General features: G+C 36.6%; 1 protein-coding gene across 3 annotated transcripts; it reads left to right on the top strand.

Moving 5' to 3' along the window:
• Nucleotides 1-120226: 120226 nt before the first annotated feature.
• BRWD3 (bromodomain and WD repeat domain containing 3) lies at nucleotides 120227-280966 on the top strand. Of its 3 annotated transcripts, XM_036929979.2 has the most exons (41): nucleotides 120227-120482; nucleotides 120603-120661; nucleotides 120866-120895; nucleotides 121301-121360; nucleotides 131987-132137; nucleotides 133424-133522; nucleotides 172350-172510; nucleotides 173831-174052; nucleotides 184674-184774; nucleotides 191090-191160; nucleotides 192132-192232; nucleotides 208820-208860; nucleotides 211530-211634; nucleotides 212654-212807; nucleotides 214236-214370; nucleotides 215416-215544; nucleotides 216447-216672; nucleotides 220024-220191; nucleotides 221883-222066; nucleotides 223762-223855; nucleotides 234136-234285; nucleotides 235570-235646; nucleotides 236236-236404; nucleotides 237253-237366; nucleotides 239633-239740; nucleotides 241334-241458; nucleotides 248321-248403; nucleotides 249546-249657; nucleotides 250638-250699; nucleotides 250802-250957; nucleotides 252187-252307; nucleotides 253091-253216; nucleotides 253305-253383; nucleotides 262782-262838; nucleotides 263949-264089; nucleotides 264993-265067; nucleotides 266422-266574; nucleotides 267875-268038; nucleotides 268385-268482; nucleotides 269039-269197; nucleotides 273966-280966. In XM_036929979.2, exons 1-41 carry the CDS (start codon nucleotides 120452-120454, stop codon nucleotides 274718-274720), a joined length of 5406 nt encoding a protein of 1801 aa, XP_036785874.2. In that variant the 5' UTR covers nucleotides 120227-120451; the 3' UTR covers nucleotides 274721-280966. The 3 variants fall into 3 exon arrangements, 2 of the variants coding, with proteins under 2 accessions (XP_036785874.2, XP_036785875.1); XR_005033478.2 differs by lacking the exons at nucleotides 234136-234285; nucleotides 235570-235646; nucleotides 236236-236404; ... (16 more) ...; nucleotides 269039-269197; nucleotides 273966-280966 and having other exon boundaries at nucleotides 220024-220216; XM_036929980.2 differs by lacking the exons at nucleotides 208820-208860; nucleotides 211530-211634; nucleotides 212654-212807; ... (25 more) ...; nucleotides 269039-269197; nucleotides 273966-280966 and adding an exon at nucleotides 192540-207792.
• The last annotated feature ends 7392 nt before the right edge of the window (nucleotides 280967-288358 follow it).

Genomic DNA, 288358 nt, shown 5'->3' with positions numbered 1-288358 from the left:
AAAGCCACAACTTCTGTGGGACGCAGTGAAGGCAGTCATAACAGTAAAGTGTATAGCTACACAGGCCTATTTAAAGAAGGAAGAACAATTCAAAATGAATAGTCTAAAGTCACAAACACTGAAATTGAAAAAAGAAGAACAAATGAGGCCTAAAGTCAGCAGAAGGAGGGAAATAATAAAGATCAGAGAAGAAATAAATAAAATTGAGAAGAATAAAACAATAGAAAATATCAATGAAACCAAGAGCTGGTTCTTTGAGAAAATAAACAAAATAGATAAGCCTCTAGCCAGTCTTATTAAGAGAAAAAGAGAATCTACACATATCAACAGAATCAAAAAGAGAAAGGAAAATAAAGACAGACCGCACAGAAATACAAAGAATTGTTAGAGAATACTATGAGAATCTATATGCTAACAAGCTGTAAAACTTAAAATAAATGGACAACATCCTAGAAAAATACAACCTTCCAAGACTGACCAAGGAAGAAACAGAAAATACAAAAAGACGAGCTACCAGCAATGAAATTGAAGTGGCAATCAAAAAACTACACAAGAGCAAATCCCCCAGGCCAGGTGGATGTACCATGGCATTTTATCAGACATACAGAGAAGACATAATACCCATTCTCCTTAAAGTTTTCCAAAATATAGAAGAGGAGGGAATATCATTCAAAACTCATTGTATGAAGCCAGCATCACTCTAATACCAGAAACAGGCTAGGACCCCACCACAAAAGAAAATTACAGACCAATATCCCCGATGAACTTAGATGCAGAAATACTCAACAAAATATTAGCAAACCGAATTCAAAAATACATCAAGAGGATTATACTCCATGACCAAGTGGGATTCATCTCAAGAATGCAAGGATGGTAGAATATTCAATAATCCATCAACATCATCCACCACATAAACAAAAAGAAGGAAGAAATCTACATGATCCTCTCCATAGACACTGAAAAAGCATTGAACAAAATTCAACATGCATTCATAATAAAAACTCTCAACAAAATGGGTATAGAGGGCAATTATCTCAACATAATAAAGGCCATATATGATAAATTCACTGCCATCATCATACTTAACAGCGAGAAGCTGAAAGCTTTTCCTCTAAGATCTGGAACAAGACAGGAATGCCCACTCTCCCCACTGTTATTCAACATAGTGCTGGAGATCCTAGCCATGGCAATCAGACAAAAAAAAGAAACACAAGGAGTCCAGATGGGTAAAGAAGAAGTCAGACAATCACTATTTGCAGATGACATCATATTGTACATAAAAACCCTAAAGACTCCACTCCAAGACTACTAGAACTAATAACTGAATTCAGCAAAGTAACAGTTTACAAAATTAATACACAGAAATATGTTGCTTTCCTGTACAGTAACAATGAACTAGCAGAAAGAGAAATCAGTAAAACAATTACTTTCACAATGGCATCAAAAAGAATAAAATGCCTATGAGTAAACCTAACCAAGGAAGTGAAAGAACTGTACCCTGAAAATTACAAGATACTCTTAACAAACATTAAAGAGGACACTAACAAATGGAAACTCATCCTATGCTCTTGACTAGGAAGAATTAATATTGCCCAAATGGCCATTCTGCCTATAGCAATCTACAGATTCAATGCAATGCCTATCAAAATACTAACAGCACTCTTCAACAAACTGGAACAAATAGTTCTAAAATTCATATGGAACCACCAAAGACCCTGAGTAGCCAAAGCAATCCTGAGGAGGAAAAATAAAGTGGTGGGGATCTTGCTTCCCAACTTCAAGCTCTACTACAATGATACAGTAATCAAGAAAATTTGGTACTGCCACAAGAACAGAGCTACACACCAGTGGAAAAGAATAGAGACTCCAGATATTAACCCAAACATATACAGTCAGTTAATGTATGAAAAGGGGGCCATGGACATACAATGGGGAAATGACAGTATCTTCAACAGCTGGTGCGGGCAAAACTGGACAGCCACATGTAAGAGAATGAAACTGGATCACTGTCTAACCCCATACACAAAAGTAAATTTGAAATGGATCAAAGACTTGAATGTAAGTCATGAAACCATAAAACTCTTAGAAAAAAACAGGCAAAAATCTCTTGGACATAAACATGAGTGACTTCTTTATGAACATATCTCCCCGGGCAAGGGAAACAAAAGCAAACATGAACAAGTGGGACTATATCAAGCTGAAAAGCTTCTGTACAGAAAAGGACACCATCAATAGAACAAAAGGTACCCTACAGTATGGGAGAATATATTCATAAATGACATATCTGATAAAGGGTTGACATTCAAAATATATACAGAGCTCACGCACCTCAACAAACAAAAAGCAAATAATCTAATTAAAAAATGGGCAGAGAAGTCGAACAGACAGTTCTCCAAAGAAGAAATTCAGATGGCCAACAGACACATGAAAAGATGCTCCACACCTCTAGTCATCAGAGAAATGCAAATTAAAACCACAATGAGATATACCTCACACCAGTAAGGATCGCCACCATTCAAAAGACAAACAACAACAAATGTTGGCGAGGTTGCAGAGAGAGGGGAACCCTCCTTCACTGCTGGTGGGAATGTAAATTAGTTCAACCACTGTGGAAAGCAGTATGGAGGTTCCTCAAAAATCTCAAAATAGAAATACCATTTGACCCAAGAATTCCACTTCTAGGAATTTACCCTAAGAATGCAGCAGCCCAGTTTGGAAAAGACATATGCACCCCTATGTTTATCGCAGCACTATTTACAATAGCCAATAAATGGAAGCAACCTAAGTGTCCATCTGTAGATGAATGGATAAAGAAGATGTGGTACATATACACAATGGAATATTATTCAGCCATAAGAAGAAAACAAATCCTACCATTTGCAACAACATGGATGGAGCTAGAGGGTATTATGCTCATTGAAATAAGCCAGGCAGAGAAAGACATGTATCAAATGATTTCACTGATCTGTAGACTTTAAGAACAAAGAAAAAACTGAAGGAACAGAACAGCAGCAGAGTCACAGAACTCAAGGATGGACTAACAGTTACCAAAGGGAAATTGAGTGGGGAGGATGGGTGGGAAGGGAGGGATTAATGGGGTAGGAAAGAAAGGGGGCATTATGATTAGGAAGTATAATGGGGGGAAGGCACGGGGAGGGCTGTGCAACACAAGGAAGACAAGCAGTGATTCTACAGCATCTTACTATGCTGATAGACAGTGACTGTAATGGGGTCTGTGGGGGGGACTTGGTGAACGGGGGAGTCTAGTAAACATAATGTTCCTCATGTAATTGTAGATTAATAATACCAAAAAAAGGACCCAAGTGTAAAAACAAATAGAAGCACTAGAAGAAAAAAATAATTCAAAAACAATAGAGAAATAAGAACTTTTTAGGAACACAGAAGCTAAAAGGATTCATCATGTGCATTTCTAGACTATAAGATATGTTAAAGGAAGTCTTATTATACAGAATGAAAATGATATTCACGGAATTCCAGATCTGCATGAAGGAGTAAGAGCAGTAAAAATGTTAACTGTATTTTTTATTATTTAAGTTTCTTTAAAAACAATTATTTATATAAAAATAATATATAATGGCATTTCATATATATTTAAAAGTAAAATGCATGAAACAATACTTTAAATGCAGGGAGGAGGCAAATAGAAATATACTATTGTAAAGTTCTTATACTATACTTAATGTCATATGATAACAATTGAAAGGACACTCAGAGGTAAAGATATACACTATAAACTTTAAAGCAACCTCTAAAATAACAAAACAGAGATTTACACCTAGTAATTCAAAAGAGGAGATGAAATGAAATCATAAAAATTATCTAATAGAAAGTAGAAAAGAGGAAAAAAGGAGAAGAGAGAACATATGGGACAAATAGAAAACAAACAGCAAGAAAGTAGATTTAAACCTAAAATATAAATGATCACATTAAAGGTAAGTGATTTAAAGACCCCAATTAAAAAGCAGATATAAACACATAGGATAAAAAAAAGGAAGACCCAACAATGTTTTCAAATAGAAAAATAATTTATGTATAAAGATACAAATACATTAAGTTAAATAATAGAACACAATATATCATGAAAACCCTAGCTTAAAAGAAAAAACGTACTGAGATAGATACATTAATATCAAACCGTGTGTGCATCTCATCAAAAATGTTACCAGGTATAAAGCAGGTAATTTTGTAACTATAAAGTCATCAATTAATCAAGAGGATATAATAATCCTAGATATGTATACACCTAATAGCAGAGCTTCAAAATACATAAATCAAAAATTGATAGAAGCAGAAGATTTAGGACAAAACCACAATTATAGTTAGACTAATCAGGAAAAAAGAAAAGATACAAATAGTCAACATTAGAAAAAGAGAAATGACATCATTAAAGATATTACAGATAGTAAAAGGATAATAAGGGTGTATTATGAATAACCTTATGGCAATAAATTTAACAATTTAGATAAAATGGAAAAAATTTCTTAAAAACAAATAATCATAGCTGACTCAAAAAGAAGTAAAATAGCATGAATAGCTCTAAATCTATTAAGGAAATTGATTAATAGATAAAAATTTCTGACAAAGAAAACTCGCTGTTCATAGGTGAATTACACCAAACTTTTATGAAAGAAACAATATCAGTTTTGAACAACTCTTCCAGTAAACTGAAGAGGAAGGAATATTTCTCAACTCAATATATGAAGTCAGAAAATTGAATCTAATCATATGTAGAGGATCATACATCATGGCCAAGTTGATTTGATTCTATAAATGCAGAATTTAATGCTTCAAAAATCAATTAATATAATTCACCACATTAGCAGTTAAAAAGGAAAATGTACATGATGATTTCAATAAAGGCAGCTAAATGGTTTAACAAAATCCAACATCCAGTCCTGACAAAAACTCTCAGCATACTAGAAGTAGTAGCATGCCTCCTTAACGTGATAATGGGTTTAACCTACACCTATTACCATATTTAGATGTGAAAAACTAAAAGCTTTCCAACTAAGATCAGGAAGAAAGCAAATATACTCTCTCAATAATCTATTCAACATTGTATTGTATTGGAGGCTCTGGTCAATGTAAATAAGTGAAGAGAGAAGAAAAGACTAAAGGAAGGAGGAGAGGAAAGGAAGAGAAATAAAAGGCACCCAGATTGGAGAGAAAGTAAAATTTTCCTGCAAATTACATAATTGTCTGTGTAGATAATCTGATGGAATTTACCAAAAGAAGATGCTAGAACTAATAAGTAATATCAAGAATGCAGGATACCTGATCGATGTACAAAGTCAACTGTATTTTATATACTGTGTCAATTATCTTTCTATATGTAGTCAATGAAAACTGAAACTGAAGCATTTTAAATGAAGTATACTTGATGTATAATATACTTATTTCAAGTGTACAATATAGTGATTCAACAATTATACATATTACTAAATACCATGATAAATGTTGGTATCACCTGTCATTATACAAAGATATTACAACATTGTTGACTATATTCCCTGTACTGTATTTTATCCCCATGTCTAATTCATTTTATAATTGGAAGCATGCATCTCTGTCTCCTTCATCCACTTTGTCCCCCTCTCTCCACCATGGAAACCACCAGTCTCTTTTCTGTGTCTATGCCATTTTATTCATTTGTTCATTCATTCATCTGTTTTGTTTCTTAGGTTCCACATCTAAGTGAAATCATATGGTATTTGTCTTTCTCTGACTGGTTTATGTCAGTTAACATAATTCCCTGTAGGTCCACCCATGTTGCAAAGAGCAAGGTTTCATTCCTTTTAGGATTGAATAGTGTGCCATTATATATATGGGTGCCATATTTTCTTTATCCATTCATTTATCGATGGACACTTAGGTTGCTTTCTTATCTTGGCTATTATAAATAATGCTGAAATAAATCACTAATCAGAGAATTGCAAATCAAAACATACTGAGAAATCACCCCCAAACCCATTAGGATGGCTACTGTCAGCAACATAACAAGTGTTGCTAAAGACAGACAAACTGGAACCCTTATGCATTGTTGGTAGGGTTGTAAAATGGTGCAACCATTATGGAAAACAGTATGTAGATTCCTCAAAAAAATTTTAACTAGAAGTACCATATAATGCAGCAATCCTACTCTTGAGTATATATCCACAAAAATTGGAAGCAGAGTCTCAAAGAGAAGTTTTCATACATATTTCATAGATGCACTATTCACAATAGCCAAGAGGTGTAAAAAACATAAATGAATGAATTTATGCATGAATGAATAAACTGAATATTGATGCATGAAAGAATAAACTAATGTGATATGTATATATATGGAATATTATTCAGCCTGAAAAAAGAAGGAAATCTTGTCTTATGCTACACCATGGATGAACCTTGAGGACATTATTCTAAGTGAAATAATGAGTCACAGGAAGACAAATGCTGTATGGGTCCACTTATATGAAGTAGGTGAAGTAGTCAAATTCATAGAAACATAGAATAGTGATTACCAGGGACTAGGAGGAGGGTAAAAGGGGGGGAGTTGTTTAATTTTTATAGAGTTTCAGATTTGCAAGATGAAAAAGTTCTGGAAATTTGTTTCACAACAATGTGAATAAACTTAAAACTACTAAAATGTATACTTAAAAAATTAAGATGGTAAATTTTATGCCATGTGATTTTTACCACCATAAAAAATGGAAAAAATATGAGATTTCAATAAGATGACAAAAATTGCATTTAGAAAAATTATGCTTCATGTGATTTAGTTTAGACAATGGGGGTAGGGGTGAGATCACCACAGAAATGCTTGAGAAACAGTTGATAATTACAAAACTGCCTTCAAGGATGATAAGTCTAGATAACTGCAGGAGGTCTTTTGTTTTGTCGAATAGAGTGTACAAACTTTAACAGAGTTGTTTGTGACTGAGCTGAATTTCTTGGAACAACAACTGAGAAGATAAGCTTTGCCTCAATGGTCCTGCCATACTCATCCTCCTTTTCTGCATGTAACCTATGCAATTTTCAGCTTCCCCTAAAAATGCTTAAAACACTTAAAGCAACATTTTCTGAAATAATAGTCACCCAAGCAATTTACATCAGAATTTCCAGGGATGCTATAAAAGTACAGCCTTTCCTGGAGTGCCCAGTGCCACTACCTGGTTCATCTCTCATCTGGGTATTTCAAAGTCATCTCCTCCATGTTTCCTCCCTCCAGTTTATCATCTTTACTGGTTCCAATAATCTATCTAAAATGGCGATGTGATCATTTCTGTCCCCATATTAAAATTTGTTAATGGCTTCCCATTACCTTCAAGATAAAATCTAAATTACTTAAAGTAATTTAAGACACCATGATATGCTCCTGCTCATTTGTCCAGAGCCATCTACTACTATTTGGCTTTGCACCCAATATTAAACCATTTTTTAGCTATTTTCAGTACTCTAAGTGCTCCAGATTCTTTCCATCCTCTGTGGGTTTGAATATGTTGCTGCCTTATAATGGAATTATATTCCTGTCCACATCTGCTTAGCGTCCAATCTCATCCTTTTGTGAACCTTTTCCCCTCCACAGTCCCTCCATTCTCTAATACCCAAGTGGAAAGAAACCTCAAAATTCCTCTCCTCTCAATAACTTTGACCAAATTTATCTGCACTAAGAAGTAAATGACTAATAATGGTTTAAAATTTCATTCACACTAAAGATTAAATGTATTGCCTGAAAGCCTCTGTAGGTACTTAATAATTTTGAAATGGTTCAGAATTTAATCAAAAGAACCAAATTTAACGACAAAGCTGCACTCACAGGATGATTATTCTTAAGTGAATGAGTATTCTTTTGGTCATATTTCTTTCCCTCCACCCTCATATTACAGCCTGAGCATGTGGACACTCCCACTCGAAATTCCCAAACATACAATTTCCCACTGATCATATCAATCAAATCTTGAGATAATTCCTGCCTTAACAGACAAACAATAATAAAGAATGTGTCCTGGGACTCCTTCACCAGAAAAGCCTGAGTTTTAGTTTATATTTTCCTCTATGTTAGATTAGAACTAGAATATTTTATATATCTGGGAAATATTTTTTTGTATCATTAATCTACAATTACAATTACTAGGTTCCCCCCTTAACAAAGTCCCCCCCACCATCCCCATTACAGTCATGGTCCACCAGACTATTAAGGTGCTGTAGAATCACTACTTGTCTTCTCTGTGTTGCACAGGCCTTCGATGCCTCCCCAGATATAATCATTGTACATGCTAATCATAATGCCCCCTTTCTTTCCCCCCCATCCCTCCCTTCCCACCTATCCTCCCCAGTCCCTTTCCCTTTGGGAACTGTTAGCCCATTCTTGAGTTCTGTGTCTCTGCTGCTGTTTTGTTCCTTACAGTTTTTTTTCTCTGTTCTTATACTCCACATATGCGTGAAATCGTTTGCTACTTGTTTTTCTCTGACTGGATTAATTCACTGAGCATAATATCCTCTAGCTCCATCCATTTTGTTGCAAATGGTAGGATTTGTTTTCTTCTTATGGCTGAATAATATTCCATTGTGTATATGTACTGCATCTTTATCCATTCATCTACAGATGGACACTTAGGTTGCTTCCATTTCTTGGCTATTGTAAATAGTGTTGTGATAAACATAGGGGTGCATATGTCTTTTTCAAACTGGGCTCTTGCATTATTAGGGAACATTCCTAGGAGTGGAATCCTGGGTCAAATGTTATTTCTATTTTGAGTTTTTGGAGGAACCTCCATACTGCTTTCCACAAAGTTGAACTAGTTTAAATTCCCACCAGCAGTGTAGGAGGGTTCCCCTTTTTCCACAACCTCACCAACATATGTTGTTGTTTGTGTTTTGGATGGTGGCAATCCTTACTGGTGTGAGGTGATATCTCATTGTGCTTTTAATTTGTATTTATCTGATGACTACCGATGTGGAGCATCTTTTCATGTGTCTGTTGGCCATCTGAATTTCTTCTTTGGAGAACTGTCTGTTCAGCTCCTCTGCCCATTTTTTAATTGGATTATTTGCTCTTTGTTGAGGTGCATGGGCTCTTTATATATTTTGGATGTCAACCCATTCTCGGATCTTTCATTTATGAATATATTCTCCCATACTGTAGGATAACTTTTTGTTCTATTGATGGTGTCCTTTGCTGTACAGAAGCTTTTCAGCTTGATATAGTCCCACTTGTTCATGTTTGCTTTTGTTTCCCTTGCCTGGGGAAATATGTTCATGAAGAAGTCGCTCATGTTTATGTCTAAAAGATTTTTGCCTATGCTTTTTCTAAGAATTTTATGGATTCATGACTTACATTCAGGTCTTTGATCCATTTCGAATTTACTTTTGTGTATGGGGTTAGACAATGAGCCAGTTTCATTCTCTTACATGTAGCTGTCCAGTTTTGCCAACATCAACTGTTGAAGAGGCTGTCATTTCCCCATTATATGTCCATGGCTCCTTTATCAAATATTAATTGACAGTATATGTTTGGGTTAATATCTGGAGTCTCTATTCTGTTCCACTGGACTGTGGCTCTGTTCTTGTGTCAGTACCAAATTGTCTTGATTGCTGTGGCTTTGTAGTAAAGCTTGAAGTTGGGGAGCATAATTCCCCCTGCTTTATTCTTCCTTCTCATGATTGTTTTGGCTATTCGAGGTCTTTAGTTGTTCCATATGAATTTTAGGACGATTTTCTCTAGCTCATTGAAGAATGCTGTTGGTTTTTTGATATGAATTGCATTGAATCTATAGATTGCTTTAGGCAGGATAGCCATTTTGACAATATTAATTTTTCTTATCCATGAGCATGGGATGTGTTTCCATTTATTGGTATCTTCTTTAATTTTTCCCATGAGTGTCTTGTAGTTTTCAGAGTGTAGGTTTTTCACTTTCTTGCTTAGATTTATTCCTATGTATTTTATTCTTTTTGATGCAATTGTGAATGGAATTGTTTTCCTGATTTCTCTATCTATTCGTTCATTGTTAGTGCATAGGAAAGCCACAGATTTCTGTGTGTTAATTTTGTATCCTGCAACTTTGCTATATTCCGATACCAGTTCTAGTAGTTTTGGAGTGGAGTCTTTAGGGTTTTTTATATACAATATCATGTCACCTGCAAACAGGGACAGTTTAACTTCTTCCTTGCCAACCTGGATGCCTTTTATTTCTCTGTGTTGTCTTATTGTCATGGCTAGGACCTCCAGTACTATGTTGAATAGAAGTGGGGAGAGTGGGCATCCTTGTCTTGTTCCCGATCTTAAAGGAAAAGTTTTCAGCTTCTCTCTGTTAAGTATAATGCTGGCTGTGGGTTTGTCATATATGGCCTTTTTTATGATGAGGTACTTGCCCTCTATACCCATTTTGTTGAGAGTTTTTATCATGAATGGATGTTGAATTTTGTCGAATGCTTTTTCAGCATCTATGGAGATGATTATGTGGTTTTTGTCCTTTTTTTTAATGTGGTGGATGATGTTGATATATTTTTGAATGCTGTACTGTCCTTGCATTCCTAAGATGAATCCTACTTGGTCATGGTGTATGATCATCTTGATGTATTTTTGAATTCAGGTTGCTAATATTTTGTTGAGTATTTTTGCATCTATGTTCATTGAGGATATTGGTCTATAATTTTCTTTTATTATGGTGTCTTTGTTTTTGTATTTATTTTTAATTGACATATAGTTGACATACAATATCATATTGGTTTCAAGTATACAACATAGTGATTCAACAGTTATGTGCATTATTAAATTATTAAACCAACTAGTGTGGTTACTACCTGCCAATATAGAAAGATGTTACAGAACTAATGACTACTTTCTTTATTTCTTGTTTTCTAGTCAGTTGTCTCAGTTTAGGTAGAGTGGTCCTTTAGGTTTAATTCTGCTTAATCTTCTAAGATTTTATTTATTTATTTATTGTTTTGCTATCATTAATATACAAGCACATGAGCAACACTGTAGTTACTGGATTCCCCCCATTATCAAGTCCCCCCACATGCCCCATCACAGTCACTGCCCATCAGCATAGTAAGATGTTATAGAATCACTACTTGTCTTCTCTGTGATATTCTGCCCTCCCCCTTATCCTCCCCCAGTCTTCAAAGCTTTTACCTACTTATATGCTTAGAGAGGTCTCAGTATTCATTTCTCACTTCAAACTTTTCAAATTTGAAATTTCCTTTGGACACCAGTTCTTTTTCTTAACTATGCCACTCGTGGTTTTCTCTTATTTTCTGACTCTCTACATTTCCACTCTCTACAAATATTGGTATGACTATATATTTTACAACCCATTCTGACAGTCCCCTTCCTATAAAAAATTTACATTTATTTACAGGCTTTATTTTTAATGATAATTCCTATATATAGCTTCAGAGGATTTTGCTGAAGTGCACATACAGCATAGAGAGGACTTGTTTTCACACCAACATCTATCATTGCTTTGCTGAGCTCTGAATATTCCCCCAGGATTTCCAGTAATTCTGTATTCTAATTTACATCCCTCAATAACCAGTTCATTCTACCTCCTCCAGGAAACCTTTCTCAATGAAATTAAATGCAGGATTAGATCCCAGAATAACCCCCAAAGTAGTCATCAACCTTTGCCCCACCATTTAAAAATAAACACCAAAAACTCTGTATTTGTCAATGTGGAAATTTATCTCTGACAAGCTCTAGAAGGTAATTTGTCTGTGTTCTTCAAGCATTACCAGTGTTATCATGACTTCACAAAAGATTCCAATACTATTTCAGATACCTTATGACAAAATAGTCACAAAGCAAAGCATCTTGGATGTTCTTCAGACTTCAAAATTTCACAATAATCTTGGAGTCTTATAACTTCAGTAGATCTTTGAAATGCCAGTCAAGACATTGAATAATATATAGTGATCTCTCTCTCTCTCTCTCTCTCTCTCTCTCTCTCTCTCTCTCATCCCCACCTAATTCTAGAATGAATTTGAACCAGATAACTTGTTGATGCAGTTCAGTTGGTTAAGAACAAGAATTAATGAAGCAAAATCTCAAGATTTGCTCCCTGAATAGATTTCACTTTTTTGGATGGCTACAGATTGCATAAAAAATGAGAAAACCTCTATTATAAACTTACTCCACAAGTCAAAAGAGGGATAGGGGAGAGAATGTAATGGATTAGTGAAAATTTATTGACCAGTCAAGACTTTCATACTTTGATATGAATATATTGTATATTACTATTAAAGACATCAATACTTTCAGAAAATTAGATCTGAAGATGGACTATTTAACTAGTATGAATTAGAGGTTTCAGAGGACACAAGAATAAATAACATGTGAAAATGATTATAGTAGCATTTGGTTCATAACAAGCAGTTGGGAAATAATAAAACATGCTCCCTTCCACTAAGAAACTGATAATTAGATGGGAATACAAGAAATACAGTTATTATACAGGATGATAAGTGCTACAGTAGAAACATACACAACATGGTATAAGAGCACTGAAGACTGTATTTATATATGAATAAAGAATGGTAACTACAAGGAAGAATTAACATTTTGGAGGACCTATAATTTACTAAGCAGTGTTCTCAATTGTCATTTCATTCCAACTTTACAACTCTAAATTAGTTTTGATTATCCTCCTTTCACAGAATGAAGACACAAAAACCAAAGAAGTTAAGTAGCTTGTCCAAGATCACACAACTGGCAAGTGCATCTCAGTGCTAGAGTTAGTTTTAACAGAAGAGGTGAAATTTAAGCTGCCTTTTTCAGACTAAGGAGAATGATATGAGCAAAGACACCTTTAAATGTTCTCCGAATCCTCAAGAAATGGCACACAGTCTGATGTTGTCATAGGGAAGAAGAAGAGATAGAGAGAAAGAGGAACTGAGGAAATTAATGTATTGGTTGAAGAAAAAGGTGGCAGGTGATGAAGCCAGAAAGGTGAGTTGGAGCCAGATTGTGAACAGCCTTGCAAACAATATGACTGTATTCAGAATATTAAACTTTATTTTGTGAACAAATAAGAGTGATAGCATCAGACTGTGTTTTGGAAATTCTTTGCAGCATTATGTAGAACGGACTAAAGAAGGAAGATATTATAGATAGAATATTTGTTATGGAGATATTACATGATACCAGATATGAGATGACAAGGGTTTAGATTAGGGAAATATCAATGGAAAGGGAGAGTTGAGGAAACATCAAGAAGATGAGTCAGAGGCAAAATCCACAGGTTTGTAGTTATAAACCTCATAAATACTTAGAGCTTAAACTATATTTCTACAATATGCTCACTTAGATATTATGTGCAAATATACCTCAAAATTACTAGTAGATTTAAAAAGAGAATGGAGAGAATAAAAAGGTTGATAAAAGAACAGGATTTAAGGATTTAAAGGTTTCAATGAGCACTTCAATCCTTAGATAGTAATACATTCCAAACATCTGAGCCTTTTAAGATTATGTTAACTGTCCAGTGAATTTCCAAGAAACTTTCCATTTCATTACAATACAAATTTTTCAAGTTGCCTTGATTTACAAATGCAATTATGAAATTGAAATCCCTACATTACATCATATGTTTAGGAGAATAACAAAACTTTCCCTTGAATTCAATTTCATACCCTTCCTGGGAGAAGATTTTTTAGACTGATTCGGGTAAATGAGTCAAGAATACTAGATAATTTGTGTATTTCCTAACAGTAAAAGTATGCAGCAGTATTTCTGGCTTTGAGATACATAGGCCACTTTAAAAGTAAATTATTTTGTTACCATGGCAACATCCTCCCATTCTGAAATATTATATCAGTTCCTACGTAAATGGTCAGTATTCTGTCATTTTCTCTGTACTGTAAGTGCCTTCAATATGTGGAAATATCTTGAAATTAAAGACAGTTTCAAGTGTCTTTTGTTAAAAGATACTTAAAGACAGAATCAAATGTCTTTGAAAAACAGGTTGCAACATTAAAAAGTTGTTACTAACAATAAAAAGATGATACTATCAATAAAAAATGTTGTTACTAACAATAAAAAATCATATTGCTATAATTTTTTCTTGGCTGTGAAATTAATATAAATGAACATCTCCACTCAAAAAAGTCTTAATGGCATATCTTCTAAATGATATTAATAATACCATTGAAGGTTAAGACTATAATGATTATAATAACTTTTAGTCATCCCTGAATATATACATCTTAATGAATGTTGCCTTGTAGACAATACTTGTTTATTAGTTTATGGCTCTTAATATTAAAGAAACATGGGCTAAGGAAAATAAATCATTAGTTACAATAATCACCTTCATGTTAAGTCTCTGAAATCACATTAGATCATAACGGCTATTTCAAAATACTAAGGAATGCATTATATCAATGATCTCTTAATATATCAAAGTTTTATAAATAATAAAATCTGGGTAAAATGTAGATAATATCTGACAGATTCAGCAAAGAATCATAGGATACACAAAAGTAGCTAATTATTGGCAGCCTTTTGGTGATAATTTAGATTTATTCACAATAGTCAAAATGTGGAAGCAAAAAAAGTGTTTATCAACAAACAAATGGATAAACAAAATGTGATACACACATCCACACAATAGAATATTATTTTGCCTTAAAAAGCAAGAAACTTCTGGGAGGAGGAGCCACAATGGCAGCATGACTACGGCAGCAGAAATCTCCTCCCAAAACCATATATATTTTTGAAAATACAAGTACAACTATTCCTAAAAGAGATACCAGTGGATACAGTTCAACAACCAGGCTACATCTAGATCTGCAAGGACTCAGCACCTCACGAAGGGGGTAAGATACAAACCGCAGCCCAGCAGGACCTGAGCTTTCAGTGGGAGGAAAGGAGTTGGAGCGGAGAGGGAATCAAAGCCCAGGACTGCTAAATACCCAGTCCTAGTCATCCACACTGGGAGCGCAGACACACACTGAATGGTGTGCTGGATATTAGGGAAATGGAAAAGCAAAATCTGCGAGCAGGTCCCTGCAACTAGCACCCCTCGGAAAAAAGAAAAGTGAGTGATTTTTGAAAGTCTTTAAGGGACAGGGGCCTCACAGCTGGATGGAAGCATCCCAGCACACTCACCCCAGCAGCTGGGAATCCCAGGGAACTCCAGGCACTCTAACCTGCTGGGTGGCAGCACAGCTCTGAAGAACCTCAGGGTGATAAGCAGCCTGCCTGTCATTCCCCCAGTCAGTGCAGGCCCCAACACAGTGGCCCAGTAGCTGGAGAGTGGCCACATGTGCCCGCAGCAGGGAGTGGCCACGTGTGCCCAAGGCGGCAGAGGAGCAGCTTGGGAGCAACTGCGCGAGCCCGCGGTGTTGGCAAAGAATCCAGGAGCTGCCACATGAGCCGGCAGCAGTGGCAGAGAAGCACAGGAGCAGCCGTGCATGCCTGCAGCAGCAGTGGAGCAGCCAGGGAGCAGCTGTGCCCCCAGCAGCCACCCAAAATCTCCCCGTGGTGTGCAGCCACCTGGGCCAGACCCAAAGGCCACCACTGGTGTGCAGCTGCCCAGCACAGGCAGAAGAAACCTGGGCAAGGCGTGAAGGGTCACCGCTCTTGCAGGAGAGCACACCCGGTGCGCCTGCCACTCCCCACAGTGCCCTGGGCTACCCTGAAGGCGACCCTACCCACAGTAGCTTAGGGAATAATACGCAGGCTGCTTCGGGAGTGCAAGTAACTGACACAGGCAGCAAGGAAGGGCAAGTTGACCAGAAAACAGGAAATGATTTGTTATCCCAGCTGACACATGCACTATCTGCCTACAGCTACTTCTATCACCATGAAAAGGCAGAAGAATTTGGTCCAGTGCAGAATTACCCAGAAAACCCCTGAGAGAAGGGCTGGGGAGACAGATTTAAGCAATCTTCCTAACAGAGAATTCAAAATAAAAGTCATAACCATGTTGATGGACCGACAGAGAAATAGGCAAGAGCTAAAGGATCAAGTTATGAGGGAGAATACAGAAAAAAAACAATCTCTGGTAGGACTTACGAGCACACTGGATGAGGTGCAAGATGCCATTAATGGAATAGAAATCAGAGGACAGGAACACAGAGAAGCTGAGGCAGAGAGAGATTAAAGGGCCTCAAGGAATGAAAGAATATTAAGAGAACAGTGTGACCAATCCAAATGGAACAATATTTGCATTATTGGGGTACGAGAAAAAGATAGAAAAAGGGATAGAAAGTGTCTTTGAAGAAATAATTGCTGAAAACTTCTCCAAACCGGGGTAGGAAATAATCTCGCAGACGTTGGAAGACCACAGAACTCCTAATTCAAGGGACCCAAGGAAGACAACACCAAGACACACAATAATTAAAATGGCAAAGATCAAGGACAAGGACAGAGTACTAAAGGCAGCCAGAGAGAGAAAAAAGGTCACCTACAAAGGAAAACCCATCAGGATATCACCAAACTTCTCAACAGAAACCTTACTGGCCAGAAGACAATGGCATGATATATTTAATGCAATGGAACAGAAGGGCCTTGAACAAAGAATACTATATCCAGCATGATTATCATTTAAATACGAAGGAGGGATTAAACAATTCCCAGACAAGCAAAAGTTGAGGGAATTTGCCTCCCACAAACCACCTCTACAGGATATTGTAAAGGGACTGCTCTAGATGGGGGCACAACTAAGGCTAAATAGATGTCAACAGAGAAAATAAAATCACAGCAAAGAAAGCAGACCAACCAAATACTAACTAAAGGCAAAAAATAAAATCAACTACTCACAAAAGGAGTCAAAGGAAACACAAAAGAGTACAGAATAAAACACCTAACATATAAAGAATGGAGGAGGAGGAATAAGAAGGGAGAGAAATAAAGAATCATCAGACTGTGTTTATAATAGCTTAATAAGAGAGTTAAATTAGATAGCTAGATAGGAAAGAAGCTACCATTGAACATTTGGTAACCACGAAACTAAAGCCTGTGATGGCAATACGTACATGTCTTTCAATAATCACACTAAATGTAAATGGAATGAATGCACCAATCAAAAGACACAGAGTAACAGAATGGATAAAAAAGCAAGACCTACCTATATGCTTCTTAAAAGAGACTCGCCTCAAACCCAAAGACATACACAGACTAAAACTCAAAGGATGGAAAAGATATTTCTTGCAAACAATAGGGAGAAAAAAGCAGGTGTTGCAGCAGTAATATCAGACAAAATAGACTTCAAGACAAAGAAAGTAATAGTTCAAGAAGGACCTTATATAATGATAAAGGTGTCAGACCAAGAAGAGGATATAACCATTATAAATATATATGCACCCAATCTAGGAGCTCCAACATATTTGAAACAAATAATAACAGAATTAAAGGGGGGAATAGATTGCAATGCATTCATTCTAGGATACTTCAACACACCACCCACTCCAAAGGACAGATCCGCAAGACAGAAAATAAGTAAAGACACAGAGGCACTGAACAACACACTAGAACAGATGGACTTAACAGACATGTACAGAACTCTACACCCAAAAGCAGCAGGATAAATATTCTTCTCAAGTGGACATGGGACATTTTCCAGAATAGACCACATACTAGGCCACAAAAAGAGCCTCAGTACATTCGAAATCATTGAACCTCTACCAACCAATTTCTCAGACCACAAAGTAATAAAAGCAGAAATAAATCATACAAAGAAAACAAAAAGGCTCACAAATACACCGAGGTTTAACAATATGGTCCTAAATAATCAATGGAATAATGACCAAATTAAAACAAAGACCAAGCAATGTATGAGACAAATGAAAATGACAGCATAAAGCCCCAAATTCTGTGGGACGCAGCAAAGGCAGTTCTAAGAGGAAAGTATACAGCAATTCAGGCCTATTTAAAGAAGGAAGAATGGTCCCAAATGAATAGTCTAAAGTCACAGTAATTGAAACTGCACAAAGAAGAACAAATGAGGACCAAAGTCAGCAGAAGGAGGGACATAATAAAGATCAGAGAAGAAATAAATAAAGTTGAGATGAATAAAACAATAGAAAAAAAATCAGTGAAACCAAGAGGTGTTTCTTTGACAAAATAAACAAAATGGATAAGCCCCTAGCCAGACTTATTAAGAGAAAAAAGAGAACCTACACACATCAACAGAATCAGAAATGAGAAAGGAAAAATCATGATGGACACCACAGAAATAAAAAATTATTAGAGAATACTATGAGAATCTATATGCTAACAAGCTGGAAAACCTAGAAGAAATGGACAACTTCCTAGAAAAATACAACCTTTGAAGAGTGATCAAGGAAGAAACATAAAATCTAAATCAACCAATTACCAGCAAAGAAATTGAATCAGTAATCAAAAAACTATCCAAGAACAAAACCTCCAGGCCAAATGGATTTACTGTGGAATTTTATCAGACATACAGGGAAGACATAGTAGCCATTCTCCTTAAAGTTTTCCAAAAAATAGAAGAGGAGGCAATCCTTCCAAACTCATTGTATGAAGCCAGCATCACTCTAATATCAAAACCAGGCAATGACTCCACCAAAAAAGAAAATTACAGACCAATACCCCTCATGAACACATATTCAAAAATACTCAGCAAAACATTAGCAAACAGAATTCAAAAATACATCAAGAGGATCATACACCATTATCAAGTGGGATTCATCTCAGGGATGCAAGGATGGTACAACATTCAAAAATCTGTCAACATCATCCACCATAATAACAAAAAGAAGGACAAAGACCACATGATCATTTGCAGAGACTCTGAACAAGCATTCGACAAAATTCAACATTCATTCATGATAAAAACTTTCAAAAAATGGGTATAGAGGACAAGTACCTCATCATAATAAAAGACACATATGACAAACCCACAGCCCAACATTATACTTAACAGTGAGAAGCTGAAAGCTTTTCTTTAAGATCGGGAACAAGATAAGGATGCCCACTCTCCCCACTTCTATTCAACATAGTACTGGAGGTCCTAGCCACAGCAATCAGACAACACAGAGAAATAAAAGGCATCCAGATTGGCAAGGAAGAAAGTAAACTGTCCCTGTTTGCAGATGACATGATATTGTACATAAAAAACCCTAAAGACTCCACACCAAAACTACTAGAACTGATATCAGAATTCAGAAAGTTGCGGGATACAAAATTAATACACAGAAATCTGTTGCTTTCAGAAACACTAACGATGAACTAACAGAAAGAGTAATCAGGAAAGCAATTGCATTCACAATTGCATCAACAAGAATAAAATACCTAGGAATAACCTAACACGGGAGTGAAAGACCTATACCTTGAGAACTACAAGACACTCTTAAGAAAAATCAAAGAGGACACTAACAAACGGAAACTCATCCCATGCTCTTGGCTAGGAAGAATTAATATTGTCAAAATGGCCATCCTGACTAACAAAATCTACAGATTCAGTGAAATGATTATCAAAATAGGAACAACAATCTTCAACGAACTGGAACAAATAGTTTTAAAATTCATATGGAACCACAAAAGACCCCGAAGAGCCAAAGAAATATTGAGAAGGAAGAATAAGGCAGGGGACAACTTGCTTTTCAACTTCAAGCTATACTACAAAGCCACAGTAATCAAGAAAATTTGGTACTGCCACAAGAACAGACCCACAGAGAAGTGGAACAGTATAGAGAGTCAAGATATTAATCCAAATATATACAGTCAATTAATATATGATAAAGGAGCCATGGACATACAACGGGGAAATGATAGCATCTTCAACAGCTGGTGTTGGCAAAACTGGACAGCTACATGGAAGAGAATGAAACTGGATCATTGTCTAACCCCATACACAAAAGTAAATTTGAAATGGATCAAAGACCTGAATGTAAGCCATGAAACCATAAAACTCTTAGAAAAGAACATAGGCAAAAATCTCTTGAACATAAACATGAGTGACTTCTTCATGAACATATCTTCCTGGGAAAGGGAAACAAGAGCAAAAATGAACAAATGGGACTACATCAAACTGAAAAGCTTCTGTAGAGCAAAGGATAACACCAGTAGAATAAAAAGGCACACTACAGTGTGGGAGAATATATTCCTAAACAATAGATCCGATAAAGGGTTGACATCCAAAATATATAAACAGCTCATAGACCTCAACAAACAAAAAGCAAGTAATCCAAACAAATATGGCCAGAGGAACTGAACAGGCAGTTCTCCAAAGAAGAAATTCAGATGGCAACAGAAACATGAAAACATGCTCCACATTGCTAATCATCAGAGAAATGCAAATTAAAACCACAATGAGATATCACCTCATACCAGTAAGGATTGCCACCATCCAAAACACAAACAACTATTGGTGAGGATGTGGAGAAAGGAGAACCCTCCTACACTGCTGGTGGGAATCCAAATTAGTTGAACCATTCTGGAATCCAATATGGAGGTTCCTCAAATACTCAAAACAGAAATACCATTTGACCCAAGAATTCCACACCTTAAGAATGCAGCAGCCCGGTTTGAAAAAGACAGATGTACTCCTATGTTTATAGTAGCACTATTTACAACAGCCAAGAAATGGAAGCAACCTAAGTGTCCATCAGTAGATGAATGGATAAGGATTATGTCATACATACACACAATGGAATATTATTCAGCCATAAGAAGAAAACAAATCCTACCATTTGCAACACCATGGATGGAGCTAGAGGGTATTTTGCTCAGTGAAATAAGCCAGGCAGAGAAAGACATGTACCAAATGATTTCAATCATCAGTGGTGTATAACAACAAAGCAGTAAATCCATCTGGCCCAGGGGTTTTGCTCTTGGGTAGTTTTTTCATTCCCAGTTCAATTTTGTTGCTGGTAATTCATCTCTTTAGATTTTCTGTTTCTTCCTTGGTTCATCTAGTAAGGTTGTATTTTTCAAGGAAGTTGTACATTTTTTCTAGGTTTTCCAGCTTGTTATTATAGAGATTCTCAAAGTATTCTCTAATGATTTTTTGTATTTCTTCGGGGTCCATCAAGATTTTTACTTTTTTGTTTCTGATTCTGTTGATGTGTGTAGGTTTTCCTTTTCTCTTAATAAGTCTGGTTAGGGGCTTATCTATTTTGTTTATTGTCTCAAAGTACCACTCTTGGTTTCATAGATTTTTTCTGTTGTTTTATTCTTCTCAATTTTATTTATTTCTTCTCTGATCTTTATTATGTCCCTCCTTCTGCTGACTTTGGGCCTCATTTTTTCTTCTTTTTCTAATTTCAATAATTGTGACTTTAGACTATTCATTTGGGTTGTTCTTCCTTCTTCAAAAAGGTCTGGATTGCTACATACTTTTCTCTTAGAACTGCTTTCGCTGCATCCCACAGAAGTTGGGGATTTGTACTGTGTTCTTATTTGTCTCCATATATTGCTTGATCTCTGTTTTAATTTGGTCATTGATCCATTGATTATTTAGGAGCATGTTGTTAAGCCTCCATGTGTTTGTGAGCCTTTTATCTTTCTTTGTACATTTTATTTCTAGTTTTATACCTTTGTGGTCTGAGAAGTTGATTGATAGAATTTCAATATTTTCTAATTTACTGAGGCTCTTTTTGTGGCCTAGTATGTAGTCTATTCTGGAAAATGTTCCATGCGCACTTGAGAACAATGTGAATCCTACTGCATTTGGGTATAGAGTTCTGTAGATGTCTATTAGGTCCATCTGTTCTAGTGTGTTGTTCAGAGCCTCTGTGTCCTTACTTATTTTCTGTCTGGTGGATCTTGCCTTTGGAGTGAATGGTGTGTTCAAGTCTCCTAAAATGAATGCATTACATTCTATTTCCTTCTTTAATTCTGTTAGTATTTGTTTCACAAATGTTTGTGCTCCTGTATTGGGTGCATATATATTTATAATGGTTATATCCTCTTATTGGACTGTCCCCTTTATCATTATGTAAGGTCCTACTTTATCTCTTGTTACTTACTTTGTTTTGAAGACTATTTTGTCTGATACTAGTACTGCAACACCTGCTTTTTTCTCCCTATTGTTTGCACAAAACATCTTTTTCCATCCCTTGACTTTTAGTCTGTGTATGTCTTTTGGTTTGAGGTGAGTCTCTTGTAAGCAGCATATAGATGGGTCTTGCTTTTTTATCCATGCTATTACTCTGTGTTTTTTGATTGGTGCATTCAGTCCATTTACATTTAGGGTGATTTTTGAAAGATATGTACTTATTTCTATTGCAGGCTTTAGATTCGTGGTTATGAAAGGTTCAAGTATAGCTTCTTTCCTATCTAACTGTCTAACTTAACTTGCTTATTAAGCTATTATAAACACAGTCTGATGATTCTTTATTTCTCTCCCTTCTTATTCCTCCTTATCCATTCTTTATATGTTATGCATTTTATTCTGTAATCTTTTGTTTCCTTTGACTGCTTTTGTGAGTAGTTGATTTTATTTTTTGCCTTTATTTAGTATTTGGTTAATCTTCTTTCTTTGGTGTGATTTTATTTTCTCTGGTGACATCTATTTAGCCTTAGTTGTGCTTCCATCTAGAGCAGTCCCTTTAAGATATCCTGTAGAGGTGGTTCGTGTTAGGCAAATTCCCTCAACTTTTGCTTGTCTAGGAATTGTTTAATCCCTCCTTCATATTTAAATGATAATAGTGCTGGATAGAGTATTCTTGGTTCTAGGCCCTTCTGTTTCATTTCATTACATATACCATGCCATTCTCTTCTGGCCTGTAAGTTTTCTGTTGAGAAGTCTGATGATATCCTGATGGGTTTTCCTTTGTAGGTGACCTTTTTTCTCTCTCTGGCTGCCTTTAATACTCTGTCCTTGTCCTTGATATTTGCCATTTTAATTATTTTGTGTCTTGGTGTGGTCTTCCTTGGGTCCCTTGTGTTGAGTGTTTAATGGTCTTCCATCATCTGAGAGACTATTTCCTCCCCCATTTGGGGGAAGTTTTCAGCAATTATTTCTTCAAATACACTTTCTATCCCTTTTTTTCTCTCTCTTCCTCTTCTGGTACCCCTTTAATGCGAATATTGTTCCATTTGAATTGGTCTCACAGTTCTCTTAATATTCTTTCATTCCTGGAGATCCTTTTATCTCTCTCTGCTTCAGCTTCTCTGTGCTCCTGTTCTCTGATTTCTATTCCATTAATGGCCTCTTGCACCTCATCCAGTCTACTCTTTAGTTCTGCCAGAGATTGTTTTATTTCTGTATTCTCTCTCCTAACTTGATCCTTTACCTCTTGCATATTTCTCTGCAGGTCCATCAGTAAGGTGATGTCCTTTATTTTGAATTCTTCTTCAGGATGATTGATTAAATCTTTCTCCCCAGGCTCCCTCTCAGAGGTTGTCTGGGTAAGTCTGGACTGGACCATTATCTTCTGCCTTTTCATGGTGATAGAGGTATTCATAGGCAGTTGGCACATGGGTCAGCTGGAAAAACAACATCCTTTCCTGCACCTTGTCCTTCTTTGCTGTCTGTGCCGGTTACCTGCACATGGGGAGCAGCTTCTGATTTTTTCCTGACTTGCTATGGGCTGGGCAGCCATTGGGGCAGCCCAGAGCCCCACTGGGAGAGACAGGCCTGCTGGGTGTGCTCTCCTGCAAGAACAAAGACCTTTCATGCCCTGTTCCAGCTTTCTCTGTCTGTGCTAGGCTGCTGTGCACTGGCGTGGCCTCTGAGTCTGGCCAGGGTGCCTGCAGATGATGCTCTGGGCAGTTGCTGTGGTCACAGCTGCTCCCAGGCCATTCCCCTGTTATGGTTGAACCATGGCCAAGGGGGAATGAACAGGAGGCTGTTTATGACCATTGGGGGCTTCAGAGCTGCACTCTCACCCAGGGCTTTAGGGCACCTTGAGTTCCCCGGAATTCCCAGCTGCTAGGCTGAGTGTGCTAGGATGTTTCCATCCAGCTGTGAGGCCCCTGTCCCTTTAAAACTTTCAAAAAGCACTCGCTTTCTTTTGTCCCAGGGGCTCTGGCTCCAGGGACCAGCTCACAAGTTTTACTGTTCCATTTCCCTAATATCCAGCACACCATGTACTGTGTGTCTGTGCTCCCATTGCAGATGACTAGGGTTGTATATTTAGCAGTTCTGGGCTTGCGCTCCCTCCTCTCCTCCTGCTGGTAGGCTGGGGAGGGGGGAGCGCTCAGGTTCTACCAGGCCGTGGCTTTTATCTTACCCCTATCATGAGGTGCTGAGTTCTCATAGATGTAGAGGTAGCCTGGCTGTTGTACTGTATCTTCTGGCCTCTCTTTTAGGAATAGCTGTATTTGTTTTATTTTCCAAAATACATGTGGTTTTGGGAGGAGATTTCTGCTGCCCTACTCATGCCGCTGTCTCCCCCAAATCCCTTACCAAATTATTTTAATCAGAGATATTTATATGTAGTTATTACTATATATGTATTTGAGGGGGGAAGTGGAGCTAAAGTGATGTCAAATTAGGGCATCAAGCATTGACTAAAAACTTGTTATATGCAAGGTTGTTTGTGATAAAGTCAGAGACTGTGTCATATTCATAATTATATCACTAATGCCTAACACACATATGTGCCTGGTGTACATGTGGCCCTTAAAACTGAGGAAACTATGAATAAATGAGTAAATGAACAAGGACATGGCTAGTATTTCAAGGATGTCACACTTTAGCCAGGGAGAGAGATAAACTAATGAGTACAATGAAATATGAAAAGCCTTTAATAGATATTTGAACAAAACTCTGGAAAAACAGAGGACTCACCCTCAAAAAACTAAAAATAGAAATACCATTTGACCGCAGAATTCCACTCCTTGGAATTTCCCTAAGAATAAAACTTCTCAGATTCAAAAAGACATATGCACCCCTATGTTTATTGCAGCACTTTTTACAATAGCCAAGATATGGAAGCAACCTAAGTGTCCATCAGTAGATGAATGGATAAAGAAGACATGGTACATATACACAGTAGAATACTATTCAGCCATAAGAAAGAAACAAATCCTACCATTTTCAACAACATGGATGGAGGTGGAGGACATCATGCTCAGTGAAATAAGCCAGATGGAGAAAGACAAACGCCAAGTGATTTCCTTCATTTGTGAAGTATAACAGTGAAGCAAAACTGAAGGAACAAAATGGCAGCAGAATCAGAGACTCCACAAATGAACTAGTGGTTACCAAAGGGGAGGGGTGGGGAGGGAGGAAGAAGGGGATTGAGGGGTATTATGTTTAGTACACATGGTGTGGGAGATCATGGGGAGAACAGTGTAGCACAGAGAAGGCACATAGTGGATCTATGGCATCTTGCTGCACTGATAGACAGTGACTGCTTTGGGGTATGGGTGGGGACTTGATAGTATTGGTAAATGTAGTAACCACATTGTTTTTTCATGTGAAACTTCATAAGAGTGTATATCAATCATACCTTAATAAAAGATTTTTTAAAAAGCACAGAGGGTATTATGCTCATTGAAATAAGCCAGGCAGAGAAAGACAAGTACCAAATGACTTCACTCATATGTGGAGTATAATAACAAAGAAAAATATGAAGGAACAAAACAGCAGCAGAATCACAGAACCCAAGAATGGACTAACAGTTACCAAAGGGAAAGGGACTTGGGAGGATGGGTGGGTAGGGAGGGATAAAGGGGGGTAGAAAGGGGGCATTACGATTAGCATGTATAATGTGGGGGGGGGGCACGGGGAAGGTTGTGCAATGCAGAGGAAACAAGTAGTGATTCTACAGCATCTTACTACACTGATGGACAGTGACTGTAATGGGGCTTGACAGGGGGACTTGGTGAAGGGGTGAGTCTAGTAAACATAATTTTCCTCATGTAGTTGTATATCAGTGATAGCAAAAAAAAATCAGAGGAGTCACTAAATCAGTTCTGAAGACTCTAGGAAATTCTCAGAGAATAGGGAAAGTTTATGTAAATCCTGAATGATGAATGGAAGTTTGCTGGACAGAGAAGCAAGAAGATGGAAGAAAGATAGTGTGGAGAAAAGATATAGAAATGTTTGCCTGTGTTCCCCCTAAAAGAAAGTTTGAGCTATTTATCTGGCTAGTTTATTTTAGAGGTGATGCCAAGGAGTGAGAGCAAGGAATTGAGATGTAACATAGGGAAGAAGGAAAGGCTAATAAAAGGACTTTTTGGCTATCACTATCAGTAACTGAATGTTTGAACCCATGGTACATCTGAAGAGCATTATGAAATGAATCCTTTAGAACTTTCCATCCAGGAGATAAAAGGAAGAAGCATTGATCCAGTGGTCTTGCCTCCCATTGGTCAAGGGTGGTCCCAGAAATTTTAGCTCTCAAACACCTCTGGATTACCAAGTACCAAGTAGGTTCCTACAGCCATCTCACACTATGCTAAAGAATCATTGGGAGAGGAAATAAAAAGTACATTTTAGGCGTCAATGTGCACACTATCAAGATACAACTCCACAAAGCTAGTTGAAGCCTGAGTGGAACTGATTTCTGCTACAATGGCTGCAGGAAGTTATTTGAGAGGAGTTTATGTGGCTCACAAAAGTAAGTGAGATAACATATAAGTGTAGTAATACATGTTGTATTTCAATAATGGTAATAATAAATAATTCCAGTCAGGTGGAGTTAAGGGTCCTAGGAAGTGGCATGAAATGAAATAAAAAAATAGGTTAGAACCAAATTAAAAAGCATCTTGTATGACATGCTAAGGTGTTTGAAATGTATTCTGTAGTAAGGTCACCAAGAGCTAGACTTTTCATGGTCAGACATTGCAAGTTCAGATCTGTTGATAAGGGTTAGGGCATGTGATACACACTATCAAACTCACAAGAGACTACTGTATAAATAAAGATGCTAAGTTTTTCATTTATAGTAAAAATACTTCCCAAGAGGCCAAGGTAATTTAATCTCTTTTTGGAAAGACTTTACTAGAAAATACATTACTTTTAAAATTTACTAAGTGATACAGATCCTATATAGCCTGATGTTTATTCTTGACGCACTTTGTCAGCTGCTCAGGGTACCCTCTTTCTTACAAATATAAACATTTAATATCAAGGTAAAGTCTTTGTTTTCTCTAGAATTCATGCAGACCATCACCCTTTATTGATCACATCCTTTCTTTAATTTGGATATAATATAATTTTAAAATTACATCAAAGTTTTAAGAATGCTCTTTAATTGGACTAGAGTATTTCCCTAGTCTCCACAGAGACACACTTTACATACCATCTTCTTTAAGTATTGAATACCTCTTCAGACAGTGAAACATAATTTAAAATTTTTAAGGTTTTACCTCAGAGGACAGTCTTTTCTTGCTCTTAACCTGAAATTTTGCTTCCCTTTGACTGGAGTGCCTTGTATACGGACTACAGTATATATAAATTAGTTGTGTGTGTGTCATGTGTAGTAAATGACATAAATTTATTTAAAAAAGGAAGTACTGTACTGACAGTCATAGTTATAAAGAATTGGTTGAAACTGATTGATATAAATTACTTCATGACATTCACATTCTGATTAAACTGCTGTCAAATCAAGTAGTGAATAAAAATTTTTTTACCATTAAGGGTAGGAGAATATTTTATTATTCTATAAAATCAAGCATCTGGATTCATGAAGGATGTACTAACTAACATTGATTACATTATTGTACTGCATGTATTCTCCTACTGAACAAAGACTTTTGCTGATATCAATTTATATAACAAATCAGTAGCACCACACCCTTTCTTTTAAAACAAATACCCACATTTTTTGTGCTGCCAATGAGGCCAATTTCCACTCACATAAATAATATTTTGTTATGCCCTGATATGATTTAACATTATTTAAAAGTATTTTATGTTGTTGTGATATTGGTATAGTATATACAAAGTTATGGTACTTCTAATTTACTTTAGCAATTATATAATTAATGCTAATTTGCAAAGAAGAGTTTCTTGCTAATTAAACCATATCAAAGCTGCTAAAATAAATGGGTTATTGTTAGAATAGGTATTTTATGTTGACAGAGACTTTAATAGAATAAACAAAAGTGTACTTATAGTTATTGTCATTTTAATTTACAAGAAAAGGAACAAAATCCTGCAAGTGGTTCAAACAGAAAGGACAGTTTTCTGAATTATTCTGATTTTGGCTTTTCAACCAGAAATTGTAAGAGAGAAGATGGTACTAAAGACTCACTAAAAAGTTCTAAACCTGATCAGGCTATTTCTGCATATTGACAGGCATCTGGTTGAAAGCTGAAAAATTCAATCAAACCTCCAGATGTTTGACTATACAACATCCAATTTCTAGATGGTTAGGAGCATCCAGATTTTTTAAAGCCTCTTTTCCTTTCCATTTCAATTTTGTCTGTTACATGGAACTTGGTCTTGTATCAATAAAGAAGGTATACATAAACTTGGAGAGAAATTTTCATATAAACTCTAAGCAGTCAATTCTACTCTAAAATAAAATGTCCGCTAGAAAGCAAGTATGAATACTGGGAAAGTTAAACAAGATGTAACCAATCACAAACTAAGCAATTAAACAAATATGCAGGATGGGGCGGAGCCAAGATGGTGGTATGAGTAGAGCAGCGGAAATCTCCTCCCAAAACCAAATATATTTTTGAAAATACAACAAAGACAACTCTTTCTAAAAGAGAGACCAGAAGACACAGGACAACATCCAGACCACATCCACACCTGCAAGAACCCAGCGCCTCTTGAAGGGGTAAGATATAAGGCCCGGCCTGGTGGGAACGGAAAGCCACACACCCCAGCTCTGGGTGGGAGGAGAGCAGTCAGAGCAGGGAGGAATATGGGGATCCCAGGACTGCTAAATAGCCAGCCCTAGACATCCACACCAGAGCACAGACACAGTGCATGTGTGGGGTCCTGGATACTAGGGAAAAAGGACAGTAAGACCTGTGAGTGGGTCTCTGCAGCCAGCACCCCAGGAACAAAGAAAACTGAGTGATTTTTGGAAGCCTTAAAGGGACAGGGACCCAACAGCCAGATGGAAGCATCCTGGGAAAATTAGTCCAGCAGCAGGGACTATGGGCACCCTAAACCCCTGGAGAGCAGGGCAGCTCAGAGGCCCCTCATGGAGATAAACAGCCTCCCAGCCGTTCCCCCTCCAACGTGGCTCCACCATATCGGAGCAGAGGCCCTAGGGAGGCCAACCCCACAGCAACAGCGGATATAAACTCCATAGTGGCCGGGCCACAATCAGAAGCCCCGTCTGCGTCCAGCTGCCCAGCACAAGCCACTAGAGGTCGCTGTTCTCCCAGGAGAGGAAGCCCATAAACCAACAAGAAGGGAAGGTCTTAAAGCCGTCACTCATGCCAGCTCTGCAAATTATTTCTATCGCCATTAAAAGGCAAAATTTGAAGCAAAGATTACAGAGACAACACCTGAGAAGGAGACAGACCTATTCAGTCAGCCTGAAAAAGAATTCATATAAAAATCATAAACATGCTGACAGAGATGCAGAGAAATATACAAGAGCTAAGGGACAAAGTCCAGAGGGAGATTACAGACATCCAGAAAGAGATTACAGAAGTGAAACAAACTCTGGAAGGATTTATAAGCAGAATGGATAAGATGCAAGAGGTCATTGATGGAACAGAAACCAGAGAACAGGAACGCATAGAAGCTGACGCAGAGAGAGATAAAAGGATCTCCAGGAATGAAACAATATTAAGAGAACTGGGCGACCAATCCAAAAGGAACAATATCTGTATTATAGGGGTACCAGAAGAAGAAGAGGGAGAAAAAGGGTTAGAAAGTGTCTTTGAAGAAATAATTGCTGGAAACTTCCCCTAACTGGGGGAGGAAATAATCTAACAGACCATGGAAATACACAGAACTCCCAACAGAAAGGACCCAAGGAGGACAACACCAAGACACAAAATAATTAAAATGGCAAATATCAAGGACAAGGACAGAGTTTTAAAGGCAGCTAGAGAGAAAAAGGTCACCTATACAGGAAAACCCATCAGGCTATCATCAGACTTCTCAAAAGAAATCTTACAGGCCAGAAGAGAATGGCATGATATATTTAATGCGATGAAACAGAAGGGCCTTGAACCGAGGATACTGTATCCAGCACGATTACCATTTAAATGTGAAGGAGGGATTAAACAATTCCGAGACAAGTAAAAGTTGAGGGCTTATGCCTAACACTAACCACCTCTACAGGGTATTCTATAGGGACTATTATAGATGGGAGCACTTCAAAGACTAAACAGATGTCACCAGAGAAAATAAAATCACAGCAAGGAAAGCAGACCAACCAAATACTAACTAAAGGTAAAAAATAAAATCAACTACCCACTAAAAGCAGTTAAAGGAAACACGAAAGAGCACAGAATAAAACGACAAACATATAAAGAATGGAGGAGGAGGAATAAGAAGTGAGAGAAGAAAAGAATCTCCAGAAAGTCTATATAACAGCTCAATAAGCGAGCTAAGTTAGGCAGTAAGATACTAAAGAAGTTAACCTTGAACCTTTGGTAACCACGAATCTAAAGCCTGCTATGGCAATAAGTACATATCTTTCAATAGTCACCTTAAATGTAAATGGTTTGAATGCACCAATCAAAAGACACAGAGTAATAGAATGGATAAAAAAGCAAGACCCAACTATACGCTGCTTACAAGAGACTCACTGCAAACCCAAAGACATGCACAGATTAAAAGTCAAGGGATGGAGAAAGATATTCCATGGAAACAACAGATAGAAAAAAGCAGGTGTTGCAATCCTATTATCAGACAAAATAGACTTCAAAACAGAGAAAGTAAAAAAAGATAAAGAAGGACATTACATAATGAAAAACGGCACAGTCCAACAAGAGGATATAACCATTCTAAATATATATGCACCCAACGCAGGAGCACCAGCATATGTGAAACAAATACAAACAGAACTAAAGGGGGAAATAGAATGCAATGCATTCATTTTAGGAGACTTCAACATGCCACTCACCCCAGATGACAGATACAATGGACAGAAAATAAGTAAGGACACGGAAGCACTGAACAACACACTAGAACAGGTGGAACTAATAGACATCTACAGAACCCTACATCGAAAAGAAACAGGATATACATTCTTCTCAAGTACATATGGAACATACTCCAGAATAGACCACATACTAGCTCACAAAAAGAGCCTCAGTAAATTCCAAACGATTGAAAGTCTACCAACCAATTTTTCAGACCACAAAGATATAAAACTAGAAATAAATTCTACAAAGAAAACAAAAAAAGATTACACAAACACATGTAGGCTTAACAACATGCTACTAAATAATCAATGGATCAATGAACAAATTAAAATAGAGATGAAGGAATATATGGAAACAAATGAAAACAACAACACAAAGCCCCAACTTCTGTGGGACACAGCAAAAGCAGTCTTAAGAGGAAAGTATATAGCAATCCAGGCATATTTAAAGAAGGAAGAACAATCCCAAATGAATAGTCTAACATCACAACTATCAAAACTGCAAAAAGAAGAACAAATGAGGCCTAAAGTCAGCAGAAGGAGGGACATAATAAAGATCAGAGAAGAAACAAACAAAATTGAGAAGAATAAAATAATAGAAAAGATCAATGAAACCAAGAGCTGGTTCTTTGAGAAAACAAACAAAATAGATAAGCCTCTATCCAAACTTATTAAGAGAAAAAGAGAATCAACACAAATCACCAGAATCAGAAATGAGAATGGAAAAATCACAACAGACTGCACAGAAATACAAAGAATTATTAAAGACTACTATGAAAACCTATATGCCAACAAGCTGGAAAACCTAGAATAAATGGACAACTTCCAAGAAAAATACAACCATCAAACACTGACCAAGGAAGAAACACAAAAGTTAAACAAACCAATTACGAGCAAAGAAATTGAAACGGTAATCAAAAAACTACCCAAGAACAAAACCCCTGGGCCAGAAAGATTTACCTCCGAATTTTATAAGACATACAGAGAAGACATAATACCCATTCTCCTTAACGTTTTCCAAAAAATAGAAGAGGAGGGAATACTCCCAAACTGATTCTATGAATCTAACATCACCCTAACACCCAAACCAGGCAAAGACAACACCAAAAAAGAAAATTACAGACCAATATCCCTGATGAATGTAGATGCAAAAATACTCAATAAAATATTAGCAAAGCAAATTCAAAAATATATTAAAAGCATCATACGACATGTCCAAGTGGGACTCATCCCAGGGATGCAAGGATGGTACAACATTCGAAAATCCATGAACATCATCAACCACATCAACAAAAAGGACAAAAACCACATGATCATCTCCATAGCTGCTGAAAAAGCATTTGACAAAATTCAACATCCATTCATGATAAAAACTCTCAGCAAAATGGGTATAGAGGGCAAGTACCTCAACATAATAAAGGCCATATATGATAAACCCACAGCTAACATCATACTGAACAGCGAGAAGCTGAAAGCTTTTCCTCTGAGTTCTGGAACAAGACAGGGATGCCCACTCTCCCCACTGTTATTTAACATAGCACTGGAGGTCCTAGCCATGGCAATCAGACAAAACAAAGAAACACAAGGAATCCAGATTGGTAAAGAAGAAGTCATACTGTCACTATTTGCAGATGACATGATATTGCACATAAAAAACCCTAAATAATCCACTCCAAATCTACTAGAACTGATACCAGAATACAGTAAAGTTGCACGATACAAAATTAACACACAGGAATCTGTGGCTTTCCTATACACTTACAATGAGCCAGCAGAAAGAGAAATCAGGAAAACAACTCCATTCACAATTGCATCAAAAAGAATAAAGTACCTAGGAATAAACCAAACCAAAAAAGTGAAAGACCTATACCCTGAAAACTACAAGACACTCTTAAGAGAAATTAAAGGGGACACTAACAAATGGAAACTCATCCCATGCTCTTGGCTAGGAAGACTTAATATCGTCAAAATGGCCATCCTGCTTAAAGCAATATACAGACTTGATGCAAACCCTATCAAATTAGAGCAACATTCTTTTCAATGAACTGGAAGCAATAGTTCACAAATTCATATGGAAACACCAAAGACCCTGAATAGCCAAAGCAATCCTGAGAAAGAGGAATAAAGTGGGGGTGATCTCACTCCCCAAGTTCAAGCTCTACTACAAAGCCATAGTAATCAAGACAATTTGGTACTGGCACAAGAACAGAGCCACCGACCAGATTAGAGACTCCAGACATTAACCCAAACATATATGGTCAATTAATATTTGATAAAGGAGCCAAGGACATACAATGGGGAAATGACAGTCTCTTCAAAAGATGGTGCTGGCAAAACTGGACAGCTACATGTAAGAGAATGAAAGTAGACCATTGTCTAACCCCATACACAAAAGTAAATTCAAAATGGATCAAAGACCTGAATGTAAGTCATGAAACCATAAAACTCTTAGAAAAAAACATAGGCAAAAATCTCTTAGAGATAAACATGAGTGACCTCTTCTTGAACATATCTCCCCGAGCAAGGAAAACAAAAGCAAATATGAACAAGTGGGACTATATTATGCTGAAAAGTTTCTGTACAGCAAAATATGCCATCAATAGAACAAAAAGGTACCCTACAGTATGGGAGAATATATTTGTAAATGACAGATCCGATAAAGGCTTGACATCCAAAATATATAAAGAGCTCACCCACCTCAACAAACAAAAAACAAATAATCCAATTAAAAAATGGGCAGAGGAAGTGAACAGACAGTTCTCCAAAAAAGAAATTCAGATGGCCAACAGACACATGAAAAGATGCTCCACATCACTAGTTATCAGAGAAATGAAAATTAAAACCACAATGAGATATCACCTCACACCAGTAAGGATGGCTACCATCCAAAAGACAAACAACAACAAATGTTGGCGAGGTTGTGGAGAAAGTGGAACCCTCCTACACTGCTGGTGGGAATGTAAATTAGTTCAACCATTGTGGAAAGCAGTACGGAGGTTCCTCAAAATGGTCAAAATAGACTTACCATTTGACCCAGGAATTCCACTCCTAGGAATTTATCCTAAGAATGCAGCAGCCCAGTTTGAAAAAGCACAGATGCACCCCTATGTTTATCGCAGCACTGTTTACAATAGCCAAGAATTGGAAGGAGCCTAAGTGTCCATCAGTAGATGAATGGATAAAGAAGATATGGTACATAGAGTCAATGGAATATTATTCAGCCATAAGAAGAAAAGAAATCCTACTATTTGCAATAAAATGGATGGAGCTAGAGGGTATCATGCTCAGTGAAATAAGCCAAGCAGAGAAAGACAAATACCAAATGATTTCACTCATCTATGGTGTATAAGAACAAAGGAAAAACTGAAGGAACAAAACAGCAGCAGAATCACAGAACCCAAGAATGGACTAAGAGGTACCAAAGGGAAAGGGACTCGGGAGGATGGGTGGATAGGGAGGTATTGGGGGGGAGAAGAAAGGGATATTATGATTAGCATGCATAATGTGGGGGGTGGGAGAAAGGGGAGGACTGTGCAACACAGAGAAGACAAGTAGTGATTCTACAACATTTTGCTATGCTGATGGACAGTGACTGCAATGGGTTTTTTGGGGGGAACTTGGTGTAGGGGAGAGCCTAGTAAACATAATATTGTTCATGTAATTGTAGATTAATGATAAAAAAAGAGAAAGAAAAGGGGGATTACTCCCTGGTAGGATAAATCTAACTGCAAATCAATGATTAATGCATGCTTTACTTATCCTTAATTTTGATCTTTTAAAGGGTTTCGGATAATCAGCTATGGAAGTATATTTTTCTGATAATATACCTTTCTCTTAAAAAAAAGAAAGCAGTTCCTGTGTGGTGATCTCCAATAGGTTCTTCACAATGGTATAAAGGTCATATAAAAGTGTGGGCAAAGTGTTTGTTTGTGTTTATACAGAGGATCAAAGCCTAATTTGGCTATCCAGAAAACGAATTAAGATGCTATATGAAGAAGAACTTCCAACACTAACATCCTCTGAAAGAGTCATTCCAGAAGATGATCATCAAAAAACTTCAACAAAGATTCTGGCGCTGTTGCAGTTGTAGCTGCATTCATCCTGCTGGTTCCTGGACTTGCCATTGGAATGAAGAAGGAGATATCTAAGCTGGCCTGTGCATAGAGTAAAACAATAAATTTGACTGGTTCTATATTGTCGGAACTCAACCAAGAATTAGAAGTGCGAGTTGCCGTACTTCAAAGTCGTGCCACTATAGACTATCTATTGTTAAAAGAACATATGGAATGTGAACTGTTCCCAGGAATGTGTTGTTTTAATTTATCTGATTTTTCTCAAACTATTCAAATTCAGTTAGACAATACCCATCATATCACTGATAAGTTTTCATGAATGCCAGGGTACATAACTAGTTTTCTTGGTTTCACTGTATAGGGCTGGTAATTGTAGGTCTGCTTTTGTTATGTAGCTGTATTCCTATTATGTTAATGGGTGTATGCAATTTAATTAGTAGTTTGTTAAAACCTATACATGCTTATGTTACTCTACAAGAAGATATGTCAAAGAAATAATCAGTCTTCCCATGTTTTCTTCTGTCTGCTACTTCTATAGCTTTTCTTCTTCCTTTCTAATTACAACCCTTAAGTAGAATTCATGCCTCATATCGAAAATTACCGAGTATCATAATTCTTCCAAGTGGTAAAGATACCTCAAAACAAATGCTGGGCATAGAAGCCACAGGGCATAAATCTGCAAAGAAGTAAAAAGCTAACCTTTTCAAACAATATTGCTTCTCTCTCACTTACCAACTTTACATTTCCCTGTATGGCCCTGGAAGATGACTGGTTAGCCAGAGATGGGTAAGATTCCTCAAGGGAGGAACAACCTAAGACAGGCACAGTCACAGGGTGGTCATCAGGTGAGAAATTGGGGATCAACAGAGGTGCGGCTTAGAACCTCCCCCCACCCCGTTTTGAGAGAAATCTTCTGCATCCGTGTATGTTTTGTTGCCCTTTTCTAGCTTGGATTAGTACTTAGTCTATAGGCACAGACCTGATCATCTACATTTGCCCTCTTACAGCACTAAACTATGTTTTTTACCTTTATCTTGCATCTACCTTCCACTTTAGCATTTTATTAAAAATAAAAATAATAATAAAAATAATAATAATTAATGAGAAATGTGGTATTCGCATATAAATCAAGTATAAAAATCAAATGAACAATCATATCTGACTTTATTGTTTCTATTTCTTGATGCATGATCAAAACTGAAAGTTTCTGTGATATGACTGCCCTTGCACTCTTCACCATATAAGAAATTATTCACTATGTAAGAACTTGTTCACCATGTAAGAACTTGTTTGTTATGCTTCAGAAGATTGGAGACTGTTGAGAATTAGGCTTGGGGTTAATTAATGAGTGTGCATTGAGTCCCCTATACAGAATTTTATTGTTGTTAACAATTTGATCAATAAATATGAGAGATGCCCTCTCAAAAAAAGAAAACGCAAATATGGAAATAAATTCCTAGTCATTCCATAGCCAAGGCATGAACAGCGTGGCAAATACCTATTAGAGGAACAACTTTGGCTCAGTTGGACTACTCCATATTATAGAAAGTCATTTATATTAATGTGGAAATCAATATCACATGTTGGTTAAAAGCAGAGATAATGTTTTATTTTTTATTGAAATATAGTTGATAATATTGTATTAGTTTCAGATGTACAACATAATGATTGATGACTGCATATAATACTTAGGGCTAACCATGGTAAGTGTAGTTACATCTGTCACCATTCCAAGATATTACAATATTATTGGTTATATTCTCTATGTTGTACTTTGTTCCTTGTGACTAATTTATTTTATAAATGAAATTTATATCTCTTTATCACCTTACATATTCCACCCATCCCCGCTCATAACCAGCCGTCTCTTGTCAGTAATTTTTTGCCTGTTTATTTTTTGTTTGTTTTATATTTTAGATTCCACACATAGGTGAAACCATGTGGTATATGTCTTTCACTTATTTCATTAGCATGATACACTCTAGGTCCATTTACATTGTCACAAATGGCCAGATTTCCTTATTTTTTATGGCTGAGCAATACGCCATTGTGCATATGTGCCACATCTTCTTTATCCATTCATCTATCAGTGGTCACTTAGGTTGCTTCCATATCTTGGCTATTGTAAACAATGTGACAGTAAACACAGGGGTTCATATATCTTTTTGAATTGGTGATTTTATTTTCTTCAGGTAAATTCTCAGAAGTGGAATTAGTGGGTCATATAGTATTTCTATTTTTAGTTTTTTTGAGACATCTCCACACTGTTTTCCACAGTGACTACATCAATTTACATTCCCAACATCAGTGTATGTGGGTTCCCTTTTATCCACATCTTTGCCAATACTCATTTTTTTTATTAGCTATTTCGACTGGTGTGAGGTTATAGCTCATTGTGATTTTTATTTGCATTTTCCTGATGATTAGTAATGTGGGGCATGTTGTGTGCCTGTTGGTCATCTATATGTCTTTCCTGGATTATTTTATATTGTTTTTCACAATAAGTATACTGACCTATAATAGAATCTTCAACCAGAAGATAAATACATTTTTGATAAACCAGAGATTATCATTTCTGTTCCAAGGAGAACTTTTGCAAAATCTTCAATAAAATATACATATATCTACCAAGATTGTAAGCTTTTACTATACCCTAAAAATAAGATATCATTTCCCACTGTTCTTAAAAGAACATTTATCTGAAGGAAAACGTTTGTGAAGATAACATCTCACTGTGTTGGATAATGGAGATTCAAAAGAGACACTATGGAATTTCATACCTCAGTTTATGGTAGTTTGGCTTTTCAATGTCATCAATTAAATGTTTACTATATAGAAGATAGAATAAAGGGGAAATTTCAGTGACAGAACAAATTCTTATTTAGTCAAATAAAATAACTGGTAGGCTCAGTTAAACAGAAAGTACATTGTGAACTAGTTACTGAAAAAAAGAGATAACCAGTACTTGATACCATACCAGAGTTAGACTTTAAAAAATAATTCATTTTCTAAGAAATGTTACTTGGGTCCACAGAGAAAAATTCCAAATTTATGTACTATATAATGAGGCCTTGTGTTCATATATTCAAACTAAAGCAGAAAAAAACCTCAATCATGTTTATTAAAGTATTTAATATTGTATATTTTATCATACTTAACTCTTCAAAATTCAGATCAAACTCCACTCCAACATTCATGAAAACCAAAGCAAGGAAAAGGAAAAACTGGATGGTAGTTTAATATTTACTTTTAATTTTACTTAATTTTATTTTTTTCTCTGAATATAGCTGTCAGAAAGCATTTCATATGAATTACCTTATTTAATCCCCATAATATCTGTGAAATAGGTATTTTTTTTGTCATTGCAATTTTATTGATAAGAATGCTGAGATGCTGAGATGTTTAGAGTTTCAGTTGTATGCCCAATGTTACATACATCTTGTGTGGCTCTTCCATGATATATATGCTGAATGTGTATAAAGATTCAAGAAGAAAAATGAAACCAAGAATTTAAGAACCAGATTTCTAAGAATGTCATAAATTATCAATTGTTCAGGCTCACACATTTTGTTGTGATAAACAGCTTTGTGTGGGATTCATTCCCAATAAAACTTTCTATTTAATTTTGAAATTTACCTTTTTTCTTTTCTAATTAAAATTTTTTCTTAGTATGTGAGGTGGATTTTTCTTAACTTTTTAATGTTTAATTTATTATAGATTCAGAGGAAGTTGCAAAAGTAATGCAGATACATCCAATATATCTCTCAAGCAGTTTTTCCAGGGTAACTATGATACGATCAAAACCAGGAAATTGACATTGATGTAATCCACAAATCTCATTTAGATCTCACCAATTTTGCAGGTATTTATTTGTGCATGTGTGTGGGTAGCAATGTTATGTGCACATGTGTATAGCCATCACCACACTTAAGATACAGAACTATTCTATTATTGCAATGATACTTCATGCTATCCCTTTATGGTCATATCAACCCCACGTACACTTTTTTTAACACAAGGAAGGAAATGCACAGTGTAAAATTTTAAAATATTGACATGAACTTAGTAACAATTCAGGACAAGTGTCAGAAATAGCAAGTGTTAACCTTCACTTTATGACAAATTCATGTCTGATTTTACCCAATAGTGGCAAGGTTTATTTGTTATTAAAAATAGATATTATATGATTTGCTATTAAGAAATTAATTACATTATATTTAAAATACTCAGTACTAATAACTGATGTACACCAAACATAGAATATTCAATATTGGTTACATTTAAACATTTGCTGAGTTAATAATTCTTCTAAAGTAGCAGCAAAGTATAGAATATTGTCCAACAAAAACCATACACAAAAACTTTAGACAATTCATCTTATCCTCCAAGTTGGTTCTCTCAATATGTTGAGATACCAAGAAATTAGCATCATTGACCTTCATGAAGAGTTAAAGTGAGAAGCAGAGCAATAGGGTGGGGCTATAGTTCTAGAGAAAATTAGTTCCTTAAGAAGACTAGAGATCTAAATAACAATAGAATATTTAAGGATAAAGAGGTTAAGTGTAATAGTAACATTTAAAATTGAAAGACATTCATGACCTTTTTAAAAATACAAGTAAGAAAAGGATTGGTTTAGGCTTTTTCCTTATGTATGAAATGAAGTTTTAATACTTTTGTGATATAACAAATGTTATGACAGGATATATATAAGTAAAATATTGACTATTGACTTTAAAATATTCATGATACATCTGTGGAATATGTTTTTAAAACCTTCATTTTATAAATGACATACATACTATCTAGCAGATCAACACATACCTAACACAAATTAATGGCTGGCTGCCATCATACATATATGGAAAATGAGACTGGTACACAGCTAACAGGTGGTATTAGTCCATACAGTTGGTGCTTTGTGCTATATTAAATACAAGTTCATCTGTAAAGTAAAAATTGTCATATGTTATGACCTAGAGATATGTCCCATTTTCTAGAAAATGCATCCAGACCACCTGGGATATTTTTAAGAATGTTATTTGGCTTAAGCCTTTCTCATGTTCATCTTGAATTTTTTTCTCTTCTGTTATTCTTCATGGAAACAGATTTACCACAAAACTTTAGATCACAGCCCTTGGTATCAAGCAGTTTACAGTATAAGTGAAAAGGTATGATATGCATTCAGAAAATTCAACCATATTACAAACTCCATAATGGCAAGAGTCCTATGTATCTTGTTCACCCTTGGGACTCTCGTGTTTGGCACAGCATCTGGCAATGGAAAGTTTTCAATAAATATTTTTAATACGTGAATAAAACAATCAATGACCAAGGTACAACAGGATATGGTCAAGTGAAATAAATAACTAATGGTATAGAATTGAGAGAAGGGAAAAATTAATATAATTATAGTACTGAAAACAGATTAGGAACATTCCTTTTAAAAAGGTAGATGTTAAATAAAATATAAAATTGAGGTGCTAGAGAGATGAGAGTGGATGTTTCAGAGTGGAGGCAATAAAATCAAAGGCAAAATAATAGTGGTGGTCATGATAGTAGGAAAATTGACATAAAAGGATATGATTTCTGTAGAGGAAAAGAAAATTGAAATGTTAGAAGTTGAGAAGATGAAATTTTAAGGAAAAGAAAGATATCAGAATGTGTGTTTTTTCCTCACTTGTACATAGTGAGTTTGAAGTTAGCATAACATCACATGAGAAATGTATAAGAAGTAGATAATTTGAATATCTCGTTCCTGCTTAACTTCAGTCACTCTCCCATGAAACTCTGGTCTGGCTAACTGATATGAAATTCTATGGTCTGAACTAATTGAAATTACCAAAAAAATATATGCTTTCTAAACTTCCTAGGATTTTGTACATACTGTTCCCTCTTCCTGGAAATACTTTTCAAACATCTTCTTTCCCTTCAAGACCCCTTCATTTGGTTAATTCCTACTTATTCTTCAGATCTTTGATTGTATATCATCCTCAGGGAATTCCTCCATGACCTCTTATAAAATTAGGTTAGGCATCCTTCTTGTATGCTAACATAATATACTCTACTTCAAATGAAGTACATTGTATAGTGATACCCTGTTTATTGTTAGTGTCTCATATATGTCAATAAGCCTGTTGTGTGAGGAAATGTTCCTTGTTCACTTTTATATTTTCAGTATATACCACTGCATGGCACATAGCAGGCACTAAGCAAATATTTGTTGCATAAAAAAGCGAAAGTTATAGAATTAAACTTAGGAGAAGTGAGAGGATTACAAATATAGATTGGAAGTAATTAGATCAGAGATGGTAGCTGAAGCCATGAGAATAATAGTAATCAAAATAAAATAAATAGAAAGTAGCCAAAGGCCAAATAGTCAGACTTCAGTAATCACAGTTAAAAAGTATGAGGAAAGGGGGAGGTTGGCAAAAAGATAGAAGAAGATGATGAGCCAAGATGGCAGCATGAATAGGGCAGTGGAAATCTCCTCCCAAAACCACATATATTTTTGAAAATAAAACAAATACAACTAATCCTAAAAGAGAGACCAGAAGATACAGTACAACAGCCAGGCAACATCTACCTATGCAAGAAATCAGCACCTCACGAAGATCGTAAGATACAAGCCACAACCCAGTGGGACGTGAATGCTCCCCCCACCCCAGCACACCTTTGGGAGGAAAGGAGTCAGAGCAGGGAGGGAGTGGGAACCCAGGACTGCTAAATACCAACCCCTAGTCATCTGCACCAGGAGCACAGACACACATTGCGTGGTGTGCTGGATAATAGGGAAATTGAACAGTAAAACCTGAGAGCGGGTCCCCACAGCCAGAGCCCCTCGGACAAAAGAAAAGCGAGTGTTTTTTGAAAGTCTTAAAGGGACAGGAGCCTCACAGCTGGATGGAAGCGTCCTGGCACACTCAAACCAGCAGGCTGGGAATCCCTGGGAACTTTGGATGCCCTAAGTCTCTGGGCAGCAGAGCAGCTCTGAAGCCCCTCATGGCAATAAACAGCCTCCCATCCATTCCCCCTCTGGTGTGGCCCTGCCACAGCAGGGGAGCAGCCTGAGAGTGGCTGCACCCTCAGCAGATGCCCAGAGCCTCCTCCAAAGCCACGTGGGACAGACTCTGAGGCCCCACCAGTATACAGATGCCTGGCACAGAGGAAGTTGGGACCGGGTGCAAAAGGTCGCCATTCTCACAGGAGAGCATATGTGGTGTACCTGCCTCTCCCCACAGGGCTCTAGGCTGCCCCAATGACTGAGCCACCCAGGGAGGCTCAGGAAATAAAACTGGAAGCTGATCCCCATGTGCGGGTAACCAGCACAGGCAGTGGAGAAGATCAAGTGCAGGAAGGGACATTGTTCTCCCAGCTGACACACATGCCAACTGCATATGAATAACTCTATAACCATGAAAAGACAGAAAAATTTGGTCCAGTCCAGAATTACCAAAAGAAAACCTGAGAGGGAGCCTGGGGAGATAGATTTAACCAATTTTCCTGAAAAATAATTCAAAGTAAAGTTCATAACCTTACTGATGAACCTGCAGAGAAATATGCAAGAGCTAAAGGATCAAATTAGGAGGGAGAATACAGAAATAAAACAATCTCTACAAGGACGTAAGAGTAGACTGGATGAGGTGCAGAAGGCCGTTAGTGGAATAGAAATCAGAGAACAGGAAAAAAGAGAAGGTGAGGCAGAGAGTGATAAAAGGATCTCCAAGAATGAAGGAATATTAGAAGAGGTGTGTGACCAATACAAATGGAAGAATATTCACATCATAGAGGTACCAGAAGAAGAAGAGAGAGAAAAAGGGATAGAAAGTGTATTTGAAGAAATAATTGCTGAGAATTTTCCCTAACTGGGGGAGGAAATAGACTCTCAGAACATAGAAGACCACCAAACTGCCAACAGAAGGGACACAAGGAAGACAGCACCAAGACACCAAATTATTAAAATGGCAAAGATCAAGGACAAGAACAGAGTATTAAAGGCAGCCATAGAGAGAAAAAAGGTCACCTACAAAGGAAAACCCATCAGGCAATCATCAGACTTCTCAACAGAAACCTTACTGGCCAGAAAAGAATGGCATGGTAGATTTAATGCAATGAAACAGAAGGGCCTAGAATCAAGAATAAGGTATCCAGCATGATTATCATTTAAATATGAAGGAGGGATTAAACAATTCCCAGACCAGCAAAAGTTGAGGGAATTTGCCTCTCACAAACCACCTCAACAGAGTATTTTAGAGGGACTGCTCTAGATGGGAGCACTCCTAAGGGTAAATAGATGTCACCAGAGAAAATAAAATCACAGCAAAGAAAACAGACCAACCAAATACTAACTAAAGGTAAAAAGTAAAATCAACTACTCAAAAAAGCAGTCAAAGGAAATCCAAAAGGCTACAGAATAATGCACCTAACACATAAAGAATGGAGAAGGAGAAATAAGAAGGGAGACAAATAAAGAATCATCAGATTGTGTTTATAATAGCTTAATAAGTGAGTTAAGCTAAACAGTTAGATAGAAAAGAAGCTACCCATGAACCTTTGGTAACCATGAATCTAAAGCCTGCAATGGCAATAAGTAAATATCTTTCAATAATCACCCAAAACAGAAATGGACTGAATGCACCAATAAAAAGACACAGAGGAATAGAGGGGATAAAAAAGGAAGACTCATCTATACGCTGCTTAAAAGAGACTCACCTCAAACCTAAAGACATACACAGACTAAAAGTCAAGGGATGGAAAAAGATATTTCATGCAAACAATAGGGAGAAAAAAGTGGGTGCCAGAGTACTTGTATCACACAAAATAGACTTCAAAACAAAGAAAGTAACAAGAGATAAAGAAGGACCTTATATAATGATAAAGGGTTTAGTCCAAAAAGAGGATATAACAAACATAAATATATATGCACGCAATAAAGGAGCACCAACATTTGTGAAACAAATACTAACAGAATTAAAGAAGGAAATAGAATGCAGTGTATTCGTTCTAGAAGACTTAAACACACCACTCACTCCAAAGGACAGATCTGCAAGAGAGAAAATAAGTAAGGACACAGAGGCACTGAACAACACACTAGAATGGATGGACCTAATAGACATCTACAGAACTCTATACCCAAAAGCTGCAGGATACACATTCTTTTCAAGTGCACATGGAACATTTTCCAGAATATACCACATACTAGGCCACAAAAAAAGCCTCAGTAAATTCAAAAATATTTAAATACTATCAATCAATTTCTCAGACCACAAAGGTATAAAACTAGAAATAAATTGTACAAAGCAAACAAAAAGGCTCACAAACACATCAAGGCTTAAAAACATCCCCCTAAATAATTAATGGGTCAATGACCAAATTAAAACAGAGATCAAGCAATATATGGAAACAAATGAAAACAACAACACAAAGCCCCAATTTCTGTGGGATGCGGTGAAGGCAGTGTAAGAGGAAAGTATATAGCAATCCAGGCATATTTAAAGAAGGAAGAACAATCCCAAATGAAAAGACTAAAATAACAATTATTGAAACTGTAAAAAGAAGAACAAATGTGGCCCAAAATCAGCAGAAGGTGGGACATAATAAAGATCAGAGCAGAAATAAATAAAATTTAGAAGAATAAATAAAATGATAGAAAAAATCAATGAAACCAAGAGCTGGTTCTTTAAGAAAATAAAAAAATGAATAAGCCCCTAGCCAAACTTATTAAGAGAAAAAGAGAATCAACACACATCAACAGAATCAGAAATGAGAAAGGAAAAATCATGACAGAACCCAAAGAAATACAGAGAATCATTAGGGAATACTATGTAAATCTATATGCTAACAAGTTGGAAAACCTAGAAGAAATGGACAACTTCCTAGAAAAATACAACCGTCCAAGACTGACCAAGAAATATACAGAAAATCTAAACAGATGAATTATCAGCAACAAAATTGAATCGGTAATCAAGGCCAGGTCAGATGGATTCACAGCTGAATTTTATCAGAGATATAGAGAAGACAATAAAACAGAAGAGGAGGAAATACTCCCAAACTCATTCTATGAAACCAGCATGTCTCAAACAAAAAAAACAGGCAAAGAACCCACCAAAAAAGGAAATTACAGACCAATATCCCTGAAGAACATAGATGCAGAAATACTCAACAAAATACTAGCAAACTAAATTCAAAAATACATCAAGAAGATCATACACCGTGATCAAGTGAGATTCATCTCAGAGATGCCAGGATGGTGCAACATTCAAAAATCTGTCAACATCATCCACCACATCAAAAAAAGAAGGGCAAAAACCACATGATCATCTCCATAGATGCTGAAAAAGCATTCGACAAAATTCAACATACATTCATGATAAAAACTCTCATCAAAATGTGTATAGATGGCAAGTACCTCAACATAATAAGGGTGTGTATGACAAACACACAGCCAACACCATACTTAACAGTGAGAAGCTCAAATATTTTCCTATACGATTGGGAACAAGACTGGGATGACCAATCTCCCCACTGTTATTCAACATAGTACTGGAGTTTGTAGCCACGGCAATTAGACAAAACAAAGAAATAGAAGGTGTCCAGATTGGTAAAGAAGAAGTCAAACTGTCACTATTTGTAGATGACATGATATTGTACATAAAATCCCTAAAGACTCTACTCCAAAACTACTAGATCTAATGTCTGAATTCAGCAAAGTTCCAGGATACACAATTAATATGCAGAAATCTGTTGCTATCCTATACACTAACAATGAACTAGCAGAAAGAGAATTCAGGAAAACAATTCCATTCACAATTGAATCAAAAAGAATAAGATACCTAGGAATAAACCTAACCAAGGAAGAGAAAGGCCTATACCCTGAAAACTATAAGACACTCTTAAGAGAAATTAAAGAGAACACTAACAAATGGAAACTCATCCTATGCTCTTGGCTAGGAAGAATTAATATTGTCAAAATGGACATCCTGCCTAAAGCAATCTACCGATTCAATGCAATCCCTATCAAAATAACAACAGCATTCTTCAATGAACTGGAAGAAATAGTTTTAAAATTAATATGGAACAACAAAAGACCTCAAATAGCCAAAGCAATCCTGAGAAGTAAGAATAAAGAGAGGGATCTCGCTTACCAACTTTAAACTCTACTACAAAGACACAGTAATTAAAATAATTTGGTACTGATACAAGAACAGACCCATGGACCAGTGGAACAGAATAGAGATTCCAGATATTAACCCAAACATATATGGTCAATTACAATATGATAAAGGAGCCATAGACATACAATTGGGAAACGACAGCCTCTTCAACAGCTGGTGTTGGCAAAACTGGACAGCTACATGAAGAGAAAGAAACTGGAACATTGTGTAACACCACACACAAAAGTAAATTCAAAATGGATCAAAGACCTGAATATAAGGCATTAAACCATAAAACTCTTTAAAAAACATAGGCAAAAATCTCTTGGACATAAACATGAACAACTTCTTCATGGACATTTCTCCCTGGGCAAGGAAAACAAAAGCAAAAATGAATAAGTGGGACTATATCAAGCTGAAAATCTTCTGTACAGCAAAGGACACCATCAATAGAGCAAAAGGCATCCTACAGTATGGGAGAATATATTCACAAATGACAGATCTGATAAAGGGTTGACATCCAAAACACATAAATAGCTCATGCACCTCAACAAACAAAAAGCAAATAATCCAATTAAAAAATGGGCAGAGCTGAACAGACAGTACTCCAAAGAAATTCAGATAGCCAACAGACACATGAAAAGACACTCCACATCACTAGTCATTAGAGAAATGCAAATTAAAACCACAATGAGATATCACCTCACAACAGAAAGGATCACCACCATCCAAAAGAGAAACAACAATGGTTAGTAAATTTGTGGAGAAAGTGGAACCCTCCTACACTGCTGGTGGGAATATAAATTAGTTCAAATATTATGGAGAAAAGTATGAACGTTCCTCAAAAAACTACAAATAGAAATACCATTTGACCCAGGAATTCCACTCCTAGGAATTGACCCTAAGAATGCAGCAGCCCAGACTGAAAAAGACATATGCACCCCTATGTTTATCACAGCACTATTTACAATAGTTAAGCAATGGAAGCAACCTAAGTGTCCATCAGTAGATGAATGGATAAAGAAGAGGTGGTACATATACACAATGGAATATTATTCAGCCATAAGAAGAAAACAAATCCTACCATTTACAACAACATGGATGGAGCTAGAGGGTATTATGCCCAGTGAAATAAGCCAGGTGGAGAAAGTCAAGTATCAAATGACTTCACTCCTCTGTGGAGTATAAGAACAAAGACAAAACTGAAGGAACAAAACAGCAGCAGACTCACAGAACCCAAGAATAGACTACCAGTTACCAAAGGGAAAGGGACTGGAGTGGATGGGTGGGAAGGGAGGGATAAGGGGGGAAAGGGGGGGCATTACGATTAGTATGCATAATGTGGGGGGGGGTCATGCAGAATGCTGTACAACCCAGAGAAAATAAGTAGTGATTCTATAGCATCTTACTATGCTGATGGACAGTGACTGTAATGGGGAATGGTTGGGGGGGGACTTGGTGATGGGATGAGTCTAGTAAACATAATGTTCCACATGTAATTGTAGATTAAAGATTCCAAAAAAAAAAGACATAGAGTCACTGTATGGATAAAAAAAACAAGACCAATCTATATGCAGCCTACAAGAGACTCACTTTAAACCCAAAGACATACAGAGACTAAAAGTGAAGGGATGAAAAAATATATATACTAGGCCACAAAAGACCCTACATAAATTCAAAAAGATTGAAATTGTACCAACTAGTTTCTCACATGCAAACGTATGAAACTAGAAATAAAATACAAAAAGAAAATGAAAAAAATCCCACAAATACATGGAGACTTCACAGCATGCTCCTAAATATCCAATGGATCAATGACCAAATAAAAACAGAGATCAAGCAATATATGGAGACAAATGACAACAATAATTCAACACCGCAAAATCTGTGGGATGCAGCTAAGGCTGTGCCAAGAGGAAAGTATATTCCAATACACACCTACCTCAGGGAATAAGAACAATCCCATATAAGTATTCTAAACTCACAATGAATGAAACTAGAAAAAGAAGAACAAATGAGGCACAAAGTCAGTAGAAGGAGGGACATAATAAAGATTAGAGCAGAAATAAGTAACATCAAGAAGAATAAAACAATAGAAAGAATCAATGAAAGAAGAGCTGGTTCTTCAAGAAGATAAACAAAATAGATAAACCCCTACCCAGACTTATCAAGAGAAAAAGAGAGTCTACACACATAAACAGAATCAGAAATGAGAAAGGAAAAATCACTACAGACACCACAGAAATACAAATAATTATTAGATAATACTATGAAAATTTATATGCTAACAAACATGTAATCTAGAAGAAACAGACAACATTCTAGAAAAATAGAACCTTCCAAGGCTGACCAAGGAAGAAACAGAAAATCTTAACAGACTAATTACCAGCAATGAAATTGAACTAGTAATCAAAAAACTACCAAAGAATAAAATCCCTGGACCAGATGGCTTCACCACTAAATTTTAGCAAACATTTAATGAAGACCTAATACCCATCCTCCTTAAAGTTTTCCAAAGAGTAAAAGAAGAGGGAATACTTCCAAACTCATTCTATGAGGCCAGCATCACTCTAATACCAAAAACAGGCAAAGACACCACAAAGAAGAAAATTACAGACCAATATCCCTGATGAACACTGATGCAAAAATACTCAACAAAATATTAGCAAACCGAATTCAAAAATACATAAAAAGATCATCTAACATGATCAAGTAGGATTTATTCCAGGTTGCAAGGATGGTACAACATTTGAAAATTCATCAGCATCATCCACCACATCAACAAAAAAAAGGAAAAAAAACACGTGATTATCTCCATAGATGCTGAAAAAGCATTTGATACAATTCAACAACCATTCATGATAAAAACTCTCAACAAAATGGGTATAGAGTGCAAGTATCTAAACATAATAAAGTCCATATATGACACACCCACAGCCAACATCATACTTAACAGCAAGAAGCTGAAACCTTTTCCTTTTAGATCGGGAACAATGCAAGGGTTATCACTTTCCCCACTAGTACTAGAGGTCCTATCCACGGCAATCAGACAGCACAAAGAAATAAAAGGCATCCAGATTGGCAAGGAAGAAGTCAAACTGTCCCTGTTTGCAGATTACATGATATTGTACATTAAAAACCCTTAAGAATCCTCTCTAAAACTACTAGATCTAATGTCCGAATTCAGCAAAGTTCCAGGATACAAAATTAATACACAGAAATCTGTGCATTCCTATACACTAATGATGAACTAGCAGGAAGAGAAATCAGGAAAACAATTCCATTCACAATTGCATCAAAAAGAATGAAATACCTAGGAATAAACCTAACCAAGGAAGTGAAAGACCTATACTCTGAAAACTACAGGACACTCATGAGAGATATTAAAGAAGATACCAATAAATGGAAACACATCCCATGCTCATGGATAGGAAGAATTAATATTGTCAAAATGGCCATACTGCCGAAAGCAATCTATAGATTCTGTGCAATTCCTATCAAAATACCAACAGCATTCTTCAATGAACTAGAGAAAATCATCCTAAAATTCATATGGAACCACAAAAGACATCAAATAGCCAAAGCAATCCTGAGAAGGAAGAATAAAGCAGGGGGAATTACACTCCCCAACTTCAAGATCTACTACAAAGCCACAGTAATCAAGACAATTTGGTACTGGCACAAGAACAGACCCATAGACCAATGGAACAGACTAGAGAGCCCTGATATAAACCCAACCATATATGGTCAATTAATATATGATAAAGGAGCCATGGACATACAATGGGGAAATGACAGCCTCTTCAACAGCTAGTGTTGGCAAAACTGGACAGCTGCATGTAAGAGAATGAAACTGGATTATTGTTTTACCCCATAGACAAACGTAATCTAAAAATGGATTAAAGACTTCAATGTAAGTCATGAAACCATAAACCTCTTAGAAGGTGGCATAGGCAAACATCTCATGAATACAGGCATGAGCAACTTCTTCCTAAACCCATCTCCTCGAGAAAGGGAAACAAAAGCAAAAATGAACTCATGGGACTACATCAAACTAAAAATTTTCTGTAAGGAAAAGGACACCATCAACAGAACAAAAAGGCCTCCTACAGTATGGGAGAATATATTTGTAAATGACATATCCAACAAGTGGTTAACATCCAAAATATGTAAAGGACTTACATGCCTCAACACACAAAAAGCAAATAACCCAATTAAAAAACGGGCAGAGGATATGAAGAGACAGTTCTCCAAAGAAGAAATCAGATGTCCAACAAACACATGAAAAGATGCTCCACATGACTAATCATCAGGGAAATGCAAATTAAAACCACAATGAGATATCACCTCACACCAGTAAGGATGGCCAGCATCAAAAAGACTAGGAACAACAAATGCTGGCAAGGATGCAGAGAAAGGGGAACCTCCTACACTTCTGGTGGGAATGTAAGCTAGTTCAACAATTGTGGAAAGCAATATGGAGGATCCTTAGAAAACTAACAATAGAAATACAATTTGACCTGGGAATACCACTCCTTGGAATTTATCCAAAGAGTACAACTTCTCAGATTCAAAAAGACATATATACCCCTATGTTTATTGCAGCACTTTTTCAATAGCCAAGATATGGAAGCAACCTACTTGTCCATCTGTAGATGAATGGATAAAAAAGATGTGGTACATATACACAGTGGAATGTTATTTGGCCATAAGAAAGAAACAAATCCTACCATTTGCAATAACATGGATGGAGATGGAGGACATTACGCTCAGTGAAATAAGCCTGGCAGAGAAAGACAAATTCCAAATGATTTCCCTCATTTGTGGATCATAACAATGAAGGAAAACTGAAGGAACAAAATAGCAGCAGACTCAGACACTCCACAAATGAACTAGTGGTTACCAAAGGGGAGGGTTTGTGGGAAGGCGGGTGGAGAGGGAGGGAGGGAGAAGGGGATTGAGGGGTGTTATGTTTAGTTCACATGGTGTGGGGGATCATGGGGAGAACAGTGTAGCACAGAAAAGGCACATAGTGGATCTGTGGCATCTTGCTGCACTGATGGACAGTGACTGCATTGGGGTATGGGTGGGGACTTGATAATATGGGTAAATGTAGTAACCACATTGTTTTTTCATGTGAAACCTTCATAAGAGTGTATATCAATCATACCTTAATAAAAATTTTTTTAAATACGATTAAGTATAAAAAATAATAATAATATTACCTTAATAAAAAAATTAAAAATTAATTAATTAATTAAGGCCATATAAGACATCCCCACAGAACACACAATTAACATCAGAAAGCTGAAAGCTTTTCCTCAAAGATCAGAGACAAGACAAGGATGCCCACTCTCACCACTTTTATTCAACATAGTACTGGAGGTCCTATCCATGGCAGTCAGACAACACAAAGAAATCACAGACATCTAGATTGGTAAGGAAAATGTTAAACTGTCACTGTTTGCAGATGACATGAAACTATACATAGAGGACCCTAAGGACTCCACCAAAAACTATTAGAACTAATAACTGAATTCAGCAAATTTGCAGGATACAATATTAATACGCAGAAATATGTTGCATTCCTATATACTAATTAAGAAACCATTAATAAATGAAGTACATCCTGTTCTTATGGATAAGAAGCAATATTGTCAAAATGGCCATCCTGCTTAAAGCAATCTACAGATTCAATGGAGTCCCTATCAAAATACCAACAGTGTTCTTCAATAAACTAGAGCAAATTGTTCTAAAATTCATATAGAACCACAAAAGACCCCATATATCCATATCAAACATGAGGAAGAGGAACAAAATTGGGGGGATTATTCTCCCTAACTTCAAGCTCTATTACAAAGCCACAGTAATCAAAATAATTTGGTACTGGTGCAAGAATAGACCCATAGATCAGTGGAACAGAATAGAGAGCCCAGATATAAACCCACAAACAAATGGTCAATTAAGAAATGATAAAGGAATCATGAATATGCAATGGGAAAAAGAGAACCTCTTCAACAACTGGTGCTGGCAAAACTAGACAACTTCATGTAAGAGAATGAAACTGGATTATTGTTTTACTCCATACACAAAAGTAAACTGAAAAACAATCAAAGACCTGAGTGTTAGTCTTGAAACCATGAAAGTGTCAGAAGGAAGCACAGGCAAAAATCTCTTGAATATAAACATGAGTGACTTTTTCCTGCAAACATCTCCTGAGGTAAGGGAAACAAAATAAAAAATGAACGAGTAGGACTACGTCAAACCGAAAAGCTTCTGTACAGCAAAGGATTCATCAGCAAAACAAAAAGCCATCCTACAATATGGGAGAATATATTCATAAATGACTTATCTGATAAGGGGTTAACATTCAAAATATATGAAGAACTCACATACCTCCACACCCAGAAAACAAATAACCCGATTAAAAATTGGGCAGATGATCTGAACAGAAACTTCTCCAAAAAAGAAGTATGGATGGCCAACAGGCACATGAAAAGATTTTCCACATCACTAATCATCATGGAAATGCAAATGAAAACCCCAATGAGATATCACCTCACGCAGGTAAGGATGGCCAACACCCAAAAGACAAAAAACACCAAATTTTGGCTAGGATGCAGAGAAAGGGGAACTCTCCTATGCTGTTCCTTGGAATGTAAATTGTTTCAACCATTGTGGAAAGCAATACGGAGCTTCCTCAAAAAACTAAAAATAGAAATACCATTTGCCCCAGTAATTACATTCCTAGGAATTTACCTGAAGAATACAAGATCCCTGCTTCAAAAAGACATATGCACCCCTATTTTTATTGCTATACTATTTATAATAGCCATGATATTTAAGCAACCTAAGTGCCCATCAGTAAATCAATGTGTACAGAAGAAGTTGTACATATACACAATGGAATATTATTCAGCCATCATTTGCAACAACATGGATGGAGCTAGAGGGTATTATGCTCAGTGAAATAAGCCAGCTGGAGAAAGACATGCACCCACTGATTTTACTCACCTGTGGAATATAAAAACAAAGCAAAACTAAAGGAACAGAACAGCAGCAGACTCACAGACCCAAGAAGGGACTAGCAGTTACCAAAGGGAATGGTTTGGGGAGGGTGGGTGAAGAAGGAGGGATAAGGGCATTAAGGGGCACTGTAATTAGCAGTCACAATATATGTAGGTCATGGGGAAGGTAGTACAGCATGGAGGAGACATGTAATGACTCTATAGTATCTTACTGTGCTGATAGACAGTGACTGCAATGGGGGAGTGAGGACTCGATAATGTGGGTGAATGTTGAAACCACAGTGTTGTTTATGTGAAACCGTCATAAGATTTTATATCAATGATACTTTAATTTAGAAAAGTAAGGAGACTTTTAAGAATATAACAGTAGCAGAAATAAGAAATAGCTACTATGCCTAGGGCTCAGATAGAACATCCTCATTCCTTCCTCTGCTCAGGGTTGAGATCCAGATATTATTGAGTTGGCATCACCATGACAGAGAAGTCACTGTGGTATCATGCTGGTGGAATTTGATGGAAATTTGCCCTCTATGGTAAGCCTGAAAGCCACCATATAGTGTATGTAGAAAAGCTGATCATGTGGAAGCATCAGCTAGAAAAATGCCCAAGGGGGGAGGGATTAAGGGAAACTGTGCAAGCTGAGCACCAAAGAAACCATCTGTGCTGAAGGAGCTAGGTACTTGGGAGGCTGCATGTGCTTTAGGAGCCATACACTGGAGAAGCTGGGCACCAGGATATCCCCATGCAGTACAGGGGTCTGCAGGTGAAATCTCCAGTAAGGAAAACTGGAAAAAGACTGATATCCTTATATGACAATCAGATTTTGGAGGCTGATAAACAAGTTTTATAATAAAGTGGAATTTTCTTACAAGGACCTAAACACCTTAGGAAGAGAAAAAGAGATAATGTAGAAAGAGAAAAGTGGAGTAGTGTTGGATGAGTGTTTGTATCTTAAAGGAAGCAAAATGAGATACTTACATCTTCACGAATGAATATTGAACACTGAAATGGAAGAACCGATGGCATGGAGGTAAAAATTAGTCAGAATTTTAAAGCTAAAAGAAGCATACCCATCATATAGATTTTTTAAAGGCCTAAATAATTTATGTAATTTGCCTAAGTCACACAGCTAATGAAGGAGCCAGAACTGGAACAAATTGTTTCTGCTCATACCATTCATTATTATTTCTACTGCACCATGCTGGAAAGAGAGATTTTGAGAGAAGTGAAACTACTAGTGAATTCATCAGAATTTCAAAGGATATTGTTATCTCAGATGGAGTGCAAGTTTACTCAGATTAAAAATATTGTATCAGACACTCTGTAAACCTTTGTTTTGATGCACTTTGAAGAAATAGTAGATATTTGGGGAGTAGGTGATTTAACTTCAGCTATACTGTTAAAAATGTGAAAAATAAACTGAGGAAGTAATATGGACTTTGATGTATTATAAGTAAATTAGTAAAATTCATTTTTATCAGAGAGTTGGGGTAATGAGGAATTCTGCTAATAGTACCTGATTAGTCAGAATTCCCCAAAACTTAGTGTAGAAAATATGTCCTACATTATTAAAGAAGAATGCTGAAATCAACATTTCTTTGAATGCTAAGAATTCTGTTGTCTCTTGGATTATCAGTGCATTTAGAGGGATCTCATTCTAAGGATCATAGCATATAAAGAGGTTGTAATATATATGACCTGAACCTGAGATACTCCCTAAAAGGTAAAATACATTTCTTTGATCTATGGCTTCTTGAAAAATTAGATCTGGCCACAATGGACCTGCATTTCCATTTAACAACAATCAGCTGGCACTGAATTGTGGCTATGCCACTTAAATGGTTTATGAATGCTTTGGAAAGTCATAGCCCCCATCAATTTATTTGTAGTTGAAAGTTTCATGTGTTTGTTGGACATCTGCACGTCTTCTTTGGAAAAATGTCTATTCTGCTCCTCTGCCATTTTTAATAGGATTTTTTTTATTGGGTTTCATTTGAATTTGCTTTTTGAATTGTATTAGTTCTTTATATATTTTGGATATTAACCCCTTATCAGATATATCATTTGGAAATCTTTTCTACCATTCAGTAGGTTGCCTTTTCATTTTGTTTTTTCCTTCACAGTAAAAGCTATTTAGTTTGATGTATTCTCAATCTTTGCTTTTGTTGTCCCTGCTTGTGGCGATGGATCAAAAAATTATCCCTCAGTTCAGTGGTCCAGGAGTTTATTGCTTGTTTTATAAGGGATTTTGTGGTGTCTAGTCTTATATTTAGACCTTTCATCAATTTTTATTTGTCTGTATAGTTTAAGAAAGTGATCCAGTTCATTCTTTGGCATGTAGCTTTCTAATTTTCCCAAATCATTTAATAAAGACTTTCTTTCCATTATATATTCTTGTTTTTTTAAATATTTTTGTTGTATATATTCTTTGTTGAAGTTTAATTGACCATTAAAGCAGGGGTTTTCCTAGATTCTCAGTTCTGTTCTATTGATCAATGTGTCTATTTTTGTGCCAGTGCCATAGTATTTTGATTACTATAGATTTGTAGTGCTGCTTGAAATCAGGGAGAATGCCAACATCTAACTTTGTTCATCTTTCTCAAGATTGCTTTGACTACTTTGCTCTTTTAAGATTCCATAAATATTTTAGGATTATGTGTTCTAGTTCTACCAATTTTGGTAGGGTTGCATTGCAAATCTGTCGTTTATGTTTGGAATTGTGAACATCTCAGCAATACTAATTCTTCCAATCCATGAGTATGGAATTTTATTCTATTTATTTGTGTCATCTTCAATTTTTTTCATCAAAGTCTGATAGCTTTCAGAGTACTTGTCTTTTACCGACTTGGTTAAATTTATTCCTCAGTATTTTATTCTTTTTGATGCAATTATGAAATCTTTTTTATCTTAATTTCTCTTTCTGATAGCTCAGTATTAGTGTATAGAAAACCAACAAATTCATGTGCATTAATTTTGTCTCCTGGAACTTTACTGGGTTTATTTATTATTTCTAACACTTTTTGCGGTGGAGCCTATATTGTTTTCTATAGTATCTATAGTATCATGTCACCTGCAAATAGTGAATTTTACTTCTTTCCAATTTGGATGTCTTTTATTCCTTATTTATTTTTCTTGTCTGATTGCTGTGGCTAGGACTTCCAATATTATGTTGAATAAAGTGGTGAACATGGGCATCCTTGTCTTCTTTCTGATCTTAGTAGGAAAGCTTTAAGGTTTTCACTGTTCAGTATGATGTTAGCTGGAGTTGCCATATATGGTCTTTATTATAGTGAGGTATGTGCCCTCTACACCTACTTTATGTAGTTTTTATCATAAATGGATGCTGAATTTTATCACAAACTTTTTCTTTCTCTATCACAAAAATTCATACTTATTTTTGTTAATGTGATGTTACATTGATTGATTTGCAGATATTAAACCATCACTGTATCCCTGAAATATATTCCACTTGATCATTATGTATTATCACTTTAATGTGTTCTCGAACTGTTTGCTAATATTTTGTTGAAGATTTTTGTGTTCCTTCCTTTTCAAATTCTTGGAATAGTTTGAGAGGGTCTCCTCTTTAAATATTTGGTGGAATTCATCTGTAAATCTACCTGGTCCTGGATGTATTTTGCTGGGAGTTTTCTGATTACTGATTAAATTTCATTACTAGTTAGTTTGTTAAGATGTTTTCCTGGTAATGTTGTAGTTCTCAGTTTCTTCTCCTGTCCTCTTCCCTTTTTATTTGGTGACATTCTTTAGTGTGAGTTTTGTATTCCTTTATCATTATTTTTTGTGTCTCTATTATGGGTATTTGTTTTGTGGATAGCCTTGTGGAAGGAATATTTCAATTAGAGTGAGTAGAAATTAGCACAATTCTGAAAAGTAACTTGGCATTATTTTTGAAGAGCCTTTAAAATTGTTTATATTCTTTCACCCAGTAATTCCAGTTTTATGAATCTATCCTAAGGACATAATCCAAAATGTAAACAAGTATTAATGCACACAGTATATAATTTTGCTTTAGTTATGATAATGGAAAGAGAAAAAATGCAGAATATTAAAGATGGTTAAATTAATATGACACCCAATATAATTCTACATGACCATTAATATGTTTAACAAATAGTTTTTAATACATGACTAAACATTTGTTATAAAGTTAAGTGAAAAAAAGCAGGAATCAGGCACCTTTGGAAACAAATATGGAAAAATGTCAGGTTGGAAAGGAATATGGCAAAATATTGAGTGGAAAATTCTGAATGATGGTATTTTTCTAATTTCTAAATAGTTATGAAATTTTTAATATTAAAAGGGAACCATGCTCACTGTTAGAAATATTTTGGCAAGTTCAGAATATTAAAATGGAAATGAAAAGTTTCCACTTTACCTTCCATGTCACTAGTTCTCAGAGGTCCTTACTTCAAGGCCTCTTGTGTATTCTCTCAAGCATTTTAAGTACATATACATATATATAGAATTTATAATGATAAGTAAACAAAAAAGTTCTCACACAAATATTTATCCCTATAATTGAGGGTAATAAAAATCATTACCTGGCCATAAATTTATATTGAAAACTATGGTAATTTTATTTATATTTCCAAATAAACTTGCAATGATAGTAGTATCTTCATGAAAGAATTTGCTATACCCTGGAGCTAAGCTATTCCATATACTTAGAGGATTACTATATAGAATAGATTAGCATTGGTCATCACCATAAAGGAGTTCACAATCTAATCACATTCCTAATATTTCAGAGTATGTATTTAATTCTTTTCAAAATAATACTAGTTGCTACTGACAAAAGTGAAAATGCGTGTATTGAATTAATTTTGCACAGTCAGGAGACCTGTTTTGTCTAGTTTCTTTCACAATTAAAAATTATATGTATTATTTTGAGCACTTAAGAATTTAGGTTTCAGGGGAGGAGACAAGATGGTGGCATGAGTAGTTCAGTGGAAATCTCCTCCCAAAAATATATATATTTTTTAAAATACAACAAATACAACTATTCCTAAAAGAGACACCAGTAGATACAGTACAACAGCCAGGCTACATCTACATCTGTGAGAACTCAGCATAACATGAAGGGGGTAAGATATAAGCTGCAGCCCAGTGGGACCTGAACACCCCTCTACCCCAGACCCTGGTAGGAAGAAAGGAGTCAGAGCAGGCAGGGAGTGAAAGCCCAGGACTGCTAAACAACCATCTCTAGAAATCCGCACCAGGAGCACAGACACATGGTGCACAGGGTGCTGGATATTAGAGAAACGGAAAAGCAAAACCTGAGAGCAGGTCCCCACAACTGGCGCCCCTGAGACAAAAGAAAAATGAGTGCTTTTTGAAAGTCTTAAAGGGACAGGGACCTCACAGCTGGACGAGGTCGTCCCAACATATGGGCCCCAGCACCTGGAAATCCAGCGAACTCTAGGTGACCTAACATCCTGGGTGGCAGCAAAGCTATGAAGCCCCTCATGGTGAAAAGCAGCCTACCAGTCATTGCCCCAACCAGTGCGGACCCCAACACACTGGCCCAGTAGTGGGAGAGCGGCAGTGCGTGCCGGGGGAGGTGGTGCCAGAGGGGCCTGGGAGCAGCCTGCTCAAGCCCACAGTGGTGGCAGATGAGCGGCCTGGGACCAGCCTGTGTGGGCTGGCAGTGGTGGTGACAGAGCGGCCTGCATGTGCTGGTAGCAGCAGTGCTGGAGGAGCCCGGGAGAGGCCCACGCAAGCTCGCAGTGGTGCCTGACAGACCCGGGAGCAGCCCGTGGGAGTTGGCAGTGGTGGGGGAGGAGAAGCCCAGGAGCAGCCATGCCCCCAGCAGCTTCTCAGCCAGGTGCACAGCTGCCCAGGCCAGACCCAAAAGTTGCTGTTTTCACACAGGTGCCCAGCAGGGGCATTGCTTTCACGGGAGAGTGCACCTGGTGTGCATGCCACTCCCCACAGGGCTCTGCACTACTCTGATGGAGAACCTGCCCACAGCAGCTTAGGGGATTAACCCGGAAGCTGCTCCAGGAGTGCAGGTAACTGAAACAGGCAGTGGAGAAGGGCAAGGTGATCAGCAAGCAGGAAAGGACTTTGTTCTCCCAGCTGATACATGAGCTACCGGCCTACAGCTACCTCTACCACCATGAAAAGGCAGAAGAATTTAGTTCAGTCCAAAATAGTCCAGACAACCTCTAAGAGAGGTCAGGGGAACATAGAGCTAAACAATCTCCCTGAAAAATAATTCAAAATAAAGGTCATAACTATGCTGATGGATCTTCAGACAAATATGCAAGAGCGAAGGGATGAAGTCCGGAGAGCGATTACAGAAATGAAACAAACTCTGTAAGTTCTTCAGAAGAGACTGGATAAGGTGCAAGGGGCTATTAATGGAATAGAAATCAGAAAACAGAACACAGAGAAGCTGATGCAGAGCGAGATAAAAGGATCTCCAGGAATGAAAGAATATTAAGAGATCCGTGTGACCAAACCAAACAGAACAATGTCAGCATTATAGAGGTACCAGAGGAAGAAGAGAGAGAAAAAGGGAAAGAAAGTGTCTTTGAAGAAATAATTGCTGAAAACATTCCCAAACTGGGGGAAGAAATATTTGCTCAGACCACGGAAGCATGCAGAACTCTCAACAGAAGAGACCCAAAGAGGACAACACCAAGACACATAATAATTAAAATGGCAAAGATCAAGGACAAGGACAGAGTTTTAAAGGCAGCTAGAGAGAAGAAAAAGTTCACCTACAAAGGAAAACCCATCAGGCTATCATCAGACTTCTCAACAGAAACCTAACAGTACAGAAGAGAATGGCATGATATATTTAGTGCAATGAAACAGAAGGGCTTGAACCAAGAATACTGTATTCAGCACGATTATCATTTAAATATAAAGGACAGTTTAAACAATTCCAAGACAAGCAAAAGTTGAGGGAATTTCCATCCCAAAAACCTCCTCTACAGGGCATTTAAGAGGGCCTGCTCTAGATGGGAGCACTCCTAAGGCTAAATAGATGTCACCAGAAAAAATAAAATCACAGGAAAGAAGACCAAACAAATACTAACTAAAGACAAAAAATAGAATCAACAACCCACAAAAGCAGGCAGTGGAAACAAAAAGAGCACAAAACAAAACACCCAACATATGAAGAATGGAGGAGGAGGTATAAGAAGGGAGAGAAATAAAGAATCACCAGACAGTGTTTATAATAGCTCAATAAGTGAGTTAAGTTAGACAGTAAGATAGTAAAGAATCTAAACTTGAACTTTTGGTAACCATGAACCTAAAGCCTTCAATGGCAATAAGTACATATCTTTCAATAATCATCCTAAATGTAAATGGACTGAATGCACCAATCAAAAGACACAAGGTAATAGAATGGATAAAAATGCAAGACCCATCTATATGCTGCTTACAAGAGACCCACCTCAAACCCAAAGACATGCAAAGACTAAAAATCAAGGGATGGAAAAAGATATTTCATGCAAACAACAGGGAGAAAAAAGCAGGTGTTGCAGTACTAGTATTAGACAAAATAGACTTCAAAACAAAGAAAGTTACAAGAGATAAAGAAGGACATTACATAATGATAAAGGGATCAGTACAAGAGAATATAGCCATTATAAATATATACGCACCCAATACAGGAGCACAAGCATATGTGAAATAAATACTAACAGAATTAAAGGAGGAAATAGAATGCAATGCACTCATTTCAGGAGACTTCAACACACCACTCACTTAAAAGGATGGATCCACCAGACAGAAAATAAGTAAGGACACAGAGGCACTGAACAGCACACTAGAACAGATGGACCTAATAGACATCTATCGAACTCTACATCCAAAAGCAACAGGTTACACATTCTTCTCAAGTGCACATGGAACATTCTCCAGAACAGACCACATACTAGGCCACAAAAAGAACCTCAATAAATTCGAAAAGACTGAAATCCTACCAACCAACTTTGCAGACCAAAAAGGTATAAAACTAGAAATAAATTGTACAAAGAAAGCAAAAAGGCGGACAAACACATGGAGGCTTAACAACATGCTCCTAAATAATCAATGGATCAACGACCAAATTAAAATAGAGATCAAGCAATACATGGAAAGAAATGACAACAAAAACACAAAACCCAACTTTTGTGGGACTCAGCCAAAGCAGTCTTAAGAGGAAAGTATATAGCAATTCAGGCATATTTAAAGAAGGAAGAACAATCCCAATATCCCTAATATCACAAATATCAAAGTTGGAAAAAGAAGAACAAATGAGGTCTAAAGTCAGCAGAAGGAGGGACATAATGAAGATCAGAGAAGAAATAAATAAAATTCAGAAGAATAAAACAACAGAAAAAATCAATGAAACCAAGAGATGGTTCTTTGAGAAAATAAACAAAATAGATAAGCCTTTAGCCAGACTTATTAAGAGAAAAAGAGAATCAACACACATCAACAGAATCAGAAATGAGAAAGGAAAAATTATGACGGACCCCACAGAAATACAAAGAATTATTAGAGAATACTTTGAAAATCTATATGCTAAAAAGCTGGAAAACTTACAGGAAATGGACAACTTCCTAGAAAAATACAATCTTCCAAGATTGACCAACGAAGAAACAGAAAATCTAAACAAAAAAATTACCAGCAACGAAATTGAAGTGGTAATCAAAAAACTAGCCAAGAACAAAACCCCTGTACCAAATGGATTTACCTCAGAACTTTATCAGACCTACAGAGAATACATAATACCCATTCTCCCTAAAGTCTTCCAAAAAATAGAGGAGGAGGGATACTCCCAAACTCATTCTATGAATCTAACATTACCCTAATACCAAAACCAGGCAAAGACCCCACCAAAAAAGAAAATTACAGACCAATATCCCTGATGAATGTAGATGCAAAAATACTCAACAAAATATTAGCAAACCAAATTCAAAACTGCATCAAGAGGATCATACACCATGAACAAGTGGGATTCATCGTAGGGATGCAAGGATGGTACAACATTCGAAAATCCATCAACATCATCCACTACATCAACAAAAAGAAGGACAAAAACCACATGATCATCTCCATAGATGCTGAAAAAGCATTAGACAAAATTCAACATCCATTCATGATAAAAACTCTCAATGAAATGGGCATAGAGGGCAAGTACCTCAACATAATAAAGGCCTTATATGATAAACCCACAGCTAACATCATACTGAACAGCAAGAGGCTGAAAGCTTTTCCTCTGAGATTGGGAACAAGACAGGGATGCCCACTCTCCCCACTGTTATTCAACGTGGTACTGGAGGTCCTAGCCATGGCAATCAGACAAAACAAAGAAATACAGGGAATCCAGATTGGTAAAGAAGAAGTCAAACCATCACTATTTGCATATGATATGATATTGTACATAAAAAACCCTAAAAAATCCACCCCAAAACTACTAGAACTAATAACTGATCTCAGCAAACTTGCAGGATACAAAATTACTACAGAGAAATATATTGCATTTCTATATATTAATTATGAAGTAACAGAAAGAGAAATCAGGAAAACAATTATATTCACAGTTGCATCAAAAAGAATAAAATACCGAGGAATAAACCTAACCAAGGAATAAACCAACAAGGAGGTGAAAGACCTATACCCTGAAAAGTATGAGATGCTCATGAGAGAAATTAAAGAAGACATAAATGGAAATACATCCCATGCTCATGGACAGGAAGAATTAATATGTCAAAATGGCTATTCTGTCTAAAGCAATCTGCAGACTTAATGCAATCCCTATCAAATTACCAACAGCATTATTCAATGAACTAGAACAAATAGTTCTAAAATTCATATGGAACCGCAAAAGACCCCAAATAGCCAAAGCAATCCTGAGAAGGAAGAACAAAGCTGGGGGGTTATGCTCTCTAACTTCAAGCTCTACTACAAAGCCACAGTAATCAAGACAATTTGGTATTGGCACAAGAACAGACCCATAGAACAATGGAGCAGAATACAGAGCCCAGATATAAATCAAATCATATATGGTCAATTAATATATGATAAAGGAGCCATGAATATACAATGGGAAAATGACAGACTCTTCAACAACTGCTGTTGGCAAAACTGGACAGCTCCATGTAAAAGAATGAAACTGAACTACTGTCTAATTCCATACACAAAAGTAAACTAGAAATTAATCAATGACTTGAATGTAAGTTCTGAAACCATAAAAGTCATAGAAGAAAACCTAGGCAAAAATCTCTTGAATATAAACATGAGCAACTTTTCCTGAACACTTCTCCTCAGGCAATGGAAACAAAAGCAAAAATAAACAAATGGGGCTACATCAAACTAAAAAGCTTCTGTACAGCCAAGGACACCACCAGCAGAACAAAAAGGCATCTTACATTATGGGAAAATATATTCATAAATGACAAAACTGACAAGAGGTTAACATCCAAAATATATAAAGAACTCACATGCCTCAACACCCAAAAAGCAAGTAACCTGATTAAAACATGGGAAGAGGATATGAGCAGACACTTCTTCAAAGAAGAAAACAACAAATGCTGGCGAGGATGTAGAGAAAGGGGAACCCTCCTACACTGCTGGTGGGAATGTAAATTAGTTCAACCATTGTTGAAAGTAAAATGGAGGTTCCTCAAAAAAATAAAGTATAAATATCTTTTGACCCAGGAATTCCACACCTAGGAATTTACCCAAAGAAAACATATCCCAGATTTAAAAAGACATATATCCCCCTATGTTTATCATAGCACTATTTACAATAGCCAAGATACAAAAGCAACCTAAGAGTACATTAGTAGATGAATGGATAAAGAAGATGTGGTACATATACAGAGTGGAATATTATTCAGCCAAAGAAGAAAACAAATCCTACCATTTGCAACAACATGGATGGAGCTAGAGGGTATTATGCTCAGTGAAATAAGCCAGGCAGAGAAAGACAAGTACCAAATGATTTCACTCACTTGTGGAGTATAACAATGAAGCAAAACTGAAGGAACAAAACAGCAGCAGACTCACAGACTACAAGAAGGAACTAGTGGTTACCAAAGGGGAGGGGTGGGAGTGGGTATGTTGGATGGGAGGGAGAAGGGGCTTGAGGGGCATTATGACTGGCACACATGCTGTGTTTGGGGGGGTGTTGCGGGGAAGGCAGTGTAGCACAAAGAAGACAAGTAATGACTCTGTGGCATCTTAGAATGCTGATGGATAGTGACTGCAATGGGATGTGTGGGGGAACTTGATAATATGGGTGAATGTGGTAACCACAATGTTGCTCATGTGAAACCTTCATAAGTATATATCAATGATACTGTAATAAAAAATGTTTAAAAAAGAAAGGCAAGAAAAAATGGCATGTTCTCCTGGAGACAGTTCCTCCAAATCCCTACCTATTAGCACACATTCCAAAGTTAATCAGTATATTCCCTTCACATGTAACCCAAGCACTTTTCAAACTGCTTCTTCTACCTTGGGTTTCAGACCAATTGATACAGTATGCTGGCACTCAAAGAGCAGAGACTTGGACTCCCACGGCCTTATGGCTCTGCAGTCACTAAGCCCTGCTTATTTTTCAAAGCTCCCAGAGTTAAATCCCACTGATTTTCAAAACCAGACACTATGGGGGCTCATCTTCCTGGTGCAGAACCCCAGGGCCAGTCATTCTGGTTGTTGGTCTTTATCCCCTCATCCCTCTGTACATTACTTCCTCTCACTAATGGGCTGGGCTGGGGGAAGCTTTTGGATCCCTTTGCTCCTTTTATTCTTGATGTGGCTTTCTCTTTATCATTAGTTGTGGAAGATCTGTTATGCCAGCCTTCAGGTTATTTTCAAAGTAAGTTATAGTTGCTGCCTCAGTTTGTATGTGGAGAAAGATTAATACAGTGACCCTCTATTTCAACATTTCCCAGTATCTTGAGTTAACTTTTTCATATGGGTGTAAGGTAGGGTTCCAAAGTCTTTTTCATGGAGATATTCAGTTGTCCCAGCACAATTTGTTAAAGACATTATTCCTTTCCTCACTGCCTTGGCCTTTCTTGAAAATAAATTGACCGGAGATGTGAGAGTTTACTTCTAGACTCACTTCTTTTCTATAGGTTTATGTCTATTATTATGTCAATACCACACTGTCTTTATTATAGTAAATCTGTATTGTTTTCAAATCAAGAAATGTGTGCTTCCAAATGTTCTTCAGTTATGTTTTAACTATTCTGGTCCCTTTTGTTTATAAATGAATTTTAGGATCGGTTTGCCAATTTCTGCAAAAAAAGCAACCCAAGATTTTGATAGGGATTATATTGAATATGTAGATAAATTCAGAGAGTGTTGCAATCTTAAAAGTAGTGGGTTTTCTGATATACAAACAAGGAGTGTCTTTCCATTTATTTAGGTCTTAATTATGTTAGAAATCTTTTATGAATTTCAGTGTGCAAGTCTTATATGTCCTTGGTTAAATTTATTCTCAAGTATTTCATTCTTCTTGATGCTATTGTAAATAGAATTATTTTCTTAATTTCATTTTGAGATTGTTCATTGAAAGTGTGTAGCAATATAATAGGTTTTGTGCTCTTTTATCCTGCAGGTTTGCAGAGCTCATTTATTAGCTCCAATACCTTTTTAATGGCTCCTTTAGGATTTCCTATATACAAGAGAATGCCACCTATAAGTTGAGTTTTACTCATTCCTTTTAAAAAATGATGCCTTTTTCCCACTTCCTTGATTAATTGCCCTATCTAGGACCTGCAGCAAAATGATTAATAGAAGTGATGAAAAGAGACATCCCTATTTATACCTGATTCTTAAGATCAGTAAAGACTAAGATCAGTCTTTCCCTCATTAATATGATGTTAATTGTGGGGTACTTTACAGGTGCCCTTTATCAGGTTGAAGAAGTTCCCTTCTAGCCCTAATTTATTGATTGCTTTTCTTTTGCATCACAAAAGGTGTTGAATTTTGTCAGATGCTTTTTCTGTGACTAATGAGATGATCATGTGTTTTTTCTGTTATTTTGATAGTGTATAACATTAATTGTTTTTCATATGTTAAACTTACCCTTGCAGTCCTGAGATAAATCCCACTTGGTATTGGTTCATAATCTGTATCATATGTTTAGATTTATATCACTAGTATTCTGTTGAGGATTTTTGCATCTATATTTAGGGTTCTGTAGAGAAACAGAACAAATTATGGGTAGGTAAATGATAGAGAGATGATAGATAGATAGATAGATAGATAGAGAGAGAGAGAGAGAGAGAGAGAGAGAGAGAGAGATATGACATAGAGAGAGAGGGATTTATTATAAGGAACCGATTCACACAGTTATGCTATGGAGGGTGAGAAGTCCTATTATCTGCCATCTACAAGATAAAGATCCAAGAAAGCCAGTTGTAAATTCATTTTGAGTTCAAAGGTTTAAGAACCAGGGGAGACAATAATGTAAATCCCAGTCCAAGGGTAGGAGAAGTAGAGATGAGATGACAGAGGTCAACAGTGAGACAGGAAAAATGGACAACTTCCTCCTTCCTCTGACTTTTATTCTTTTTAGGCCTCCAAGGGATTAGATGATTCCCATCCATATTGGGGAGGGCAATCTACTAAATTCATTGATTCAAATTGGACACCCTTGGCTCATTCAAATTGACACATAAAATTAACCATGAGAAGTCCACCTCTTGTCAATTTGGCACCCATATGCATCTACTTAATCCATACTGAATCACCAAAATAGACAAAAACAAGGTCATAATTGTTTGAAACATGATAAAACTACCCTGCATATAACTGAAAACACACTGACCCTTTCCCCTGAAGTGAAGGTAAAGTCCTTGAATGATGTTTACTCTTTTTGATATCCTATAACTTAAACACCATGATGTAAAGTTAGTAATACTTAATTATTGATATAGAATCAATACACTTTATGTATATATACACACATGTAAATGTATCCACAGCAAATGAGGAGAAAATAATCATGACAATTACAACCTCTTTTCATTGGTCAATGGATATAGCTGGTATTTATAACTACTTTCCTCTACTAAACATTCTATATTTCCTTTGTCCTCAGCAATTACCTCAACTAATTATGGTTCTTTACCTGATGAGGTGATGCAAACTTTCATTACTGAAATGTCTGGATTATTACTATTCCTTCCTGGATTGGTTGGTTTGTTGTAGTTTTCCATAGATTTTTAATTATAGAGCATGGTAAAGTAGACACCCTATGTGATCTCCTCTATTCCAGACATACTCTTCCATACCTCCATTGTGGGTGGTAGACCAATTTCCCTCTGGCATTGAGGATCAAACACCCCAACCAACACTGTAATTTCTTTTTTTCTCTGTTAATTCTGAGGCATGAGGAGCCCAACGTGACTGCGTTGCAGTCTTAATTCCTGTTGAATGGAAACATTGTGTCTATTGGAAAGTTTCTTCCATCTGGAACTAAGACCTCTAGGTCAACAGAACATAAAGTAATGGTAACAAGAATACAAATATTTCCAGTGGATCACTAATGGTAATAATGAGTGGTACCACTAACTTTTTTACACCTTGATTCCTGGATCCATGAATCTTGGCTATAGAAGAAACAGCACCATATATTGGATGCTGATTAAGAATATATACAGTCTTTTGGAGAATATTACCCTAGATCCTCAAGGGATTGCCTCCTATATGGCACAGTAAGAATCTTCAAGAACCATTCTACTCTTTTGTCAAGGAAGATGCTTCAGGATGGCAGGAAATATGATAAGACCAGTAAACTCCTTGAGTATGGACTCACTGCGACACTTCCTTTGCTGTGAAGTGAGTTCTTTCATCAGAAGCAATGTTGTGCAGTATACCATGATGGTGGATTAAGGCATTCTGTAAGCCAAGGGATGGTAGCTTTTACAGAAACGTTGCATTCAGGGAAGGCAAATCCATATACAGAGTAAATGGCTATCCTAGTAAAAACAAAATGCTGTCCCTTCCATGATAGAATTGGTCCAATGTAATCAACCTGCCACCAGGTAGCTAGCTGGCTGATCACCCAGGAATGGTTTCAAATCAGGGGCTCAGTTTTGGCCTCTGTTGCTGTCAGATTGGGCAACTCAATGGAGGCCATAGACAGACTGGCCTTGGTGAGTGGAAACCTAAGTTACTAAGCCCATTAGTTACTAACTTCCATTCCTGTCACCATGGCCCCTTTGTTCATGAGCCCATTGGATCGTGATAGGGATGGCTGGGGAAAGAGGCTGATTGACATCCAGGTAACGCTATCTTATCCACTTGATTATTGAAATCCTGCTCTGCCAAGGTCACTTTTTGGTGAACATTCCCTTGAGACACAACTATCTTCATGTTTTCTACCCATTCAGACTTTTACCCAAATGCCTTTGTAACCAATCTTCCAATCATGTTCCTTCCAAGTCCCAGACCACCAAGCCAAATCACTGGCTATAGACCATCAATTGTATATAATTACACATCTGGCCATTATTCCATCTAAGCAAAGTTAACAACCAGGTGTACTGCTCAAAGTTCTGTATACTGGGATAATTTCTCTTTACCACTGTCCTTTAGAGGTGTCTCAGAAAGGGCTGGTAGTGCTGCATCTGTTCACTTTCTGGTAGTGACTTTATACTGTGCAGAACCATCTGTAATTCAGGCCCATGTCTTCTGTTTTCCTGTCAGCTAGTCATACAGAATGCCCCTGGAAGATATCAGGTGCAGCCTGGGAGAAGATAGTGCAAGAAGAATGGGGACCATGGGCATTTGGGCCACTTCCTCATGTCACTTAATTGGCCTTCAAGGCTTGCTGCACCCAATCATGTATATTCCATTTCCATTTGATAATGACATGTTGCTGTGGATGCCCAACTTTTTGACATGGTGGGTCAGATAACACTCAGTTCATGATGGGCAGCTCAGGCTGCATGGTAACCTGGTGGCACATGGTAAAGCATTTAGTCTCTACTAAGGTCCAGTGGCAAGCCAAGAGCTATTTTGCAAAAGGAGAGTAGCTATGTGACTATGATGGCAGGGCCTTGATCCAAAATCATAAAGGCTTTTGCTACAGTTCACCTATAGAGGCCTCTCACAGGCTCTAAACCCTACCTGTAATTGACACTTTTAAGAAGCACTGCATATAAAAGATCATATAGTCCAAGTGGTATAGAAGTTTTCACAGCAGCCTAGTCCTGATGCAGCCTGGACTGGCAGCTTTATGCATCACTTAATAAATTGGCCATAAAAACACACCCGAATGAGGAATACGTTGCCTCAACAATCCAAAGAAGCCCACTAGGTGTTGTGTCTCTTTCTTGGTTGTAGGAGGGGCCACACGTGACAACTTATCTTTCACCTTGAAAGAAACATTTCAAAATCTCCCACATCACAGGATTAGAAATTTCACTGATATAGAAGTCACCTCAGATTTATTCTTAGATTTATTATGTACCCTCTGACATGCAAATATTTTGCCAAAAAGTTAGAGCAGTTGTTACATCTTGCTCATTAGGTTCAATCAGTACAATGCCATCAATGTAATGTAACAGTGTGACATCTTGTGGAAGGGAAAGGTGACTAAGATCCCTGAGAATGAAATTATAACATGGGGCTGGAGAATTGATATACCCCTATGGTAAGACAGTGAAAGTTTATTGCTGCCTTGTTAGCTGACAGCAAAATGTTTATGGTGGGTCTTATAGATAACGATGGAGAGAAAGGCATTTGCCAGATCAATAACTGCGTAACAGGCACCAGAGAACATTTTAATTTGCTCAAACAGTGAAAGTACATCTGGGTATCAGCTGCAATTTGAGTTACTACCTTGTTAAGTTTATCATAATACATTATCATTCTCCAAGACCCATCTGTCTTCTGCACAAGCCAAATAAGAAAGTTGAATGAGGGTGCTGTGGAAATTACCACCCTACCTCTTTTAATTCCTTGATGGTGGCACTAATCACTGCATTCCCTCCAAGAATGTGGTATTACTTTTGATTTACTGTTTTTTTAGGTACAGGCAGTTCTAATGGCTTCCATTTGGCTTTTCACCCACATCATAATGGCCCTGAGTCTACAGATCAGGGAACCAATATGGGGATTCTACCAGTTGATAAATATGTCTATTCCAATCACACTTTCTGGAACTGGGAAAATAACCATAGGATGGGTTTGGGGACTCATTAGAACACTGTGAGATGGACCTGAGCTAAAATATTAAAATTGATCCATAAGCACCTACTTTGACTGGGGCCACAGTGACATTTTTGGTCTCCTGGAATCAATTTCAGTTCAGAGCCACAGTCCACTAATTCCACAAAGGTCTGATATTTCCTTTCCTCCAGTGCACAGTTACCTTGGTGGAGGTTCCTTTGGGGAAGGCTGAGAGAAAGATTAACAGTATAAAATTTCAGTAGTGTACCAGCTCCTTCCTTGAGGAGATGTGGTGCTCTCTTCAATGAAGGGTTTTTGGATCTGTAATCTGGCTCAAGTCTGGGAACTGACTGAGGGATCATGATTATCTATTTTTATGATTCAGATTAGACTTCAGTTTACTTGAACTAGAACTTTTCTGCTCATAAAGATCACATAGGAATTTAGTAGGGTCCATATCTCTTTCACTTCTAGGAACACCATGATCAATTAACCAATGTTATCAATTAGATCTGGGAAAGTTATACTTTTGTGATTGCTACTTTAACTGCTGTCCATTATGGTAACCATGTCCACATTGCCTTTGATGGTTGAGTGCCACCACTTGGTCTCTGCCACTTGGAGATCCAATTATTCCCACTGCATTTAGGTTTCCTAGTTCAGGAACTGCAGTTCCCACTTTGAGGTCTGGCCTACAGAGAAGAGTGATTACAGAGCTCATCAAGGATGCTGTGGCTCCCCTCACAAATTTATGCCTCACAGCATTGGTGAAAGGAATGTCTTCTGGACCCTCCCAATTTGGGTGAGTTGGTGCTAAATGACAAACCCACTCCAACATTCTAATCTTCCTAAGCCTTTGTACCCCTTCCTTTACATTAAACCAAGGCATATCCAGTGTTTCCAATTCACCCATGCTGGGTATGTTTTAGTCCTACCAAACAACAAACCAAACTCTTTCCAACAACTGAGCTAGAATATTACAGAATTTCTGCTTAGTTAGCCTGTATCAATAAATTTGACCTGATCCAACACTATGTTCCTTTCACCATTTTACACACTCTTCATATCCATTTCGACACATGTTCCTGGGATTAGTGTTTGTATAAATTAGGAAATTCAGGTAGTTATTTTGGAATATATACACTTCCTCATTGGACACAGATTGTGTCTCACCTCTAGGGGCCTTCTGGGACTTAGTCTAGTTATAGGTTTAGAAGCAAAGAGTGGAAGTGGGGGTGAGTCCTGAGGAGAATCACCATTATCCTGCCTCAAGAGAGGTCTTTAGTTTCTCTGGACAGTGTGTGGTTAATCCCTGCAGATGGAAGTGTAAAAGTTGGTACTGCTGTGGTTGAAAAGGCTGATATTAATCAGAGTGGAGATAGTGCTGACTCAGGAGGAAGGGAGGCAGTTTCTACATGGGTTGAGGAAACCACTTCTGCTATGGGTTTGGAGGCCAATTCTCCTGACCTTGAGGAGGCCACTTTCTACTGGTAGTGGGGAAGATTATTCACTACTAAAGATTAATAAAAATTTTGGGGCCCAATGTCCCCAGCTTCATCAGGGGCTTCGTATATGTCTCCATCCTGCCTTAATAGGATTTCACTCTTTCAAAATACATGCCTTCACTTTACCAGTAGATACCCTGTGAAGCTGGGAGTTCAACCTGCATAATTCATCCATTAACAAGGTAGAGGTCTGCATTTGATTTTCAGCAATTTCAAACATGTAGTTATGAGGTAAGGGTCTCCTTCATGGCACACATTGAAGCTCTTAGTTCATTTACATGTCTCTTGAGTTGTGAATTTTAATCCCTGTGGTCATCCTTTTCTTTCATCATTTTGTCCAGTGACACTAAGAACAATCAACCAACATCATCATATTGGTTAGTTTTCCAAAAATGGAAGAGAATATATAGAGTTACCTAGCACCTTACTCATTAGCATATTTAAATCTAATCAGATTAGACAGCCAATCCCTAATACCCAAGAACCAATTTAGAACACTCATCCATAAAATTCTGTTCTTCTAGAAAAGGGCTCACATGATTATAAAGGCTTGAGAAGGCCCATGATCTGCCATCTCCACTCTAGAGACCCAGGAAAGCCTGTAGTGTAATTCATTGTAATTCTGAAGCCCTGAGAACCAGGGGAGCCAGCAGTGTAAATCCCAGTCCAAGAGCAGTTGAAGACAATAGGAGATGCCTGAGTTTAAGTCGTGAAATAGGAAAAATAGGACAATTTCCTCCTTCCTCTGCCTTTGTTCTTTTCAGGTCCTCAATGGATTTGATAATGCTTACCCACATGGGGGAGGGAAATCTACTTTGCTGAGTCCATCAATTCAAATGTTAATCTCATCCAGAAACATACATAATCTCATAATCTCATCACAGACATAGGAAGAGCGTTTAATGTGGACAAACATGACTAGTGAAATTGGCACATAAAATTAACCATCACAAAATTCATGAGATATTGTCTACAGTTTTCTTGTGATGTGTTTGTCTGCTTCTGATATCAGGATAATATTCCATAGAATGAGTTACAAAGTGTTCTATCCATTTTTATTTTTTAGAGGAGTTTGTGAAGAATTGCCACTAGTTCTTTAAATGTTTGTTAAAATTCACTGGTGAAGCCTACTTGGCCTGGCATTTATTTCTTGGAAGTTGTTAATTAGACTTTGTTTCTGTGAGCTTGGCCATAATGTCTCATCTTTCATTTCTGATTTTAGTAATTTGAGTCTTTTCGTATTTTTCTTGGTCAGCCTACTTAGTTTTGTCAGTTTTGTTGATTGATTCACATTATTGACATTTACTTTCATTCATTTTCTCTATCACTTTCCATTATTTCATTAGTTTTAAAATTTTCATTATGTCCTTCCTTTTTTTGTGATTTGCATTTCATTTTTTCTTCTTTTACCAGTGTATTATGGCAAAAGTTTGGGCTATTGATTTTGGATCTTCCTTCTCCTTAAGTATAGGCATTTACAACTTTAATTTTCTCAGAACTGCTTTAGATCCATCTCATAACTTTTATGTTTTATCTTGATTTTCATTTACATAAAAGAATTTTAAAATTTCCCTTTTGATATTTTCCTCTTTGTTTATTTAAGAGTGTGCCATTTAATTTCTACATATTTGTAAATTTTCCAATTTTCTTTGTTACTGATGCCTAATTTTGTTTCACTATGTCCAGAGAACATAATTTGTAGCATATCTTCCTTTAAAAATTATCAAGGTCTATTTTATGGTCTAGAATATGGTCTATCATGGAGAATCCTTCATGTATATATAAGAAAGTATACTCTGCTACTGTTGGATGATGTGTCTGTAGATATCTGCCTGGTCTAGTTGTCTTATAGTAGTATTGTCTTATATTTGCTTGTTGATACTTTGCCTAGTTGTCCCATCCATTACTGAAAATAGGGCACTGAAGTCCCCAATTATCAATAAATCGTCTAGTTCTACCTTCAACTCTGTTGGGTTTTGCTGTACAGGTTTTGGTACTCTCAAGTACATACATGTTTATAATTGCCATATTTCTTCCTGACATATTAAACTTCTATTATAAAATATACCTCTTTTTCTTTAGTAATATTTTCTGTTTTTAATTTTATTTCTTCTGGTATTTGTATAGATACTCCATCATTGTGGGTACTGTTTGCACGATTTATACTTTTCCATCATTTAAATTTTAATGTATTTGTATCTTTGAATCAAAAGCATTTCACCTATAGTTGGATAATGTTTTTTTTATCCAGTATGACAATCTGCCTTTTTATTGGATTGTTTATTCATTCATATATAATGGTATTATTGATTTATTTTTATTTACATGTCATTTTAATTTTTCCCAGCTTTGAGATATAACTGACATGTAACTGTGTAAGTTTAAGGTGTATAGCATAATGATTTGATACAAATATATATTGTGAAATGATTATCATATAAATTTAATTAACACATCCTTTACCTCACATACTATCATTTTTGTTGTTACAGTAAGAACATTTAAGATTTACTCTTAGCAACTTTCAAATATACAATACAGTATTGTTAACTATAATCACCATGTTGTGTATTAGTGTTGAAAGTTTAGCTAAACTACTCCACAATATTGCTACCTTGGCATCCATTTTGTATGATAAAGTGGCCTGATGGGCTCTTGAATTGAACCTACCTCCTTCTGGAACACATGTTCTAGATAACAGCCTGCAGAGTCACACGTAAATGTAACCTCTTGATATGACTCCCCAAATGTGATGTGATTAACAGCCCTAACTGCCTCTCAGGGTTTTCACCTGTGTATCCCTTAAATAAAACTCATGTTAAGTTTAATAAAGACTTGATCTTTTTAGTTCAAATGGATCAATCTGGCTTTAGGCTGGGAAAACCAAAACACACCACACCAGAACTTGCTGCTCTCTACATGCACCCTGCCTTAACCTCCCCACATGGCTTCTTGACACATGCTGTGTGCCTCATCCAGGACCTGTGAGTAATTAATTTCTCTGTTTCAATTCCTTTGAGGTCTTCTGTTGAACTGAGGACCACCATCTAACAGCCTGGATCTTTACTTAAAAAATGATAATTTAATGGAGTCACAACAGACTCCCAGAATCTATCTGTTATAACTAGAAATTTGTACCCTTTGGTCAACATCTCTACATTCCCAACCACCACCATCAAACATCATTCTACTCTGTTTTTATAAGTTTGGCTTTTTTGGATTCCACATACAAGTAAGATCAGACACTATTTGCCTTTCTCTGTCTGACTTATTTCACTTAGCAAAATGATCTCAAGTTTCATCCACCTAATTGCAAATGACAGTTTCCTTTTTGTGAATAATATTCCATATATATGTGTGTGTGTGTGTGTGTGTGTGTGTGTATGATATATCTTATTTTCTTTACCCATTCATCTATCAATAGACACAGGTTCTTTCCATGTCTTGTCTTTTGGAATAAAGCTGCTATGAACATGGAGATGAAGATATGTATATGAGACAGTTATTTCATGTCCTTTAGATATATACCCAGAAGTGGGAATGCTGGGTCATAAGAGAGTTCTATTTTTAATTTGAGGAACATTCATATTTTTTTCCATAGTGGCTGTACCAATTTACATTTCCACCAATAATTGTGTTTTTTTACTTTTTGTTTTCTATGTATGTGTTACCCTTTTTGTTCCTCTATTTCTCCATTACTGCTTTCTTTCGCATTAAGTGAATCTTTTCTGATGCACCATGTAAATTTATTTAATGATTTTTTTCATTATATTTTGTATTTCCTTAGTGGTTGTTCAAGATCTTACTATGTATATTGTAACTCATCAGAGTCAGCTTAACATTTATATTAACAATTCTGCTGAAATATAGAAATGTTCCTCTTATATAACACTAAGCTGTTTTCCCCCCTTTTGCAGTGTTAATGTTAAACATCTACAAATGAATCAATTGGAACAGTAAATTGTTATAATCATTACTTTATATAATATAATGTCTTTTAAAGACTTTAGAAGAAGGAAGAGCTAGTATATGTAGCTGTTGTTCCATTAACCTGATTGTCATTTCTTCTTCTCTGCATTTGGTTCTTTGGATTACAGTGACCATATGGTAACACATTCTTAGCTTTGTTCCTACTCACCTTCTTTTTGCTGTTTTTGATAAATATATTATGTACCTATATGTTATGGGCCAAACAAAACATTATAAACAAATTGTTCTTAACAAAAAATAATTTGAGGAAAGAGGAAAAATGTGTATTCTTATTTTTGTAATTATATAGTTATTGTTACCATTCTTCTTTGTTTCTGTGCAGATTTGAATTACTATATGGATTCAATGGTGTTCAGCCTGAAAATTTTTTTAATTAAAATATTTTTTATTAAAGTCTCATTGAATAACTATAACATTTCTTTTAATGTGGATCTGCTAGTAACATAGTCTCTTGCTTTTTGTTTATCTGGCAATGTCTTTATGATACCTTCATTTCAAAAGATAGATTACAAAGATATAGGATTCTCATTTTCTGGTTTTTATTTCTTTGAACACATTAAATATTCTAACCCAGTGCTTTATGACTCCATTTTTTCTTTTGAGAAATCAGTATTTAATTTTCCTTTTATAAGTTCACTTTTCTTTTACTGCTTCCAAGGTTTTCTCTTTGTCCCTGTATTTCAGAATTTTTAGTATAATATGACCATTTGAGGATCTCTTTGTTCTTTTCCCATTTGCAATTAACTGAACTTCCTACATGTTTAGATTAATGTTTTTCAATAAATTTGGGATTTTCAGACATTTCTTCTAATACTTCTTTCTCTTCTCCTCACTTCTATTCCTTCTAATACTCTCATTGCACATATGTTGGTTCTCTTAATATTGTTCCACATTTGTCTAAGGATTTCTTAGTTTTTCTTCACATTTTTTTTTCAGATTTCATAATTTCTACCAATTTTTCATTGTTTGCTAATTATTTACTGAGACATAATTGATATATAACATTATTTTCATTTGAGGTATACAAAATATTGATTCAATATTTGTATATATTACAAAATTGTCACCACAATAAGTCTAGTTACCATCTGTCACCTACATAGTTACAAGATTTTCCTTGATATGAGAACTTTTAAGATCTACTCTTAGTAACTTTCAAACATGTATACAATATTAACTATAGTCACCATGCTGTAAATTACATCCAAACAACTTATTTATTTTATAACTGTAAAGTTTTACCTTTTGACCCCTGTGGATAAAATTGTAATATTTCCAGAATCTCTTGCATGACCTTAGTGCATCGCCATATCGATAGGTGTTTCCAAGGGGTGGAAAGAAGTAATCCATCTCCATATCAGTAAGTGATTACAAAAGGGAGTAAGGACATATCTGGACCAGAGAGGTTGGGTGGGGTCCCTTTTTGCAGCCAGGTTGTAAGAGACATAGGCGAGCAAAAGTGGGCAACTGCTTGTTTGCAATAAAGGGTTTCCCCTACTTTATTTCTCCCTTTGACTGATTTCAGATTCAAAGGTAATTTTCCCCAAGTTGGAAAAATACTTTTCCCCCAGAGATATATCTGGAGCACATGGCAGGATCTCTGAATCCAAAATCTGTTTTCATGGGCACGACGCATAGGTGGGCTGCCCCAAGATATAGTGGGGAATTACCTGGAAAACCTCTGTGGATGGTGGGGAGGCCCCATTGGCTGCAGTGGTGGAGGATATGGCTTTTCCCAGGAGACACCTATCCATGGGACTTCCAATTGGGGAGCCCATAGTGGGGAATTGGTCTAGGGTTAAGCACCTCCTAGATGGGTGGGGCCTTCACCACAATTGGGGAGGGATGGAGACACTGGAAACTGTGGAATTAGCCTTCTGTGAGATAGAAGATTGCTTAGAGAAACTGAGTGGCTGTGTAACAGCCAGGATTGTGGGATGTTTGTTTCTAAAGATAGGGGAAGGGGTTATCAAGGAGAGCGAGAGACTTTGACAGGAGAGGGACACACTTTGGCATTGCTTGGAGGAGCTGGGAGATGACCTATGGGGTGCCCTTAGGAAAGAGATACAGTTATTGAGAAGACAGGTCATGCTCCTTTAAGATACATTAGCAGAGAGGGAGGTGACAGCCAGAGAATCCGTGTTACAGGAGGCTGTGGGGGAAGGGGAGGAATAAGTGGTGACTTCAGCCCTGGAGATGGTAGAGGAGATGGCAGGGGAGGGTGAGAGGGTGGGGCCGAGGGCTGAACTGCTGCTGAGGCCACCACCCAAGGCACCAGCCTCTCCCATATTAAAGGCCCATCTGGTTGTAATTAAGAAAATAAAAATACAACAAGCATGGGATCCACAGGGGGAGGAGCAGCTCCCTCCCCAGGTTGTGGAGCACTCTATGCTCTGCCCTATACCCAAGATGAGCTGGTAGACATGACCACCCAGTTTTGGCATAAGCCAATGGAACTTCTGCCTACATGGCTTTTGCGTTTTTGGGATATGGGGGTGGGAAACATTGTTACGATGTACTCTGAAATGGGTAGACTGGATTCCCTGATGACTCACCCTTCCCTCTAGCAGCGGTTGCAAAGGACCTGTCACATCTCAGGGAATCAGGCACTTCTGGATTGGCTGACAGCAGCCATCAGGGCAGTGTGGCCTTATCAGGGTGATTTACCATACTTACCCACTAGCTGGAAAACATATGCAGAGCTCATGAAAAATATCATCTATAATATGGAAACCCCAGGGCCCCAATGAAGAGTTATTCACTGTAGGAATGAGAAATCTGGTGTTCCATACACCTCCCACTTCTCTCTTTGGGTCTCTAGTGACTATTTTTGTCCCCTACACAGGGTAACACATAACTGAGGGTACTTGAACTTTAGCAGATCTGGTGGAGGTTGAAACCATAATAGCATGGAAGGAGGTATGGGCTAAGACTGAAAGGAGAGATGCAAAGGGCCCAGTGAAGGTCTCAAGGACCCAGATGTGGGTTGGTTTGATTAAGGCAGGGTAGTGAAAGAAAGATGTGATGGGCAGCCCAGAAGGATCTTATTAGAACTGTGGCACCAATTAAAGACCAAGTAGCAGTTCCAGGTCCAGGACACAGAAGTTGGAGGCAAAGCCCAAGGTCTGGCCTGTGTCCCTGAAAGAATTCCTGGGAAACAGTACTCAGGCTCCACCTGGGCCCTCACTTCCACAGGAGGATGATTGGGCATTGTGTATTGACTAAGGGGGGGGGTCAAGGACCCCACCTTGAGGGAGATGGTGGGGACTGGAGGCCACATGTAGAATTAGCAATTCATTTGTCCCCTGTGAATGTACAATGTGTCCTGCCACTTTTGGACACAGGAGCTGAATGTTCTCTAGTTTATGGCAACCCTGAGCATTTTCCTTGGACCCTTGCAGTGATAGATGGCTATAGGGGTAAGGCAATTAGAGTGAAGAAAGTCCAAATCCCATTGGGGATAGGGCATTTACCCCCAAAGGAGTACACTGTGTACATTTCTCCCATCCCTGAATTATTTTGGAGGTAGATATCCTGCAGAGCCTGTGGTTACAGACCCCTGCTGGTAAGTTCAGACTGATGGGACATGTGTTAAAGGCAGTTCTAAGGGGATATGTTAAGCTCCTGCCTGTAGCTCTGCCTGTACCTCAGCAGGTGACAAATGCAAAACAATATAAATTGGCTTGGGGAACCCAAGGAAGTTGGAGGAACTCTACAGGAGTTGGAGAGGGTGGGCATCATAAACCCCACTCATAGTCCTATTAATTCCCCAGTTTCTCCAATGAAGAAGCCGGATGGCTCTTGATGTATGACCATGGATTACAGAGAATTGAACAAAGTCATGGACCCTTTGCATGCTGCTGGACGCTTTATAGCAGCCCTTTTGGACACCGTCAGTAATGAACTAGGGATGTATCTTTATGTGTGGACCTTGCTAATGCTTTCTTCTCTATTGACACAACACAGGAAAGTCAGGAACAGTTTGCCTTTATGTGGGAGGGCTGGCAGTGAACATTCACTGTCCTTCCACGGGGATACCTCCACAGTCCCACCATTTCTCATGGACTGGTATCCCAGGACTTGCCACATGAAGGAAACCACAAATGGTGTGGCTGTATCACTACATTGATGAATATCAGGCTTATGCCTGATTCTCTTGCAGATTTAGACGGGACAGTTCCTTTATTGCTGCCACATCTGCAGGAGAAAGGATGGGCTGTGAACAGCACCAAGGTTCAGGGACATGGTTTTTCAGTAAAGTTCTTGGGGGCTGTCTGGCCGGGTAAAACTAAAGTTATACCATAAGCAGTGATAGACAAGGTCCAGGCTTTCCCTACCGCTACCACTATGGCAGTATTACAAGAGTTTTTGGGTCTTTAGGGATACTGGAGAGTGTTATCCCACACTTGGCACCAATTCTGAAGCCCTTATACCAGTTGGTACAAAAGAACATCAGGTGGGACTGGGAGGCAAAATGTGCAGTGGCTTTTACTGCTGCTAAGTGAGTAGTCAAGGCTATACAGGCCTTGAGTGTAAGTGACTCATCAAGGCCATGTGAGCTAGATTCTTATGTAACCAATCATCTCAAGATGATTATAGATGGGGCCTTTGATAATGGATTGAATAGATGCTATAACCTATTGGATTCTTGTCAAAACTATGGAAAGGAGCAGAGGTCTGACACACCTTGATAAAGAAGCAACTGTCTGCTGTGTACCATGCCTTGCTGGCTATGGAGCCTATCACTGGAAGAGCTCCAACTAAGGTAATAACCCCCTATCCCACCACAGGGTGGGTGCAAGAGTGGACCCAAAGGCCATGTAGTGGCATCATACAGACACCTACACTGGCCAAATAGGGCACATTTTTTCAGCAGTTTAGGGCCCTCTACATTGGCTGCTTTAGTGGAGAACTCCAGTGCTTATTGAGGCCAGTGACATATTCCAGTGGAAAGCAGGAAGAACTTGCTTTTGAGACATTAGTTGCGAAGAATCCTTATCAGGAGGGAAAAGCCACTGTACCCGAAGATGCTTGGTATATAGATGGCCCCAATCATGGACAGCCCACAAAGTGGGCAGTTGTGGTTTTGCATCCTATGACTAAGACAATATTGATAGAGGATGGAGAGGGGAAGAGCAGTCAGTGGGTTAAGTTTCAGGGAGTATGGCTCACGATCACCCAGGAGTCATCCCCTATAGCTGTCTGCATTGATAGCTGGGCTGTTTAACAGGGCTTGACCCTGTGGCTACCAACATGGTACCATACCAACTGTGTGGTTGGTCACCAGCCCCTTTGGGGGGAAGAGTTTTGGCAAGACCTATGGGGTGTCTGTCTAGACTATGAGAGTTACCATATATCAGGTGAGTGGGCATTGCCAGTGAATAATGAAGTGGACACATTTGCCCAGGTGCATTGGCTAGAAGGAAAGCCTGCCTCTGATGTAGCCCAATGGTTATACCTGCATTTGTTGCACATGAGGCAAAAGACAATGTGGGCTGTAGACTGTCAGTGGGGCTTGCCATTTTCCTCTGAAGGATTCAGCAGGAGGATACTAAATTAATACACGGAAATCTGTTGCATTCCTATTTACTAATGATGAACTAGCAGAAAGATAAATCATGAAAACAATTCCATTTACAGTGAAACTGAAAATAATAAAATACCTAGGTATAAATCTAACTAAGGAGGTGAAAGAACTATACCCTGAAAACTATAAGGCACTCATGAGAGAAATTAAAGAAGACACCAATATATAGATATACATCCTGTGGTCATGGATAGAAAGAATTAATATTGTCAAAATGGCCATCCTGTCTAAAGCAATCTACAGACTTAAAGCAATCCCTATCAAAATACCAACAGCATTCTTCAATGAACTAGAGAAAATAGTTCTAAAGTTCATATGGAACCATAAACGATCCTGAATAGACAAAGCAATCCTGAAAAGGAAGAATAAAGTGGAGGTGAGTATGCTCCCTGACTTCAAGCTCTACTACAAAGCCACAGTAATCAAGACAATTTGGTCTGGCAAAAGAACATACCCATAGATCAATGGAACAGCATAGAGAGCCCAGATATAAAGCCACACATATATGGCCAACTAATATAGGATAAAGGAGCCATGAATATACAATGGGGAAATGACAGCCTCTTCAACAACTGGTATTGGAAAACTGGACAGCTACATGTGAAAGAATGAAACTGGATTGTTTCTGTGGGGCTGGTCAGTTTGCTTATGGACAGGGCAATGACATTTGAATGAGAATCCCTGGGAAAGGTACTTGAGCCCTGTGGACATGCGAACACACATTGCTGCCTCTCCTATACAAATGTATGTGCAAACCAAAACGGAGTTACTGAAGCCAGGATATGGCCAGCAGAGCAACATCCTGCTACCAGCCCCAAATGCGTTCAACCCTGAAGACTCTGGTGAGTGGATGTGGTCCTAGACATTTCAACACATAGACCAGCAATGGCTGGCCCTTCTGGCACTTTGGGAAAAAGGCCTGTAAGCTGGCCTCCTGTGTCTTCCTGGAGTAACAGCAGAATGGTCCCCAAAGATAATAGTAGTGTCCCTTGAATATCTGGGAGATAAAAGCTTGTTATGGGGCAGTTTTGTTTTATCTTTATGGCCAGTGCATGTACCTCCCATAGCCCTATATATTGACCCATCTGTAACTCCCACAGGGAGGGGGGTGAAGGTGTGGTATATTAGACCAGGATGAGATCCCATTCCTGCCACTTTCCTATCACCGGACCACTCTCTTGCATGCATCCTACCTGATGGACAGGATTTGCCTATGTTGGTGTCACTAAAAGATGTATCTTAGTATCCTTAAGGGTATTTTCTTCTACAGTCCCTGTGGACTGGAACTGCCCGCTGGCTGCTGCTGCCACATGATGATTGCTCTGAACTCCCTACCCATTCAGCTACTGGTGCGTATGAAATGGGCAATCTACAGACTTAGTCTGCATACGACTTTGAACCTAGCTGAACCCTCTGGCCTGAGGATTATCATGATTTTATTGCTGTTTGTACTGTCTGTTATTAGTCTTGTTACAGTGCTCCAGTTCTCTCACACAAGGGCCATTGCAGAAGATGGGAAGCCATTAGATTCTGAGGCGAGACTTCTGGAGGTATGGGCTGTGGGTAAAATTGTAATATTTCCAGAATCTATTGCCTGGCCTTAGTTCATTTCCATATCAATAGGTGTTTCCAAGGGGTGGAGAGAAGTGATCCATCTCCATATCAATAGGTGATTACTAGGGGGAGTGGGGGCATATCTGGACCAGAGAGGTGGGGTGGGGTCCCGTTTTGCAGCTGGGTCATTAGAGACAGGGGTAAGCAGAAGTGGATGATTGCTTGGGAACAATAAACATGTTTCTCTCACTTTATTTCTCCCTTTTACTCATTTCAGTTTCAAAGATTATTTGCTGCAGACTGGGAAAATATTTTCCCCCCAGAGTTACACTCCCCTTCAACTATTTTGTCCCCAACCAATATCCCATCTCTGGGAACCCACCCTTCTGTTTTCTGTTTCAGGGGGTTTGTTTGATTTTCTACTCCATATATGTGAGATCAAGTACTGGTCTTTACTTGTCTGATTTATTACACTTAGTATAATGCTGTCAAGTTCCATCATGTTGTTGAAAACAGCAAAATTTCATTTTTTATGGCAGAATATTTCATTGTATATATATATACATACAAAATTTCTTTATTCATTCACCCACTAGTGACACTTCATTGCTTCCATGTCTTGGCTATCATAAATAGTGCTACAGTATTCAATGAGGTGTATATATCTTTTTGAATTAGTGTTTTCTTTTTCACTGGATAAATACCAAGAAGTGGAATTGCTGTATCATATAGTAGTTCTATTTTTAATTTGTTGAAGAAACAATGCTATTTCCTGTAGTGTCTGCACCAACTTCCATTCCTACCAGCAGTGCTCAGGGTTCCTTTTCTCCACATCCTCACCATCACTACTTATTTCTTATTTTTGTTATGACAGCCATTCTTACAGGTATGAGGTTATCTCTTATTTTGATTTTGGTGGGTATTTTTCTTCCTTTTATAAATTTAATTTAATATTATTTTTTAATGAAGTATAGTTAATACACCATACTATATTATTTTCAGATGTATAAGAGTGATTCAACATTTATATACATTATGAAATGATCACCATAAGTTTAGTTAGCATCTGTCCCCATATAAAATTATTACAATATTATTGACTCTATTGTCTATACTGTACTTTATATACTTATGATTATATTTTGTAACTGCAAGTTTATAATCCCCTTCATCGATTTCACCCATTCTCTAACCCTCCTCCCCACTGGCACCCACCATGTGTTCTCTGTATTTACAAGTCTGTTTCTGTTTCGTTTTTTTTTAATATATATTCTATATATAAATGAAACCATGTTTCACTTTAAATATCTTTCTCTGATGTGTTTCACTTAGTATAATACCCTCTAGGGCCATCCATGTTGCAAATGGCAAGATTTCATTATTTATTTATTTATCTTTTAATTTTTTATTAAGGTATGATTGATACACATTCTATGAAGGTTTCACATGAAAAAACAATGTGGTTACTACATTTACCAATATTATCAAGTCCCCACCCATACCCCAATGCAGTCACTGTCCATCAGTGCAGCAAGCTGCCAGAGATCCACTATGTCCTTTCTCTGTGATATACTGTTCTCCCCGTGATCCCCCACACCACGTGTACTAAACAAAGTACCCCTGAGTCCCCTTTGCCCTCCCTCCCCACCCACCCTCCCACACCCCTCCCCTTTGGTTACCACTAGTTCATTCTTGGAGTCTGTGAGTCTGCTGCTATTTTGTTCCTTCTGTTTTGCTTTATTGTTATGTTCCACAAATGAGGGAAATCACTTGGCATTTGTCTTTCTCTGCCTGGCTTATTTCACTGAGCATAATGTCCTCCAGCTTCATCCATGTTGTTGCAAATGGTGGGATTTGTTTCTTTCTTATGGCTGAATAGTATTCCATTGTATATATGTACCACATCTTCTTTATCCATTCATCTAAAGATGGACACTTAGGTTGCTTCCATGTTTTGGCTATTGTAAAAAGTGCTGCAATAAACATAGGGGTGCATATGTCTTTTTGAATCTGAGAAGTTGTATTCTTTGGGTATATTCCAAGGAGTGGGATTCTGGGGTCAAATGGCATTTCTATTTTTAGTTTTTTGAGGAACCTCCATATTGCTTTACACAATGGTTGAACTAGCTTACATTTCCACTAGCAGTGTAGGAGGGTTCCCTTTTCTCCGCATCCTCGCCAGCATTTCTTGTTCTTAGTCTTTTCAATGCTGGTCACCCTTACTGGTTTGAGGTGATATCTCATTATGGTTTTAATTTGAATTTCCCTGATGATTAGTGATGTGGAGCATCTTCTCATGTGTCTGTTAGCCATCTGAATTTCTTCTTTGGAGGACTGTCTCTTCATATCCTCTGCCCATTTGTTAATCGGGTTATTTGCTTTATGGGTGCAGAGGTGTGTAAGTTCTTTATGTATTTTGGATGTTAACCCCTTGTCGGATATGTCATTTACAAATATATTCTCCCATACTGTAGGGTGCCTTTTTCTTTTGTTGATGATGCCCTTCACCATAAAAAAACTTTTTAGTTTGATGTAGTCCCATGAATTCATTTTTGCTTTTGTTTCCCTTTCTCGAGGAGATGGGTTCAGGAAGAACTTTCTCATGCTTATATTCAGGAGATGTTTGCCTATGTTGTCTTCTAAGAGTTTTATGGTTTCGTGACTTATATTCAAGTCTTTAATCCATTTCGAGTTTACTTTTGTGTATGGGGTTAAAACATAATCCAGTTTCATTCTCTTGCATGTAGCTGTCCAGTTTTGCCAACACCAGCTGTTGAAGAGGCTGTCATTTTCCCACTGTATGTCCATGGCTCCTTTATCATATATTAATTGACCATATACAGTTGAGTTTATATCAGGGCTCTCTAGACTGTTTTATTGGTCTATGGGTCTGTTCTTGTGCCAGTACCAAATTGTCTTGATTACTGTAGCTTTGTGGTAGAGCTTGAAGTTGGAGAGCATAATTTCCCCTGCTTTATTCTTCCTTCTCAGGATTGTTTTGGTTATTCGACGTCTTTTGTGGTTCCATATGAATTTTAGGACGATTTTCTCTAGTTCATTGAAGAATGCTGTTGGTATTTTGATATGAATTGCACTGAATCTATAGATTGCTTTAGGCAGTATGGCCATTTTGACAATATTAATTCTTCCTATCCATGAGCATGGGATGTGTTTCCATTTATTGGTATTTTCTTTAATATCTCTCATGAGTGTCTTGTAGTTTTCAGAGTATAGGTCTTTCACTTCCTTGGTTAGGTTTATTCCTAGGCATATTATTCTTTTTGATGTAATTGTGAATGGAATTGTTTTCCTGATTTCTCTTTCTGCTAGTTCATCATTAGTGTATAGGAATGCCACAGATTTCTGTGTATTAATTTTGTATCCTGCAACTTTGCTGAATTCAGATATTAGATCTAGTAGTTTTGGAGTGGATTCTTTAAGGTTTTTTTATGTACAATATCATGTCATCTGCAAACAGGGACAGTTTAGCTTCTTCCTTACCAATCTGGATGCCTTTTATTTCTTTGTGTTGTCTGATTGCCGTGGCAAGAGCCTCCAGAACTATGTTGAATAACAGTGGGGAGAGTGGGCATCCGTGTCTTGTTCCCGATCTTACGTGAAAAGCTTTCAGCTTCTCGCTGTTAAGTATAATGTTGGCTGTGGGTTTGTCATATTTGGCCTTCATTATGTTGAGGTACTTGCCCTATATACCCATTTTATTGAGAGTTTTTATCATGAATGGATGTTGAATTTTGTTAAATGCTTTTTCAGCATCGATGGAGATGATAATGTGGTTTTGTCCTTCTTTTTGTTGATGTAGTGGATAATGTTGATGGATTTTCGAATGTTGTACCATCCTTGCATCCCTGGAATAAATCCAACTTGATCATTATGGATGATCTTTTTGATGTATTATTGAATGTGGTTTGCTAATGTTTTGTTGAGTACTTTTACATCTATCTTCATCAGGGTTATTGGTCTGTAATTTTCTTTTTTTGTGGTGTCTTTGCCTGATTTTGGTATTAGAGTGATGTTGACCTCATAGAATGAGTTAGGAAGTATTCCCTCCTCTTCTATTTTTTGGAAAACTTTAAGGAAAATGGGTATTAGGTCTTCACTAAATGTTTGATAAAATTCAGCGGTGAAGTCATCTAGTCCAGGAGTTTCGTTCTCAGGTTGGTTTTTGATTACCACTTCAATTTCATTGCTGATAATTGGTCTGTTCAGATTTTCTGTTGGAAGGTTGTATTTTTCTAGAAAGTTGTCCATTTCTTCTAGGGTATCCAGTTTGTGAGCATATAATTTTTCATAGTATTCTCTAATAAATCTTTGTATTTCTATGGTGTTCATAGTGATTTTTCCATTCTCATTTCTGATTCTGTTTATGTGTGTAGACTCTTTTTTTATTAATAAGTCTGGCTAGGGGTTTATCTATTTTGTTTATTTTCTCAAAGAACCAGCTCTTGCTTTCATTGATTCTTTTTATTGTTTTATTCTTCTCAATTTTATTTATTTCTGCTCTAATCTTTGTTATGTCCCTCTGTCTACTGACTTTGGGCCTCATTTGTTGTTCTTTTTCTAGTTTCATTTATTGTGCATTTAGACTGCTTATATGGGATTGTTCTTCTTTCTTGAGATAGGCCTGTATTATAATATACTTTCCTCTTAGCCCAGCCATGGCTGTGTCCCACAGATTTTGCAGAGTTAAATTATTGTTGTGATTTGTCTGCATATATTACTTGATCTCTGTTTTTATTTGGTCATTGATCTATTGGTTATTTAGGAGCATGTTGTGTAGCCTCCATGTGTTTGTGGGATTTTTCATTTTCTTTGCATAATTTACTTCTAGTTTCATACCTTTGTGATCTGAGAAACTGATTGGTACAATTTCAATGTTATTGAATTTACTGAGGCTTTTTTTGTTGCCTAGTATATGATCTATTCTTGAAAGTGTTCCATGTGCACTTGAGAAGAATGTGTACTTTGTTGCTTTTGGGTGTAGAGTTCTGTAGATGTCTGTTAGGTCCATCTGTTCTATTGTGTTGTTCAGTGTCTCCGTCTCCTTACTTATCTTCTGTCTGGTTGATCTGTCCTTCATAGTGAGTGGAGTGTTGAAGTCTCCTAGAACGAATGCATTCCATTCTGTTTCCCCTTTTAATTCTGTTAGTATTTGTTTCACATATGTGGGTGCTCCTGTGTTGGGTGCATAGATATTTGTAATGGTTGTATCTTCTTATTGGTTTGTCCCCTTTATCATTATGTAATGTCCTTCTTTGTCTCTTCTTACTTTCTGTGTTTTGAAGTCTATTTTGTCTGATACAAGTACTGAAACACGTGCTTTTTTTCTCCCTGTTAGTTGCGTGAAATATCTTTTTCCATCCCTTCACTTTTAGTCTGTGAAGGTCTTTGGGTTAAAAGTGAGTCTCTTGTAGGCAGCATATAGATGGGTCTTGTTTTTTTATGCATTCTGTGACTCTATGTCTTTAGATTGGTGAATTCAGTCCATTTACATTTAGACTGATTAGCAATAGGTATATACTTATTGCCATTGCAGGCTTTAGATTCGTGGTTAACAAAGGTTCAAGGTTAATTTCCTTAATATCTAACAGTCTAACTTAACTCACTTAATATGCTGTTACAAACACAATCTAAAGGTTCTTTTCTTTTTGTCCTCCTTTTTCTTCCTCCATCGTTCTTTATATATTAGGTATCATATTCTCTACTCTTTGTCTATCCCTTGATTGACATTGGGGATAGTTAATTTAATTTTGCATTTGCTTAGTAATTCGCTATTCTACTTTCATTTTTTTTTGTAGATAATTATTTTTTATTGAAGAGTAGTTGAAACACAGTATTACATTACATTTGTTTCAGGTGTACAACACAGTGATTCAACATTTATATACAAGATAATTCTAGGTACCAGCTATCACCATACCAAGTTGTTACAATATTTTGACTATATTCCTTATGCTATACATTACATCCCGGGTACTTATTTATTTTACATTTGGAAGTCTGTCCTTTTTTTTGTGATTGTTGCTGTTGTGAGGGCATCTTTGATATTTATTGATCAAATGGTTGTTAACAACAATAAAATTCTGTATAGGGGAGTCAATGCTCAATGCACAATCATTAATCCACCCCAAGCCTAATTTTCATCAGTCTCCAAACTTCTGAAGCATAACGAACAAGTTCTTACATGGAGAACAAATTCTTACATAGTGAATAAGTTACATGGTGAACAGTACAAGGGTAGTCATCACAGAAACTTTTGGTTTTGCTCATGCATTATTAACTATAAACAGTTCAAATATGAATACTCATTTGATTTTTATACTTGATTTATATGTGGATACCACATTTCTCTCTTTATTATTATTATTTTTAATTAAATGCTGAAGTGCTAGGTAGATACAAGATAAAGGTAGAAAACATAGTTTAGTGTTGTAAGAGAGCAAATGTAGATGATCAGGTGTGTGCCTGTAGACTATGTGTTAATCCAAGCTATACTAGGACAATAAAACATCCACGTATGCAGAAGATTTCTCTCAGAACGGGGGGGGTTGGGGTTCTAAGCCTCAACTCTGTTGATCCACAATTTCTCACCTTGATGGCCCCCCTATGACTGTGCCTGTCTTAGGTTGTTCCTCCCTTGAGGAATCTTACCGGTCTCTGGCTAACCAGTCATCTTCCGGGGCCATACAGGGAAATGTAAAGTTGGTAAGTGAGAGAGAAGCCTTATTGTATGAAAAGGTTAGCTTTTCACTTCTTTGCATATTTATGCCCTGTGGCTTCTATGCCCAGCATTTGTCTTGAGGTATCTTTACCACTTGGAAGAATTATGATACTCGGTAAATTTGATATGAGGCACAAATTCTATTTAAGGGTTGTAATTAGGAAGGAAGAAGAAAAGCTATAGAAGTAGCAGGTGGAAGAAAACATGGGAAGATTGATTATTTCTTTGACATATCTTCTTGGGGACTAACTTCAGCATGTATAGGTTTTAAACTACTAATTAAATTGCACACACACATTAACATAATAGGAGTATAGTTACATAACCAAAGCATACCTGTAATTACCAGCCATCTCCACTGAAACCAAGAAAACCAGTTAGGCACCTTAGGCATTTGTGAAAAGTTATCTATGATATGGTGGATATTGTCCAAATGAGCTTGAACAGTCTGAGAGAAATCAGACAAATTAAAACAACCCATTCCAGGGGACTGTTCGCATCCCATATGTTCTTTTAACAGTAAATAGTCTGTAATTGTAAGATTTTGGAGCCCTAGAATTTGCACTTCTCCTAATTCTTGTTTGAGTTCCAACAGTATAGATCCAGTCAAATTTGTTGTTTTACTGTATGCACAGGCCAGTTTAGATATCTCCGTCTTCATTCCCATGGCAAGTCCAGGAACTGGTGGGATGGGTGCATCTACAGCTGTAGCAGCGCGTGGATCTTTGTTGGGGTATTTTGATGATCATCTTCTGGCATGAGTCTTCCAGAGAGTGCTGATGTTGGAAGTTCGTTTTCATATCGTATCTTAGTTTATTTACAGGGTAGCCCAATTAGGCTTTGATCCTCTGTATAAACACAAACAGACCCTTTGCCTACACTTTTATATGCCCTTTACACCCTTGTGTAGGTCTCATTGGAGGTCTCCACACAGGAACTGCCTTTTTTTTTTTTGGTGTCATTAATCTTCACTTACATGATGAACACTATGTTTACTAGGCTCTCCCCTATATCAGGTTCCCCCTTTTAAACCCCTTTAAAGTCACTGTCCATCAGCATAGCAAATGTTGTAGAATCACTACTTGCCTTCTCTGTGTTGTACAGCCCTCCCCTTTCTCCCACCACCCCATGCATGCTAATTTTAATACCCCCTTCTTCTCCACCCCCTTATCCCTCCCTACCCACCCATCCTCCCCAGTCCCTTTCCCTTTGGTACCTGTTAGTCCATTCTTGAGTTCTGTGATTCTGCTGATGTTTTGTTCCTTCAGTTTTTCCTTTGTTCTTATATTCCACAGATGAGTGAAATCATTTGGTATTTCTCTTTCTCTGCTTGGCTTGTTTCACTGAGCATAATACCCTCCAGCTCCACCCATGTTGCTGCAAATGATAGGATTTGCCCTTTTCTTATGGCTGAGTAGTATTCCATTGTGTATATGTACCACATCTTCTTTATCCATTCATCTATTGATGGACATTTAGGTTGCTTCCAATTTTTGGCTTTTGTTAATAGTGCTGCGATAAACATAGGGGTGCACTGATCTTTCTCAGACTTGATTGCTGCATTCTTAGGGTAAATTCCTAGGAGTTCAATTCCTGGGTCAAATGGTAAGTGTGTTTTGAGCATTTTGATGTACCTCCATACTGCTTTCCACAATGGTTGAACTAATTTACATTCCCACCAGCAGTGTAGGAGGGTTCCCCTTTCTCCACAGCCACGCCAACATTTGTTGTTGTTTGTCTTTTGGATGGCAGCCATCCTTACTGGTGTGAGGTGATACCTCATTGTAGTTTTAATTTGCATTTCTCTGATAATTAGCGATCTGGCGCATCTTTTCATGTGTCTGTTGGCCATCTGTATTTCTGTTTTGGAGAACTGTCTGTTCAGTTCCTCTGCCCATTTTTTAATTGGGTTATTTGTTTTTTGCTTGTTGAGGTGGGTGAGCTCTTTATATATTCTGGACGTCAAGCCTTTATCAGATGTGTCAATTTCAAATGTATTCTCCCATACTGTAGGGTTCCTTTTTGTTCTATTGATGGTGTCTTTTGCTGTACAGAAGCTTTTCAGCTTAATATAGTCCCACTTACTCATTTTGCTGTTGTTTTCCTTACCCGGGGAGATATGTTCAAGAAGAGGTCACTCATGTTTATGTCTAAGAGGTTTTTCCCTGTGTTTTCTTCCAAGAGTTTAATGGTTTCATGACTTACATTCAGGTCTTTGATCCATTTTGAGTTTACTTTTGTATATGGGGTTAGACAATGGTCCAGTTTCATTCTCCTACATGTAGCTGTCCAGTTTTTCCAGCACCATCTGTTGAAGAGGCTGTCATTTCGCCATTGTATATCCATGGCTCCTTTAACAAATATTGATTGACCATATATGTCTGGGTTAATATCTGGATTCTCTAGTCTGTTCCATTGGTCTATGGCTCTGTTCTTGTGCCAGAACCACATTGTCTTGATTACTATGGCTTTATAGTAGATCTTGATGTTGGGGAGTGAGATCCCCCCTACTTTATTCTTCTTTCTCAGGATTGCTTTGGCTATTCGGGGTTTTTGGAGTTTCCATATGAATTTTTGAATTATTTGTTCCAGTTCATTGAAGAATGTTGCTGGTAATTTCATAGGGATTGCATCAAATCTGTATATTGCTTTGGGCAGGATGGCCATTTTGACGATATTAATTCTTCCTAGCCATGAGCATGGGATGAGTTTCCATCTATTAGTGTCCCCTTTAATTTCTCTTAGGAGTGACTTGTAGTTTTCAGAGTATAAGTCTTTCACTTCTTTGCTAAGGTTTATTCCTAGGTATTTTATTTTTTGAAGCAAATGTAAATGGAGTTGTTTGCCTGATTTCTCTTTCTGTTGGTTCATTGATAGTGTATAGGAATGCCACAGATCTCTGTGTGTTGATTTTTTATCCTGCAACTTTGCTGTATTCCGATATCAGTTCTAGTAGTTCTGTGGTGGAGTCTTTAGGGATTTTTATGTACAGTATCATGTCATCTGCAAATAGTGACAGTTTAACTACTTCTTTACCAATCTGGATTCCCTGTATTTCTTTGTTTTGTCTGATTGCCGTGGCTACGACCTCCAGTACAATGTTAAATAACAGTGGGGAGAGTGGGCATCCCTGTCTAGTTCCCGATCTCAGAGGAAATGATTTCAGCTTCTCGCTGTTCATTATAATGTTGGCTGTGGGTTTATCATAGATGGCCTTTATTATGTTGAGGTACTTGCCCTCTATTCCCATTTTGCTGAGAGTTTTTATCATGAATGGATGTTGAACTTTGTCAAATGCTTTTCCAGCATCTATAGAGATGATCATGTGGCTTTGTCTTTCTTTTTGTTGATGTGGTAGATGATGTTGATGGACTTTCGAATGTTGTACCATCCTTGCATCCCTGGGATGAATCCCACTTGGTCATGGTGTATGATCCTTATGATGTATTTTTGAATTCGGTTTGCTAATATTTTGTTGAGTATTTTTGCATCTACATTCATCAGGGATATTGTTTTGTAGTTCTCTTTTTTGGTGGGGTCTTTGCCTGGTTTTGGTTTCAGGGTGATGTAAGCTTCATAGAATGAGTTTGGGAGTATCTCCTCCTCCTCTATTTTTTGGAAAACTTTAAGGAGTACGGGTATTATGTCTTCCCTGTATGTGTGACAAAATTCCGAGGTAAATCCATCTGGCCCGGGGGTTTTGTTCTTTGGTAGTTTTTTGATTACCGCTTCAATTTCATTGCTGGTAATTGGTCTGTTTAGATTTTCTGTTTCTTTCTGGGTCAGTCTTGGAAGGTTGTATTTTTCTAGGAAGTTGCCATTTCTCCTAGGTTTCCCAGCTTGTTAGCATATAGGTTTTCATAGTATTCTCTAATAATTCTTTGTATTTCTGTGCAGTCCATCATGATTTTTCCTTTCTCGTTTCTGATACTGTTGATTTGTGCTGACTCTCTTTTCCTCTTAATAAGTCTGGCTAGAGGCTTATCTATTTTGTTCATTTTCTTGAAGAACCAGCTCTTGGTTTCATTGATTTTTGTTAATGTATTATTCTTCTCAATTTTATTTATTTCTTCTCTGATTTTTATTATGTCCCTCCTTCTGCTGACCTTAGGCCTCATTTGTTTTCTTTTTCCAATTTTGATAATTGTGACATTACACCATTCATTTGGGATTGTTCTTCCTTTATAGAATATACTTGGATTGCTATATACTTTCCTCTTAAGACTGCTTTTGCTGTGTCCCACAGAAGTTGGGGCTTATTGTTGTTGTTGTCATTTGTTTCCATAAATTGCTGGATCTCCATTTTGATTTGGTCATTGATACATTGATTATTTAGGAGCGTGTTGTTAAGCCTCCATGTGTTTGTGAGCCTTTTTGCTTTCTTTGTACAGTTCATTTCTAGTTTTATGCCTTTGTGTTCTGAAAAGTTGGTTCGTAGAATTTCAATCTTTTTTAATTTACTGAGGCTCTTTTTGTGGCCTAGTATGTGGTCTATTCTGGAGAATGTTCCATGTGCACTTGAGAAGAATGTCTATTCTGTTGCTTTTGGATGTAGAGTTGTATAGATGTCTGTTAGGTCCATCTGCTCTACTGTGTTGTTCAGTGCTTCCGTGTCCTTACTTATTTTCTGCCCGGTGGATCTATCCTTTGGGTTGAGTGGTGTGTTGAAGTCTCCTAGAATGAATACATTGCAGTCTATTTCCCCCTTTAGTTCTGTTAGTATTTGTTTCACATATGCTGGGGCACCTCTGTTGGGTGCATATATATTTAGAATGGTTTTATCCTCTTGTTTGACTGAGCCCTTTATCATTAAGTAGTGTGCTTCTTTATCTCTTGTTGCTTTCTTTGTTTTGAAGTCTATTTTGTCTGATATTAGTACTGCAACCCCTGCTTTCTTCTCGCTGTTGTTTGCCTGAAATATGTTTTTCCATCCCTTGACTTTTAGTCTGTACATGTCTTTGGGTTTGAGGTGAGTTTCTGTAAGCAGCATATAGATGGGTCTTGCTTTTTTATCCATTCTATTTCTCTGTGTCTTTTGATTGGTGTATTCAGTCCATTAACATTTAGGGTGACTATTGAAAGATATGTATTTATTGCCATTTCAGGCTTTAAATTCGTGGTTACCAAAGGTTCAAGGTTAGCCTCTTTAGTATCTTACTGCCTACCTTAGCTCGCTTATTGAGCTTTTATATACACTGTCTGGAGATTCTTTTCTTCTTTCCCTTCTTATTCCTCCTCCTTGATTCTTCATATGTTGGGTGTTTTGTGCTGTGCTCTTTCTAGGAGTGCTGCCATCTAGAGCAGTCCCTATAAGATGTCCTGTAGAGGTGGTTTGTGGGAAGCAAATTCCCTCAGCTTTTGTTTGTCTGCGAATTGTTTAATCCCACCATCATATTTGAATGATAGTCGTGCTGGATACAGTATCCTTGGTTCAAGGCCCTTCTGTTTCATTGCATTAAATATATCATGCCATTCTCTTCTGGCCTGTAGGGTTTCTGTCGAGAAGTCTGATGTTAGCCTGATGGATTTTCCTTTATAGGTGACCTTTTTCTCTCTAGCTGCCTTTAAAACTCTTTCCTTGTCCTTGATCTTTGCCATTTTAATTATTATGTGTCTTGGTGTTGTCCTCCTTGGATCCTTTCTGTTGGGGGTTCCGTGTATTTCCGTGGTCTGTTCGATTATTTCCTCCCCGAGTTTGGGTATTTTTCAGCAATTATTTCTTCCAAGATACTTTCCATCCCTTTTCCTCTCTCTTCTTCTTCTGGTACCCCTATAATATGGATATTGTTCCTTTTGGATTGGTCACACAGTTCTCTTAACATTGTTTCATTCCTGTAGATCCTTTTATCTCTCTCTATGTCAGCTCCTATGCGTTCCTTTTCCCTGGTTTCAATTCCATCAATGGCCTCTTGCATCCTATCCATTCTGCTTATAAACCCTTCCAGAATTTGTTTCATTTCTTTAATCTCCTTTCTGGCATATGTGATCTCCCTCCGGACTTCATCCCATATCTCTTGCGTATTTCTCTGCAACTCTGTCAGCGTGTTTATGATTCTTATTTTGAATTCTTTGTCAGTAAGACTGGTTAGGTCTGTCTCCTTCTCTGGTGTTGTCTCTGTGATCTTTGTCTGCCTGTAGTTTTGCCTTTTCATGGTGATAGGAATAGGTTGCAGAGCTGGGACAAGTGACGCCTGGAAGAACTTCCCTTCTTGTTGGTTTGTGGCCCTCCTCTCCTGGGAGAACAGTGACCTCTAGTGGCTTGTGCTGCGTAGTTGCGCGCAGACAGGGCTTCTGCTTCCTGCCTGGCTGCTATGGAGTTTATCTCCACTGTTGCTGTGGGCGTGGCCTGGCTTGGGCCGCTGCTCCAAAATGGTGGAGTCCCATTGGAGAGGGAGCGGCCTGGAGGCTATTTATCTCCGTAAGGGGCCTCCGAGCTCCCTGCTGCCCAGGGGATTAGGGTGCCCAGAGATCCCCGGATTCTCTACGTCTGGATTAAGTGTCCCAACCTGCCCCTTTAAGACTTCCAAAAAGCACTCGCCAAAACAAAACAACGACCACAAAAAAAAATAAAAATAAATTTTAAATTAAAAAAAAATAATAATAAAAATAAAACTAAAAAATGGTCGCTCGTTTTTCTTTATTCTCCGGCGCCAGCCTCAGGCATCTGCTCACCGGTCTTGCTGCCCTGTTTCCCTAGTATTGGTGTCCCTATCCCTTTAAGACTTCCAGAAAGCGCTTGCCAAAACAAAACAGGAAAAAAAAAATGGCCGCTCGCTTTTCTTATGTCCTCCAGCGCCAGGCCTCTGGTACCCGCTCACTATTCTTGCTGCCCTGTTTCCCTAGTATCCAGGGCCTACTGCGCATGCACTGTGTCTGCGCTCTGGCCTGGATGGCTGGGGCTGGGTGTTCAGCAGTCCTGGGCTCCATCTCCCTCCTGCTTTGCCTACTCTTCTCCCGCTGGGAGCTGGGGGGAGGGGCGCTCGGTTCCAGCGGGGCCATGGCTTGTATCTTACCCCCTTTACGAGGCACTGGGTTCTCGCAGGTGTGGATGTGGTCTGGGTGTTGTCCTGTGTCCTCTGGTCTTTATTCTAGGAAGAGTTGTCTCTGTTATATTTTCATAGATATATGTGGTTTTGGGAGGAGATTTCCGCTGCTCTACTCACGCCACCATCTTGGCTCCCTTATCGCTATTCTACTTTCTTTACTGTGGTTTTATTTCCTCTGGTGATGGCTTTTAAACCTTAGGAACATTTCCATCTATAGGAGTCCCTCCAAAATAGACTGTGGAGATGGTTTGTGGGAGGTAAATTCTCTCAGCTTTTGCTTGTCTGGAAATTGTTTAATCCCTCCTTCAAATTTAAATGATAATCTTGCCGGATAAAGTAATCTTGGTTCCAGGCCCCTCTGTTTCATTGCATTAAATACATCATGCCACTCCCTTCTGGCCTGTAAGGTTTCTGCTGAGAAGTCTGATGTTAGCCTGATGGGCTTTCCTTTGTATGTGATCTTATTTCTCTCTCTGGCTGCTTTTAAAAGTCTGTCCTTATCCTTGATCTTTGCCTATTTTATTAGTATATGTGTTGGTGTTGTCTTCCTTGGGTCCCTTGTGTTGGGAGATCTGTTCATCTCCATGGTCTCAGAGACTATCTCCTTCCCCAGATTGGGGAAAATTTTCCGCAACTACCTCCTCAAAGACACTTTCTATCCCTTTCTCTCTCTCTCCCTCTTCTGGTACACCTATAATGCAACTATTCTGTTTGGATTGTTCACACAGTTCTCTCAATATTCTTTCATTCTTAGAGATCCTTTTTTCTCTCTGTACCTCAGCTTCTTTGTATTCCTCTTCTCTTGATTCTATTTCATTTATCTTCTCCTCCACCGTATCCAACCTGCTTTTGTATCCTCCGTCATGCTCTTCAATGATTGGATCTCCAACCTGAATTCATTCCTGAGTTCTTGTATGTCTTTCCATACCTTTGTTAGCATGTTGATGATTTTTATTTTGAACTCCCTTTCAGGAAGAGTCACGATGTTCATGTCATTTAAATCTTTCGAGAGTTGTATTAATAATTTTACTCTGGAGCATGTTTCTTTGGTGTTTCATATTCATATATGGTGCCCTCTCATGTCCAGAAGCTCTACTCTGGAGCTGCTCAGCCCCTGTAGCAATGTCGGGGGTCACAGGGGAGAAGTATTGGTGACTGGGGGGAGGAAAGTGCTGTTTCCTGCTTCCTGGCTGCTATGTTTGTCTCCACTGCCTTAACCAGTTGGCCAAGCACATAGGTATAAGCTTTTGCCCCAGAGCAGCCGGATATGGATCTCTGCTTTCCACAAGTGGCTGGAATCTCAGTCTCTCCAGGAATTGCCTGTATTAGCTTTCCAACCCCATAATCACATGAGTATCATGAAAGCACCATGAAATGTAGGTTTGTACTCCCAGAGCAGATCTCTGGAGCTAGGTATTCAGCAGTCCCAGGCCTTCCACTCCTTCCCTGTTCCATTTCTCTTACTTCCGCTGGTGAGCTGGGGTTGGGGAAGGGCTTGGGTCCCGCCGAGCCACAGCTCTGGTACATTACCCTGTTCTGTGAGGTCTGCTCTTTTCTCCAGGTGTATGCAGTCTGGCCCTGTCCTCTTTCCTGTTGCTCTCTCAGGATTAGTTGCACCAACTATATTTTCTAATTGTATCCAGTTTTAGGAGGAAGCCTCTCTCTCTCCTCTCACACTGCCATCTTTAATCCTCTGATTTCATTATTTTTTATGGCTGTGTAATGTTCCATTTTATACATGTACCACATCTTCTTTTTCCATTCATCTATGGAACACTTCAGTTGCCCCCATATCTTGGCTATTGTAAATTATGCTACAGTGACATAGGGGTGCATATGCTTTTTGAAATTAGTGTTTCCTTTTCTTCAGATAAATACCCAGAAGTGGAATCACTGGATTGTATGGTATTTCTATTTTTAATTTTTTTGAGGAACCTCCATATATAGCCTCTATAGTGGCTATACCTATTTACATTCTCACCAACAGTGCACAAGTTTTCCTTTTTCTCCACATCCTTGCCAACATTTGTTATTTTTTGTCTTTTTGATACCAGCAACTCTGACAGGTGTGAAGTGATATGTCATTGGGGTTTTGTCCCAAGGCAGGGGATGCCCAGTGTGGGTATTAAACCACCTCACCCCTCAGTGAGGATATCCATGCCTGTGATATCCCTCTTGCTTGTGCATTCCCATGCCAGTGGGTATGGGTCCTGGTCAGACTGCATCTCTGCCCTTCCCATCATATTTAATATGGCTTTTAATTTATATATTTAGGTCTGTAAGAGCTGTTCTATTAGTCTTTAAGTCATTTTCAGAGAGAGTTGCTCTATATGTAGTTGTAGCCTTCACATATCTGTTGAAGGATATGAGCTCAGGATCTTCTTACTCTGCCATTTGATCTCTCACCTACCTCACTGTGGTTTTGATTTACATTTCCCTGATGATCAGTAATGAGTATCTTTACTCATTATCCATGTACATAACTTCTTTATACAAATGTCTATTCAGGTCCTTTGTCCATTTTTAATAGGACTGTTTCTCTTTGGTGTTGAGTTATATGAATTATTTATATATTTTGGATATTAACTCTGCATCAGATATATCACTTGCAAATATCTTCTCCCATTCATTAGGTTGCCTTTTTATTTTGTTGATGGTTTCTTTTTTTATGTAGCTTTTGTTTGATGTCCCAATTGTTTATTTGTACTTTATTATTTATTTTCCCAGTTCAAATCTACTCTTATTCTCTCAATGAGTTAATTTCAGTTATTGTACTTTTGAACTCAAGATTCTCCATTTGGTTCTTTTAAAAATAATTACTATTAATATTCTCTATCTGATGTTACATTAATGGGTTATATATATTCTTTTACTTCTTTAATCATGTTTTCTTTTAGTTCTTTGAATATATTTATAATGGCTACTTTCAAGGTTTTGTCTATTAAATCTAACATCTGTTCATTTTCACAGGCAGTTTCTGTTTCCTTTTTTTTGCTGGTGTATGGCTCATACTTCACTCTTTACATATCTCTTAATTTTTTGTTCAGAACTGGACGTTTTACATAATATAGCAGCCTTGAGTATTGGTCCCCCCAAGTTATTTTTATGTGCTCATTTACTTCACTGTGTGAAGTCTGTGATGTTGCCCCTCAGAGGGTGCAACCTTGAATATGCACATATCACTCTAGGATAACACTAATTTTAGCAGGGCTCTCTTTGTCTCTTTTCCTGACCACTCCTAACTCTAAAGTTTCACTAATTGCCTGCTGTTTGCGTTAGTGTTTTCAACAATGCCCTGGGGCATATCATTTGTCCAGTCACATCTGGGCTTCTTTGAAGGGGTATTTCCCTAGGTCAAGGTTTGAGACTTGCTCTGACTGTGGGAGACTTATTTTCAGTCTCTTTCCTCTCTTTCTCCAGTAAACTAGCCTAAGGTTTAACCTGTAATTCCAATTAAGTTACCAATTTCTTTTCAATTGCTTTTACCACAACCTTCACTGATAAGATTGTTCTTAGGCTTGAATTTCTCTACACTTTTTGTAAATAAAGTCAGTTCCTCTGGGAAAAGATTTGGAGGTCTCTCTTCTAAGACCTTCTTCTCCCCTAGGGCAACATCACTGAGCTACAACTCTGGTACTAGGGACCAGGACAATGGTACACTTTTACCTGATCTCTTTTCTTGAAGATAAGTGCTCATTGTAGGAGGGTACTGCAGACATAGTTTTCTTTAACAGTAGTAAGCCCTCAGTATTCACAGTGGCACCATGTCCAAGATAAAGCCTTGTACCAGAAATGGGGTCTGGTTAAAAGAAATGAGCCTTCACTTATTGACTGCATTGGATCATAACTATTAAAAAGAAAAACACAGGCCCCAAATGGAGCCAATTATGCTAGGCCAAGTCACAAAACCAGGGTTTAATACCCAACCTAACTGTATTTTCATCCTCCCCTAGAAATGTAATCTTAACCAGTTAGCCAAGAATTTTCTGGTCAGCATCAATGTTGTGATCTGTCACATGGGCCCTCCCAATCCCTGGAAAGATGAAGTAATCTGCATGACAATACACCTCCCTCTTCCTCCTAAAGGAAGTGAGGTTGCCTGAAATAGTCCCTTTTTTTCTTCAGCTAATGACTTGCTTCACCCTCATTCCTACAAAAACCTTCCATTTTGTATACTCCTTCAAGCATCTATTTGCTAGATGGGGAGCTGCACAATTCATGACTCACTTAATAAAGCCAATTAGATATTAAAATTTACTTAATGACTTGATTTTTAATATAACAGTCTCAGGAACAAGGTAGTTAGGGGGAATATGAGAGGCAATTATGACCTATCTACCAAGAAGATAGACCTTCACCTGAGAACTAGGGGGAAAGGGAGCCCTGTATTCTAAGTTTTTCTACTCTGCAGTAGAGTTTCCATCTTGATAAGCTGAGGGGTGGGGAGGAGAGGGTGTGGTTCTTGTTCAATTACCATAGACTTTCACTGTTCCCAATGCTTTACTAGATTTTCTTGAATTCGTGTTTTTTCACTTGTTTTATGCCATTAGGACCATTTCTAGAGACACTGCAAAGTTGTTTATATTTTATAATTTTCAGTACTTTCACTGGGGAGCTTGTCCACCAAGCTTTTCATATTGCCATGCAAAAGTGGAACCTACCCATTTGTATTGATGCCGGGGTTCTTGTTTGCGGAGCAGAAGAATGAGCTTCACAAACACTCAAGGTAGGAGAGCAAGAGAGAGGCTTTTATTTAGAGATAAAGTGGGAGGAAAGAGCTCCTGGTTTATGCCAGGAGGGGACAAGAGAGCCTGGGGTGGTGTGTTGTCTAGGGGATTTATAGGCAATAGGAGACTTTTGGGAATTGAGGGCTTAGGGTGTGGACTTGTGCCATCTGCCCCACCCTCAAGGTGGGCTGGGTTGTTGTCTGTTTGCTAGGGCTGTTTACAGTGAAGTCACCGGTATGCTGAGATAACCTTGCGGAACACTCAAACATTCCAGGCCAAGTTGCTCCTGGCCTTTTGACCTTTAACTGATCTCACTGAAGATGTCTATATTCCTAGTCTAGTATCTTTATCCTAGAGAATTAGTGTGACCTTGACTTTGCATAATGCTTAATACAGAGTTTCAATAGGGACTTTACATTGTTACATTGCTTTGACTGTAAATATCTTGCCTTGCTTTTCCCGGAGGCCCTCACCCTATTCTGTCTAAGCCCATGGTCCCTGTCTCAATATGTAATACTATTATTGATATAATTGGATTTATGTCAGCCATTTAAAGTTTTTCTTGGGGGCACCCATACGACCATAGTGGTGTAGAAAGAGCCTGGACCCACCTCCACACAACATGAAAGAAAAAGAAGGGATGCAAACTCAATAGTCCATTAAGGTTTATTGCTAAACCTGAGAGGGACTCCTCTGTTCTGGCCAGCAGAACAAAGAAGGTGTCTCTTACAGGCTAAGAGACTTTTTATGGCCAGGTTTTTGGTGGGCTTCTTGAAGGTGATGCCAGGATTCTTGTTTGCAGTCGAATAATGAGTCACAAACACTCAAGGTTGGAGAGCAAGGTACAGGCTTTTATTTAGAAATAAAGTGAGAGGAAAGAGTTCCTGGCTCACACCAGGAGGGGACAAGAGAGCCTGGGGTGGTGTGTTGTCTAGGGGATTTATAGGCAGTTGAGGATTTTTGGGAACTGAGGGTTTAGGGTGTGGACTTGTACCACCTGCCCTGCCCTCAAGGTGGGCTGGGTTGTTGTCTGTTTGCTAGGGCTGTTTACAGTGAAGTCATGGGTTATGCTGAGATACCCTTGCAGAACACTCAAACATTCCAGGCCAAGTTGCTCCTGGCCTTTTGAGCTTTAACTGATCTCACTGAAGATGTCTATATTCCTAGTCTGGTATCTTTACCCTAGAGAATTAGTGTGACCTTGACTTCGCATAATGCTTAACACAGAGTTTCAATGGGGACTTCTTTGCCCATTGTTACATTGCTCTGACTGTAAATATTTTGCCCTGCTTTTCCTGGAGGCCCTAACCCTACTCTGACTACACCCAAGGTCCCTGTCTGAAAGGGAGGGGTCAGGGAAAAGGTGGGCTTATGGCTTGCTGACGTGTCCTCTGGAGAATGCTTGTAGCCTAGGTAAGACCAAACCTAGGTCTCTCCGAGATGGTGGGTGGGCTTATTCAAAAAGGCAGTACTCCTGTCTGGATTCTATCACAACATCTATACCTACACACAGCAATTCAACCTTAGGAAAAACTGAGGCTTGAATAAACACTTTCTGCTTGAATAATAAAAAGACCACATAGAAAACATCAGGACTGATAGAGACACAGTTAACAGTGGGAGCCCCATTCCCAGCATAGCAACCTGCAGTGGGGAGGGAAATCACTGTGGGACCTGGGTGCAGATTATCTTCCCAGAGGCACAGAAAAAAACCCACATTTTAAAATGCATCTAGCTATATGTGAAAAAGAAGTTTTCAGAACTAAAGCACTTGCTGTTTGGTAGGGAAACTGCTTGAACTGTCTCTGAGACTGGAGGTGCTCATGAGTGCCATTGTGTGCATTCCTTCCCCACATGGATAATGCCATGGGGAGGAGGGTCCAGGTGCACAGACCAATTTCAGATGTGGTCTATGTGGCCTACTGGCCTCAGCCTACACCCAGATATGTCAGCCAGATATCCAGTAGGCTAACTGGCCTCCTGGCCTCAGCCCACACCCAGATATCCAGTACTATAAGGCAGCACCAGCAGCAGAAAATTGCCCAAGATTATCCCACCTGAGCCCACTTATCAAATGGCAACCACCATTTACCATATTAGCATATACCACCCTGGTGCCTGCTGCCATCCACTGCATTATGGGTGAGGAGACAACTGCCACCTATGCAGGGGATTCCTGGAGAGTGAAGCTGGCTCCACAATTGCCCACCATATGGACATGACTACTGCCAATAAGGATGTTCCCCAGAGAATGCACTGTCCAGCCACCTTCCCACTGGTGTGGACATGGTATCCACTGAGGAGCCCCTCTGAATTTGCTTCTCTTACTGTATCAGCCTAACCAAGCCCTGAAAGCCCCAACACCAGAACAAACACCTCACTATCACTTGGCCTATAGCTGGGCAGAAAAATCTACCACGCATATGCAGTCCACCCAAAGGACCTTCCCTACACAAGGCCAATCCTTCTAGACTGGGAGAGGTAGCCCTTTCAACTAATTCATAGAATCAAGCACAGGAAGTCAAACAAAATGAGGAGACAGAGGAGTATGCTAAAAACAAAAGACATGACAAAACCTTAGATAAAGGACTACATGAAACAGAGTAAAGTAATTTACTGGATAAAAAATTCAAAGTAATGGTTATAAAGATGCTCACTAGACTTGAGAGAAAAGTGAATGAACTCAGTGACAACCTCAACAAAGAGATTTAAAATATAAAAAAGAACCAATCACAAATGAATACAATAAGTGAAATGAAAAATATACTAGAGGGAAAAAAACAGCAGATTAGAGTATGAAGAATGGATCAGTGACTTGGAAGACAGAGTAATGGGAATAGCAAAAAGAAATGAGAATAGGATAAGGGAACTCTGGCCCAATATAAAACATCCTAACATTTGAATTATAGGAGTCCTAGAAGGATGATACAGAAAGGAGCTGAAGACTTATTTTTAGAAATAATAGCTGAAAATTTCCCTAACCTACAGAAGAAAACAGATATCTAGGTCAAGGAATCACATAGATCCCCAAACACGATGAACATAATGCAGTCCACATGAAGACACACCATAATTAACATGCTAAAGATCAAAGACAGAGAATTTCCAAAGCAGTGAGAGAAAAGCAACAAGTTACTTACAAGGGAAACCTCATAAGGCTACCAGCTTATTTGTCAGCAGAAGGTCTATAGGCCAGAAAGGAGTGTATGATACATTCAGTGTACTGAAAAAGAAAAACCTACAATCAAGAATACTCTACTTGGCAAGGTTCTCTTCAGAATTGAAGGAGAGATAAAAAGCTTCACAGATAAACACAGGTTAAAAGAGTTCACCACCACTAAACCAGTCTTACAAGAAATGTTAAAAGGATTTCTTTAAGAGGAAAAGAAAAGGCGCTAACTAGAATTAAGAAAATTATGAAATGGAAAATTTCACTAGGAAAAGCAAATATATAGCAGAGGTAGTTGATCAATCACATAAAAGGTAGTATGAAGGTCAAAAAGATAGAAGTAGTAAAATCAATTACATCTAAAAAGAATCTAAGAGAATCATTGAATAAGAAGCTATAAAAGAAGGTACCATGTACATAAAATGTACAGGAGGAATAGTAAAAAATGTAGTGCTGTTAGAAATCATTCAAATGTAAGTGACCATGAACTTATCACAGATAGCTATATACATGAGGTGTCATACATGAACCCTATGGTAACCACAAATCAAAAACCTATAATATAAGAAAGAAGGGAATCCAACCATAACACTAAAGGAAATCATAATGCACAAGGGAAGAGAGAAAGAGAGGAAGAAAGAATTAGAGAAGAATGACAAACAAAACAGCAATAAGTACATACTTATTAATACTTACAATGTAAATGAACTAAATGCTACAATCAAAAGACATAGGGTGAATGAATGGATAAAAAAAACAAGACTCATCTACATGTTGCCTATAAGACACTCACTTCAGATATAAAGACACACACAAACTGAAACTGAATATATGGGAAAAGATATTCCATGGAAATGGAAAGGGAAAAAAGCTGGAGTAGCAATACTTATATCAGGAAAAACAGTCTTTAAAATAAAGACTGTAACAAGAGACAATGAAGAACATTCTACAATGATTAAGGGCACAATTCAACAAGAAGATACAATAATTGTAAATTTCTATGCTCCCAACAGCAAAGCTCCTAATAATATTTAAAGCAAATTTTAATAAAGACATAAAGAGAGAACTTGACAGTAATACAGTCATAGTAGGGGACTTTAACATGTTACTTATATCAATGGATAGATCACCCACACACAGAAAATCAATAAGGAAACAGTGGATTTGAAAATGACACAGTAGACCAAATGGAATTAGCATATATATATATAATATTACATCCCAAAGCAGTGGAATACACATTCTTTTTCAAGTGCACATGGAACATTCTATGTTAGGTCACAAGGCAAGTCAATAAATTTAAGAAGATTGAAATCATATCAAGCATATTTTCTGACAAAAATAGCATGAAACTGGTAATCAATTACAAGAAAAAAAAATAGAAATATAGCCAAAGAGGTAAAAGACTTATACTTTGAAAATTATAAAACTTGGATGAAAGAAATTTAAGATGGCACAAATAAATGGAAAGCTATCTGATGTTCATGGATGGGAAAAATTAATACTGTTAAAATAGCCATACTGCCCAAAGCAATCTACAAATTCAATGCAATCTCTATCAACATGGCAATGACATTTTTACAGATCTAGAACAAATAGTCCTAAAATTTGTGTGGAACCATGACAAACCCTGGATATCCAAAGCAATCTTGAGAAAGAAAAGCAAAGCTGGTGGTATCATGCCCCCTGATTTCAAGCTATAGTATAAATCTATAGTAATCAAAGCAGTATGGTATTTGGCACAAAAAGAGACACATAGATCAATGGATCAGAATAGAGGGCCCAGAAATAAATCCACACTTACATGGACAATTAATCTATGACAAAGGAGATAAGAATATACAATGGATAAAATATAGTCTCTTCAATAAATGGTGTTGGGAAAATGGAAAGCTACATGTAAAAGAATGAAACTGGATCACTGTCTTTCATCCTATGGAAAAATAAACTCAAAATGGATTAAAGACCTAAATACAGGACAGAAAACCATAAAACTCCTAGAAGAAAACATAGGCAGTCGAGGCGGAGCCAACATGGCGGCGTGAGTAGGACAGTGGGAATCTCCTCCCAAAAACATATATACTTTTGAAAATACAACAAACACAACTAGCCCTAAAAGAGAGACCAGAAGACGCAGGACAGTGGCCAGACTGCAGCTACACCAGCAAGAACCCAGCGACTGGTGAAAGGGGTAAGATACAAGCCCCTGCCCGGTGGGACCCGAGCGCCCCTCCCCCCAGCTCCCGGCGGGAGAAGAATAGGCAGAGCGGGAGGGAGACGGAGCCCAGGACTGCTGAACACCCAGTCCCAGCCATCCCGGCCAGAGCGCAGACACAGTATGTGCCCAGGGGGCCCTGGATACTGGGGGAACAGGGAGTAAGACCTCTGAGCGGGTGCCGAAGCTGATGCCCCTGTGACAAAGAAAAGCGGGGGCTTTTTGAAAGTCTTAAAGGGACAGGGACTTGGCAGCTTGACGGAGGCAACCCAGGGCACAGTAGAGCAGCTGGAAATTGAAGGGAAGACCGGGTGCACTAACCCCCTGGGCAACAGCTCTGAGACCCCTCACGGAGGTAAACAGTCAAGCAGCCCCCCCATCCATTACCCCACCGGGCGCTGCGAAAGCAGAGAAGCAGCCTGAGACAAATTCCGCCCACAGAAAGGGAAATTTCTCCCTTCCGGCCAGGCAAGACACAAAGACCCACTCTACACGCAATTACACAACACAAGCCACTAGGGGTCGCAGTTGTCCCAGTAAAGAAAGGCCAGTAGCAAGTGAAAATTTTGGCCCTCCCAGCTGACAGTCAATAGCACCTGTCAACATGAAAAGGCAAAAAAATATGATCCAGACAAGACTAACCCAGACAGCTTCGGCATCTGCTACATCTTCCCCTGAGAAGGAATCTGGGGAGATAGATTTAGCCAGTCTTCCTGAAAAAGAATTCAAAACAAAAGTCATAACCATGCTGATGGACTTGCAGAGAAATATGCAAGAACTAAGGAAGGAGAATTCAGAAATAAAACAAGCTCTGGAAGGACTTCAAAACAGAATGGACGAGATGCAAGAGACCATTAATGGACTAGAAAACAGAGAACAGGAACGCAGAGAAGCTGATGCAGAGAGAGATAAAAGGATATCCAGGAATGAAAGAATTTTAAGAGAGATGAGTGACCAAAGGAAAAGGAACAATATAAGAATTATAGGTATTCCAGAAGAAGTAGAGAGAGAAAAGGGGATAGAAAATGTCTTTGAAGAAATAATTGCTGAAAACTTCCCAAAACTAGGGGAAGAAATGGCCTCTCAGACCACAAAGGTACACAGAACTCCCATGACAAGGGATCCAAGGAGGGCAACACCAAGACACATAATAATTAAAATGGCAAAGATCAAAGACAAGGACAAAGTATTACAGGCAGCCAGAGAGAAAAAAAAGGTTACCTTCAAAGGAAAACCCATCAGGCTATCATCAGACTTCTCAACAGAAACCCTACAGGCCAGAAGAGAATGGCATGATATACTTAATGCAATGAAACAGAAGGGCGTCGAACCAAGACTACTGTATCCAGCACGAATATCATTTAAATATGAAGGAGGGATTAAACAATTCCCAGACAAGCAAAATTTGAGGGAATTTGCCTCCCACAAACCACCTCTACAGGGCATCCTACAGGAACTGCTCTAGATGGGAGCACTCCTAAAAAGAGCACACAACAAAACACCCAACATATGAAGAAGGGAGGAGGAGGAATAAGAAGGGAGAGAAATAAAGAATCATCAGACTGTGTTTATAATAGCTCAACAAGCGAGTTAAGTTAGACAGTAAGATAGTAAAGAAGATAACCCTGAACCTTTGGTAACCACAAACTTAAAGCCTGCAATGGCAATAAATTCATACCTTTCAATAATCACCCTAAATGTAAATGGACTGAATGCACCAATCAAAAGACACAGAGTAATAGAATGGATACAAAAGCAAGATCCGTCCATATGCTGCTTACAAGAGACTCACCTCAAACCCAAAGACGCGCACAGACTTAAAGTCAAGGGATGGAAAAAGATATTTCAAGCAAACAACAGAGAGAAGAAAGCAGGTGTTGCAATTCTGGTAACAGACAAAACAGACTTCAAAATAAAGAAAGTAACAAAAGACAAAGAAGGACATTACATAACGATAAAGGGCTCAGTCCATCAAGAAGATATAACCATTATAAACATATATGCACCCAATACAGGAGCACCAACATACCTGAAACAAATATTAAAAGAACTAAAGGAGGAAATAGAATGCAATGCATTCATTCTAGGAGACTTCAACACACCACTCACTCCAAAGGACAGATCCACCAGACAGAAAATAAGTAAGGACACAGAGGCACTGAACAACACACTAGAACAGATGGGCCTAACAGACATCTATAGAACTCTACATCCAAAAGCAACAGGATACACATTCTTCTCAAGTGCACATGGAACATTCTCCAGAATAGACCACATACTAGGACACAAAAAGAGCCTCAGTAAATTCCAAAAGATTGAAACCCTACCAACCAACTTTTCAGACCACAAAGGCATTAAACTAGAAATAAACTGTTCAAAGAAAGCAAAAAGGCTCACAAACACATGGAGGCTAAACAACACGCTCCTAAATAATCAATGGATCAATGACCAAATCAAAATGGAGATCCAGCAATATATGGAAACAAATGACAACAACAACACTAAGCCCCAACTTCTGTGGGACACAGCAAAAGCAGTCTTAAGAGGAAAGTATATAGCAATCCAAGCATATTTAAAAAAAGAAGAGCAATCCCAAATGAATGGTCTAATGTCACAACTATCGAAATTGGATAAAGAAGAACAAATGAGGCCTAAGGTCAGCAGAAGGAGGGACATAATAAAGATCAGAGAAGAAATAAATAAAATTGAGAAGAATAAAACAATAGCAAAAACTAATGAAACCAAGAGCTGGTTCTTCGAGAAAATAAACAAAATAGATAAGCCTCTAGCCAGACTTATTAAGAGGAAAAGAGAGTCAACACAAATCAACAGTATCAGAAACGAGAAAGGAAAAATCACGACGGACCCCGCAGAAATACAAAGAATTATTAGAGACTACTATGAAAACCTATATGCTAACAAGCTGGGAAACCTAGGAGAAATGGGCAACTTCCTAGAAAAATACAACCTTCCAAGACTGACCCAAAAATAAATAGAAAATCTAAACAGACCAATTACCAGCAACGAAATTGAAGCGGTAATCAAAAAACTACCAAAGAACAAAACCCCCGGGCCAGATGGATTTACCTCGGAATTTTATCAGACATACAGGGAAGACATAATACCCATTCTCCTTAAAGTTTTCCAAGAAATAGAAGAGGAGGGGATACTCCCAAACTCATTCTATGAAGCTAACATCACCCTAATACCAAAACCAGGCAAAGACACCACCAAAAAAAGAAAACTACAGACCAATATCCCTGATGAACGTAGATGCAAAAATACTCAACAAAATTTTAGCAAACCAAATTCAAAAATACATCAAAACCATCGTACACCATGACCAAGTGGGATTCATCCCAGGGATGCAAGGATGGCACAACATTCGAAAGTCCATCAATATCATCCACCACATCAACAAAAAGAAAGACAAAAACCAATGATCATCTCCATAGATGCTAAATAAGCATTTGACAAAGTTCAACATCCATTCATGATAAAAACTCTCAGCAAAATGGGAATAGAGGGCAAGTACCTCAACATAATAAAGGCCATCTATGAAAAACCCACAGCCAACATTATATTGAATAGCGAGAAGCTGAAAGCATTTCCGCTGAGATTGGGAACTAGACAGGGATGCCCACTTTCCCCACTGTTATTTAACATAGTACTGGAGGTCCTAGCCACGGCAATCAGACAAAACAAAAAAATACAAGGAATCCAGATTGGCAAAGAAGAAGTTAAACTGTCACTATTTGCAGATGACATGATACTGTACATAAAAAACCCTAAAGACTCCACCCCAGAACTACTAGAACTGATATCGGAATACAGCAAAGTTGCAGGATACAAAATCAACACATAGAAATCTGTGGCTTTCCTATATACCAACAATGAACCAACAGAAAGAGAAATCAGGAAAACAACTCCATTCACAATTGCATCAAAAAAATAAAATACCTAGGAATAAACCTAACCAAAGAAGTGAAAGACTTACATTCTGAAAACTACAAGTCACTCTTAAAAGAAATTAAAGGGGACACTAACAGATGGAAACGCATCCCATGCTCATGGCTAGGAAGAATTAATATCGTCAAAATGGCCATCCTGCCCAAAGCAATATACACATTTGATGCAATCCCTATGAAACTACCAGCAACATTCTTCAATGAACTGGAACAAATAATTCAAAAATTCATATGGAACCACCAAAGACCCCGAATAGCCAAAGCAATCCTGAGAAAGAAGAATAAAGTAGGGGGGATCTCACTCCCCAACTTCAAGCTCTACTATAAAGCCATAGTAATCAAGACAATTTGGTACTGGCACAAGAACAGAGCCACAGACCAATGGAACAGACTAGAGAATCCAGACATTAACCCAGACATATATGGTCAATTAATATTTGATAAAGGAGCCATGGACATACAATGGCGAAATGACAGTCTCTTCAACAGATGGTGCTGGCAAAACTGGACAGCTACATGTAGGAGAATGAAACTGGACCATTGTCTAACCCCATATACAAAAGTAAACTCAAAATGGATCAAAGACCTGAACGTAAGTCACGAAACCATTAAACTCTTGGAAAAAAACATAGGCAAAAACCTCTTAGACATAAACATGAGTGACCTCTTCTTGAACATATCTCCCCGGGCAAGGAAAACAACAGAAAAAATGAACAAGTGGGACTATATTAAGTTTAAAAGCTTCTGTACAGCAAAAGACACCATCAATAGAACAAAAAGGAACCCTACAGTATGGGAGAATATATTTGAAAATGACACATCTGATAAAGGCTTGACGTCCAGAATATATAAAGAGCTCACACGCCTCAACAAACAAAAAACAAATAACCCAATTATAAAATGGGCAAAGGAACTGAACAGACGGTTCTCCAAAAAAGAAATACAGATGGCCAACAGACACATGAAAAGATGCTCCACATCGCTAATTATCAGAGAAATGTAAATTAAAACTACAATGAGGTATCACCTCACACCAGTAAGGATGGCTGCCATCCAAAAGACAAACAACAACAAATGTTGGCGAGGCTGTGGAGAAAGGGGAACCCTCCTACACTGCTGGTGGGAATGTAAATTAGTTCAACCATTGTGGAAAGCAGTATGGAGGTACATCAAAATGCTCAAAACAGACATACCATTTGACCCAGGAATTGCACTCCTAGGAATTTACCCTAAGAATGCAGCAATCAAGTATGAGAAAGACCAATGTACCCCTATGTTTATCACAGCACTATTTACAATAGCCAAGAATTGGAAGCAACCTAAATGTCCATCGATAGATGAATGGATAAAGAAGAGGTGGTACATATACACAATGGAATACTACTCAGCCATAAGAAAAGGGAAAATCCAACCATTTGCAGCAACATGGATGGAGCTGGAGGGTATTATGCTCAGTGAAACAAGCCAAGCAGAGAAAGAGAAATACCAAATGATTTCACTCATCTGTGGAATATAAGAACAAAGGAAAAACTGAAGGAACAAAACAGCAACAGAATCACAGAACTCAAGAATGGACTAACAGGTACCAAAGGGAAAGGGACTGGGGAGGATGGGTGGGTAGGGAGGGATAAGAGGGGGCAGAAAAAGAGGGGTATTAAGATTAGCATCCATAGCGGGGTGGGAGAAAGGGGAGGGCTGTACAACACAGAGAAGACAAGTAGTGATTCTACAACAGTTTGCTACGCTGAGGGACAGTGAATGTAAAGGAGTATATAGGGGGGACCTGGTATAGGGGAGAGCCTAGTAAACAAAGTATTTGTCATGTAAGTGTAGATTAATGATTAAAAAAAAAAGCAGTTCCTATGTGGTGACCTCTAATGAGTTCTACACAATGATATAAAGGGCATATAAAAGTGTAGGCAAAGGGTCTGTTTGTGTTTATACAGAGGATCAAAGCCTAATTTGGCTACCCCGAAAATGAACTAAGATACGATATGAAAAAGAACTTCCAACATCAGCACTCTCGGGAAGACTCATGACAGAAGATGATCAGCAAAAAAAAAACTCCAACAAAGATCCATGCACTGCCACAGGTGTAGATGCACTCATCCCACCAGTTCCTGGACTTGCCATGGGAATGATGAAGGCGATATCTAAGCTGGCCTGTGCATACAGTAAAACAAAAAATTGGACTGGATCTATACTGTTGGAACTCAACCAAGAATTAGGAGAAGTGCAAATTGTAGCACTCCAAAATCTTACAACCACAGACTATTTATTGTTAAAAGAACATATGGGATATGAACAGTCCGCAGGAATGGGTTGTTCTAGTTTATCTGAATTCTCTCAGACTGTTTAAGTTCAGTCGGACAATATCCACCATATCATAGATAAGTTTTCACAAATGCCTAAGGTGCCTAACTGGTTTTCTTTGTTTCACTGGAGATGGCTGGTAATTACAGGTATGCTTTGGTTAGGTAACTATATTCCTATTATGTTAATGTGTGTGCACAATTTAATTAGTAGTTTAAAACCTATCCATGCTGAAGTTACTCTACAAGAAGATATGTCAAAGAAATAATCAATCTTCCCAGGTTTTCTTCTGCCTGCTACTTCTATAGCTTTTCTTCTTCCTACCTAATCACAACCTTTAAATAGAACTCGTGCCACATGTCGAATTTACCGAGTATCATAATTCTTCCAAGTGGTAAAGACACCTCAAGACAAATGCTGGGCATAGAAGCCACAGGGCATAAATATGCAAAGAAGTAAAAAGCTAACCTTCTCAAACAATAAGGCTTCTCTCTCACTTACCAACTTAACATTTCCCTGTATGGCCCCGGAAGATGACTGGTTAGCCAGAGACGGGTAAGATTCCTCAAGGGAGGAACAACCTAAGACAGGCACAGTCGCAGGGGGCCATCTGGTGAGAAAATGGGGAGCAGCAGAGGTGAGGCTTAGAACCTCCCCCCTCATGTTCTGAGAGAAATCTTCTGCATACATGGATGTTTATTGCCCTCGTCTAGCTCGGATTAACACATAGTCTACAGGCACACACCTGATCATCTACATTTGCTCTCTTACAACACTAAACTCTGTTTTCTACCTTTATCTCATATCTACCTACCACTTCAGCATTTTATTAAAAATAATAATAATAGAGAAATGTGGTATCCACATATAAATCAAGTTTAAAAATCAAATGACTATTCATATTTGAACTGTGTATAGTTCATAATGCATGAACAAAACCGAAAGCTTCTGTGATGACTGCCCTTGCACTGTTCACCATGTAACTTATTCACTAGGTAAGAATTTGTACTGCATGTAAGAATTTGTTCGTTATGCTTCAGAAGATTGGAGACTGACGAAAATTAGGCTTGGGGTGGATTAATGATTGTGCATTGAGTATTGACCCCCCTATACAGAAATTTATTGTGGTTAACAACTATTTGATCAATAAATATGAGAGATGCCCTCACAAAATATATATATATATATATATATAAACACACTTCCAATTGTAAAATAAATAAGTAACCGGGATGTAATGTATAGCATAAGGAATATAGTCAAAATATTGTAACAACTTGGTATGGTGATAGCTGGTACCTAGAATTATCATGTATATAAATGTTGAATCACTGTGTTGTACATCTGAAACTAATGTAATGTAATACTGTTGTCAACTACCCTTCAATAAAAAAAAAAAAAAAAAGAAAACATAGGCAGTCAACACTTGAACATCAGCATTAGTAAATTTTTTCTGGTATGTTTCCCTAGGCAAGGGAAATAAAAGTAAAAATGGACAAATGGGACTACAACAGACTAAAAATCTTCCGCGTAGCAAAGGAAACCATAAGCAAAACAAAAAGGCAATCTACTGAATGGGAGAATATATTTGCAAACGATATATCAGATAAGAGGTTAATAAACAAAATTTATAGAGAACTCATACAAGTCAATATCAAAAAAACAAACAATCCTATTAAAAAATGGGCAGAGGACCTGAGTAGACATTTTTTCTAAGAAAACATACAGAAGAGCAACAGCTCAAGAAAATATATTTAATATCAGTAACCACCAGGGAAATGTAAATAACAACTACAATGAGATATCACACCAGTAAGAATGGTTAATATAAAAAAAAAAGAAGTAAGTATCGGTGAGGAATACACCACTGATGGGAATGTAAACTGGCGTAGCCTCTATAGAAAGCAGTATAGAAGTTTATCTAAAAATTTAAAATAGAAATACCACATGATTCAGTAACTCTGGAAGTTTATTCAAAGAAAACAAAAACACTAATATGAAAAGACAAATGCACCCCTATGTTTATTCAAGCATTATTTACAATAGCCTAGATATGGAAGCAACTCAAATGTCCTTCAATACATGAATGTTCAAAGATGTAGTACATAAACACAATGGAATATTATTCAGCCATAAAAAAGAACAAAATCTTGCCATTTGAAACAACATGGATGGACCTAGAGGTTATTATGCTAAGTGAAATAAGTCAGGAAAGTCAAATACTGTATGATTTCACTTATATGTGGAATTGAAAAACAGAACAAAACAAACCAACAAATCTGAAAGACTCAAAACACAGAGAATAGACGTTTGGTTACCATGCAGGGTAAAGTAGTTGAAATACATGAAGGGGATAAAGAGGTACAATTTCAAATTATGAAATAAATTAGTCACAGAGATGGAAGTACAGCCTTCGGAACATAGGAAATAATATTGTAATATCACTGTATGGTGACAGATGGTAACTATACTTATTATGGTGAGCACTGTGTATAATTGTTAAATCATTATATTTTACATCTGAAAACTATAATACTGTGATCAATATTTCAATTAAAAAATTAAAAAAATAAATTGTTTCCTATATGTTTCATATTATTTGTTTATTCCTTGCTTGCTTTCTTTTGCATTAAGTACATATTTTTGAATGGAACTGCTTCATTGTTTTAAATAAGTTTTTCATTAATTTTTTGGTTATTTTCTCAGGGGTTCTTGTATGGCTTACCACACACCTCTTAACTTTAACAGGATACAGTTCATTCTTATTACTAACCTAATTCTTTTGAGCCATACAAGTATTATTTCCTCTTCCTTCTTTTTTTCTATTTTTGTTATACATATTACACCTATATGTGTTATAGTGTTGTGATATGTTCAAAATCTAAGAGTATATTATTTTAATTATTATGTCATATGATTTTGGTTTTTTAAAAAACTGACAGGAAAAGAGAACAACCATTTATAGTTTATTACTCTTATTTACCACCTCTGTCCCTTCATCTGAAGATTCCTTATTTTTTTCAGAGAAATGTTTCATTTTCTACCTTGGTCTTCCATTGAAATGTGATTTTATAGAGCCAGAATAAGATTAATGATTTTTTCACGTTGAAATCTATCTCTCCCAAAAGGTATGTCCACATCTGAAGCACCAGTGCCTTTGAATATGACCTTATTTGAAAATAGGGTCTTTGCAGATGTAATTAAATTAAAGTTCTCCAGATGAGATTACTGTGGATTTAGAGTGGGCCTAAAATCCAATGACTGGTATCCTTATAAGAAAAAGAAGAGAGATTTAACACAGAGACATGTAAGGTAGAAGACAATGTGAAGATGGAGGCAGAGATTGGAGTTATGCTGCCACGATTCAAGATACGCCAGGAGCCACCAGATCTGGAGGCAAAGAAGGATTCTCCGCTAGAGATTTTGGAGGGACTTGTTTCTGACAGCACTTCAGTTTCAGACTTCTCGCCTCCAAAACTGTGACAGAACAACTTCCCGTATTTTAAGTCACCCAATTTATGCTAATTTGTATGGCAGCCCAAGGAAATTAATATACCTACCTGGTAAACAATCCAGATTTTTTTCTATATAAGTCCATATTTGCTTTAGTTTATGAAATTTTCCTTCCCTTCCCAATTATTTGGCCACAGAGTTAAGACTCGTGATTTTAATTGCAACCAAATAATTCGAATCATTAGGGTTACGCTGAATAAATGGACACTTTCTTTGTTAATACACAAATTCTATTAACTCTCCTTTTATCAACCTAATCATTACAATCAAGAAAATAGTAAGGAAGTTGAGCCAGTTTATTGATTTGCTGCTTATCATCTCCAAATTGTCCCTTACTGACTGCTTTATGAAAATTGATCTGGGCCATTTAAATATTTTTCCTTTTGTCAGCTCTAACTGAAGCTTTGTCAACAGAGGAATCTGGAAAGACAGTACAGTAAGAAAAGTTTTTGTTTTCTGCTTCTGGCATGCTTACTGGGTATGCTGCTCATGCAACTTGTGCAGCTTTCTACAGTGCCTGGCTCCTGTGGTACCTGGGTTTAGTAGGACTCAGAAGCTTCTCCCAGCATCCTTTATCTGGTTGTTTTGCAGTAAAAGGCCTCTGATAAGAAACTTTCCTGTGAACATATTTCTGAGGTACCTTAGAGGGCTGATTCCAGAAGGTAGGCCTCTAGAAAGTTTCAAAGGGCAGAGTTCCAGTAATTCTAATAGTTGGATTTCTCATCAAGTTCTAACTGAAAGATACAATAGCATCTTTCCTGCCTTTGGGTGAGCCTTGGTTGTGTCTTCTCCAGCAAAGTCTGGATCTTAGCCCTGTGTGGGGAGTAAGGGTTGAAGTTACACTAGCTCAGCTCTAGAGGTAGTGGCTTTTATGTCTGCTATTCCTATATTCTTTAGATATTGCTGTACTCCTTACTATATAATCCCTCATTACTTCAATTTCTGGTTATGCTAATACTTTTGTATCTTAAACTTTCCATATTCAGATTACTGTGTGCCTTTTCTCTCCTAATTATACCCAGACTGATACTGAACTATCACTGGAATTACAATGCTCTATAGTTTGAAATATGACACAAATATATTCACATGACTTTTACAGCAATTCCTGTGATGTGGGCACAGCAAGTACTATTACTCACATTTTACAAATGAGGAATAAGGTCCATAGAATTTAAGTGAATTGTCAAAAGTCATATAGTCACTTTTATCATCTGTAAAATGGAGTGACAATAGAACCTAGCTCTTATGGTCATTATAAAGATTAAACCAAGTTAGTTATGGAAAATGCTTAGTACATGGTTAATGGCTTGATAAATATTGTTATGTCTATTATACTTGACCTGTAAAAAATATTCACAGTCTTATGTTTTGTTAAATTACTTGCAATGAATTGTCTAGGGCTTATACAGCTTTCCAATATATATAATTTTTTTTCAGTTAATGGCATTTATCAAGTACTATAGCACAATGACCAAAGATACACCTATCATAATTATCTTTTGTGTTCTAAGGGGAAAAAAATGTCCAGAGTGAGTGCTAACTAACCTAGACTAAATGTATGTCAGCATAATGCAATTCTAGACCCACTTGTCAATGGCTCAATTCTGAGTGAGGAAACTGAATTCCTAAGAATCCAGCCTTAAACTTAAAAGGTAAACCTTCAAATTTGAATATTTCAATGTAAATAGTACATTCAGATGACAAGGCAAAAATTCTGAAATATTCTAAATTAAGTGACATAAGGGCCAGAGAATGATGGAAAGAGACAAGGACAGGTCATCAGTCAATAGATGCAGGACACAGCTAACCAGAAACTCCACGTTCCTGGATGAAGTCTTCTCAACAAGCATTTAGGAGGCCCCAGGACCACCACATCCCCCTTGTGCCTGACCAGTGTCTATCATCAACCAATCTATGAGCCTTCTCTATGGACTAACCACCTATCCCTGGATTTTCCCTGCTTTACACTAGCCTACCTTCCTTATCTGCAGCCAATGTGAATTTAACAAACTTTCTTTCTTTGAGATCCCCTCATAAAAGTGCCCTGTTTCCTGAGTCTGGTGGACAAGTTAACTGGCCCCTTGCTGCTGGTGAAGCAGAAATTTCCTGCCTAGGACTCTGTCTTTATCTGGCTAGTGCCTGTAAAGGCTCAACAAACCATATTATTTCAGAGATCTCTCCATCTCTAGAGTGTTTGATTTGTCACAGCTTAAACAGCATTTCAAGTCTCATCAGGTTCAGCTTCTATTAATTACTTTTTTTGGTCAAGGTTTGAAGTGGGAACAGGATATTAAGTTAAAGTTGTGAAGGAGACAGTTTACTATTTGTGTGTCAATTATTCTACAAATCCTTTGATCCCTTAAGAGTTCAGTAACTAAATATTGAAATTTAATTCTGTACTAAGAGTTTGGGAATTATATAGTTAACCCTTTAACAATGCAGGGGTTAGAGGAACCAAGCCTGTGTTGCAGTCGAATATCCCATATAACTTTTGACTGCCCCAAAACTTAACTACTAAATAGCTTATTGATCAGAAGACTTATGGACAACATAAATAGTCCAGTGCCACATATTCTGTATGCTACTTGTATTATATATTGTGTTCTTACAATAAAGTAAGGTAGAGAAAACATTTTCTCAAATTTTCACAAATCTCCAAATACTTTTCCAGTGTATTTGTTGAAAAAAGTCTGTGTCTAAGTGGACCTGCACACTCATGTGTTCAAGGGTCAACTGTATAGTAAGCAAAGGTTGCCCCAAACATGTAGAAAATTACGTGGCATACGGGTATGTAATAATACATTAAAAACAGTTAATGTAAAATACTTTGGCAGTATTTGAAAACACAATTGAAAATTATCCTACAGGAATAGGACAGATATACCATGTGTCAAAGTTTCAGAAGGGAAAAAATAAAGTGCTTCATGTCTGACAGCAATATTAACACCGGGGTACATTTTTAGAACTGGTCTTTCTCTAAAACAATATGAGTCCTGCACTCTGAACTAGTAAAAGCACAGCATTTCATCTGGTTCAAGGATCATTTTAAAGACAAGTGATGACGAAGTAGGGGGTCCCTTTCCTCCCTCAGCCACAAGATCCTCTAGGTGCTAGCCTCGTTTAGGTGGGCGAGAGACAAAAAACCCCAAAAGCTCTTTGGTTTAGGGAGGAAAACAAAGAATGCTGCAAAATCAGCCCCTCACATGTTCCTCAGGATCACGCCGGACAGGACGGTCTTCCACTGCAAAGGCCCAATTGCCCTCACAGAATGGGCAACTGACTGGGAAGCACTCGTAAGAGAACGCCACCACCGAGTTCTACGGCGGCAGCCAGAGCGTCGGCTGTCAGTTAGCACCGCCCCCTCCTTCCGGGAGCCGTAGCTAGGCAACCGTTAGTCGTCTGGAAGAGCGGAGGATGGGCGGCTGCGTTAGTGCCTCTGGCGGCAACAGTGAGCGCTGCAGCCCCTCTCACAGCTTTTGCCCTCCCCTCTCTCCACCCACTTTGCCCCCGCCCACCCGTCCGCCACTTCGGCTCCTCCCTCCTCTTCTCTCTCACCCTCTCCTTCCTCCTCCGCCTCCTCAGGTCTTGGGCTAGAATGTCTATGGGTCGAAACGCGATGCGATGAATCCGAGAGAGACCGAAACTGGGACAAGGAGTGCGGCGGAAGCGGCGGTACTCCTGGGCATGGGGGCTTCACCACAATAGAGGCAGCGCCCCCTTCCCGCCCCGCCAGCCCCTCTGGAGGGAAGCCCCCAGACCCCTCGGGAAAAGGATGGCGGCGGCACCTACCCAGATTGAAGCCGGTGGGTAGCTGTGTCCCGGGGCTAAGGGGATGGGGGTTTCGTGCGACGGCTGACAGTTTCTTTTGGAAGAGCTTCTATTTCTCTGCCTCCCTCATAACCTCTTTTCCCCCTCTCCCTCAGAGCTGTATTACCTGATCGCTAGGTTTTTGCAGTCCGGACCCTGTAACAAATCCGCTCAGGTGAGAGAGAGAGGAGGAGCTCTGGGAGCCGTGGGGAATGGTACCAATGGGGAAATCGAGGCAGCGGGCTGCGCGGTTCCGCTGAGGGTAAGGAAAGGCCGGCCTTGGCTTGTCCTACCGTCAGTGATTGGGTTCCCAGTAGGGAGGGAGGAATGGGTTGATAGCCGAAGCTGCTCTTCATATCCGTGTTTCCCTTTTGCTCAGGTGCTAGTGCAGGAGCTCGAGGAGCATCAGGTACGAGCCCCTGCGAGAAGAGGTGGGGAAGGTTGGGGTGAGACTGGAAGAAGGGCGTCGGTCGGAGGGCAGGGGCCGGGAAGGCGGCTTGGCACCTAAGCACTCATAGCTCTTGTCACAGGGGGAACCGGCTTCCCTCAAAGGGGCGGATATCGCTGGGGTCTTAGCTCGCCCCTCTTTATGCCTGTGGGAGGCGGTTTTTCAGGATTTCCTCCCCCTCGGCCTCCTCCCCTTATATTCGTCTAGCTCTAAGGCAACAGCTATGTGGCCAAGAGAAATAAAGACGCCAGTGGGTCGAAGACCAGGATCCAGGCTGGGTCGGGTTGATGGGGAGAGGAGGCTTAAATTTTATTGTATCCCCCCCAACCCGGGGCCCCCTCCGCCTTTCTTTTCTCTGGCCCACAGCTGATTCCGCACCGCTTAGACTGGGAGGGGAAAGAGCACCGAAGGAGCTTCGAGGATCTGGTGAGTAAAGTTTTCATTTCAACTTAACCCAACTCTTTCTCCACTCCCTCCCCACCTTGTTCCCCCAACCCGCCTCGGACCTCGCAGCCAACGCGGCTCCAGTGCTGAGCTGGGCTGAAGAACGACTGCCCCTTCCCCCTTCTCCGCGAGTCAGAGAAAGGGTACCTTGCCCTTCCCTTGGCCTCAGTTGTTTCCACCCGAAAACTTTGAAGAACGTAAATTGGTGATTAGAGATGCCGTATGGTGGATTATGAATTTTAACAAACATCGGAAAAGGCCCATTGTAGGGGGAAAACGGAGTGAAACCAGGGGGTTATATTGGGGCACGTACCAAGGGCTGACGCTGGCCAATGACAGCGTTGGTAACAGCCGGGCGTTCCGGATTAGTGGAAGAAAACTGATTTCTGGTTGGTCCTGACTTGAAATACGGGAACTGAGGCCAGGCTTAGTCTTTTTTTGGTGGGGGTGGGGGAGAAGGGCACCGGGAAGGGGGTCTGAGGGGGGAGTTGACGGACTCGGGATTGAGGAAAAAACAACACAATTAAAGATAATAAAGAGCGTCAAGCAAATTCCACAATTTGCCAGTTTGAGATAAGCTACTTCAGAGTGAAAAAGCATAATCATTGTGTATCTCAGGTTTTAGAAAATAGCAAATGACTAAATCGTATTTGTGGAGGTGCATGTTCACTAAATAAAAAGTATGGATTATGACCTTTTTGAGAATTGATGAAACATGATTTTGGGATTACAAGGAGACGGCTCATATACTGAAATAGAATATACTTTAGTAAAGGACCACAGGCATTGGATTGGATTGACTGTTTCTGCTACAAATATTCATAGCGTACATGCACCTTCTGTTCATCAGTGACACAGTGAAAAAGGTAATCCTTTTTATTTTTGGGAGGATGTTCTCTTGTGTTAGCCAGTGGCACAGTGAATCGAAAGGAAGTAAAAGGAGAAAGGGGTGATGTTACTAAAATCTAAATTCAGTTGTCTTTCCTTTAAATAGGGTCCAGATAGAAGAAAATCGGTCAGAGTTAAAGAATGTTGAAGGGATATAGCAGACCCTAAATATACATGACTTAAAATTTGCTTGCTGTAAGACAGTATTTAAATTGCTTTGGTGTTTGTTTGTATTTCTCTTTGTATTAAAAGAGGCCATGTTAATTACTACCAAATCTATTGACTAAGTTTCTTTATTTTTTGCAAATCATAGAGAATGGTCTAATAATTGTGATATGGATAAATTCCATCATCTGTACTATTTATTAGTGGTGAAAAATTCTCAGGTGGATAAAAATTATTTTTGAAAAACTGCATGTGTTACCAGGTCATTTAATTTTTAGCAAGTCATTTTGTTGGACTTATTTCCTGCCAAAAAAGGAAAAAAACAGTGCTTACCAATATGTGGTTAAACACTTTATGACTAATGTAGCTTTGAAGATGGAGTTTTGAAAATATTTTCATTTACATTTCTCTTTAAGCAGGCCATTTTAAGCAAGTTGCAAAAGAAGACTTCAAATGGAAAAAGCTTTTTTGAAATTAACTTGACAGTGATAAAAAGTAAATGAACAGAAAAATAATTAGAAATAGTCTAATCACAAAAAAAAACAAAAAAACCCAGTTCACCAGACTCCACTTCCTTATATTGTAAAGGCATTTTTTTATACAATTGGAATCAATGTCCATTTTATGCTTTATGTTTTACTTAACATTTTTACATATACTTATCTGTATTTGAATAGTTATTGTTATTCTAATAGTAAGACAAGATTCAGTTGTATTTAAGTTGCTATAATTTGAACTCAACTTCCACTTGAGCATTTGGGTTATTTCCAGTTTTTCACTAGTATCTTAAGTAGTCTTTCTGCTTTTCTCCTTTTTTTTTAAGACTTTCTCCTTTTCTCCTTTTTTTTTTTAGAAGTTATTTTCTTGGGCTATATTCCTATCCCTAGCTACATATTTTTCCTAAAGTATAGTTGTCAGGTCAAAGGGTCTCATCACTTTTATAGCTCTTGTTAAATATTGTAAGGTTGCTTTCCAGAAGTTTGTGTTGGTACTTACAGTGAGCGTCTTTATATTTTTTTAATCTGTTGTCGGCTTAAATAGGTGCCCCTGGTTGATTTGATTATCTCTTTTCCCTTATTAGTGAGGCTTAAACTTTTACCATTTTTTAAAATTGTTGTTAATCATTTGCATATCCCTACATTTACTTGATTTTCAGCCTTATCTTCTTCATTTATTGTCTTTATAGCTCCTTTTATATTATTTTTATATACAGAATTTCTCTATTGTTTTAATACTACTTGTAGTTTAGAGAAGTATCATTTTTGTTTTTAATTTACTTTCTATATTGTACACTAGAGATTTTATTTTTCTGGGATCCAGTTTTTCTAGGGATATTACATTTTGATAAATGGTCTTATTTTAAGTCAAATATCTGTTCTTTACCTGTACATTTCATTGTAAGGGAAGATGGGGCAGGGCTGAGTGAGAATTTGAACAGAAGGAAAATAAGCATAGTGGCTTAGAACTGAGTGTGCAGTGTTAGATGGATCACTAGATTCATCAGTTGTATTCATTAAAATTATTTCACATCTGACCTCTGATTTTAAGTAGCTTCATTGTGTGAGAGGGATTTTTTTCTTGGGATAGGTATTTTTTTAAAGTGCTGTTAGAGCAATGGCTTTATGTAGTGTGATCTTTGATTTAGCTACAAACATATTTTGGATTGAAATTTAGAGTAAAATATTAAGTACTATAATTTTATATATATTAATGGTATTAATAACTATAAGACATGTTAAATTATATAGCAGTACTTAAAACTTAAGATATACTGGGGCATCAAAAGGAAAGAATACAGATGCATGATGAAGAGGTGAAGGACTATAAAGGAGGATATCAGAATACTGAATTGGGGTTGCTTAGCCAAATATACTACATATTTGAAACAAAAATTCTGTCTTTCTGTCCATATGTGTACTTTTGCTTGAATTGTCTGTATTGCTTAACTTGATTTATCCAGAAGGATATTAAGATAGTAAGTTGGATTTCTTCAGCACTTCATTACTACTGTTACTATTATGTGTTCTAGAAATCCCCCTTTTTTCTTATATCTGATTTAGTACTTATAAGTCGGAACACAAGGGCAGGTGTTTTTTGTTAAAGCTACTGGTAGGCAAATATTGACATATCCAAATCTGAAGTGCCTTTAAAAAAATGAGTTTGTACATGAAATGTTTGTTAGTTTATGTTGAACTGAGGTTTTTGACTATGACATTCAAAATAAAACATTCTAAATTTTCAGAATTTTAAGTAATGATATAGGGAGAAATTTGAAATCATAGTAATAGTTTTTGAAGTTTGCTTTGGGCATTTTTCTTTATTTCTGCTTGACTTATTTATAACATAATAGAATTAGATTTGTTTCTTATAATTCATTGTAAATAGATAATTTAAATAATTATAAATGTCCTTTCATTTGTGGTGACCCTGTTGAAGTGTTGACTGTTCTTTCTTTCTCCATGGAGCTTTATTAGGGACAGCAGACATAGTAATGAGGTGTGTGTGTGTGTGTGTGTGTGTGTGTGTGTGTGTGTGTGTGTGTTAAATGAAGTTTTTGTTACATATTTTATATATTGAAATGGTGATTTGGAAATTTTTTAAAAGGCATGTTTTAAGATTTTTGAATCATTTTAAGGGGACTTCTATCATAAGACTGAACTAAAGGCATAATTATCTTTAGGTGCAGTGCATAACTGCATTTTTTCATTCATAGAATTGAAAGCACCAATTAGTGCTTACATTTGGAGTGACATAAATTGTATTACCTTTATTTTATATATGTACAAAAGACTTGAAGCAATTCTATGCTATTAAATTTTTTTATCAAAATTATGTTTTCAGTACTGTCTTTAAAAGGAGTACATACACCTATGATGATATGTCATTTTCAGAATTTGTGTCTACATTCAACATATTTGAGTTTAAATGTGTTTTCACACTGTCTTATCTGATCCTCACCAACTACTTCAAAATACTGCATTTGAATTCCAGACATACCTGTATTTTTTTCTTACCGTACCCAGCTTTTGTTCTCTAATACTAGTAATAGCTCAAATTGTCTATTAGAATGTAGAATGATCTTTAAGTGGTGGTAGCATAGTTATTGCATCTGAAAGTGTGGAAGCAGTTCAAGCATGTGTGATTTATTAACCACTGTGTGGACAGACAGCCATAGTTAGGAAGAACAGAATGCATCATGGGAAACCAAAAAGCATGTGCTGCTTAACCCCAGTGTGGATATAATGCTAACTGATAGGTAATATGGCAGAGAGCAGTCACTGCCTGGAAGCTAGTATTCCTGACTACCTATTTGCTTGAGCCATGTGTATTCTTGCTTTCTGTATATGTTGGCTTTAGCTATTTGTGTGAATTGATCATTGGCTTTTTTTTCTTTTACACACAGGACTCTAGGAATCTGCTTTCTAGATTTTTAAAATCTAATTTTAATCTATTTCAATGATTAAAATCCTTTTGTAGGTTTATCATTTGTTCCAAGAAGACTGGTATCTCAGTGAAAATGAGATGGCATCAATAAGGTGAAGAGACCGGCTGTTAGGGAGTAAGAATTTAGATGAGGTGAATGTTCCTTATGAAATTTTGTCCTGAAAGCACCTTTGTCAAATTTGAGTATTAGATAAGTTTGTAGGTGTTTGTTCTTTTTTTCCCGATTTTGATTACTGATTAATAAACAATTTGTTTGGTAGGGAGCAAATTAGTAATTTAAAGGCAACTTTGTGCCATATTTTAGAGATGCCCTTGTTTAACATTTCTCACATCGATTTTGTACGTAGTAGAAAAGGTGTTAAGATTTAGTCTGGAAGGTAGTTTTTACCTGCTGAGCAACTCCAGGCAAGTTACTTAACTTCTCAGAGATTCAATTTCCTCATTTATAAAATAAAAACCTCTACCTGTTTTATAAGGTTGTTGTGTGGGATCAAATGAGTTAAATGTGAAGGAATGTATTTTGTTAATTAAAAATGAAAATGCTGTGCAAATGAATTGGTTACTACATTTTAAAAGTAGGACAGAGAGGTTGAATAGGTAGCCTGGAAATATGGAGAACTGTGACTGCAGAATTTATATTTCTTAGGTAGCTAATTATTACCACCTAATTCTCCTAATATTTTTATAAGGTAAGGGGCATATAAAACAGTGCATTTAGGAGTGTCAGAATTGAACCCAAAATGAGTCTTTTAACTCAAACAAGAAATAATTATGTCAAAAGGTATATAGTGTTATTTGCATTTTATGAATTGCAGGAAAGTAATTCAGTATGATACTGGTATAGTATTCCCCCTTTTTTAAGAGTGGGAGGTATGTCTTTTTGAAGTCTTGTTGCAGGGGTCTCAGCCATTCTGATTATTCTCTTCTTACCCAGAATTTATTTTCCATACATTATTGATAATTAATTTCTTATATTTTAAATTGTTGAAGATATTTTCTCATGCCCTTTAATATCTATCATGGTATTTTATAATTAGCTGGCCCTCAGCTAATGATATTAGTTCAATTTTCTTAATTTTTGTTAGAAGCTTTTTATGATACATATTTTTTAATCTTACTCCGTTTGCTAGCTGGTGTTGAGTTCTTTTCTTGGATGAGAAACTTCTAGAATGTGGATGGGTTCTTTGTCCTTGTCTTGATATCATCTGCCGTCAAGCTTTATAGTACTTTTAGTGCTTCTTAAGGCAGTGTAACTAGAGAATACTTGAGCCTCCTTAGTTTGCTCTGGCTTTCTCATTCCTGAGGAAATCTTTAAATTAATAAAAAGAAAAAGAAATGCTATGGACAATGATTAACATTTTCAAAGGAAAGTGAAAGAAAGTCTTAACACTTTGTAGCCTACCCTGCAAACCAGTGTTATCACTACAATAGAAAGGCCTACCTGTTTTTTCTTTCTGCTTAGTTTTTCCCCTTTCCTCTTTCAAATCCAGCAAACATTAAAATTCAGCCCTTAATTTGTAAAGATATAATATACTGGATTAGTGCAGACATTTATATTTTATTGAAAAGTATCAAGAAGAAAATAAACTGTTATTAATATTTTATGTTTTCTTCCAGTTCTTGTTTTTCCGTGCAAGTATGTGTATTTTCTTTTTTTCAATATCAGATGATACTCTGGATAGAGTTTTTCATTGCCTTTTTTAACGTTGTGGAACAGCATCTTAAACACTGAGGAAATATTATGTGCTAGTCACTGTGGGGCGTGTGTTAACTGGGTGGGGGTACCATTTCATTCTCTTTGCCAGGAATGTTCTCCCTTCCATTTTTATCTGTTTTTTGAACTTACACTTAGCTTTCTAGTGAAAAATTGGATATGAACCCCTAACCCCCAGGCTGAATTAGGTACTGTACTGCTTTGTTACCTTCCTTCTCTGTACTAACCTCTTGGCATTTGTAGCTTTGATATGTTTCTGTTTACTAGTTTGTTTCCTCCACTGGGACAATGGGTTCCCATAGGGAAGCAGTTTAATCTTCTTTCCATTGCATCCCTATACTTTAAATATCTGAATGAATGCATGAGTGAATGGTTTTGTTTTTGTTTTACAAATCACATCAGGTGGTTATTATTATTCTCTGTTTTACAGATGAAGCAGCTCAGACTCAGAGACTGAGTAACTTTGCAGGTCACATAAGTGGAAACTGCGGATGCTGGAAGAATTCAAACCTAAGTTCTTTCTACTGTATCACACTGCCAAAATGAGGAATAGCTAGTAAATTTTGGAGCCTGAATAATCAGGCTCTCAGACTTAAAAGTACCATACTTATCTCTACACTACACTCATATTGGTATATTTTAAGCCTTGCTGTGTTTTTCAAAGTCTGTTTTTTCTGTCCCTAAATATAAAAAAATCACTTGACTTTGTATGCCCTCCTTCTATTCCCCAACCCCAAATTAAAATCTCAGATAAAATGTTTAATTTACTTCTTCAGCATATGGTTCCAGTTTGAGTCTTCATTTTACCTGTATAGTCATGATCTTTGATCAAAAAACACACAACTCTCCATTTTGTTTTTTTTAAGTTACTTATTTGATCCTGTTATTTCTAAAAGCTATGGTAAAAATGATATCATTGCCATTTGACAATTAGTATTTCATATGTAGCCCTTGGTGCAGGCCTGGCCCCCTGAGATTAGGTACCTTTTGCATTTTATTCAATGCCCAGCTAGATTCCTTTTAACTAATTATGATGAGTAGGATCATCTCAGTGAGCTCTCTGGTCTTCTCAGTTGTCATAATGATTGTGAAGTGTGGTAATTTAGTTGTTAGATTTGCTCTTTAGGTCAGCCAGTCTTCCCATTAAAAAGGTTTATAATCTAGGTTTCATTTAATTTCTTTCAGTTTATTCAAATTTGTAGTAAGAGCTGGGGGCAGGAAGACACATATTTCCTCTCCATTCATTGTGACCATTGATTGACTTCACTTTTCTGGATCTTTTTCCAATTGTAAGATGTAGATTTAGGTTGATTATGTATAAGGATCCTTCCAATTCAAAGATCCTGTAATTTAGCTCTTAGGATCTATTTTACAGAATAACACAAGTTTGTTTTATACTCTTGAAAACTGTTTTTAGAGAATGCTTTTCTTCTGCAGATCTTAAGATGCTTATGTTACCTGTTGGCCATTATATTCCAGTGAGAAATGTGGTTAAATAACTGACATTAGAATATTTTAGTTTTAATTGAAAAGATTGGCTTATAATAATATATAATTTAAAAAATTATATTTATTATATATTCATACATAATTCTAACAGAATTTTTTTAAAACTTGTAATTTCTGAGGGTAGATGAGCATTCTTATGCCTAAAAGATCACCTTTAAAAAATTCCAGCTTTAATCAAAGCGAATGGAATGAAGTAAATGTTAGCTATCACTTATAAGTCCTAAAGTTTGATTTAGAAGACTATTATTGCAAGAACTGCACTGATACAGTCCCAAAGCCTGTTAATGTTGTTTAAGGAGGATGTAGCATGCTCAAACTCAAAAGTGCTCACATAGATTTTGTGGGTAGTAGAAAAGGTATTAAGATTTAGTCTGGAAGATAGTTTTTACCTGCTGAGCAACTCCAGTTACTCTTTTGAGTTTGAACATGCTGCCTCCTCCTTAAACAACATTTGTTGTGTTTGAACATGCTACCTCCTCAAACTGCATCCATTGTGTTGATAGAATCTGTGTTTCTCCAGTACTGTTTTATTACTGCTTATAGAGAAATGGTGTTTTTGAATGGGACCACTTAGAAATTGCACATTTTTCTGTTGTATAGGGTAAAAGTCAAACTTGTGAAATTTATTTAATAGCTTATAATACAACTCTTCAAGGGGGGAAAATTTGGGAGTAGATAAGCCTTGTTTTAGTTGCTTGATTAATGATTCTGTGTTTTAGAATTATTACTGAGGAATTGATTAAAAAATTATATAATTACCTGAAAATCAAACATCATTGTTTCTATAAAATGAAGTAGCCAGGGGGCTTACAATGTTAGTTTAAGATATAATTCCCACAGATTTTTCTCTAAGATGGTAATTCTAAAACTTCATGTTAGAGAACTCCCATTTTCTGGATTATATATGGCTAGACATGTTACAATTTATAGGCTAGATTTTTTTAATAAGTGAATAACTCTAGAGGTGGTAATGAGATGAAAAAAAAGAAAATTGATAATGCCAGTAAAGACATCAGCTGCCATCCTATGTAAAGCCTTTGTATAACATTTACTTGATGAAAAAGTAGTGGCTGATACCAGAATCCCAGTTTATCCAAGACAGTGTTGGGAGAAAGAAAAAGATATAAACTATTATAGATGTTCATATGCAGTATTTTAAAGCTTTCTTTATTTGAGATGTATATTTTTAGGGTTTCTAAATGTATTTGTATGTAGACATATTTAGGAAATGCCCTAATGTGGAGGGAATGAGTTTTTTACAAACTAGGATTTTAGGATATCAGTGTCTATAGATAATAAGAAATTATTTTTTGGTTTGACCATGAGTTGCTTTGGCTTTAATATTACCTGTATATTTTACTGACATATAATTATATCTAGTTATTTGCTGGGAAGACAAAACTAGAGATGTGAGAAATCACTGAAAAAATTTGCTTGAGCCTTTGTCCTAATCCAGAAGCCAAACCTTATAGAGGTATATGAAATCATGAGGTTAAGTTGCCATTCTTCCTGAGAATCATGACAGTCGCCCAGGTGCCAATTTTTTTGGTACATTAAAATTGGTTTTGTAGAGACTTATAAAAGATATTGGAAGGAAATAATATTTTTATATCATAATAGAATCATTTATTCCCAAAATTCTGAATACATGTTGGATTGTAGTTCTTTGACCTGTGTTTCTCAAGAAAACAAGAAAGACACCCTGATGTGAGAATCTAATATTTTTACCCAATGAGTTCATATGATATTGCTTATAGACTTTACTTTGGGTTTTTTCATTCATTGATTCAGTGAACAAATACTTGTCAAGAATACACATAATCTCTTCTCTCATGGTGATCATTAGAGATGATTTACAGAATTATTCTTTTGTGTTGTATTGTTCTTGACCTGGTGGTAATATATTGATGTGTGTCCTGTCTGGTTGTGGATGTAGGTGTAGATATAGATATATTTTTTTATAAATTATATTTATATTTTTCTCTTTCCCTCCCTCCCTCCCTCCTTCTCTTCTCAAGCTATATATGTATATATACACACAAACACACTCACACATATATGATCTTAACTGTAGTACTTAAAAAAATTGGCTTTGTCACCAGAAGTAAATTTCAGGACCTTATGCTAAGATAAGAATGTAGATGTTCTTTATATTTAAGGATTTTTAATATTCTGGTTTTCTGTTTATTGTTTTAGTAATTAGGTATTTATGAAACACATCAGGAATTTGAACATTAGATAATAATGAAAACGTTTTGATGTTTTATTTCCTCATCATAACTGTTGAGTTAATGTTGCAGTGAATTTCAAGTACAAAGCTTAATGTTTAGAGTATGGTGTTCATAAAATCATTAATTTGAACCTGTTTTGGAAACCACTTAACTTTTTTAGGAAAAACAGTTCCACTTTATTAAGCAAATGTGTCCTGTTAGTCCTTTAGGTGAGAATTCAGTACAAATAGTAACCTTTTGTTTGCATTCTTATCCTTTATATAGACCTAGATCCTCATTCTTGATCAGTTAATCACTACTGAATAAATCAAGGACTGGTAGAGTTTACCTATCATCTTTGTACTTTGATTTTAAGCATGCTCACTTTTGCAGCTTTTTAACACTTACTTCATAAGATTGACAGCTGAACAAATGATTTAGTCAGGGCTTATAAAAGTAAGGTGGAGTGCCATGTCATTTAAATGTTACATCATTTAAATGTGCTTAAAATTTGTAGCTGTTTCTTAAATTTTGTTGAGGTTTTAAATATTTAAAATGTTATTTTCCTAATTCTCTATTTTAAAATTAAATTTTGCTACATGATGGGACAGTTTGGTAATGGACAAGATAGTGTTTTTAAACCAAATTTGTTTTCCTATGCTTTATTTATGCTTTTAGGTGGCAGCCAATGCACACATTCCTCCAGACTACCTCCTTAAAATTTGTGAGCGGATTGGTCCCTTACTAGATAAGGAGATCCCTCAGAGTGTTCCTGGAGTACAGACATTACTAGGTGTTGGTCGGCAGTCTCTTTTACGGGATGCCAAAGGTAAGATTTTCACTGTTTATAGGAAGGAGTGGAGAGCAGCATATTTTTATGTAAGTAAATGTTACTATGCTTTCCTAAATACAAATTTTCATCTACTTTTTCTTATCTTGCCAATCTTGTTTTTATTTCCTTTGTGCACAAGTAAATTTTTAGAGTCCTAAAAGGAGAGTTTTTCTGTAAAACAGTAAATACCATAGAGGTAAAGAATATAAAATCTCTCTTTAATCCAATAGGCATCTCAAAAGATCACTGATCTGATTAGTATAGTAGAAATGCTTCAAATATTCTTTCATTACATTTCAGTGTTCTTAATGTTTATGTGCCTTGATATCATCCTAATAACATTGCATATTTTATAATAAGTAAAGTTATGATGTGTAAAAAATTTTACAATTGAAAGTTAAAAATTTTAAAAATATTAACCCATCAGTGACTGTTCAATGACAGTTTCTCAACTCCACTGTTACTCAATCTTTTACAGATTTTCCCCATAGTTTTACATTTAATCCCAATATGTAAAATATATAAATTAGTATTTTTTGAACATAAAAGTGTGAAATTAAGCATTAAGGGTGCCTCTTAGTATAATAAATAGTTTTCACTTCTAGCAAACAGTTTATTTCTATTTTGTTTTATTAGCATAGTGTTTTTCAATATTCTAATTCACAAAGATAAACAGTTTCATAAATGATACCAGTTTTTAAACACCTCATTTTATAATTTAAGGAAGCTTTGGAGAGAGTAGTAGAATTTTTTTGTTTCGAAGTTGAATTATTAGGATTATCATATTTGCTTGTATTTTTTTGTATAATATGAAAGTCAGACAAAAAACAAAACTATTTTTAGTTATTTATCATCTGATGTGCATTGTTGTTTTACCTGTTACGGCACAATGGGCAGGCACTCCATTACATGAGCCTGCATCAAGTACAATATTTCTGAATTTTTCGTGGCGTACTTGTGCCATAATTGTATCTGCGCTTATACAGTTTTGTATGAATAGATGTGTGTAAACCTGGAGATAAGAAGGATAAGTACAAACATAAAACCTTATTAATCCATGATATATTTACGTAAGATTCAAATATAGGTATAATAAAATCTTTAGTTGCTGATCAGCACAGAAATAAAATACCCTGATGGTACATTAAAGTATAGTTAAAAATATATTTCAACTAATGGAATTGAAAACAGACATTTGCCTCTGAGGTATAGTTTAAAAAAAAACAAACAAACAAACACTGCTGTGTTGTTCCTTGACTAACTCTTGAATCTTTTTTGTATAGATTGTAAGAGTACACTGTGGAGTGGGTCTGCTTTTGCAGCTCTACACAGAGGCAGACCTCCAGAACTACCTGTAAATTGTGTGAAACCTCCAAATGTGGGTGAGTAATGTCCATGTGAGTTATAAAAATATTCTTGATTTGTTCCTTCCTGAACTCATTATAAAGTAAAAAAATAGGTACCAAAATTAAATTTGAAGTATAAACAAACTACTTACATTCTTGAGGAGTTTAATGGTTGGTCCTCATTTTTTAAAGCATTTTCCTTAAAGCAAGTATAATTATGGGTTTGTAAGAGATAATCTTGTTTTCTTTATTATTTCATTTTTCTCTCCCTCCCTCTCTCCCTTCTTTCCTTCCTTCTTAGCATTTCCTATTTTATATACAGGTGTTTTTAACTAGATGGATGTTCTATTTATATATTTATATACTAAGCTTAAAGATTTTACAGGGAATTATGTAAAAAGATAGCTTTCAGAAGGAAACAAAAGTACATTCTGCTATATCTGCTTGCAAAACTTATAATGATGTAATAAATTTTGTGTTCTTATTAAAAAAATCACCTTCTCACTTCTTATTTATTGAAATTCACATGTCCCATTAAGATTATTCCTGGAATATCTCTGGCCAAACCATTATGAATAAATACGAGTAGTGGTTCCCAAGGAGGTCTAGCTATAAAACCATTTATACTAAAGGTTAACTCTTATAAAGAATGTACAAATGAAGCAGCTAGATGAGTAATTACCACTCTGCTTCCCTGTTTTTTCACTCTTCTAAAAAACAATTTTATGTAGTGCCTAGTGCCTAGATAATGCCTTAAATTCAAATTGAAACATGTGAATACATTTTTAAAAGGAATACTGTTTTATGTAAGCTAACAGAACTCATCTACCCAAGAGGTTAGATAAATTTAGGAAAGAAATAATTTTAAAAGCTATTTAGACAAAATCATTAAAGATTTGTAAGAATTATAAATTGATTGTACTTTGATGTGTATTGCTAACAATACTATTCCATAGTATGGTAAAAGTAGACTACTAGGTTTGGTCTAATTGGACATAACATCTTTAACATTTAAAAAAACTTGGATATTTTGTTTGCCCTCAATTTTCCAGTGTTCACTTTCCCCTTAAAGCCTTATTCATAATTAATTTGTTGAATTGAATTGAGATAGCTTTCATTATTCATGCATTTATGTTCAAAAGATACAGTATTTTTAGCTACACTGTCAATATTATTTGTAATGCTTTATACTTTCTTCAGTGGTCATATGTGAAGTGCTGAAGAGTAGCCTTTAGATTATTAGGTTTTTAATCTTTATTCTTCTCTTCCCTTTTAAAAAATGCTTGTAACTCTACATATACATTCAAACTTCTAGTTTTATACAATAAGCACTTTATATTCTGACTTAAATGACTTTGTTACTCTTACAGTAATTGCTTTGGGAGTTTAGTGTCTCTGACATGGATGCTTTCACAGTCTTAAATCTGCCATGTTATTTGGGGAAGAGCTATAAGGATAGAGGTAATTCAATCATGATGTATTTTCATGTAGTATATACTAGTTAATATACTTAAGTGTTGGATATTTGGAATTCAGAACCTGATACAAACTTAGAGGATTTCATTAGAAAAGTAAGTAAAATGAATATGAAATCTTTTTAAGTTTTTGATTTGAGACAATTTTCTCATTGTGGGGTATAGTTCTCCACAGCTACTTTAAAATCAATCTTTATAGTTTCACAATGTAAGTAAAATTTAATCATGAAGATAAATCTTGAAAGTTTTATCAAAGACTCTTAGAACTAGACAGAACTTTAGCAACACTATTTTATAATAAAAGTGTTTCTTGGTTAAGTAAATGTGGGAACCACTCAATTAAAAAAATAGGGAAAAGAATGAATGCATGTGGGACTGCACAGAGCCTTTTTTATGCTAAAATGTATAGTGAATCACCTTATGGGGAACATTTCCTAACTAAATTGATAATGGAAAACCCTTTTCGTAGAATACCTTTAATATTCTGAAAGTTTTCTGGGAATAGATTTGGGAAACTGGGTTGTAAATCCCTGTTTACATCAGAAAAACTCAAAGCCTGGAGAAGTATGTGACTGGATAAGTTATACTTCTTGACTTCCTGTCTATTTCTCAAACATTTCATGGTCAGATGTCACCATACTTCCTTGTATAACATATTGACACTTGTAGATCTCTGAAGATAGAGGATTAGCTGCATTACTTTTAAATTTTAAGGCAAGTATATATCATGGTATAATTCACATAAAATAAAATTACTCCTTTTTAAGTATGCAATTTAGTGAGTTTTGACAAATTTATAAAATTGTATAATCACTAGCACAATAAAAATAGAGAACATTTCTGTTATACCCTAAATTTTCTTCATGTCACGTTGCAGTCAATCCCTTACCCTCTCAACTCCTGGAAACCACTAATCACTGTACTTTTGCCTTATTTAGAACGTCATCTAAATGAACTCATACATTATGTAGCCTTTTGTTTGTCTGATTTTGCTTAGACCTAATACTGCTTTGATTCATGTATGTCATTTCATGTATCCATATTTATTCCTTTTTATACTATTATCAAGTAGTATTCCATTATATGGATATACCACAATCTGTCCATCAATTGATGGACATTTGCATTGTTCCAGATTTTGACTATTATAAATAAAGCTGCTGTAAATATTCTTGTATTGAACATATGTTTTCACTTCTCTTGGAGAAATATCTAGAGTAGTGGGATTGTTGGATCATACAGTAAGTTCAGGTTTAACTTTTTAAGAAACCAACAGATTATTTTGAAAGTGGCCATCCCATTTCTTATTTTCACCAACAATGTATAATTTTAGAATTAGCTTCTTAATTTCTAAAAAAAAAAAGCACTTGGGATTTTGCCTGGGATTACATTGAACCTGTAGATCAATTTGGGGAAAATAAAGCTTAACAGCATTAAGCCTTCCAATCCAGGAACATAGTATAATTCTCCATTTATTTAGATCTTCTTTAATTTCCCACAGCAATGTTTATAGTTTTCAGTGTACAGGTCTTGCACATCTACTGTGAAATTTTTCCCCAAGGAGTTAATGTTTTTTGGTGCTGTTTTAAATTGTGTATTTTAAAATTTCAAATTTTGTTGATAGTAAATAGACAATTTACTGTTTTCTACAGTTTGTTGTCTGCAAATGAAGACGGGTTTACTTTTTTCCTTCTAATTTGTTGGCCTCATAGTTTTTCCTCCTGCATTATTGAACTGCTAGTGCCTCAATATGATGGTGAATTGAAGTGGTGAGACTGGACATCCTTGCCTTGTTCCTGATCTTAGGGGGAAAGCAGGCAATCATCTGCTATTAAGTATGATTGTAGATGCCCTTTATCAGTTTGAGGATGTTCCCTTATGTTCCTACTTTGCATAAGATTTTTATCATAAGTAGGTATCTCCCACTTTAGTTTTATCTAGTATAGTTGGAATTATACTAGTTATTTCTTTGGGCTCATTTTAACTGATATTTTATGTAAAATAACACTACCTAATAGAACTGTCTATGATAATAGGGATGTTCTAGCCTGTGATAACCAAAACAGTAGCCACTGTGGCTACTGTGTCTGAGGAACTAAATTTTTAATTTTATGGAATTATAAGTAATTTGACAGTAAGGAATCACTTATGGCTAATGGCTATAGCACTGCACAGTGCCAATCTAGAACAATATGAGTACCAGTAAGCAGTTCTCTGGATGGGTACATAATTTGGTAATAATGTATTAACTAATGATGCATTTAAAAAATTAAACCTGGAATGTTTCCTATTTTTGTTCTTAGAAACTACCTTTAGCTTTTCCTATTTTGACTTTTGTAACCCACTTTAAAGATCACACTATGCCACTTCTTTTCAATAAAAGTTTTACGATTGTCTTTGGGCAAAAACAATACAATTCTGACTCTATCTGGACTCTCCAATGTATTAGATTATTTATTGAAATGTCCCCATCCTTTGTGCAATTTATCAACTATGTTATTTAGTAATTTAGTGAAGTGGAGGTGAGGGAGCATGGGGGTAGAATTTGGGAGTTAATTCCCAGATTCCATTCTCCAGACTAACTACTGTAATAGTTTAAATATGTGTGTACTTAAGAATACCAAGAGGGAGTTTCCAAATTTCTATAGGGCAAGAGCAAAGATGTCTATGATATTTGCATCATTACAAGTCAAAGCTCCGGTTGTGCCATTTCATTATCTGTATGCTTGACTAATAATAAAACTGGTTTTGCATTGTACAAAAATTAAATCAGAGGAAGAAAACTGATTTTAATTCAGAACAATATTATGCCACTCAAGAAATCCTGGGGCATATGTAGTTAATATTTGTAGTATTGTTTGAGATCTTGCACTATAAATCACTAAGTGTTTTTATTCCTTTATTCCTTTAAATATTAGTATTTGTTTTGGAAACTTTGTAGTAGTTACACTAAAACTTGAAAATTAGATTTCACATACACAGAGCTCTACTTTTGAGCTTGTTTGTTAGTACAGAAGTAATTTTAGAAGTCTGTTTCATGTGTGTTTGAAATGAATAGTTGGAAGAACTAGTATTATAGTTATTATCCATCATATTATTCATCATGGTAAAAGTTTTAGAAGTTTTCCTAATTAATCATATGCTAAGCAATTTTCATGAAATTATCCATAGAAATGGCAGAAGGATGGCTTGTTCATTTTAGTTTGAGACTGACATACCTAAGAAACAAATGTGCATGCTTATAATTCTAAGCTTAGTCAAGGACATGATGTGTTAAGACTTTTTTCCTCTTATCTTTAATATAGTTGACATAGCAGTGCCCTGTAATTTACCTTGTAGGCCTGTAATTTACACTATATATAGCTCAGGAGGCTTGTATTAACTAAAGGCAAATTAATATATATGTGTTGTCATAAGATTCATTTAGCATTGATTAGCTTTTGACTTACTGGCCATTGTATGATTATGTGTCACATGTAAAGCCAGAATTCACTTGGAGGTGGGAACCCTGCCTCTTGTCAATATGTAAATGTAAATTGAAAGAACGTGGTCTAATTTAAACTTTTATTTGGCTTAAGTGACTGGGTTTTTGCTAGATATATTTGTCATCCTCTCTCTCTAATTTTATGTAGTTCTTATGTCTTGCTTGTAAATCACAATTCTGTGAAGACTTGCTTTTTGTTGCTTACTTTCCTCCTCTTACCGCCTTCCTCCTTTTTTGTTCTCACATAATTGTGCATGAAACAAGTTGCTTCTATATCACTTTTATATATTTGGGGAGGAGCAAGGGATTCTTGTCACACCTGCAAGTAATTAGAACTGGAATATAAACTCAGAATCTTTTGTATATGCTACATTGTGAGTGTTCACTAAATATAAATGAGTGGAAGTGCTGTAATTGCTGCCACATGGACACTGAAGCATTCCTTTTAAAGGCATTTGTCTTGTTTTATACAGCTCATAGGAGTTTCTGTCCCCTTGTATCCATTTCTTGGATCAATATTGTATGAATATTAGGATTAATAACTTTAGTTTATTTAAAAGAAAACATTTTATTAATGTCTTAGTAACATCATATAAAGCATAAAAGGATTTCTCTCTTTAATTGTATTGTGGACTTTTTTCTTTTCTCATTTTTGTCATTTCTTTAGCTTTTTCTTTCAATGTACACCAAAGTATTCTAAAAGAATCTTTTACTATTTGTTCTATACATTTTATTAGTACCTTATAGAAATAGAACTTTGTATTTACAGTTCAAGAAGGAAATCTATAAAACAGTTCCGGATTTGTTTAGTTGGAGGAGAAGGTAGTCTAAAACATCGGTGTATAATAACCAAATCATATTAAATGGTTTACAAGAAGATAGTAAAATAAAGATTTAGGATATTTATCCCCAGATAAGTGAACTTTGCAGAAAGGCTGAATAGAATTAGAAATATTGTTTCTTTGACATATCTCACTTAATATTGTCCTAATAATAAGACCTTCAATGATCATGAATGTCAATAGCTTATAGAATTTACTAGTGTTATTAAAATTGTACTGTGGATAGGTGCTATGGGATGGGAATGCCATTAGTCTTAAAGACTGTAAAGCTGTTAACTCTGTGTGGTTAAGGTTTCAGAGACATAATTTGATCCTAGTAGCATTGAATCCATGAAAGAAACAGTTCTGTTATGTTGTGCTTTCACTACAGTTTTCAGGTTTTATTAAAATTCATTTTTGCTCTTTTCTTGGCTTCTTTCAAGACTTTATATTAATTTGCTTAGTTGTTAGAGCTTTTTTGGGAAGTCACAAACCAAGCTTGACATAGAAAACACTGTTAGCCTTTGTAAATCTAGAATTGGCACTTTTCAGTCTTCTTTACAGAATATTTTTTTTAGTCTGTTATTGTCCTCTCTGCTAATTGGAGCCGATAAGCATTTTAACCAATCAGAAGGTTGCATATATGCTATTATTCTATTTTCTGATTAAAATATTTAAAAAATAAAACTATAAATATTGACCAAGTGACATTTTTTATAAAAGAGAAAAGACTAATCCAAGATTATTTTAGCTCTCTTTAAATACAGCTTGTTTTCTGAGAAACTTTGTATTTGAAGATTACATTGATGGTGATGGTTGTTGTATAAGAAGCCTGATCTGTGGAACAGTAGTCCTTCCTGCCTTGTGTATATAAAGCCTTAAGACTCTTATTTGGTTAGCAGTAATTGGCTGAGTCTGGTACTGTTTTTATTTCAGTCTTAAGGTTTTGCTGAAAGCACCCTGCTCCCTGCTCCATCCTTCACCCCGCCCCCACATTCCTGAGGCTTGTCTTTGAAATAGTTGTGTAGCTACTATTTCTTAGAAGTTCAAAATTTTGCTTTATTGCTTTGAAGTTGTTTCAGTGGATTTTTAAGCATGTCTTTTTGATCCTATAGGCATCATATTAGAACGTGACTTGGGTAATAATGCTCTTTGTCCTACATTCCCCTCAAAAGGCTGGCCCAGCAAAGTTAGGTTAAGATGATTCTTTAAAATAGCTATCCCTGCTATTTTCCAAAGCATTATTGGTAATGAGGCACCTTTAAACTTTCTGGGTTGTTTATGGCTTCTATGGATATGAAGTTAGCTTGACCTATGGTTAAAACAATTAATTAAGTTTATCTGCCAATGCCATTTAAAGAACAATTGGAAATATTCTATTTTTTATATAGTCTGTATTAAAGTTTAAAACTTAGAAGTTAGAAAATTACACAAGGATTTCATGAACGCTATGCATGGCATATTGATAGATTGTAGGTGACAGATAAAATTGCTCAAGTTATGTGACTCATTTGTATTAAAAATCAGATAATATCACCAACTTGTACACTTCTGATTTTATCTGGAATTATACCAAGTTGACGATGCACTCTTTCTCCCAGTAGATATGGGAGTTACCTGGTTTTGGTTAAGTACTGTATCTCTTAGTGTCATTGATCAGACATCAATGTGACATAAGCAATAGAATTCAGTGAGTTATTCATTTTTCTTGGTAGTGAAACTCTCTTGCGGTTAGTGATTTTCTGGTTTAGGCATAATTTTTTTTGGGGGGGAAGGCTTTTCTTAGTACTAAATTGCTGAATTTGTTGGGTAAATGAAAAATAACTTATTAAAGCCTTATCAACTGAGACCATCAAGAACAAGCCTGTAGTCTGACATCATCAGATTTATTGACTCATAGTGAGGGAGTACATTCCTGAGTAACCATGGAAGGCCTCTGGATAAGAGGGAAGAGAGAAGTGTCTTTTGTAAGTTTTGGCTTACCATTGAAGAATTCTGGGAAGGGTCTGAAGGAAGCCAGGATTAGTTCTGGATTGGTGGCTGCTTATGAGGCAGATTGAGAGAAGTGGGGATTAACTAGAGATTGGGTGCTGTCACTAAGCAGGATAGTTACGGAATTGGGTATCTCCCTCCAGTAATAAATGGAAATAGCTGAGGGCATCATTGGTAAGAAAGCAGTAATCACTCAGAGGGGGTCATTATGATATTTTACAACTGCTGCACGACCTTGGGAAAAATAGTGTTTCCTTTAACTTTGCAGCTGGCTTTATCTGCGTCTGTCCTCCCAGTCCGATTGATTGCAGGGCTGCTTATTTTCTTTTTAAATCCTAGCTGATATTCACTCTTTCAGTTCTGTATAGGTTTTGATTATTTCAACACGTAGTCTTACAAGTTTTTTAGAATCATGTGATCAACGTACAATAATTTGTTGATAGTTGTACTTAAGGGCTTTTTTTGGATGTTCTTAATCTGTTAAATTGAAAACCCTTAGTTTTAGCCTAGAAACATTTTCTGACACAATTCAAAGTTTCATTGAGTGTAAAATAATTTTAATACAGATTTTTCTCTACTGTAAATAGATAATGAATGGAGTAGACTGGTGGTCTAACAACTGGTGTGGCCCTTTTGGAGTAAATTCTTTTTGGATCTTGGTGAACTTTCCAGGGAAACCCAATTTAGTAGACACCGGAGTCCCTGCTGATTGTGTTTAATGTCTTTTGTGGGTAGAGGGAAGATTGAGGGATATACTGTTGACCCTTGGACATTGTAGGGGTTAGGGGTGCCCTCTCTCTGCACAGTTGAAAATTGGCATATAACTTTTGCCTCCCCCGAATCTTAACTACTAATAGCCTACTGTTGACCAGCAGCCATTCCGGTAACATAAAAAGTTGATTAATACTTATTTTGTATGTTACATGTATCATATACTCTATTCTTACAATAAAGTAAGACAAAAGAAAATGTTTTTTTAGATTTTCAAAAGTCTCCAAAATATTTTCTAATATACTTTATTAAAGAAAATCTGTGCATTTCAAACCCATATTGTTCAGGGGTCAACTGTAATGTAGAATTTTTGCCATTAAAGTGCTATTTCAGGCTAATAGCAGATTGTTTTCTATGATGGTATTAAATAAACAGCATTGAAAAGTGGAAATACTGTTGAACTAGAATCCGGAGACCTGTATTGAACCTAGGCTCTGTTGTTTTTTGGCACTATGATATTAGGCAATTACTTAGTTTCTTTGGGCCTTAATTCCTTATTTTAAAGTTGAAGAAAATGCTCGGTTTCAGATCTTCTAGGATTACTGTGACCTACAAATAAGATGTCTGTGGAATTACCTTAACAGCTTTAGAATATTATGCAATATAATTTGTAATTATAACATTGGGTCACAGATACTGATAATGTTGATAATAATGACTTATAGATTAAAGATCTAGTATTTGAATTACCTTCATGAAAAGATTATCTAGCTCACATGCAGCTATAATGGAACACTACTTTAGTATCTAAACTAAAATCTCAGACCTGTCTTTTGACTCCAAATCCAGTGCTCTTCTCACAAAATTCTAAGCAAACTAAATTAATATATATTTCCTAGTTGCCATAATAGAATCTTTTGTCAACCATTGTAGGTGCTCTTAAGAGATTTAAAATACTCATATTTGCTCTCACTTCCCCAAATAGTTTCTAGTTTCTAATTTATGTTTAGAATCATCATTTTCACATTGTTGTGTATGTTTTACATAAGACATCAAAGAATATGGTGGGAATTGAAAATGCCATCATTTTATTCAGTATACTTTCAGGTCCAACTGTATTAATCATAGCCCCTTGAAAAATGAATAGTAGTAGTAGTCAGAAGAAAATTGCTTTTTTGATAGAATGAGAGTCTAGAGTTTGTGGTAAGAAGTGAGACTGGAAAGGAAGGTTAAAGCCCAATTATTCTGAACTATACATGCTAGGAGTCTGCAAAAGTTTTGGATAAAGGACCACATAGTAAAAGTTTATGGCCTTCTGGGTCATTCTCTCTGTGTTGGAACTGCTCAACACTGTCTTAGTATGAAAGCAGCCATAGGTAATATGCAAATGACTGAGCATGGTTGTTTTCTAATAAAGCTGAGTTTACAAAAACAGATGTTGGATTGAATTTTGGCCCATGGATCTTAATTTGCTAACTCCTGCTGTACACTGTACCTAATGAGTTTAGATTTTATCCATAGGTGCTGAAGAACTGATCACTGGATACTTTTGAATAGGAAAATTATATGATAGGACTTTTATTTTGAAAAGATAACTCACATGTGACAGAGTATACGACAAACTGAAGAGAAGAGAATGGAGGACGCAGGCAGGGAAATTAGAGGAAAGGCTGTTATTGTAAGTGTAGACAGGAGGTGATGAATGTGGCAGCAGTAACAATAGAAATGGAGATAGTGATTGATTCAAGCAAAATTTTGTAGGTATGGCTATAATACAGTTTGGTTGGATATAGGGCAAAAAAGAGGAAGAATAAAAAATAATCTGTTAGTGACAGAGTTGAGGAGAGGGAGAATGTAGGAAACTTGTGATCGAAAGATAATGAACTTGATTTGGGAAATCTCCATCTGTGGTACATCCAGGTAGAGGGGATTGATGTCCATTAGGTAGCTGAAAATGTGGGCCAGGAGCTGAGGTGAAAGATAAAGGTTAGAGGTAAAGATTTGGCAGTAGTTAGTATGTGGGTAGGTGAGATTGCAGGGACAGCATGAAGATAGAAAAGAGAGCCCAGGACAGAATTTGAATGAACTCCCAGCATTTCAACAAGAGTGAGTCAGGGTAGAAAAAATAGTAAGAATCTAAGAAGGCAAGGTTTAGAGAGGCAGGGGAAGAATCAGAAATGGTATTGTTTTATTTTTATTTTTTTAATTTTGGTATCATTGCTCCACAATTACATGAAGAACATTGTGTTTACTAGACTCCCCCTATCACCAAGTTCCCCCCACATACCCCACTGTAGTCACTGTCCATCAGTATAGTAAGATGCTCTAGAATCACTACTTGTCTTCTCTGTGTTGTACAGCCCTCCCCGTGCCCCCCTGCTGACATTATACATGCTAATCATAATGTCCCCTTTCTTTCCCCAACCCCTTATCCCTCCCTCCCCACCCATCCTCCCCAGTCCATTTCCCTTTGGTAACTGTTAGTCCATTCTTGGATTCTGTGAGTCTGCTGCTGTTTTGCTCCTTCAGTTTTCCCTTTGTTCTTATACTCCACAGATGAGTGAAATCATTTGATATTTGTCTTTTTCTGCCTGACTTATTTCACTGAGCATAATACCCTCTAGCTCCATCCATGTTGTTGCAAATGGTAGGATTTGTTTTCTTCTTATGGCTGAATAATATTCCATTGTGTATATGTACCACATCTTCTTTATCCATTCATCTACTGATAGACACTTAGGTTGCTTCCATTTATTGGCTATTGTGAATAGTGCTGCGGTAAACATAGGGGTGCATTTGGCTTTTTCAAACTGGGCTGCTGCTTTCTTAGGGTAAATTCCTAGAAGTGGAATTCCTGGGTCAAATGGTATTTCTATATTTAGTTTTTTGAGGAACCTCCATACTGCTTTCCACAATGGTTGAACTAGTTTACATTCCCACCAGCAGTGTAGGAGGGTTCCCCTTTCTCCACATCCTCACCAACATTTGTTGTTGTTTGTCTTTTGGATGGTGGCGATCCTTACTGGTGTTAGGTGATATCTCATTGTGGTTTTAATTTGCATTTCTCTGATGACTAGTGATGTGGAGCATCTTTTCATGTGTCTGTTGGCCATCTGAATTTCTTCTTTGGAGAACTGTCTGTTCAGCTCCTCTGCCCATTTTTTTATTGGATTATTTGCTTTTTGTTTGTTGAGGTGTGTGAGCTCTTTATATTTTGGATGTCAATCCTTTATCGGATCTGTCATTCGTGAATATATTCTCCCATACTGTAGGAATACCTTTTTGTTCTATTCGTGGTGTCCCTTGCTGTACAGAAGCTTTTCAGCTTGATATAGTCCCACTTGTTCATTTTTGCTTTTGTTTCCCTTGCCCAGGGAGATATGTTCATGAAGAAGTTGCTCATATTTATGTCCAAGATATTTTTGCCTATGTTTTTTTTTCTAAGAATTTTATGGTTTCATGACTTACTTTCAGGTCTTTGATCCATTTCAAATTTACTTTTGTGTATGGGATAAGACAGTGATCCACTTTCATTCTCTTACATGTAGCTGTCCAGTTTTGCCAGCACCAGATGTTGAAGAGGCTGTCATTTCCCCATTGTATGTCCATGGCTCCTTTATCATATCTTAATTGACCATATATGTTTGGGTTGATATCTGGAATCTCTATTCTGTTCCACCGGTCTGTGGGTCTGTTCTTGTGCCAGTACCAAATTGTCTTGATTACTGTGGCTTTGTAGTAGAGCTTAAAGTTGGGAAGCGAGATGCCTCCTGCTTTGTTCTTCCTTCTCAGGATTGCTTTGGCTATTTGGGGTCTTTTGTGGTTCCATATGAATTTTAAAACTATTCCAGTTCGTTGAAGGATGCTGTTTGTATTTTGATAGGGATTGGATTGAATCTGTAGATTCATTTAGGCAGAATGGCCATTTTGACAATATTAACTCTTCCTAGTGAAGAGCATGGGATGAGTTTCCATTTGTTAGTGTCCTCTTTAATTTCTCTTAAGAGTGTCTTATAGTTTTCAGGGTATAGGTCTTTCACTTCCTTGGTTAGGTTTATTCCCAGGTATTTTACTCTTTTTGATGCAATTGTGAATGGAATTGTTTTCCTGATTTCTCTTTCTGCTATTTCATCATTAGTGTATAGGAAAGCAACAGAAGGAATGATATCTTTTAATTCATAAGAAGAGAATTACTGATTTGATCAGTATTCTCTATAAAACCTAACTCTGGAATTTATATTCTCAGTGGCTTTGGAAGGTTGAACGATCATCAAAATTATTTAACTTTCTAGAAATAATTTTTATTCGTTCAGTAAATACTTGAACACCAAATATATGGAATGCCTTTCCAAGTGTTCAGGATAGTCCTTGCTGTCAAGGATTTTACTCTTTGATTGGAGAAGTTTAGATGCTGGAATAAGATTGTATTGCAGGGTATTATCTCAGCCCTTTTGGGCTACTACAACAAAATAGCATAGACTGGGTGGCTTATAAGCAACAAACACTTTTTCTCATGGTTCTGGAGTCTTAGAAATCTAAGATCATGGCACTGGCAGATTGGGTGTCTGGTGAGGGCCCACTTTTCTAGTTCCTACATGGTACCTTCTCACTGTAACCTCACATGGAGGAAAGGGCAAGGGGTCTTTCTCAAATCTCTTTTAAAAGGACACAATTTCTATCCCCAAATCCCCTCCCAAATGTCCCCACATCCTAATACCATCACATTAGACATTAGTTTTCTAACATATGAATTTGGGAGTGGCACCAACATTCAATCTATAGCAGACATAGACTAAGTGATTTAAGGGAAATGCAAAGTGTAATGGGCGTCTAGTAAGGAGAGATGAAACCAGTTAAGAGAAACAAGAAAAGATTTTATGGAGTAAATGATTTTTGAGATGAACTTTGAAAGATTAATCATAACTTGAGGGGTGGGACATTCCAGGTGAAAGGATGTCTGCATAGGGCAGAAAAGAAGGCTTCCCTGATTTCAAGTGGAAAATTTATGTCCCGGAGGAACAGGAATTATGATTGGATATTTTGGGAAAGGTGGGACCAGATTAATGAAACAAATATTTGAGTGTTTTTTGCATCCAAACAGCTAAGCTATGTCAGTACATGATTCATTAGACATTACTCTGTATCCTTAAAGTGCTTGTAATCTTAGGTCAGATATATGCACAAGTAATTAATAGAAAGACCATCATAAGGTCCAGAAGTGAAGCAGGAGAGTTCACTTTTGGCTGATGTGATTGAGAAAGTGTTCATGAATGAGAAGGTGGTTTTAGGTTATGTCTCCAAGGATAAGAAGGATATTGATAGGCTGAAATGGCAGAGGTAGGCATAGGGCTAAAGGAATAACATAGGCAAAGGTACTGGGAGCTTGGGGGTAGGAAACTGGGGGTTCAGTTTAAGTGTAAGACTCAGGAAATTGCCTCATCAGATGTTTTTAATTTTCCTTGTATTCAGTTGAGTTTGAGTGTGAGTACTATGTTCTGTACAGTTTTATCACCTACATATCTACTTCCAAAGTTAGAGTTTCATCACTGTAGGGAATCCTTATGTTACACTTTTATAACTGCATTCATTTTCCCCGTCTTGACCCTACTCCTCTCCCAGTTGTGTCAACCTCTAATCTGTACTCCATTTCTTTAATTTTGTCATTTCAAGACTATTATATAAATGGGATCATATAGTATATAACTTTGTTTCACTTGGCATAAAACCTTGTACATTATTCCAAGTTGTTACATGTATCAATGTTCATTCCTTTTCATTGCTGAATGGTATTCCATGGTATGGTATACCACAGTTTGACCATTGACCTGTTGAATGATATTTGGATTGACTCCAGCTTTTGGCTATTACAAATAAAGCCTCAATGTACATCAATGGGCAGCTTTTTGTTTGTTTGTTTATTTATTTGGTGTATGTGTGTGTGAGCATAAGCTTTTATTTCTCTGGGATAAGAGCCAGCGTATAATTGTGAATTACATGGTAATTGCATGTTTAGTTTTTTAAGAAACTGCCAGACTGTTTCCTAGAATGCTGTAAAATTCTGTGTTCCTACCAGCAATGTATGAGTGTCCCAGTTTTTCCCCATCTTTATCAGCAGTAGGTATTGTCTGATATTTTATTTTAGTTCTCGTAGGTATGTAGTATGATATATCATTGTGGTTTTAATTTGCATTTCCCTGATGGCTTCTGATGATGAACATCTTTTCTTGTGCTTATTTAATATGTGTGTATCTATTTTGATGAAATGTCTGTACATGTGTTTCATTCATTTCCTAGTTGGATTACTTTTACTTATTGTTGAACTTCAAGAGTTTGTATATTCTAGATACCAGTCTTCTCAGATATGTCTTCTGCAAATAATTTTCTCTGTCTGTAGATTGTCTTTTCATCTTCTTCACACAGGCTTTTACAAAATAAAAGTTCTTAATTTTGATGACATACAATATGCTCATTTCCCTTTTATGTTAGATCATGTTTTTGTTGTCAAGTGTAAGAATTCTTTGCCTAGCCCCAGATCCTGAAGATTTTGTCCTATATATATTTTTTTGGTATCGTTAATGTACAATTACTTGAACAATATTATGGTTACTAGACTCCCCCTATTACCAAGTCCCTACCACATACCCCATTACAGTCACTGTCCATCAGCATAGTAAAATGCTATAGAATCATTACTTGTCTTCTCTGTATATACTGCCTTTCCTGTGTCCCCCTGCCCCCACTGCTTTATGTGGGCTAATCATAATGCACCTTTTCTCCCCTTATCCCTCCCTCCCCAGTTCCTTTCCCTTTGGTAACTGTTAGTCCATTCTTGTGTTCTGTGTTTCTTCTGCTGTTTTACTTCTTCAGTTTATTTCTTTGTTCTTATACTCCACAGATGAGTGAAATCATTTGTTACTTGTCCTTCTCCACCGGGCTTATTTCACTGAGCATATAAATACCCTCTAGCTCCATCCATGTTGTTGCAAATGGTAGGATTTGTTTTCTTCTTATGGCTGAATAATATTCCACTGTGTATATGTACCACATCTTCTTTATCCATTCATCTACTGATAGACACTAGGGTTGCTTCCATTTCTTGGCTATTGTAAATAGTGCTGCGATAAACGAAGGGGTGCATATGTCTTTTTCAAACTGGGCTGCTTCTTTCTTAGGGTAAATTCCTAGGAGTGGAATTCCTGGGTCAAATGGTATTTCTATTTTGAGCATTTTGAGGAACCTCCATACTGCTTTCCACAATGGTTGAACTAGTTAGTTTACATTCCCACCAGCAGTGTAGGAGGGTTCCCCTTTCTCCACATCCTCGCCAACATGTGTTGTTGTTTGTCTTTTGGATGTTGGCCTTCCTAACTGGTGTGAGGTGATATCTCATTGTGGTTTTAAGTTGCATTTCTCTGATGACTAGCAATGTGGAGCATCTTTTCGTGTGTCTGTTGGCCATCTGAATTTCTTCTTTGGAGAACTGTTCAGATCCTCTGCCCATTTTTTAATTGGATTATTTGCTATTTGTTTGTTGAGTTGCGTGAGCTCTTTATATAATTTTAATCTCAACCCCTTATCAGATATGCCATTTATGAATATATTCCATACTGTAGGATGTTTTTTTCTACTGATTGGGTGTCCTTTGCTGTACAGAAGCTTTTTAGTTTGATATAGTCCCACTAGTTTATTTTTGCTTTTATTTCCCTTGACAGGAGAGATCCATTCATGAAGAAGTTGCTCATGTTTATATCCAAGAGATTTTTCCCTATATTTTTTTCTATGAGTTTTATGGTTTTATGTCTTACGTTCTGGTCTTTGATCCATTTTGAGTATACTTTTAGTATGGGGTTTGACAATAATCCAGTTTCATTCTCTTACATGTAGCTGTCCAGTTTTGCCAACACCAGCTGTTGAAGAGGCTGTCATTTCCCCATTGTATATCCATGGCTCCTTTATCATATATTAATAGACCATATATGCTTGGGTTAATATCTGAACTCTCTATACTGTTCCACTAGTCTGTGGGTCTGTTCTTGTGGCAGTACCAAATTGTCTTGATTACTGTGGCTTTGTAGTAGAGCTTAAAGTTGGGAAACGAGATGCCCCCTGCTTTATTCTTCCTTCTCAGGATTGCTTTGGCTATTTGAGATCTCTTGTGGTTCCATATGAATTTTAGAACCATTTGCTCTAGTTCATTGAAGAATGCTGTAGGTAATTTCATAGGGATTCCATTGAATCTGTAGATTGTTTTAGGCAGAATGACCATTTTGACAAAATTAACTCTTCCTAGCCAAAAGAATGGGATGAATTTCCATTTATTTGTGTCCTCTTTAATTTCTCTTAAGAGTGTCTTGTAGTTTTCAGGGTATAGGTCTTTCACTTCCTTGGTTAGGTTTATTCCTAGGTCTTTATTCTTTTTGATGCAATTGTCAATGTAATTGTTTTCCTGATTTCTCTTTTTGCTAGTTCATTGTTAGTGGATAGGAATGCAACAGATTTCTGTGTATTAATTTTGTATCCCACAATTTTGCTGAATTCAGATTTTAGATCTAGTAGCTTTGGAGTGCATTCTTTTGGTTTTTTATGTACAACATCATGTCATCTGCAAACAGGGACAGTTTGATTTCTTCCTTGCCAATCTGGATGCCTTTTATTTCTTTATGTTGTCTGATTGCTATGGCTAGGACCTCCAGAACTATGTTGAATAAAAGTAGGGAGAGTCGGCATCCTTGTCTTATTCCCGATCTTAAAGGAAAAGCTTTCAGCTTCTTGCTGTTAAATATAATGTTGGCTGTGGGTTTGTCATATATGGCCTTTATTTTGTTGAGGTACTTGTCCTCTATACTCATTTTGTTGAGAGTTTTTATCATGAATGGATGTTGCAGTTTGTCAAATTCTTTTTCAGCAACTGTGGAGATGATCATGTGGTTTTTGTCCTTCTTTTTGTTGATGTGGTGGATGATTTTGATGGATTTTTGAACGTTGTACCATCCTTGCATCCCTGGAATAAATCCTACTTGATCATGATGGATGATCATTTCAATGTATTTTTGAATTCTCTTTGCTGATATTTTTTTGAGTATTTTTCATCTATGTTGATCAGGGATATTTGTCTGTAATTTTCTTTTTTTGCGGTGTCTTTGCCTGGTTTTGGTATTAGAGTGATGTTGACCTCATAGAATGAGGTTTGGGTGTATTCTCTCCTCTTCTACTTTTTGGAAAACTTCAAGGAGAATTGGTTTTAGGTTTTCACTAAATGTTTGATAAAATTCAGCAGTGAAAGCATCTGTTCCAGGAGTTCTGTTCTTAGGTACTTTTTGGATTACTGATTCAATTTCTTTGCTTGTATTTTGTCTATTTAGATTTTATGTTTCTTCCTGGGTCAGCCTTGGAAGGTTGTATTTTTCTAGAAAATTGTCCATTTCTTCTAGGTTATCCATTTTGTTACCATATAATTTTACATAGTATTCTCTCATAATTTTTTATATTTCTGTGGTGTCTGTAGGGGTTTATCTATTTTCACGACGAACCAGCTCCTGCTTTCATTGATTCTTTCTATTGTTTTATTCTTCTCAATTTTATTTATTTCTGCTTTAATCTTTATTATGTCCCTCCTCCTACTGACTTTGAGACTCATTTTTTCTTCTTCTTCTAGTTTCGTTAATTGTGAGTTTAAACTGTTAATTTGGAATTGTTTTTCTTTCCTGAGGTAGGCCTGTGTTGCAATATATTTCCCTCTTAGCACGGCCTTCACTGTGTCCCACAGATTTTGTGTTGTTGAATTATTGTTGTCATTTGTCTCCATATATTGCTTAATCTCTGTGTTTATGTGGTCATTGATCCATTAATTATTTAGGAGCATGTTATTAATCCTTCATGTGTTTGTGGGTTTTATCATTTTCTTTGTGTAATCTAATTCTAGTTTCATACCTTTGTGATCTGAGAAGCTGGTTAAAAATTTCAGTGTTTTTAAATTTACTTAGGTTCTTTTTGTGGCCTAGTGTATGATCTATTATTGAAAATGTTCAATGTTCACTTGAGAAGAATGTGATTCCTGTTGCTTTTGGATGGAGTGTTCTGTAGATGTCCTTTAGGTCCATCTGTTATAATACACTGTTCAGTACCTCTGTCTCTTTACTTATTTTCTGTCTGGTTGATCTGTCCTTTGGAGTGAGTAGTGTGTTGAACTCTCCCAAAATGCATGCACTGTAATCTATTTCCCCCTTTAATTCTGTTATAATTTGTTTCACATTTGTAGGGGATCCTGTGTTAGGTGCCTAGATATTTTAATAGTTATATCCTCTTGTTGGACTGACTCCTTTATTACTATGTATTATCCTTCTTTATTTCTTGTTACTTTCTTTGTTTTGAACTCTATTTTGTCTGATACAAGTACTGCAACTCCTGCTTTTTTCTCACTATTAGTTGCATGAAATATCTTTTTCCATTCCTTTACTTTCGGTCTGTGTATGTCTTTGGGTTTGAAGTGAGTCTCTTGTAGGAGTATATAGATGTGTCTTGTTTTTTTATCCATTCATTAACTCTGTGTCTTTTGATTGGTGCATTCAGACCATTTACATTTATGTTGATTATCGATAGGTATATACTTACTGCCATTGCAGACTTTAGATTCATGGTTACCAAAGGTTCAAGGGTAATTCCCTTTCTATCTAACAGTCTAATTTAACTCACTTCATATGCTATCACAAACACACTGTAAAGGTTCTTTTTTTTTCCTTCCTGTTTCTTCCTCCTCCATTCTTTGTATGTTATGAATCATATTCTGTACTCTTTGTCTATCCCTTGGGTGACATCTATTTAGCCTTAGGAATACTTCCATCTAGAGGAGTCCCTCCAAAATGCACTGTAGTGGTGGTTTGTGGGAGGTAAATTCTCTCAGCTTTTGCTTATCTGGAAATTGTTTAATCCCTCTTTTAAATTTAAATTATAACCTTGTCGGGTAGTGGTTCGAGGCCCTTCTCCTTCATTGCATTAAATATATCATGTCACTCCCTTCTGGCCTGTAAGGTTTCTGTTGAGAAGTCTGATGATAGCCTGATGGGTTTTCCTTTGTATGTGATCTTTTTTCTCTCTCTAGGTGCTTTTAAAAGTCTGTCTTTATCCTTGATCTTTCCCATTGTATTTATTATATGTATTGATGTTGTCTTCCTTGGGTCCCTTGTGTTGGGAGATCTGTGCACCTCCATGGCTTGAGAGACTATCTCCTTCCCCAGATTGGGATGTTTTCAGCAATTCCCTCCTCATTGACACTTTCTATCCCTTTTTCTCTCTTCTTCTTCTTCTGGTACCCCTATAATGCAAATACTGTTCCATTTGGATTGGTCACACAGTTTTCTCTATATTCTTTCATTCTTAGAGATCCTTTTTTCTCTCTGTGCCACAGCTTCTTTGTATTCCTCTTCTCTAATTTCTATTTCATTTGCCGTCTCTTCTACTACATCTAATCTGCTCTTAAATCCCTCCATTGTATGTTTCATTTCAGATATGGAATTTCTTAATGATTGAATCTCCAACTTAAATTCATTCCTGAGTTCTTGAATATTTTTCTGTACCTCCATAAGCACGTATATCATTTTTACTTTGACTCTCTTTCAGGAAGATTGGTGAGTTCAGTTTCATTTGGCCCTTTTACTGGGGTTTGTGAGATTTTGGTCTGAACCATGTTATTTTGACGTTTCATATTTCTCTGTGGTGCCTACTAGTGTCCAGGAGCTCCAGTCTATGGAGCCCCTTAGCCCCTAGAGTGAGATGGGGGTCGTAGGGGAACAGCACTGGTGCCTAGGGGGAAAAAAGTTCTGTTTCCTGATTTCTGTCTGCAGTGCCTGTCTTCAGTGTCAGATCCAGTGGGCTGAGCACACAGGTGTAAACCTCTGTGCTTTACGTCTCTAGCTGTTGTAGGTGGGGCCTCCCTGTGGCTGGCCTGACACCAGCGCAGTGATTGCCGGTTTGTGAATCAGGGCCGGCAGGCTGGGAGGAAGCCATAGCAGGCTGCATGTCACAGTGCGGGAACTTGGAGTTGAGTTGGCAGCCAGGGGGATGGAGTGCCTGAAGCTCCTGAAAGGTCCCAACCAGCTGGGCAGAGCGCACCCAGAAAACCTTGTCCAGCTCTCCCTTCTGCACAGCAATCTCTGTGCAAACTCCGCCCCTTCAGCAGCCCTCTTGCTGCTAGTAAGCTTCTCAGACTGCCTGCCTTTCCTCTGACACGGAGCGGTTGGATGTGGATCCCCTCCTCTACAAACAGCCGGAATCTCAGTCTCTCAGGTACTCCGCCTGTCCAAACTCCCCAGCATCTAGAGCACCACACAGTATAGGTTTCTGCTCACAAAGCAGATCTTCAGGGCTAGGCGTTCAGCAGTCCCAAGCTTCCATCACCTCTCTGCTCCTTTTCTCTTCCTCCTGCTGGTGAGCTGGGGTTGGGGGAAGGGCTTGGGTCCTGCTGCATCATGGCTTTGTTATGTTACCCTGTTTCCTGAAGTCTGCTCTGTTCATGAGGTCTATATGCAGTCTGGTTCAGCCTTCTTTCCTGTTGTTATTTTAGGGTTAGTTGTATTAACTAACTATATTTTTGTACTATTTGTGGTTTGGGGAGGAGTTCTTTGTCTCACCTCTCATGCCACCATCTTGAATCTCATCTTGTGTCTTGTTTTATAAAAACTTGATTATTTTACTTTTTTCATTTGATTTTATGATCCATTTTGAGTTAAATTGTGTAAGATAGGAGTTTTAGGTGGAGGTTTATTATTTTTACCTATTGATGTCTTATTGCTCAAGAACCATTTATTGAAAAGGCTATCATTGAATTTGATTTACACTTTTTTCAAACATCAGTTGAGAATATTTTTTGTGGATCTATTTCTTGGTCTTCTTTTCTTTTTCATTGATCTGTGTGTTTATCTCCCCACCAGTATCATATTGTTTTGATTACTGTAGTTACACTGTAAGCCTTAGCATTAAGAAGCATAATCCCTCCCACATTATTCTTTGTCAAAATTGTTTTCAATAGCATTCTAGGGTCAGTGCCTTTCTATGTACATTTTAGAATAAGTTTGTCAATGTCTGCAACAGCCTTTTGAAAGGAATCACACTAAACCTATAAATCAATTTGGAAGAACTGACATATTTACTACATCAAGCCTTCCAGTCCATGACCATGCCTTCCATTCCATGACCATGGTATGTTACTCCATTTATTGATGTCTTTGATTTCTTTCATTAGCATTTTGTAATTTCAACATACTGATGTTTTAAGTGTTTTATTAAGGCTATATCCAAGTATTTAAATTTTCGAGTGATTGTAAATAGTTTCGTGTTTTTAATTTTGGTTTCTGCATGTTGATTGTTAGTGTATGGAAATGCAGTTGATTTCTGTGTGTTGATCATATTTACTGAGGTTCTGCTGAGCTCACGTTTTATTTCGTGGATTTTTCAATCCCTTTTTAAACATATCCCATACTACTTTTTTATATTATAATTTCGGGGGTGCATGATTTGACAAATTTAATTATATTCTGGGTTGGTTTGGGCTAGAATTTAAGGTTTGAAGTAAAATCATACAGTCTTTGGGGCATAGTTTACCTATTGGGACAAATGAGAATTAATTTTTTTTTCTCTCACTTTCAGAAAAGCTATTATAGAATAATGGCTAAGAGATCAGCCTCTGAAGTCAGATTGCCTGGATTTGAATCCTGGCTTCTACTTACTAGTTTGGGAACTTGAAGAAATTACTTAATCCCTCTGTGCCTCAGTTCCATGTCTTTAAAAAGGGGGTATTAATAATACCTCATAGGGTTAAGTCAGTTAAACATATGAAGTGCTTATCACAGTACCTGGCACATAAAAACCATTAAATAACTGTTTTCTTATATAACAAGGAATTTTTTTTGCCGATTCTGGTCAGCAAAGTATTTATAGTGTTTTTGTATATATTTTATCATTTTCTTTAGCATAGAGATCACTATCCATTAAAGTCATCAGTCAAATACCAAACTTTCTCCCCTTCTCTCCATACCCCCATTTTGGAATGTGAGAGCACTGAGATCCTAGACAAGAAAGCACAGTGAAAAGGAATAGGAACTAAGCTTCATAGGAACTAAGCATATTGTGCTAAACACTCTACAGAATTCACTTAATTCTCAAGATAGATGGCATTTTTTCTCAGTACAGTGTTACCTTTTTACTACATTATTTTGTCAAAATAGGGAGAAATGATAAAGCCGGAGACAATTCTGCCAGTACCTATTGAGCTACACCCCTGGCTCTTTGATTTTCTTGCAGAATTACTGTGTATTATGTCCTTTGCCTCTGCTCCCCCTGGACCCCCCAAACACATGTCCTCATAGTTTTACCTCTTTATATTGAACAGCATCTCAATACCCAGATAAAAAAGGGGGCTAGTTCACTGCTTTATACTTATCAATATCTTTTACTTGGTGGTAGGTAAACATTGCTGATATATTTAAACATAAAGCACTAATTGAGAGGCAGCTGTGGTATAAGAAAAAGAACATGGGACCCATGTTCAAGCACCTTCTTTCTCTGTCAGTTATCACCTGTATGACTATGGGAAACTTGCTTCTCCAACCTGGATCATTTTTTTTTCATATGTAAAATGGGTGGTTGAACTAAAAATTAATCTATAAAGTCCTTTCAAACTCTAGCACAATTCTGTAACAGAATAGTTTCAAGAGAGGCAAAACATTGTGTGTAAATTAACTTCCTGAGGGCCTCAAAAATGGTGATTATTCTTTAGAACTTTAGAATCTTCACTGATGACTGTATTTTTTTTAATTAATTTATTTTTGACAAATAAAAATTGTATATGTTTAAAGTGTTCAACATTATGTTTTGGTGTATGTCTACATTATGAGATGATTGCCAAAATTAAAAACAATTAACATGCTAAATATGTCCATTGCCTACTATATATATATTACCATTTTTTTTATGAGAACACTTGAGATCTACTCTCTTAGCAAATTTCATGTATATAATACATTATTATTAACTTAAATAACTGTGATGTATGTTACCTCTCCAGATTTTTTTTCATCTTATAACTTATGTTTGTAACTTACCTCTCGCTTTTCCCCCACCTCCGTCATCCCAGGCTCTGGTAACCACCATTCTCCTATTGTTGTTATTAATTCATTTCTTTTAAGATTTCATATGTAAGTGAGATCATGTGATGTTTGTCTTTCCCTGTCTGGCTTATTTCAGGTAGCATAATGTCCACCAGTTTTATCCATGTTGCAGATGGCAGGTTTGCATTTTCTCCTTGCCAAAGGCAGCTGTTTTTCCTGTCTCCTGCATTTCCTATGTCTAGAATAGAAGAGTACAAAGCTCAGTTACATTTTGAAAGTAAATTGCAATGAAAATTCTGTAAGGACACAAAATGAGTAGAAATTAAATTTCTAATTGTACCTGTGCACAAATGTCTCCTCATGTAGTTGAATCAAATGCTTATTTGAACCTATGCTTTCTACAAGAAAGGGCCTTTTTCATGTACTTCTTTTGAATTGAAATATGTTAGACATATAACATTTCGTAAATGTAAGGCATACATGTTAATTTGATACATTTTTATATTGTAATATGAGTGCCATTGTAATAATTATTGGAAACTATATTACATAATTATTTCTTATTAGTTGCTGGAATAATTAAGTTCTAGTCTCTTAACAAGTTTGAAGACTATAATACAATACTGTTGTCTATATTCACTATACTGTGCATTAGGTCCCTAGGACTTATTTACTACTTGTTGCAAATTTGTACCCTTAAACAACATCTGTCCTATATGCCCACTGCACAGCTGCTGGTAACCACCATTTTGATTATACAGATAATCATACAGCACTTACCTTTTCCTGACTTACTTAGCATAATGTGCTCAAAGTCCATACAAATAACAGGATGCATTTCTTCCTCATTACTGAATAATACTCCATTGGATGTATATACCACATTTTCTTTATGCATTCATCTATTGATGGGCAATTCGGCTTCTTCCATATAATGGGTATTACAAATAATACTGCAGTAAACAAGGGAGTACACATATCTCTTCAATATGCTGTTTTCATTTCCTTTGGGTATATACTCATAAAGGAACTATATGGTAGTTCTATTTTTAATTTTGAGGAACCTCTATACTATTTCCACTGTGCCTGAACCAGCTTATTCCCACCAACAGTGGACCAGGATTCCCTTTTCTCCACAGCCTTGTCAAAACGTGTTATCTCTTTTTTGATGATAGCCATTCTAACAAGTATGAGGTGACATCTCATTGTGGTTTTGATTTCCATTTCTCTGATAATTTTGAGCATCTTTTCATGTACCTAGTGAGCATTTGGATGTCTTCTTTGGAAAAAATATCTACTTAGTTCCTCTGCCAGTTTTTTCTTGGATTACTTGTATTTTTGTTGTTGAGTTGTATGAGTTCTTCATATATTTTGGATATTAACCCTATATCTTGTATATAGTTTGCAAAAATTTTCTCCTATGGTTGCCTTTTAATTTTGTTGGTAGTTTCTTTTACTGCACAAAAGTTTTAAGTTTGATGTAGTCTCATTTGTCTATCTTTGCTTTGGTTTGTTGTGCTTTTGGTATAATTTCTGAAAAATCATTGCCAAGACCAATGTCAAGGAGTTTTTCCTCTACATTTTCCTCTGGGAGTTTTATGGTATCAGGTCTTTTGTTTAAGTCTTTGAGTTAACATTTTGTGTTAATTTTTGTGAATGGAGTAAGAGCAAGATCCAATTTCATTGTTCAGCATGTGTTTTTCCAGTTTTCTTAACATCATTTGTTGAAGAGACTGTCTTTTCCCCATTGGGTGTTATTGCATCCCTTATGAAATATTACTTGACTGTATATTTGTGGTTTCATTCTGGTCTCTATTTTTATGGCAATAATGTTTTTTTATTGCTATAGTTTTATAGTAGATCTTGAAATCAGGAAGCGTGATGTCTCTGCCTCTGTTCTTTCTCAGGATTGCTTGGCCTATTAAGAGCCTTTTTGAGTTCCATACAAATTTTGAGATTATTTTTTTCTTTTTCTGTGAATTATACCATTGTAATTTTGATAGGGATTGTGTTGAATCTATAAATGGCTTGGGCAGTATGAACATTTTAAAATATTAATTCTTCTAATCCATAAACATGGGCTATCTTTCCTTTTGTTTGTGTCTTCAGTTTCTTTCAATGAAGTATCGTCATTTTCACTGTACATATCTTTCACTTCCTTGGTTAAATTTATTGTTATTGATGCTATTGTGAATTGGATAGTTTTACTTTTAGATGTTTATTAATATATAGAAATGTCACTGATATTTTCACATTGATTTTATAACCTTCAGCTTTACTGAATGTGTTGATTAGTTCCTGGAGTTTTTTTGCTTGAGTCTGGCATTTTGTGTATACAAAATTATATCATCTGCAAAATAATAACAGTTATATTTCTTCCCTTCTGATTTGGATGCCTTTTCCTTGTCTTACCTTATTGCTCTAGCTAAGACTTCTAGTACTATATTAGATGCCAGTGGTCAGAGTGGGCTTTCTTGTTTTGTTCCTGATTGTAGAGGAAAAGCTTTGCATATACTGTTACAATGTTTTATCTTTGAGTATAATGTTAGTGGATGGGCCTTTTGTATGTGGCATTGTTTATGTTCTGTGCTCCTTGTATAACCAGTCTGTTGAAGGTTTTTATCATAAAAGGATGTCATAATTTTGTCAAATGCTTTTTCAACATCTATTGAGATAATTACATAATTTTTATCTTTCATTTTATTAATGAGTTGCACTGATTTGATTATGTTGAACTATCCTTGCATTCCAGAGATAAATCCCACTTGTTCCTGGTGTATAATCAATTTAATGTACTTTTGAATTCAGTTTGCTAATATTTTGTTGAGAATTGTTGCATCTGTGTTCATCAGAGATGTTGGTTAGTGGTTTTCTTTTCTTGTAGTGTTCTTATCTCACTTGGATAATAGGGTAGTACTGGAATATTAGAATGTCTTTGGAAGGGTTCCCTCCTCTTCAGTTTTTTTAAAGAGTTTGAGAAAGGCTAATGTTAGTTCTTTAAACTTTTTATAGAATTTGCTTGTGAAGCTGCCTGTTCTGGAAATTTTTGCTTTAAGAGGTTTTTAATTACTGACTCAGTCTCTTCACTTGTTATTAATCTGTTGAGATTTTATATTTCTTCCTGATTCAATCTTGGTAGGCTATATGTTTCTAGGTGTTTATCCATTTCTTCTAGGTTATCTAATTTGTTGGCATGTAATTGTTAGTACTAGTCTCTTGTGGTCCTGTGTATTTCTGAAGTATCAGTTATGCCTTCTCTTATTTCAATATTATTTGAGTTCTCTCTCTAGCCTTCTCTTACTCCAGCTAAATAAAGTTTTGTCAATTTCATTTACCTCTTCAGAAAAACAGCTCTTAGTTTTGTTGATCCTTTCTGTTCTCTTTCCAGTCTCTATTTCATTTATTTCTTCTCTGATCTTTTTTTTTCTTTGTGCTACATTGGGGGTTAATTGGTTCTTTTTCTCTCTAGTTCCTAGAGGTGTAAACTTACATTATTTACTTGAAATGTTTCTAATATCTTAATGTATGCATTTATTGCTATAAACATAACTCTCAAAATTGTTTTGTAGCACCACAAAGATTTGAGATGTGTTTCCATTTTAATTTGTTTTGACATATATTTTTATTTCCCTTTTTATTTATTCTTTAACCCATTGGTTTTACAGAAGTGTGTTCTTTGATTTCCACTTCATGTATTTTCTAAAGCTTGTTTTGTGTCTGGAGAATGTCCTGTGTGTACTAAAGAAGAAGGTGCATTTTGCTTTTGTTGAATGAAATGTTCTGTATATCTCTGTTAAGTCTATTTGCTATAAAAATATGGAAATATGGTTCCTTTTCAGTATTTTCCTGTTGCTTTTCTCTCAGGATAATCTGTTCATTGCAAACAAGGGGATATAGGCATCCCCTGTTGTATTATACTTGCTTTCACAGATAATGCATTACTTTTTTTTTTTTAACATTTGAAGATCTGCGGCAACCCTGCATTGAGCAAGTATATCAATGCCATTTATCCAACAGCATTGATTCACTTCCTCTGTTTGTGACACATTTTGGTAATTCTCACAACATTTCAAACTGTCATTGTTATATTTGTTACACTGATCTGTGATCAGTGATCTTTGATGTTCCCATTTAATTGTTTCGGGGCACCACGGACTGCACCAACATGACACGGCATCCTTAATTGGTAAATGTTACAGTGTGTGTTTTGACTGCTTCATTGACTGGCCGTTCCCCTCTCTCCCTCCCTCTCCTTGGGCCACCCTGTTCCCTGAGACACAAGAATATTGAAATTAGGCCAATTAATAACCCTACAGCGGCCTCTTAAGTGCTCAAGTGAAAGGAAGAGTTGCACATCTCTCAGTTTAAGTCAAACACTAGAAATGATCAAGCTTAGTGAGGAAGGCATTTGAAAAGCCTGGATGGGCCGAAAGATAGGCTTCTGGTGCCAAACAGTTAGCCAGGTCGTGAATGAAAATAATTCTTGAAGGAAATTAAAACTGCTACTCCAGGAACACATGAATGTTACAGAAGTGAAACAGCCTTATTGCTGATACAGAGAAAGTTTTAGTGGTCTGGATGGAAGGTCAAACCAATCACAGCATTCCCTTAAGGCAGAGCCTAATCCAAGCAAGGCCCTAACTCTCTTCAGTTTTGTGAAGGCTGAGAGAGGTGAAGAAGGTGCAGAAGAAAGGGTGGAAGCCAAGCAGAGTTTGGTTTGCGAGATTTAGGGACAGAAGCCATCTGCATAACATCGGAGTGCAAGGTGAAGCAAGTACTGACATACAGAAGCTGTGGCAAGTCATCCAGAAGATCTAGCTGAGATAGTCAGTGAAGGTGGCTGCACTAAGCGACAGATTTTCAGTGTGGTGATGAAACGGCCATCTGTTGGAAGAAGATGCCATCTAGGGCTTTTCATAGCTAGAGAGAAGTCAATGTCTGGCTTCAAAAGTTCAAAAGAGAGGCTGACTCTCTTGTTAGGGGCTAATGCAGGTAATGGTGATTTTAAGTTGAAGCCAATGCTCGGCCATTCCGAAAATCATAGGGCCCTTAAGAATTACGTTAAATCTACTCTACCTGTGCTCTATAAATGGATCAAGAAAGCCTGGATGACAGCACATCTGTTTTTACAACAGGGTTTCCTGAATAGTTCAGGCTCACTGTTGAGACCTCCTACTCAGAGCAAGAGATTTCCTTTCAAAATCTGCTCACTGATAATGCACCTGGTCACCCGAGAGCTCTGATGGAGATGTACAATGAGATCAATGTTGTTTTCATGCCTGCTAACAGAACCTCCATGCTGCAGCCCATGGATCAAGTAGTAATTCAAGTCTTATTATTTAAGAAATACATAGATAGCAATTCCTCTGATGGATGTGAGCATAAATTGAAAACCTTCTGGAAAGGACTCCCCATTCTAGATGCCATTAAGATCGTCGTGATACCTGTGAAGAGGTCAAAATGTCAACATTAGTAGGAGTTTGGGAGTTTGTAAGAGCTGATTCCAACCGAGATGGGCGATTTTGAGGTGTTCAAGACTTCAGTGGATGAAGCTGCTTCAGATGTGGTGGAATAACAAGAGAACTAGTATTGGGAGTAGAGCCTGAAGCTGTGACTGAATTGCTGCAATCTCCTGATAAAACTTAATGGATGAGGATTTGCTTCTTAATGGGTGAGCAAAGATTCCACTTTCTCAGGGTGGAATTTACTTTCCGTGAAGATGCCGTGAAAATTGTTGAAATGAACAGCAAAGAGTTTAGAGTGTTACATAAACTTAGTTGATAAAGAAGAGGCAGGGTTTGAGGACTGACTCAACTTGTGAAAGAAGTTTTATTGTGGGTAGTAATGCTATCAAACAGCATTGCATGCTACAGAGAAATCATTTGTGGAAGGAAGAGTCAGTGGATGTGGCCAGCTTCATTGTCTCATTCTAAGAAATTGCCACAGCTACCGCAGTCTTTGGCCGCCACCACCCTGATTAGTAAGCAGCCATCAACACTGAGGCAAGACACTGCTCCTGCAAAAAGATTATCTGTTAGCATTTTTTAGTAATACAGTATTTTTTAATTCAGTTATTTACATTGTTTTTTGATAAATTGTTAATTATTTCATACTTAATAGAGTACAGTATAATATAAACATAACTATTATATGTACTGCGAAATCAAAAATTCATTTCACTCTCTTAATTGCCATATTCTCTTTAATTACAGTGGTCTGGAATTGAACCTTTAGCTTCTCCATTGTGGGCCTGTATTCAAGTCCGCTAGTATTGTTGTATTCTTTTCTCCCTCTTCCTTCAGATGTTTGCATTTGCTTAATATATTTAAGTCCCCCTATGTTGGGTGTATATATGTTTATGGTTGTTATATCTTCTTTATATATTTACCCCTTTATTGTTATATGAACTTTTGTATTCCAGAAGGTGGCACAATAGCTCAAGTATATGGTTTCTCCTTTTGTAGTTGGCTGTCTGAAATGTAGTCATAGTGTGCACAAGGAGCTGGCTAGGGGGAGATGTGTGACTTAGTACCTGGATCTAGCTATGTGGGTAACCTCTAGCAAGTGGGCATATTCTCTTGGGGGCAGACCCAGAGGTCCATGGGTGGACCTCCTGCTGAAATTCTGAAACATGCAGCAGGAAAATGTACCTCTAATGCCCTTTGAAATTCTTATCTGTCTACTTCCCTTTCCTCTTCTTTCCCCCAGTTGAGGAGGTCTGTCCTTCAATATCCCAGTGTTGCCGAGAAACCAGTTTGTCCAGCAGCAGCAACTGCAAAAAGCCCAGCAGCCTCTTACAGTTCCTCTTTCTCTTCTGCATCCAAATTTGTCTCTATTCTGCTCTAATGGCTTGTGGGATTCTCCCCTCAGGCAAGCTGGATCCTTTCAAATTCTCTACTGCCTGTGGGCATTTGCGCAGATGGTTCCCTTTTTCTAAGATCATGGTTAGTTAGGGCGGGGCAGGCTTGCTTACTCCCTGGGATCTGCAGCCCCTACAGAGGTCCTATCTGCCAACTTTTATGTGCATGAACATCTCCTGAGTGTTCGGTGTGCAGAGGCACTTCTATTCGGCTATGAATGTCCAATTACTTGTTAATCTGAAGGGAGAGAAAAAAAAGAGTGACTCATCCACCATGATGCTTATGTCACTCCCCCAGTGCACTTTAAATTTGGATTGTGCTCTTGATAATTGAGTCCAAGAAATCATGTGGCATATGAGATTCTATATTAGAAATACTAATTTTAACTCTGAAATGGAACCATTTTCAAATAGGATACCTAATAAACTAGGTCTTTTTAGCTACTTTGAGAAATCCAAGTCAGTTTTCTTTATTAAGTATATAAAATATAAAACCTTATATTTAACATATTTTATACTTAATTACCACTTTCCTACTTTCCCCAATTTAAAAATTATTTACTATTCTATGATTATTGCCCTCTCTACCTATTACATAATTGTTCCAGTGTGCTTCCGCATAGACTTCCTTATCTTTTTTGCCTTATAATATTGTGTCTTTCATGTATGAAGATAATAGAAGGGAATGTGCTTTGAGTCTTTTTAGAGAAGTTAGGTGTTTATGGTGATCCTTCAGTTTTTCTTTCTTACTGACCTAGGTGTTTTGATATGACTTACTGAATTTAGAACAGACTGTGTTATCTTGAAATATTGTAGGAAAAAGGTGATTTACTAATAAGCTTTTCTTAGTGAAACAACTCTGTATGAATCATTGATTTGGATTTATTGTTATTAAGCATCCTTGTTACTGAGTCCTGTATTTTGTTGAGGTTTTTATTTTTATCAACATTTAATATTTGCAGTTTTGCTTCTTAATCTTTTAACTACAGGTATTGATAGTACATCTCGTGCCATACTCAATAATCTTCTAAAATAGACATACTTTTTTCTAACACAAGGATTTTAACGTGTTATTGGTAGTTTTTTTAAAATAACATGATGGTATGGATAGCTAATTGAGAGGACAATGAGGAAAAGAGTATGCAAGAGAAAAAACAAATCCTTATAATAAATTCAGGATGCCACAGAGTGAGGAAGGAAGTGCTGTTACTGAAGACTACATGAAAAATGTTACAGTCTGGTCCAAACTTTATGAATTTGGGTTAGAGTGTCCCATGTTGTAATTTTGAAACAAACAATTTGAATATGTGAAATAGTGTATTAATCTCCCATACACACTAGAATATCATACACTTTAAATTATGACATTTTTCTCTTCTTTTATTTCAAGACCATTAAATATTCTTAATTTCTAAAGGTAATTAAAAAGCATTTAAAATGTTAATAAAAATTTTAAATTTCAGGAGAACCTTTACATAAATTTAGTTCAGTTTTAATTAACTCTTTAATATGTTCCTGATAAAATTTGAGGCTTTTTATGGGATAACTGACTTTATATGCTCTCTTTCACTGTTCATTAGTACTTCTAATTTATACTGAGAAAGCACAGATAATGAAACCAAAGTATGTTAACTTTACTGTTTGTTAAGGACACTGGTAAAATTACCCAGCTTAAAAAAATGATGTAATGAAGTATAGCAGGTATAACATATGGAAAATATCCATAAAGAAGTGACCAGTAATAATTCACAAGAGAAAACATTAAGGTTGTGCAGAATATTTATTAATATTAGGTCTAATGCAACAAATTGAACTAGAAAATTTACCATAAAGACACACAAAATTTGAAATGGCATTAGAGCATAAAATGTGATGAGTAGCTATATACTTGGTTCTAAACAAACAGATCTAATAGGAATGTAAGGAGTAGGAGAGAATGTTACGCATACTTAGAAACCCACAGACCAAAATGTAGCTATAACATGAAAGACAGTGGGTAAAGAGAAAAGGTGTGAGAAATCTACATGCAATCATACTATAGACTGGACAGTATGGATGATGCTTTCCTGATGGAGAGGTAAAGAGGCAGGATACCTTGATCAAACTAATGCTTGATGTCCCCCATTCCCACCCAACTCTAATTATAGCTATTATGTTGAGCAATTTAAAATTACTATTTTTGTATGTAGAATATGGTCGAATATCAACAATTTCATATTGTTTGACCCACAGACGTTTACCCCAAGATGCCTTTAAAGTTACAATTAGCATATGGGGAAAGAACCTATAAATTTATTTAAAAGGAATAGATGGTTTAAATTCATAGCTAAAATATAAGAGCTTCTTTAGTCTTCTCTGTCAAAAAGCATGATTTCTAAACTGCAAAGGATATACCAAGCATGGTTAAAGAAAAGAAACCCCAGGATGCATAAGTAGTTGCTTTAAGAGACCTACATGAATTAAATCCTGATATACTGAAATAGTTTTCACTGGCAGATATTTTTTATGAAATCAGAGTAGACAGGATAAATGGAAATGACCCAATGGACAAATATGCAAAAGGGAATAAAGAATAGATTCTAGAAATTATGTATTGATGGACTTAGCTTTAACATCAGGCAAAATTTTAGACAGATTTGTTGAACAGATGCTTTGTGTACTTTTAGGAAAGAAAGAAGTGAACATTAGGAAGTTACCATATGTTTATTAAGAAAGTCAAACTATTTCCTTTTTAAGCTGCCTATAGGTAGTGAATAGTATAAGGCAGCTGTTTTAGAAAACTAATATAATTTTTGCAATCTTAAATTTCATTCATAGAAATATAGTTGGAAACAATCCACTGTACTCTGATGATTAGTCCACTGGAATATTTTGCTCAGTTCTTATTATTTAAAAGGTTCAGACATTGATGAACTAGGGACTTTCTCAGAAAGAAGCAACCATGGTCATTAATGTTTATGGTGAAAGAGTACTCTTTTCTAGGGAATGGTAGGAGTTATTTGTAAATTATGGCTGTGACTAATGTAGAGAGGGCCTTACATGTTGAGAGAAAGCGTAAGGTGCGAGTGGTAACTATCTTTAAATACTTCATGGGTTACCGTGTAACAACAGGATTTGACTTGTTTTTAATGTGGCTCTCAAGGGCAGAACCTGTATGACTCTGGAAGTTACAGGGGAAGAGACTGAGCTTAATTAAAGGTAGATTTTCCTCCAAATTAGGGCATTTCAACATATGAATTGGCCATTTTTGAGAAATAATAACCTCTTTACAAAAGTGAATGGCCACCTGCCAGATATGTTACATAAGGATAATTTTGGCGGAAGGGAGGTTGGACTAGAATTGGTTCCCAAATTTGACACAGTATCAGTATCACTTGTAGAGCTTATTAGAAAAATACATTTTGAGAACTATATATATTTTTGTACATCTATTCATCACTAAAGTATCTTATTCTTGAAATTGGGTAACTGTTGAAAGCTTTGCCCAGTGGAAGGTAAATTTCATGAGGATGGTGAACTTGTCTGAATTGTTTTAAGGTGTATTTCCAGTGTCTGTTACAGTACTTAGTTCACAGTATGTGACCAACAAATGTAAGTTTTAAAGAAAGAAAGCAGTTATTCCATTGATAGCTGTTTATTGATCTCTGTGACATAATAAATTTGTAAAAATTGCATGATGAGTCTTACCCTTTTCTTCTTGAATCTTTAAGCATTTTGGTCTATCACTGAGTTACTCCATGTATCTTATCTTTTGTTAGATATCAATTTAGAAGTCTACCCAACAAAATTTTAAAGAAAAAATTTTAGGAGATGTAATGAGTTCTGAATAGAATATTTTATGTTTAAATATATTATATATACACACACATTTGACTAATTTACCTACTAGTTGAATTTGTCAACATTGCTAAATACAAAGAAATGTATCATGGCATCAAGGATATTTTCTCTCAAAATGAAAGTTCTTAAAATATTTCAAGACAGTGTTGGCATATTCACATCATTTACCCAAGAGAAAATGCTCTGTGGTTGATTGTTGGAACCTGACCATACCCATCTCAGCTCCCCAGAGGAAAGGGTGTCATTAATGATAGTGTACTATTTTTCAAAGGCGCCAAATACTTAACAACAGTGGATAGAAAAGCAGGCATTTTGTCCTGACTAAAACTGTGTCAGTGATTACCCTGCTTAACTAGTGTTTTTGTCACTTTTGTGACTTTGCGGGACTAAATTCCTTAGTAAGTAGAGACTGAGATAACATTACTTACCCTTTATAGTGTTTTTGAAATCTTATATAAGTAATTAAGGTAATTATATGTACTATAACTTATATATCTTTAAAGTACTGTCGATTTTTAGAAGGTTTAATAGTGGGAATGCAATAATGACATACTGGATGTATCAGCATAAGACTGTGGGAACTTATTATTTATTTGTAGTTGTTTCTCATTAACACCTCATTCTACTTTGTTAGGATGAAAGTTAAATTGCTCATTTCTAAACTTGCATTATGCTTATAATAGAAAAAGAAACAGTGTATTCAAATAGAACATTTGATAGAGACATTCAGATACAATACAGTGATAATTATGTATGTATGTGTTTCCTTTTATTTTATTGTTAATTTTTGATGAAGGGAATAATGCCTTTGCATATCCCCATTCCTCAAAGAATCTGTGCAATATTCATGCTAGAAAAATGAGATACTTTTCTTCCTAGTAAAATAAACAAGAGTTGGTCAAAAGTGAATTCTTTTCAATTTTATTTTTATAGTCAGTTATCAGCCCTTTGCAATGGAGGAAAATATTCCTGATAGTACTCTATAGAAATGTAAGAAAATCAAGAAGCAGCAGTACTGAAAAATAGTGTCTAAATGGAGAATACATGCAAAAGAGAGTTTTGACAGAACTCTTCAGTGTATAGAGCCTAAGGCATGTTGACATTATCAATTAAGAAAAATGTATAAATGTTGTCATCTGAGGTGCTGGGCCAATAAATAAATATTGCTGAGGTAAGAAAGAAGGAATATTTGATGTTGCTGCTGTCAAATGTGAAACATACCTTTATATGAATAGCTGTTAGTAATGACTAGGAAGAACCAAGTAGAAAACTTGTGTTTAAGATAAAAATGTATACTTAACAGTGTTTTAAAAAAATACCTATACTTTTATCACAAAGCATTTGGTTTCATTTCTCTTCTTTCTCATCTTTATTCATATATGCATATATGCGTGCATATTTTTATATAATTTAAATCATAGTGTATTTACAAATTTGCATTTTTTTTTGCTTTGTAGTTCTTAAACTTTTCCATACTGCTGTTGTTTTCATAGTCAATTATTAGTTCCTATGGAATTGTCCATCACCTAATCCATAATTTAATGAACCATTCCCCTATTGTTGGACTTAAGTTATTTATCATTTTTGGTATTATAAATAGCATTCCACTAAACATTTTGGACATGCAACTCTTTTTTTGCTAATCAGTTATGTCCCTAGGATAGATTCCTTGGGGTCAGGCAGTGGGGTATGTATTTTCATGACTCTCAAAGTGTATTGCCAAAATTATTTTCCATATGGATCGTGTCATTTTACAGTGCACCTCGAAATGTAGATGTACACAAATTTCAAGTAGTAATTGCTGGCATTAGGTTTTAGAACTTTTAAAATGCCAATTTGTTAGGTGTAAAATTGTATCATTTTCAATTCAATTACCTTTGATACTTGGCCAAAAAAAGGTGAATATTTTCTGTGACTCGGGTTATTTTTTGTATTTTTTATGTTATGAATTGTCTATGAATTTCTTTTATTGACTCATCTATTAGATCTTGATGTGTTCTTACTTATGGTTAGTTTTGTGTTTTAAAATATTAAAACTTTGTCTTCTTTTGCAAATATTTCCTTTTCTCTTTCCAATTATTAGTTTTCTTTGTAGACTTTAAAAAAGTAAAAGTTAATTTGCATATACTATAAAGATACATAAAGTTTCCAGTTATTGTTCCTGATTTAACAGTTTGGGCCTAAGATACTCTTAGTGGGATCAGTAATATTTTGTTTATATGCTTAGTTGTGTTCCTTTGACCATTGAGAAATTCAAATATTTGCATGAATGACTGGATTTCTGGTAGCTGTTTACCTCTCCTCCCTTTCTTTCACTGGTTCTTTCTCGTTCTTCTCAAACTCCTTTCTTGAGTTTTTTCTTCCTGTTGATGTTGTTTCTGTTTCAGGTAGTGGTTTCCAAACACTTTTACCCCAGGAGACATTTGAGAGTGTCTGAAGATATTTTTATTTGTCACAGCTTGGTGGTATGTGGGGTATTACTAGCATCTAGAGGGTAGAGGCTGAGAATGCTGCTTAACACTGTGTAATAGCTCCCCACAATGAAGAATCGTCCGGCCTTAAGTGCCAATAGTTCTGAGGTTGAGAAATCGTGCCTTAAAGCAGCACACCTTTTCCTCTACTTGTAGAATATGGCTAGAAAAAAGCGAGGAATAAGTGATGGTTGATTGTTGCAGGTAACTCAGAGCAGTAAGAAATGTTTGACTGGAGAAGGAAGATTATTGAAGTCCCAAAGTTATGGTGTGTGCTCTTCCTATTAGAATTGTGGAAATTTCTAGAGGTTGGGATGGGGCGCAGCTGCCAAAAAGAAATTCTCTTTCCTGGTACTGATGCTTATGGATTTACTACTATAATTTACTCAGCATCCTGCAGTGTTACAATTCAGATCTCTAATGTGTTCTTATGATTTGTATTCAAAGTTTTATTCATTTTGGGATGAATACTTTTTATCATTTTGTCAGTTTAAAATGGCCAGTAGATCTACCTTTGCCTAAAAAAAAAATACTTCATTGTTCTTAAGATTGAGATATCCAGTTTCATGTTTTTGATTGTAGTATGGTTCTAATGTTACTAATCTAGCTATAACTCAATTCTTGCCTTAATGTTGCCCTGCTTCAACATAAAGCTATTATCATTTGTACTATATTATTTATGTACTATGGTAAAATGTCATCTTGCCTCAAGATGGCTTTGAACTTACAAGGATCCTATGTTTTGATTATAATATGAAGGATGTTAAGTATTTTCAGTGTATAAGGTAAGATTGGAGGAATTTCAGAGCAAGTAGGTACTTGTAAATCCTTACACAGGGATCAAGATCTCCATTTTAGAGAAGTGAGCAAAATTCAAGTGGTATTTGGAAAATTGGGCAGACTTAACACTTTATTCTGGCTGCTTTTAAAGAAAATTAACAAGGCAAAACAAACAGAAAAGGAAGACAGGATCTAAGATGATCTCATAGGAGATAAAGCCAATAGATGAATGGATAAAGACGAAGTGGTACATATACAGACTGGAATATTATTCAGCCATAAAAAGGAATACTTACATTTGCAACAGCATGGATGGGTCTAGAGGATATTATGCTCAGTGAAATAAGCCAGGTGGAGAAAGACAAATATTGTATGATTCCACTTGTGGAATGTAAAAACAAAGCAAAACAGAAGGAACAAAACAGCAGTAGACTTACAGATACTGAGAAGTGACTAGTGGTTACCAAGGGGGAGGGGTTGGGGCAGGTGGTGGGTGAGGGGGATGAAGGGGCACAATAATTCACAGTCACAGTATAACTTGGTCACAGGGATGGTAGTACAGCATGGAGAATATAGTCAGTGATTCTGTAATATCTTTCTACATTGATAGATAGTAACTGCACTAGAGGGAGTGAGAATTTAATAATACGGATAACTGTTGAACTGTATTGTATACTTGAAACCAACATAAGATTGTATATCATGATATTTCAATTAAAAAAAAGTTCTTTGGTAAGTAGAGGGAGAGCCTACAGTTTCAGAAACCAAAAGGGGAGAATTTAAGAGTCACACCTAGAAAGGATTGTTTGCTACTGAAAACCTATGTGGTGTCACAGCTTTTTTCATCTTACCACTGTATATCTGTTGTATTAATCATGAAATTTTAGGGACAGCTGTACATGGGGTAGATGGTTGTGAGGAGGTAGGACAGGAGTTCATAAAATTTTTAATGTAATTTAAAATGTATTATACAGTCTTCATTCTAAAATTCCTCCATGTTTAGTAAGATTTATCTTTATATTTAAAGTGACAGTGTCTTTGGCTATAGTGTACCTAAAAAGGCCAAACTGGAATGTATTTGAGAAACCAGTAAAGAAAACCGGAATTTAGACTTCTGGGATTTAAAAGAAGATTTTTAGTGTTTTGTGATAGTGAACTTGAGTTGATGAAATCATGAAATGGGTAGTATATTTCAGACTTTCCATAAGGTAGAATTGCTGTGGTGTGTGTACCCTGTTTTATTTCATTTTAATATTCATGAATTAACTTTGTTAAGTAGGTTCCACTTCTAGGTTTTAAAAAGTGAATTTCCTGTTTTATTTTTTCCAGTGAATATCACCTCTGCCAGGCAACTAACCGGATATAGTCGCTTCAGCCATATTTTCCCTTCATCTGCATACCAGCACATTAAGATGCATAAGAGAATTCTGGGGCACTTGTCATCTGTCTATTGTGTAGCATTTGACCGAAGTGGGAGAAGAATTTTTACAGTAAGTTTAAAATTGATGATACTATATCATTTTAGAGATTTACAACAATTGAAGCTAGGCTTCATCATATTGAATTATGCTTTGTAAGCAGTTCATCCTTCTTTACATACACTAATGCAAGAAAAGATGAGTGTAAATTGAAAATCTTTTCTTAATACATTATAAGTAAGTGGGTGAACTGTAATGTTCTCTATCTTTTGGAAATCTAATTTAAAAAATTAAACCACAAGAAGGCCTTATATTCTAGAGGTGGTTATTTTACGTGGAAGAAGTTTATTTACTCAATTTCCTTTAATTCCATTTTAGGAAACATTTATTAAATGGATTTTCATTTGTCACTTCGCATAATTGGTACCAGTTCTGCTTAATGATTACATCATCCTTATGGTTGAATAGTTGAACTGTATAGTAATGAAGATTACAGTTGTGTATATCTTTTTTTACAGTACTAATTATTTTTAAAATTGGGTTTTTGTTAACTAAATCATATAGTGTGCTTTTGGGTACAAAATTGTAGCACACATAATTCTAAGAAAAGGCTTAGTCTCATTGCTTCAGTATTAAGTTAACAGACATGTAAGTAACCGCATACTTTTCTTTTTTGATTTCTGTGGTATGACAAAGGAAGTGGTTTGCATTTTGAGAAGTTATGACTCCTTGGAGTTCATTACAGACTCTATCACTGATGTTTTCATGACTTCAAGTGTATCACCTATTTATTTGCATGTTGACGATCATGATGAGAATGATAATTGCCATCTCTTTATAAATATAATTAATTAGATAATGTATTTATCACATTAGAGTATAACTGCTTTTTCCTATTTTTAAAGCTCTTTTGAAATTCTCAATAGGAAGTTCAACATAATATTTTCACCAGAGATTATTAACAAAGCCTTATGTTTACTGAGAAATGCACATAGACTTTAGGTTAATTTTTTACATATTTGTGGAAAAAGATATTCAAGCAATTAAGTAAAAAGGCCCTCAGGCCTAAAGAAAGAAATAATGGTAGAGATATTTAATGCCAAATCCCTTAAAAGTGAGTTAAAAATATTTTGAGCTGTAAGGATTGGTAGTTGTTTCAAAGAGTCCTTTACAAATGTTGCCAGTTTGGACAATGCTTTGTCACAAGTGCTATCATTTGAACATCCTTTACATTTGCTACTGGATCCATATTATGTGGAGAGAAGAGGCTAAAAAGTAGAGGCTCAGAAATAACTCAAAAAAGTTCTGCCTTTGTCTTTTTTGCTTTTTTTGGCTGGGGTGGGGATGAATTTCTGCTTCATTGTAAATCTTCTGTCCTTTGTGTTACTATAGGGATCAGATGATTGTTTGGTGAAAATTTGGGCAACAGATGATGGACGCCTTCTTGCTACACTTCGAGGACACTCTGCTGAAATTTCTGACATGGCTGTTAACTATGAAAACACTCTCATTGCCGCAGGCAGCTGTGATAAAGTTGTAAGAGTGTGGTGTCTTCGAACGTGTGCACCAGTTGCAGTCCTTCAGGGACATTCAGCTTCTATTACTTCCATACAGGTAGGAAAAATGAGAAGATATCTCTAACCTATGTAGTATGGATGATAATTCTATCATTTTTGTTACATTATGGGAATATAATGAAGAATGGCAATGGAAAAATGTGGATCTTTTAAGGGCTTTGATCCTACTCTTCAGACAGGTATATTTTTAAGGTTCCTTTTTCATATAAATCTATTTCCTTTAGAAATAAGTAAAATGATCACTGAAAAGGTTTTCAAAGACAGTGGGAGACCTCTTACTTATTTCAGTTGTATGTGAGGAGAAGGAAGACTTGTAAATGTCTTAAGGAGCGATACTGATAACCTGTTAGGATATAGACAGGTTCTAACTTGAGTATGGGCATACAAATGCAAGATGTTGATCATATTTAGTGTATGTATGTAGTTTAATATTAGGGGAAGGTTTTTTTGCGGGGGTAATTTTCATTCTCAGTTTTAGTGATTCCTATTTCAACTTGATGTTTGACATACAATACACTGACTTCTTTTAAGTATTTGTCCATATAGTGTTTTTACCAGATGTTGGCAGCAAAAGTCACGGATACCCTCAAAATAACTTTTATTTAATAAAAACTAAGCTGATTTTTGTTATCTTCTTTATGTTGAAATAAAACAGAGGAATCCTAAAACTTACATTTTGGTCAAGGAAACCACTTTTGTGGATGGGATAATTACTCCAATTTACTCTTCTTGTTCTTCAGTCGCTAATAAGTGTGCCAGTCAATTTTTTTGTTATTTAAATAAAATGTCATCTGTTAATGAAGAGTTGGTGAGAATCTGGTTCAGTGTATACTGAATCTGAAAAATTTTATGTCAAATTTCTGATCATTTGAAATTATTTCATGGATTTTGTTTTGGGGGATTATTAATTTGTATTCTATCCTATGACAGATTTTATCTTGAATTTGGAGGTACTCTCAAAAAAAAAGAATTTGGAGGTACTCTCATGCAACATAAAAATATATGACTGTTTATACTATAGAACATTTATGATACTATTTGTCTCCTTCAGAGTTTCATTTCTAGTATCTACTTCATTTCATTTACATGTGAGAGTGCCCTAGAGACCCATGGACCTCTTTTCTTTTCTTTGAGAGGGCATCTCTCATATTTATTGATCAAATGGTTGTTAACAACAATAAAATTCTGTATAGGGGACTCAATGCACAATCATTAATCAACCCCAAGCCTAATTCACAACAGTCTCCAATCTTCTGAAGCATAACGAACAAGTTCTTACATGGTGAACAAGTTCTTAAATAGTGAATAAGTTCTTACATGGTGAACAGTGCAAGGGCAGTCATATCACAGAAACTTTCGGTTTTGATCACGCATCATGAATTATAAACAATAAAGTCAGATATGATTATTTGTTTGATTTTTATACTTGATTTATATGTGAATACCACATTTCTCCCTTATTATTATTATTATTATTTTAATAAAATGCTGAAGTGGTAGGTAGATGCAAGATAAAGGTAGAAAACATAATTTAGTGCTGTAAGAGGGCAAATGTAGATGATCAGGTGTGTGCCCATAGACTAAGTATTAAACCAAGCTAGACAAAGGCAACAAAATATCCACGGATGCAGAAGATTTCTCTCAAAACAGGGGGGTGAGGCTCTAAGCCTCACCTCTGTTGATCCCCAGTTTCTCACCTGATGGCCCCCCTGCGACTGTGCCTGTCTTAGGTTGTTCCTCCCTTGAGGAATCTTACCCGTCTCTGGCTAACCAGTCATCTTCTGGGACCATACAAAAAAATGTAAAGCTGGTAAGTGAGAGAGAAGCCTTGTTTGAAAAGGTTAGCTTTTTACTTCTTTGCAGATTTATGCCCTGTGGCTTCTATGCCCAGTATTTGTCTTGAGGTATCTTTACCACTTGGAAGAATTATGATACTCGGTTAATTCGATATGAGGCACGAATTCTATTTAAGGGTTGTAATTAGGAAGGAAGAAGAAAAGCTATTGAAGTAGCAGTAACTTCAGCATGTATAGGTTTTAAACTACTAATTAAATTGCGCACACACATTAACATAACAGGAATACAGTTACATAACCAAAGCAGACCTACAATTACCAGCCATCTCCAGTGAAACCAAGAAAACCAGATAGGCACCTTAAGCATTTCTGAAAACTTATCTATGATATGATGGATATTTTCTAACTGAATTTGAATAGTTTGAGAAAAATCAGACAATTTGAAACAGCACATTCTTGGGAACTGTTCACATCCCATATGATCTTTTAGCAGTAGATAGTCTGTAGTCTCAAGATTTTGGAGCGCTGCAACTTGCACTTCTCCTAATTCTTGGTTGAGTTCCAAACGTATAAGATCCAGTCAAATTTGTTATTTTACTGTATGCACAGACCAGCTTGGATATCTCCTTCTTCATTCCAATGGCAATTCCAGGAACCAGTGGGATGAATGCAGCTACAACTGCAACAGCGCCAGAATATTTGTTGACGTTTTTTGATGATCATCTTCTGGAATGACTCTTCCAGAGTATGTTGATGTTGGAACTTCTTCTTCATATCATATCTTATTTCGTTTTCTGGGTAGCCAGATTGGGCTTTGATCCTCTGTCAGTCCATTATTGGGTTCTGTGATTCTGCTGCTGTTTTGTTCCTTCAGTTTTTCCTTTGTTCTTATACTCCACAGATGAGTGAAATCATTTGGTATTTCTCTTTCTCCGCTTGGCTTGTTTCACTGAGCATAATACCCTCTAGCTCCATCCATGTTGTTGCAAATGGTAGGATTTGTTTTCTTCTTATGGCTGAATAATATTCCATTGTGTATATGTACCAGATCTGCTTTATCCATTCATCTACTGATGGACCCTTAGGTTGCTTCCAAATCTTGGCTATTGTAAATAGTGCTGCAATAAACATAGGGGTACATCTGTCTTTTTCAGACTGGAGTGCTGCATTCTTAGGGTAAATTCCTAGAAGTGGATTTTCTGGGTCAAATGGTAAGTCTATTTTGAGCATTTTGATGTACCTCCATACTGCTTTCCACAATGGTTGAACTAGTTTACATTCCCACCAGCAGTGTAGGAGGATTCCCCTTTCTCCACAACCTCGCCAACATTTGTTGTTGTTTGTCTTTTGGATGGTAGCCATCCTTACTGGTGTGAGGTGATATCTCATTGTGGTTTTAATTTGCATTTCTCTGATAATTAGCGATGTGGAGCATCTTTTCATGTGTCTGTTGGCCATCTGAATATCTTTTTTGCAGAACTGTCTGTTCAGATCCTCTTCCCATTTTTTAATTGGATTATTTGTTTTTTGTTTGTTTAGGTGGGTGAGATCTTTATATATTTTGGACGTCAAGCCTTTATCGGATCTGTCATTTACAAATATATTCTCCCATACTGTAGGGTACCTTTTTGTTCTACTGATGGTGTCTTTTGCTGTACAGAAGCTTTTCAGCTTAATATAGTCCCACTTGTTCATTTTTGCTGTTGTTTTCCTTGCCCAGGGAGATATTTTCAAGAAGAGGTCACTCATATTTATGTCTAAGAGATTTTTGGCTATGTTTTTTTCTAAGAGTTTTATGGTTTCATGATTTACATTCAGGGCTTTGATCCATTTGGAGGTTACTTTTGTGTATGGGGTTAGACAGTGATCCAGTTTCATTCCCTTACATGTAGCTGTCCAGTTTTGCCAGCACCATCTGTTGAAGAGACTGTCATTTCCCCATTGTATGTCCGTGGCTCCTTTATCAAATATTAATTGACCATATATGTTTGGGTTAATGTCTGGAGTCTCTAATCTGTTCCACTGGTCTGTGGCTCTGTTCTTGTGCCAGTACCAAATTGTCTTGATTACTATGGCTTTGTAGTAGAGCTTGAAGTTGGGGAGTGAAATCCCGCCCACTTTATTCTTCTTTCTCAGGATTCCTTTGGGTATTCAGGGTCCTTGGTGTTTCCATATGAATTTTTGAACTATTTGTTCCAGTTCGTTGAAGAATGTTGCTGGTAATTTGGTAGGGATTGCATCAAATCTGTATATTGCTTTGGGCAGGATGTCCATTTTGATGATATTAATTTTTCCTAGCCAAGAGCATGGGATGAGTTTCCATTTGTTAGTGTCCCCTTTAAATTCTCTTAAGAGTGTCTTATAGTTTTCAGGGTATAGGTTGTTCACTTCTTTGGATAGGTTTATTCCTAGGTATTTTATTTTATTTGATGCAATTGTGAATGGAGTTGTTTTCCTGATTTCTCTTTCTATTGGTTCATTGTTAGTGTATAGGAAAGCAACAGAATTTTGTGTGTTAATTTTGTATCATGGAACTTTGCTGTATTCTGATATCTGTTCTAGTAGTTTTGCAGTGGAGTCTTCAGGGTTTTTTATGTACAATATCATGTCATCTTGCAAATAGTGACAGTTTAACTTCTTCTTTACCAATCTGGATTCCTTGTCTTTCTTTGTTTTGTCTAATTGCCATGACTAGGACCTCCAGTACTATGTTAAATAACTGGGGAGCGTGGGCATCCCTGTCTTGTTCCCGATCTCAGAGGAAAAGCTTTCACCTTCTTGCTGTTCAGTATGATGTTGGCTGTGTGTTTATCGTATATGGCTTTTATTATATTGAGGTACTTGCCCTCTATACTCATTTTCCTGAGAGTTTTTATCATGAATGGATGTTGAATTTTGTCAAATGCTTTTTCAGCATCTATGGAGATGATTATGTTGTTTTTGTCCTTCTTTTTGTTGATGTGGTGGATAATGTTGATGGATTTTCGAATGTTGTGCCATCCTTGCATCGCTGGGATGAATCCCACTTGGTCATGGTGTATGATCCTTTTCATATCTTTTTGTATTCAGTTTGCTAATATTTTGTTGAGTATTTTTGCATCTACGTTCATCAGGGATATTGGTCTGTAGTTTTCTTTTTTGGTGGGGTCTTTGCCTGGTTTTGGTATTAGGGTGATGTTGGCTTCATAGAATGAGTTTGGGAGTATTCCCTCCTCTTCTATTTTTTGGAAAACTTTAAGGAGAATGGGTATTATGTCTTCCCTGTATGTCTGATAAAATTCTGAGGTAAATCCATCTGGCCTGGGGATTATGTTCTTGGGTAGTTTTTTGATTACCGTTTCAATTTCTTTGCTTGTAATTGGTTTGTTTAACTTTTGTGTTTCTTCCTTGGTCAGTCTTGGAAGGTTGTATTTTTCTAGGAAGTTGTCCATTTCTTCTAGGTTTTCCAGCTTGTTAGCATATTGGTTTTCATAGTAGTCTTTAATAATTCTTTGTGTTTCCGTGGAGTCTGTCGTGATTTTTCCATTCTCATTTCTGGTTCTGTTGATGTGTGTTCATTCTTTTTTTCTCTTAATAAGTTTGGCCAGAGGCTTATCTGTTTTGTTTATTTTCTCAAGGAACCAGCTCTTGGTTTCATTGATTTTTTTCTATTGTTTTATTCTTCTCAATTTTTTTTATTTCTTCTCTGATCTTTATCATGTCCCTCCTTCTGCTGACTTTAGTCCTCATTTGTTCTTCTTTTCCCATTTTCGATTATTGTGATGTTAGACTATTCATTTGGGGTTGTTCTTCCTTCTTTAAGTGTGCCTGTATTGCTATATACTTTCCTCTTAAGACTGCTTTCGCTGTGTCCCACAGAAGTTGGGGCTTTGTGTTGTTGTTGTCATTTTTTTCCATATATTCCTTGATCTCTATTTTAATTTGTTCGTTCATCCATTGATTATTTAGCAGCATGTTGTTAAGCCTCCATGTGTTTGTGAGCCTTTTTGTTTTCTGTGTAGAATTTGTTTATAGTTTTATACCTTTGTACTCTGAAAAGTTGGTTGGTGGAATTTCAGTCTTTTGGAATTTACTGAGGCTCTTTTTGTGAGCTAGTATGTGGTCTATTCTGGGTAATGTTCCTTGTGCACTTGAGAAGAATGTATATCCTGTTGCTTTTGGATGTAGAGTTCTATAGATGTCTATTGGGTCCATCTGTTCTAGTGTGTTGTTCAGTGCCTCCTTGTCCTTACTTATTTTCTGCCCAGGGGATCTATCCTTTGTGGTGAGTGGTGTGTTGAAGTCTCCTAAAATGAATGCATTGCATTCTATTCCCCCTTTAGTTCTGTTAGTATTTGTTTCACGTATGCTGGTGCTCCTGTCTTGGGTTAATATATATTTAGAATGGTTATATCCTCTTGTTGGACTGAGCCTTTTATCATTATGTAATGTCCTTCTTTATCTCTTGTTATTTTCTTTGTTTTGATGTCTATTTTGTCTGATATTAGTACTTCAACCCCTGCTTTCTTCTCTCTGTTGTTTGCCTGAAATATGTTTTTCCATCCCTTGACTTTTAGTCTGTGCATGTCTTTGGGTTTGAGGTGTGTTTCTTGTAAGCAGCATATAGATGGGTCTTGCTTTTTTATCCATTCTATTACTCTGTGTCTTTTGATTGGTGCACTCAGTCCGTTTATATTTAAGGTGACTATTGAAAGATATGTATTTATTGCCTTTGCAGGCTTTAGATTCGTGGTTCCCAGAGGTTGAAGGTTAGCTTCTTTAGTATCTTACTGCCTAACTTAGCTCGCTTATTGAGCTGTTATATACACTGTCTGGAGATTCTTTTCTTCTCTCCCTTCTTATTCCTCCTCCTCCATTCTTTATATGTTGGTTGTTTTATTCTTTGGTCTTTCGTGTTTCCTTTATCTGCTTTTTGTGGGTGGTTTATTTCATTTTTTGCCTTTAGTTAGTATTTGATTGGTCTCCTTTCTTTGCTGTGATTTTATTTTCTCTGGTGATATCTGTTTAGTATTAGGAGTGCTCCCGTCTAGAACAGTCCCTCTAAAATACCCTGTAGAGGTGTTTTGTGTGATGCAAATTCCCTCAACTTTTGCTTGTCTGGGAATTGTTTAATCCCTCCTGCATATTTAAATGATAATCGTGCTGGATACAGTATCCTTGGTTCAAGGCCCTTCTGTTTCATTGCATTCAATATATCATGCCATTCTCTTCTGGCCTGTAAGGTTTCTGTTGAGAAGTCTGACGATAGCCTGATGGGTTTTCCTTTATAGGTGACCTTTTTCTCTCTAGCTGCCTTTAAAACTCTTTCCTTGTCCTTGATCTTTGCCATTTTAATTATTATGTGTCTTGGTGTTGTCCTCCTTGGGTCCTTTTTGTTGGGAGTTCTGTGTATTTCCGTGGTCTGTTCGATTATTTCCTCCCCCAGTTTGGGGAAGTTTTCAGCAATTACTTCTTCAAAGACTCTTTCTATCCCTTTTTCTCTCTCTTCTTCCTCTGTACCCCTATAATATGGATATTGTTACTTTTTGATTGCTCACACATTTCTCTTAATATTGTTTCATTCCTGGAGATCCTTTTTTCTCTCTCTGTGTCAGCTTCTATGCGTTCCTGTTCTCTGGTTTCTATTCCGTCAATGACCTCTTGCATCTTATCCATTCTGCTTATAAATCCTTCCAGAGTTTGTTTCACTTCTGTAATCTCCTTCCCGACACTCCTAATCTCCCTCTGGGTGTCTGTAATCTTCCTCCGGGTGTCTGTAATCTCCCTCCGTACTTCATCCCTTAGCTCTTGTATATTTCTCTGCATCTCTATCAGCATGTTTATGATTTTTATTTTGAATTCTTTTTCAGGAAGACTGAATAGGTCTGTCTCCTTCTCAGGTGTTGTGTCTGTTATTTTGGTCTGCCTGAAATTTTGCCTTTTCATGGCGATAGAGATAGTTTGCAGAGGTGGCACAAGTGAAGGCTGTAAGAACTTCCCTTCTTGTTGGTTTGTGGCCTTCGTCTCCTGGGAGACAGCGACCTCTAGTGGTGTGTGCTGGGCAGCTGTGCGCAGATGGGGCTTCTTATTCTTGGCCGGCCACTATGGAGTTTATCTCCGCTGTTGCTGTGGGCATGGCCTGCCTCGTGCCGCTGCTCTGATATACTGGAGCTGTATTGGAGGGGGAACGGCCGGGAGGCTATTTATCTCTGTGAGGGGCTTTCATGCTCCCTGCTCCCCAGGGGCTTAGAGTGCCCAGATTTCCCCAGATTCCCTGCTGGTGGACTAAGTGTCCCAGGATGCTTCTGTCTGGTTGTGGGGTCCCTGTCCCTTTAAGACTTCCAGAAAGCACTCGCTTTTCTTTGTCCCCAGGGCGCTGACCATGGGGACTTGCTCACAGATCTTACTATCCTGTTTCCCTAGTATGCAGGACCCCACGCATTGTGTCTACGCTCTGGTGCGGATCGCTAGGGCTGGCTATTTAGCAGTCCTGGGCTCCCTCTCCCTCTCCGCTCCGACTCCTGTCCTCCTTCCCGGAGCTGAGGTGTGGTTCGCTCGGGTCCGGCCGTGCCGGGGCTTGTATCTTACCCCGTTCGTGAGGCGCTGGGTTCTCACAGGTGTGGATGTGGTCTGGATGTTGTCCTGTGTCTTCTGGTCTCTCTTTTAGGAAGAGTTGTCTTTGTTGTATTTTCAAAAATATGTGTGGTTTTGGGAGGAGATTTCCACTGCTCTACTCACGCCGCCATCTTGGCTCCACCTCCATGGACCTCTTTTCTATCACATTTTTCCCCTAGTGATCTCATCAAGTCTCATGATTTTGAATTTCATCCACAGGCTGATTACCCTCAAACTTCTATTTCCATTTTAGCACCTGTCTTTTAGCTTCATAGTTGTATATTCAGCTACCTACTTGGCATCATCACATGAATGTCTGCTAGGCATCTCAAGCTCAACATATACAAAATTAAATTGTCTTACTCAGGTCGGCTCATTTGGGGCCTTCTCTGACTACCTTATCACTCTAAAATTGTAAATTGTGCACCCCACCAGCACTCTGTATCTTCCTGTACTTTGTTTTTTGTCCATAGTAATTTTTTCCAGATGTACAACATAATGATTTGATATTTATTTCTGTATATTGCAAAGTGATCATTACTGTAAGTCTAGTTAACATGTTACCATATGTGGTGGTAATGATCACCACTTAGCATGCATTCTATATGCTTTATTCTTTGCTAATTGACCATATCTGTTAACATCATGGTGTATTATCCTTCCAGTTTCTTTTTTTTTTTCACCATATTGAGAAAATGGGATGATGTTAGTAAAATGGAATGATATTAGTGGGATCTGGGTGGTGGGTTTATAAGTAGCTCTTATTATATTTTTCTGTATTTTCTAAATTTCTTCAATGCTATGCATTAATTTCTATTCAGAAATGCACATGTGTTTTTTTATAATCTCAAACATACTTTCTCATTTAAAAGCAATATAATTAAAGTACATTAATAGGCCAGATACCCCTTTGTGATTGATGAAGCAATTTAAATATAATGGGTAATGGGGATAATAAAGGTTTTAGTGTTTCTTCGAACTTAATAAAAGTATATTACTTTATATATTTCATTGTCTCATTCCTGTAGATTAGAGATCAGCAAATTTACAGGCCAGACAATAACAAATATTTTAGGCTTCATAGGCCATATGGTCTCTGTTGCAACTACTTAAACCTGCTGTTACAGTGCAAAAGCAGCCGTAGGCAATGTAAGCTGACTTTGTTCCATTAAAACTGTGTTTACAGAAGCAGGCAGCAAGCTGAATTTGGCATGTGCACCATAATTTGCAGAGTCTTGCTATAGATTGTTGATTAAGCTTTCTCATGCAAGCTTCTGTATCTCAGAAATGAAAACAGAGGCATGATACCTGAGTACTGGTCTCTTTACTGTATATCAACTATTAATGAATAATGTGATAATTTTGTTTGGTTTAAACTCTGCCATCTTTACAAGTGCTGTGCTTCCAAACAAGAAAACTAAATAAATGACTTCTAATATCTATAATGATCATTTTCTTTTAAGTTCAAACTTTATTCAGATCCTATGCATCTTGATCCTTAATCTTCATCTCAATTTGGGAATCTTATAACCCTTCTCTGTGATTCGTTTCTGAGGACATGTAAAATACTGAGAGTCAGAGCCTGAAAATGCTACACGGTAAAGGCCATGCATAGTCCATCTAGGGTAATAGTGATCCTTTAATTGGCAATTTAAGTATTTTTTTAGTCTCTTTTTTCCACAATGATATGAACAGGAACTTGATCTATTTTACATTATATATAGAAACAAATGAAAATGATTTAAATTTTAAAAGGACAGAATTGATATCATACCTCATTGAAGTTTGAGTTTAAATTAAAATATTAAATCCCAAATACTTAGGTATTAATTTCCTATCATTGGTTTTACATTTACTTATGATATTCAATTCATATGAACTATAAAAATTCCATAATTGTTGCTACATAAGGCATATACTTAGCAGATTTGTAATAGTTTACCTAGTAATGACTTTGTGGGATTTTCCTCCATTAAAAATAGTGAAATAATAATCTTGAAGTGTGATCTTGAATAATTTAAAAGTAATTATTTTTTAGGACTAAAATATTTTATCGTAAATTCAATGACTTTTTTCTAAGGTTTTTGACATTTTAAGTTTTTTTAAGGTATTCATTAATCTGGGAAATTTAAATAACTGATTTCTTGAAATTGAAATTTTTAAGCAAGTTTAAAGTATAGTATTAAAGATTAAAATTTTAAAACATGCTGTGCTTAAAAATAAGTTTGAACATGAAAGCTATTTTAATTAGAATTTCTTTTTTTTCAGTTTTGTCCATCAACTAAAGGCACAACCAGATACCTCACTTCTACTGGTGCTGATGGAACAATTTGTTTCTGGCAATGGCATGTAAAAACAATGAAGTTTAGGTAAGTTTAGAATTGGGTTAGAAGTCTTGTGAAAAATCAAGCATGTTCATTTTTCTTTATTACCTTGAGAGATTAACAGTCATGTATTTAAGTATATAAATGCATGCATGTATACAGTGAAAGAAGAGGGGATGTAAACTCAATAGTCCAAGCAGGTTTATTGCTGAACCTGAGAGGGACCCCCTTGTTCTGACCAGCAGAATAAAGGAAAGAGAGTCTCAAACGGGTCAAGAGGCTTTTTATGGCCAGGTTTTTTGGCGGGCTCTTTGAGGGGAGGGGTCAGAGGAAAGGTGGGCTTATGGCTTGCTGACGTGTCCTCTGCTGACTGCTTGTAGCCTAGGTAAGATGATGCTTAGGTCTGTCTGTGATGGTGGGTGGCTTATTCAAAAGGCGGTACTCAGGTCTGGATTCTATCATTCCTGGCTCTAAAAGGGTATATAGGAAGACTGGTCGCTGTTCTTTTCTTGGCTACTTCCTGCTGAGAGGGGCGATGAAGGGGGTTTTCTGATATTTTGAAGAAGGAAAGCCATTTGGAGGTGTTCTTGAGTAGTTGTCTGGGAGATCGCTGCCATTTGATCCTGCAAAAATCTTTGGAATAGGTTACTTCAGCAGGGAAGGAAAAGAAGGAGGAGGGTGATAAAGGCGAATGGGGTCAGAAGAGGTAGAAAGTAATCAAGGGTTGTACTTGGGCCAGGGAGTGAAGAGTTAGAGCCCAGTGGCTGAGAAGGTCAGAGAGGTTGTGTGAGGAGTATACTTATGGGGCTGATGAAGGGCAATTTTTGGGCTTTGGGGATAAGGAGTGCAGCTGATGCTGAAACCTGTAAGCAGAAAGGCCAGCCTTTTATCACAAGGTTGAGTTGTTTGGACAAATAGGCAACAGGCTAGAGGGAGTCTCCAGCTGATTGTGCAAGTAGCCCTAATGCTTGTCCCTTTTTACTGGTTAAGAAAAGAAAGATTTGTTAGGGTTAGGTAGAGTCTAAGCAGGTGCCTCGAGGAGTGCTCACTTAAGGGCCCAGAAAGAAGCAGAAATTAAGCCTGTCTCTGGCACCCTTTCTTGGGGATCCCGATGGGAAGCCTTGTAAAGCGATTTTGCATTGAGAAATTTTGGATCCACAGTCTGAAATAGCTAAGAAACCTTAGAAAGGAAAGAAAATCTTGCTTTTTGGTGGGGAAAGGGAGGTTACTAATAACTTATTTTCAGAAAGTGGGTATGCAGCGAGTAGTAGGGGTAGGTCAAGACCAAGGTAAGTGACCTTTTGCTGTACTAGTTGAGCTTTGTGTTCTGAGACACAGTATTCCTTTTTCCCCAGGATACAGAATCAATTTTTTTGAGGGGCTGCAAAGCAAGAGGTCATCAGCATACTGGAGCAGGCAGCTAGGGGCAAGGTTGAGAGATTGGAGGTCCTTTTGTAGTGCTTGGCCAAAGTGGGGGACATATCAGTCAAGACTGCCTGCCCTGCCTTAAGATAGGCTGTTGGGCTATTGTCTGACTACCAGAGAATATGTTAGGAATCCTACTTCTCAATCTCTTCTTTTTAAAATTGAATCTTAACCTTAAGATGGAGTCCCTCCTGTTCTTACTATACTGTTTATATCTCAGCATTCTTCATCATAGGCAGCAAAAGTTAATCATGATGCTTGTCCCATGTGTCTGTCCCACGTCATTCACCCCTCAAGGAACATGGACCCTTGAAATCTTTTAAGGAAAAGTTGGTGTCGGTCACTCTTCTGTTATTGCTTCCTGCTGAGTAGGGGCATTGTCCCTGCCTGTGGCTCCAGCACTTCCTTGCTGTTTGTCAGGGAGAAGAGGGAACAGGAGCCATTTTAGCAGAGGCAGACGTGGGCAAGGGCACATGAAAGGAGGGTGCAGCTAAGTTGCATGGTTGGTGATGTGCATCTTCATCAGCATTAGGGTGGATTGAAATCCTCTTCTGAGCAACATGTGGAGTTGGATTTTTGTTCTGGAGCAAACAAACTTGACAAGGAGATTAAGAATGAATGATTGAGTATGAGGACTAGAAATAGTAAAACTGTAATTGAAATGATGGGAGAAAACTGAAACATTTGGAGTCATAGCCAGGGACTCTGAGGAAACTAGAATCCAGGATCTAATCTATTTTATAATGAACAGTATTAGAATCTAATAGTGATAAGGTTGTACTATTGAAACACAACTCTTCTTTCTCTCTAAAATTACCCTCATTTTTATTAACATAAAGTAAGTTTAGCTTTAAAACAGTTGGCCTGATTATTTACATAAGTGCAGCAAAAACAGCCATTAATGGCACAAGCTCTTTTAGATGTGCTTTGCTGGAACTTCTATAAGGAATTTCAGATTGAGCTTTTAAAGGCCTCTCGAGGCCAGAAAGCCAAGCCAGATTTGCCATCAAGTTTTGCCTGCAGTACCTGTAGATTTGGGTGAATTCCTCTTTTCTCGAGGTCCCCAAGATATTCTGAAGTTCCTGTACCTGCCATGAAGTGACTTCCTTACTCACCTGGTAAGGCTGCCGGGAACCCTATAAACAAGGTACCAGGCCAGTTCTTCCAAGGGGCTTTGTTGGCTTTATAAAGTCAAGCCTTAATTCTTTAAAGCTGTCTGGTCATATTTGAGTTTATGCATGTGTCTGAAATATGATATTCCAAAGCCTTGGTAATATAACCAGTGTTTTCAATTGGTCCTGTCACAAGGAGAGCAGCTTCTTATTGAACTTATGCAAATAAAAATGTTGCCATAAAATATGAAAATAGTCACTGAGAGTTTCTAAATTCTGGAGAGATCAGGTAGAGAAAGAAAGAAAAATGTTTCAATTCTTCTTTAAAGGTACGATTTACTAAACTGTTGTAAGCTAGCTTAAGAGGAAAAGGTTGAAACATACACTTGTTTTTCTGTTTAAAAGATTAATGACATTTGCATAAAATTAAAGTCACCTTCCTCAGTTTACTTAATTTTTCGTAACTAATTTTTGCTCTGCTTAAATTTAGTTCTTTACTTGTTCAGGAGTAAAACAGTAACTATAAATGACAAAAGACTTAGAAATAACAGTGTTTAAAGATTTGATGAGAGCTTCAAGACAGTTGATATAAGGATGTTTGGGTATTTCTGTAACATCTGAATAACTTCTATCAGAATTTCTGGAAGTTGGGGATTGCCCGATTTTTACAAGCACTTGTCTTTAAATCAATGAATTTTTAGCAATACCATCCGGAGGTAGAAAATTGTCTTATCAGTCCTCTGGGTAATTCTGCAAAATTAACATAAGAAATTTTACTACTCTGGTCCCCTCCCAGGATAGCAGCTTCCCTCTGCGAGCAATCAATCAAGGCCGCCCGTCCTGCCCCAATGTGGTGGATGATATCTCTTCCCAGAAGGGGTGTGGGACAGTAGGTGATTACTAGAAAGGAGTAAGGGAAAGTAATATTGACCAAGGAACAATATAAACGAGAGGTTTGGGCTGGTGTTTCTATTAAGCCTTTCATTCCAACAATCTAGATAGAGGAAGGGATCAAAGGTCCCGAATATTCAGTAAGCACAGAGAGGCTGGCCCCTGTGTTGACCAGGGAAGAAACCTGACTTCCTGCCACCACCATTGTTACCCAAGGATCTGCTGGTGTTGGGATCTGGGCCCATCAATCTGTCTCTGAAGACAAGGCCATGAGTGCCGCCAGGTCCTCTATAGATGTGTCTGGTCGCCTGGAGCAGAGAGAGCTCAAGGGAGGGGTTGACTTCCCTTGAGGGCAGTTCACTCTCCAGTGACCCACTGTTCGGACATGGCTTTGTAGGAGGCCTGGGATTAGGGCAAACTTTTGCCCAGTGGCCCTGACTGCCACAGCAGAAACAGTTGCTAGGTAGGTATGGGGTGGAACCTTTTGCAGGTTTGTCAGTGGGAGATCGAACTAGGGAGGCCAGAATCTGATATTTGGCTTTACCTGTTTTTCTTTCTGAGTTCTTTGTTCCTTATCCCGGTTGTTGAAAACTTTAAAGGCAAGGTATAAAAGCTCTTTTTGGGGTGTTTGGGGTCCACTTTCTCACTTTTGGAGCTTTTTACAAATATCTGGGTAAGACTGGGAAATGAAGTTGAGTTGTAGGAGAATAAGGCCCTCAGGGCAGTTAGGGCTGGTATTTGTGTATTTGATCATTGCCTCTGAAAGTTCATAAAGAGGGCTGGGTTTTCATCTGCCCCCTGGGTAATTTCCCTGAGGTGCTCATAGTTGAATTTATCAGGGTTGAGGAGGACCCCATCTTTTGTTCAGTATACTCCAGATCATTAATTGAAAGGGAGACATGAACACAAATGGGCCTTTCAGTGCCTGCTACCTCACAGAGGAGTAGGATAGGGTGAGAAGCAGTCTTGGGAGGTATTGGGTGGGAAGTGAGAGTGCAAGAGCATGTTTGAGGCTGGGCCCGGTGGAGGGGGTTGGGTTAGAAGAGGCACACAGGCTGGCAGATATCAGAGAGTAGGAGGGGGAAGGGTGTTCAGGGGGAGCCCACAATAGGGAAGGGATTTGGATTTTGCTGAGGCTGTTGGGGAGGAGTATGATAAAGTGGAGAGTAACAGAGGAAGGAGGAGGGTAGTTAAAGGTGCAATGTCATCAGGGTAGGGGTAGGGAATTTTTGTTCGGTAAGGAGAACTTCAGAGGGTTTTTGTTCAGCTCTTACCTTAGTTGTTAGAGTCAGCAAAAAGCATAGAGTATGCAAAAGGCATAAGGGAGTGTTTTGGCCAGGCAAGCCTCCCAGAGATTCGGGGACAATAGGAAGCTAAGGTACCTGGGGAGACTACTAAACTAGTTAGGAAAGTTGCCTAGGCTGAGGCAGTCAGCTGTGAGAAGAAAAGAAGAAGAGAAAAAATAAAAGGAAGGTTGCTTAGGGAGGGGGAAGGCTTGGATTTAGGGAACCTCTGACCATTTGCCAGTCCTCTGGAGGAAGTTATTAAGATCTTGGAGAATTTGGAAATAGAAATTGGCCTCAGCTGGCCAGTGTCACCCATTATTAAGTTTATATTGAGTCCACATGGAAGCAGAGTAAAAGACCAGTTTTTATGTTTTAATGTCTCCTTTTAATCACAGTTGGGAAAGATTACCTAGGAGACAGCTGAGGGGGTGTCTGCTGGTGTTTTTGAAGGAGAATTGCCCATTGTGGGAGGGGTGAGAAAGGGTGGCCAGTGTTTGGGAAGCACTCCACCAGGATGTCTCCCTACTATCAGTTTCCCAAACAGAGGCTCCTGGAGCAGGATTGTCCTGCACACCAAAAGGAAGCGTCCCCCCAGTCAGAGTGTAGGAGGTCCCCTTATGGTGTTCTCAACCAGAGAAAAGAGGAAGGAAAAGGATAAAGGAAAGGGGACCCAGACCAACTTTCTCTCTGCACCAAGAGAAAGCTGATGAGAGGCCAAAATCTTACCCTTCTGGGAATTGCAATGGATTAATAGCCAGTGGTGGATGTGTAGATTGAGGTCTGCCAAGGTGGTCCCTGGACTGGAGTTGACTAGGGGCTGTTGGGTAAGGGAGGGAAGAGAAACGAGGTGAGACACTGGAGGCTCTCAGGATCTAGGCTTTAGCCCGGGACAAGCTGCTTCCTAGGCTGCAAAAGAGCCCCTGCTCTCCGCTTCCCGTTCCCAGGTTTCAGCACCATTTGAAAGAAGAGAAGGGATGCGAACTCACAGGCCAACCAAGTTTATTGCTGAACCTGAGAGGGACCCCCCTGTTCTGGTCAGCAGAACAAAGGAAAGGGAGTCTCTAATGGGTCAAGAGGCTTTTTATGGCCTGGGTTTTTGGTGGGTTCTTTGAGGGGAGGCGTCAGGGGGGGCTTGTGGCCTGCTGACGTGTCCTCTGGAGAATGCTTGTAGCCTAGGTAAGATGACACCTAGGTCTCTCTGTGATGGTAGGTGGGCTTATTCAAAAGGTGGTACTCAGGTCCAGATTCTGGCATACAGTGCGTGTGTGTGTGTGTTTATATATACTTCCATACCTACTTGAATTGGATGTTAGAGATTTTAGAATATGATTTTTATGAATCCAGTGTTGAAGAGACTAATTTGTACACAGAATTTGGTAAGGAGTATTTCTTTCGTTTTTGCTCTGGTAAGACTTAGAACTTCTCCTCATGGTCGTAGTTAGTAACATGGTAATTTGTAAAGCTATAATTATTTGTAAGGTTAAATGCATTTTTAACCTGAATCATAGGAATAGTATGTACTGACTACTTTAACTTCATGGTTTTTATAATATTGATAATAAATCTGTCAATATCCAGCAGCATGCTAATATTTTGCACATTAAATGAACATGATGAGAAATAAAAACATCTTTCTTTTCTTTTAGGGATCGCCCAGTGAAATTTACAGAGAGATCTAGACCTGGAGTTCAAATATCATGTTCATCCTTCAGTTCTGGTATGTATAAAAATTGAATGTTTGAGTCCCCAAACTATTAAGTGATCTAGTTGTCTAAAATATGTATTTTTCAATTTTGTGGATGAAAAAATTGCATATTTGGGTGTTAATGGAAGTATACCAAAAATATGAACTATTTTTTTATAATTTTATAGACCTTTATGGATTTTAATGAACCATATGTTATAATAGAACTTTGTGGGCTTTAACATGTAATAGCTTTTGACTTTTTTTCTTATTTGTAATTAGTAGGTTTTTATATAATAGAGAATTTAGTTAGTAAAAGTAGAACCTCCACCCCATGATATATCAACACTAAAAGCCTGTCCTGACATTTCAGAAAACATGTTTTGTGGCTCCATACAGAAGACACTTTTACAGTGTGTAAAGAGTGCTTTTCTACTGCTAGGAATTGTATACTAGTTAACCTTTTCTTTTCTTTTTTTGTTGTGGTAAAATATAACAATTTACCATGTTAATAAGCACTTTTAAGTGTACAGTTCTGTGGCATTAAGTTGATTAACATTATTTTGCATACATTACCACCATCCATCTCTAGATATTTTTATTCATCCCAGAAGTGGTGGAGTTTTTACATTCAACCACTCTAGACATTATAAAGAGAATTGTAGATATAAATCATTCTATAAATAATTTTGCAACATTATGTGTTTACAGAAAATACAAAAATGTTCCCCAAGCCTGTGGCCTTTAATGTTTATGATCCAAAGGCCCTTATTTACCGTATAGTTTTTCTGTTTCTGTTGGGTGAGTGATATAATTGGCCTTTAAATATTTCTCATTTTTCTTGAATTTTGCTTAGTTTTCTCTGAAATCTTAGTATGTACTTAATGACTAGAAGATGACCTTGTGTTTCTTGAAGCCCTATAAAGCAGCATATAACTAAGGAAGCAATCTGAGGATTTTTGAAGTTCCTTGGTACAATGTTTGTTTGTTTTTTAATCCTCTAGGTGGTATGTTCATTACAACAGGTAGCACTGACCATGTTATTAGAATGTATTATTTGGGTTCTGAGATCCCTGAGAAAATTGCTGAATTAGAGTCACATACGGTAAGACCAAAATAAGAAACTTGAATATTTTGCTTTCTTTACACTCCTGGAAAGTTGGTTTTATTTCTTCTTTTCTGATCTATATCCTAATTTAATATGGATTGGTGCTGAAACCTATATAAGATAAGATGTCGCTTTAGTCACAAAAACCAGTGTGAAATTCTGGATTTAGTATGGTCATAGTATTTAAGATGAATTCTATTTGACTGTGGAAATAGAAATAAATATATTTATTACATACATACACACATACATACATACTTACTTTATTTATTTATTTATTTATTTATTTATTTATTTATTTCAGGAATAGTTTATGAAAATCCTCTTTTAGCCTGATATATTTTAATTATGTAAGCTGTTTGTTACTTTGGAATCTACATGCTAATTAAAAGACATATTGAAAGATATGAGCTTAGAAGAATCCTGAACTCACTTCCTCCTACAAACACAACAAAACATCATCTACCTAGGGAAAAATTCCCTTTGAAAAGGACCAGAAAGGGAGCTGAACAGTGCCTCCTCAACAAAGGATAAAAGGGCCACATCAAAATGGGTAGGAAATGTGGAGATACCATCCCATAATAAATCACACCCCAGGCTTGGCAACCCACTGTCAGGAGGTATCTCATAATTCAGAGCTTGTTCCTGAAGAGCAAGAGGTCTATATCCCACATCAGGCACCCCAACCCTTGGCAGCTACACTGAATAGATGAGCCCCCAAAACATCTTGCCCTGAAAATTGAAGGGTCTGGCTTCCAGGAGAATCATAGGGCTACAGGGAATGAAAAATCTGCTAATAAAGGGATCACACAGACTCACTCACATGGGACCCAGGATAAAAGCAACAGTTTTAAAGGTAGACCATATATGAAGCAGACTCATTTTATGATCTTAAAGCATCTGCTGGAGAGGCAGGAAACTGTTGGGACTTCTCTCCAGAGATGGAAGCACTGGCAGGCTCCATTTTTCCACTCTCCTTTTGGCTTGTTGGTCCAGACATAGGGAGATGCCATTTTTTAACTCTTCTTTAGCCTGCTAGCTCTGGTGGCAGTTGCCTGCCCTGTCACAGCTGGTAGATGCACACAGCCCACATGGGATATGTCACTTGAATGCTTGACTCTGATTGATCAAGGGGGATTGTTTTGGGGCCTTTTAAGTTTGAAACAATTAGAGAGAGAGTGTCTTTAACAGGCCATCACCCACAGGACATTGCACAAAAGCAGACTGAAATATACCTCAAGTCTTCATGAGAAAAAGGCCCATTTTCTTATCCTGAAGCTTCATCCTCAGGGACAGGCTTTAGGTTTGCCCCACATTCAGAGGCTACAGGAAGCACTTCCGTGGAACAGGGACAGTGCCCTATCTTTGCTTTGCCACAGTTCACTGATCCCTCACAAAATATATAAAGCTACCATTTTTATAGCTGTCACCCAGGGAACAACTCCAGATGTCTTGGTCCAGAAGTCAGCAAGGTTTATGATTGTGAACCCACAAGACTATATATTTGCATACCTTAGAAGCTGCTGCCTGAGAATCTGGCTTACAGTTAGCCTGAAACTAGGAACCATCTGTGATGCCTCCCTTTGGAACACTGAGAGGTCTTAGCACACACTCAACAACTGGGACCAACAAGAACAAATCAGTCTACTTAGACAATCACAAGTGTCTGAGAAACAGCCAAAACCTAGTTTGAAGTTAAACAATAAGTTTCATCTCTTACACGAGACCACTCCTTCAAGACTGAGAGATGTAACTTTTACATAAACTGTAGAAACAAAGACAGAGAGTCAAGCAAAATGAAGAGGCAGAGGAACATGTTTCAAGCGAAAGAAGACAAAACCTCAGGAAAATACTTTAATGCAACAGAGATAAGTAATATATCTGATAAAGAGTTCAAATTAATGGTCATAAAGGTGTTCACCAAAGTCAGGTGAAGAATGTATGAGCACAGAGAGAACATCAACAAAGAGAAAACAGGAAAATACCAAACAGAAGTCACAGAGCTGAAGAACAGAATACATGCAGCAGACTAGATGAAGTAGAAGAATGGATTAAAAACCTGGAAGACAGGGCATTGGAAATCATCCTAAAAGAGCAGCAAAAAGAAAAAAAAAGAATTTATCCATTCATCTACTGAAGGACACTTAGGTTGCTTCCATATCTTGGCTATTGTAAATAGTGCTGCAATAAACATAGGGGTGCATATGTCTTTCTGAATCTGAGAAGTTTTCTTTGGGTAAATTCCTAGGAGTGGAATTCCTGGGTCAAATGATATTTCTATTTTTAATTTTTTGAGGAACCTCCATAATACTTTCCACAAAGGTTGAACTAATTTACATTCCTACCAACAGTGTGGGAGGATTCCTCTTTCTCCGCATCCTTGCCAGCATTTGTTTTTCCTAGTCTTTTCTATGTTGGCCATCCTAACTGATGTGAGGTGTTATCTCATTGTGGTTTTAATTTGCATTTCCTTGATAATTGGCAATGTGGAGCATCTTTTCATGTACCTTTTGGCCATCTGAATTTCTTCTTTGGAGAATTTAAAAAGGCAAAGAAGGGGCCTCTGAGACAACATCTAGCAAAATACCATCTGCATTATAGGGGTCCCAGAAAGAGAAGAGAGAGGAGTAAAAGGCTTATTTGAAGAAATAATGGCTGAAAACATCCCCAAATTGTGGAAGGAAAACATACATCCAAAGTCCAGGGAGCCAGTAGAGTTCCAAATAAGAGAACCCAAGAAGAGCCACATGAGGACACATTATAATTAAAATGTCAAAAGTTAAAGATAAACCTTAAAAAGCAGCAAGAAAAAAAACAACTTGTTACATGCAAGGGAGCTCGCATAAGTCTATAAGCTGATTTTTTCAGCAGAAACTTTGTAGGCCAGAAGGGAGTGGTATGATGTAATCAAAGTGAAAGGAAAACATTTCCCACCAAGAATTTGCTACCTGGCAAAGTTTTATCATTTAGAACAGAGGAAGAGAAAAAGTTTTCCAAACAAGCACAAATTAAAGGAAGTCATCAGTACTACACTAGCCTGTAAAAAAATGTTCAAGGGACTTCTTTAAGTTGAAAAGGCATCAAATAATAATAAGAAAACAAAGTAAAGATAACACTGGTAGAGGCAAATACATAGTAAAGGTAGTGCATTAACCACTTATAAAGCTAATATGAGATTAAAAGAAAAAAAATAAGTAAAATTAACTATCACTACAGTAATTAAGGGATACACAAAAATATGTAAAATAGGACATCATAAAACCATGTTTGGGCATAAAAATACAGTTTTAGAATGTACTCAAACGTAAGATGCTATCAAGTTTATAGACTTTTATATATGTATAGGATGTTATATGTGAACCTGATGGTAAACAGAAGGCAAAAACCTACAGCAGATAAGCAAAGGACAATGAGAAAGCAATCTAAGCATAACATAAAAGAAGATTACAAAACCTCAAGGTAAGAGAGCAGGAAAAGAAAGCAACAGAGAGGAATGACAAAAAGAGCCAGAAAACAGTTAACAAAATGGCAATAAGTACATACCTATCACTAATTAAATGTAAATGGGCTAAATTATCCAATCAAAAGACATAGAGTGGCTGAATGGACAAAAAATCAAGACCCATCTATATATTACCTACAAGAGACTTCAGGTTTAAGAACACAAATAAATTGAAAGTGAAGGGATGAAAAAAGATATTCCATACAAATGTAAATGACTAGAAAGCTGTTGTGTAGCTATGCTTATGTTAGACAAAATATACTTTCAAACAAAGACTGTAATAGACAAAGAATGGCATTACAGAATGAAACAAGGGCCAATCCTACACGAGGATAGGATGTAAATATTCACACACTCAACATAGGAGCACCTAAATATATAAAGCAAATACTTACAGGCCTAAAGAGAAATTTGTAGCAATTAATACCTTACTTACATCAATGGATAGGTCATTCAGACAAAAATCAATAAAGAAACATCAACCTTAAATGACACATTAGACCAGACGGACTTAAGAAATATATACAGAACAGTCCATGTAAAAGAAGCAGAACACACATTCTTATCTAGTGCACATGGAACATTTTCAAGGATAGATCATATGTTAGGCCACAAGACACATCTCAGTTTTAAAGAAGATTGAAATTTTTTCAAGTATTTTTTCTGACCATATGATACCAAACTAGAAATCAATTATAGAAAGAAAACTGGAAAAAGATCACAAATATGTGGAAATTAAACAACATGCTGTTGAACCACCAATGGGTCAGTAAAGACATCAAAGAAGAAGTCTAAAAATTACCTGGGGAGGATGAGATTCAAGATGGTGGCATGAGAGGTGAGAAAGAAAACTCCTCCCAAAACCACATTTAGTATGAAATATAGATAATACATCTAACCCTAGAACAGCAACAGGAGGGAAGGCTGTACCAGACTGCATACAGACCTCATGAACAGAGCAGACCTCATGAAGCAGGGTAATGTACCAAAGCCTTGATCTGGCAGGACCGAAGCCGTTCCCCTACCCCAGCTCACTGGCGGGAGGAAGAGATATGGAGTACAGAGAGGATGGAAGCCTAAGACTGCTGAACACCCAGCCCTAGAGGTCTGCTTTGGAGCATAAACCTACATTATGTGGTGCTCTGGAGGTTGGTGGGGTTGGGGAGCTGGGACAGGTGGAGTGCTTGAGAGACTTGAGATTCTGGCTGTTTGTGAAGGATGGGGATCCCCATACGGCCTCTCTGGGACAAATGAAAGGCAGGTGGTCTGAGGCTTCCTAACAGCAAGAGGGCTGCTGAAGGGGCGGGGTTTGCATGGAGTTGCACGGGAGAGGGGATAGGTGGACAAGGTTGTCTGGGTGTGCTCTGCCCAGCAGGTGGGAACTCTGAGGAGCTTCAGGTACTCCATCCCCCTGGCTGGCTACACAGCTCTGAGGCCCCCCACTGTGATATGCAGCCTGCTGTGCCTTCCTCCTGGCCGCCAGGCACTGGCTTGCAAACCGACAGTCACTGCGCTGGTGTCAGACCAGCCACAGGGAGGCCCCACCTACAACAGCTAGACATGTAAAACACAGACGCTTACACTTGTCTGCTCGGGCCACTGGCTCTGATACTGGAGACAGTCACTGCAGCTGGGAATCAGGAAACAGCTCTTTCCTCCTCCCAGGCACCAGTGTCGCTCCCCTAAGATCCCCATCCTCACTCTAGGTTCTGAGCAGCTCCAGAGACTAGAGCTTCTGGACACTAGAGGGTGCCACATAGAAATATGAAACTTCAAAGGAACCTGGTTCAGACCAAAATCTCACAAACCCCAGACAAAGGGCCAAATGAAACTAAACTCACCAATGTTCTTGAAAGAGAGTTGAAAATAAAAATTGTAAACATGCTCTTGGAGGTACAGAAAATTATTCAAGAACTCAGGAACAAATTTAAGACAGAGATTCAATCATTAAGAAATTCCATATATGAAATGAAACATACAATGGAGGGATTTAAAAGCAGATTGGATATAGTAGAAGAGACAGTAAATGGAATAGAAATTAGAGAAGAGGAATCCAAAGAGGCTGAGGCACAGAGAGAAAAAATGATCTCTAAGAATGAAAGAATATTGGAGAACTATGTGACCAATTCAAATGGAACAATATTTGCATTATAGGGGTACCAGAAGAAAGAGAGAAAAAGGGATAGAACCTGTCATTGAGGAGGTAATTGCTGAAAACCTCCCCAATCTGTGGAAGGAGATAGTCTCTCAAGCCATGGAGGTGTACAGATCTCCCAACACAAGGGACTCAAGGAAGACAACTTCAATACATATAATAATTAAAATGGCAAAGAACAAGGATAAAGACAGACTTTTAAAAGCAGATAGAGAGAGAAAAAAGATCACATACAAAGGAAAACCCATCAGGTTATCATCAGATTTCTCAACAGAAACTTTACAGGCCAGAAGGGAGTGGCATGATATATTTAATGCAATAGAGCAGAAGGGCCTCAAACCAAGAATACTCTACTGGCAATGTTATCCTATAAATTTGAAGGAGGGATTAAACAAATTCCAGATAAGCAAAAGCTGAGAGAATTTACCTCCCACAAACCAACTCTACAGTGCATTTTAGAGGGACTGTTATAGATGGAAGTATTCCTAAGGCTAAATAGATGTAACCAGGGGAAATAAAACCACATCAGAGTACAAGAATTCATTACTAAGCAGATACAAAATCAAATCAACTAACCCCAAAGTGTATCAAGGGATTGACAAGAGTACAGAATATGATACCTAGCATATAAAGAATGGAGGAAGAAGAAAAAGGAGGAAAAAAAGAACCTTTAGGTTGTGTTTGTAATAGCATATGAAGTGAGTTAAATTAGAATGTTAGATAGTAAGGGAATTACCCTTGAACCTTTGGTAATCACGAATCTAAAGGCTGCAATGGCAATAAGTACATACCTATCGATAATCACCTTAAATGTAAATGGTCTGAGTGCAGCCATCAAAAGATATAGCATCACTGAATGGATAAAAAAGTAAGACCCTTCTATATGCTGCCTACAAGAAACTCACTTCAAATCCAAAGACATACACAGACTGAAAGTAAAGGGATGGGAAAAGATATTTCATGCAACTAATAGAAAAAAGCAGGTGTTGCCATACTTGTATCAGACAAAATAGACTTCAAAACAAAGAAAGTAACAAAAGACAAAGAAGGACATTACATAATGATAAAGGGGTCAGTCCAACAAGATGATATAACTATTATAAATATCTATGCACCCAACCCAGGATCACCTATGTATGTTAAACAAATGGTACAATTTTAAAGGGTAAAATAGAATGCAATTCATTCATTTTAGGAAACTTCAACACACCACTCACTTCAAAGGACAGATTAACCAGAAGGAAAATAAGCAAAGAGACAGAGGCACTGAACAATGTATTACAACAGATGAACCTAATGGACTTCGACAGAGCACTCCATCCAAAAGTAACAGGATACACATTCTTCTCAAGTGCACATAGAACATTTTCAAGGATAAATCATACACTAGGCCACAGAAAGAGCCTCAGTGAATTTGAAAATATAGAAATTGTGCCAACCAGCTTCTCAGATCACAGAAGTATGAAACTAGAACTAAATTACACAAAGAAAACAAAAAAGCCCACAAACACACGGAGTCTTAATAACATGCTCCTAAATAATCAATGGATCAATGACCAAATAAAAACAGACATGAAGCAATATATGGAGAAAAATGACAAAATAATTAAGACTGCAAAATGTGTGGGACATAACGAAGGCTGTCCTAAGAGGGAAGTATATTGCAATACAGGCCTACCTCAGGAAAGAAGAACAATCCCAAATGAACAGTCTAAACTCCCAATTAACGAAACTAGAAGAAGAAGAACAAATGAGGACCAAAGTCAGTAAGAGGAGGGACATATTAAAGATTAGAGCAGAAATAAATTATATCAAGAAGAATAAAACAATACAAAGAATCAATGAAAGCAGGAGCGGGTTCTTTGTGAAAATAACCAAAATAGGTAAACCCCTAGCCATTCTTATCAAGAAAAAAAGAGAGTCTACACACATAAACAGAATCAGAAATGAGAAAGGAAAAATCACTACAGATACCACAGAAATACAATGAATTATGAGAGAATACTACGAAAAATTAAATGCTAACAAATAGGATAACCTAGAAGAAATGACAACTTTCTAGAAAAATACAACTTTATGAGGCTGACCCAGGAAGAAACCTAAAATCTGAATAGACCAAATACCAGCAAGGCAATTTAATTGGTAATCCAAAAAGTACCTAAGAACAAAATACCTTACCATATGGTTTCACTGCTGAATTTTATCAAACATTTAGTGAAGGCCTAATACCCATCCTCCTTAAAGTTTTCCAAAGAGTGAAAGAAGAGGGAATACTTCCAAACTCATTCTATGAGGCCATCATCACTCTAATTCCAAAACCACAAAAAAGGAAAATTACAGACCAATATCCCTGATGAACATAGATGCAAAAATACTCAACAAAATATTAGCTAACCGAATTCAAAATATATCAAAAGGATCATCCATCATGATGAAGTGGGATTCATCCCACAGATGCAAGGATGGTACAACATTTGAAAATCCATCAACATCATCCACCACATCAACAAAAAGAAGGGCCAAAAACACATCATATCCATAGATGCTGAAAAAGCATTGGACAAAATTCAACATCCATTCATGATAAAAACTCTCAATGAAATGGGTATAGAGGGCAAGTACCCAACATAATAAAGGCCATCTATGACAAACCCACAGCCAACATCATACTTAAGAGAGAGAAGCTGAAAGCTTTTCTTTTAAGATCGGGAACAAGACAAGGATGCCCACTCTCCCCACTTTTATTCAACATAGTTCTGGATGGCCTAGCCATGGCAATCAGACAACACAAAGAAATAAAAGGCATCCAGATTGTCAGGGAAGAAGTCAAATTGTCCCTGTTTGCAGATGACATGATATTGTCCAGAAAGAAATCCTAAAGAATGCAATCCAAATCTACTAGATTTAATATCTGAATTTGGCAAAGTTGCAGGATACAAAATTAATACACAGAAATCTGTTGCATTCCTATACACTAATGACAAACTAGCAGAAAGAGAAATCAGGAGAATAGTTCCATTCACAAATGCATCAAAAAGAAAAGAATTCCTAGGAATAAACCTAAGCAAGGAAGTGAAAGACCTAAACTCTGAAAATGACAAGACACTCATGAGAGAAATTAAAGAAGATACCAAAAATGGAAACATCCCATGCTCATGGATACAAAGAATTAATGTTGTCAAAATAGCCATCCTGCCTAAAGCAATCTACAGATTCAATGCAATCCCTATAAAAATACCAACAGCATTCTTCAATGAATTAGAGAAACTAGTTCTAAAACTCACATGGAACCACAAAAGACACCTAATAACTAAAGCAATCCTGAGAAGGAAGAATAAAGTGGGGGAAATTCCTCTCCCTGACTTCAAGCTCTACTACAAAGCCACAGTAAGCAACACAATTTGGTACTGGCACAATAACAGAAGCATAGACCAATGGAACATATTAGAGAGCCCTGATATAAACCCAAGCATATATTGTCAATTAATATATGATAAAGGAGCCATGGATATACAATCAGGAAATGGCAGCCTCTTCAACAGCTGGTGTTGGCAAAACTGGACAGCTACATGCAAGAGAATGAACCTGGATTGTTGTCTAACTCCATACACAAAAGTAAACTCAAAATAGATCAAAGACCTGAATGTAAGTCATCAATCCATAAAACTCTTAGAAAAAAACATAGGCAAAAATCTCCTGGACATAAACATGAGCAACTATTTCATGAACATATTTCCCTGGGCACGGGAAACAAAAAAACCCAAAAATGAACAATTGGGACTAGGTCAAATTGAAAGCTTCTTTATTGCAAAGTACACCATCAGTAGAACAAAAAGGCATCATACAGTATTGGGGAATATATTCATAAATGACATATCCATTAAGGGTTTGACATCCAAATTATATAAAGATCTCACACATCTCAACAAACAAAAAGCAAATAATCCAATTAAAAAATGGGCGGAGGATGTGAACAGACACTATTGCAAAGAAGAAATTCATCTTGCCAACAGGCATATGAAAAGATGCTTCACATCACTAATCATCAGAGAAATGCAAATTAAAACCACAATGAGATATCACCTCACACCAGTTAGGATGGCCAACATCCAAAAGACAGACAACAACAAATGTTGGTGAGTATGTGGTGAAAGGCGAACCCTAGTACACTGCTGGTGAGAATTTAAATTAGTTCAACCATTGTGGAAAGCAGTATAGAGGTTACTCAAAAAACTAAAAATAGAAATACCATTTGACCCAGGAATTCCACTCCTAGGAACTTACCCTAAGAATACAGCAGCCCAGTTTGAAAAAGACATATGCACCCCTATGTTAATCGCAGCACTTTTTACAATAGCCAAGACATGGAAGCAACCTAAGTGTCCATCTGTAGATGAATGGATAAAGAAGATGTGGTACATATATACAATGGAATGTTATTCAGCCATAAGAAGAAAACAAATCCTACCATTTGCAACAACATGGATGGAGCTAGAGGGTATTATGCTCAATGAAATAAGCCAGGTAGTCAAAGACAAGTATCAAATGACTTCTCTCATATGTGGAGTATAAGACCACAGAAAAAACTGAAGGAACAAAACAGCAGTAGACTCAAAGAACCCAAGATTGTACTAACAGTTACCAAAGGCAAAGGGACTGCAGATGATGAGTGGGAAGGGAGCGGTAAGGGGGATAAAGGGGCATTATGATTCGCTCACATAATGTAGGGGTTGTGGACATGGGGATGGCAGTATAGCTCAGAGAAGGCAAGTAATGATTCTATACCATCTTACTATGCTGATGGACAGTGACTCTAATGGGATATGTGGTGGGGACTTGATCATAGGGGGAGTCTGGTAACTGTAATATTACTCATGTAATTGTACATTAATAATACCAAAATAGAAAATAAATGATCCCTAAGTATGTCACAGAAAGGAAAAAACCTAGCCTTTTCAGAAATCACCAAATTCACAGACACAAACAGAACTATAATATTATGAATGGAAAAGAATTCTTGGACAAAACCCCTGTATTTTTTACTTTCAGAACTTAAGAAATGTTAAGAAACTTAAGAATGTGTAACACTTTCATGATTTTGGTATCTATATCTAGTAATCCTCTGTTCTTTTGCTAAGCAGAGAAAGAAAATATATCTTGTAGGTGAAATCAAATCATCGATCACACAAGACAGAGAACAAGCTGTTAATGAGTTTCAAGCTGTTAGGATGTGTTAAGGTACAACTGAAAGTGCTGTTAGATATCTTCAGTTCCTTATGGTTTTGAACTTGTCATCGTTATTTCAGTGATTCACTTTATCTCACTATATACTTTCCCAAGAAGTCAATTCACTTCAACAGGCATTTATTGAAAGTCTGTGTGAGGAAATACCTGGAGTGTATTTTTTGATAAATTGGAGGACTACCTAGGGGAGTAAGACTGAGCTTCTCTTTGCAATGCAAATAAAATTCTTCAGTGGCCAATTTGTGTGCAGATCTGGAAATACATTTGCATAGATGGTAAGCCCTTTGGGTGGGATTATAGCTCCCTAAGTTGATGAAAGTAAATGATGCCACTTAAATCCAAAATACCTATTCTGATGCTGAGGAACACTTCGATACTTTTGATGTCTCCCAACCACATCCCAACCCTTCCCATTTTTGCTTGTCTCCTGTATGTACTTTCATTTGTCTTGGCTATGCATTCATGAAGAGGCAGAGAGAGGAATCATGACCTGCTCTCTAAACCCCTGCTCTGGGTCTAAAGCGATTAGAGGAGGGAATAAAAGAGATAATAGAATACATGGTGACGTTCCACTTCTTGTATGGTGATGTAAGTTCCTTACAGACCAATCCTCTCCCTCATAACAAGTGTATACCCTGGAAAATATTCAAACCTGAGGATTTTGAAGAGTAAACAAAAGAAGGTAGGTTGTGTGAGGAAGTAGAAATTTGGAGCAGCAACAGCATAGTGGTGAGTTGCATGCTTTCCTATGGCTTTACCCCAAAATTGTATGGCAAGTGCAGTTTTACAGAAGCACAGGAAGCTAAAACTAGGAGAAAAGCCTCACCATCTTTCTGGCTGGGAAGAAAAAGCAAAGAGCCTGGGCAACAATAGCCACTGGACAGTGAGATGGGAATCCTAGAGGGAAAAAGCCAGAAGAGTAAATACCCTAATTTTATGTATGAAAATTAGAAGCAGTTCAGGTTGATCCCTTACACATTCATATGTGGGACCATTTTAAAGCAACACAGCACAGGCTTAAAGAATTGAATGAAGATTTAGGGACTGCCCACAGAAAGTAATAAGTGAGTAATAGCTTATGTCATACCAGGTTAATTGATGGTAAAAATGGAAACGTCAACAAAATTCCTCAAGGTGTATCATCGAACCAGAAATCAGTACAACAAAATTTTCAGAATGCATGTGATAGAATACAAAAATCAGTCAAAATACACAGAACCAAAAAATTACCACACATTCTCAGTGACCTCAAGTTCCAACTGAAGAAGCTACATGTAAATATTTAAAAATTATATTAGGTAAAGAACTTGAATCCAGACTATATAAAGAACTCTTACAACCTATTAGTTTACCAATGGGCAAAAGATTTGACAGACATTTCACAAAGAAGATACACAAATTACTAATAAACACGTGGAAAAAATGTTCATTAACATTTTTCATCAAGCGAAAAATTTAAAACAATACATCATTAGACATCTTTCAAAATAGAATTAAGAAGACTGTTAATAGCAAGTGCTGGGGATGATGTGACCTCATAAACTGCTAGTGGGAATGTAAAATTGTAAAATCATTTTGGAAAACAGTTTAGCAGACTTTTTAAAAGTTGATCATACACCATCTATAATCCAATGATTCCACCATCTGTAACCCTATTCCATATGAAAACAAATGTCCACATATGTTACAAGTGTTCACTGCAGCCTCATTTACAATATTCTAAAACTGCATATAACCTAAATGTCCATCAGCAGTGACTAAACAAATAACGTATAACTATATGATGGAATAGTACTCAATAACCAAAAGGCACCACCTACTAATATATGTATCATGGATGACTTCCAAAATTATTACATTGAATAGAAGAATTCAGGAAAAAAAAAATTACTGGGGAACATACAATAGTCCAAAATATATGTAATGCAGAAAAAGCAGTTAAAGAGGGAAATTTATAGTGTTAGAGTCCTACCTAAGAAATGAGAAAAATATCAATCTAACTCTATGCCTAAAAGAACTAGAAAGAAGAACAAAGGAAGCCCAAAGTTAGTAGAAGAAAGGAAATAATAATGATCATAGTGAAAATAAATGAAGTAGAACCTAAAAATAACAAAAAGATCTATGAAAGCAAGAGCTGTTTCTTTGGAAAGATAAATAAAATTGACAACACTTTAGTTAGACTCACCAAGAAAAAAAGAGAAGTGGCTCAAATATATAAAATCAGAAATAAGAAAGGAGCATTTACAACTGTACTGCCGAAATATAAAGGATCATAAGAGACTACTGTGAACAATATTTGACAATGAAGTGTACGACTTAGAAGAAATGTACAAATTCCTAAAAACATACAGTTTGCCAATATTGAATCATGAAATATAAATTATGAATAGACCAGTTACTAGCAAAGATATTGAATCATTAATCACAAACCTCCAAACATATAGAAGTCCAGGATCAGATGGCTTCACTGGTGAATTCTGCCAAACATTTAAAGAAGATTTAATATCTGTTCTTTTTTAACTCTTTCAAAAATTGAGTAGAAGGGAATGCTTACAAACAAACTCATTTTATAAGGCCAACATTACCCTGATAACAAAATACATGAGGGCATGACAAAAAAAGAAACTTAGAAGCCAATATATGTGATGAACATAGATGCAGTGATACTAAACAAAATATTAGCAAATTGAAGAATGTATTTAAAAGGATTATACACCACAATCAAGTGGGATTCATTCCAGTGATAGAGGATGGCTTAACATCTGCAATTCAGTCAACATAATACACTACATTTTTGAAATGACAAAAATTATTATAAATAAATGTAGAAAAGTCATTTGACAAAATTCATCATCCATTCATGATAAAAACTCAACAAATTGGGATAGAGTGAACATACCTCAACATAATAAAGAACATATATGACAAACCCACAGCTAACATCATAATAAATGGTGAAATAGTGATAGCTTCTTCTCTAGGATGAGGAATAAGACAGGGATGCCCACTGTTACCACTTTTATTCAAGTAGTACTGGAAATCCTAGCCACATCAATTAGCTATGAAAAATAAGTAAAAGGCATATATAATGGAAGAGAAGAAGTAAAATTGATGGTATTTTCATGTGAAACCCTAATGACTCCACTAAAATATTGTTAGACCTAATGTATTTACTAAAGTTGCAGGACACATTATCAATATAGAGAAATCTGTTGTATTTATACATACTGATAATGGACACTCAGAAAGAGAAAGTAAAGTAATCACATTTACAATTGCATTAAAAAGAATAAAATACCTAGGAATAAATTTTACCAAGGAGTAAGAGACCTGCATTCTGAAAATCAGAAGACAGTGATAAAAGAAATTGAAGAAGACACAAATAAATAGAAAGATATTCCATGCTAATGGATTAGAAAAACTGATATTGTTAAAATGTCCATACTACCTAGAGCATTCTCCATATTCAATGCAATCCCTGCTAACATTCCATTGACATTTTTCACAGAGATAGAAAAATAATTCTAAAATTTGTATGGAAGCCAAAAAGACTGAAAAGCCAAAGCAGTATTGAGAAAGATGAACAATACTGGAGGTATCACTGATATCAAACTATACAACAAAGCCTTAGTAATCAAAACAGTATGGTATTGGCATAAAAGCAGACAAATGGATCAGTGGAAAAGAATAGAGAGCCTAGAAATAAACCCATATATATCTGGTTAATTAACTTACAACAAAGGTGGGGAGAATATACAAAAGGGAAAGGCAATTTTTTTCAATAAATGGTGTTGGAAAACTGGATAGCCATATGCAAAAGAATGAAACTAAACCATTATTTTATAGCATACACAAAAGTTAAAGTGGATTAAGAATAAGAAAAGAAAACTGAAACCATAAAATTCCTAGAAGAAAATAGCTAGTAAGCTCCTTGACATTGATCTTTGTGGGTTTTTTTTTTTTTGGTTCTGAATACAAAGGCAAGGGAAACAAAACAAAAACAGACAAATAGCACAGCATTAAATTTAAAAGTGTTTACACAGTGAAGGAAACCAGCAACAGAATGAAAAGGCAATCTACTGAATCGGGGAAGATATTTTCAAATGATATATCTATTAAGGGGTTAGTATCCAAAATATATGAAGAACTCGTGCAACTCAGCAACAAAGAAACAACTCAATTAAAAAATTGGCAGAGGATCTGAAGAGACATTTTTCCAAAGAAGGCATACAGATGGCATAGGCACTTGAAACACTAGTTCAAAAAGATATATGCACCTCTATATTCATTGCAGCATTATTTACAACAGCTAAGATACATTACAACCGAAGTGTCCATTGATGGATGAATGGATGAAGAAGATGTATATAAATGTATACAATTGAATATTATTCTGCTATAAAAAGAAGGAAATCTTGCGATTTGTGACAACATGCATGAACTTTGAGGGTATTATGCTAAATGAAATAAGTCCGATGGAGAAAGAAAATATTTCATTCATATGCAAAATCTAAAAAACAAAACAAAGGGAGCAAACAAAATTAACCTAAAAGAAACTCATAGATACAGATTGGTGGTTACAGGGTCAGGGGGAGAAGATGATTGGGGGGTAGATGAAATATGTGAAGTGATTCAGTTTTATGGTGATAGATAGTATCTAGATGTAATGGTAGTAAGTACTTCATAGTGTACACAAATTTCAAATTATAATGTACACCTGAAACAATGTTAGGTACCAATTTTACATCAATCAGTCAATAAAACATTAAGTATGTCTTAGGAAAAATAAATAAAAACATGTTTACTGACTTTAGCCTGTTGATCTTAGTATGATTGGTTCCAGAATTCCATCAAAGATTCTTGAAATCTAATCTCAGTTATCAATGAGAGCCTATCATAGAGGGGAAAAACTTTATACCTGGGGTGATAGTCATTGGTGATTGGCACTCTTCCTCTTAAGCTATTTCTACTCTGCTGTGTCTTTTTCAAGAAGCTTGAGGTCACTGTTGTATATTCATATCCCTGTATACCTTTCATCTCTTCATTTTCTTTCTTTTCTTATCTTCTCCAGATTCTGTGGTATATGGTAGTATTTTTATTTCAGCTCACTGTACATCTCATTTGCCTCATTGTCAAAACTGTATAGTCAGTAATTGAAAGCACTTAGCTTTGCAAGTCTTAATGTTACTGTTCTTACTAATACCAAAACCTCATTTAAAATAGTATCACTGGGCATTTACTTATAAAACATATACTTTTCCCCTGAAAGATGTAATTAAAAAATTTGGTGATGGTTAGCATTTTTTAGTAATAAAGTATTTTTTATTGAAGTGTGTACATTGTTTTTTAGATATAATGCTATTGCACACTTAAACTGTATAGTGTAAACATAATTTATACACTGGGAAGCTAAAAAAGACTGGCTTTATTGTTACATTATTTTTATAGCAGTGGTCTGGAACTGAACCCCAATATCTCTGAGCTATGCCTGTATTTCTCCTTAGTTAAAGCATTGTTTTGGACTTAATTACTTTTTTTTTCAAAGAAAACTGCAGTTTTTTTTAAAGAAAACTATAGCGTTAAAAACTATGATCTTTTTGCATATGAATTTGAGGAGAATAATACTTTATTCATTTTACAAATAAATTAATTCTAACCAAAAATTTGTTGTTTTATGTCTTAGGACAAAGTTGTTGCTGTTCAGTTCTGTAACAATGGAGACAGGTAACTATGTAGTACATACCTATGTAAACAGATGTCTGACTTTTTATCACTTTTTTCCTCAGAATTAGCTATATTTGCTCTAGATACTTTATTTCTTTCCAGTTACTTAGGCTGAAAGCCCTTGTCTATCTTTGATGATATTCTTGTATCATGTCTCCTAAATTACCATCCAAATAGTAGCCATATTTTATCAGTTCTTTCTGAGTGATTTATTTTTTGTTCATTTTACTTTTTCCATTTCTGTTATCACCAACCTTAATCAAGGATTCCATTATTTGAGCCATTGCCTTCAGGTTTCTTCTCCCTCCTAAATATAACCTGTCCATCTCTTATCAGATCAACATTGCTCTGTTTAGACATCTTTAGTGTTTCCTCTTTGTTTATAGAATAGAATTCAAATGTCTTAACCTGGAAATCAGAACTTCCTATAACCTGACTTAGACCTACATTCTTTTCTTGTCTGCTATTCCCCATATAAATATATAGGTCTATCCTAAATGATTTAATCACTGTCCCTGTTCTTTCCCATATATATTCTCTCATACACTCCTTTGCTTACACTTTACCTCACACCATTCTTACCCAGAAATACTATTTTTTCCCCTTTATTCCTTACCTTTCTCTCCTACATCCTCCCTCTTTCTTCCACTCTCCTTCCCTCTAATTTCCCTTTCCTTGTTGTCTCTTTCTTTCTCTTCTAAGCCCTATCTTCCTTTTAAGGTTCATGCTCTACCTGAAGCCTTTCTGACTGCTCCATATTTTGGCTCTCTTGTCTTCCTTGGAACATCTGCCTCATTATTGTCTACTATTTATATGACACATATTTTCTGTGTCTGTAAACTCAGAACTTATATATAGGTATTTGTGTACTCTCTTAAATGTCTGATCCCTAAAAGGTGATAATCTGCCCTGACCTAAAAATTTATCTAGAATAGGTATAAAAATTTAATCAGCATAAATTTACATCCATATATAACTGTAAGGACTTAATGTGGGTGACTGTTTTAATTTCAAATATTTTTGACACTGTGGGTGATTACTGTGATGAATTTGTTCATCTTTGTTAAGTGCAAGAGTAAATAATGATGGTCCACAAAGAAAGATGCTTATATTAGGAATGAAAAAACCTTCACATAATTTTTAAGATTGGTGTATTGTACTACGCTGAATTGTGCACTTGAAGGATTGCACAGCTACAATTTTTCATGGTAGAAGAATCTGAATTTTTGAATTCCTTGCCATTTTCCTTAAAGGAGAAATACTGTTTTATCTTAATTATTTATATGGCCAATAAGCACATCAGAAGATATCCAATTTTTCTAATACTCAGAGAAATGCAATTCAGAATAACAGTAACAATTTTTTTCTTTCAAAATGACAAGATAATGAAGAATGATAGCACCCGGTGTTGCCAAGAGTTTAGGGTTTAGGGAAAATGGACACTCTTCCACAACTTTTGATGAGATTATAAATTGTAAAAAACCTTTTTTCAGGGAAATAATTTGGCAGTATGTAGCTAAAGCTTTAAAAATGTGCCCTTTGACTTAGCAAAGATAGGTTCAAGGTTGTGCAAAGATGTGTATAAAGATATTCTTCGGAACATTATTTATAATGGTAAAGACTAGAAATAGTGTAAATATTCATCATTATATTAGAGGGGCTGAGTAAATAAATTCTGATACATCTGTATAGTTGAATAATATGTAGTGTTAAAAAGTGATTATACATTTATATTTGTAAACATAGAAATATATCTGCAGAGTACACTTAAATTAGGGAAAAACAAAACATAGTAAGTAGTAATTCTAGTTCCTATAGGAAGAAATATACAAGTATATATGTATGTCTATTAATAAAGTCTGAACAGTGATAGAATTATGGATAAATGAATGTATTCTTGTAACACTTTATTGAGATATAATACACTGCATAACATAAAATTCAGTGTTTTTTAGTATGTTCATAGGGTTGTGCAACCTTTGCCACAATCAATTTTAGAGCATTCCACCACCCCAAAATGAAAACCCGTATCCTTTAGTTCTCAATGCCCATTTTTTTTACACTGCCACCTTCAACTCTGGGCAACCATTAATCCACATTTTGTCTTGATAGATTTACCTATTACAGACATTTCTTATAAATGAAGTCTTCTGTGAATAACTTCTTTCACTTAGCATAAAGTTTTCAACATCTAACTATGTTAAGGATAAATATGTGGGATTTATCATTATTTCATTCCTTTTTATTGGTGAATAATATTCAATTGTATGGATATACCACAGTTTGTTTATCCATTTATTGGCTTATGGACATTTAGATTGCTACCACTTTTTGGCTAAATATGAATAACACCATGAATATTTATGTACAGGTTTTTATGTGGACTAACATTTTCTTTTCTCTTGGATATATACCCAATAATAGAATTGCTGAGTCATATGGAAACTTTATCATTTTGAGGAACTACCAAACTGTTTTCCAAAGTGTACCATTTTCTTTCCCCTAGTAGTATATGAGGATGAATATATTACTTTATTTTATTATTATTATTATTATTTTTATTTATTTTGGTATCATTAATCTATGAATATATTACTTTTATAATTAGAAAATAAGTTGTTTCCATTTTGGAGGAAAATAATAAGGGTATTTTAAACATTTCTTTGCAGTTTAAGATTTGTTAGTGGAAGTAGAGATGGAACAGCAAGAATTTGGCAGTATCAGCAACAAGAATGGAAGAGTATAGTGCTAGATATGTCTACTAAAATGACTGGGTAAGATTGGATGTTAGAAATCTCAGTGGTTCTCCTATGGTATAGTATCTTTTACATTGTTGAATTATATTCAAGAATGAAAAAATATTATAAATTAGTAGCTTGGAGTTAATTGGTAGATGTGAAGTTTGCATCTGTGTTTATTTAGTCTAAGTAAATTGCCTTTTGTTGTTAATAGGCTAAATGATAGGAACATTAATGACTTGTCCAAAATTTTGGTCTCTTGTCACCCAAAGATTCTGTGCTCTACTAATGCCAACAGAGTCATTCTCTATCTTAGTTTTCTATAGGCCATTATTTTATATCTATCTATACTACTTTCTACTTTGAGGGTTGTCCCTATTAAATGTCATCATATGTTTAGCTATTTCTCTAACTTATTGAGAATACCTTCATAATGTTTCATATTGTTAGCATTCCTTTTCAACATTGTAAGTGCACTTAGTCAACATTCTGTTTCATCATCGTCACTGTTAATTGGAAGATATATAATTACGTCTTTAGGGCACTACAGTTCCTATAGGGTATGACTCTGAAATTAATTATCTTCCTATTTCCTATTAATAACAATATAGAACTAACTTTAATGTCATAGCTAGCTACTGATAATGAGATGTTCAATTAAATCAAAAGTTACTGAATTTCTCACTGTTCTTTTACAAGACTTACTAGTTTCAAAGAATTTAATATTTAAGGGAACGATGTGTTCATTATATATTTTCTTCATATTTTTTGGTAGCCAACATAACCTTTGTATTTTATTTTTCAAGTTATTTGTAGATTTCTTTCTAGCTTCATTTTTTTCTTTTGTTCCATGTAACTATAATTTTTTTTATTTTTCTTTTTTTCTCCCTAAAATAGGCTTATGTAGCTACTTTAGTTATTTTGTTTTGTGAGAACTTAAAGGTATAGTTTATGATATTTTTATCTAGAAAGTAGATTTTGCCATAATTTGCTATTTCAGGTGCCCCTTTGTTAAAAATTTACAGTGTATAAATACTGCAAATCATTTTATTTAGGAACAATTTGTCATCTGGAGACGACAAGGTCACTAAGCTTAAGGTGACTATGGTGGCCTGGGATCGTTATGATGCCACAGTTATTACTGCAGTAAACAATTTCCTTTTGAAAGTATGGAATTCTATCACCGGGCAACTTCTTCATACTTTATCTGTAAGTATTCTATTTTTATAATAATAAAAATGTTCAGAAAGTGCATTTTTCCAGAAGATAGGAAATTTAGGTTTCAGTTTGCTTTCTGTTATGAACTATCCCAGAAAAGTAATTATTGGAGGTAACTCTGTTAACATATCTGCAAAATAGGGGTGATACATGGTGTGGCTGCTAAAAGCAGGTTTGAAAACTCTTCAAGGTCCTTTCCAGGTCTGATATCTATTATCTTATCATATGCAGTCAAGGGTATATAAGTTTTTTGTTTTTATCATGAGTTGGGATTTTTTTATTGTTACTGTTTTATGTAGAACTAACTTTATTTTGACAAGAGTATCCTGTGTATCCTACCTTCAAGGATTAGTTTTTGCAAGAAGTAGATGTAAGAAGAAGTAGGAGAAAAGTGTACCTTTTCCTCTTCCTTTTAAAAAATGTATTTGTCATAGTAAAAGGCTGCAATATTTGTGGTGTGAAAAGTTGATAGGATTAATAGCAGAAATCACATAGGTGGCTTTGAAGTTTGTCACTTTATCATGGTACAGGTTGGCTTCAGGTTAAATTTCACTTGAAAACCTTTTTACCTATCTGCTTCAATTATCAGTTCATTAGTACTTCAAGGAGAGGGACCAAGTGATTGCCATATGGTTTATATAATAGGAAGTGATAGGGACTAGAAACCAATTATCATGACTCAATTCTCTTAGTAGTAGAGTGTGGTATCCTTATTTGACTCTTACATGAAATAATTTTATCGTAAGTCCTCTGAGGTTTCTAAATATTTGTTTAATTTGGGAGGATTTTTACTTTATCTTTCATATACCTCCCAAGTCCTCTTTCTGGAATAAAACTCTCACACTATGTAAGTGGAATTTTAGATTCTTTTATCTGTTAAACGAGTGCTTACCTCATTCTGACTGTCTCTATTCCTTGATACAAGTATCTAATAATATACGTAGAAAAACCTATGGTGTGTGCTTGATTCTTTATTAGGAAATGTTTGTCTATGTCAACACACTCCAGTAGAAAAAATAATGACATGTAATATTAATTTTTCTAGTAGCTGCAATCAAAATATAAAACAAAAGTTAAATTAAGACATTAAAGACTCTGTCACATTTTCTGTGGCCTTTTTAAATAGCAAGGTCCTAGAAATATGAATTCCACTTAGGGGCCTGGTTAAGGAGATGTAACTATTTCGGACTGTATTTTCAACGTCTTTCCAGGACTTCTGTCTATTCAGTACTTAATGAAATCACTACGTAAAAGTATAAGGGACTCTTAACTGAGCTGACATGGAGTGTCCCTGTAGTAAATGATGTGTGTTATGCATGAATTTATCTGAGCCACATTAATAGCACCAAATTGATATCTTTTGACCAAATAGCAGATGCTTGGCATTGCTGATCATTTTTGATACTGATTTTATCACAGGGACATGATGATGAAGTATTTGTCTTGGAAGCACATCCATTTGATCAAAGGATTATATTGTCAGCAGGTCATGATGGGAACATTTTCATTTGGGACCTTGACCAGGGGACCAAAATTCGGAATTATTTTAACATGGTAAGGAAAATCTGTGCTTAGTTCATATTAAAATAGATTTCTCTTGTATGGCAACTTGGTAATTAAAGTATACTTAGTGCCAAGAGACCTCTTGTCATCTGTGTTCAAATCCATATAATAGTTTAGAGAATGCCTCAAGACCTGAGAGTAAGCCCAGTAGAGAGTTGTGCCTTTCAGAGTACCTCTGTTATGATGATGTTAGCATTTTCCGAATTCTGGTCTCTAGCTCTAAACTCTAGAAGCTCAAATATAATAAGCATTTGGAGCTAATGCTAACCAAAATCACAAAAAACAGTTAATGTTTAATCTGTAATCCTAATTTGTGAATCACAACAGTTACTGTATGGTATCTGCTTTTTGTAAACCCCATATGGCTTAGTTAGTAGGAATTTGTTGGACAAATGTGGAATTGAAGGTATGTATACTCTTAAGCTATATTTCATATAAACCGTGCAAAAATCTGGTGAGCTTTCTATTCTCCCAGTAGAACACCATCTTAATGTTGATGAGAATACTCATATCCTCCATATTTAGTGTCCCTCCATGAAGAATAGTTATGACTAATCATTTCTAAATTGTTAGGTTTTGAGCTCCCTTCTATAGGCTTTATGCAGATCCAGAACATTAAATTCCCTCTGTCTTTTGTTAGTAAAATTGCTTTGTGTGCCTTAACTTTTAGGAAGGTTTTTTTAAGGTTCACCTGCATTGTAATTCAAGATGTGAAGCTGGTATCTTGACTTTGATGAGGTAGCACCTTTGTTAGTTTGGCTGTGTTTAGGTCTTTTTTGTTCTCAGTTACTCATTTAGTACTTCTTGAGATACAACATTGGTAGTAATGTTTGATGTCATCCATTGCATTTTGATTCTCCCAAATTTCTTTCAGAGCTTTACTGTTTCAGTAGTGTTTTGGCTACAGAAGCCAGAGACTAGATTGGTATGTTGGTGTATTACAGAATTCAAGATATTAGCAAGCAGAAGCTATTGCCTACTTATCACTTGAAAATTACCTCTTAAGATGACTTAAAGTGACTGCTCTAAATTTCAGATTGAAGGCCAAGGCCATGGTGCAGTGTTTGATTGTAAATTTTCACCAGATGGAAACCATTTTGCGTGCACAGATTCTCATGGGCATTTGCTGCTTTTTGGTTTTGGATGCAGTAAATACTTTGAAAAGGTTAGTATATTTAGTTTTTGTTATAGACTGCAATTTTGGATTGTATCATTCAGGTTTATTTGAAGTGATCTAGTTATTTAGGGACATTGTGTTTCAATATATATAAAATAGCAAAGTCACCTTTCTTGGTAAAATTTTTTATTGCTGCCAGAACACAGGGCTTGGTAGTTTGAATTACTATTATGATATAGGTATAAAAATTCATTAGGAAATCCTATTGGTCATATTCCTTGTACTGGCTTTCAGGTATAATAGGAGAACAACTTTACCAGATTGAGTCTTCTACTTAGCATAAATTAGGAATAAACAGCTGGTGACTGAATGTTTGTTTTTTTGCTTGGCTGCTTTAACTATTCTTGATCTTGTTAAAATACTTTGGAAGCTAACTTAAATGGTTCCTTATATTTTATTAGCTATGAATTTGGAATAGATTATAGTGTCTTGGAGTTGGAGAAGAACTCAAAATCATTGAATTCAGCTCAATACTAATACTGTCTGAGTGTCCCCGATGCAGTTGATAATTTACCAGCCTCACCATTAATATTATACTCCATCTATATTTGTTTGAATAAAAATAAGCAAGAAAAATAGTTAAGCTGTGTATGATTTTTCATATTAAATAAAAATACCTAACTTTAATTACCATGTTGCTGTTTTACTTCTTCCTATCCTAATTAGAAAAATATAAGGACATAAAGTAATACAGATTGTAGGATGGTATGGAAAAAGGGTAGGGTTATGATTTAGATTATTCATTTCTACCTAGAGAGAACATGGCAATAGAGGGCTAGAAAAGAATGCAGAATCATCTGATCGGAAAAGCGCATGTACTCTAGGATTGAAAATAAGTGCTTGTCTATAGATTCCCTATGCACCTTAAAATCTAAAAATATACCATAAAGATTCCAGATCAGATGTTCTTCCACACGGATTATCGGCCTCTTATCCGTGATGCCAACAACTATGTATTGGATGAACAAACCCAACAAGCTCCTCACCTCATGCCTCCCCCATTCTTGGTGGATGTTGATGGAAATCCTCATCCCACAAAATTCCAAAGGCTAGTACCAGGACGGGAAAATTGTAAAGATGAACAACTGATACCACAGCTGGGATATGTGGCTAATGGTATGTTACCTCCAAAATGAAACAAAGCATTTTGCAAAAGGTTTTACTTTTTATTGTTCTCAGTGATATATGCCCCCTGCTGAACTCTGTAATAGGTTATATTTTACCAAATACTTCTATTAATTTTCAGTTGCCTAGTACTTTTTACTTTACCAGAGTACTATTCCATTTTTATCTTACCTGGACACATATTAATAGATTAGGACAAACAAACATACTCAAGCCAAGAATGTCTTGACCAGCTTTGTTGAGACCCTGAACTTATGTATGGTCCTGTTTTTATAGTATTGATTCTAGTAATGTACTAACTTTGATGTATCAAGCTTTATAACTGGTGGAGTTCAACTGCTCAAAGTATTGGTATTTTAATTTGAAAGACCACAGTTAATGGACCTAAGAGGAGGAAATTAAAAAAACATGAGCTAGGAAGTATCTGTTTATTTCATCCTCATGTTTGAAATGCAAAGAATAATTTGAGTATCGGGTGGGAGAGCGAGTGTTTAAGTAACACTCAGTCTTTGAGGATAGTGAAGAAGCAGTGATACGTGTAATGTGTGATGTGAGGTTAGTAGAATAAGAAACTGAAATAAGCTATTCTCTATGACAGCAACTCTTCCAGTTGGCATATTTCCTTTAATGTATATTGCGTCCTCCACCTCAATCCGATACTTCCTGTCTCTGTCATATTTTGGTAATTTTAACAATCTTTCAAACCTTTTCATTTTTATTTTATTTGTTATGGTGAACTGTGATCAGTGATCTTTGATGTTCCCATTTAATTGTTTCGGGGCACCACGGACTGCACCCACATGACACGGCATCCTTAATTGGTAAATGTTACAGTATGTGTTTTGACTGCTTCATTGACTGGCCATTCCCCTCTCTCCCTCCCTCTCCTTGGGCCGCCCTGTTCCCTGAGACACAAGAATATTGAAATTAGGCCAATTAATAACCCTACAGCGGCCTCTTAAGTGCTCAAGTGAAAGGAAGAGTTGCACATCTCTCAGTTTAAGTCAAACACTAGAAATGATCAAGCTTAGTGAGGAAGGCATTTGAAAAGCCTGGATGGGCCGAAAGATAGGCTTCTGGTGCCAAACAGTTAGCCAGGTCGTGAATGAAAATAATTCTTGAAGGAAATTAAAACTGCTACTCCAGGAACACATGAATGTTACAGAAGTGAAACAGCCTTATTGCTGATACAGAGAAAGTTTTAGTGGTCTGGATGGAAGGTCAAACCAATCACAGCATTCCCTTAAGGCAGAGCCTAATCCAAGCAAGGCCCTAACTCTCTTCAGTTTTGTGAAGGCTGAGAGAGGTGAAGAAGGTGCAGAAGAAAGGGTGGAAGCCAAGCAGAGTTTGGTTTGCGAGATTTAGGGACAGAAGCCATCTGCATAACATCGGAGTGCAAGGTGAAGCAAGTACTGACATACAGAAGCTGTGGCAAGTCATCCAGAAGATCTAGCTGAGATAGTCAGTGAAGGTGGCTGCACTAAGCGACAGATTTTCAGTGTGGTGATGAAACGGCCATCTGTTGGAAGAAGATGCCATCTAGGGCTTTTCATAGCTAGAGAGAAGTCAATGTCTGGCTTCAAAAGTTCAAAAGAGAGGCTGACTCTCTTGTTAAGGGCTAATGCAGATAATGGTGATTTTAAGTTGAAGCCAATGCTCGGCCATTCCGAAAATCATAGGGCCCTTAAGAATTACGTTAAATCTACTCTACCTGTGCTCTATAAATGGATCAAGAAAGCCTGGATGACAGCACATCTGTTTTTACAACAGGGTTTCCTGAATAGTTCAGGCTCACTGTTGAGACCTCCTACTCAGAGCAAGAGATTTCCTTTCAAAATCTGACTGCTCACTGATAATGCACCTGGTCACCCGAGAGCTCTGATGGAGATGTACAATGAGATCAATGTTGTTTTCATGCCTGCTAACAGAACCTCCATGCTGCAGCCCATGGATCAAGTAGTAATTCAAGTCTTATTATTTAAGAAATACATAGATAGCAATTCCTCTGATGGATGTGAGCATAAATTGAAAACCTTCTGGAAAGGACTCCCCATTCTAGATGCCATTAAGATCGTCGAGATACCTGTGAAGAGGTCAAAATGTCAACATTAGCAGGAGTTTGGGAGTTTGTAAGAGCTGATTCCAACCGAGATGGGCGATTTTGAGGTGTTCAAGACTTCAGTGGATGAAGCTGCTTCAGATGTGGTGGAATAACAAGAGAACTAGTATTGGGAGTAGAGCCTGAAGCTGTGACTGAATTGCTGCAATCTCCTGATAAAACTTAATGGATGAGGATTTGCTTCTTAATGGGTGAGCAAAGATTCCACTTTCTCAGGGTGGAATTTACTTTCCGTGAAGATGCCGTGAAAATTGTTGAAATGAACAGCAAAGAGTTTAGAGTGTTACATAAACTTAGTTGATAAAGAAGAGGCAGGGTTTGAGGACTGACTCAACTTGTGAAAGAAGTTTTATTGTGGGTAGTAATGCTATCAAACAGCATTGCATGCTACAGAGAAATCATTTGTGGAAGGAAGAGTCAGTGGATGTGGCCAGCTTCATTGTCTCATTCTAAGAAATTGCCACAGCTACCGCAGTCTTTGGCCGCCACCACCCTGATTAGTAAGCAGCCATCAACACTGAGGCAAGACACTGCGCCTGCAAAAAGATTATCAGTTGCTGAAAGGTGAGGTGGTGGTTAGCATTTTTTAATAATAAAGTATTTTTAATTGAAGTGTGCACATTGTTTTTTTGACAAAATGCTGTATTGCACACTTAAATGGTACAGTGTAAACGTAATTTCTTCATGCACTGGGAAATTAAAAAATTCATTTGGCTGGCTTTTTTGTAATACTTGCTTTTTTTCATGGCCTGGAATTGAGCCTACAATGTATCTGAGGTATGCTGTATTTGAAAGACCATGATTTTGATTTTTTTTTAAGAAAGGAAATTATCATGAAGAAAGAAGCAAAATATTTTAGATTTCTGTGATTGATTTTGTTTAAACTCTACTCAGATCTCTGTTTCTGCCACATTGTTACAAAATTCCTTGGGAAAATTATTTTGTAATTTAGTAATTCTTTAACATGGGAAGGCCCTCATAATACTAAGTTATTGCTTGAATATACATTGCTTAAATATATACATTGCTTAAATCAAACACACATGATGACATAGCAAAAATTTTAATGATCTTTAACAAAATATTTTAATACATATTTTATTTGTATTTTAGTCCTCTTTTATTATGTGTCTAGAAATTTATACATTAAGCTTGTTTTTACCTTATTAGGTTATAACAAAATGTGAGTAATTTTGTGGTTTCATATCTTTGGTCTTAATAAGGTGATGGTGAGGTCATAGAACAGGTTATTGGGCAACAAACCAATGACCAAGATGAGAGCATTCTTGATGGAATTATCCGGGAGCTACAGAGAGAACAAGATCTGAGACTAATTAATGATGGAGCTATTCCACATTTTCCAATTAATAGGTCATATTCTGCTAATGGTGGTAAGTATGTATATATGTGTAAAAGGTAAGATGAATGTGTTGTAATTATTTTACTTGTACCAAGTAATTCCATGTGGGGAACATTTTAGTTTTTCTGAAAAATAATTCTATTAATGTACAATTTTGATATTAGATATGCCAAAGAGCCATGATCTCATTTTCATTTGTGGCTTAAATGACCTAGCTTCTCTTAAGAAGTACAGGTGGTGTATTTTAATGTGCTATTTTCCTTTAGCTTAATAATGTATTTGCAGCCTTTACTTTTGTTCTAGTAAGTGAGGTACTGCAATAAATCCAGTCCCTATGTAGAGGAACCAGCCTATAAAGTTTTCAAAATTAAATCCATTGTAAGTTTAAAAATTAGTAGAAAAAAAATTCCCCTTGTTGACAGAAAGTATCATCTTCTTCTTTTGCATTTCCAGTAATGCCCTGGAAGACAAGGAGCCCTTTTCTTAGGGAATACAGATGCAGCTTCTGAATAGACTTTCACAAGTTTGATCTTAATTACCAGTATTATTTTAACCTACTGTATCTCTTCCTTCACTCTCCATTAAATTTCCCTATGCATCTGAATTTTATATAAATCTTAGGTTGTGTCAGTTTTATCTTTATCAAGTATTATTAGTTCTATTTTAAAATCAGTCCTCTTATGGAGTTTTTATAAATGTTTTTCTTTTTATATTGACACAATGGGGGTCATTTATTTGGTAACATGGCATTTTGGAGTCTAAGAAATGAATAAGCTATTTTAAATTTAAGGTGATTCATAGAGTATTTTACTCATTTCCTGATTTCTTTAGTATCCCATAAAATTAAAATAAAACATTCTTTGTTCAGGTCATTTGAAGCACCTAACTCAGATAAGCTTTCCTTAACCTGAAATATAAAGTGGGCTGATAATACTGTATATCCAGGTCTTTTGTGTCTAAGACATGAAACTTCCATAGTACCCTAATTTAGAGATCCATTAATGAAATCAGCATTCAGTTCTACCTTAAATACTAGGTTTCTATGGATAGATTTGAAATTCTTTTAGTCAAAGTGACTCCATTGACTTCTATTTGTAATGTTCATTTGACTTTTTCAGTGCTTATTTCATGAATTGAATGTTTCAATTTCCATTTTTGTTTTATTTGCAAATACAACAAAAATTAACAGCAACCTTTCTAGAGGATTAAGAAGAAAAGTTCCATTTCTTTTGTTCATTGCTTATCAATCAATTTTGAAAATGAAAATTTGATATATAAAAAATTTTTTGTTTACATTTTTCTCTTACTGATTTTGGTAGCCTTATTTAAACTTTATTCAGAAACTTTTTATCAGGTTAAAGAAATACAGAATGTAGATTACAAAGGTGCTTTTATGAACTAGTACTAATAAACATTTGTGAATCTACCAAATCATATTAAATTTACTTTTCAAATTTATGAAGAATTTAGTAGATGACAGATATGAAAGTTTTAAAGAAAATTAAAAGAGCCATAGAAACTTTAAACATTTATTGAGTGCCTGCATTATCCTTAACACTATAAAAACCATACAGGGGTATAGAAAATGTAGAACAAAGGGATAGCAATAATATCCAGCAGTGAAAACTTTGTATCTCCTGTTTTATTTAGTCTTATGATCTGGGAGAGTTTGGTAACTTTGCTCAGAAAGTGGTGCCTTCCTTTTTTTTTTTTTTGGTTTAGCTTTCAGAATTGCAAATATGGACATATCTTCTTCCCCAAATATTGGGCTCCGACGCAGTGGTCAAATTGAAGGTGTCCGGCAAATGCATAACAATGCTCCTCGGAGCCAGATGGCTACTGAACGAGATCTCATGGCATGGAGCAGAAGAGTTGTGGTCAATGAACTAAATAATGGAGTTTGTAGGTGAGTTTATAGGGTAACAGTCTTAAAAAAATAGGCTTTATTTTTGAGTTAGTAAGATAAAATGTGCTATGTCAACCTAAAAATTAAGGTATTTTTTTAATCTAGCTGAGTCATCTGTTAGTTTTTCTACATTATTCCAGTTAGTTCATTCTATAACTATTTAACAGTTATCATACTTTTGCTTAGCTTTGTGCTAAACAGTATGTGAAATACTGAAAAATGAAACATATGATTTTTGTCTTCCATGCATTCATAATCTAGGTTAGAAGATAAGAATACAAATTCTATTAGTAGGAGCATGAGCCCATATGTGATTAAATATGTCAGTGATGGACCCAAAATTCAATAGTGGTTCTGAGGAGAAGACCATCAACTCAATATTGGAGCAGTTTGGAGTGCAATATAGATATGTAATAGACCCTAGTGCTTAGGATATATTTAGAAATGTCATTTAAGTAGGCTTCCTTGGATAAAAGGATTTCATTAGGATGGATTTCAAACATAGAATCCCTATTCTCATTTGTAAATCCTTACATTTGCTGTAATACCAAATCCATATAATCCACAGCAACTAAAAATAGACTTAGAAAAGAGAAAGGACATTGAGAGAGAACATAAAGAAATCTGTTTCAATCATGTTCTCTCCCTAACCAAACCTTATACCAGCTCAGCCAACAAGTAGCAAAATTAATTTGGTTTCACCTTTTTTTCTTAAGCAGTAATAACAAAAAAGGAGACAGCTAACTTATGAACTGTATGCTATGCCATGCAGTAGAATAATTCAAAATAATTCTTTGCTCAAAATGTTAAAAGTAGAATTGAAAGCAGGAACTCAAATGGATACTTGTATGCCAGTGTTCATTACAGCATTATTCACAATAGCCAAACAACAGAAACAACTCAAGTATCTGTCAACATATGAAAGGATAAACAAAATGTGATATATACATACTGTGGCATATTATTCAGCCATAAAAAGGAATGAAGTTCTGATCATGTTACATGATAAACATTGTGCTAAGTGAGGTAAGACAAACACAAAAGGGCAAGTAGCATATGATTCCACTTATATGAAATATCTAGAATAGGAAAATTCATAGAGAAAGTTGATTAGACATTAACGGGCTTGTGGAAAGAGAAGTAGAGAAGTATTGCTTAATTGTTACAAAGTTTACATTTGGAGTGATGAAAAAGTTTTCATCACTAGTGGTGATGGTTGTACAACATTGAACTGTCATTAACACCACTGAATTGTACACCTAAAAATAGCTAAAATGACAAATTTTACATTTAAAAGTATTTTGGTTAAAAAACAGAGGTAAACTCAAATATAGAATACAGATTGGTGTTTGCTAGAGGGGAGGTAGGTGAGGGGTGGGTGATGTAGGTGAAGTGGATAAATGGGTGTAAACTTTCAGTTATAAAATAAGTCGCAGGGATAAAAAGTACAGCACAGGGAATATAGTCAATAATATTGTAATAACTTTGTATGATGACAGTGATTTCACTTTTTGTGCTGAACATTTTACAATATATATAATTGTGAAATCACTATGTTGTACACTCAAAATTAATATAATGTACGTCAACTGTACTTCAATTTAAAAAATTAAGTTAATTTTCTTAGCTGACTTTTAAGTTTTTGGTTTGCTTTTTGATGATTTTTGGTTACTTTGATCTCTTGTTTGTTATTAGGGTTCAGGAAGACTGTCGAACTGCAAAAGGTGACATAGAAATCAGTCTTTATACAGTTGAAAGGAAGAAAAAGCCATCTTTTACTACCCAAAGGGTAAGTTTAATTTTGCAGTACTTTGGGGAAAACTATTTGCAGATATTTCTAGATACCAGGTTTTTGAAAGATGGCACTTAAGTATAAAGCACTGCTTTTTAAAAAAATTTATTAAAGTATCATTGTTATACATTCTTATGATGGTGTTTGATAAGCAACACATGGTTCAACTTTCACCCATATCACCCCCTCCAGTGTGGTCACTGTCTATCATGTAGTAATACGTTATAGAGTCATTAATTGTATTTTCCATGCTGACTTACCATCCCCGTGACTTACCAATATTGTGATTGTGAATTATGGTGCCCTTAACCCCTTTATTCCTCCCCACCTGCCCTCCCGAACTCCTCTCTTTTGGTGACCACTAGTTCCTTCTTGGTGTCTGTGAGTCCATTGCTGTTCTGTTCCTTCTGTTTCACTTTGTTTTTATACTTCACAAATGAGTAAAATCATTTGGTATTTGTCTCTCTGCCTGGCTTATTTCACTGAGCATAATACCCTCTAGATCCATCCATGTTGTTGTAGATGGCAGGATTCTTTTCTTTTTATGGCTGAATAATATTTCATTGTGTATATATACCATGCTCTCGTTATCCATTCATCTACTGATAGACACTTAGGTTGCTTCTATATCTTGGCTATTGTAAATAGTGTACCAATAAACATAGAGGTGCATGTGACTTTTTGAAAAAGGGATCTTGATTTCTTTCGGAAAATTTCTAGGAGTGGAATTACTGGGACAAATGGTATTTCTATTTTTAGTTTTTTGAGGAACCTCCATAAAGCTTTCCACAATGGCTGACCAATTTACATTACCACCAACAGTGTAGGAGGGTTCCCCTTTCTCTGCATCCTCACCATCATTTGTTGTTTCTTGTCTTTTGGATGTTGGCAATCCTAACTGGTGTGAGGTGATATCTCATGGTGGTTTTCATTTGCATTTCCCTGATGATTAGCAATGTGGAACATATTTCCATGTACCTGTTGGCCATCTGAATTTCTTCCTTGGAGAAGTGTCTGTTCAGGTCCTGTCTCCATTGTTTTTTTTTTAATTTTGGTATCATTAATCTACAATTACAGGAAGAATGTTATGTTTACTAGGTTCCCCCCTTCACCAAGTCCCCCCCACATAACATTCACTGTCCATCTGCATAGTAAGATGCTGTAAAATCACTACTTGTCTTCTCTGTGTTGCGCAGCCCTCCCCGTGTCCCCCACTCACTATACATGCTAATCGTAATGCCCTCTTTCTTTTTTCCCACCCTTATCCCTCCCTTCCCTCCCATCGTACCCAGTCCCTTTGCCTTTGGTAACTATTAGTCCATTCTTGGGTTCTGTGATTCTGCTGCTGTTTTGTTCCTTTAGTTTTCCTTTGTTCTTATACTCCACATATGAGTGAAATCATTTGGTACTTGTCCTTCTCCAACTGGTTTATTTCACTGAGCATAATACCCTCTAGCTCCATCCATGTTGTTGCGAATGGTAGGATCTGTCTTTTTCTTCTGGCTGCGTAATATTCCATTGTGTATATGTACTACGTCTTCTTTATCCATTCATCTACTGATGGACATTTAGGTTGATTCTATATCTTGGCTATTGTAAACAGTTCAGCGATAAACATAGGGGTGCATCTGTCTTTTTCAAACTGGAGTGTTGCATTCTTAGGGTAAATTCCTGGAAGTGGAATTCCTGGGTCAAATGGTATTTCTATTTTGAGCATTCTGAGGAACCTCCATACTGCTTTCCACAAAGGTTGACCTAGTTTACATTCCCACCAGCAGTGTAGGAGGGTTCCCCTTTCTAAACAACCTCGCCAACATATGTTGTTGTTTGTTTTTTTCATGATGGCGATCCTTACTGGTGTGAGGTGATATCTCATTGTGGTTTTACTTTGCATTTCTCTGATGATTAGAGATGTAGAGCATCTTTTCATGTGCCTGTTGGCCATCTGGATTTCTTCTATAGAGAACTGTCTACTCAGCTCCTCTGCCCATTTTTTAATTGGATTATTTGCTTTTTGTTTGTTGAGGCGTGTGAGCTCTTTCTATATTTTGCATGTCAATCCGTTATCGGATCTGTCATTTATGAATATGTTCTCCCATACTGTAGGATACGTTTTTGTTCTATTGATGGTGTCCTTTGCTGTACAGAAGGTTTTTAGCTTGATATAGTCCCACTTGTTCATTTTTGCCTTTGTTTCCCTTGCCCGGGGAGATATGTTCATGAAGAAGTCACTCATGTTTATGTCTATGAGATTTTTGCCTATGCTTTTTTCTAAGAGTTTTATGGTTTCATGACTTACATTCAGGTCTTTTATCCATTTGGAGGTTACTTTTGTGTATGGGGCTAGACAGTGATCCAGTTTCATTCTCTTACATGTAGCTGTCCAGTTTTGCCATCACCATCTGTTGAAGAGACTGTCATTTCCCCACTGTATGTCCATGGCTCCATTATCATATATTAATTGGCCATATATGTTTGGGTTAATGTCTGGAGTCTCTGTTCTGTTCCACTGGTCTGTGGCTCTGTTCTTGTGGCAGTACCAAATTGTCTTGATTAGTGTGGCTTTGTAGTAGAGCTTGAAGTTGGGGAGCGAGATCCTCCCCACTTTATTCTTCCTTCTCAGGATTGCGTTGGCTATTCGGGGTCTTTGACGGTTCCATATGAATTTTTGAACTATTTGTTCCAGTTCATTGAAGAATGCTGTTGGTATTTTGATAGGGATTGCATCGTATCTGTATATTGCTTTGGGCAGGATGGCCATTTTGATGATATTAATTCTTCCTAGCCAGGAGCATGGGATGAGTTTCCATTTGTTAGTGACCTCTTTAATTTCTCTTAAGAGTGTCTTGTAGTTTTCAGGATATAGGTCTTTCACTTCCTTGGTTAGGTTTCTTCCTAGCTATTTTATTCTTTTTGATGCTATTGTGTATGGTATTGTTTTCCTAATTTCTCTTTTTTCTATTAGTTCATTGTTAGTGTATAGGAAAGCTACAGATTTCTGTGTGTTAATTTTGTATCCTGCAACTTTGCTGAATTTCGATATTAGTTCTAGTAGTTTTGCAGTGGAGTCTTTAGGGTTTTCTATGTACAATATCATGTCATCTGCAGATAGTGACAGTTTGACTTCTTCTTTACCAATCTGGATTCCTTGTATTTCTTTGTTTTTTTCTGATTGCCGTGGCTAGGACCTCCAGTATCAGGTTGAATAAAGTGGAGAGAGTGGGCATGCCTGTCTTGTTCCCGATCTCAGAGGAAAAGTTTTCAGCCTCTCGCTGTTCAGTATGATGTTAGCTGTGCGTTTATCATATATGGCCTTTATTATGTTGAGGTACTTGCCCTCTATGCCCATTTTCCTGAGAGTTTTTATCATGAATGGATGTTGAACTTTATCGAATGCTTTTTCAGCATCTATGGAGATGATCATGTGGTTTTTGTCTTTCTTTTTGTTTATGTGGTTGATGATGTTGATGGATTTTCGAATGTTGTACCATCCTTGCATCCCTGAGATGAATCCCACTTGGTCATGGTGTCTGATCCTCTTGATGTATTTTTGAATTTGGTTTGCTAATATTTTGTTCAGTATTTTTGCATGTACGTTCATCTGGGATATTGGTCTGTAGTTTTCTTTTTGGTGGGGTCTTTGCCTGGTTTTGGTATTAGGGTGATGTTGGCTTCATAGAATGAGTTTGGGAGTATTCCCTCCTCTTCTATTTTTTGGAAAATGTTAAGGAAAATGGGTGTTATGTCTTCTCTGTATGTCTGATAAAATTCTAAGGTAAATCCATCTGGCCCGGGGATTTTGTTCTTGGGTAGTTTTTTGACTACCGATTCAATTTCATTGCTGGTAATTGGTCTGTTTAGATTTTCTGTTTCTTTCTGGGTCAGTCTTGGAAGGTTGTATTTTTCTAGGAAGTTGTCCATTTCTCCTAGGTTTTCCAGCTTGTTAGCATATAGGTTTTCATAGTATTCTCTAATAATTCTTTGTATTTCTCTGGGGTCTGTTGTGATTTTTCCTTTCTCATTTCTGATTCTGTTGATGAGTGTTGACTCTCTTTTTCTCTTAAGAAGTCTGGCTAGAGGCTTACCTATTTTGTTTATTTTCTTGAAGAAGCAGCTCTTGGTTTCATTGATTTTTTCTATTGTTTTATTCTTCTCAATTTTATTTATTTCTTCTCTGATCTTTATTACGTCCCTTCGTCTGCTGACCTTAGGCCTCATTTTTCTTCTTTTTCCAATTTCGATAATTGTGACATTAGACTATTCATTTGGGATTGTTCTTCCTTATTTAAATATGCCTGGATTGCTATATACTTTCCTCTTAAGACTGCTTTTGCTGCGTCCCACAGAAGTTGGGGCTTAGTGTTATTGTTGTCATTTGTTTCCATATATTGCTGGATCTCCATTTTAATTTGGTCATTGATCCATTGATTATTTAGGATCATGTTGTTAAGCCTCCATGTGTTTGTGAGCCTTTTTGCTTTCTTTGTACAATTTACTTCTAGTTTTATACCTTTGTGGTCTGAAAAGTTGGTTGGTAGATTTTCAATCTTTTGGAATTTACTGAGGTTCTTTTTGTGGCCTAGTATGCGGGTTATTCTGGAGAATGTTTCATGTGCATTTGAGAAGAATGTGTATCCTATTGCTTTTGGATGTAGAGTTCTATAGATGTGTATTAGGTCCATCTGTTCTAGCGTGCTGTTCAGTGCCTCTGTGTCCTTACTTGTTTTCTGTCTGGTGGATCTGTCCTTTGGGGTGAGTGGTGTGTTAAAGTCTCCCAAAATGAATGCATTGCATTCTATTTCCTCCTTTAATTCTGTTAGTATTTGTTTCACATATATTGGTTCTCCTGTATTGGGTGCATATATGTTTATAATGGTTATATCCTCTTGTTGGACTGAGCCCTTTATCATTGTGTAATGTCCTTCTTTATCTCTTGTTACTTTCTTTATTTTGAACTTTATTTTTTCTGATACTAGTATTGCAACACCTGCTTTTTTCTCTCTGTTGTTTGCATGAAATATCTTTCTCCATCCCTTGACTTTTAATCTGTTCATGTCTTTGGGTTTGAGGTGAATCTCTTGTAAGCAGCATACGTATGGTTCTTGCTTTTTTGTCCATTCTATTTCTCTGTGTCTTTTGATTGGTTCATTCAGTCCTTCTACATTTAGGGTGATTATTGAAAGATATGTACTTATTGCCATTTCAGGCTTTAGATTTGTGTTTACCAAAGGTTCAAGGTTAGCTTGTTTACTACCTCACTCTGACCTCACTCACTTTTTAAGCTGTTATAAACACAGTCTGATCATTATTTCTTTCCCTTCTTATTCCTCCTCCTCCATTCTTCATATGTTGGGTGTTTTGTTCTGTGTTCTTTTTAGGAGTGCTCCCATCTAGAGCAGTCCCTCTAAGATTCCCTGTAGAGGTGGTTTGTGGGAGGCAAATTCCCTCAACTTTCGTTTGTCTGGCAATTGTTTAATCCCTCCTTCATATTTAAATGATACTCGTGCTGAATACAGTATCCTTGGTTCAAGGCCCTTCTGTTTCATTGCATTAAATATATCATTGCATTCTCTTCTGGCCTGTAGGGTTTCTGTTGAGAAGTCTGATGATAGCCTGATGGGTTTTCCTTTGTAGGTGACATTTTTACTCTCTCTGGCTGCCTTTAATACTCTGTCCCTGTCCTTGATCTTTGCCATTTTAATTATTATGTGTCTTGGTGTTGTCCTCTTTGGATCCCATCTCTTGGGAGTTCTGTGTGCCTCCGTAGTCTGAGCAACTATTTCCTCCCCCAGTTTGGGGACGTTCTCAGCAATTATTTCTTCAAAGACACTTTCTATCCCTTTTTCTCTCTCTTCCTCCTCTGGTACCCCTATAATGTGGATATTGTTCCTTTTGGATTGGTCACACAGTTCTCTTAATATTGTTTCATTCCTGGAGATCCTTTGATCTCTCTGCATTAGCTTCTGTGCGTTCCTGTTCTCTGGTTTCTATTCCATCAATGGCCTCTTGCATCTTATCCATTCTGCTTATAAATCCTTCCAGAGTTTGTTTCACTTCTATAATCTTCCTCCGGACATCTGTAATATTCCTCCAGAATTCATCCCTTAGCTCTTGCGTATTTCTCTGCAGCTCTGTCAGCATGTTAATGATTTTTATTTTGAATTCTTTTTCAGGGAGACTGGTTAGGTCTGCCTCTGCAAATCGTTTCTCAGGTGTAACTATTTTGGAGTGGACCAGATGTTTTTTCCTTTTCATGGTGATTGCATTGGCTTTAGGCAGGTTGCTGGTGTGTCAGCTGGGAGATGAAAGTCCTTTCCTGCTTGCTGTATGCCTTGCCCTTCTCCGCTGCCTGTGATGGTTACCTGCACTCCTGGAGCAGCCACCGGGTTAATCCCCTAAGGTGCTGTGGGTGGGGTGTCCGTCAGAGCAGTGTGGAGCCTTGTGGGGAGTGGCAGGCACACCAGGTGCGCTTCCCCGTGCTAGCGGACACCCTGCCCGGCAGCTGTGTGGGAGCAGCCGCCTTTGGGTGTGGCCCACGTGGCTGTGCATTGGGGTAGGATTCTTGTCGGCTGCTGGGGCACTCCTGCTCCATCTGGCTCTGCTGCAGGTGCGCGTGGGTCTCTTCCATGCAGGCTTCTACCGGGCTCTGGCTTCACTGCCGCCCGTGCGTGTGAGCCACACCCAGGCTGTTCGGTCGTGCCGCTGCGGGCTAGCACAAGCCTCTCCTGCAGCGCACGGATCTGCTCTCGGTTCCTCCCGGTGCTGCTGTCCCCAGCGTGTGCCGCCACTCTCCTGCTACTGGGCCCATGTGTCGGGGTCCACCCCAGTTGGAGGAACGACTGGCATGCTGCTTAGTGCTGTGAGGGACTTCAGAGCTGCCCTGCCTCCGTTTAGGGCGCCTAAGTTTCCCCGGTATTCCCAGCTGCCAGGTGAACTTGGTCCAGCTATGGTGTCCCTGTACCTTTAAGACTTGCAGAAAGCAGTCGCTTTTCTTTTGTCTCAGGGGCGCCGATTGCGGGGACCTGCCCATAGGTTTTGCTTTTCCGTTTCTCTAAAATCCAGCACCCCGTGCACCTTGTGTCTGTGTTTGGGGTGCGGATTTCTAGATCTGGTTGTTTAGCAGTCCTGGGCTTTCACTCCCTGTCCGTTCCGACTCCTTTCTTCCCGCCGGGTTTTGGGGTGGGGGACCATTTGGGTCCCACCTGGCCGCGGCTTGTATCTTACCCCCTTTGTGTGATGGTGAGTTCTCGCAGATGTAGATGTATCCTGGCTGTTGTACTGCATCCACTGGTGTCTCTTTTAGGAATAGTTGTATTTATTGTATTTTCATAAATATATATGTTTTGGGGAGGAAATTTCCTCTGAACTACTCACGCCGCCATCTTCCCGTGGTCACTGTCTCCATTTTTTAATCGAATTATTTGTATTTTGGGTGTTGAGGCATCTTAGTTCTTTATATATTTTGAATGTTAACCCCTTATCAGATAAATCATTTACAAATATATTCTTCCATACTATAGGATGCTGTTTGTTCTGCTGAAGTTCTTTGCTGTACAGAAGCTTTTAAGTTTGATGCAGTCCCACTTGTTATTACTTGATTTTGTTTCCCTTGCCCGAGGAGATGTGTTTAGGAAAAAGTGCCCATGTTTATATTGAGGAGACTTTTGCCTGTGTTCTGTTCTAAGAGTTTTATGGTTTCATGACTTACATTCAGGTCTTTGATTCATTTTGAGTTTACTTTTGTTTATGGAGTTGGACAGTAATCCAGTTTCATTTTCTTACATGTAGCTGTCCAGTTTTGCCGACATTAGTTGTTGAAGAGACTGTCTATTCCCCATTGTATATCTGTGGCCTCTTTATCATATGTTAATTGGCCATGTATGTGTGGTTTTATATCTGGGCTGTGTATTCTGTTCCATTGATCTATGGGTGTGTTCTTGTGCCAGTACCAAATTGTTTTGATTACTGTGGCTTTGTAGTAGAGCTTGAAGGCAGGGAATGTAAAACCCCTAGCTTTGTTCTTCTTTCTCAGGGTTGTAAAGCACTACTTTTTTAGGTGTTTGCATGTAGGGATCCTATTTTTTAAACCCCAGATCGAGACATATGGTTATTATTAATAAGGATAAAATCACACAAAGTAAAGGAAGTCGCAAAAATCTAGAAATGTGGCTCTTGTAGGTATAGGTTATTTGTATTATAATACCATGTTCATATGGTTAAAATAGAACCTAAAAATTGTTGCATAATTACTAATCACAGTGTAAAGCCAATGCTCAGATACCCTAGGTCAAAGGTTAGCAAACTACTTTTCATGGGCTTAATCTTGTTTACTGCCTGTTTTTGCTAACAAGTTTTATTGGAATACAGCCATTCTTATTCATTTATGTATTGTCTGTGGCTGCTTTTACACTATACAGAGTTCAGTAATTGCAACAGAAATCATATGATGTACCAAGCCAAAAATATTTACACTCTGGCCCTTCATAGAAAAAGTTTTGCTGACTCCTGCCCTAGACCCACTATTGGTCATCCTAATCATGTAGGAGGAAAGTATGATCTATACATTGGCCAAGATTCATATCCCCAGCAAAAACTGCTAAGCCAGGAGTGAGATTCCTATATTCCATTAGGTACATGGTAAGCCCCTTGCTAATATTCTGAAGTTAAAGGAACTAGTGGCATAAGAATGTATAGTTTTGTTCCCAGATCTAGCCATGACTTCTGAAGCCTATGGTAACTTGGAAAATGTAGGACAATTTTAATTTTATTACAGAAATCTGGACACTGGAGACCAAATTTTTAATGTTTTTTTTTTGGTATTAAGAAATACAATTTTAGGTAATTACCATATGACTATCTCCAGATATTCTTAGATCATTTTGATTCCCTCTTTCTTAATTTTGATTCACATTTTGTTAACTTATTTGATGTTCTGTGGTAGGATTATTTTCTTAGAGATTTTGAATGAATCAGATCCATGGTTTGTATTCCTTTCCTGCTAGGTTGATTTGCCAAATATCAGACTTGTCTGAGACTAGTAAGCAGGGTAGTTGGGTCTGTAAACATTTTTATTTATATTGAAAATAAGAAACATTTATATATTAGATAAACAACTGGACCTTGATACTGATTTATGAAACTTTTAAATTTGTTTATTCCTGATGACTTATTAGGGTTGTAGCTTTGACATATGGTATACAATAATATTTTATACAGGGTAGAATAAAGTAGTTTTTGCTTTACATTTTAGTTGTTAAAAATTATATCTTTGTTTTTACCTATTTACTGTATGTAGTTTTTTGTAGAAATAAAGAAATATATATTAAGAATTATATACACATAGACATTGGTACTGGAGATGGGTTCGTGGTCTTGCCACAAGAAAGAATTGAAAGATGGCACAAAACTGGTTGAGTTTTAGGAGTTTAATGGAAAATAAGAGTTTAAAGAAAAGACAAACTACATGCTTGAAAGTTGAGTGCAGGCTGACCCCAGAAGGAGTTGCCTCAAGGAAACAATAGGGAGCTGTTTTATGTAGAGGGGAGATGAATATTCACTAAGTGGGGGTAGGTTTAACAGGTGGAGTCTTCTCAGAATTTGGGCTTGCTTCACCCTCTCACTGGGCAGGGAAGTTTTTTGTTATATTTGGTTCTTATCAGAACTGTCATGGCAGTCGTCCCCTGCCAGGTGGGGGTCAAAACCACAATGCTAATGTCATGGTAGTCAGAAAATAATGAAGTTGAGGTTGAAGTTTGGGTTAACTTTTCCTCCATCTTGAATCTAGCCAGTTTTGGCTGGTCTGTTATCTACATTTTCATTCTCCAAATCCTGTAAGAACAGCTTACACAGAATGTATAGAATGTATACAACCAGCCAAATATAAACAATAGCTAAAGTCCCCATCTCCCTTCCCTGCTTATATCTGGCTATCTACCTACTCTAACAATATTATATGGATGTCTTACTTATCCTGTAATAAATTCTACCTAATATATGTAAATTCTGAGTGGGAAAATTCTTACAGCCCAAACTTTGAGCACTGTCTTTAATTTGATCACAAAAGTTTCAAAATAGGAAAGTAATCAATATTACTTAAAAGGTGGGTTAAATATATATAAATATAGTTATATCTTGTGTTCTCTTTTGGGGGATTTATTCCTATCCCTTACCTCCACCCCTGTCCCACCTGTATTCAATTGGTTTGCTTTATAGATATGTTCATTTGTGTGTTTACTGAACCCTTCATTTTAAAAAATATTTTTCCTTCTGTTTTACAGAATGATTATCCGCCTAGCTGTGGGCGCTCTTTACGAAGGACACAGCGTAAGCGTCAGCATACTTACCAAACACGGTCCAACATAGAGCATAATTCACAAACATCATGTCAAAATATAGGTGTACAGGAAGACTCAGACAGTTCCTCAGAGGTTAGATACCTGTTGTTATTTACTTTATGTAATTTTTTTTTGTTTCCTAGTTAACATCATCATTTTGAGTTTACTTTAAGGGTCTCTTTAATAGAAAATTACTTTAGTTTTTATTCTTATAAGAGGATTATTCATTAATAAGGCATTTAAAAGGCAGACTTGAGCATTATTTTGAATTCCTGATTTATGCCTAAGATACTATCTTGGTTAAGGTATTATCAAACATGTCAGCAAAAGTTTAGCTTTGGGACAGTGAAAAAACAGAGTGAGAGGAAATTTGTATACAAATGGACTAAAATATAAACAGTGATATCTAGTTATGCAGTCCCAGAACTTGTTGACTGTATAATCAGCAGAATATACACCTTTTCTGTTACTGTTGACTTCACTGACCATGGAGATTACTGAATGATGATTTTTCTCAGATTTACCTTTTTCTTGATAATGGAATAAAGTGTATAGTAGTTCTTTTCTTCATGTTCCTTTCTTCTCCAGTTCTTTCCTTTTGTTTTCATAACAACTGTAGTTGTTAAGTGAATAATGAGGGTTTAATTATGCATTGACAATGTATGTTATCCCCATTCTTCTCCCACAATTCATGATTAGCAATGATGTCTCCTCCTTCTCTCCCCCAGTCATGAAAATCTTGATCTGAATAGAATGCTCACTATTCAGGAACCGATACTACCTTTTTAACTTAATAATGGTATTGTGGTTGTGTTTTTCAAAAATAATTCTAGTGTTAATAAATATTTATAGTTAAAACTTTTTTTTGTCTGGATTTGCTTCAAAATAATCCCTGGAGTTTAAGGCAGGCAGTGAGAATGCAGATAAAACAAGACCAACAGTGAGTTATTGATTAAACTGGAGATTGTGTACATAAGGTGTTATCCATTCAATCTAGGTGGGTGTTTGAAATTTTACATAATAAAAGGATTATTTTTTATGGAGAGTAATTATATTAATTTGGTAGCAGCATATAGATAATTTTTAAACAATGGTTTTAACATTAAAGAGGGCTGCTATATTGGGGAATGTTAAGGAGTCTGTTCAGACTTTGAAATAATAAAATGTGTCATATCAATAAGAGTAGAAGCTAGAAACTTCTAAATACCTGGTAGGCTTAGTTGTGATTATAGATATATGTAATGATTTTGTGCATTTTAATGAGAACATTTTTGGGGGGATTGGAATGCAAAAAGTGTTATAAAAAAGATAATGTGTGCTAATTAAGAACATGCTAGTTAATAATCATACATCTCAGTTGCTGTCTCTTTGTTGCAGGAGGATGAAACAGTTGGCACAAGTGATGCTTCTTTGGAGGATCCTGTTATTGAATGGCAAAGTGAAAGTTCTTCCAGGTAGTTTTAGTAGTTTTGATTTGGTTAAAATTATTTCACAGTTTTAATGTGAAATATTCTGGTAAGAATTTGGTAAAACCAGAGTTAAAATAGTATTTTATAGTAGCAAGAGTACGGGGTTGGAAACCCAGAGACCTTTTGTTTTATTCTGGCTCTGCCAGTATCTTTTGGGGCATGTTATTATGGGCTTAAGTTCCCTCATCTGTGAAATTAGATCCTTTGTAAATCCAAGATTCTACATTTTGGTAGGCTATATGTATTTATTTCAGTTTTAAAACAACTACATTTAACCATTTTCAGGGATAAGGAGCATCTTTATTTAAAGAAATTTTGTGATTTATACAAGAAATTTGAATTTTAAACCCTGTTTTGGGAAACTGAGCATTGTACTTTATCCGAGAAACATTGTACTAAAATAACTTAGGTAACCATCAAATTCTTTATTGATGTTTTTTCTCTCTGGTAGAACAAATCAAACTATGTCATTTATAATAGTGTTTGATTACAAAAGGATTATCTTCGATCAATCATGAGGTGAAACTATTCCTTTTCTCAATTTAACGTATTCATAATTTTGATTTATTGACAGCGATTCTTCAAGTGAATATTCTGATTGGACAGCAGATGCTGGAATAAATTTGCAACCTCCAAAAAGACAAACCAGACAGACCACACGGAAAATATGGAGCAGCTCAGAGGAGGAGAATTTGAAGTCTCTAGAAGAAAGGCAAAAGAAACCTAAACAGACTAGAAAGAAGGTTTGTAAGTTTACAGGCTATTTCATTGTTTTTTATATTTGATACCTGAATATTTAACAGTAACACTGAGTTTTCTCTAAAAATAAAATTCCATCTAAGAAACTAAGTAAAAGTGTTTAAAATGACTTTAAAATGCAAACAATTTTTGAAGTTTTTCTGTTATCCAAAGTAGAAATATCTTCATTATTATTTTGTTATTAAATTAAACATATTGACAATTGTTAAAATGTAGTAGAGTTTTGAATAATAATCTACTTTTAGTATAAAAATATTATTTGTGTCATGTCACTAGTCATTAATTTCTATGTACTTTTGACTTATAAAATGGGAAGGATATGATAAATCATGTAGAGCTTTTTCTATTTCCTTATTTGTTCTTATTTTATCACAATGATGATTTCTTTTTCCCACTATAGTTTCATTTCAATGATGTAAAGATTTAGCATAGTTCTTTGAATATTAATTTAAAAATGTATTTTAATACATCTTTTGCCTGCTTTAATAGACAGAATTACCTTGATTGTCACAATTTTATTGGCAAAAAGTTATTGTGGTACTTTTATTTGAATTCATATGGTATTCTAGGGACATGAAGAATAAAATTTGTGGGTTTTAGATAGTATATAATGTCATATTATAATCTGTCAGCCAAAATTGAGCAACATGTTAAATAACTCACTTGAATATTTTATTGGTACAAAAGTTGTACATAATTGATAAAGGAAAATGTTTAAATTTGTATATTTTAGGTTTTATCATAACCTGATGTTTTTAACATTCTCTATGTATTGTTTTTTATACTACTGTTCATGTATTTATGATTTATACATTTGTAAACTATATTTTAGAAAGGAGGACTAGTTTCTATGGCAGGTGAACCCAGTGAAGAATGGTTTGCCCCTCAGTGGATCTTAGATACCATACCACGACGTTCCCCCTTCGTCCCACAGATGGGAGATGAGGTAATTTTTATCTGTTTTAACCTTTTTCTCTTAAAATCTCAAGAGACTCACTTAAATCAGTCTTAGAGCATTTATATTCTCAATTCTATTATAGTTATATATACACTGTCTTGGCTGCTCTGCTCAATTATGTATTTCTTGTAGAAAGTGACTGAACTTAAAACTTTATTAATCTTTGTATCCTTTGTAGCACTTGGCACAGAGTCTTCAGTATAGTAGATGCTCAGTGAGCTATGAGATAAATTGATTGGCCTTTGAAGTTATGAAAATAATTGTCTATTTTTATTTTAATTGTCACTTAGTAGAATTGAGTTGTATTTTGTGACCTAATTCAAATCCTGATAATGTTAAAATAAAAATGCTCATGCTGAACGTAGTAGTAAGTATACTAGAGGATAATTACCCCTTTCAGTGATTAAGAGAAGGTCATTTCACAAACAAGGCCTTCCTACTGAGTGTATGATTGAATAACATAGCCGTATTTATGATTTGTGAGTCAAAAATTGATTTACATTATATCCAGTGAAAAAAATTTCGTTTTCTTAATGAAAATCATGGTAACACACTATTTGAGCTCTAGCTGGATTGTATAATCTCTAGCATATTAATCATTCATTTTTGAGTGATTAAGTACTGATTCACACTTTTTAATTTAAGACTAATAGTAGAAATGTAATATTCTCATCATAGTAAAAGAAGTAGAAAACCTTGCAAGTAATTATTAGGACCAATAAAAATTTCATCAAACTTTTCTCTAATTGCCTGTTCTAGATATCTTGTACCAGAGGTAGCTATCAAGTAGCCTTATGAACAAGCTATTACTTGCTGATTATGTTTCCTTTTATAAATGTGTCTTGTAAGTATTAGACTTTTGATCAATGATTGTGTGGTTAATTTAGGAGAACATGGTTCTGATGAATGCTAAATTTAAAAAAAACTTATTTTGGGGAGGCATATCCAAAATTATCTTTTCTTGTATTTATTGCCTGTTTTTATGGAGTCTTAAAAGGAGTGCTTTTGAATTAATCTTAGAAATATGACAGAACAAAACAATGATCTGTATATCTGTGATCTGATGAGACTCCTCTCTTTTCTATAGGACTGTATTTACCTTGGTAGAATCACTTTCCCTCTATTTTATTAAACTTAGCACCTGCTTATATCCTTCAAGAGTAATGTGTATTATGTAGTGACCGTTGTTCAAGTAATAGAAAAGGTGTGTAAGTGAATCAGACAGTCAAATATGTGAATTCATGTTTTTAAAGGACTTGTAAAACTCATACTTTTTACATCATCAGTGTCTTAAGTGACAGCATTACTTTTTACTTTATGTGTTAAGCCCTCATTGTTTTGCCTGGAATACTCCTACCCACAGATCATTGCCTCTCAAAATGCTCATTCTTCAAGGTCTGACTTAAATGCCAACTACTCTGGGATATTATCCTTACTTTCATTTGTCTGTGATTCCTTCATCATGAGCATTCCCACCTGAGTTATTTCTCCTTTTTATGTTACATATTAACTTCTGCCTTGTATTACACTCATATATATATCTACATTTCTTATATATATCCTAGAGGGAAAGGATTTTATTTGGATGTGTTACCATATTACCCACTGCTTTGTACATATATGTTCAATCAATATTTGAGTACAGGAATAAATATGTAATAAGGGATATCTGAATAACATGCTTAATATTGACTTTTTTTGTCCCTACAATTATGTTTATATAGTACTATTCATACCTTTTTAGTTTTCTACTTGTATTTTTAGGTATTTTTTAGGTATTTTTTTTCATGTTACTTTCTTCTGTTTCTACCACCACTTTAAAATTGTGGAAGGAAACTTTTTAATAGTTTGTCTGGAAATTACTCTGTTTACTAGCGTTAGAAAAAAATATATATTGTTATTTAGATTGTTGATTACAATTTGAAATGTAGCACTTCAAAGTATGACTAGTTTTGTGCACATTTGTCACTAGGCTTTGTTTCTTCAGAAATTTATGAAGCTGCTCTGGGGAAAAGGACTATGGGTACAGCGTTTATATTATGCAATACTTCATGTAGGGTTCATACTCATAAGCATGAGTAGTGAATGAATATTAATTTGATGCTGGCAAGTACCTTTATTGTATAAATTTTATCAAAATTTCATTTTTATGTTTGTTGTAAACAAAAGAGGACATTTGTACTACATATAATGGGGATATACAGAGTTGTTAAATAGGATAATGCTGTTTAATACCTCATGTTTTTTGTTTCAGCTTATATATTTTAGGCAAGGACATGAAGCTTATGTGCGGGCTGTAAGGAAGTCAAAAATATACAGTGTTAATATACAAAAACAGCCATGGAATAAAATGGATCTCAGGGTAAGTTTGCCAAATTCATAAGGTATGTAACTGAAGGAGCTTTGTAATTAAGGTACTTTCCATAGGCTTCTTCTGTTTCATGCTATTTCACTGTAGATTGTGTATCCAAAATAAGGTGTTACACCATACTCTTGTATAGCTGAGTGTTATGGTTCACATTTTGTGTTTTCTTTAATTTGTATGCCACCTACTAGCTTGTATTTGACCTAATTTCCTTCAAGCTTCAGGTCCTCTTATGTATAATATATATTGGAGCAAAGCACTAGTTCTCAGGTGTGGATATTTCCCACAGCAGCTTTATATATTCTGTATGCTCTATGAACTGCCTATGTGTGGACTTATAAACAGCTTCATGGTTTTTGCAGCTTTAGGATATATTCATAAATCCCAAGAAGCTGAGAACTTTGTGGTGCTTTATGGACTATCTCTTTTGATATAAACCTATGTAGCTACATGGTATTGAGTAAAATTGATATGTATATTTTTAGAGGAGTATTTTTTGACTATATAAATATATATTCATTTATTCATATATATTTATATACATACAAAAAGACATAGGTGTACACACACCATCATTTCTGCTTGGGTTTATGTGTCTTTTGTTCTTTTGTTTTTCCTGCTTGGAGAACAGTAGTCTAAAGAACAGTTTTACAGTGGTTTTCCAGGTAAATGAAGGGTTGTTGTGTGATGATACTTAGCAAGAAGTATACAAGAGAGGATGTGTGTATTTATCAAAATAAAAATTTAGAAACTTGTAAAAAATTGTATTAAGGTTGTAAGGGGCTAAAGTATCTTATCAAGTAAGCTCTACATAATCATCTCCTGGGAGATAGTGATACTACATCTTTTCTGAATTGGGTGAAGGTTGAAATTGTTTTAAGAATCAGGGGAATGAAATAAAATATATGATGTCTCATTTTAAATTCTAACACTGTGGTTCTGGGAAATTGTGGGAGATAGCATATGTATGGTACAAGAGCCTGGGCTTTGGAATAAGACCTGAATTTCAATCCCAGCTCTACTACATACTCATGTATAACTCTAAGCAAGTGATTGTACCCATGAGGCTCAGTTTTGTCATCTGTTAAGTGTGACCTGTAGTCAATCTTTAAGGGTGCCTTGTAAAATAATATTGTAGGCATTTAAAAATTAAGTCCTTCCCCAAAGGTATATATGCATGTCGACTTTTGAACTTATATATTGTATTTCTGCTGGAGGAATGTGATTCTTAACTAGGCAGAGCATCATAATCCCCTGGGGAGTGTTTTTCAAAATAACGTATGACTAAGCTGTACCCCAGACCTACTGAATTCAATTCTAAGAGGTAGGGTTTAGGAACATGGATTTTAAAAAGATTCCGAAGGGGATTCTGCTGCTTATCCTTGGTTTAAAATCCTGCACTAAACTACAGCCCTTTACTAAGCATCAAGAACCATGTTTTATAGTACTTTTACCACTTAGTGGAATGCCCTAACATTTGGTTAGTATTCAGATAATTTTTAAGTTGTTCGAATAATTGTAAAATAATATGTAAATGTTAGGGCATTATTTATATTGAAAGTAATAATTTATTGGTATTCTTATGAACAGGAACAAGAATTTGTTAAGATTGTAGGAATCAAATATGAGGTTGGACCACCTACACTATGCTGCTTGAAGCTTGCATTTCTGGACCCCATATCAGGCAAAATGACTGGAGAGTCTTTTTCCATTAAGTGAGTAGCTATCTCTGGAGTGTGTGTGTGTGTGTGTGTGTGTCTGTCTGTCTATGTTTTTTTTAATAATTCATTTTATTTTATTTTATAGTATTTATTCTGTTATCATTAATCTACAATTACATGAAGAACATTATGTTTACTAGGCTCCCCCCTTCACCAACTCCCCGACACACACCCCATTACAGTCACTGTCCATCAGCGTACTACCATGCTGCAGAATCACTACTTGTCTTCACTGTGTTGCACAGCCCTCCCCATGCCCCCCCAACATGCTGATTATACATGTTAATCATAATCCCCCTTTCTTTCCCCCAACCGTTATCCCTCACTTCACACCCATCCTACCCAGTCCCTTTTCCTTTGGTAACTGTTAGTCCATTTTCGGGTTCTGTGATTCTGCTGCTGTTTTGTTCCTTCAGTTTTTCTTTATTCTTATATTACACATATGAGTGAAATCATTTGATACTTGTCTTTCTCCACCTGGCTTATTTCACTGAGCATAATACCCTCTAGCTCCATCCATGCTGTTGCAATTGGTAGGATTTGTTTTCTTCTTATGGCTGAATAATATTCCATTGTGTATATATACCACATCTTCTTTATCCATTCATCTACTGATGGACATTTAGGTTGCTTCCATTTCTTGGCTATAGGGGTGCATCTGTCTTTTTCAAACTGGGCTGCTGCATTCTTAGGGCAAATTCCTAGAAGTAGAATTCTTGGGTCAAATGGTATGTCTATTTTGAGCTTTTTGAGGAACCTCCACACTGCTTTCCACAATGGTTGAACTAATTTACATTCCCACCAGCAGTGTAGGAGTGTTCCCCTTTCTCCACAACCTCTCCCAACATTTGTTGTTGTTTGTCTTTTGGATGGTGGCAATCCTTACTGGTGTGAGGTGACATCTCATTGTGATTTTAATTTGCATTTCTCTGATGACTAGTGATGTGGAGCATCTTTTCATGGGTCTGTTGGCCATATGAGTTTCTTCTTTGAAGAACTGTGTGTTTATCTCCTCTGCCCATTTGTTAATTGGATTATTTGCTTTTTGTTTGTTGAGGTGCGTGAGCTCTTTATATATTTTGTCTGTCAACCTTTTATTGGATCTGTCATTTATGAATATATTCTCCCATACTGTAGGGTACCTTTTTGTTCTATTGATGGTGTCCTTTGCTGTACAGAAGCTTTTCAGCTTGATATAGTCCCATTTGTTCATTTTTCGTTTGTTTCCCTTGCCTGGGGTGATATATTCAAGAAGAGGTCACTCATGTTCATGTCTAAGAGATTTTTGCCTATGTTTTTTTCTGAGTTTTATGATTTCATGACTTACATTCAAGTCTTTGATCCATTTTGAATTTACATTTGTGTATGGGGTTAGACAGTGCTCCAGTTTCATTCTCTTGTATGTAGCTGTCCAGTTTTGCCAGCACCAGCACCATCTGTTGAAGAGACTGTCATTTCCCCATTGTATGTCCATGGCCCCTTTATTGAATATTAGTTGACCACATATGTTTGGGTTAATGTTTGGATTCTCTATTCTGTTCCATTGGTCTGTGGCTCTGTTCTTGTGCCAGTACCAAATTGTCTTGATTACTGTGGCTTTGTAGTAGAGCTTGAAGTTGGGGAGTGAGATCTCCCCCACTTTATTCTTCTTTCTCAGGATTGCTTTGTCTATTCGGGGTCTTTGGTGTTTCCATATGAATTTATGAACTATTTGTTCCAGTTCCTTGAAGAATGTTGTTGGTAATTCGATAAGGATTGCATCAAACCTGTATATTGCTTTGGGCAGGATGGCAATTTTGACTATATTAATTCTTCCTAGCCAAGAGCATGGGATGAGTTTGCATTTGTTATTGTCCTCTTTAATTTCTCTTAAGAGTGTCTTGTAGTTTTCAGGGTATAGATTTTTCACTTCTTTGGTTAGGTTTATGCCTAGGTATTTTATTCTTTTTGATGCAATTGTGAATGGAATTGTTTTCCTGATTTCTCTTTCTATTGATTCATTGTCAGTGTATAGGGAAGCCACAGATTTCTGTGTGTTAATTTTCTATCCTGCAACTTTGCTGAATTCCAATATCAGTTCAAGTAGTTTTGGAGTGGAGTCTTTAGGGTTTTTTATGTACAGTATCATGTCATTTGCAAGTAGTGACAGTTTAACTTCTTCTTTACCAATTTGGATTGGTTGTATTTCTTTGTTTTGTCTAATTGCCGTGGCTAGGACCCCCAGTACTATTTTGAATAATAGTGGGGAGAGTGGGCATCCCTGTCTTACTCCTGATCACAGAGGAAAAGCTTTCAGCTTCTGGCTGTTCAGTATGATGTTGGCTGTGGGCTAATCATATATGGCCTTTATTATGTTGAGGTACTTGCCCTGGATACCCATTTTGCTGACAGTTTTTATCATGAATGGATGTTGAATTTTGTCGAATGGTTTTTCAGCATCTATGGAGATGATCATATGGTTTTTGTCTTTCTTTTTGTTTATGCGGTGGATGATGTTGATGGATTTTCAAATGTTGTACCATCCTTGCATCCCTGAGATGAATCCCACTTGGTCATGGTGTCGGATCCTTTTGATGTATTATTGAATTCCGTTTGGTAATATTTTGTTCAGTATTTTTGCATCTACGTTCATCAGGGATATTGGTCTGTAATTTTCTTTTTTGGTGTTGTCTTTGCCTGGTTTTGGTATTAGGGTGATGTTGGCTTTATAGAATGAGTTTGGGAGTGTTCCCTCCTCTTCTATTTTTTGGAAATCTTCAAGGAGAATGGGTATTATGTCCTCTCTGTATATCTGGTAAAATTCCGAGGTAAATCCATCTGGCCTTGGGGTTTTGTTCCTGGGTAGTTCTTTGATTACCACTTCAGTTTCTTTGCTGGTAAGTGGTCTGTTTACATTTTGTATTTCTTCCTTGGTCAGTCTTGGAAGTTTGTATTTTTCTAAGAAGTTGTCCATTTCTTCTAGGTTTTCCAGCTTGTTAGCATATAGGTTTTCATAGTATTCTCTAATAATTCTTTGTATTTCTGTGGGGTCCGTTGTGATTTTTCCTGTCTCGTTTCTGATTCTGTTGATGTGTGTTGATTCTCTTTTTCTCTTAGTAAGTCTGGCTAGAGGCTTATCTATTTTGTTTATTTTCTCAAAGAACCACCTCTTGGTTTCATTGATTTTTTTCTATTGTTTTATTCTTCTCAATTTTATTTATTTCTTCTCTGATCTTTATTATGTCCCTCCTTCTGCTGGCCATAGGCCTCATTTGTTTTTCTTTTTCCAATTTCGATAATTGTGACGTTAGACTATTCATTTGGGATTGTTCTTCTTTAAATATGCCTGGATTGCTATATACTTTCCTCTTAAGAATGCTTTCGCTGCGTCCACAGAAGTTGGGGATTTGTGTTGTTGTTGTCATTTGTTTCTATATATTTCTGGATCTCTGTTTTAATTTGGTCATTGATCCATTGATTATTTAGGAGCATGTTGTTAAGCCTCCATGTGTTTGTGAGCCTTTTTGCTTTCTTTGTACAATTTATTTCTAGTTTTGTACCTTTCTGTTCTGAAAAGTTGGTTGGTAGGATTTCAATCTTTTTGAATTTACTGAGGCTCTTTTTGTGGCCCAGTATGTGGTCTATTCTGGAGAATGTTCCATGTGCACTTGAGAAGAATGTATATCCTGTTGCTTTTTGATTTAGACTTCTATAGATATCTATTAGGTCTGTCTGTTCTAGGGTGTTGTTCAGTGCCTCTGTGTCCTTACTTATTTTCTGTCTGGTGGATCTATCCTTTGGAGTGAGTGCTGTGTTAAAGTCTCCTAAAATGAATGCATTGCATTCTTTTTCCTCCTTTAGTTCTGTTAGTATTTGTTTCACGTATGCTCGTGCTCCTGTGTTGGGTGCATATATCTTTATAATGCTTATATCCTCTTGTTGGACTGAGCCCTTTATCATTATGTAATGTCCTTCTTTATCTCTTGTTACTTTCTTTGTTTTGAAGTCTATTTTGTCTGATACTAATTTTGTCACACCTGCTTTTTTCTCCCTGTTGTTTGCATGGAATATCTTTTTTTCATCCCTTGACTTTTAGTCTTTGCATGTCTTTGGGTTTGAGGTGGGTCTCTTGTAAGCAGCATATAGATGGGTCTTGCTTTTTTATCCATTCTATTACCTTGTGTCTTTTGATTGGTGTATTCAGTCTATTTACATTTAGGGGTTTTATTGAAAGATATGTACTTACTGCCATTTCAGGGTTTAGATTCGTGGTTACCAAAGGTTCAAGGTTAGCTTCTTTAGTATCTTACTGCCTAACTTAACTCGCTTATTGTGCTATTATAGACATTGTCTGGTGATTCTTTATTTCTCTCCCTTCTTCTTCCTCTTCCTCCATTCTTTATATGTTGGATGTTTTATTCTGTGTTTTTTGTGTTTCCTTTAACTGCTTTTGTGGTTAGTTGATTTTATTTTTTGCATTTAGTTAGTATTTGGTTCCTCTGATTTCTTTGCTGTGATTTTGTTTTCTCTGGTGACATCTGTTTAGCCTTCGGAGTGTCCGCATCTAGAGCAGTCCCTCTAAAATACCCTGTAGAGGTGGTTTGTGGGAGGCAAATTCCCTCAACTTTTCCTCCTCTGGGAATTGTTTAATCTCTCCTTCATATTTAAATAATAATCGTGCTGGATACAGTATCCTTGGTTTAAGGCCGTTCTGTTTCATTGCATTAAATATATCATGCCATTCTCTTCTGATCTGTAAGGTTTCTGTTGAGGAATCTGATGATAACCTGATGGATTTTCCTTTGTAGGTGACTTTTTTCCTCTCTGCAGCTGCCTTTAAAACTCTGTCCTTGTCCTTGAGCTTTGCCATTTTAATTATTATGTGTCTTGGTGTTGTCCTCCTTGGATCATTCTTGTTGGAAGTTCTGTGTACTTCTGTGGTCTGAACGATTATTTCCTCTCCCAGTTTGGGGAAGTTTTCAGCAATTTTATCTTCATATACACTTTCTATCCCTTTTTCTCTCTCTTCTTCTTCCGGTACCCCTATAATGTGAATATTGTTCCGTTTGAATTGGTCACACAGTTCTCTTAATATTGATTCCTTCTTGGAGATCCTTTTAGCTTTCTCTGCATCAGCTTCTATGCATTCCTGTTGTCTGGTTTCTATTCAGTGAATTGCCTCTTGCATCTTATCCATTCTGCTTATAAATCCTTCCAGAGATTGTTTCATTTCTGTAGTCTCCTTCCAGACGTCATCCCTTAGCTCTTGCATATTTCTCTTCTGCTCCATCAGCATAGTTATGACCTTTATTTTGAATTCTTTTTCAGGGAGATTCGTTAGGTCTGTCTCCCCAGATTCCTTCTCAGGCAAGGATGTCTGCGTTAGTCTGGTCTGTGTCAAATTCTTCTGCCTTTTCTTGTCGATAGAGGTAGTTGCAGGAAGGTGGTGCATGTGTTGGGCTGGAAGAACGTCCTTTATTGCTTGTTTGTGGCCTTCTTCTCCTGTGAGAACAGCGACCCCTAACGGCCTGTGCTGGGCAGCTGCGCGCAGATGTTGTTTCAAATTCTTGCCCGGCCGCTGTTAAAGAATCTCTGCCCTGCTGCCTCAGGCTGTTGCTCCACTATGGTGGAATGGCATCAGAGGGGAAATGGGCAGGAGGCTTTTTATCTCCATGAGGGTCCTCCGAGCTGCACTGCTGCCCAGGGGTTTAGGGCGCCCGGAGTTTCCCGGGATTCCCAGCTGCTAGGCTAAGTGTCCTGGGATGTTTCCATCCAGCTGTGGAGTCCCTGCCCTTTAAGTCTTTCAAAAAGCACTCACTTTTCTTTGTCCCAGGGGCGCTGGCTCCGGGGACCAGTCGCACATTTTACTGTCCCATTTTCATAGTATCCAGCACCCCGCGCACTGTGTTTCTGCACTCCGTTGCAGATGGCTAGGGCTGGGTGTTTAGAAGTCCTGGGCTCCCTCTCCCTTCCTGCTCTGACTCCTCTCCTCCCACAGAGAGCTGGCGTGAGGGGTGCTCAGGTCCCGCCAGGCAGCGGCTTGTATCTTACCCCCTTTGTGAAGTGCTGGGTTCTCGCAGGTGTAGATGTAGCCTGGCTGTTGTCCTGTATCTTCTGGTCTCTCTTTTAGGGATTGTTGTATTTGTTAACTTTTCAAAAATATATATGGTTTTGCGAGGAGATTTCTACTGCTCTACTCACACCGCCATCTTGGCTCCCTGATATATTTCTGTCTATGTTTTAATCCCTATTTTGTATTTTGCAGAGTACAAGGCTTGATGGGAAAGAAAACGCTACAGCACTACAGGCTTTGTTGTTTTAAAGACTCAGATCTAGTGTTTAATTATTCATTTATTTCTCCATTTAGTATCTATGTATCTATGAGTAGGTTACTTCTCAGAATTTATGCCTTCATCTGTAAAATTGAAACGGTAAAATCTTCCTCAGGATTGTTGTGAGGAGTAACAGAAAAACCTTTATAAGTGTCTAACTATGCTTGAAACATGGTAGTTGCTTTTATTTTTGTTAATAATAATAGGAATAATTAGTCAATGGCACATTTCTTAAAATCAAGTTTGAAATCTAAGGAAATGAAGGAATATCAATTCATAGTTTTCTTAGAAAGTTCTCATTATATAATACCTTATTAATGGTTTAAGAATTTTCATTGGCAGCTTTATATTATTGAAGTAATGTAACAGTAGGTAGTGCATTCCCAAACACATCAAGTTTAGGTAAAATAATTTGTTAGTGAGCTTGAACTTTGTAACATTTTGCTTAATGACTCCATATTAAATATATAGCCCTGTATATTTAGTAAGTAACATATACTGTTATATCTGTATATTGGTTCATATGTGCTCTATTTTCTATGCAGGTATCATGATATGCCTGATGTCATTGACTTCCTTGTGCTACATCAATTTTATAATGAAGCCAAAGAAAGGAACTGGCAAATTGGTAAGTATAGAATTCTCAATAACTATTTAGTTTGAAGTTGAGACAGTACCTTTTTAACTCTGATTTAACAGAAAGAAACTGCGTTAACATGTAGCTGGAAAAAGCTGTTAGCCAAATTAGGAAAATTAAATTTTCCTTTTCAGTTACATTTAGATGTTTTTATGCACATTTTATGTGGCATATAACCTTAAAGCCTTCTGTGAATACCTATTCTATTAGAATACAAATCTGAATTAAAAAGAAAATCATAAAATGTCAATTGCCCTAAAATAGAGTACTTAACACTTGGGCTCTTAAACTTATCATTACTGATTGTATTTTCTTTCTCTCTCACTTTCTCTTTCTCTCTTTCTGTCTGTCTCTCTGTTTCTCTTTCTACTGCTCTTGTGCTCCAGCTCACTCTCACTCTCTCTGTCTCTCTCTGTCTCTTTCCCCATCCCTCCTCCTCCTCTTTTCCTCTCCCTCTCTTCCCCTCTCACTAGCTATTTGATCATCAAAAATTTTTTAGCTTCTCTGTGCCCACTTTCATTATCTTTAAAATGGGAATCATATCAGAACACACCTGGAAGTTTGATGTGAGCAATAAATGAATTAATATATAGAAAGCACTTAAAATGGTACCTGACACAGAGTGAGCACTATGTAAATGTTTACTATCAGTACTTTTAAACTCTTACATGGAAGAAACATTTTTGTCCACAGTGGTTTGGTTTTGTATTCCTTAGCCATTTAGAGGCATAAAACTAGTATGAAGAGATTTTTTTAAAGGCAAAAAGCTGAAAGCAAAAAGGAGGAGAAGAAAAAACTATAGTAACATATGTATAGTATAAGAAGGAGTATGCTTAATGATGATCCAAAGTAATTGATAAAAGTTAAGTAATATGTGGTAGCATTTATTAAGAAGACATGGGCAAACCTGATTTTATTTTAGAATCATTATTAGCACTTGTAGATCAAAATCCTTGAAGAGATAAAGTGTAAAATTCACTAATCTGGAAAACTCAGATTGAAACCTCTAGTAATGCAAGATACAATGCTAATTCTGTGTTCTACAAATAGTAGCAAATTTGGAGTGGGAACAGGGCTATTCTTCTCAAAAGCACCATTTTAAGAATTTTTAAGAATTTCTAAAAACGTTATAGGTGATAGATTCCGCAGTATAATAGATGATGCCTGGTGGTTTGGAACTGTGGAGAGTCAACAGCCTTTTCAACCAGAGTATCCTGATAGTTCTTTCCAGTGTTACAGTGTTCAGTAAGTACAGTTATGGTCTTTTTATGCCTGGTATAATACTGTAGTGCTCTGTGGACTTTCTATAAACCCTACCAGGAATAATACCTTTTTATCTGACTTCTCTCATCTTACAAGACCTATACGTCTAGGGAAGTAATTAATCATAGTATCTGTAACGAAGGAATTTGATGGCAAATCTTTTGGTCCAATATGCATGCTGAAACAAAGCAAGAACTGAAGACTTATTTCTGCCTACCTTATGCCTGTATGTTCTCTGAATTATTTCTATTTTAGACAAGAATTACAACTATTGTTTTGTGAAGAATACTAACATTCAGTGCTAAATAATTGTTACAGCTGGAATATAGCGATGAATATAGCGATGGAACATACCTTTTATGTAATGGTATGAATTCAGGCAGAGTTGACTGCATTATGATTGGACATACTCTTTGTATACAGCATTTACTTTACTTCTTTATGAAATTCCAGTGTTGTAAGATTCCCAATGATTGAAGCTTTCTTCTCAAGAATGATAAAGGAAATACTTATTATGTAAAGATTGACTTTTAGTCTCCATATTGCAGAGCAAAACAGAATAATAAAATTTTGTACGTGCTATACCACTTAAGCTGTTAGGGTAAAGTACACTATCTCACAGAAGGAGGTGATCTATTAAATCAACTCTTTTAACCTGAAAGGGATTTTCTAAAGAAATCTTTTTAATTCTATATCCTGGTTTACTGAATGTATGCTTGGATGGATTTTTTTTTTAAGCCAAGTAAAACTAAGAGTAAGCTTACTGCTCTCTAAGTTGCATATTGGTGGACCATGTTTTCTCTATTAGAGGCTTCTAATTATCTTCATGTGAGCAAAGTTTTACTTTAAGAAAAACTATTGCCTTTTTCTAGATTTCATCTCCAAGAAGTCATGCTAATTATACTAGCATAAAAAAGTAAGTATCACGTGAATTTGATTTGTATCTTCTTATTTTTTAATAGCTGGGACAATAATGAGAGAGAAAAGATGAGCCCCTGGGATATGGAGCCAATTCCAGAAGGAAGTAAATATGCTTTTAAAAATGAATTAAAATTCTTGTACAAGAAAAATAGAAATTATGTGATAATGGAAACTAATCATTTCTGATTTCTTATGTTATACATAGCTGCCTTTCCAGATGAAGTTGGTGCTGGTGTTCCTGTGTCCCACCAAGAACAGACTGCTTTGTTATACAAACCCCAGGAAGGAGAGTGGGGGGCTCATTCCAGAGATGAGGAATGTGAACGGGTTATTCGGGGCATCAACCACCTTCTTTCCTTGGGTATAGTGAATGTGAAAGAATATTGGGAGGGAACAAGGAAAAACAGAATTTTAAGTTCTACCAAAGGAAATGCATTTTTTCCACTGTACTTTTTTAACTCAAGAGGCACAGTTGATGATAGTTTTGTTTATAAATACTACTGGCTTCATGTGTACAACATAAAAGAGATTCAACATGATTACTAAGTGCTCACCATGGTAACTGTAGTTACCATCTGTCAATGAACAAAGATACAACAATATTATTGACTATATTCTATAATGCTATATATTCATCTCTGTGGCTAATTTATTTTTTTTATTTTAATTTTTCCTAGCTTTATTGAGATGTCATTGACATAAATTGTGGTATAGGTTTAAGGTGCACAACATAATTATGTGATATAGGTATATATTTCAAAATGATCACCATGGTAAGTTTAGTAGTTAACATCATCACTACACATAGTTACAAATTTTTTCAATGTGATAAGAACTTTTAAGATTTATTCTTGGCAACTTCCATACAGTACAGTATTGTTAACTATAGTCATAATGTTATACATTACATCCCAGAACTTACTTATCTTAAAACCAGAAGTTTATACTTAAAAAAAAATTTTATTGAGGTATATATAGTAAAATGCATAGATCTTAGTGTACAGCTTGATGAAATTTGGCATGTGTATATACTCGTGTAGCTGGCGTTACTTTTCTTTTAATATTAATACTTATATATGCCTAGCCAAAATAAGGAATGATAAACGTTTTTAATTCTTTGGGGGTTTATAGTAGTGAAGGCAGGCATATTGGTAGGTGTCTTTTACTTCTTGAGTCACTGTGGCTCTCTAGCTATTCCCTGAGCCTGACTTTGGTTGGGTTCTTTGGTAAAGGCAGTGAGTCAGTAGTGTATTTTGCTCACATAACTAATTATATTCTAAAACATATCACTTGAGACATGTGGTATATTTCCAGGAAAGACATAAATTTGAAGTTAAATACATTTCTCCTTTAATTTTGTCTTGCTTTATCTGATTTAAACCAGTGCATTATGCATGATTCCTAGATATTATATCCAAATAAAAAGAATAACATTATGATAATACTGGCCTAAAATTTGCATAACTAAATCATCATAATTTTAAAAAATGTAGTATATTGCCCTCCATTCTTATTTATATGTGAGTTTTTGTTAAAATGGAATGTTAATGTCCTTTATAACTACTGTCTTTGATTTTGTTAATACTGTAGATTTTGCCACCCCTTTTGCTGTTCCAGTGGATCTCAGTGTCTATCCCTTGTATTGTACTGTAGTTGCTTATCCAACTGACCTCAACACCATCAGGCGGAGACTTGAAAATCGCTTTTACAGGTCTGTTTAATTTTATCATTTATTATAAAATTATAGCTTTATGTCTTTTGCTTTCCTTTTTGCATAGTGATACACAGAGATCTGTGTTTTCATAGTATAAAATAATGACTCAAAAGAGCCACTCCAGAATTTCTTCTAAAAATTTGGAACACTAATTTCCCTTTATTCAATAGATTCTCAATCTTCCAGGGCAAGAATGGGTATGGAATAAAGGACAGGGAGGAAATTATGAGTAGCAAAAATCACATGTGAAACAAAAATTACAGTTAACTTTAGTTTATTTAAGGCAAATTAAGTGGTTTGTGGATTTGTCATGACTGAGGTGCTACAGAGACTTGAAGCATGTTTAAATTCCCTGTAGGGGATTTAAATGATTATGGGAGGTCGGTGGAGGGCAGCAAGTAGATGAAAATCTTTCCTTTTCTATAACCTGGTTTTTTTTTCTTCCTCTTCCCCTGAAAACTAAACATTGTTTTGACTATTAAAATGCTGTTTGTTTTTGTTCATATTTGGTTAATAAATCACTGTTCACCCATAATGTTCCAGGTCAGTTCTTCTCTAAGTGTTACACAGTTCAGTAGTGTTTCTAAATTCTTGCCTGGGCTTCAAATACTGTAACCATATACCTTATATCAGTCACACATGTATATTTAGTCATATACATATATTGGAACACTTTTGATATGTCATGATTAAGCACCTAGTTTGTTCTATATTGTATATCCTGGAATAGACTTTAAATGTATCAACCAAGAGTAACAGAGGGTATTTTTTCTTTCACAGGAGAATATCAGCATTAATGTGGGAGGTCCGCTACATTGAACATAATGCCAGGACTTTCAATGAGCCAGACAGTCCTATCGTTAAAGCAGCCAAAATTGTAACTGATGTTTTACTTAGATTTATTGGGTAAGAAGCAATTTTATCTTCAATAGGGGCTGACTTAATGTTATTTTAAAAAATCATTGAGATCTGTTTTGACTATCTTGTTTCTTAGGGATCAGAGCTGTATTGATATACTGGATACTTACAGCAAAATTAAAGTAGAAGAACTAAACAGTACTGATGCAGAGGAGGTAAGAATCAGCATGATTAGTGGGCATGAATTTTTCTGTTTTAAGTATAGTATATATTATGTGTAAGTGTTATAACTAGCTATGAGCAGTGAATCTGATTTCTAAAAGCTGGTTGAACACCTGCACCTTTTTATATTACACTCTTTAACATGTATTTAGATGGCATATACCAAAAACATAGAGGTGCTAGAGTTTAGTCAGAGACAGGAGGCAAGTTATCCTGTTTGACTCAATGGTTTCAGTGATGAAAAAACACTTCATTTTCCAGCCTTAAACATAGGACAAAGCACTAAATATTTGAAAAGAATGGTTAGTTGGTGGGAAGTTTGATTTTCTATACAATATATGTAAAATATTAAAGTATTTTAAAATTTTAGGTTTGGAAAGTCTATATTTTTAGTAGTTTCATGAATTGCTATTTAACTTCCTTTGTGGAAATTTGAAATAGAAACAAGTTTTTTTAATGAAATGGAATTGGTATTGTTACCAGACTCTCACATACCTGATTTCTCCAACCAGCCAAATCTCTAATTTACATTTTTGACAAGAGGCTATGATAGAAGCAAAAACCAAAGTAAGAGGCTGAAACAATAATGGAAAATTGTAATTCAAAAATCTTTAGTGGCAGACAATTTATCCCAAGGATGAGTGACTCAAATATTCTTGATTCTATTGCAGTGGCTATTATAGAGAGATATTTTACATGTTTATGTTGTCTGTACTGTTAGAATGGTAAATTTCCAATATTGTTTTTTACTCTTTCTTGAAAACATATCTGACTATAAAACATTGTATTATTGGAATTAAGTATTATTTACATAATGAGGAAAATTCAGATATGCCAATTAGATATTACCCTCCTAAAATTAATGAAAAACTTATCATTCTTGTCCCTGATACCTTCTCTGACCTTTGATATAAGTGCATTTTGACTAAGGATTTAATGTAGCAAGAATTTCTCCTCAGAGTAGCCCTATGTGGATTAGAATAGAAAATTAAAGTAAAATATAATTCAACAACTTTATCTTATTTTTTTTGGTGAGAACGTTTAAGTTCTGCTATCTTAGCAAACTTCAGTGATACAATAAAATGTTACCAACTATAGTCACCATATTTTATGTTAGATCCTTAGATCCTCAGACCTTATTAATCTTACAGCTAAAAGTTTATACTATTTTATTAACCTCCATATTTTCCCCACCACCCAGCTCCTGGCAAACAATTTTCTTTTCTGTTTTCATGAGCTTGACTTTTTTCTTATTCTTTTTTTTTTTAAGATTCCACCTATAAGTGATACGATGTAGTGTTTATCTTTCTTTCAGGCTTATTTCACTTAGCATAATGCCCTCAGTGTCCACCCATGTTGTCACAAATGGCAGGATTGCCTTCTTTCTCAATGCCGAATAGTATTCCATTGAATACATATATACATCTTTATCCATTCATCTGTAGCACTTAGTTTGTTTCTATATCTTGGCTATTGTGAATAATGCTGCATTGAATGTAGGTGTGCAACATTATCTCTTTGATACCCCGTTTTCATTTCCTTTGGATATATACCCAGAAGAGAGATTGCTGGATCATGTGGAAGTTCTATTTTTAATATTTTGAGGAATCTTTGTTTTGAGGAACTACTGTTTTCCATAGTGAATATAACAATTTACATTTCCACCAAGAGTGCACAGGGGTTCCCTTTTTTCCACATCTTTGACAACACTTGTTATTTCTTGTCTTTTTGATGATAGACATTCTAACAAGTGTGAGGTGATAGTTCACTGTGGTTTTGATTTGCATTTTTGAGCATCTTTTCATGTACCTGTTGGTAATCTGTATATCTTACTTAGAATAATGTCTGTTCAGGTCCTCTGCCCATTTTTTAATCAGATTGGTTTTTTTCTTGAGTTGTATGTGTTCTTTATATATTTTGGATATTAACCACATATCAGAAATACGATTTGCAAATACTTTCTCCCATTCAGTGGGTTGTCTATTCATTTCATGAAGTCCCACTTGCTTATTTTAGCTTTTGTTGCCTATAGTTGCTTTTGCTTGTATTGGCCTTTGATTTTCTGAGATCCAAAAACTCATTCCCAAGACCAATGTCAAAGAGGTTACTCCTTGTATTTTCTTTTTTTTTATTTTTAAAAAATTTTTATTAAGGTATTATTGGTACACACTCTTATGAATGTTTCACATGAAAAACAATGTGGTTACTACATTTACCCTTATTATCAAGTCCCCACCCATATCCCAATGTAGTCACCGTCCATCAGTGTAGTAAGATGCCACAGATTCACTGTTTGCCTTTTCTGTGCTACACTGTTTTCCACGTGACCCCCAAAAACATGTGTACTAAACATAGTACCTCTCAAACCCCATCTCCTTCCCTCCCCACCCGCCCTCCCACACCCCTCCTCTTTGGTAACCACTAGTCCCTTCTTGGAGTCTGTGAGTCTGCTGCTGTTTTGTTCCTTCAGTTTTGCTTCATTGTTATACTCCACAAATGAGGGAAATCATTTGGCATTTGTCTTTCTCCACCTGGCTTATTTCACTGAGCATAATATCCTCCAGCTCCATCCATGTTGTTGCAAATGGTAGTATTTGTTTCTTTCTTAACTGTGTATATGTACCACCTCTTCTTTATCCATTCATCTACTGATGGACACTTAGGTTGCTTCCATTTCTTGGCTATTGTAAATAGTGCTGCGATAAACATAGGGGTGCATATGTGTTTCTGAGTCTGAGAAGTTGTATTCTTTGGGTAAATTCCAAGGAGTGGGATTCCCGGGTCAAATGGTATTTCTATTTTTAGTTTTTTGAGGAACCTCCATATTGCTTTCCACAATGGTTGAACTAGCTTACATTCCTACCAGCAGTGTAGGAGGGTTCCCCTTTCTCCACATCCTCGCCAGCATTTGTTGTTCTTAGTCTTTTCAATGCTGGCCATCCTTACTGGTGTGAGGTGATATCTCATTGTGGTTTTAATTTGCATTTCCCTGATGATTAGTGATGTGGAGCATCTTTTCATGTGTCTGTTGGCCATCTGAATTTCTTCTTTGGAGAATTGTCTCTTCATATCCTCTGCCCATTTTTTAATTGGGTTATTTGCTTTTTGGGTGTTGAGGCATATGAGTTTTTTATATATGTTGGATGTTAACACTTTGTTGGATATATCATTTACAGATATACTCTCCCATACTGTAGGATGCCTTTTTGTTCTGTTGATGGTGTCCTTTGTCATACAGAAACTTTTTACGTTGATGTAGTCCCATGTGTTCATTTTTGATTTTGTGTCCCTTCCTCGAGAAGATGCGTTCAGGAAGAAGTTGCTCATGCTTATATTCAGGAGATTTTTGCCTATGTCGTCTTCTAAGAATTTTATGGTTTCATGACTTATATTCAGGTCTTTGATCCATTTCGAGTTTACTTTTGTGTATGGGGTTAAACACTAATCCAGTTTCATTCTCTTGCATGTAGCTGTCCAATTTTGCCAACACCAGTTGTTGAAGAGGCTGTCATTTCCCCATTGTATGTCCATGGCTCCTTATCATATATTAATTGACCATAAATGCTTGGGGATGTATCAGGGCTCTCTAGTCTGTTCCACTGGTCTATGGTTCTGTTCTTGTGCTAGTACCAAATTGTCTTAATTACTGTGGCTTTGTAGTAGAGCTTGAAGTTGGGGAGCATAATCCCCCCAGCTTTATTGTTCCTTCTCAGGATTGCTTTGGCTCTTCAGGATCTTTTGTTGTTCCATATGAATTTTAGAACTATTTAGTCTAGTTCATTCAAGAATGCTGTTGGTATTCTGATAGGGATTGCATTGAATCTGGAGATTGCTTTAGGCCGAATGGCCATTTTGACAATATTAATTCTTCCTTTCCATGAGCACAGGATGTGTTTCCATTTATTGGTATCTTCTTTAATTTCTCTCATGAGTGTCTTGTAATTTCCAGAGTATAGGTCTTTTCACTTCTTTGGTTAGGTTTATTCCTAGATATTTTATTCTTTTTGATGCAGTTGTGAATGGAATTGTTTTCCTGATTTCTCTTTTTGCTAGTTCACCATTAGTGTATAGGAATGCAACAGATTTCTGTGTATTAATTTTGTATCCCACAACTTTGCTGAATTCAGATATTAGATCTAGTTGTTTTGGAGTGGATTCTGTAGGGTTTTTTATATACAGTATCATGTCATCTGCAAACAGGGACAGTTTAACTTCTTCCTTGCCAATCTGGATGCCTTTTATTTATTTGTGTTTCCTGATTGCCATGGCTAGAACCTCCAGTACAATGTTGAGTAGAACTGGGGAGAGTGGGCATCCTTGTCTTGTTCCCTATCTTAAAGGAAAAGCTTTCAGCTTCTCGCTATTAAGTATAAAGTTGGCTGTGGGTTTGTCATATATGGCCTTTATCATGTTGAGGTACTTGCCGTCTATACACATTTTATTGAGAATTTTTATCATGAATGGATGTTGAGTTTTGTCAAATGCTTTTTCAGCATCTGTGGAGGTGATCATGTGGTTTTTGTCCTTCTTTTTGTTGATGTGGTGGATGATGTTGATGGATTTTCGAATGTTGTACCATCCTTGCATCTCTGGAGTAAATCCTACTGTTCATGATGGATGAGATTTTTTTGGTATATTTTTGAATTCGGTTTGCTAATATTTTGTTGAGTGTTTTTGCATCATTGTTCAGCAGGGATATTGGTCTGTAATTTTCTTTTTTGTGGTGTCTTTGCCTGGTTTTGGTATTAGAGTGATCCTGGCCTCATAGAATGAGTTTGGAAGTATTCCCTCTTCTACTCCTTGGAAAACTTTAAGGTAGATGGGTATAAGGTCTTCCCTAAATGTTTGTTTAAATTCAGCATTGAAGCCATCTGGTCCAGAGGTTTTGTTCTTAGATAGTTTTTGATTGGCAGTTCAATTTCCTTGTGGGTAATTAGTCTGTTCAGATTTTCTGTTTCTGTCTGGGTCAGCCTTGGAAGGTTATAATTTTCTAGTAAGTTGTCCATTTCTTCTAGGTTTTCCAGCTTGTTAGCATATACATTTTCATAGTTTTCTCTAATAACTCCTTGTATGTCTGTGGTGTCTGTCGTGATTTTTCCTTTCTCATTTCTGATTCTGTTTATGTGTGTAGACTCTTTTTTTATTAATAAGTCTGTCTAGGGGTTTATCTATTTTGTTTATTTTCTCAAAGAACCAGCTCTTGCTTTCATTGATTCTTTCTACTGTTTTATTCTTCTCGATTTTATTTATTTCTGCTCTAATCTCTATTATGTTCCTCCTTCTACTGACTGTGGGCCTCATTTGTTGTTCTTTTTCTAGTTTCATTAATTGAGAGTTTAGACTTTTCATATGGAATTGTTCTTCTTTCCTGAGGTTGGCCTGTATTGCAATATACTTTCCTCTTAGCACGGCCTTCGCTGCATCCCACAGATTTTGCAGTGTTGAATTATTGTTTTCATCTGTCTCCATATATTGCGTGATCTCTGTTTTTATTTGGTCATTGATCCATTGGTTATTTAGGAGCATGTTGTGAAGCTTCCATGTGTTTGTGGGATTTTTTCTTTGCATAATTTATTTCTAGTTTTGTACCTTTGTGGTCTGAGTAACTGGTTGGTACAATTTCAATCTTTTTAAATTTACCTAGGCTCTTTTTGTGGCCTAATATATGATCTATTCTTGAAAATGTTCCATGTGCACTTGAGAAGAATGTGTATTCTGCTGATTTTGGGTGTGGAGTTCTGTAGATTTTCTGTTAGGTCCATGTGTTCTAATGTGTTGTTCAGTTCCTCTGTCTCCTTACTTATTTTCTGTCTGGTTGATCTGTCCTTCAGAGTGAGCAGAGTGTTGAAGTCTCCTAGAATGAATGCCTTGCATTCCATTTCCCCTTTTAATTCTGCTGGTATTTGTTTCACATATGTGGGTGCTCCTGTGTTGGGTGCATAGATATTTATTAAGGTTTTGTCTTCTTGTGGGATTGACCCCTTAATCATTATGTAATGTCCTTCTTTGTCTCTTTTGATTATCTTTGTTTTGAAGTCTATTTTGTCTGATACAAGTATTGCAACTTCTGCTTTTTTCTCCCTATCAGTTGCATGAAATATCTTTTTCCATCCCTTCACTTTTAGTCTGTGTATATCTTTGGTTTTAAAGTGAGTCTCTTGTAGGCAGCATATAGATGGGTCTTGTTTTTTTATCCATTCAGTGTCTCTTTGTCTTTTTATTGGTGCATTTGGTTCATTTACATTTAGGGTGATTATTGATAGGCATGTACTTACTGCCATTGTAGGCTTTAGATTCGTGGTTATGAAATGTTTAAGGTTAACTTCCTTACTGTCTAAGAGTCTGACTTAACACACTTAATATGCTATTACAAACACAATCTAAAGGTTCTCTTTTTCTTCTCTTTTTTCTTCTTCCTCCATTATTTATGTATTACACATCATATTCTGTACTCTTTGTCTGTCCCTTGATTGACTTTGGGGATAGTTGATTTAATTTTGTATTTGCTTAGTAATTAAATGTTCTACTTTCTTTTCTGTGATTTTATTACCTCTGGTAACAGCTATTAAACCTTAGGAACTCTTCCATCTATAGCAATCCCTCCAAAATACACTATAGAGATGTTTTGTGGGAGGTAAATTCTCTCAGCTTTTGCTTATCTGGAAATTGTTTATTCCCTCCTTCAAATTTAAATGACAATCTTTCCAGATAAAGTATTCTTGGTTCTAGGCCCTTCTGCTTCATTGCATTAAATATATCATGCCACTCCCTTCCTTGGCCTTTATGGTTTCTGTTGAGAAGTCTGATTATAGCCTGATGGGCTTTCCTTTTATGTGATCTTGTTTCTTCCTCTGGCTGCTTTTTACAGTCTGTCCTTATATCCTTGGTCTTTGCCATTTTAATTAGTATATGTCTTGGTGTTGTCTTCCTTGGGTCCCTTGTGTTGGGAGATCTGTGTGCCTCCATGGCCTGAGAAACTATATCCATCCCCAGATTTGGGAAGTTTTCAGCAATTACCTCCTCAAAGACACTTTGTATCAATTTTTCTCTCTCTTCTTCTTCTGGTACCTCTATAATGTGAATATTGTTCCGTTTGGATTGGGCACACAGTTCTCTCAATATTCTTTCATTCTTAGAGATCCTTTTTTCTCTCTGTGCCTCAGCTTCTTTGTTTTCTTCTCTAATTTCCATTTCATTTATCATCTCCTCCACCGTATCTAATCTGCTTTTAATATCCTCCATTGTGCTCTTCAATGACTGGATCTGCACCCGGAATTCATTCCTGAGTTCTTGAATATTTTTCTGTACCTCCATGAGCATGTTAATGATTTTTATTTTGAAATCCGTTCCTGGAAGATTCGTGTGGTTGATTTCATTTGAATCTTTCTCAGGTGTTGTGTTCATAATTTTGTTTTGAACCAGGTTCCTTTGATGTTTCATAATTTGTGGTGCCCTCTAGTGCCCAGAAGCTCTACTCTCTGGGGCGGCTCAGCCCCTGGAGCAATGTCGGGTATCACAGCGGAGCGGTGTTGGTGCTTGGCAGGGAGGAAAGAGCTGTTTCCTGCTTCCCAGCTGCTATCCTGTCTCCACTGCTGGAATCAGTGGTTCAAGCACAGAGGTATAAGCCTCTATGCTTTGTGTTTGTAGCTGCCATAGGCGGGGCTTCCCTCTGTCCTTCTGTTTTCTTATAGGAATTTCATAGTTTCAAATCTTACATCCAAGTCTTTAATCCATTCTGAGTTGAGTTTTTGTGTATGGTGTAAGACAGTGTTCTAATTTAATTCTTCTGTTTGTGGATATCCAGTTTTCCCAGCACCAATTCTTGAATAGGCTATCCTTTTCCCATTGTATATTCTCGTCTCCTTTGTTGTAAATTAATTGTCCATACATATGTGGTTTCTGTGTGAAGACTCTTCCATTAATCTATGTGTCTCCTTTTAATGCCAGTACCATACTGTTTTGATTACTATGGCTTTGTGTTGTAGTTTGAAATCAGGAATTGTGATGCCTTCAGCTTTGTTCTTTCAAAAGGTTCTTTAGCTGTTAGGAGTCTTTTTTGTGGTTCCATGGAAATTTTAGAATTGTTTTTTGTATTTCTGTGAAAAACACTGCTGAAATTTTGACAGGGATAGAATTAAATATATAGATTGCTTAGAGTAGTATAGATATTTTAATGGTATCAATTCTTCCAGTCCATTAGCAAAGAGTGTCTTTCCATTTATTTATGTCTTTTCCTTTGTCAGTGTTGTATAGTTTTCAGAGTACAGGTCTTTTACCTATTTGGCTAAGTTTATTCCTAGGTATTTTATTCTTTTTGATGCAGTTATAAATGGGGTTACTTTCTTAGTTTTGCTTTCTGCTAGTTCAGTATTAGTGTATAGAAACAAATTATTTTTTATATTGATTTGCAACTTTTCTGAATTTGTTTATTCTGAGTTTTTTGGTGGAGTCTTTAGTATTTTCTGTATATAATATCATGTCCTTTGCTAATAGAGACACTTTTACTTCCTCCTTTCCAATTCTGATGCTTTTTAGTTTTATTTTCTTTTTTTGCCTAATTGCTCTAGTTAGGACTTCCAATACTATGTTAAATAAAAATGGCTATAGTGGGCATCCTTGTCTTGTTTCTGATGTTAAGGAAAAGCTTTTAGCTTTTCACCATCGATAATGTTAAGCTGTGGGTTTGTTATATATGACCTGTGTTATATTGGGGTACATTCCCTCTATATCTAGTTTGTTGAGAGTTTCTATCATGAATGGACATTGCTATCCTCAGAGTAGCACTCTTTGATTTAGAATAGAAAATTCAAACGTAAATTCAACAACTTTATTTATTAGAAATGGTACCAGTAGTGCATAAGCTACCTTTTATTCCAAGGCATTACCTGTGTGTTTCACCATCACTAGGTGAATAGTGGTGCACAGGCCTTGTCTCTTTGTATTAAAAAACTATCCCTCGGGAAAATTCTTAAGTGAATTTTAGGTTTTAATACACATTCATATTTTCCCTATAGAAAGAGATGTATTTCCTGAAGTAGCAAAAGATTAATCTTTAGTAATCCATGATTATAGTATATTACATTAGCATATCGTATATAATATGTTTTTTAAAAAACTAACATTTAACTATAACTTTAAATACCAGACACTACTTTTTCTATTTCGTTTCCTATTCTGATTTAAAGAGAAACCTTGTTTACTCTTTTTCTTAGTATATTTTCCAGCTATATATGCAGTTTGGCATGAATCTCCCTCCAGTCTGTTCTGCTGCCTGCTCCAGTGAGGGAGTTAATAGTGATTGAATTTGCTATTTCTTTGTAAATGCTCATCTACTTTGTGAGTCTTTGAATGTAACTTAAAATTTTCTCTTGCTCTTCCCTTTTAATTTTAGGATATAGAAATTGTTTATTTAGATTCAGATGGTCCTGGTACTTCATCTGGAAGAAGGGTGAGTGTATAAAAAAACTGCTAAATAAAATTTTCTGGCTTTCTTTGTTGGGGATCCCTAAGACCAACCCCACCTGTTTGGATAGTTGCTAGACAGACTCATAGGATTCAGTATAGTTGTTACTCATTGCTAAGATGTATTACAGTGACACAGTAAGGATATGCAGGTGGATCACAGGGAAAAAGACATGGGCAGAGTCTGGAAGAATCCGTGTACAGGCTTCCTTATGCTCTCTTCCTCCTCTGAGGGGCCACATAGAGTACACTTTTCCCAGCAGTGAAAATATAGCAATGTATGTGTGATTACAGACTGAGTCCCCAAGGAATTTATTGGGACCTAGTTATGTAGGCACCATCTGAGTAGTACATGCAAGATTTCAGATTCCCTGAAAGCAGGAGAGTACAGGAAAGCAGGTGTTCAGCACAAATCACATTCTTTGTACAAACAGTATAGGCACAGTAAACCCCCTTTATTATATATGAAGCAGTTCAAGTGCCAAGTTCCCAGACACCAAGTAAGGACTAACCTTACTATCAAGCCCTTTTAAACATAGCAGCCTCAGATCCATTATGTTGAACTCTGTTCTTAATACATCCCATCTGTGATAATGAGGCAAATATTTGGTCTGTATAAGGAAAATTTTCCTTTGAAATACTGAAATAGATCATATAAAAAAGGCATCAAATGATAAAGGCCAGAATTTATCATAACCACAAAGTATTTACTGAAAAATAGAAAACAAAACAAAAGTATCATTTAAGTGTTATTTTGAGAAAATCATGGTGCCATTGTCAGGCACCATAACTACCAGCAGATATTAAGGTATTAAAATTACTAACCTTGTAGAGAAAAAGAAATTTGTTTCTCTGTGTTTTATTTAACATTCAGATTTTCTTAAAATGGAATACTAGAGTTCTTGCTATTTCCATGAATATGATAATCTAGTTTTTGTTTGGTTGTATTTCTGCCAGGGAGAATGATGCCTGGTCTAAACTAAGAAACTTCTAAATAGCTGTTCCGTTATGTAGTTACATTAACATTAGGACAACAGAAGAATGTCAATGAAAAGTTAAGGAAAACTTTTAGATATAATTCTGTTAAAATCTATAGGTTAAATGCCGAGGCAGAAGACAGTCTTTGAAGTGTAATCCTGGTGCTTGGAGAAAACAATGCAGAGAATTGTTGAGCCTCATTTATGAACGTGAAGATTCAGAGCCATTTCGACAGCCAGCCGATCATCTTTCTTACCCAGTAAGCATACATTTGTTTAAATAATTTCTAATTTCTCATAACTGTTCTTGTTAAGACCTAGTTAAAAACCATTTTTCCCTGTTTTCCCTTACTTTTTCGTCTTTCCTCCCTCTCTCCTTTCTACTTCTTCCTTCCTTGTTTACATCTTTGAATTGTGAAAATGGGTAGTGTCCTTAGTTATGAATTTTCAAATTCCTGTCATGTACTTTGTAGGTAAATTATATAGTTGTAAAACAAATTTGAATCTAATATCTTTGCAGTTCCTTCCTACTTTTATTTTGGGTATGTGTTTAATACATTTTACTAACTTCTAATACACTTCTATGCACTGGAGACCTTTGGTGACCTATGTTAGACCTGTTTAATTTATACTAAATATGTTATTCAATATATCACTTGGAGTAATCAACAGACCATACTACTTTTCATCAAAGAATAAAAACATGAGACCTTAGATTATAGGATTCCTTTTCTAGGAGTGCATCCATTTGTATGTTGGATAACCTTTTAGTACACATAGCAAATCTACTTTAATTTTTTCAGAGAAAATGTATGCAGTATTTCAGAAGTACCTCCAACATTCCTCTGAAATTAGTAAACATCAGTACTCTCTGCATACACAGGTTTTAGTTGGGAAGAAATATCATTCAAATAAGGAACAAAATTCTGTTCAGCAAAGCTTGCTTTGTTTGTTTATAGGGAATTTGGGAAGAATAAATTAGTCTTATGTTTTTCATAGCAGAGGAGAATGATAAATATGTAATTCTTTCATCTTAAAGTATAATCAGTAAAAACATAATTCCTATTTATGAATCTTTAAGCCTTAAATCATAATTGCATTGCAAGTCTTGATATTTTGTTGTGGTGGTCTGGAATTACAATATATCTTCTTTACCCTAATAGGGCCATCAAGAGCAGGAGGGAGAATCCTCAGAGTCACTTGTTCCAGAAAGGCAACAAGGCCCATCTTTTTCTGAGGTATTCCTAATAGTCTCCTAAAAGGTTGTGTTTGCATTGTTACTGTAAATGAACCTTTTATAATTTGCAAAGCTGTTTTTCAATTCTGCTTACTCTTTTTTTTACCTTTGCTTTTTTGTTGTTTATTTTTGTTTTTTTAAGTCAACTGTTATTAAGAGTGTTCTTTTGTAGCATCTGTGTATATGTTTGTTTCTGTAGATCTAAAGCTACTGTAGCAGAGTAGAAAACATCAGTTACCCAATATAGTTATGTCTGTATTGCAGTTGATTATTCCCATTGGGATTTCTTTCAGTAGGCTGACTGGGGCTTTTGAGTTTTGGTCGTTATATAACAGATATACCCAACATGTTTCTTCTGTGTTTCATAAGCCATGCTTGCATTACAGTACACTTTGGGTTTTTATGATTTAAGCAAAAATAAAATAAAAAAGATACATTAAGAGCAATTGTGGTTTCTCATACTTTGAAAAATAAAAGATATTTTCTCTTTTTATAATACCTTCCCTCTGCTCCCTCTTCTGACTGTTTGGCTTCTCCTTTGAGAGAAATGTAGTGATTTTACTTCTTTATGATTCTAAATACGATGAGGGATCTAATATTGACTATGGCTTTCGCTCTGAAACATGTTTTTATTTTATTGATCATTGTGGTATATATGGGTGTAAATGTCAGGTGTAATTCCATATGTTAACCCTAGGAATATCCTAACTAGACTTTACAGATTTAAATTTAAATAGAGAGACTTTTCTCCCTTTCCTAATAAAAATTGTACTAATTCTGAATCTATGAGATGAAGACTTGAGATGAAGCAAAAGTGTCGCATTCATTAAAAAACAAAGATAGGAGACAGACAAGGCCAATTTGACTTTGATCTTCAACTAATGATATTTTAGATAGCATGCCCTCATAGCAAGGAATATTTTGGAAATATGTTGCTAATTTGAGACATGGAACTATTTAATTGTATGTGAATAGTGCCATCCTCAACTTTCGTTGAGTAGTTTTCCAGGGAGTTGGGGGTTGCTTCAGCCTTTAAGCAAGAAATAGAATTCCATGTTATGGGCTCTGTAGGGATGAAGCCATTGGCTTCAGATTTTCTATTCTGTCCTTTGAGAGAGTCATAGAGTTATCAACTGTAGGTTGAGGGCTAAGGCCCTATTATCAACCCCTGCTATTTTGCTGAGTCACCAAAAGAGTTCTATTAAAAGGCTGGTTTGAGGTTGGGGGAAGGTAGTTGGCAGATTGAAAAGCAATGTGTTTATGTCATGGTGGGTTGATGGCATAAATCTCGTTCCATTGTATCATGTAGTATTTTTACCCAGCCTGTGTATTTAATAGCTCATTTTTCTTTCTAGGATTACCAAGATGTTATAGACACTCCTATGGACTTCAGCACTGTGAAGGAAACTTTGGAAGCTGGAAATTATGGTAGTCCTCTGGAATTTTATAAGGATGTTCGCCAAATATTCAGCAACTCCAAAGCTTATACCTCTAATAAAAAGTCAAGGGTATGAAAAAACAATATAAGGTGGATTAACTAAGCATTTAGTTTTATCAGGCAGTTTTCTTTCACCAGTTTTAAAATTGTTAACCAAGTATGTACTATAGTTCTGACATAGTTATTGAAGTTTGATTTTCAGTATTTTCTCTGAAACAGTTTATTAGTCGTGCATAAAGATACATTTAGCATTCTGAAATTAAACTCCTTTTCTTTTCTCCTACCTGCTTCTTCTTTACTCTTTAGTAATATTTACATCTACTAGAGAGAGGTCAAGGAAAGGAGAGGTAATAATTTGAGTACCCTTTAATATGTCCAATAAGTAATTTACTAAATAAAAGTGGTTGACAGTATTAATTTATATGAAATATTTGAATTAGCTCAATATTTATATTCCCTTTATTATAACAAAAAGTGACCCATATTGGGAAGCTATAACTGTTTAATCAAACTTGTATTTAATACTGTCCTTATGTTTTGTCAGAACTTAAATATCTTGAGAACAAAAAATAGAAATAATTTTTGTGTTTTTTAATCACTAGTATCCAATTAATTTTTAAATTAGTAACACAGGATAGATTTGCCCACTTCTACCTCATTTAAGTGATTTTCACTGAATTCTGCAGGCATAATTTTTTCACATTTATTTCCTATATTTACATATATACTTATATATGTTTGTATATTCTTTAAAACAGTGAATTTTGTATTTTGAAACTTATATATTATGACATTTTCCCATATAATTATTACTCTGAAAACAAAATTTATTGTTTCCATGGTATTCTACTGTATGGTGGTTCTATGATACTTAAACAGTGGCTGATGCTAGAGATTTAGGTTGTTTCTAGTTTTTCACTTTACATGAATAACGATATGGCTAACATCTTTAACATCCTTGAACTTAATTTTTTTTGTGTGGGCAAGTCTCTGATACTTCCTTAGGATAAATTCCAGAAGAGAAATTATTAGCCAAAGGATATGTATATTTTTTTAAGGTTCTTGGTACATATTGCAGATTTGTTTAGAATGTTCTAGTTAAAATACCCACTGGCAATGTATGAAAATCTTGTTTTCCTACCCTTCCCAACATTGACTGTTATTTTTTAAATTCTGTATTAATTTTTAGGTGAAAATGGTATCTTGTTTTAATTCTAGAGGAGGAATTTTTCAATTGTATGAAGTAGTGCATATATTTTTGTCTGAAAGAATGATGCCCATATGATATTTGTCCAGGCATGTTTTTATATCTTTTATTTATTATATAATTGAAGTAATTGGTAAAGCAAGACTAACTTTTACCTTTTCAGATCTATAGCATGACATTGCGATTATCTGCCTTATTTGAAAGTCATATTAAAAATATCATCTCTGAATATAAGTCAGCAATCCAGAGTCAGAGGAGGAGAAGGCCACGGTACAGAAAACGACTAAGAAGCAGCAGCAGTTCGTTATCTAGTAGCAGAGCTCCTAGGTATATTACATTAATGTAGCATTTTGTATATGTATTATCTCATTTCTTAAAGTTTATTGAATAGTTTCTGGGGATCCCAAGATCCAAGAAATTTTATTTTATATTTTAGAATTCTTATACCTGTATAAAGATCAAGCTGGTAACCCAAAGCTTTGTTTATGTGAATTTTACTATGCCAAAGACTTTTTTTATTTTATTAATTGAAATTTAACCTTGTAACAATTTGAAGCATTTCACTTAAAGGTAAATTCTTCTTTGGTCATTGTAAGCATTTTGTATCATACCATCCGTCCTGATATATTGCTAACAGAAAAAAGTGTTCATTGTTATGCATTTTAATTTGTAGTCCAAAAGGCAAACAGAAACAAATGAAGTTGCAGCCTAAAAATGACCAGAATACCTCAGTGTCTTATGCCAGGACTAGCTCTCCTTTCTCATCTCCTGGTAAATATCTTTCATTTTTCATGTTGTATTTCAGTTTAATACTGCTATTGAGAATCTAGAAGAGGCTGCATGGTTTATAGTGCAAAGAGCAATGGATTTGGATATAGAAAAGTTGTGCTTTATTCCCAGTTCTCTCTAGCTTTGTGGTCCTGGGTAAGACATTAGGCTATAGGATTCAGTTTCTTCATTTTTAAAATGAAGGTGTTAAGACTAGATCAATTTTAAAGTCTCTCAGTTTTAAAACTCTATGACTGATTTTTAACATTCATTATATCTCAGAGCACTTATCTACAATATATTGGCCAACATAAGAATCGAAGATTCATTATATGGGGAGGTGGTTTCCCTGGACCAGCTTTTCTGACATTCTGTGCTTGAAAACTTAATGATATGATAAAACATATGTTCTCAAAATATTTAAATTTCCTTCTTCAAATAACCTACAATTTTGTTGTTAGAGTAAAATAACTGAGTGGTATATAGTTTTTAAAGCAGCCTGTTTAACTTTCCTAAAAACATGATAATTATGTTAACATCATAATCCTTTCAAATAAAGTTTCAGATTCTGCTGAAGGGCTTTCATTATACTTACTTGATGATGAACTGGATGGACCATTTTCTTCATCAAGCTTCAGTGGATATAGCAGAAGTGGAAATAGCCATGACCCAGGGAAAAGCAAGTCATTTCGGAATAGAGTTTTGCCAGTTAAACAAGGTAAGAAATAAATATGACTAAAGCATTTATTCCCTTCTCCCTCATGGTGGCAGATGAATCATTTAAAAACTGACATAGTTAGGTAGTAAAAATTAGCATGTCCTCTAGTTAATCAGGATTTTAATATTGTCAAATTTGAGTCAGATAGGGTTCATATTCACAACTAGGAACACACCATTAGCAGATTCCCAAAAACTATTTCCAAACATATTTTAGTCTTAAAACAAAATACAAAATGAATAGAAATGAAAAACTAAATGAAAAGATCTTTCCCCAAGCACATAAAAATCAGACTGTTAGATACATTTAGGATTTTTGGTATATTAAACCATATTAATAAGAAAGGAAAGAATTTCTGAAATCATCTTTAAATAGGGCTCATATTTTTAAGGGCTACCCAATAGAAAAAGGGTTTGGGTTGAAGAATGAGCCTTTTTTTCAGTGAACACCCACTTCTACCACCTCCTTTGATTTTCCAGTTATATAACTTGGATACTCTCTTCCCCTGGGGCCTACTGTCTAAATAAGTCAGTGGGTTTCAGACTGTGCTCTGCCTGTTTCTGGGTGATCCACACAAGTACTTCAGGAATTCTCACAAGAGCCTTCTCCATTCAACCAGAACCACTCTGCTTTTTATTTCATGTAATGAGCTTCCATGTAATTATTAATGAAGAAAACTTTTCACTGCTTAAAAAGAAATCACTGACCTAATAATTCATTGTCATATGCACCCACATTGAACCATGTCAGGGGGTATCAGTTATAAATACTTGAAGTTTATTGTTTTTACACAAACTTTCTTCGTATACTTAATCCTATGTTATGGACCCTGAACATATTCAAAAAAAGTTTGAATATGTCCATCTATTTGAAGTTTGTGAAGAATAGTTAATAGGCTTTTACAAATATCTTGGAATATATAGTTTATTTCATATAAATTTCTAATGAAAGATTAAGTAGTTTATCTATTGTTACTGAAGTATCAGATAACTTAATAATAGACTTTCTGAAGACATATTTTATACTGTTTATGTGAGAAATACTGAAAGAAACCTATTTGATTACTTTAAAATAATTAGTACCTTTATTTTTCCCAATTTGTATCTTCATTCTCTCCTCTGATCCTACTGCACAGTACATACTCAAGCCATTTCCTTCTTTTTTGCCCTTCCCTTCTCTGTCAAGCTTTTAGAAAGGGTAACTGATTGTACTTATTTTTTTTTCCATGTACACATTTCTTTGTTCTTTGTAGTCTTGTTTCTCCTCTCACCACTCTCCAAAAGCTATGCTCTCCAAAATTACAGTAATCATCAAGTGACCAACCAGTGCCTTTTCCTTAGTCCCTATCTTCTTGATCTTTCTTTATCATTGCATGCTCTTGACTACCCCTTCTAGGAACTCTACTACCTGGCTTTTCTACTGTTGCTCCTATATCTCTCTCTGTCCCTCTTTTATTTCTTATTTTCTGTTTTTTTTTTCCTTTGGCCTTACTTGCTTCCTCTTTGCAGTTTTCCACTGCTTTTTGTTTGTTTTTTGTTTTTGTTTTTGTTCTTCTATAAATAAAGGAATCTAATAGCTACATCAACCATCTTAATGCTGATGACTCTGCAAATTCATACATTTAGCACTGACATCTCTTTATTCTACTAGTTTCATTTCCAAGTGCTTCCTAAAAAATTTTACCTTGGGTGCTCATCAGCCATCTTCCTGTCTCAAGCTTGCTTCTTTTTCTGCACTCACTGTTTTAGTTAATGGCACCACCACCTTCCTAGTCACCCTACTTAAATCTTGCAGTTTTTCTTTGACTCTCTTCTTACCTTAATATACAGTCAGTTGCTAAGTTGTGAGTTCTGCAACTCTTCAATTCCTCTTAAATCTCTTGTCTAGAGTTGCTATCACCTCAGTCTTTAGTGTATTAATCAGCTTAGGCTGTCACAACAAGATACCATAGACTGGGTGACTTAAACATAGATTTTTTTTGGTAGCTTTATTGAGATATCATTGATATATATGTGTAAATATATATCATATGTAAATAAAATATATATGTAAAGTGTACTTGATATGCAATATATGTGTACATTATGAAATGGTCACCACAATCAAACTAATTAACATATCCATCACCTCTACATGGTTATAATGTGTGTATGTGTGTGTGTGTGTGTGTGTGTGTGTGTGTGTGTGTTGAAAAGATTTAATTAAGATCTATCCTGTTAGCAAATTTCAAGTATATAATACGGTATTGTTAACTGTAGTTGCCATGCTATACATTAGATATCCTGAACTAACTCATCCTGAATAACTGAATGTTTGTACCCTTTGACCAACACCTCCCCATTTCCTTTCCCCCATCCCCTGGCAACCACCATTCTCCTCTCTCTACTATGAGTATAACTATTTTAGATTACACATATAAGTCACACCATGCACTGTTTCTCTCTCTGTGTCTTGCTTATTTTGCTTAACATAATGTACTCCAGCTCCATCTATATTGTCACAAATGGCTAGAGTTCCTTCTTTTTTAAGGCTGAGTAATATTCCATTGTGTGTGTGTGTGCGTGCATGTGTGCAAGTATGCATGTGCGTATGTGTATGCCATACTTTCTTGATCTGGTCATCTGTAGAAAGAGATACAGGTTCTTTTCATATCTTGGTTATTGTGAATAATTCTTCTGTAAGCATGGGAATAAAGGTATTTTTTTAAGATCCTGATTTTACATCCTTTGGATATATACCCAAAAGTGGAATTGCTAGATCAAATGGTATTTCTACTTCTGATTTTTTGAAGACCCTCCGTGTTATTTCCACAAAGATGATATACTAATTTACATTTTCACCAATAGTGTATAAGGGTTCCCTTTTCTCCACATCCTCACCAACACTTATCTTTTATCTTGTTGGTAGTGGCCATCCTAATAGGTATGAGGTAATATCTGATTGTGGTTTTGATTTGCATTTCCCTGGTAATTAGAAATGTTGAGCACCTTTTCATATACTTACAACAGACATTTATTTTCTCACAGTTCTAGAGGCTAAAAGTCAAATTCAGCTGCCAGTAGGGTTGGTGTCTGCCAATGACTGCTGATGGCTACCTTCTTGTTTTATCCTCATGTGACTTTTTCTCTGTGCTCGTACGGAGAGAAAGAGAGAGAGGAGCACTGCTGTCTCTTCCTCTTGTTAGAAGGACACCAGTTCCGGTGCATTAGGACCCTTATGACTACATTTAACTTTACTTTCTTATAGGTCCTATCTCCAAACAGTCACACTTGGAGATAGGGTTTCAACATAAGATATTTGAAAGGAAGACACAATTCAGTCCATAACACCTAACCATTAGACAAGTCTTGTAACTGTGGTTACCATACAACCCTAGTCTTTGTTCCCAGCATATTCTCCTGTTTTTGTCCTACCTCACTTCTCAATTATCTTTGCTGGTTCTTCTTTATATTTAAATGTTGAAATATCCTAAGTCTCAGTCATCAGCCACCTTCTCTCTCTTTACTTCTCCTCTTGCTGAGCTCTTTGAGTTCTCTTGACCCTAAATGTCATCTCTTCACTGAAAATTTCCAAAATTATGTCTCAACTTCAATCTGAGTCTCCCCTGAGCTCTAGACTTGTGTGTCTACCTGCTTTTTTCCTTTTACTTTTAAAAATGTCTATACTTGCATCTCTAGGAGTATTTAAAACCGAAATCTTGATTTTTCCACCATCCTGACCAAACTGTTCCTCCTACAATGTTCTCCAACTTAGCAGAATTATCTCTACTATTCACCCAGTTGCTCAGACCATAAAACCTAGGAGTTGACCTTCATTCCGTGTTTAACCCTTGACATCTAGCTTGTCAGCAATTCCTGTCAGTTTGAACTTTAAAAACAAAGGTCAGTTTTGGTGGCTCCTCTAGAAGAATTTTCCAAATCTAATCACTTTCATTACCTCTATTGGTACATTCCTCATCATATCTTACAGACTATAACAAGGGAGTCCTAATAGGTCTCTGCTTCCAATCTTGTCCCTTCTATAGTCTCTTCTCTATACACCAACCATAGCATTCTTTAAAAAATGTGTATCAGATCCTATCTTTCTCCAATTTTAAAACCTACCAGTGGCAGTCATCTACTACTGCTCCAGTTACACCGGGTTTCTGTTTACTCCAATGTAATGTTTTTTCCCCAGATCTCACTTGATTCAGTTCTTTTCTCAAATACCTCTGCAAAAATATCTTCCCCTTCTAAAATAACCTCATACTTACCCTTTTTTCTTTTACTTTATAGCAAATTTCACTATTTGAAATCATATTATTTATTTGTTCCCTTTATTGTCTATTGAGCATTCCCACTAAAATATAAATTCAAAGAGCAAGGACTTTGTCTCATTGCTATGTTCCAAGCTCCAAGCAGTATAGTAGGTGATCAGTAAATACCTGCTGTATGAAGGAATGAATAAAAGTATTCTGATACATATTCCCAGATAATTCTTTCTAGAGTTCAAGCTCTTAAAATTTCTGCCCATCTACCTTACCATGCATCATCCCTCCACACTCTTCTCCCTGCTCCCCGCCAAAAAGCCGACAAAAATCAAAGTTTACTATCTTCCATTTCCAGCAGATTTAAATTCATACTCCAGTATTCTTGATTATCTTGATTATTTTACCCCATCTTTGGGTACTAAATATTTTTTGATAGACTGTTTATTTTACTTTTGAACCTAAATAACTGTTTGATCAGTGTGAAAGCTTAATTTTAAGAAATCATTTATCTTAATTTAGATCACTCCCTTGATGGACCCCTTACAAATGGTGATGGCAGAGAGCCCCGGACAGGAATCAAGAGAAAGCTACTTAGTGCATCAGAAGAAGATGAAAACATGGGAAGAGAAGAGAAAGAGAAAAAAGAAACAAAAGAGAAATCGCATTTATCTTCTTCAGACAGTGGAGAGTTAGGATCCAGTTTAAGTTCTGAAAGTACCTGTGATTCTGATTCTGACTCTGAATCAACTTCCAGAACAGATCAAGATTATGTAGATGGAGACCATGACTATAGCAAATTCATACAAACCAGGCCTAAAAGAAAACTCAGCAAGCAATATGCCAATGGAAAAAGAAACTGGAAGACGAGAGGTACAGGAGGAAGGGGCAGATGGGGCAGATGGGGTAGATGGAGTAGAGGAGGCAGAGGAAGAGGAGGCAGGGGACGAGGAGGTCGAGGAAGAGGCGGAGGTGGCACTAGAGGGAGAGGGAGAGGGAGAGGAGGAAGAGGTGCTTCCAGAGGAACCACCAGAGCCAAACGTGCACGTATTGCAGATGATGAATTTGATACCATGTTTTCAGGACGTTTCAGTAGACTGCCTCGAATTAAAACAAGAAACCAAGGCAGAAGGACTGTTTTATATAATGATGATTCTGATAATGACAATTTTGTGTCCACTGAAGATCCTCTGAATCTTGGTACATCCAGATCAGGCAGAGTGCGTAAAATGACAGAAAAAGCCAGGGTTAGCCATCTCATGGGATGGAATTATTAACAGTTAATAAATTTAGAATCATTTAGAAAATACAATGGCCTTCTACTGCAGGGAATTTACCAGGAAATCTATCTACAAAGCAAGTTGTGTGGGGACTTCTGCTTCCTTTCACATTGGTGCTTTTCCATTATGCCAGTATACATTTGTTTCAAGACTTTAGATCTCCACACTTCATTTGTTCAAACAAGCCTTACTCAATAGGCCTTAAATTTTAAGAAATTCAGCCCATATATAGACACACACACACACACACACACACACACACACCACCACCACCACCACCACCACCACCACCACCACCACCACCACCATCACCACCACTGACACACTACAGATTTACTACATTAAAGGAGCATTCGGCTTCTTAAGAGTAGCATGACATTTTTATCTCAATGGAATATCCCTCTTTTGCTTTTGTATCACAGAAGTATAGCACCTTCCTACAGAGTTTTATATAGTTTTTTTTGCCATTTTGATTCCTGTACCCAGTAATAATAACTTTTGCACAATACACCAATCCTAAAGGCAGCTATTAAATGTTTACAGTTTCTATATTGTAAGAACGATCTGGATTATTTTACTCTTCCCAGGCCAAACTTTCATGAATTATACTGAACTGAAGTATATATTTATACTACAGTTTTTTTGGGGGGGTGGGGGGATCGTGATATGCTTTTCATTGATCTGCTTAATTCATGTTAAAGGTAAGAAAGGGTTGGTGCCTTGTAAATATGCAGCAAATCTTTGTGGTGTGTCCTGATGTGTGCATTAACTTTATTAAAAAAGAATACTTGAGGTATCAGTCTAGGCGAGGTGCCAAATGCAAAAGTTTCTTGCATCCATTTTCTTTTTCCTTGTATTTTTTGTTGCATTAATAGAATTTGTATAGCTTAAAGAATAACTTAAACATTTGAAAAATCCTCATTCACAAAGAATAACTTCTTTGAATAGTAGCTCAGCTACCTCCATTAACTGCAACTACTGGAAATGTTAAGGAAAATCATTTATGTTATTCATTACTGACTAAGAAATAGAACAACCTTGGTAGGAATGAATACTCATAAGTTATAAACTGAGAAGTTGTTTAATAGTTGTATTGGCTCTCAATTTCATAGTTGTGATTAACAAATTTTCATAAATATGGTATGCTCTACTTTAGGCTTTTCTTAGAACATATTTGTGTAAGTAGACTTGGTCTACTGCTTATATATTTCTGCTATGACTTACTATTTAACAGCTGTGAGTGACTGGTTTTCATTTGAATATTAAAATATAATAAAGCAGCTAGTTTGGGTAGGAATGTTTTGGCTAGCTAGTATTTTGAATTGATTTTAATAAGTTCTGCTCATACCATTCCAAAGGGTTCTTCTTTATAATCTTTCAGAAAAGAACCTCATTGTACTGCAAACTGATATTTAGTCATTATTTTATACATGAAACAAATTTTTTAAAGCCTTTGTGGTCTTGTTTACAGCAGTAGAGTTCACATGGTTCCAAAAGTAAGCTTGAGTCCCAAGATGAGTTTTACTCCTCAAATTTGAGAGATTGTAAATCCACTAATTTGTTAGATAGTTTGATTTTTGAGGTGAGAAGGATAGTATTGATCTCTGTTTCTGTAACAGCAGATTTCTTGCACTTAGATTAGCCTTGTGGGATAAAAGAAATTTCTTAATGTATGCCTAGTAATCCCAGGATATGTCTTAGCTAATGCATTTGTATCATGCATTGAATCATTTCATGCATCTGAAAATCCTGAAGTGCAGAAGGAGGAGTATACCCATGACTTTGCTTTTCTGTTTCGGTTGGGTGGGGGTTGTTCTTATACTAACATCTTTAAGCAATTTTCACTTGCAGTAGAAATGATATTCAGGCTTTAAAAAAGTATTGCTGTGAATTGTTAAAGGCACTAACTTCTGCTGTTACTGGACAGTAGATCAAGCTGATGTTTTGTTTTTGCAGTCTTTTTCACTAAACGAAAACTGCTTCTGGTTGTGACTCAGCTGCCACTTTTAACCATAGTATAGTTTCAAAAATGTTCATGTTTAAAACTCATTGATTCAATTTTAGCTAAAATGTGCTATTTTCATTATTCATCTCTTGGGCACTTAGACTAACTTTGTGCGTATGTTTTCCTGGCATCAGTAACACTTTGGACAACAGTAATCAAGCAGAATTAACTTAAATTCATGGATATACACACATGTGTATCGTGTATATTGTTTTAGAATGAAATTTTTTGTTGACATTGTTCTATGAAGAGCTGACCTCTTGAAATGTGGACTTGCCACTTGTGTGATTTTAGCTATCTCAAGCTTTATTTATAATTTATTTTGAAAAATAAAATGCCACGTTGATTCCCCAAATGTCAATATTTTCTAGGTTTAGAGATAAGGCTAAAGACATTTTAAGCATATTTTATATGTAAGAAATACTGTGAAAATAGTGAATAGCATTTTGCTATAATGTTGATTTCAGTTATTAGGATTTAAAGAATTAGTCATCAGGGTATGTTGGGTGACCATAATTATCACTTATTACAAAATGAACAGATCATTTTCTGCTTGCATGCAAATTATTTTAGTAAGTGTAAAAACAAGTTTGGGAGATAATATTTTTACTTTTATATCTGGACTCCCCCCCCCAGTTTATACTTTGATTTTTTTGTAACACCTCCTCTTGTGAATGTGTTATAATTTGTATCACATTGAATATTTTATCATCTTAAATTTTCAGAGGCCCTTTAAACCTAAATAAGATCTGGGTTAAGCCATAGCAAAGCAAGTAAGAAATGAATTAAAAGTTCTAAAGAAAGGTCTAAATCCTAAATAAATTGGTAAGAAAAAGCTACTGTTACCTTTAGTCCATAAGAGCATACACATGTATAAACCTAATTGTATGCTAGATATTAATAGTCAGTGAACTGTGATATTTCTCATGAATGTTAATGTTTTAATTCCCAGCTTTAAAATCTTAGCATGTATATTCATTCATAAAAACAGAATTGTATGTTTCTTCTATGGCTTGCTGTGCATATCTCTCCCAGCAATAGTATGCTCTTCAGAACATTCACTAGCCTGTTAACTTAATGACTAAATTTGTTTGTGTGTGCCATGCATGCTCACACATGTGTGTATGTAGATTTTTTTTTCCAACTTGGCACACTTTATCTCAGACATTAAAAAAAGAATATTTTGTATGGAAGACAGCTGTATTCACTGTCTACCAATGCTTTGTCTCTTGTAGAGTGCTTAGCCTATATATATACTTCTTGATCATCCATTTCATTATGCCTTCTGGATAAACAATCTAGGTTTTGTTATGTACATGTGCACCTCCATTCTTTTAATTTAAGTTGCCCTTCTTTCATTTGTTTTTTCTTCTGTTTCCCTTCCCAGAGATCAGACTGTGCTAGAATTCTTTTATACAGCACTTTGTTTCACCCAGAGGTTTAAGAAACTGAGTAAAATTCTTAAGTCACATTCTGCAGCTGTGTGCTTAGGTATCTAACTCAGCCTTCCAATATTTTGAAGTAAATCTGAATCCTCTCTTGTTGTTTTTGTTGTAATCCTATAGATTGTCAGCAGACAATAACAGAGTGATTGAAAGAGAAAGATGTGAATGCCACTTTTAACTTTTTGATAAAAACTTTTTTGAGCATTTTTCAAAATTTGTATGTTTGTGGTAGTGATGAATTAAACACCTTATTACTCACTTATATATCTTGGGAATTATTTCGTGCATATTTACCAACTGGTACTTACCTTTAAAATTGGAATTTTTCATGTACACAAAAAGGAGACTTTACATATTGTATAATTTTCGGTATACTTAGATGTCCAACCTTTTAAACAATTAGCAATATTTTGAGTACCAAAATTGATAGCTTAGTTTTGGCGGAAGGAACGGAACTTCTGACAAAGCCCAGTGTTTTAAATGTTAAACCGATCTCTAACATTTTTCTGGTACTAAGGCTTTATGAATGTTCTATTGAAAATAGAATATTCTGATATCACTTTTAAGGCTTGTTTTAAAAATTAGTGTGAAAATATTTTCATGCTCTTTTGCTCTTCACCTCTTAGTAAAGTTTTTAATGACCAAGTTTACCAAGTTTAATGAAGTTCTAATGTAAAGATAAAGTTTTTTCATGGTGCTGTATTTGGTGAAATATGGATTGCCTTGAAGTTTCTAGATGTTTATTTCTTTTATAGCCTATCTTTAGTTATTTCCTTTTCCATCATTCCTCTTTTGCTTACTGTTATCCTCACTTCTCTTTCTGCAGTGAAGACTGCACCTAATTTAGTACACTTCATTAAGACTGGCAATTTTTCATTCATTGATGGGAGAAGTACAGTAGAAAGGCCCTGCTTAGAGTTAAGATGTGTTTATTTATATGTATGCCCTTTTGTTATTCTTATACCTATTTTAATTAAATCTAGAATATGAGACTTTGACATATAAAAGCATGATAAGTATTTTCTAAAAAAATTAAACTTGATACATATTAAAATCGCCATAGGTAATTGACTTTTAAAATCACATATAAAAAATATTTAGAAGCCCAGTTGGGAAATGTGTTTCTACATATGTCACCAGATACACATTAGGCAGTACTACCATTGTTAATTCTTTAAACAATACTGTGGTGATGGCAATCAATAATTTCTTTCTTTGTCCTGTAAAACATCCTTGTCTTTTGTAATCCCTTACAAAGTATTAACAGAACTGTACCTTATGTTTGTTTTTGAAATCCATACATTTTAAGATGGGAAACCATTTAGTTAATAGTTGATGTAATGTTGTATGTGGACAAAATGTCCATTAAGCTAAAATTCAGTAAAGAAAGATAAACTAAACTGGCTTGGTTTATAAAAGGTGTTTTGTTTGGCAGTTATTAGTCATTATAACCAATTATCTTCAAAGACAAAAAAAACTAGACTTACTTGTTGCCATTCTTTATGGGATGTTTACAATAAAATTCCAAGTTGTTTGGAATCAGTTGTACTCTTGCTGCTTTATGCCTGAACTGAGGTACTGTATATAAATTAACAAGAAAAAAGAAACTTACTTTCCATTATCCAGCTTTAGAGATTGTAATGTAACTCTTGGGTCTTTCCTTTCTTGTGTGTCATAATATTTTATTATTTTTAATCTGAGAAACTAAGGTGCTTCTTCCTATCAAAATAAATTAAAGCTTTACTTTTTTTTTGCTTTAGGCATTGCAGGTATTTTTTGGATCACTTTAGGTAGTAAATATGTTCACATTTTAGATGGGAGCTGTTTGGTACATTAAATAGCCTGAAAATCTTTAGTCAGCATTTTGTTTTGTAGAGCTTTTTGAAATGAATAGATTTCTAATGTCCTTATGGCTTATGAGCTTTAACAGCTGAGCTATGAATCTCTAGCATATTTATTTATAGTAAAGTTGCCCACAGAGACTTAATTATAAATGGTGCTTTGATTCAAGGTAAGTAAAGGAGGGAGAGAAGTAAGGTGAGAGGTAACTTTTGAGCCAGGAACTGAAAGCCCTGACAAGAACATTCATCCTACTGTATAATATGCCTATATGGTTACCCAGAATTTTCTTCCCAATGGCAAGAACTCTGCTCAGTTCAAGGTAAGCTGGCCAAAGGCTGGATTGCATGTTTTATTCATACACTGTCTATTTTGTATATTTAGGATCAAGACATAAGGTATTTAGGAAAAAATATAACCTGTCTTATATTTTATATATACCTGTCTTATATATATTCCTAAACTTATATTTAGGAAAAATATATAAAAAGATATCCTATCCTGTGGCTATGAAAGTAGCCCAAGTATTCATGATATTTGGAGACTGAGGTAGAGAGAGATTGTTTGGCACTTGCATTTATTTGTTTGATAGCCTCCTTTAAAGATATAAAAATGTACATTAAAAATTCTTTCTTAAGAGGTTTTGATGTTCTCTTACTTTACCTGCTATGTTTTTTAATGTAGAAAATAAAGACATTTTATAACAAAATATTGCAGCAGTATTCAGATCTATTTTTTCTTTCCTAGTTGAAAAGGTCAGGAACAAAATATTCTCTACCTGCTTTCTAAAATATATGCCCTTGACAGTTTAAAGCTACTTTTCAAAAATACACAAAATAAATTGAAACTAATATATTGAGCCTGTGAATTGATTTTCTTAGGATAGTTAAGCCCATATACTTACAGTTGTTGTCTGTGTTGCAGGCAAACCAAATATAACACTACATAAAATGAGCTTTTATATGGTGTCAGTGTTTTCCCAAAGTTTTGAGAAATTTTTTTTTCTTCCTTTCTTTGTAACTTTAGTATGTTTTCCTTTGCCAGCTGTGGCAATTATCTTAATAAAGTTACCTCTCATCTGGAGATTACAAACATCTAATAGATTATTTTAACTAAGTTATTAATTATGAACAAATTAAAGTTTAATTTCATATTGGACAATTTTAAAAAACAACTTTCTGAAGCTAGTATCCTTTCATTAATTTCTACATTTTGAATTATCAACTTGTTTGCTTAGCATCTTTTATGATTCTCATCAAAGATTAAGTTTTGTAGTAAATATATGAAGAAATCAAAACATTTCAGATTGTTTTGAAATTTAATATAGGTTACTAATATTGGTGGAATTTATTCGTTTTTAGGAATATTTTTGTGGTTGATTTTTGTCACTTTAAAATTTCAAGTATTTGTATAGCAACATGTTAATTTATATAAAGAATTTTGTGTATTCTGTCTAGTAATATAAGGCAATAAAACTGTCTTAGGGTGTTCATTTTGGCTTTTTAAAAAAGTTTTAGGATATGTTAAAATGAAAATAGCTTTAGTTGTATAATCATTTTTATGGGGATATTTTGTTACCCTTGGGTATTAGTATTCTAAAATACTAATAATGAAATCCTGGTGACTAAATTATCTCCATTTGTTAAATTTTAATTTATAAATTAGAACAAACCTTATACATAAAAAATAAGTGTCCATTTTTATCTAGTTTGGTCCTATGGAGCAGAAAATACCATGCCCTTGATGTTTCTCATCCTCATTATTACCAAGTAATCCTTTCCATTTTGGAGTTTGCTGTTCATTTTTATTGTACTTTTGGTAGTAATTCTCATGTGTAACTCAGGAGGGAATACCTGGGGCAAAATACCTTTGAAACTGAAATCAGTCAAAGGGAAAAATAAAGTGGGAGAAACCCGTTTATTTCTTACAAACAGTCCACTTCTGATCACCCATGTCTCTTACTACCCGTTACAGAAGAGGCCCCATCTAATCTCCAGATAAGCCCCCTCAGGCAACCTTGTAATTACCTATTGATATGGAGATGGACTTCTTCTCTCCACTCCTTAGAAGCACCTATTAATATGGAGATGCACTAAGGCCAGAGGAGAGATTCTGGAAAATTGCAATTTTACTCACAGCCCACCCCTCCAGAAATCTCTCTTACAATATACTCAATCCCCGTATTCCATAGTGGCCCTTTGTGAGAAAACTGGAGCATTGTAACCAGACTAATAACATACAATAGCAACAGCAATAAAATCATGATAATCTTCAAGCCAGAGGATTCAGCTAGGCTCAAAGTCCTATGCAGATTAAGTCCATAGCTTGCCCATTCCACAGTCAGTCAGTAGCTGAACAGATAGGGAGTTCAGAGGAATCATCATGCAGCAGCTGCAGCTAGGGGACATGTCCAGGCCACAGGAACTGTAGAATAAAACAACCTTAAGGATGATAAGATACATGTTTTAATGACACCAGCATAGGCAAATCTTGTCCATCAGGTAGGATGCGTGCAAGAGAGTGGTGCTGTGATAGGACAGTGGCAGTAATGGGATCTCCCCCTGGTCTACTATACTAGACTTTCACCCCCTCCCTGTGGGAGTTACAGATGGGTCAATATATAGGGCTATAGGAGGTACATGCACTGGCTATAAAGATTAAACATAACTTCCTGTTAGAGGCTCTTACCTCTCTGATGTTTTGCGTACACTACCATGATTTTGGGGGGCTACTCTGCTGTTACTCTAGGAATACACAGGAGACCAGCTTCCAGGCCTTTTCCCTAAGGTGCCAGAAGGGCCAACCATCACTGGTCCATGTGTTGAAATGTGCAGGGACACATCCGTTCAACAGAGTCTCCAGGGTTTAACACAGTTGGGGCTGGTAGCAGGATGTTGCTCTGCTGGCCATATGCTGGCTTCAGTAACTCCTCTTTGGTTTGCACATGCAGTTGTATAGGAGAGGCAGCAATATCTGTTAGCGTATCCACAGGGCTCAAGGCTCCTTTTCAGGGCTTCTCAATTAAATGCTGTAGCAGTGTCCATAAGTGAACTGACCAGCCATATAGACTATTGGTGTCTGACTTCAGGCCACATTTCAACAAACCATTGTACCTCTCTATCATGCATGCCCTGGTAGGGTTATATGGTACATGAAACTTCTACTTTATTCCTAATTGCCACACTCATTCTTGTAATGCATGTCCAGTAAATTGGGTGCCTTGATCACTCTCAATCACCTGCAACCAGCCATAGGTTGCAGACAGTCTAGGCCCCTTTTGGTTATTTGCTGAGCTGCACGATTTGTAGGAAAAGCAACCAACAGCTCAGTAGCTGTGTCCACAAAAATCATGACATACTGATATCCTTCTGATACAGGCAGAGGCCCTATATAGGTTGCCACCTGAAAAGAGGTATCGGCTCCTTTACTGCTGTCCCATGTTGCTGTGGAACTCAGTCCCCCTTGGAACACACAAGGCACTCCTTCAGGCTCTGCTGACTTATTGAAAGGTCAACAGAAAGCCCCACCAACAATCTACAGCCCACATTGTCTTTTGCCCTGAGTGCAACAAACGCTGATGTAACCATTGGGTTATATCAGAGACAGGATTTCCTTCCAGTCAACACACCTAGACCAGTGTGTCTACTTTATCATTCCCTGGGGATGCCAAATGCAAATTGCAAGTCACATGACATGTATAGGTCTTGCCACAACTCTTGCCCCCAAAGGGGCTGGTGACCATCCAGTTGGCATGGTACCATGTCGGTAGCCACAGGGTCAAGCCCCAATAGTCGGCCCAGCTGTCAGTGCGGACAACTGTAGGGAGGACTCCTGGGGGATCATGAAAAACATACTGCCCACAACTCAGCCCATTGGTTTCTCTTATCTTCTCCATCCTCCATATTGTCTCAGCCTTTGTATGGAAAGCCACAGCCCTCCACTTCAGGGGCTGCCCATGACTGAAGCCATCTGTATACCAAGGTTCTTTCAGGTATAGGGTCTTTTCTCTCTTGATAAAGACTTGGCTACCAATGGCTAAAAAGCAAGTTATCCCTGCTTTCCACTGGTATATATGACTGCCCCAATAGGCATGGGAGTTCACATAAGTGGCTAGTAGGGCGCTACACTGCTGTAAATATGCACCCCATTTGGCCAGTGTAGGAGTCTGCCACGCCACTCCGTGGCCTTTCAGTCCAGTCTCACACCCACTCCATGATGGGACAGGGGGTTATTACCTTTGTCACAGCTGTTCCAGTGATAGGCTCCTTAGCCAGCAAGGCATGGTACACAGCAGCCAATTGCTTCTCTAGAAAGGTGTAATGGACCTCTGCTCCTTTCCATAGTTGTGACCATAATCCAATGCATTGGTGTCTATTCAAGCTGCTGCCAAAGACCCCATCCAGAAACATCTTCCATTACGTGAGCATCTAGCTCACAGGGCCTTGTTGAATCCATTACAGTCAAGGCCTGTATGGCCTTGACTACTGGCTTAGCGGCAGTAAAAGCAGCTGCACATGTTTCATCTAAGTCCCACCTGATGCCCTTTCGGACCAACTGGTATAAGGGCTCTCAATTTGTGCCAAGTGCAGGATAAACTCCAGTAGCCCAAAAGACCCCAAAAGTCTTGTAATATTGCTACAGTTGTAGGGTTAGGGAAAGCCTGGACCTTGTCTATGACTGCTTCTAGGATAACTTTAGTTTTACTCAACCAGACAACTGCCAAGAATTTTTCAGACAAACCAGGTCCCTGAACCTTGGTGCTCTTCACAGCCCATCCTATCTCCTGTAGTTGTTGCAGCAGTGTAGGAACTGCCCCTTCTAAATCTGCTAGACAATCAGATGTGAGCATAGTATCATCAATGTAGTGATACAGCCACATCGTTTTCAGTGTCTTCCATGTGGCAAAGCCCTGGGCTACAAGTCCATGACAAATGGTGGGACTGTGGAGGCATCCCAGTGAAAGGACATTGAATGTCCACTGCCAGCCTTCTCACATGGCGGCAAACTGTTCTTAATGTTCCTGTGCTATGTCAATAGAGAAGAAATAGCAAGGTCCATGACAGAATAATACGTCCCTAGTTCATGACTGAGGGTGTCCATAAGGGCTGCTATCGAGGAGACAGCAGCATGCAAAGTGGGTGCGACTTTATTCAGTTCTCTGCTGTACATGGTCATATGCCAGGAGCCAACTGGCTTTTTCTCTGGCCACAATGGGGAATTAAAATGACTATGAGTGGACTTTATGATGCCCACCTTCTCCAACTCCTGTAGAGTTTCTCCAATGTCCTTGTTCCTCCCAGGCAATTTACACTGCTTAGTATTTACTCGCCGAAGTGCAGGCAGAGCTACAGGTGGGTGCTTAGCATGTCCCCTCAGAACTGCCTTTACCATACGTCCCATCAGTCTGACCTCAACACAAGTGGCCTGTAACCACAGGCACTGCAGGATATCTACCTCCAATATGTATTCATAGACGGGAGAAATGTAGGCAGTATGCTCCTTTGTGGGTAAATGCCCTATCCCCAATGGGATTTGGGCTTTCTTCACTCTAATTGCCTTACCCCCATAGCCATCTATCACTGCAGGTGTCCCAGGAGAATGCTCAGGGTTGCCATAAATCAGAAAACATTCAGCTCCTGTGTCCACCAGTGCCATGACACATTGTACATTCATGGAGGACGAATGAATTGCTAATTCTACATGTAGTCTCCTGTCCCCACAAGGGCCACCAAGGTGGGTTGTCTTGACCTCCGTTTCAGTCAACCACCGTATCCAATTGTTCTCCTGTGGGGAGTTCAGGCCCAGGTGAAGTCTGAGTACTGTCCCCCAGGAAGTCTTGCAGGGACACAGACTGGATATGGACTTTGCTTCTGGCCTTTTTTGTCCTGTATGTCAGCAACTGGAACTGCTGCTCTGGCTTTAATTTGTGTCACATTTCTAACAAGATCCTACTGGGATACACATCAAATTTTTCTTTCACTACCCCAGCCTTTATGAAATCAACCCACATTTGCATCCTTGAGACCTTCACAGGGCCATTTGCACCTCTCCTTTCAGTTACAGCCCATACTTCCTTCTGTGCTCTTATTGTTTCAACCTCCCCCAGATCTGCCAAAGTACTTATGGGTTGCCCTATGTGGGGGCAAGAATAGTCACTAGGGACTCTAAGAGAGATGGGGGAGCTGTATGGAGCATCAGATTTCTTACTCCTATGGTGAACAACTCCTCATCGGAGCCCCGGGGTCCATAATATGATGATATTTTCCATGCCCAGCTCCTGTAACACCTGCTGGAGCTCTGTATATGTTTTCCAGCTAGTGGGTAACTATGGTAAATCACCCTGATTAGGCCAAACTGCCTTGGCTGCTGTCAGCCCATCCAGAAGCACCTGATTCCCTGAGGTGTGATGGGCACTTTGTGACCACTGCTGGAGGGAAGGGTGAGTCATCAGGGGAGCCAGTTTTCCCATTTCAGAGCCCGACATAGCAATGTTTTTTTTTCCACCCCCATACCCCAGAGACACAAAGCCATGTAGGCAGAGGTTCTGGTGACTTCTGCCGAAACCAGGCACTCATGTCCACCGGCTCATCCTGGTTATAGGGGCAGGAGTGCTCCATCACTTGGTGAAGGGGTGGGTAGCTCCTCCTCCTGAGGAGCCCATGGGTGTTGCATTTCTATTTTCTTAATTATAACTGGGTGTGCCTTTAATACGAGAGAGGCTGGTGCCTTGGGCAGTGGCCTGGGCAACAGATTGGCCTCTGTCCCCACCCCCTCATCCTCACCTGACATATCCTCTACCATCTCGAGCTGAAGGCACTGCTCCTTCCTTTGCCTCCGTCACAACCTCCTGCAGCATGTCTTCTCCTGATGTCTCCTCCCTCACTGCTGCTAAGGAACCTTCCAGGAGAGTGACCTGTCATTGCAACAACTGTCTCTCTTTCTTAAGGGCGTCTTATAGATCATCACCCAGTTCCTCCAAGCAATGCTGAAGTGTGTCTCTCTCTTGCCGAAATCTCTCTCTCCTTGATAAGACTTTCTACTATCTTGAAGAAAAGAGATCCTACAATCCCAGCTGCTACATGGCCACTCAAGGCCTCTAAGCTGTCTTTCATCTCATGGAGGGCTAATTCCACAGCTTCCAATGTTTCCAACCTTCCCCAATTCTTGGGAGGGCCCCACCCATCTAGGAGTTGCTTTACCCTAGACCAATTCCCCATTATGGTTTCCCCAGTTGGAAGTCCCACACATAGGGGGCTCCCGGGTGTAGCTGTGCCCTCTACCGCTGCAGCCACTGGGGCCTCCCCACTATACACAGGGGGTGTTCTGGGCATCTCCACACTTTCTCTAGGGGCAGCCCCGCTAAGGGTCACACCCATGCAGACAGATTTCTGGTTCAGAGGTCCTGCTGACTAGTACCAGATGTAATTCTTGGGGGAAAATCCCAGGGAAAAATCCTTTGAACCCAAAATCAGGCAAAGGGAGAAATAAAGTGGGAGAAACCTGTTTGTCTCTTACAAGCAGTCATCCACTTCCGGTCTCCCATGTCTCTCCCTACCCGACTGCAGAAGAAGAGGCCCCACCCAACCTCTGGTCTAGATATGCCCATGCTCTCCCTTGTAATTACCTATTGATATGGAGATGACTACTTTTCTCCACCTCTTGGAAACACCTATTGGTATGGAGGTGCACTAAGGACAGGTGAGAGATTCTGGAAATAATGCAATTTTACCCACAACATTCACCACGTTTGCAGGAAGAAAGCAGAACAATGTTAACCTTCAGCCTTAGGTTTATTTGTAGCATACTATTTATTGAAAACAGTACTGAGAAAGGGGAAAAAAGGAATGTGGAAGCAGTTCAAAGCCCTCTGAGCAACTATCAATTCTACTTCCAAATTAACTGTGTGTATTAGTGTGTTATGTATTAATCTCAGTCCATTGCTCCTCTCCAGTTAGTTATTAGAGGTCAAATAACATCATTCTGGAGTGCCAAGAACACTAAAGGTATGGTGCTATATATCTAGTCTAGCTTTTATCAGTACTGGAAAGTAGCAGAGTCTTGGCAACTGTTCAGTTAAGGGGTTCTGCTCATATCTTATTTTCTACTTTGATTTGTTCTTTTGATTTTAAAATGAGGAGTCGTTATTTAATAAATTCTTTATGAAATTTTGCAGAATTAAAAATTAACCTATTAAAATCACTAATAATTAATATTTCATTATGAGAAAAAGCGAGAATTTATACTATAGGAGGAAAAAGGTAGACACAGGACATGTAGCCCTATTTTTTTCTGCTTTTCAATCTTTCACCCACTGCCATCTAGTGGTCTGTCTGTATTATTTGCATT

The sequence above is a fragment of the Manis pentadactyla genome, chromosome X (assembly GCF_030020395.1).
Source record: "Manis pentadactyla isolate mManPen7 chromosome X, mManPen7.hap1, whole genome shotgun sequence".
Taxonomy (NCBI): Eukaryota; Metazoa; Chordata; class Mammalia; order Pholidota; family Manidae; genus Manis; species Manis pentadactyla.
Note: the sequence above shows the minus strand (reverse complement) of the source record. Positions and strands in the feature narration are given on the sequence as shown.

Bases quoted from the DNA above. Each gene is read 5' to 3' on its own strand.
- BRWD3 (XM_036929979.2), top strand. From the start codon at position 120,452: ATGGCGGCGGCACCTACCCAGATTGAAGCCG. The intron at 191,161-192,131 runs GTATGTATAAAA...TTAATCCTCTAG, and splicing joins ATGTTCATCCTTCAGTTCTG to GTGGTATGTTCATTACAACA. The intron at 249,658-250,637 runs GTAAGTACAGTT...ATTTTTTAATAG, and splicing joins TTCCAGTGTTACAGTGTTCA to CTGGGACAATAATGAGAGAG.